Raw genomic sequence first — 211,823 nt, 5'->3', positions numbered from 1 at the left:
GAGGTTGGACAGTAGTCTAGCATGCTAGCCTGGAAGTCTGGAGACCTCTGGGCACTACTGACAGTGACCTTTGGAAGGCAGCTAATCTCCAGTCTTTGTGTGTTGTTTGTAAATTGAGTGATAGTGGAGATGTCAGTCCTAAATTGTCCAATTTTGTTACCTGCACACCCTTAATAAAGTGTTACTGATTCTTCCTTTCAAATCTAATTGTTTACATAGCAAAAGGAAACAACTAAGGGATAGCGTGGACTCTGGTGTCTTCAAATCCCAGCTCCCTCTTAGTTGGAGGCAAGTTACATGACCTAACCGTGCTTCGGTTTGGGGGCCTGCTTCACAGGGTTGTTACCCATTCTGTCGAGTCGATTCCAACTCAGTGACCCTGTAGGACAGAGTAGAACTGCCCCATGGGGCATAGGATTGTTAGGATTTAGTATGTGTAATGTGCTCAGAACGTTGCCTGCACACAGCAAGTGGTTGCTGTTACTGTGGTAAAGTACCATAGTGTAAGAACATGAATGTGATAACATGCTGCTTGTTATCCCATGGAGCATAAGGGGGAGGAGTGTATATGGTCCTTTTGGGACTTCATTGTGGAAAAGTAGTTGAATTCTACTGAATATGCAAGCTAAGTAGTGTTTTTTTAACTAAAGAATACAAGTTTTAAGATGGGTATGTAAGATGGCTGGCACTGGATTTAATAATGAAGTGTGACCAGAGTCATCAGGCCAGCAGGGTCATTTTTGTAAGAAACCTGTTAGAGCCTGCACACCCAGTTGGGAACAGTCTTTCAGGACACTTGACAAGGCCACTCATTTCCCAATGACGCCATTGCTGCCCACAGCGTTTTTGAAACTCACCTCAGAATTTTAGCACCAGACCATGAGCAACCCAAGGCAAATTGGTCCTATTTCTGCATAGTTAGGTTTTTTTTTTGAGAAATCGTACCAGTCTGATCACCCATCTTGGTCACATTTGTCAAAATAGGTGCTTAAGGAGAAAAGGAGTTTGAGAAATGCTTCAGTCTAGAGTAGTGTCGGACTCAGCAGATTTGTGTCAGGCGTCTGCTCTGTGCTCTTTCACATACAGTCTCACTGGGTCCTGACAGCTGCCCTGCACCACCCCGTTGTCAGTAATGAAGCAGCCTCGGGGAGCCCAGAGTCACCTGACTCCTCAGATTGGGTCCCTTGCTATTTCCAGCTCTATTGGAATAAGGTCTATTAAGTGCTCTGACAGGGAGCACCTTCACATTTATACTCAAAATACAATCACAGCACTTAGGGGTTGCCTGGTATTTTATATCCTGGTGCTCTGCATATTTCTTTAATGCAGTCAGAAGTCAAGCTCACCCTGGATAATGGCTCTTTCAAGAGGACACCTGGGTTAAAGCAGTTGGGTCCTCAGTACATAAGAGAACAAGATTTCATCCCCCTTGAACTCTGCTGCCAAGTAGTTACTCATTAGAGTTGCATGTGTTTCAAGTTTGGCCCTACAGTCTGATGGCACTCTTTATAGTCTCTGTTCAGTGGAACATAAGCTCTTAAGCAGTCTGCAGATAAACGGGCATGTTTTATCTTGACTTTTTCCTTACTTGAATTCCACCTGAAAAAATACATACCCAGCATAAACTAAAGGCCCCTGCCTAGAAGTGCCCTGATTGCAGGATGCATCAGTAAGAAACTGTCACCCACTGATGACTACGATGGCCTAATAGGTCTGGTTTCCAGGACTAACCCTGCGTGTGGGGCTCTTGGTCGCGTCTGCACAGTGAGAGGTATGCTGTGCTGACTGTGGTCTGGCCCAGGAGCTCAGCGCTGTGGCTGTCTTTGTGGTTGACCCTCTCATTCGCTGTCACCAGTTCCTGCCTCTTTCAGATTCCTGAGAGACTTCTCTCCAGATTTGTACCTCCTTTCCCATCGTCCTCTCCCTCTCTGGTTCTTTCTGTTGGTGCTCACCTGTAAGAAACCTTCCTGTTTGAATCTTCTGCAGGATCCTTTTGCCTCTAGCTGTGTTCCTGTGTTTGCTTGTTTTTCCTTTGTCAAAATAGCTGCTGTGCTATGGCTTCCTTTTCTTTACCAGGCTTTCGATCTTTTAAATTTTCTTCAGTTTAGCTTCTGTCTCCAAAAGCCTGCTCTCCCAGGATCCAGTGGCTCAGTATAGACTTGCCAGAGCCGCCTTCAGTGTTGGTGCCCAGGCCCTGTACATTTAACACGCTTGACCACCAGCCTGAAATCCCTCTGTGCTTCTCAGACCCTGTTCTTACCTGCTTGTCTCTTGTTAACAAGCCCCACACTCATGAGGCTCCTGACTCATTGCTCCTCTCTGAAGACTTGGGAGAAGAAGTAATCTTAGTGTCATTCTAACGGCCTGTGGTTCATCTTCACTTCTCCTTTTTATTGTAACCCCAAACTCAGCATCTAAGATGTTTGTTTCCCTCCATAAAGCTCCCCCATCTAACTTCCTGTTGCTGCTGAGTAACATGACTCCCGTTTGTCCACGATTGAATCCTGAAGGGCCCCTGGAACAGCGCTCTGCGCGGAGGTATTTGATGAGCACTTACTGATTCTAGCTCTGCCGTGAATGACGGTTCACTTCTCTCCACTCCTCACATCAAAATCTGAGAATTTACAGAACCTTGACAAAATCGGATTTCTCGTGCAGGAGGTAATTAGGGGTGAGTGTGGTAGGGGCAAAATACCTCTGGTTCAAAATATTTTTCTTTTCCCTAATTGACTGCAGAGAAATTTGGGTTTGCTGTTTTAATTCTGGTGCCTGCACAGTGGAAGTGTGATTTCCGGCCATGGGTTTCAGTCACGTTCGTTAACGACGAAACTTTTTTCTGCAGTGTGAGATTTTATCTGGTGACTATGATAATGCTATTTGGCTGTCTTGGGGTTGACTAATGAGCGTCGGGGTAGTGAATTCATAAAACCCCTGTGCAGCTGTGAAGAATGTCCCCACTCTGTGAGTATCCAGTATGGTGAACCCAAGGTGTACGTGAGCACTTTTCTTCCTCGGTTGTTTCCATCATCTGACCTACCGCTTAAACTGGTCCAGGACACTTGCTGTCCTGGCAGATCCATCTTATGTATGCCTTAATTACAGCTGATCTTGAAAGTACTTACATGTGATATGAAATGTTCGCTAAAGTGCCAGTGCCATATTACTGCTAGGTCTTGAAGATGAGAACCGTAAAGTGAATATAAAAAATTAAGTGGATAAACAAGAAAAGGAAAAATGAAAAGCCACAATTTTGATCTTAATTGCCCCTGGAAGTTGGAAAGAAGTTCAGACATTTTTTCTGCATATAAAATTTGGACAATTCAAATTTTGAAGTGTGTTTTAAAATAAAGGCAATTTAAGACAAATTTTGCATGTCTGGCAGTTAGCTAGTTTACTTTTCAGATAATGGTCATAAGACACCTCTCCTTCCCTGCAAACACACAGCCTGTGGAGAGTTTGGGTTTCCAGTGGTGGCGTAGACTGGATAACCTGAAAGCTTACACTGCTTTAAGCAAGCAGAGATGGCTCTTCGATTTCACTTCCTTGGTCTTCACTCAATGAGTCAGTCACAGCTGGAGCTTTCTTCTCTTTAGGGTTTTATTTTGAGCGGCAGAATTAAATGTGTTCTATCAAGTAACTTTTGGTTAAAGGCTGTGCAAACTTGGGAGATTTAATCTTTGTGACTATGTAATGTTTTCAATTTTTTTGGCTGAAAGGAAAAAATGCTTTGAAGAATCAAAACAATATCTAATGCAGTAAGAACCAGTGTTTTCATTTCTTCTCTACAGTGCTTCAGACTCTCAGTGTTAAGTAAATTTCAGATTCATCTGAAGTCTAAATGGAAATGCTAAAATGCTGAAGCAGTTTTTATGCTAGGGTGGTGGAATTTTTATTTTTCCCTTTTCAAAATGTTTGTAATGTGCTTACATTACTTTTATAATGAAAGAAATAAATGCAAGTGTTAAATTTACCTGAGACTCCTACAATGAGCATAATAATCACAGTGGCGAGATAGCTTTTCTGTAGCCCAGGAAGAGAATGAGCCAGTTTTTTTAAGACTTAGGTGTATCGTCCCTCTACATACTTAAAGTCAACACAGATGATGACAGCGAAGCCTTTGGGCCAGAACTCGAAGTGACTTTGTTTTCCCCAGCCTCAAAAGTGTTCCATCTTTGACAAGGTATGGTCACCACTTTCCTGTTGCTCTCTATTTTGTGGAAAATACCTGTGTTCTCCTTTGACAGGCTTCTACCTTACATAGGTTCCGGCTTTCACAGGCTTTACTGTAATAGAAAACGCTTAAAAGTATTTTTCCTTTAAAGGAGCACAAACTCCCTGTTTGTTGTTATGAAAGTAGTGAACTTCCTGTATCTACTGTGTGGTTGATGGGAGGCCGGTGTTGAGCGTATTGTATGCTCCTGGTCCTTATCCACACAGCAGCCCCATGATTCATTTTAAACATAAATCAATCATGCCTTACTTCTTCTGGCTTCTGACTGCACTCAGGTGAGAATTGAGACTGCCTATGTGGCCCTCAGAATCTGCCCTCACCTGCCTCTTGCCCTTTGTCCTTGCACTGACCTCCTGGCCTTCCCTCACCCACCCAGCCACCTTGCTGATGCCCCAGCCTGCCAGTGCCTTTCAGCATCAGGACCTCTGCAGCAGCTCCCTCCGCCCACCACCCACAGCCCCTGGGCTGCAATTTGAGCCTTTCCGACCTGTTCACCTCATCCTGAGCTGCCTGCTGCACCACCAGGACCTGAAATGACCCTGTTCCATCACCTGTCACCCCTTTTGTAATGTAAGCTTCACAACAGCAAGACTTGCGTTTCAGTCACCATATCACCAAGTCTTAACACAGCGCCTGGCACATGGTAGGTGTTTAATGAATAGGATTATCAGCACGACCATATGGTGAAGTAGGCCATCCCCACTGTGCATATGAGGAAATTGAATACAAAGATGATGAATAACATGGTCAAACCCACTCAGCTGTTAAGTGGCCAAGCTGAGGTTCAGATCGCGCCTTCTGTTTGTTTCCAGAGCCTGCTGTGGTTAGGTTGCCACTATCCTAACATGGGGATTCTCCAGGTCGGTCTCCTGATCACCATTCACTGAAAACCAGGGGCAAACGCTTGGATCGCCCTGCTGGGGTTTCACAAACAGGAGCCTCCGGTGGGGAGCTTCCAGGCTTCCGGGGCAGACTGCTCCGTGAGGGTTCTATAGAAGAATGAGAGGGTGCAAACTGCAGGTAGACCAGGAAGCATTTACCAAACAAAAGCCAAAGAAACTGGCAGCCGAGTGCACAGGACTTAGGTGAAGTGAAATGGGAGGGCCATCACAGCTGTAGCTTCAGCTTGAAAAGTTCCTAAATTGTGAGTGAATCTTAACCTTCAGTGTTTTCCCCTGAAATTTATGACAAGCTTCCAGATTATACCAAGTTGGAACAACTAAATAGACCATCGCAGGCACACGAGCTGCCCACAAGAACACCAGGAGGAAAAAGACCAAGGAAAGCTATACAAGTTCAAACCCCCCTCAAAGTAGTGTTTAAAGTCAGGAGACTGGTGTCATTGGTGTCATTAGGAATTAAAAAAAAAATTATTACTAAGTTTCTTTTAAGGTAATAATTTGTACTTTCTTCCGTGTCCTTGGTTTCATAATTTTAAATCAGTAATACTCCTTTTCTGCAAGAATTCTCCAAATGATATAAAAACATTTTAAAGCATAACCAGTGTCCCCCAAAGCCCCAAACCAAACCCATGGGCAGCAAGTCGATTCCAACTCACAGTGACCCTATAGTACAGAGTAGACCGGCCTCACAGCGTTTCCAGGGCTGTAATCTTTATGGAAGCAGACTGCCACACCGTTATCCCGCGGGTTCAAACCACCAGCCTTTCCGCTAGCAGCTGAGCACTTACCCACTGCGCCTTGTGCAGTGTCCCCGACCAAAACACAACTGCAGTCGAGTCGACTTCCTTAATACTTGTCTGCATGAGTGTGTTTTGCTGCCCTCTGCTGCTCTGTGGGTGGTACAGCAGTGACAACACGCCATTCCCAGAGCCGCTGCTTGGCATTGCTGAAAGGTGGAGAAGGGGTGAGAAGAGGAAGAGGGTGGTGAGCTCAGAATTGCTGCCTCCTAAAGTAAACTGCCAGCTCCAGCCAAAGCTACTAACCAGCTTCTGAATGCCTCTGCTCCACCTCCTGTCAAAAAAGGTGAAAAATGGTGCTTTTCACAAAACGTCAATGGAATAATCTTGGCTTTTTGTTTTTTTTTAGTTAGTCTGATGGTTTATGTCAGTAGAAGGATTCACGGTGTAAGACACCCTCTGGGTCCATGGAGAGGTAGCCGACCACGCTCAGAATGTGCTCTCTAGATGCATCTTGTCTCCCAAAAGAGAAACCGTCTGAGAGGAAAGCCAGCCAGCCACTCCACCTTCCCTACGAAGGGTCCACCCAGATGTCCTTGAGGGTTTACGTTGGGCTAGTACCTTCACTCACGGGACATCAGCGCAGCATAGTGGTTAGGAGCTGTTGAGGTCAGCCTTGTTTGAATCAAGATTCACCCACCTAATGATTGGATAACCTTGAACAAGTCACCTAACGTTTCTCAGCCAGCTTCTTCATCTGTAAAATGGCGTTAATGTGATAGTGACTGGATTTATTAGCTAACTCATAGCCATCACTGTGGGTCAGGCGTTTTGTTGTATTTTTAAGATACTACATTTTAAAAAAGCGAATTCCAGTGCCTAGCCCAGAAAAGTCTTTGAATTTTCATCACAAAGAATGTTTAATTTTCCTCATTACATACAGTGTTCATTTGTCAACCTACAAAACACCACCAGCAGCGACCTTTTTTCCAGAACTGTGAAATTCTGTTTAAAAGGTGCCCTCATTTTTTTTCCTTACTTAATGGAGTCTCGTCCAAACAAAAAACCAAACCCAGTGCTGTCGAGTCAATTCCAACTCATAACACCCCTAAAGGACAGATTAGAACTGCCCCATAGAATTTCCAAGGAGCACCTGGCGGATTTGAACTGCCAACCCTTTGGTTCACAACCATAGCACTCGTAAAAATCCTAAGAGTCATCCGGTCCAGCTTTTCAGGCCACACAGGACCTGCCATGTAAGCCCCTGTGGGCCATCTCCACCTGGCCAGGGGCCCATCCTCTGCACAGCTCCACTATTAGTTTGCTCCTTTCTTGAACCCAGATCTACTTCCTTCTTGTCTTTGCCCTAGTTCTGCTCTCAGATATTCTTAGGTAAAAATTAAATCTTTGTGTATTTGAAGAGAGCTGTCATTTCGTTGTCAAAAGTTCTTTATCCAGGTTAAGGTAAAAAGCAGTAATAACCACCTCGAGGAAAAACTGATGGGATGATGGGCATTGTCTGGCCATTTAAAACCTTACACACTTGATTGGGTTATATAAATTAAAGGAGCCACAATGACGACTAGAGATAAATGAAAATAATTGCCGTTTTCTCCCTCCAGACTGCCCTGCTTCAACAGTGATTTCTTGCTCTCAGGCAGCATTCTCAAGCTTCACGGCCCGTAGGGTTTAGGAGGGGAGGGGCTGGCTTACAGTGCAGAGTTCCGGGCGTCACCCCTGAGATTCTGACTAGCTCTAAGGTGGGGCTCAGGAATCTGCATTTTTAGAAGCCTCACAAGTGTTTCCACAGCCACACTGCAGTCATTACTGGGGGGAAAGGGGTCCCACCTGAGGCGCTGCGTGACAGAACGATAAGGAAGCAGTCTGCACTGCTGACACCCAGGGGGCCCTCGCCAGCGCGTGTGGGGACACAGTGGCCCGCTGGCTCCCAGCAGGCCTCCTTTTCCTTGTCCAGATGTGGGACTGTGTCACGTGTCCCCTGCCTTCTATTTCTTCCCCTATTGTCCCATGCCCGAGGGGCCCACGGCTGAAACTGATGCCCTTTTCCTGATCCAGGCACTTGACACATTTTACTTACATTAACTCATTTAGTTCTCAGGGCAACCAACCCTATTCTAGATAGGTTTCAATATCATTTTATAGTTAAGGAAACTGAGGTATAGAAAGTAGAAGTACCTTGCCCAAGGTCACCCAGCTAGTAAGAGAAAGCCCCAGAATTTGGATCCAGGCAGCTTGACTCCAGGGCTCATGCTCATCTGCTCTACTGTAAGCCCTGGATCTCTCCCGGAGCACCAAGCCATCCAGCCAAACCCCCCACGGGCATCTTCACCCTGATGTCCCAAAGGCACCTGAGACCCAACATGTGAATTATCAGTTTCCTAAACCACCTTCTCCTTCAGCATTTCTGTCTCAGTGCCATCACTGCCCACAGGGAACCATCATCCTCTGAACCATTTCTTCCGTGTAGTCTTTTCCAGCCCTGTTGCCCCTGCCCTACTGCTGGACCTCATCGTGAATGTAAGCAAGCTGTGAGCTCAGTTCCTGGCATGTTTAAGCATTGACAACTGCCAGTTGTCACCACGGACTGGTGTTGCCTGAAGTGCCACAACAACTGACTGAGTCTCGCAGCTGCCATTCTAGTCCCTTCAAGCCCACCATCCACGACTGCTGCTGGGATCCTTGCGAAGTGGGGTTCTGAGCCTGGTGTCCTCGCTCGGTGATCATGTCAGCGGTTCCCACAGCCTGCAGGATGAGACCAGAACCTGGAATCTTTGCCTCTTTTTGGCCTGAGCTCTCCCTAGCCCTCCTCCAGGTGCACTGCATGTTCCCTGCACATGCCATGCTGGTTCCCTCTGCACCTCTGTCTCTCCCTAGATGGAGACCCTGGTCCAGGATTCAGTCCGGTATCATTCATTGTGTTTAGCCAACACGTCTGTGTTTAGTCTCCTTTTGTCTGAAACACCTCCTCTTGAAGAGTGCAGGCTGGCTGTTTTTCAGGCTGTCTCCTGATTGGCTCTTATGTGCTCTTTCCTCCTGATCACGTTCAGCTCATGTCCTTTGGGCAGGACAGGCACAGAAGGGACACTGCCCTTCCTAGTGCCTCATCTCGAGAGTCACATGCTGTTGGTTTGTCCCATTACTGGTGATGTTCACTTCTGTTACTCAGTAAAACCAAAAATCCGTTGCCGTCGAGTCGATTCCGACTCATAGCAACCCTAGTAAAAAAAAAAAAAAAAAAAAACCCACTGCCATTGAATCGATTCTGACTCATAGCGATCCAATATAGGACAGAGTAAAACTGCCTCATAAGGTTTCCAAGGAATGCCTGGTGAATTTGAACTGCAGACCTCCTGGTTAGCAGCCATAGCTCTTGACCACTATGCCACCAGGGTTTCCATTACTTGGTAAAGGTGTGGCCTTATTTATTTATTTATTTATTTTTTTAACCTGTGTTTTTTTTTTTTTTTTATAATAACTTTTATTAAGCTTCAAGTGAACGTTTACAAATCCAATCAGTCTGTCACATATAAGTTTACATACATCTCACTCCCTACTCCCACTTACTCTCCCCGTCTTGAGTCAGCCCTTTCAGTCTCTCCTTTCTTGACAATTTTGCCGGCTTCCCTCTCTCTCTATCCTCCCATCCCCCCCTTATTTATTTTTTAAGCCTTGCAAGCGCTCTCAGATTCCAAGGTGTCTACAGGCTAGGTCAGGTGTCTTTATTCCAAGAATACCCCCGTAGAGTGCTTCATTCCACTGGTATCATCAGCGGGACTGGGCTTTTCCTCCCCTACTCCTCTGTACGTTCCATGAGAACAAGGACGACATCATGCTCACCCTGGGAGCCACAGCTCCCAGTCAAAGTCATGGCACACAGTTGGCACTTAATAAATATTAGTTGAGTGAATGAAAGAATGAATGAGAATATGGGGAAGCTGATTCAATTACAAAGCAAATACCTCCAATTCTTTGCAGATGAATCTTTGTCTTTGATTTCTCTGCTTTTTTTCATGGAGCATGACTAGTTTTTTGCATTTCTTCTTAAGCCAGATTCTCACCAAAAGCCTGAAGGTCTGACTAAATCCCAATACGGAGGCGCAGAAGCTGTCTTTCCTTTGGGAAGCACAGAATGGACCAATATTACAAACTTTGAACCCCAATCCTAGACTTTTCCATTTGTTTCTCTGTGGGAGAAAGTGAAGGGGGATTCTCTGGGTCTTTTATAGTATGAAATATTTGTACTCAAAAGAGTAGCATAAAGAGTCCTTTATAATAAGACCTTGGAAGAAAGACCTGGCTCCCAATTCCAAAAAAATGAGCCATTGAGAACCTTGTGAAGCACAGTTCTACTCGACACCATGGGGTCACCATTAGAGTCAGTTTGAAGGCAACTGGGCCCTCAGCCCTGCGGCCTCTGTCCAGCTGTGCCCTCCACACCCTGGTGGGGAACCGACTCAGAGGTCCTGAAGGATCACTGTCTCCTTTGTTTTTCAGACGCAGCAGGAGGAGGGAGGCACACTGAGGCTGCTTGCAGACCTCTCCCGTGGCTCTGCCAGCTTAAAGTCTCCAGGTGCAGGGACTGCACCTTCCAGCCACAGGCACTACAGGAAGCACCCTGGACTTGCGGTTTGTGGAGACTCAGCCATCTTTCTGCACCATTTTGCTATTTGTGACACACAGGACAGCCCAGGCCCACTTGACTGGATCCTCACCTGGGTCACTGTAACGTCACTGCTGGGAGTGGCTTTGTACCCAGGGCGTCCAGGCTTGTGACTAACAGCTCCTGTGCTGTTTCTGCATGGAGACTTAGCCAGTCAGTAGTCTGTGCCTGTGGGTGCCTGCCAGTGAGTCCCGGTGGACTGGGTGACCCATGCTGTAGGCCCATTCGGTTCAGCTTGCTCTTAGCCCGTTACATCAGTCATGAGGGAGGCTGGGAGACAAAGGGCTCAGTGTGAAGGAAGCTAGCTAACCCTGTGACGTGTCGGTTACCATACTCACCAGAGCAGGTTCCACTTCCATCTTGGGGCAATGTTCAGAGATGAGTGTCCTTGGGGGCTGGGCAGGGAGGGGCCTCCAAAGGGCGGGGCAGAGGAAACAATCACCGGAAACCTAGGTGGAGGCCGAGCTTGGGGCCCAAGCTGAGTAATGCTTCGTGTGAACACAAGTTATCATGCTTTGTAGGTGAGTGGGCGCCCTCCACACAGGGCTCTCCTGAGGCTGAGTTTCTGTGTATTGGTGTTCATGGGGGGCTCCACAGGGCTCTTTCCTGTGCTGACATGAATTGAGTTGAATTGAAATAAATTGAAATGCCTACAAACAAGGACTAATCTCTTGCTGAGTTCCAGGCCCTGGAGAACCAGAGATGCATAGGACAGTCCCTGTCTTCACAATAGCTGGGCCTACGACTTGGGCGGGGGGAGGTGGGTGCAGGGTAGTGGTGGTTCAGTGGTAGATTTCTTGCCTTCTATGCGGGAGACCCGAGTTCGATGCCCAGCCAGCACAGCCACCACCATGAGGCTTGCATGTTGCTGTGCTGTTAAGCAGGTTTCAGCAGAGTTTCCAGACAGGTGGACTAGGGACAAGGGCCTGGTGATCTGCTTCTGAGTGAGAACCCTATGGATCACAACGTCAACCTACAATGGATCACAGGAATGGCACAGGTTGGGGTAGATTTTTGTTCTGTGGTGTGGGATCTCCAGGCCAACTTGATGGCAGGTAGCAACAATTGACTATAATATTGTGGACTTGAGCAAAAACAAATGTGAGCTTGGCAGGGCGGGAATGGGGAGGAAAGAAAAGAGAGGCTTCAAGAGGAGGTGATCTCTGAGCTGAGCCTCGAAGTATGGAATAGGGATTTGAGAGAGAGAGGTAAAGTCAAGAAGGACGTTATAGACCCAGGAAGTGGCAGGCACAAAGATATACATGTTTGAGGAATAGAGAAGGCGATGAAGCAGATCACAGATACCTGGCTGACAGATGAAAGGGGTGACGTGTAGCCTCACAGTCACATGTGACAGAGGGCAGCTCAGAATGGGCCTGAGAGCCACACAGCAGATTCACCCGGGACCGCTCCGCCATCCACTGAATCAGAATTGCAAGGCGTGTGCCCAAGAATATGCATTTTAAAACAGCCCCTACAGGTGAATTCAATGTGTGAGACCCACCGTTGGAATAGCATGGAGCCACTGAATGATTTTTCAGGTGGGGAGTGCGTGATTCTCACACTTCCATGCACAGCAGAACCACCAGGAGGACTTGTTAAACCACAGGCTTCTGAGCCCCACGCCCAGAGATTGTGATTCAGTGGGTCCCAGTAGGACCTGAGAATCTGCATTGCTAATAAGCTCCCAGACAGGTGATGCTGCTGGTACAGGTGATTCTGAGGAGACTGATGGGAGATTTTGAGGACTCCAACCAGACTGAAGAAAGCCCCACTGGCTCTTTGCCACTGAGGAACCAGGACAGTCATGCTATTCAGAGCACTCAGATCTGACCAGATACCCCTTTCTTATCTGTACCCGCACCCTGGGTTCGAACTGTCTGAGACAGGAGTATGGTGCCCTGGGCGTGTGGTCCCTGTCCCGTGCTCGCTGAGCTAAGCGGACCAAGCCTGAGCCAAGCTGCCCAGCGGGCCCAGCCAGGGCCTTGTGGGGTTCTCGAATCCACCAGGCAGGCCCTTGCAGAGGTCCATGTAGCAGACTCCCGAGGCCACATGGAAACATTTCCAGGGATCCATGGCACTGCCTAGATTCCTGCAACCAAGGGCTATGCCTGCCATCCCCTGGGTCTGGAGGGTTTTATTAGCAGCCTGTACTGAATTGAAAGGAGCCCTGGTGGCACAATGGCTAAGCACTCAGCTGCTAAGTGAAAGGTTGGTGTTTCAAACCCACTCAGTGGCTCCATGGGAGAAAGACTGGTAGTCTGCTCCCGTAAAGATTTCAGCATAGAAAACCTGATGGGGCAGTTCTGCGCCATTGCTTGGGGTTGCTATGAATTGAAATTCACTCAACGGCACCTGACAATGACAACATAATTGAAGTAAGGCTCCACTTGAAATTACAAGTCTTTTCTTACTATTTGGCTGTCTCCCGTGAGTAAAGAGCTGAGCACTGTGCTTAAGCCCAAAGACAACGACCATGCCAATTCCCAAGTCCCAACTTGCAGCTCCGTCTCCTGGGACTGTTCATGGCATCAGTTCTATATCAGGCAAGGTCCAATCAGTAGAGAGGAAATCACACATTAATTTGAACAAGGGAAGTGTGATATAACTACAATGAGATTAGAATAATGAGGGATTGGCTAGTAAGAAGTAAAACTATAACCAAACCCGAGTTGCCGTTGAGTCGATTCTGATTCACAGTGACCCTATAGGACAGAGTAGAATTGCCCCATGGGGTTTACAAGGAACTGCTGGTGGATTCAAATTTGCTGATCTTTTGGTTAGCAGCCGAGCTCTTAACCGCTGCATCACCAGGGCTCCAGTAAGAAGTAAAGAGAACTCTAAATATGACAGATAGAAGGAGCAGCCGCTACCCTCTGAAACAGCACACTCAAGGAAGAGTTCTCCCTCCCGTCCCTCCCACCAGGGCTGAGGTCCAGGCCTCGCTTGAGAGAGCACTGCTGTGTCCGCTGAGGGCTGAGACGTTGCTGTGGGCTGCACTGTGGCTTGCCAGGGTAAGCTGTTCACAGGGAAGCGTCTTCCTGGAGGAACTCCACTATAAACTGGATAAGAGGGAGTATCGGAGGAAGCTGCTGGTTGCTGCTAACCCCTGTGGACTGCAGGAGCCTGAACCTGATGCTGGGGAAGCTGCCTGCACGGCAAGAGTCAGCCAAGTGAGCACACAGGAAGCAGGAAGGAAAACCTCTTCCTCGTGCAGTGTCTCTCTAGCGCCATCTGCTGACAACATTTGACACGACAGCCGACAAAGGAAAAATACTTAAAGGGCCCAGATCAGTTTTCACAGAGCAGGCAATGAAGGGTAAATTTGGAGCTGAGCAGCACTAAATTGATAAATGGTACAATCCTCAGATCTGATTTGGTTCTTGAGAGAAGAGTCCAGGATTAGGGGTTTCTCAAACCTATTCTTTGATCACAGGACTGGAATTGAAAGGGGACTTAAGAGCACTGAATGACTTGACCAAGGCCATACGGCTACTGACAATTATGGGGTGGAGAGAAGGACATCTAAACCCTGCTCTCTCTACTGCCTCACTCTGTCCTTCACAGGGCTTTTGCCATAAAAGCGGGCAAGACCAGTAGCATCCATTTTACAGATAGGCACCCAGACCAAGGTTGAAAAATTTTGCTTAAATTAATGAACATTCCCATCCAAAGAGAACTTAAGTCACGGGGTGGTGTTCTTGCCCCGGGAAATTTTCTGCCTTCCAAAAAAATACTTTGGGTTCTATAAAAACATTTTAGATGCTAAGAAAAGGCAGTGTGAGCAGTGCAGCCTTGTATATACCCCACTTGACATTGTAGGGGCCCAGGAAATATTTGTTGACTTGATTTATAACATCACCTGGCACAGACCTGGGAACTACTGCGTTTTCCTCTTGTGAATATGAAGATAACCGTCTTCATAGTAATGATAGTAACAGTCCCTAACTAGCCTGTATTCAGAGCTTCCTGTGAACCCAACACTGCTATGTACTTGACAAGCAGAAGTTCATGAGATATTCTTTCTTTTCCACTTTTTATGTTGTTAATTGCCATTGAGTCACCTCCGATTCACGGCAACCTTGTGTATAACAGAACGAAACATTGCTTGGTCCTGCGCCATCTTGATTGTTGGTATGTTTGTGTCCATTGTTGTGGCTATATTCTTTTCCACTATCACTACAGTAAATTAGCTTGTCAGTTAGTGGATCAGGTACACACAGAATATCAAACCAGGGCAGTATTTCCTTCACTGTTAGCTTAGAATATAGACGTGGTTAAGGGCTCTGAATGATCTAAGAATCATCTCCCAAGTTTAGCCTACACTTTCTTAGAGGAACGGCTTAATACCTCATGATCCCGTTAATTTTCTCTTCAGATAAATATGTAATATTTGCAGCCTTTGAGCTCTTGAAAAGTATGTGAATCCCCTTTGTTTTTTAGAATTTTATTCTTGGTGAGCCTCATTCCAGTATCAATAAAAAATGGAACTCAGGGGCCAGAATTTCCCAGCCATCACCAATGTTGTAGTATGATGACGTGTAGAAGACTCTTGTTTAACAACTTTGGGACTTAAAACGGACTGACGATTCTCATCAACAAGTGTTCCTTGCACACGCACTGGGTGTGAGGAATTTCTTGACTCCCACTGACAGTTCTGACGTGGGAAGAAGAAGCGCTTATATTACCTAACGTAGAGGTAAAGAAGTAGAGGTGAAGGAGTATTCCCTCAGGAGTCAGTGACCAATTCTTAGAGGCTGGACAGGGACCAATACCAGAAGCCACCGACAGAGAGACCCAGCACCAGACCTTACAGTAAGCTTGCCCACACCCCCAAACTGCAGTACAGCATTCCCTACTTCTGGTTTTCTGCTGTTGCCTCGGAGAGAATGAAAACTTCACACCTGACAGGTAGCCCTGGCAGACGATAATTTTGTATAACGTGGTGAAGCATTTAAATAGGCCAAGTTATAGACTGACTAAAGAAATACAGGAAAGGAAACAACCCGAATAAGAAACGAGAAGGGCCACATCACAACAGACCCAACTGAAATTAAAAGAATCATATCAGATTATTATGAAAAATTGTACTCTAACAAATTTGCAAACCTAGAAGAAATGGATGAATTCCTGGAAAAACACTACCTACCTAAACTAACACATTCAGAAGTAGAACAACTAAATAGACCCATAACAAAAAAAAGATTGAAAAGGTAATCAAAAAACTCCCAACAAAAAAAAGCCCTGGCCCGGACGGCTTCACTGTAGAGTTCTACCAAACTTTCAGAGAAGAGTTAACACCACTACTGCTAAAGGAACTTCAAAGCATAAAAAATGATGGAATACTACCCAACTCATTCTATGAAGCCACCATCTCCCTGATACCAAAACCAGGTAAAGACATCACAAAAAAAGAAAATTACAGACCTATATCCCTCATGAACATAGATGCAAAAATCCTCAACAAAATTCTAGCCAAGAGAATTCAACAAGATATCAAAAAAATAATTCACCACGATCAAGTGGGATTTATACCAGGTATGCAAGGCTGGTTTAATATTAGAAAAAACATTAATGTAATCCACCATATTAATAAAACAAAAGACAAAAACCACATGATCTTATCAATTGATGCAGAAAAGGCATTTGACAAAGTCCAACACCCATTTATGATAAAAACTCTCACCAAAATAGGAATTGAAGGAAAATTCCTCAACATAATAAAGGGCATCTATGCAAAGCCAACAGCCAACATCACTCTAAATGGAGAGAACCTGAAAGCATTTCCCTTGAGAACGGGAACCAGACAAGGATGCCCTTTATCACCGCTCTTATTCAACATTGTGCTAGAAGTCCTAGCCAGAGCAATTAGGCTAGACAAAGAAATAAAGGGCATCCGGATTGGCAAAGAGGAAGTAAAATTATCTCTATTTGCAGATGACATGATCTTATACACAGAAAACCCCAACGAATCCTCCAGAAAGCTACTGAAACTAATAGAAGAGTTTGGCAGTCTCAGGTTATAAGATAAACATACAAAAATCACTTGGATTCCTCTACATCAACAAAAAGAACATCGAAGAGGAAATAACCAAATCAATACCATTCACAGTAGCCCCCAAGAAGATAAAATACTTAGGAATAAATCTTACCAAGGATGTAAAAGACCTATACAAAGAAAACTACAAAGCTCTACTACAAGAAATTAAAAAGGACATACTTAAGTGGAAAAACATACCTTGCTCATGGATAGGAAGACTTAACAGAGTAAAAATGTCTCTTCTACCAAAAGCCATCTATACATACAATACACTTCTGATCCAAATTCCAATGTCATTTTTTAAGGTGATAGAGAAACAAATCACCAACTTCATATGGAAGGGAAAGAAGCCTCGGATAAGCAAAGCATTACTGAAAAAGAAGAAGAAAGTGGGAGGCCTCACTCTACCTGATTTCAGAACCTATTATACAGCCACAGTAGTCAAAACAGCCTGGTACTGGTACAACAACAGACACATAGACCAGTGGAACAGAATTGAGAACCCAGATATAAATCCATCCACATATGAGCAGCTGATATTTGACAAAGGCCCAGTGTCAGTTAATTGGGGAAAAGATAGTCTTTTTAACAAATGGTGCTGGCATAACTGGATATCCATTTGCCAAAAAATGAAACAGGACCCATACCTCACACCATGCACAAAAACTAACTCCAAGTGGATCAAAGACCTAAACATAAAGACTAAAACGATAAAGATCATGGAAGAAAAAATAGGGACAACCTTAGGAGCCCTAATACAAGGCATAAACAGAATACAAAACATTACCAAAAATGACGAAGAGAAACCCGATAACTGGGAGCTCCTAAAAATCAAACACCTATGCTCATCTAAAGACTTCACCAAAAGAGTAAAAAGACCACCTACAGACTGGGAAAGAATTTTCAGCTACGACATCTCCGACCAGCGCCTGATCTCTAAAATCTATATGATTCTGTCAAAACTCAACCACAAAAAGACAAACAACCCAATCAAGAAGTGGGCAAAGGATATGAACACACACTTCACTAAAGAAGATATTCAGGCAGCTAACAGATACATGAGAAAATGCTCTCGATCATTAGCCATTAGAGAAATGCAAATTAAAACCACAATGAGATTCCATCTCACTCCAACAAGGGTGGCATTAATCCAAAAAACACAAAATAATAAATGTTGGAGAGGCTGCGGAGAGATTGGAACTCTTATACTCTGCTGGTGGGAATGTAAAATGGTACAACCACTTTGGAAATCTATCTGGCGTTATCTTAAACAGTTAGAAATAGAACTACCATACAACCCAGAAATCCCACTCCTCGGAATATACCCTAGAGAAATAAGAGCCTTCACACAAACAGATATATGCACACCCATGTTTATTGTGGCACTGTTTACAATAGCAAAAAGCTGGAAGCAACCAAGGTGTCCATCAACAGATGAATGGTTAAATAAATTGTGGTATATTCACACAATGGAATACTACGCATCGATAAAGAACAGTGACAAATCTGTGAAACATTTCATAACATGGAGGAACCTGGAAGGCATTATGCTGAGCGAAATTAGTCAGAGGCAAAAGGACAAATATTGTAGAAGACCACTATTACAAGATCTTGAGAAATAGTATAAACTGAGAAGAACACATACTTTTGTGGTTACGAGTGGGGGAGGGAGGGAGGGTGGGAGAGGGTTTTTTACTGATTAGTTAGTAGATAAGAACTACTTTAGGTGAAGGGAAGGACAATACTCAATACACAGAAGGTCAGCTCAAATGGACTGGACCAAAAGCAAAGAAGTTTCCGGGATAAACTGAATGCTTCAAAGGTCAGCGGAGCAAGGGCGGGGGTTTGGGGACTATGGCTTAAGAGGACTTCTAAGTCAATTGGCAAAATAATACTATTATGAAAACATTCTGCATCCTACTTTGAAATGTGCCATCTGGGGTCTTAAATGCTAACAAGCGGCCATCTAAGATGCATCAATTGGTCTCAACCCACCTGGATCAAAGGAGAATGAAGAACACCAAGGTCACACGACAACTATGAGCCCAAGAGACAGAAAGGGCCACATGAACCAGAGACTTATATCATCCTGAGACCAGAAGAACTAGATGGTGTCTGGCCACAACTGATGACTGCCCTGACAGGGAGCACAACAGAGAACCCCTGAGGGAGCAGGAGATCAGTGGGATGCAGACCCCAAATTCTCATAAAAAGACCATACTTAATGGTCTGACTGAGACTAGAAGAATCCCGGCGGTCATGGTCCCCAAACCTTCTGTTGGCCCAGGACAGGAACCATTCCCGAAGACAACTCATCAGACATGGAAGGGACTGGACAATGGGTTGGAGAGAGATGTTGATGAAGAGTGAGCTACTTGTATCAGGTGGACACTTGAGACTGTGTTGGCATCTCCTGTCTGGAGGGGAGATGGGAGGGTAGAGAGGGTTAGAAACTGGCAAAATTGTTACGAAAGGAGAGACCGGAAGGGCTGACTCATTAGGGGGAGAGTAAATGGGAGTATGGAGTAAGGTGTATATCAGCTTATACGTGACAGACTGACTTGATTTGTAAACGTTCACTTAAAGCTCAATAAAAATTATTAAATAAATAAATAGGCCAAGTTAGGAGACTATGAATCCTCCCTATAATCAGAAGTACAATTAAGGCTTTTCTTTTCCCAGCGCTGTAAAATGACTGTGGTTGATGTTGTCTAAGTTACGTTAACTCTTTTGAAAGGGCTCCGTGTCCCCATATGCCCCCTGGAAGTAGAACACTGAGGGTTTCATGCAGACAAGAACTGATGGCTTCCACACTCAGAGACTTAAACACTATCATTTTGGGGGCTCCTACTTATTATTATTTATTTTTTTTACTTATTTGAAACTCTGTAAGCACTTTAAAAAAAAAAAGCACTTTACATTCTGTGAAATGGGCGTTTTATACCCATCTTGGAGATGGAATCACACACACATATGGAGTTGTCATTTGAACCCAGTCTGTCTGGCTCCAAATGCCATTCACTTCCAACTACGTCAGACTCCAGCGTCCCCTTCCATCAGCGAGCCCAGCTCTGGTGGCTTTTGCAGGGACCTTTCACAAATCCCCATGCGGAGCCCCTCCCCAGAGGCCCGATTAAACTGGCCCGGGGTGAGTCCCCGTCTCAGGATTGCTAACTGACCCCCAGGGGATTCTAGTGAGCAGCCAAGGCTGTGCCCATGGTGAAAAGCATTGGGAAAATCGAAGCTACAAAATGTGCGTGCTGTGAAGTGAGCGAGAAGTCATTGATAGAAAACTTACATATCAATTTGGCCTTGGCAGCCATCCCAGTTCCTGGCACTGGCCTGCATGGAGCGATGAGGCCAAAACGTGGTGTCCTGCCCACTGCCCAGACCACATGTGGCCAGAGCAGAGTCTGTGCCTCACGGCCTTGTTCCAGCCTCTGGAAATACATAGAACCCTAGCAGTTAAGTGTGCAGTGAACCAGGCTGCTTTGGAGGGGACACAAGAAATAATTGTCCCTGTCCTGCCCTTCAGGATTGGACAGTCTGAGGAGACACAGCTAAGCTAAATAAAAAGGACAAAAATACTCCGAACGTATGATAAGAACCAAGTGAGCAATATTCAGAGGAGCTGGGGCAATCAGGGAAGGCTTCCAGGAGGTGGTTAGCCAGGCGCCCCAGAGCTGCACTCAGAAGGACAGGAGGGCTCTCGGGGGCAGGTGAAATCCTGCGGAGGCAGGGAGACGGGTGTGCCGAGCCCCGCCAGGCCACTGTGGCTGGAGCTGAGGGCGTTAAGGGATGGCCCATCAGAGTCAGTAGGCTGGGCTCCGGAGCCCGAGTTTGGACTTCATTACATTAGAGCCATTGGAGGGGCGAGCAGGGAGACTTAGCAGACATGTGCCAGCGTCAGTTTGTCGTCGGGTCCCCACCCGTAGGTAGGACCTTCAGCAGCCATTGCCCAGAGGGACGGGTGGACACCGAGGAGGTGAGGACGGCGGCGTTTGCAAAGCCTCCCAGAACCCCGCAGCCCTCACCCGGCTGGGCGCAAAGCTGCTTAACTGTCCACAGACAAGGATGTGCAGCTCCTGCGGCTCTGTGGCGTCTCTGCCCGAGGGAGACCCAGTTAGAGCTCCTTCTACCCACCCTTCTCCACCTGAGGGCGGGGCTGGGAGCGGGGAGCGGCGCAGCGGCGGTTCCCACGCCCGCGCTGGCGCCTCCTGGTGCTGGCCTCTGGCCCCGCAGGGCCGCCCCCTGGACGCCCCCTCTAGCTAGCTAGCTGCCGGAGCTCAGAAACCCTTCTCCCGTGGCCCTCCCCCTCTCCAGGGTGGCAGACCCCGCTTGAGGCAGCTGATTTTCTCCCCATGAGGCTCTCCGTGGAGATATCCCGAATACCCTGGGTTGGCCCCGTCCGCGTGTGGTATGAACCCCTGCCACTGCTGGTTACCAGGTCTAGGTCACCACTGACCCGCCTGGACCACGCAGATGCTCCTGCCAGAGAATTCACGAGGTGGTGGGGAGACAGCTGGAGCGGGCTGAGTCACAGCCAGGGCAGCGCGGAGGAAGAAGGACCGGGAAGGACCCTGAAGCAACCCCCCCGCCCTTTTTTTTTTTTTTTAACTTAGGCTAGCCAGAGTGTTTCTGTTGTTTTTCATTCAGAAGAGCTTCAACCACTACACCGAGCCTAACCCTCAGCCTCTCCCTGTTCTGCCAACCCCCATCTCTCTTTCGGGCTCACTAACCTCCCCGCCCCGCTCCGCCCCGCATTCCAGCTGCCTGAAGGACCTCCCTTCTAGCCCGACCCTCAGCCCCTCCCCACCAGCTCCCAACCCCGTCGCTAAAATATCCCAACAGGCCTGTGACACTGTCTTGAACTGGGCCACATTTTGTTTTATAAAGCTAAGCTATGACCCAGCTGGGTCCTCAGTGCTCCGCTACATCACTTTTTTTGGGGGGGGGGGGAGTGTTAGTAGTTTTATTTTTTAGAGCAGTTTTAGATTTATAAGGAAACCCTGATGGCGAAGTGGTTAGGTGCTACGGCTGCTAACCAACGGGTCAGCAGTTCAAATCCGCCCGGCGCTCCTTGGAAACTCTATAGGGTAGTTCTACTCTGTCCTATACTATAGGGTTGCTATGAGTCGGCAGTGGGTTTGGTTTTTTTGGGTTTTAGGTTTATAAAAAAAAGTGCAGAAAGTACAGAGAGTTCCTGTATACACCTTGCCCCTGCACACAGTGTCTCCTAATATTAACATCTTGAATTAGTGTGGAACCCTGGTAGCGCAGTGGTTAAGAGCTCAGGCTGCTAACCAAAAGGTTGGCAGTTCGAATCCACCAGCTGTTCCTTGGGAACCTTGTGGTGCAGTTCCACCCTGTCCAACAGGGTCACTAATGAGTTGGAATGGACTCCATGGCAATAGGTTTGGGTTTGTTTTGTCTTTTTGGCATTAGTGTGGTACATTGCTTACAGTTGATGAACGAATACTGATACACTGTCATTAACGAAGTCTACAGTCTACATTAGGGTTCTGTCTTTGTGTCCTACAGTCCTACGGGTTTTGACAAATGCATGTCATGTGACCGCCATTACAGTATTATGCAGAGTAGTTTCACTGCCCTTAAAATATCCTATGCTATTTTTTTTATCCCTACTCATTCTTCCCCACTCCAAAGCTACTCTTTTTTTTTTTTCACTGTCCTATAGTTTTGCCTTTTCCAGAATGTCCTGTAGTTGGAATCCTATAGTATGGGTTTTTTTCAGACTGGTCCTACCTCATTTTGCTCACCTGCATTGCTCCCCCATCACTTGGTCTCCACTGAGGCTTATGTGCAGGTCACTAGCCTCAGGTTCTCAAACCATCCCTGCCCTCCACCTTGCTCTTTGCAGATAATCCCCTACTTCACTGAAAAATGGAGGCCATCGATTCTGAATTCCTCAACTTCTCTCCTCCTCTCCCCCCAGGAGGTCAGGTCCTGCATCCTTCCTCTCCTCCTCCTTAGCTCCCATCTCAGAAGAGGCAGGTACCTGTTTGTCAGATCTAGGCCTTCCCTCCTGCCTGTGTTTCGTTTTTCTTTTCATTGTAGTGAATATATACGTAACAAAATGTCATTTCAACATTCTTCACATGTACAATTCAGTGACATGAGTTGTGTTTATCATGTTGTGTGACCATCAGTCACCACTATCAATTTCCACATTTCCCCATCACCCTTAACAGAAGCTCAGTGTCCTCTAAAGCAAAGAGCCCTCCCCCCTTGTGCCCACCTGCCTGTGTTTTTAATCCCATCCTTTGCCCCTCCTCCAGGACCTTAGTCAACAAGTGTTCCCTTTCTTTCTTGCCTTATCATTTCCTCTCCCAGGGCTCATCTTCCTTAGCCAGAACACATGCTCATCTCCTTCATCCTTCAAAGTCTTCCCAGGACCCCACAATCCCTTCAGGTCCCAGCCTTCTCTCTTGCCTTCCCTTCTTAGCCAAATTCACTGTCTTCACTGTTTCACCTCCCACTCACTTCCCCACTCCTTCCGTCTGGCTTCTACTTCCACCACCCTCCTGAAAGTCAGCAACAACCTGCTAGTCTCCAAATCCAAGAGCCTGCCTTCATCCTCACCCTCCTCCATCTTGGTGCATTAACCATGGCCTCCCTCTTCTGAGGCAATACTGTTCTCTCTCACTTCTTCTCTAAGCTTCTTATTCTCTGGTTCCTTCTTCCCAAGGGGGTCATGTCTGTTCCCTAGGTCTCTAGGTCTTGCTCTCAATCTCTCCTTCCATTCTCCCCATTTGCAATCTCATTCACTCCAAGGGTTTCGGCTACCAGAGAGCAGTTCTTACCTGCCTCCTAAGCTACAGGCTCTCATTTTTAACCCCTGCTTACCGTCCCCACTGGATGTCTGGGCACCTGGTTGCATTCTGACCAGCAAACGTTCCTCCTCCTCCTGGTGATAGCACCCCAGTTCTCCTCTGGGGAACCACCCTCTCCCATTCAGTCCACCTAGTTCAGGTATGTCTGCTCCAAGAATGGCATGTCACCCAGAGATGAGTATATGGCTCAGATCAGCCAAAACTATCAGTCCTGAGTCTCTTGTTAGAACTAGCAGCTGGGTTTGCTAAGTAGGTTAAATATATCAGGGTGATATGCTGGGCACCACCCTTGCTACCGTGTGTGGTGAGGGAGGGTACCTGAGAATGAAAGCAATGCGAAGAAAGCAGAGCTGGGAGATGAGAGGCAGGGATTTCTGACACTCTCACTTGAGTGTCTGGATCCAGTTCTGCTTAGAGCCACTACTCCTGGACTTCCCAGTTGTGTAGGATGGTACACAAATTTTTATATCAGCTGGTGTGACTTGGAGTTTTTCATTGGCTATCAAAGGCCTCCTACAGACACCTTGGACAAGACTGAATTCATGCTCTCCCTGATCCTTCAAACCAGCTTCTCAATCCGGCCTCCTTGGTTTCATTAATGTCCCCACATGCTCCCAGTCACCAAGCTAAAAATTTAAAGTGTTGATTTCTCCCTCTCTTTAATCCTCCATAACCAAGCAGTGCCAAGTTTTATTTCTACATCTCTCTTCTCTGTTTTCTGGCCCCATCCCACTTACAACTTGAATCACATTCTGCCTAAACCTTTCTAATGATTTCCTAATTGGCTTCCTGGCCCCAATCTACCCTACACTTAGCTGTGAAGATTAATTCCAGAGCTCATATGACAACCAGCCGCCTGTCAAGAACCTCCCACGACCTCCCCTCTGACTAGAAACTAGTTCAGGACTAAGCACCTCAGCCTAGTATCCAAAGCTCCCCTCCCTTTGTTAGCTTACATGTTCATGCGCTTATTCACGTCCACTGTGCCAGGCACTGTCCCCATCGACCCTTCCAGCCACAGCCCACACCACTCTCTGAGCCTGTGTCCTGCACCCACCCCAAGCTGTCCTGGCCGCAGCCTAGTTCACACTTCTGCCCCAGGTGCCCCCTCCGGCAGACGATTCCACCTGCTGAAATGCCTCAACTCAGCTCTTCGGAGCAGTCAGCGTGGTGTCCTGTGCCCTCGGAGCGCCCACGTGTACGTGCACCACTCAACAAGGTCAACTGAATTGTGAAGGCTTGCGCACACCTATCCTCTCTGAAACACCTGGAGACCGGAAACCGGCCCCACTCATCTGCATATTTCCTACGATGCCCCGCTCGGTGCACCGCACGGAGCGAGTGCTCAGCAAAACCCGCTGAATAAAAGAGGACGTGGGCCTGCTTGAGCGCGATGCCTCTGGATCCTAGCGGACCCCAGCCTGCCACTCTCCTCTCTGACCCGGGCTCCTCCCAGATCCCACCAGGAAGACCCAGCTGTGCCCGGCCAGGCACCCCCCCCAACCCGTTCCTGCAGAAATCAATGCAAAGCTCACCTCCAGAAGCTGATCAGCAAACACGGTTTTTGCACCCCCCTCCATTAAACAATTAAAAAAGAAAAAAAAGAATGCGTAGCAGGAAGAATCAGCATGATGTAATGTAGTTTCAATAGTAACTTTCTAAGAGTTTCTCTTTTCGTTTTTATTGCCCACGCCCCCCCCACCCGTCTCCCTCCCTCTGCCCACACACACCTCTACGCAGATCCTTCTCTGGGTTTGGGCTGTCTGTCTGTCTGTCTCTCTCTCTCTCTCACACACACACACACACACACACACACACACACACACACACACACACCCAGCGGCGCTCTGATCCCCGTCCCCTTACTGTCTCTGGCTAAGCCGCCCCCGTCGGGAGGCTGAGGGCACACACACACACACACACACACACACACACACACACACCCCCAGCGGCGCTCTGATCCCCGTCCCCTTACTGTCTCTGGCTAAGCCGCCCCCGTCGGGAGGCTGAGGGCGTCCCCTCTGCATCTCTGCATGCGACCGCCAGGGTCCGGAGCCGGGAGGAAGGACAGTCCTGGAGGAGTGTGGGCACAGGGCACTGGACGGCCAGACAGTGAGCGAGCGCCCAGCACCGGCCATAGGCGTCAAGCCCTGCGCGGTCCTAGCATTCAGCAAGCGCTTGTGGTAGGGCTCCGCTAGGGGGCTCTGCGGCGAAGTTTGATGGAAGGTGTTAGGGATTGAATTGTGTTTCCCAGAAAGATGTGTGGAAGTCCTAACCTTCGGCACCTGTGGATGTGATTGTGTTTGGAAATATGGTCTTTGCAGATGTAATTAGTTAAGGTCAGGTGAGGTCGTACTGGAGTGGAGTGGGCCCTAATCCAATATGACTGGTCTCCTTATAAAAGAGAAGGGACACAGAGACACCAAGGGAAGACAGCTAGATGACAACAGGCAGCCAAGGAACACCTGGGACCACCAGAAACTGGAAGAGACAAAGCTCTTCCCTTGGAGCATTCCTAGGGACTGTGGCCCTGCTGGCACCCTGATTTTGGACATCTGGACTCCAGAACTGTGAAATGAGAGAATAAAGTTCTCTTGTTTTAAGCCAGCCACCTTGTGGTAGTTCACAGCAGCACTGGGAAGCTAATATGGAAGGCCAACCCAGCCATCAGTGCCAGCTTGGCTGAACCTAACCAATCCTGATCATGAAACTAGCTAACACTATCAGGAGACTAGGGAATGTATCCAGACTCACAGAGAATAAATAAGCTGTATGCTTGAGGTCAGTGAAAGGATTGCATCCCCCAAGGAATCTAGTGGTCCAGCCTGAGATACAGAAAGGGACGCTGGGCCTTGGGGTTGTGGCTGAACTTCCAGAAGCAGCCCAGAGAGTCAACCCTGGCATGCAAACAAGTAGTTCTGGATTCTGGGCAAGTGAGGACCTCAGAGAGGTAGGAATCAAGCCATGGTAAATTATCAGCAGGGAGAATTAGGCAGGGCTTCCGAACTTCCACTGCTATTCACAAGGTTTTTACTGGCCAGTATTTTCAGAAGTAGCTTGCCAGGTCCTTCTTCCTCATCTGTCTTAGTCTGGCAGCTCTGCTGAAACCTGTCCACCGTGGGTGACCCTGCTGGTATTTGAAATACTAGCAGCACAACTTCCAGCATCACAGCAACACGAAAGCCACCACAGTACGACAAACGGACAGACCTAACAACAACAGGAACTTCAGAAGGAAAGTTCTGGGCTGAGGGCAGGGCCAGCTCCATGGTGCACAACCTGTGCAGTCACATAGGGCCCTGTGCTCTGAGGGGGGCCTGTATTGGGGGTTTAATGCTCTCAGGGCGGCGTCTTGAAATTTTTAACAACTGTATCTGTAAGTTGTGTCTTGTAAGGGAAGTTTGATAGGACAGTAGAGCAGGTGCAGGGGCCTGAGGGCTTGCAGCCTCAGTTCCCATATGGTCCTGTCTTCTGCCAGCTCCCGGCTTCTGGGGATGTGACCGTGGCTGTCTGCTCCCCTACCGTAGACAGGCAATTGCCACTCCCTCCGCCCCTGGTGGAGACCTGGGTGCTGAAGCAGGGAGGGTGGGGTACATCTCCATAGGCCGGGCTGTGGGCCTCAGGTGCCATGAGCACTTGCCCCACAAATATCCCCACACCCGAGGGACTGCAACACTAAATAGCAAATTAAAACACCATGACCACAAAGAGGGAGACCAGGGAAGAAAGGAAAAACTTTTTTCCTTTTTAAAATAACAGTTCTATTGAGATATAATTCACATACCACAAAATTCATCCATTTAAAAGGGTATAGTTTACTGGTTTTTGGTATATTCACATATATGTGCAACCATCACCACAGTCAATTTAAAAATATTTCATCACCTCAAAAGGAAACCCCGTCCCACTTAGGTGTGTACCCCCCAGCCCCCTAACCCCATCCCAACCCTAAGCAACCACTCGTCTATTTTATGTCTCTATAGCTTTGCCTATTCTGGACATTGCATGTAAATTGAATCATACAATGTTTGTCCTTTTGTGTCTGGCTCATTTCACTCAGCATCATGTTTTCAAGGTTCATCATGTTGCGGCATGTATCAGTACTTCATTCCTTTTTATGGCTGAAAAATACTCTATTGTATTGATATAACACATTTTGTTTATCCATTCATCTTCTGATAGACATTTGGGTTGTTTCCACCTTTTGGCCACTGTGAAAAGTGATGCTATAAACATTCATATACAAGTTTTTGTGTGAACATATGTTTTTATTTCTCTTGGATATATACCTAGGAGTGAAATTATTGCGTCATGTGGTTACTCTATGCTTAATCATTTGAGGAACTGCCAGACTGTTTTCCAAAGTGGCTGTACCATTTTACATTCCCACCAGCAGTGTAGGACAATGCCAGTCTCTCTACATCCTCACCAACACTCGTTACTCTCTGACTTGTGGAGCCATTCTAGTAGGTGTGAAGTGGTATCTCATTGTGGTTTTGATTCACACTTCCCGGATGACTGACGTCCAGCATCTTTTCATGTGCTTATTGGCCATATGTATATCTTCACTGGAGAAATGCTTACTCAGATCCTTTGTCCATTTTTAAATTATATTTGTCTTTTAAAAATTGAGTTGTGATAGTTCTTTATGTATTTTGGATACAAGTCCAAACATATGATGTGAAAATATTTTTTTCCATTCTGTGGGATTTTTCACTATCTTGATGGTGTTTTTTGAAGCACAAAAGTTTTTAATTTGATGAAGTCCAAGTTATCTATTTTTTCTTGTGTTGCTGCTTTTGGTGTCATATCCAAGAGTCCTTTGCCAAATCCAAGGTCATGAAGATTTACCCCTGTGTTTTCTTCTAAGAGTTTTAAAGTTTTAGCTCTTATATTTAGGTCTTTAATCCATTTTGAGTTAATTTTTGTATATGGTGTGAGGTAAGGATCCAACTTCATTTTTTTGCATGTGACTATCCAGTTGTCCCAGCACCATTTGTTGAAAAGACTATTCTTTCCCCATTGAATGGTCTTGGCACCATGACCATAGATGCATGGTTTTATTTCTGGACTCTCAGTTCTAATCCATTGTAATTTATATGTCTAACCTTATGCCAGTACCATACTGTTTTGGTTACTGTAGCTTTCTTTGTATTAAGTTTTGAATTGGGAAGTGTGAGTCCTTGTACCTTGTTCTTCTTTTTGAAAATTGTTTTGGTTATTGGGGTGCCCTTGGAAGTCCATATGAATTTTAGACTCAGCTTATCTATTTCTACAAAAAAGGCAGCTAAGATTCTGGTAGGGATTGTGTTGAAACTGTAGATCAGTGTGTGGGGGGGGTGGTTATTGCCATCTTAATAATATTAAGTTTTCTAATCCATGCACATGGGAAGTTTTTCCATTTATTTATACCTTCTTTTAAGTTTTTCAACAATGTTTTGTAGTTTTCAGCGTATAAGCTTCGCACTTTTTTCGTTAAATTTATTACTAGGTATTTTTTAATACTTGTAAATAGAATTGTTTTCTTAACTTCATTTCAATTGTTCCTTGCAAATGTATTGAAATACAATTAATTTTTGCACATGATCTTGTATACTGCAAGTTTACTCATTTTTTAGTTCTAATAGTTTTTTCAGTGGATTTTGTAAAATTTTCTACATGCAAGATATACCATCTGTGAATATAGATAGTTTAACTTCTTCCTTTTCTATCGGAATGCCTTTTATTTCCTTTTCTTGCCCAATTTCTCTGGCTAGAGTTCCCAGTATAATGTATAGAAGTAGCAAGAACAGACATCCTTGTCTTGTTCCTGATCTTAGGGGGGAGATACCCAATCTTTCACCATTAAATATGATGTTAACCTGAGTTTTTGTGTTGTTGTTGTTAGGTGCTGTCAAGTTGATTCCAACTCATAGTGACCCTATGTACAACAGAATGAAATACTGCCCGGTCTTGCACCATCCTCACAATCCTTGTTATGCTTGAAATTATTGTTGCAGCCATCTCGTTGAGTGCCTTCTGCTTTTTTGCTAACCCTCTACTTTAGCAAGTGTAATTTATCAAGCATGATGTCCTTCTCCAAGGACTGGTCCCTCTTGATAACATGTCCAAGTATAAAAGACGAAGTCTTGTCATTCTTGCTTCTAAGGAGCATTCCGGCTGTACTTCTTCCAAGACAGATTTTTTCCCTCTTCTGGCTGTCATGGCATTGTCAATATTCTTCACCAACACCTGAATTCAAAGGCATCAATTCTTTTTTGGTCTTCTTTATTCATTGTCCAGCTTTCACATGCATATGAGTCAATTGAAAACACTACAGCTTGGGTCAGGCCCGTCTTAGTCCTTAAAGTGACATTTTTGCTTTTTACACCTTAAAGAGATCTTTTGCAGCAGATTTACCCAATGCAATACGTTGTTTCACTTCTTGATTGCTGCTTCCATAGGCGTTGATTGTGGATCCCAGCAAAATGAAATCCTTTACAACTTCAGTCTTTCTCCATTTATCATGATGTTGCTTATTGGTCCAGTTGTGAGGATTTTTGTTTCCTTTAGGTTGAGGTGTAATCCACACTGAAGGCTGTAGTCTTTGATCTTCATCAAAAAGCACTTCAAGTCCTCTTCACTTTCAGCAAGCAGGGTTGTGTCATCTGCATATCACAGGTTGTTAATGAGTCTTCCTCTAATCCTAATGCCCCATTCTTCTTCATACAGCCCAGCTTCTCAGGTTATTTGCTCAGCATACACGTTGAATAAGTATGGTGACAGGATATAACCCTGATGCACACCTTTCTTGGTTTTAAATCACGTAGTGCCCCATTTTTGTGTTGGAATGACTGCCTCTTGTTCTAAGTATAGGTTCCTCATGAGCACAATAAAGTGTTCTGGAATTCCCACTCTTCACAATGTTATCTGTAATTTATTTTGATCCACACAGTCCAACACCTTTGTATAGTCAATAAAACAAAGGTAAACATCTTTCTGGTATTCTCTGCTTTCAGCCAAGATCCATCTGACATCAGCAATGATATCTCTCATTCCACATCCTCTTCTGAATCCAACTTAAACTTCTGGCAATTCCCTGTCAATGAACTGCTGCAACAGCTTTTGAATGATCAACAGCAAAATTTTACTTGCGTGTAATATTAATGATACTGTTCGATAATTTCCACATTCTGTTGGATCACCTTTCTTTGGAATGGGTACAAATATGGATCTCTTCCAGTCTACTGACCAGGTAGCTGTCTTCCAAATTTCTCGGCATAGACAAGTGAGTGCTTCCGGTGCTGCATCCATTTTGTGAGACGTCTCGGTTGGTATTCTGTCAGTTACTGGAGCCTTGTTTTTCGCCAGTGCAGCTTGGACTTCTTCCCGCAGTATCATTGGTGCTTGGTCATATGCTACCTCCTGAATTGGTTGAATGTCATCCAATTCTTTTTGGTACAGTGACTCTGTGTATCCTTTCCATCTTGTTTTGATGCTTCCTGCATTGTTTAATATTTTCCCTGACGAATCCTGCAATATTGCAACTCAAGGATTGAATGTTTTCTTTAGTTCTTTCAGCTTGAGAAATGCTGAGTATATTTTTCCCTTTTGGTTTTCTATCTCCAGGTCTTCGCACATTTTACTATAATGATTTACTTTGTCTTCTTGAGCCACCCTTTGAAGTTTTCTGTTCAGCTCTTTTACTTCATCATTTATTCCTTTCGCTTTAGCTACTTTGTGTACAAGAGCAACTTGCAGAGTCTCTTCTGACATCCATTTTGGTCTTATCTTTCTTTCCTGTCTATTTAATGATCCTTGCTTTCTTCATGTATGATGACCTGATGTCATTCCACAACTCATTTGGTCTTTGGTCATAGTGTTCAATGCATCAAGTCTATTATTGAGATGGTCTCTAAATTCACAGCAACATGCAAGCCACCAGAGTATGACAAACTGACAGACACATGGTGGGGGTTTTTGTAGGTGCCCTTTATCAGGTTGAAAAAGTTCTATTCTTAGTTTGTTGAGTGTTTTTATCATGAAAGGGTGTTGGATTTTGTCAAAGATTTTCTGCATCTACAGTAAATTCTGAAAAAGCTGGAAACTGTGTAAGGTAGAAACCTGTCAGAGATAACCAAAAAACCAAACCTGCTGCTGTTGAGTTGATTCTGACTCACAGCAACCCCATCGGGCAGAGTAGAACTGCCCCACAGAGTTTTCGAGGAGTGCCTGGTGGATTTGAACTGCTGACCTTTTGGTTAGTAGACATAACACTTAACTACTATGCCACCAGGGTTTCCAAATATATGGAACACTTCACTAATTTGCATGTCATCCTTGTGCAGGGCCATGCTAATCTTCATTGTACTGTTCCAATTTTAGTATATGTGCTGCCAAAGCGAGCACTGTCAAAGAAGAAAACTCAAATATTTTCCACTAAAACAATGGCAAAGTGGTAAGACTACGCCTTGTCACAGGCAGAAAACTTGCAAGACCTGGAAAAACAAGGCAGTCCCATCGAGTTTCGCTGTGTCAAGACGATCATGTAATTTTTGTTTTTTATTCTATTTATATAGTGTATTACATTAACTAATTTTTGGACTTTAAACCAAACTTGAATTCCTGAGATAAATCCCATGGTGTATCCCATGGTCATGGTGTATAATTCTTTTAATATGTTGCTGGATTCAGTTTGCTAGTATTTTTTTGAAAATTTTTGCATCCATATTCATAAGAGATATTGGTCTGTAGATTTCTTGTGTTTTTTTGTAGATTTCTTGTGATGCTTTTGTCTGGTTTTGGTATCGGGTAACACTGGCTTCATATGATGTATTAAGAAGTGCTCACTCCTTTTCCATTTTCTAAGAGTTTATTAATAATTAGTTTTATTTCTTTAAATAGTAGAATTCAGTGATGAAGCCATCTGAGCCTGGAATTTTCTTTGTGGATAGCTTTTTGATTACTTCTTTAATCTCTTCACTTGTTATAGGCCTAAGCAGATTGTCTATTTCTTCTTGAGTCAGCTTTGGCAGCTTGTATCTTTCTAGGAAATTGTCCATTTAATTGAATTTATCTAATTTTTTGGTGTATAATTATTCATAGCATTCTTTCATAATCTTTATTATTTCTGTAAAGTTGATTGTAATGTCCCCTCTTTCATTTCTAATTCTAGTAATGTGAGTCTTGTATGTTTTTTTCTTGGTCAATCTAACTAAAGCTTTGTCTATTTTGTTAATCTTTTCAAAGAATCAGCTTTTGGATTCATTGATTTACTCTATTGTTTTTCTGTTCTTTAATTCATTCTAATCTTTATTATTTACTTTATTCTGCTTGTTTTAGATTTAGTTTGCTCTTCTTTTCCAGTGTTTTAAATTAGAAAGTTAGGCTATTGATATCACCCATGCAGTTTGTGTTTGTATGAGTAATAAGCTTCTTTAAAAAAACAAACAAAAACTATAGGAACCAAATGGCCAAAACTTACTCTAAAGCAAAGATGAGAAGGTAAGGGGGCAGGGAAACTAGAGTACTGGAAAGGGTACAACAAGAATGGAATGAATAAGAATAATGACACATTGTAAAAAATGTAACCAATATCACTAAATAATTTGTGTAGAAATTGTCATATGGGAGCCTAATTTGCTGTGTAAACTTCACCTTAAACACAATAAAATATTTTTTTTAAAAACTCAATAAGAAGGAATGAATAAAAAGTAGACAAAATATTTGAGCAGACACAATAATTGGTCTTTATTTGCCTGGAGCAACAGAGGAAGGAGAGTCAGGGATAGGAAATGGATGTGTGGCTAATTGCCTCCATGAACAACTGCCTCCTTTGCCAAGAGACCCAGAAGAACTGGGTGGTGCACAGCAACCATTACTGACAGTTTTAATAAAAAATTCTGTAGAAGAATTCTGATCAAAAGGGGGAAAATGTAGAACAGAATATTAAATTCTAAGGAATCCAGATTTCCTTGGCCCATGGGAGTTGGATGAACGCCAAAACTATTGCCCTGAGATAACCTTCTAATATTAAACCAAAAATATACCCTGAATTCTTCTTAAAACCAAACAATAGTTTAACTTAACTAGTAAAAAATGTCTACCTTGAGCATTATGCTCTTTTTAAGAACTATCTATATAGAATCAAATTGACCACAACTCAAAAGATTAGATAAGAACTTTAGGGGCAGTGAGTTTATATTAATAGGGGAAGTAAAATTCAGAAAAAGAGGATGTAAATCGTTGCACAACTTGAGGAGAATAATCAATGTGATTGAATTGTACATGTAGAAACTGTTGAATTGGTGTATGTTTTGCTGTGTATATTCTCAATAAAATAAAATAAAAAAGCTATGGATTTGATATTCTTACACCTATACATTTCCCTATAAGAACCATGTTAGCTGGATCTCATAATTTTAGCATGTTGTGTCTTAATTTTCATTGATCTCAAAGTATCTTCTGATTTCCTCTTTGGCCCATTGGTTTTTTAGGAATGTGCTGTTTAATTTCCACATATTTTTGAGTTTCCTACTTTTTTTTTATATATACGTTTCTAATTTCACCCCATTGTGGTCAGAGACCATATTTTATATTATTTCTATACTTTTAAGTTTATTGAGGTTTGTTTTATTGTCTAGCATATGACCTATCATGGAGAATGTTCCATGTGCACTTGAGAAGAATGTATATTTTGCCACTGTTGGGTGGAGTGTTCTATAGATATGGTCAGGTCTAGTTGAATTATAGTGTTGTTCAAGTCTTTTTTCTTGTTGATTTTCTGTCTAGTTGTTCTATCCATTATTGAAAGAGTTCTATCCATTACTGAAATAGCTGGTATTGAAATCTCCAACTATTATTGTTGAATTGTCTATTTCTCCCTTCATTTCAGTTAGTTTTTGCTTCATGTACCTTGGTACTCTGTTATTAAGAGCATATATGCTTATAATTTTTATATCTTCTGGTAGAATGATTCTTTTTATAATTGTAAAATGTCCCTCTTTATGTCTATAGTAACATTTTTTATTTTAAAGTGTATTTTGTCTGAAATTAGCATATCCACTCCAGCTCTCTTGTGATTTCTGTGTGTATATCTTCTCAATCTATTTTTATTTTTTAATATAAAATGTATTTCCTATAGACAACATATAGCTGAATCTCTTGTTTTTATCCAGTCTGACAATCTCTGCCTTTTTAGTGAATTGTTCAGTCTATTCACCTTTAATGTTATTATATAGTTGGATTTATGCCTGTCATTTATTTTTTGTTTTCTATTTATTTTTTTTATGTATATCATGCCTTGTTTCTCTATTTCTCCTTCATTTATTTGTTTTGCACTAAGTAAATAGTTTTTTTCTCGATGGCACTGGGTTTTTGGGGCAAGTAAATAGTTTAATAATGATAATTTAATAGTTTAATTTATCTTCACATATTTTTTAGTGATTTTTAGTAGTGGCTCTAGAGTTTACCATATACACCTTAATTTATCAGAATCAGCTTCAGATATATATTAGCTTAATTCCAGTGAGATGTAGAAACACTACTCCTATATAGCTCTATTCTCTTTCCCTTTTTGTGGTATTGTTGTTATACATATTCCATCTGTTAATGTTACAAGCCCATTTTACAAACAATACATTTCTGTAATTATTATTTTACCACCTGTTGTCATTTCCTTAGGCCAATATAATGTTGCTCCCACCACCTCCTTTGTGTTGTTATTGGCAAGTATATTACACTTCAATATGTTGTAGACTCAACAATACATTATATATATGTTATTTTATACAACTGCTTTTTAAATCAGTTAACAGAAGAAAGGAAAAAATATAAATTTATATTCTCTTTTATATTATTTATATTATATGTATTAAATATATTACCTTTACTGGTGCTCTTGACTTTTTTGTGTGGATTAAAATTAACCTCTTGGATCACTTACTTTCAGCCTGAAGAATATCCTTTAGTGTTTATTTTAGGGTGGATCTGCTGACAGTGGATTCTTGCAGTTCTTGTTTTTCTGGGAATGTCTTTGTTTCACCTTCATTTTTAAAAGATAACTGCTGGGCATAGGATTCTTGGTTGACAGTTTTTTTTTAATTTGAGCACTTTGAACATGTTATCCCACTGCATTCTGGCTTCCATTGTTTCCACTGAGACGCCAGTTATTAGTCCTATTGGGGTTCAGTTGTGATGAGTCATTTTTCTCTCGCTGCTTTCAAGATGTTCTCCTTTTCTTTGACTTTCAGCATTTTTACCATGATGTGTCTGCTTGAAGATCTCTTTGTGTGTATCCTACATGGAGTTTATTGCGTTTTCTGAATGTGTAGATTATTTTTCTCAATAAATTTGGGAAGTTTTCAGGAATTATTTCATTGAATATTTTTTCTGCTCCTTTTACTCTCCTCTCCTGGTACTCCTATTCCATGTATGTTGGTGTGCTTAATAATTTTCTAAGACTTTGCTCATTGTTTTCTCTCTCTCTTCTTCAGACCACATAATCTCTGTTGTTCTATCTTCAAGTTTACTAATCCTTTCTTTTTGCCAGGTCAAATCTACTGAGGAATCCCTTTGGTACATTTTTCATTTCAGTCATTGTACTTATCAACTCCAGAATTTCCATTTGATTCTTTTTAATAATTTTAATCTCTTTATTGATATTCTCTGTTTGATGAGGTATTGTCATCATACCTCTGTTTACTTCTTTAATCATAGTTTTCTTTAAAAAAAAAATTGATATTCTCTGTTTGATGAGGTATTGTCATCATACCTCTGTTTACTTCTTTAATCATAGTTTTCTTTAGTTCTTTGAACATATTTGTAATGGTTAATTTAAACTCTATTTCTGTTAAACCCAACATCTGGGCACTCTCAGATAGTTTCTGTTGTCTGCTTTTTTCTTTTTTCTGGAGTATGGGTCATATTGTTCTGTTTCTTTGCATTTCTTGTAATTTCTGTGTTGGAAACCAGAAATTTTAACAACTCTGAGTATTGACTACACCCCCCCCCCCACCCCCACCACCAGCCCCTTCCTTGGGGCTTGTAGTCGTTATTTACTTCTTTAGTGACTGGCTGGATTATTTTAGTGAAGTCTACTTCCCACCCTACCTCAATAGTGCCGCTGGCACCACTTCCCACCCTACCTCAATAGTGTTAAGCCTCTGATGTTGCTCCTCTGGGACACAGTCTTGGGTGTGTGCCCACAGTCACCCTCGGATGACAGTGGTCTTGGACAGGGATCTCTTTGTCTCTTTTCCTGACCACACCCAGCTGTTAAATTGTACTAATTATTGGCTAATTGCTCTATTGTTTTGGGCAATGCCCTGGGGCATAAATTGTTCTACAGACTAATCCAGTGAAATTCAGGTTCCTTTGAAGAAACAGTTCCAGAGGTCAGTTTTTGATGTTTGTTCTCACCCTAGGAGGACTCTTCCCAGATGCCTCCTTACCAGGTTATCTCCACCAAACTAGCCAACATGTGTTCAATGAATATACCAATCTCCTCCCAATTGCCTTTCACCACAACCTCCACTGTTTTTGAGAGCACCCTTAACCTTAAACTTCTCCGTGCTCTGTTGAAAATGAAGTCAGTTCCTTTGGAAAGAGATTAAAAGCTATCTACATTATGGCATGGAGTCCTAGTGGCGCAGTGGTTAAGAGATCGGCTGCTACTCAAAAGACCAGCAGTTCAAATCCACCAGCTGCAAGCTGGAAAACCTATGAAGCAGTACTACTCTGTCCTATAGAGTCATAATCAATTTGACAGCAACGGGTTTGGTTTTTGGTTTATGTTACAGCCTACTTCTCCCCCCAGGTAAAATCTCTGAGCCAGAGCTGTGGAGTTGGTACAGTGGGGACAATGGCACATTTCTCTCTGTGTGACACCCCCACTTTAGGAACTGAATGCTTGGTGGAGGGGGTAGACACCAGTGGAACTGCTGCCTTACAAGGAAACGGTGATCAGGGCATGGTGATCAGGGCCCCAGTGTTCTCAGCACACCACATCCAACTTAGAGACTCCTTACCATGAGTAGGGGCTGAGTGAAAGATGGGAGCCCCCACCTTATGACCACACTTGCCCGGAAATCAGTCTCAGCAACAGGTAGTTAGGGGCAGGATGAGACACACTGAAGTCCTGCTCCTCCCTGAAGGAAGCCCTCTGGCTTGGAGCTGGGGGAGACGGAGCCCTGTGTTCTTGGTGCAACAGTCGGCAGTGGAGTCTGCCTTACTGAGCTGGGAGGAATGAGGGAGGGTTCAAATACCAGAGTCTCTCAGTTGTCATGTTACCAAATGTTAGTAGGTTTTTTTTAATAGGTGTTTTTCCATTTGCTGAATTCCTTTAGGACAATCTCCAGAGGCTTTAAATGGTGTTTTCATTTTTTTATAACCTACACTGGCTTCCCGGGGAAGCAGCCCTGCATAGCTCTTTATGCTGTCGAGCTGGGAGTCAATATCCCTGCCTTTTGAACAAGGGGCTCACATTTTCATTTTGCCCTGAGTCCCACAAATTATGTAGCCAGTCCTGGGAAACAGACAAACAGATATAAGAAGACAGAGTGGCCCAGAGTTCCAGGAAGACAAGTCAGGTAAAGGACTCAGCTTCCATAATGCTGTGCCAAGGTCTCACCCACCTTGTAGGGTAGGCCATGTTCCCAGGGTGTGGTGGGGCCCCCTGTAAGATACAGGTAGTTGAGTGGTTGGGAAAGAGGCCAGAAAGTAGGGCTTAAAGGAAGGTTCTGGCACATTTCCTAGACCTCACAGACATTGTTGTTACGTGCTATTGAGTCGGTTCTGACTCATAGTGACCCCCATGCACAACAGAAAGAAACACTGCCCAGTCCTGCGCCATCCTTACAATCCTTGTTATGCTTGAGCTCATTGTTGCAGCCACTGTGTCAATCGACCTCTTTGAGGGTCTTCCTCTTTTCTGCTGACCCTGTACTTTGCCAAGCATGATGCCCTTCTCCAGGGACTGATCCCTCCTGACAACATGTTCAACATATGTAAGATGCAGTCTTGCCATCCTTGCTTCTAAAGAGCATTCTCGTTGTGCTTTTTCCAAGACAGATTTGTTCATTCTTTTGGCACTCCATGGTATATTCAATATTCTTCACAGACATTATCCCAGGCAAAACAGTGGCCCTGAGGTGAGCGTTTGCAGACAGTTTTGCCTTAGGGTTAGCCTGAGGCGCAACTGGAGGGGCAGTGGTTTTCAAACTTTCCTGGAGTTCAGAATTCCCTGGGAATTTGCTAAAAATGTATATGGCTGGGCCTCATCTCTGAGATTCTGAATCAGTAGGTGTGAAATTGAATTTTTAACAAGAAACCCAGGCAATTATTTTTTTTATTGTGGTAAAAATATATTTAACATTTCCCAATTCATAAGTTTTCGTATGTATAATTCAGTGACACTGATTATGTTCACCATGTTGTACAACCATTACCATTATCTTTTTCCAAATTATTCTACCACATTAACAGAAACTCAATAACCCTTGAGCAACAAGTCCGCCTTGCCCCTTCCCTCCTACCCCTGGTAACCACTGATAAGCTTTGGCCTCTATATATTTGCCTGTTTCATATGAGTGGGATCATACAACATTTGTCCTTTTGTGACTGACTTATTTCACTTGGGAAAGCCTGGTGGTGTAGTGGTTAAGAGCTACAGCTGCTAACCAAAAGGTCAGCAGTTCGAATCCTCTAGGCGCTCCTTTGAAACTCTATGGGGCAGTTCTACTCTGTCCTTTAGGGTCACTATGAGTTGGAATCGACTCAACGGCAATGGGTTTGGTTTTTTTTATTTTTATTTCACCCAGCATAATGTTTTCAAGGTTCATCCATGTTATGGCATGCATCTGGACTTCATTTCTCTTTATGAGAGTAATATTCCATTGTATGTATAAGGTACATTTTGTTTATTCATTCATCTGTTGGTGGGCATCTAGGTTATTTCCAACCTTTTGACTATTGTGAATAGTGCTGCAATAAACATTGGCGTACAGGTTTCTGTTTGTGTTCCCTGCTTTCAGTTCTTTTGGATATATATCTAGGATTGGGATTGCTGGGTCACGTGCAGGCAATTCTTTTTTAGTAGGTGGATGTGTGGGTGGGTTTTCCACAGGCCACACTGAGGTACCTGATAGGAGAGTGAAGAAAGGGTCTTGGATGTTCTGCCGCAGCAGATGCCACGTGGCACAGAGACAAGCTGTCCCTTAGAGACCTGCCCAAGTTGCTGAATCATGACCTAAGTTTTGGTGTCATGTGTTATACAGCAAAAAAGAACTGGGACAGTTGGAGATTCACTAAGTGACCTTGGGAATATATGGATAGAGTCCAAATCACATCTGCATCTACATTTTACAGAAGCCATGTCTGCTAGTTTTAGTAATTGTCCTTTCAGTGGGATGATACGCACAATTTTGGACACTCCACAGTATCCACATTCTGGGCCTTTGGTTTTAATAATTTTTCCGGTGAGCAATTTCATCCTAATAAGGCCACTCATTAGCTGACTGACCTGGGAAAATCCTTTTAGCCCTCCTCCCTGCTCTGGAGGGATAAGAATTTTTTTCTTCTCAGCTCACTGGAGTCCAGCAAAGACAAGAAACAAACCACAGGAAAACTCTCTGCAATGAACAAAGTGCTACGTAAACACATCCAAGAATGAGGAAGGGAAAAGTTGGGCCTAACGAGAACAGCTATATTAAAAATAAATACAGTGTCCTGGAAGTGCAATGCCTAATTTTTTTCTTTATATTTTCCTGTAGCTCCTAAATTTTCTTAAACTGAGTAGATATGCTTTTTATTTAAAAAAAAAAAAAAAAAGTTGCCATTGAGTCAGTTCCCATTCATGGGGACCCCATGTGTGTCAGAGTAGAACTGGGTTCCATAGGGTTTTCAATGGCTGATTTTTCACCAAAAGTAGATTGCCAGGCCTTTCTTCCAAAATGCCTCTGGATGAACTTGAACCTCCAACCTTTCTTTTAGCAGACAATTCCTAACTGTTTTGACCATGCAGGGACTCGCTTTTTGTTTAAATTTCCCATGGAAGTGCTGTACCTCAACCCTTGAGGAAGGTGGGGCCAGAGAACAGCTGCAACAAAGCACTGGCTCCCTTTGCCTGGAAGAACCAGGCACCCCCGCTGTGCATTAATTCATCCTGGGGCAGCCAGGCGAGGCTGGAGCCAAGTGAACAGCAGCCCGCGCCAGGGCTATCACTTCCACATTTGGCTGTGGCCTTCCTTCCCCTAAAAGTAAAACGGGAAAGGAGTGACCACTTGTTTCTTATTTAGACGCTGGGTTTGGCAGCCTGGAGTCAGAGGGGGCTGTTTTCGTTGTTGTTAAAGGGCAACCTTCAATTTGAAGTTTAAAATAAGCACAGTGATCCTCCCCAGCTCCTGGCCTCCCTCAGGCAGGAGTTGGTAGTGAAAAAGGCTGGCAAGCCGTCTCAGGTCTGAGAAGCAAAGGCAGCTGGCACTGGTGAGGGCATGCCAGGGCGTCCCTCTCTCTACTTGGCCCCTTCAAGGAAAATGCTTGTAAGCAGTCTTTGGAATTAATAAGTATGGTAAAAAGACAGAAAGTTCAAACAGAAATTTGAGAAGATTTGTGCATTAGGCTGCAGTTGACTGGTGGTGGGCCAGAGGAGGTGCTCTGTGGAGGGCACCCCCTAGCAGGGCCTGATCTGTGGCTCTAGAAACTTCCCTGGGCTTTGCCCCCTTCTCCTGAGAGGATTTTCCCTCTGGAGAGGAGACTACAGAATCAAGCTTTGTGCTCTAGGCCAAAGCGTCTGAAACTTGAATGCGCCTTTTGTACGCGAGCCCTAAAATTGAGGCGCTTGACCCTAATAAAATGACTGACCAGGGTCTGGGTCTAGACTTCATTTTTTTTTTTTTAAATTAAGACCTTGATTTCTGTTTTAACCCTTTCATGTCTGGCGGTACATACAGTGACCTTGACTTTTTCAGCCTCTGGGGTTCGTTGAGAAGCTGCTGTACAACTGACAGTGCGTCTTTCCACAAGGCAAGGGCATTCATGACTGTTTGAAACTGAGGAATGGGCGTGTCCTGCAAATTACTGTTTTTATAGGGTATTGTAAGAAGTGTCTGAATTTTCGGTAGGAAAAATAGAAATTTTTTATTTGTTACACATAGGTACCAATAGACTCCAGCTGGGTCTCTGGAGTATAATTAGTGGTACTGCATATGTATCACTAAACACTTAGGGTAGGCTTGGGGGAGGGAGCAAGAAAAATAAGTTCATACTACCTACCAAAACTCCAGACACACTCAATGATTCAGCTTGCTTCCATTCATGAAAACACATGGTATCAACAAAAATTCAAAGCAGAAAATAATTGGGTCACCAAAGAGTTAAGGATGCAGCTGCTGACCTTTGTAACTTTCCACCGTATCCTCCTAAAGAAGATTTTCTCATGTGACTCAGGAAATGTTTTTCTCTGTAGTTAAGCTCAGAAAGGACGTTGAAAGAGCATTTTTGAGGGGTCTCGATACAGGCGGCTATTGAAAATCCCCTACACCAGCAACTCTCAGAAGATGTTTGCTAAAGATACTATTTTAACAGAAAGTTCTCAGGAAAGGAATGTCCTGTGATTGTTTTGCACCACCCTGAGAATCTTTTTTTTCAGTCACGTACTCCTACAGTTATGCTATGTATCTCTCTGAGAAGCACACATATGTTTCAAACCAATCATATTAAGATCGCCACTCTGAGTTGTCCCACCTCTTACTTCCCTAAATACTTAAAAACCAATCAGAAAAATTGTATTGTAAATTCCTGATTTTTCTGTATAAATATGCCTGTGCCTCTGTAATTCTTTGGAGCATTCCAGTTTCCCTTTGTGAACTGAATGTTTTCTCCGGTTTGAACTGTTTCTTGGCCTACAAAAAATCTCTTTGTTTTTACTTTGACACAGCATGTGTTCTGGCTCTTTGACATTTTGTGGTGTCAGAAGTGGGATTTGAAGGCGCACCACCAGTGGTGGCCTCCAGAGGATCAAGGAACTGGGCCCTGCTCCAGTTCAAGCCCCTAGAACTCTCTGCTTAAATGGATTTTGGGGGACCGCAGACAGATGAGTAGCCTCTCCAATTAAATTCCACTCTGTTTGTGTTGAGTTCCTAGGGATTTATTGCTGTCTTTCTTTCCTGCTGTACTGTATACTTTCATTTTCAGTTCACTCTCTGAACATTTTTTTGAGGAGTTCATTGCCAAATTAGGTTTGGCAAGGCTGATACGTAGTGGCAAATCCCTGGTAAGACTCCAATCTGATCACAGGGAAAGCTAGAAGTTTCAGCTTATGAAGTTTGGACTTACCTTTTTTCTTCTTAAATGAAGCCTGATAGGACTATTGCCATGATTCTCCCAGGTCTAATAAGGCACCAAACAAAATACAGGCACAGGTCAACCTCTTAAAAGCCAATAGGGTGGTTGCTGGCCATTAGTGGGCTCCCCACTAAATGGTTAAACTCTCCTCTGTTACGATAAACCAGATGCAATGCTGGCCACAGCATTAGGTTGCCTGCCAGCCACAAGCAAACGCTCGCACACCAAAAGGCACATTAGTAAAAGTGATACACCAGCCCATCTTGTGATGAATCCCTGTTAGGATTTTAGCAGATCTTGGAGAATCAAGCCCATTAGGTTTGGATTCCTTCTTTTACTTCCTATTAAAGTGCACATTTAGAATTCAAGTGTGCATTAAAGGTGCAGTGCACATTAAGGTCCAGTGCACATTTCAGGTTTGCTGGCAGTGCAGTTTACTGTTTTACTAAAATGAGTATTTTACCTGGGTTCTTTAGAGAAGCAAAACCAGTGAAGGATATATATATTTACCTCAAGGAAATGACTCAGATAGTTGTAATGGCTGGCAAGTCCCAAGTTTGTAGGTCAGGTATCAGGCTGGAGGCTTCTCCTGACTCATGTAGCTACCAGGGTTGACAAATCCAAGATCAGCAGGTCAGATGGCAGGCCATTGGCTCATGGATTGTGGAGGCTAATGAATCCAAGATTGGGAGGTAAAACGGTAGGCTGCTGGCTCACAGGCTGTGAAAGCCAACGAATCCCAAGATCAGCAGGCAATAAGGCAGGCTCAAGTTCCAAGGACTGAAGGCCAGATGATGACAAGCTGGATGCAGGATCCAGAGCAAGAGAGTGAACTTTGCCAGAACATCCACATATATATATTGGATGAAGGCCATACCTCCAAGGAAACTTCCCTTACAACTGATTGGTTAATTATATCAGATCACATCATGGAGAATGACTACATCATTAAATAACTGCCAAACTACATTATTACATAACTGCCGAACCACTGAGAATCGTGGCCCAGCCAAGTTGACACAGCCTTAACCGCTGCAATGGGAATACTACGTCCAAAGATTTGGCAGAGCCACCTTCTGGCATTCCAGCTGCTTATATGAACAAATACTTTGGCTCCCACACTTGTCTGTTATGGCATTATAAAGAACCAGCTGGCCAAGCTTTCAGGTTCTTTACATTTGTCTTGGGTCCAAGTGCTCCTTCTTGACTTTTAAAATTTAAGATCTACATCATTTGGGGCTCATAAATTGACTCCACATGAGATCATCACTGGACAACCTGTGGTCCTCCCTTATTAGTCAGCTTGGACTGATTCTAATTTGATTCAAGACAGTTTGTTAAAATATTGCCAAGCTTTAATTGAATAGTCCAAAGAAAATGCTTCACTGATAAAGGAAGATTTTGATAATCAAAATTCAGACATGTCTAAATTGCCTTCCATTTTATTTGGAGATTATGTTTGTTGGAAGAGGCATCAATTAAAAGATTCTCTTGAACCTTGTTGGAAGGGCCCCTTTCGGTCCTTGTGTTGCCAAATTACAGGGCATCAAACCTTGGATACACCTATCTCAGTTAAAGAATGCCACCATTGATTCCCCTTGGACTGTTGAAACCACAGAAGAACTAAAGCTGAAATTTAAACACCCAGATGGCCAGAAGCTGACAACACCGGAGGCAGATAGCTCTCCCAAGACCACAGAACAAGACACCATATCGACTCTACCTAACACAAGCTCTTGAAATTGCTGGACTTTGATACTTAACACCCTTGAGGTAGCCTTATTTTGCCATTTTGCGTTCATCAATTGGTAGAAATTTGTTCTCATGCATGCTATTGCTATAGTGTTTTGCTGCATTTTAATATCTTTCCTTTTATTACTTTTTGGATCACTGTTGCTAGGCTTGTATTACCCCTAATGAAAACATATATGTAGGCTATTGATATGTTTGCTGTTTGTTTCATACTCATTGCTATTCCTATGTTAACTGCTGTACTACACACTGTTAGTGTCACCCCCAGCTTTAACATCCTCTTTTTCTTATGCAATTAATTGAAGGAGAAATTTGTTTTATCATAGCCATTTTTATGATATATGCCCTATTATAGTACTTTTGTTTGTATTCTTACACTGTGAAGATTTTCTTAAGTACTCTCTTACTTTGTATCATGAAACCACCTAATGCATGGCATGAAAGTGCTTTTAGTTAGATTAGCCCAATCAGGAGCTAGTGCAAGTAATCTGACAGATTGCTGGATTTGCCATCAGATTCCAAAATCTGGACATGACAATTCTAATCCACTAGTATTACCCATTTTTAACTACAGTCTCATACCCAGTGCCACTGTCAATATCAGTGCCATTGCTAAACAAGGCATTCATGTTAAACTATGGCAACCACCTGGCTCCCATACTTATCCTTTAGGGTCTTGCTTTTATCTCACTCATGTCTGGACAGGTTCTAAGATTACTTATGCCAATGGACACTCCATTCCTTTTACTGATAAGATATTATACATCCCTAGTAGACTTTGGCAATGCAAGCAATCAAAAATCTCCAATTTGCCCTCATCTTAGAAAGCAATCAGAATTAGGAGAACTGTCCATTTACAATGACTCCCTTACCGAAAGATGGCTTAAAGAAGCAAATCAGACTATTCCTTTCCCAAATGGCCAGACAGGAGTAGGAGTAAATTGTGCACCCCCTGGGTATGTATTTTTTTTATGTGGAGAAACAGCCTATTTGAGAAAATATGGTATTATATCTTTCTCTTGGGCTTTGCCTTGCTTAGCTATTTGGAGCATAAGTGGCCAATGCACCCTGGAAACTCTTGGAGTCCCATTAAACCTCCACTCTGATATTTTTTCTTATAATGAGAGTTTGCATTGGACCAATGGACTAGACATTCTAACCCAACATAGAAGAGATTATGCTATAGAATCTAATGAAAATTCCATAATGGCTGGGTGTTCCTTTGAGATCTTTTTCCCCTTGTTGGTATCCCTGAACTTGAGAAATGTATTTTCAGTTTGGCTGCTACTGTGTTACAAATAACACATGAGCTTTCTGGTAGCATAGAACTTAACAAAAATTCTTAATCTCTCTTGCCAAATTTGTATTAGACCATAGAATTATCCTTGACTTTATTTTAGCCCAGCAAGGAAGAGTATGTACTGTTGCTAATACTTCCATTGTACTTGGATAAATTCATCTGGAGAAGTAGAACATGACATCAGACAAATCCACCAAAAGGTTAAAAAAAAAAAGGTTACCTGGCTTCAAGTACCTCCTATGCATAGCTCCCCCTTTCTAGATATTTTTAGTTGGTTACTTTCCAGAATAGGATCCTGGATTAGATCCATATTGTTAAATCGGTTAATGGTGTTTATTGTTATTGTAATTATTATTGGAATAATCAATAGCTGTATGAAAGTTATTTCCAATGTTTTAACTCAAAGAACTAATTTCATGCCCATGGAAAGAATTATGTCCACAGATGAAATCCACATCTGTGACAAGACAGAGGGACCCCACACCCTAGATTAGTAATTTGAAATGGTCAAGCTGTTCCTCTAATGTGACTTTGCTCCATAAAACTGCTAAATTACAGATCGCAGAAGTAGAACCCCAAGCTGTGGCATGGCTAAGTCAAAATAATGGGGCCCAGCTACCTCTCCAGGATACCATCTGGGGTCTTAAAACCCTGTTAGAAAATAGGCAGCCATCCAACAAAGGTAATCATTAATTAAAAATCTTTCATAAGGAAAGCAAGTAAGCCCATGCAGAAGAAGGCACTCTTACAATTGTGATCAGCAAATTTCCATAGAAATCCTTGATCAAAAGGAGGGAATGTATTACAGTCCCAAAATTGAGGCACTTGACCCTAATAAAATGACTGACCGGGGTCTGGGTCCAGACTCCATTTTTTTTTTTTTTTTACTATGAGCTTGATTTCTCTTTAAGAATGCAGCTACTGACCTTTGTAACTTTCCACTGTATCCTGCTGAACAAAATTTTCTCATGTGACTCAGGAATTGTTATTCTCTGTAGTTAAGCTAAAGAAAGGGTGTCAAAAGTGCAGTTTTGAAGGTGTCTTGATGCAGGTAGTTTATCAAAAATCCCCTGCATTAGCAACACTCAGGAGATGTTTGCTAAAGATACTATTTTAACAGAATGTTCTTAGGAATGTCTTTGCGATTGTTTGGCACCACCCTCTGAGCCTCCCCCTTTTTTTGTCACATACTCCTGGTATCTAAAAGAACATGTGTATGTTTCAAACCAATCATATTAAGATCCCCAGTCTGAGTTGTCCCATCTCTTACTTCCTGAAATGCTTGAAAACCAGTCAGAAAAATTATATTGTAAATTCCTCATTTTACTATGTAAATATGCCTGTACCTCTGCAATTCTTTGGAGCATTCCAGTTTCACTTTGTGAGCTGATCATTTTTCCTGGTTTGAGCTATCTCTTGGCCTCCAATAAATCGCCTTGTTTTTACTTTGACGGAGTATGTGTTCTGGCTCTTTGACACTCTGAAACCCCTGGGATCTTGTCAAAGTAAGTGCAGGTTGGCTGGGGACCTTGCGTATCTATCAGGCTCCAGGTTGCTGCCCTGCACAGCATGCTGAGTGAGCAGGGGCTAGTCTGCACCCAGGGGTGTAAGGTCTGTGCTGGGCAGCCCTTCCCATCCCCATGCCTTCGTGGAGACTTCTCTGCAGGGAGCAGGCTCTGGTGAGGACCCTTCCTAAGATGACCGCCTGGCATGGAGAAAGTGTGAGAGCTCAAAGTGCGTCCCCTCCCAACACCTCCCAGGGCAAGGAGTGTAATTAGGATCAAGGTCCAAATGGAGTGAATCCTCATGGATACAATGAAGCCAGTGTTGAGTGGAAGGCGTGACTGAAGAGGCAAGGGCCTGCTCTCTGGTACCCTCCTCCCTTGCAGGGTGCTGTTGGGCTGGCTGTGTCTGCTGGAATCCCACCCTTCCCCAGCCTGAGAGGGAAATGCAGAGCAGGCTGGGCCCAGGGGGCTTGTCTTCAGGGCTCCTTCTTCCTCCTTTCTCTCCCCCATGCCAGGTAAGGGGCTGGGGAAAATACCTGGGGCATTTTGGGCCCTGTAGGGGATCTGGAACCCAGGTAGCACAGTGGTTAAGAGCTTGGCTGCTAACCAAAAGGTTGGGCAGTTCGAATCTATCAGTTTTCAAGAGCTCCTTGGAAACTCTGTGGGGAGGTTCAACTCTGACCTATAGGGTTGCTATGAGTTGGAATCGACTCAAAGGCAACTAGTTTGGTTTGGTTTGTTTTCTAGTGGATCTAGTGTGCTGCCTGGGAGCTAGTCAGGGGTATGGGCCTTCCCTTTGGAGAGCTTCTTCCTTGACCTAAAGAAGGCCTGGCAGTGCAGTGGTTAAAGCACTGGGCTGCCAACTGAAAGGTCAGTGGTTCAAACCCACCAGCTGCTGCTCTGTGGAGAAAGATATGGCAATCTGCTTCCATAAAGATTACAACCTTGGGAACCCTATGGGACAGTTCTACTCTGTCCTATAGGGTCACTATGAATCAGAATCACTAGACGGCAATGGGTCTTTTTTGTTTTCCCCGACCCGGTAACCTTCAAGTCCCTGCTTGTCCCTTCTGTCCAGCAGGGGCTCTCTGGTTTTGCTGTGAGCCAACCAGGCTGGCATTGTCTTTAAACCAAAAAAAAAAAAAAAAGCCCATCCAGTTTCAATAGTCTTTCCTTGAAGATGTCTTGTGGGGGAGGAGAAGGTGATACCCCACGAGCCCCTTCCCGCTTTCATGAACCCATCTGCACGTGAGCCCATCCCCACCACCTGTTGAATGAATGTTTCTAGTGGGAGCCCTGCACACTTGGCTGGCAGGGCACTGGAGGCAGCATTCCTACAGGGACGGCTCTGCAGAGACTGCCGTCATGGCACCTCTGACACTCAGGTCGTGCCAGTTCTGTGGCTGGTGCTGTTCAGAGCACCTTGTGCATATCACCTCATCTAATGCTCATGATTCTGTGAGGTAGGTGCTGTTATTATCCCTCCTTATGGATGGGGAAATTGAGGGACTGAACCAAGACCATCACCAGACCCGAGACTTGAATGCTGCAGTTGGTTTCCTGAGACCCCGCTCTGGCTGTTTCCCTACCGCACCTCTCTAATAGGGGTGGGGGCACTGACTGATGGGTGGGGTGGACCATGGCCTAAAGGCTTGGAGTCCCTTTACCCAGCGGTGGTAAGCCTCCAAGAAGCTGCCAACTGGACAAGTTCCCATGAGGGCACATCCTTCAATGCATGCTTCTCAATTGAAGTTCTCCATTCAAATATGGGGATGTTCTAACTTCAGACCAGTGGTGATAGCTATACCTTAAAGTTATTTCCTGAAGGTTGGTGGTGGGGGAGGAGGCAGGCAGTGCCTAAACGACAGACCCCAATAGCTTTGCTTGGGCCTCAGTTTAGCTCAAAGCCCAGAGGTGGTGACTGCTGCCTCTTGGGTAAAAGAGCACTGGTCTTGGAGTCACGTAGCTCCAGGTCTAGCCCAGCATCACCACATAGTAGCTATGTTTCCTTTGGCAGGTCAGGAGTTTCCTGCGTCTCAGTTTATCATCATTAAATCAGTGAACTGATGACCTTTACTTCAGGACTACTATGAGGGTCAAATCACATAACTTATATGGGAGTTATCAGCATGAAGAGGCAATCGATACGTTAGAATCAGAGTTTAATGTCATTCTGTACCGCACTTCACCACCCTGGGGAACAGCCAACAAAGATGAAGGGCAGGTCTAGAGCAGGCAAATGCATGCAGACAAAAGGTGCTTAGTGGTGACCAGGGATGGGGAGGGGAAGGGAGTAACTGCTTAGGGGGTTTCTGTTTGGGAAGCTGGAAATTAATAGTGGTGATGGCTGCATGATGGTGAATGTAAATTACGTCACTGAACCGTACACTTAAAGGGTTAAAATGGCACATGCTTCGTCATATATATTTTACCACAATTACATAAAAAAAAAGGCAGGGCCACTTGGTGGCCATTAGACTCGTCGAAGCTGCTCTTGTTCAGGCACCCTGAAGTCCCGACGCTTTAGCTCTCTTGAGGACCGTCCTAGTCAAGGACCAGGTGTCGGGGCTCTGCCTTTTTGCTCCCTCCCACAGTAATTCTCAGGGAGGGGTCCCACTGCCAGCCACCACAGCTGTTCCCGCAGCCTCTGCGGGCACATCGTCTGCTGGAGAGCAGGCAGGCAGGACTGGCTCAGGTGGGCCCTGAGTAAGGATGAGCTGGTGGGTAGGCACAGACCCCACCGAGGGGAGAGGGAGGTTGGTGTTTCTCTGTGACCCGCCACAGATGCATAGGGAGAGCCTGTCTGCAGGGATCACGGACGTCAGTAGCCACTTCCAAGAGGTGGCGAGCTGCTGGGGGCAGAGGGAAAGGCTTGAGGACTCTATGCGCATAATTTATTTTTAAGCAGCTGCCACCTTGGCAACACAGCCTCTACCAAGGTTATTTTTCAGAAAAGTGCCTTCTTTTCAAAGATAATTCCGAACACCCGAAGTCCCAGCTGAGCTCTGAGTCAGTGTTCTGGGTGATCCCCAAAGGGCCTTATTGGTCACACCCTGCTGGCTTTCCTTGAGAACGTCCCCGAAGTCCAACCTTCTCTCTCCACCTTTTGTCACTCTGCCCCTGCCACAGCCATACCTCCCTGGGTGACTGCGACACGGTCCCCTCCACCCCGCCCTGCCTGTCCCCTGTCCACTCCAGACACGCTGCGTCGCTAAGTTGCCGGGATGACCCCACTCGCGGGCCCTCTCTCATGGCTGTCGTTCCCAGAAACCCATGGGGCACTCCTACTGCTTGCTGCAGGGTCTCTGGTTCTCCTGGCCACGCTGCACGCTGTCCCCACCCCTGGCTTTACTTTTCTCCTTGGCGCTGACCAGGACACGTTCTGTATTTTGCTCACGTCTTCTGTTTGCTGTCTGCCTACCACTTCTGGACTCCAAGTTCCACGGGGAAGGAAGTCATCTGTTTGTTCAGCGCTATGGCCTTGGTGCCCAGGCAGCACCTGGCACACAGGAGAGGCCCAGGAAACGTTGTGCTGAATAAATAGACGATCGGGGTTAACTGGACCCTGGGAGGAAATGGACAACTAAAACACCCCACAAGCTCAATTCCATCACTAATAAAATGTGGCAAGACCTACCGTTTGAGAACTACGAAAGTAAAGCTGAGTTTAAAATGTAATCGCTTTGTTTTTCTGATCTCCTAATGGGAAAAGTAAACATGGAGGGTCTGAAGGAAGTTCACCTACCCACCTCATGGTGACCCCATGTGCTTCAGAGGTGAACTGTGCTCCAGAGGGTTTTCAGTGGCTGATTTTTTGGAAGCAGACCACCAGGCCTTTCCTCCAAGGTGCATGTGGGTGGACTCGTATCTACAACCTTCCAGTTAGCAGCAGCCAAGCCTGTTAACCATTCGCATCTTGCTCCAATAGGAGGGTTACCTGGGCTTAGCTGTGCTTTGTTGATTGCATGACAAGAGAAAACCCAAACCAGACTTTTAGCTAAGAAACAGATTCTTCCTTTTTTCTCTTTTTGTTCTTTCTTGAAGACAAGTTAAACTTTATTTAGATTTTAATGCTTGCCATTTTGTTGTTGTTCAGATTTTTCTTTTAAAATTTAATTGTGGTAAAATACATACGTAACATTTGCCATCCAAGTCATTTTTTACATGTATGATTCAGTGACATTAATTACATTCACTGTGTTGTGCAACTATAAATGATTAGTTTTAATGATGAGGCTCATAAAAAAAAAAAAAAAACTATTGGAGCTTCAAAATAAATCCTGCAAAAAAAAAAGTCCACTCTGCATGTGCCAGGCTCCCTGTTCCAGGACAACTGGACACAACCCAAGAGCTGGACTTCTCTATCATCTGTGCAGAGCCAAGGCCTGCCCACCACCCAGAGGCTCTGTCCCCAGGCCCAGCCAGCATGGGACCCAGCACAAAGGTGCCTGTCAGGTGGGAGCTGGAGCATAAGCCTGGCTGGGCCTGGGGCGGAGGGAATGGACGCCCTCAGGGTGAGAGTCTGCACAGAACCATGGTCCTGGGGCAGTTTATACATCCAAGGCTCCTCTGATCTACCACATGGCAGCTAGGTCTGCACTGGCTCCCCATCTGACTTGTTTAATATAACAGGTAGCACTTTTTTTATGAATTCCATCTTTCATGGCCTCGACACCTCCCAAGATACCCTGGCCTAGGGGCCTGTGCTTTGGGTTGGTTGGAGGGAGTGTAGAGAGTTTGGACCCCGTGTCTTTCCTGTCACCACCCCCAAAGGGGCTGTCTCTTGCTCTCCATTGATCAGACACAAGTTCCAGTCAGGAAAACGGTACCATCCATTTGGCTGGTGACAGGAGACTTGAGGTCTGGTCTCTTCTGAGGTGCTTGTTTAATTACAATCATCTCTGAATTTCTTGGATATCTTATTCAATACATCAGGACCCCTCATTGGTATCTCATCGAAACCAGTCTCCTGAGGTTGGGAAGAAGCCCCTGGGTAGTACAAACAGTTAATATCTTTGTGGCTGCTAACAGAGTTTGGATGTTTGAGTCCACCCAGAGGTTCCTCAGAAGAAAAGCCTGGCAATCTACTTCTGAAAAATCAGCCACTGAAAACCCTATGAGGCATAGTTCTATTGTGACACACACGGGGTCACCATGAGCTGGTGTCACCTCAATGGCAGCTGGTTGGGGCTGGGGAGGAGCAGACAGTGGGCCCCAACAGAGCAGCCTGGGAAGGCTTCTGGCCAGGACACCAATGCTCTCCCCTTGCTGTAACCTGACTCTGGAGGCACTGTACAATCATCACATTTTAAGCATTATCCCCTCCCCTGAGACCAACTTTTTCCAGTGCTGCTCTTTGAGAACCATTCCCTATTCAGGGGACACAGGGCTTTGCCCATTCATTGCTTTACAAGGAACAGATTCCCCTGAACAGGGGACTTGCCACCTCCCTGCCCTCCTCCTCCCGCCTGGGGGGAGGGTCACTGCCCTGTCAAGCCCCCACTGCCATCTGAGTAACCCAATCTCTTCTAACTGGTTGGGGAGGAGGAAAAGGCAAAGTGGACTTCTTAGGAGTTGTTTGCAGATAACGCTCAGCTTCCGCCATTGCTAAAAACGGACTGAGAATTACCACGACCCACCTTGGCCCCTCATGCCCTCAGGTCCCGCTCCGCTGGCCTTGGAAGAGACCAGCCCTGTATTGCAAGCTCCGCAAAGTTTCCCGTTCCAAGGCTCCGACAATGGTCATGTACTTTGGTAACTTTCCACTCTGTTCCAGGCAGTCGCTGCAGAGGCAGCCAAGTGCAAGAGGCTTGCTTAAATAGGATTCTGCCCAGGTTCCCGAGCCACTCCAGCTGCCCGTGCTGGTAGAAATGGGCCTGGCTATTCCCCCAGTAACGTCTAACAGTTAATCTACCAGCCAGCAGTAACACAGATTAGCTGTCAGCCAGCAGGTAACACTGACTACCTCTTGGCCAGCAGGTCAACACAGACTATCTGTTGGCCAGTAGGTAACACAGACTACCTGTCAGCCAGCAGGTCACACAGACTACCTGTCAGCCAGCAGGTCACACAGACTGTCAGCCAGCAGGTTAACACAGACTACCTGTCAGCCGGTAGGTTAACTCACACTACCTGTCAGCCAGCAGGTAACACAGACTACTTGTCAGCCGGCAGGCAACAGACTACCTGTAAGCCGGTAGGTTAACATAAGACTACCTGTCAGCCAGCAGGTCACACAGATTACCTGTCAGTGAACGGGCTGCAAGCCTGGGATGGGGCAAAACAACAGTATTACAGCAAATCACAGGACAACCATGTGACGGGCAAGCTGCAATTTTTAAAATACACCATTTTATTGCTTAGATGGTTTGATACAGAACAGTTTTTCTTTCATTCTGAATTTGGAAGTACTATACAATCGAACACAAAGAGGAACAAAAGTACCAAAACCAAACGTGTGATTCTCTGTTCATGTGGCATAAACCAGTTTTGTACATTACATGTAGCAGCAGTTTTTCAGTTCCCTTTAGAAAAATATGGATTCTACACATTTATTATTGTTTCCTGTTTAATGCGTGGGCTGAAATCACTAGGATTAACTTCCTTCTGGAAGAAAGGGAAGAGAGGAGAGAGACCAGCAGAGGGTCAGGAGATCTTTCTGAAACTGGCATCTGACTGTCGCGTAGCTTCCCCAGAGCGATCTGGAAAACAGCCATTTGGGGGCACTTTGTTTCGCTTTCACAGTCACGTGTTTAATGTAGTGATTGAATCTCAGCATTATGTTCTTAATCAACGAGAAAAACAAAGAGAAAAACTTGCACCTCAAAAAACTTTTCAGAAGATCCATATATATATATTTTTTTGTAAAAGCCCTGAGAGAAGGAAAAAGAGAATCAAACAAAATGTATAGAAACAAATTAGCTGACATGCAAACTAAGCTATGATTCACCCAGAGTTTAAAGAAATCACAAATTTCACAGTTTAATATTGGGGCGGTGGGGCAACAACAAACAAATAATACATTTCTCAACCTCACTAATAAAATGTGGCAAGACCTTATCGACTATGAGGGTATAGATAAAGGCTAAATAAAGCTTTAAATCAATAGTGATTATTGCCAGCTGCAGTCCCGGCTACATTGCTGGGAGCTCCTCACCCTACATCTCACCGCAGCGTAGAGTTTAGTCACGGCTTCTCCCGCACAATATTGCAAGTTTTAGTGTGGGGAGTTGCAAAAGAAGAACAAAAACACAAGAAACCCCAAATAATAACAACAACAATAGTAATAAAAAAAAAAAATCAAGGGCTGTATGAACTGGTGTTCACAAGTAGACCACACAGTAAAGTTAGGCATTGGTTCTGATTTGCATTCACCTAGACTCAATAAAATCTCATTTTTAAGCTGGTTCATACATCCCTCAAACAGTTAGAAGTCATAGATACCTCAGCCTTCTTCCTGTCATCTGCAACAGTATCACTCGCCATTCTCTCAAGAGCATGCATGCGTCTTCCGTCTTCCGTCGGCGTCGGGCAGTTGGGTTGCAGCCACCAGAGACAGGGGAGGAAGTGGAGAAACACAGGTCTGTGCATCTCCATGTGCACGAGGGCAGAGTAAGCACAGAAGGGGCACAGGGGACACCAAGGGCAGGGCCCTGGGAAGGGGCTCCTCCTGCAGGGTGAGGCAAGAGGGTTCAAGTGGCGGACAGTACAGGGAGCCATGGGCAGCTCGACTGCCGGGCGTCCCGGAGGTCTCGCAGAGGGCAGATGCTGAACAGGAGCTCAGCTACAGTAGAATCTCTCTTTCCACTGCTGGTGGCTGCAGCCAGGGAATTCTAGTGCCGGCACAGGGTGCTCACGGGGAAAAAGCCTGCCTTTTTGCACCCAGGGGCGCCCAGGCTATTTAAGAAACTACAAACAGCAAGTTTCATCTTCAAGCACCAACCCTGAACTCAAGGAAGGTAATTACACATCTATTTTTTTTCTTAACCTCGCATGTGTAGCTTTATTACCAGTAGTAGTATTTCCTTGCTTTCCAAATGGCAGTGACGCAGCGGGGTAAGGCTGGGGCTGCGTTTAACAGGAAGACTGAGAAGACCTTGCTCACCACTACCTGGCGTCTTGAGCGGTCCCCGTGCGCCGTGCATGCTTTTGGGGGGGACACACTCCCCTGTGGTTCCAGAGGACACTCACTGCTTCCCGTGGGTTCTCCAGTTGTGGAAGAAGGCTGGTCTAAGTACAGTAGAAGAGCTACCACAAGGGTGCCGGCCCCGCTGTGGCCAGACACAAAAGCGGGGCCCCGGCAGCGACACCGGGCTCACGGGACAAATATTGCCCATTTGTTTCTGCTGAATGCAGAGACTCGCAGACTGATGAATTACAAATAATAATATAATAATAACAATAATATTAATAATACATATATTGAAAGGGGGGAATAAAATCTATGACAGCTGTGCACAATATTTCCATAGGTTACGTTGCCAGGGTAACTCTTCTCTGTAAGGCAAGAACCAATGTCTCGAGACAGTTACGACCGTCTCTGCTGCTGCGGGAGTGGGAACAGCGTGTGGTGGAGGCTGGAATCTTGCCTGGTTTGGGCTTGAACCAAACCGGAAACTTTCATCAGCCACCTCCTTTAACACCAGGGACAAGATTCAGCTCTACCATGTAGCAAACAGGAAAAAAAAAAAGGTCTATTTGAGAAATTAGCATTTTATCCATATTTCCTCTGGTAATTTACATGAAATTCACATCATTTTATTCCAGTTATTGTATCCACGGGCATCTTTTTTCTTCTGTTTCCTGCTCACAGAACAAAGAGTACTATCACAGATTCACAAGAACAAGCTCACACACACGAATACGAAAAGTAACATTAATGCTTAAATGAAAAAGTCCTCTCCAAATAATTCATTAAAAGATTTGTTTTGCCTTTTTTTTTTTTTTAAGTCATTTTGGAAAAACAAAACAAAAACTCTGATACCAAAGGGTCTGGGGTAAAGTAGTTAAGGCACTGGATCTGTCTGTGTGTTGTGTGGTGCTGGTGGGGCCACAAGGCTATGGCACGGAGGCGCGTCTGCCTCGCTCTTGCTCAGCTCTCGCGTGCATGCTCACGCTCTCCATCCGCAGAAGGGCGCTGATGAAGCCTCGAGAGTGCAGAGTTGGGGCGCTTTGCTCTGCTGGCTCTGTGCACGGGGGGAAAGGACACGCTTCATTCCATGCCCAGGAGCTGAGTGGAGCCCTCGGCAGCAGCCAGGATGGGCTGGGCTGGCCTCCTCCCAGGCAGCTCCAGCAGGTCCTGCACCTCGGCCGCCGGGGCCTCCTGGTCAGCCATACCCTGAGACGCCTGCTCCTTGAGGCCGGCCCCAGGGGTGGCCCTGGGTGCACTCTTGCTGGAGTCAGCCTGGCAGGCAGCAGCCGTCCGACCTGCCGCCTTCTCTTCCTTGCGACTGGCCTCCTTGGCCAAGCTCTCCTTGCGGCTCCGTGTTATGGCCATGTGGTTGCTGGTGGTCAGCGTGGCCTCAGCCTCACTCTCTGAGATGGGGTTGTTGCCACTGTGGGTGGACTCATTCTCACTGTCCTCCTCACCCTTCTCGTCCTGGTCACCGTCCTTCCCGTGGTGCCGGGCCTTCTGGTGGATGCGCTGATGGCGGACCAGGCTGTGCTTCAGTGTGAAGGTGCGCTCACAGGTCTGGCACTTGTACGGCCTTTCCCCTGCAGCGATGGGACAGAAAGGCAGTATCCGTAAGGCTGACGAGTGAGCCAAGGCGCATGGGGACCTGGTGGGGGGCCTAGGCCTCCCTCCTACCTGGGGAACCCCTATCTGTCTGAACTGGCCACCTGGGGAGCAGACATCAAAGGGGCACGTTCTCTCCCCCAGTAGCCTCCCAGCCTGTGATTTTATATTCTGATCAAGGATGTAAAAGTAGAAGCCTCAGGCGATCCAGGCTGGCTTGGGTCAGGGCCTGGGATGCGACAGGAGGGCCCTCTCATAGGGCAGCAGGATGGCAGGATAGCGGCCCTGCCCCAGTCAGGGCAGAGGCACACCCTGAACTATGACACAGAGCAGCTGTGGCTTCCCTCCTGCTCAAAACACTGAGCAGCTGAGGACAACACTTGTCGGGATCCCAAGAATATCCCTCTTGTCAGAACCAAACACCACAGGCCTGCTAATCTCCCTAAGGGCCATGGCCTGGGCCAGGCTGAATATGTACAGGCTGAGTGAGCGTGTGTGAGCCTGAGTGTGTGTGTGTGAGCACTGGGTGAGCCTGAGTGTGTGTGTGCGCACTGGAGTGAGACTGTGTGAGCACTAGGTGAGCCTGAGTGTGTGTGTGAGCACTGGGGTGAGCCTGAGTGTGTGTGTGAGCACTGGGTGAGCCTGAGTGTGTGTGTGTGTGTGTGAGCACTGGGGTGAGCACGAGTGCAGGGGCAAGCATGTGTGTGAATGCAGGTGTGTGAGTGTAGGTGTAAGTGGGCATGAGTGTGCAGATGAGGGTCCATGTTGTGGGGACGCATCACTGGGGGAATGGAAGAGAGACCGAGTGAGCAGGCCTGCGGCTCCTGTGGCAGAGGAAGGATGTTTGTGTCGTGTAGCTTCATTTGTGCATCAAGGTCGCTCTGCTTTGGGTCTGACCCCACCTCCTAGGTGGTGGGCTCCAGGAGGAACAAGGCTAGTGCTCACCCAGGACACCCTGTCCCCTGTGCTGGCATGGCAGCCAGGTGAGGGTCCTGGTACAGTCTCGGCAGCCTGGCTGAAGCAAAGGTAAAAGTCCCTATGATGCTGCAGGTCTGCAGCAAGCTTCCTGTCTCACTGCTGACTGATGGCAACATGAGGGCTTCCCAGCAGAGGTCTGGGGCACTGCTGCTGCTGCCCAGGCCAAATCCCACAACTTCTCCCCAGGCCCCAATGCCCAATACACAAAGTGCCTGTGGTTACTCCTGCCCTCCTGTGAGACAGCTGGGGCAGCCACCTACCCGTATTCCACAGATGGGGAGAAGGGGGCTCAGAAAGCCACAGGTCTATTTAGTCTACAGTGCTCCTGAGAGCGCTGCTAGCAGGAAGCCTGCATGTGCCCAATGACTACGACAGCTGGTGAAATCCGTCTCACCCAGGCGAGAAGGGCACAGGTGCTGTTCCAAGTACACTCTGTCTGTGGTCCTGTCTCTACCACTACTCACGAAGGCTCCTAGGGGTCTGATCCTTGTCTGAGCATGGCAGCCTGAGAGAGGCAGGGCAGAGCTCAGCTCCTGTGAGCAGGCGCCCCCTTTCTGGGGTGTCTTGTGCCCTGTGGCGAGGGCATACGTTAGCCCGTCCCCATGCCACGGCTCATCCGGCCCCTTACCTGTGTGTGACCTCATGTGCCGAGTCAGGTCCTGCAGCGACCAAAACCTCTTGTTACACACACTGCACACCTTCTTCCTCTTGTCGGCCTTGCTGGCCACGCTCTTCAGGGACTCTGTCTTTGGCTTCTTGTCATCGTCGCTCTTCTCCGAGGCCTTCTTCTCAGCCATGCCCTCCCCCTCGGAGATGCCCTCCACCTCCTCCTGTGGCTTCTCCGCCAAGGCTTCCCCAGCACCCGGCTCCACAGCTGCAGGGCCTGCAGGCATCTCCTCGGGCTCAGGGGCAGGACTGGCTGCAGGGGTGGGAGGTGGCCCCTCAGCCCCTCCATGCCTGCCTCCCTCCTTCTGCTCCTCGCGGCTGTGGACCTTCTTGTGGCGGCTCAGGGTTCCCAGGAACTTGAAGTTCTTTCCACAGACGTTGCAGGCGTGCTTCAGCTCCTGCTGGGGGGAGCCCCCGCCGCCCGTGGCACCCTCAGCCAGCTTGAAGTCCATCAACTTGCTGGCAAGGTTGAGATCCAGGCTCTTGTTGCTGACGGTGTCCTCCTCTAGGCCCTCAGCCTCCTCGTCTCTCTCCTCTGCGGCTCGGGTCTCGCCTTGCTCCCCATCCTCCTCCTCTGCCTTCTCCACCCCATTGGCAGGGGAGGTCGTTCCTTCCCTGCCCTCCTCTGCAGGGGGGTCTTCTTCAACCGGGCCAGGCTCAGGGGCCCCCTCTGGTGCCTGCTGCTCCTTCTCTCGTGAGGTCAGGTCCAGCACCTCACTTCCTGCCGCCGATGTCTCTGTGTCTGACTGGCTATCTGTGAGCAAGCACAGAGGGAGAAGGGCCTGAGATGGGACACCTACCGAAAAGCCCCCTTCCAGATGAACCCACCCCCAGCGGCCCATATCCCAAAGGATCTCTCTTGTCCCAAATTCTTGCTACTCCTTCCACCCCGTGAAGGACCAAGGTGAATTTGGGAGATCTAAGAAAGGCAGGAACGGCCTCCACTTATATGTAGGTTGGGTGTACAGGGCTGACTGTGCCTCAAAAGTCCTGCCCTGCCACCCATGAGCTGCCCACCCTGACCCCCACTACCCAAGAAGGTGAGTGGCCCAGGGCAGTGCAGAGAGGGAGCTTAGAGGGAGCAGAGCTGGCTGCATTCCAGAGACTCACAGCACTATGGAGGAGGAGGAAGCCAAGGTGTAAAAGTTATTTTTCCAGTGCAAAGAGATTACTCAAACATGCAACACACACCACCCCCCCGCCAACAGTCCAAAACACAGCGTCTGATGAGAATTGCACAGCAAATGTCCTGTGTATATGGTACACACACCTGCCTAACTTCCACGTAGAGAAGTCAGAAGCAAAAGGAGACTCGTGCACACCTGTGCCTTCCCTGGCTGTGGTTAGTACCCAGTGACAGTAGATGCATGTCAAAGAGAAGGTCCCCCATCTATGCCAGGTACAGTCGGAGCACCCAGAGAAGTACAGGAGGCTGTGGAGGGTGGGAGGGTGCGGGGAGATGGGGGATCCTGCAGACTTTGATTCACGTCCCTTGGCTGTGTCTCTGTTCACTCCCCCCAGTTTGTAGCGACCTCCTGAAGGGATGGCAGTATGAAACATAAGCCACACCAAACAGGTGACGGTACTGTCGGGCACACACTGTGCTTCTTATTAAGGTGAATGAGAACTTAATGCCTTTTAAAAGTTCTGGTTCTAGGACTATGAAGGTGAAGCTTGCTGGCGCCTGCTCTTTGGCTGTAGATCCAGAGGCCAGTTAATTCTGCCGATAATCAGGCTGACTCAGTGCATTGAGTCAGGGCACAAACATAAGATACAAATTTCTCAGTGTCTCAGGTCTGCGATTAAGGTCTCGGCCAGCAAAGGATCACTACGTTGAAACTGGGTCCCACTTTTTCAACTAGCTGGACCAAAATGTCAACCCATATTCACTGTTCTTCCTCAGCTTCACACACTTGGTTATCTGCCATCAAGTGGGTCACAGGGTAGGGTAAAGGAGTTAGTTCCCCCACCCCGTGGACTGAAGGGACCAGCACCTACTCTTCACTGCCTGTGTGGGCGCTTGCCGGCTTACCAACAGCCGTTTGCACAGCACTTCCACGTACTTCATTTCACAAAAAAAAACAAAACTGTTGCCGTGGAGTCGATTCTGACTCATAGTGACACTACAGGACAGAGTAGAACTGCCCCCACGAGGTTTCCAAGGAGCGGTTGGTGGATTCAAAGTGCTGACCTTCTGGGTCAGCAGCTGAGCTCTTAAGCAACGCGCCACCAGGAATCCTCCCCATACTTTATTTCATTTAATTTATCTTTACAGGCAGTTCCTGGGTCCTGAGTTATGACCCAACCCCTGTAAAGCCTATTATATTAAAAATTCAAGGTACATACCCTGGTTTGTAAGAATAAACGGGTGCTACTTTGCGATGTGCATCAAAACATTATTGCCTTACTATGTTAAAGATGTTTCGTGTACCTGGAAGTGTTTGTTTTTTTATGCATAGATATATGCTAGGAAGCAAGTAACTGTGGTGTGAATGTAAAACTTTTGAAAAGAAGCAATTTTTGGAAATTATCCAAAAGCTTAGGGAATAGTTTATCTTGAGAAATACACACCAACGTCTAGGGCATGTTCTGAGGAAAGACGAGATGCTTTCTCGAGTCATTTCAGTACAGAACATCTATTGAATGAATTCTGGTATCAGCTCTGATAATAAAGACACAGAATGCTCAGTCTCTTACGCGCTGACTCTGTGGGCAGTTACGTTAAAAAGGGAAAAAAAAAAAGGCGTAATCTCTGGTGTCTTTCGCTCTGTCTCAGTATATTCTCGGCTGTCTCTCTTAATTATTAACTTTTTCTCAGCAGAGGAGTCACCAGAAACTCCTTCAACTCAGTCTTGTATAGAAAATGGTGCCTTCACTCTCTTACTTAACGTCCTCTGGGGAATAAAAGGAAGCTTGGTTACACTCTACCCAACTTCCGCTAGGGGGAGTGTTTGAGCAGGGTAACCCCTGCCCTTCACATTTTAAGCAACTCCAGCTGATTGGTGAGTTTCTTGAACAATAGCCTGAACCTCTTCACATATCAAGAATATCCAACATGTAATGCCAGGTCCTATTTTGGTCTCCACCCTCAATACAAATCATGACAGCCTTGTCGATAACAACCTGCAGCTGCTCCTTCAGGGAAGGGGAGATGTTCCCAGTCATCCCAGCAGAAGAGCTATTGCTTCCTAGAAATCAACCTGACAACCCACCAGTTGAAATCACGGATCTGACTGGGCAATGGCGGCGCACGGAGTGGGTGTGTTCTGCCTGTGCTTTGCCCTGGTGCCTGGGGCATCTCCTGCAGCACCATCCACGCTGGAGGGGGGCTCCCAGGCTGGTAGGGGACAGTGTTGACAGACTTTCTATTGATTCTAGAAGTCCACAATGTACGTGCCCACTGCCACACGATGCTGGTACGAGGACAGAATGGCCCACTGCACTCTCCGCCCACATGAGAGGAGTTAGGAGCTCCAGTTTACCTCTTAATATTCAGTACGTCCCACTAGCTAGCATTCCCCCCACTGCAGCATTTCTTAGGGGTAAATCTAGGTTCCAGATTTGGGGAGGCCCTTTGTGTGACTAAAAATGGCAGACTCCCGCTCTGCAACATATGCTGAGGGATTTTAAGAAAATGTAACCTAAACGTACAAAGCTAGAAAACCCTGCAAGAAGCTCCTTGGTCATTTCCTGCCTTTGCTTCTTAATGGTCTTCCCCCAGAGGCTCACTATTAACTTCAAGGGAGGGAGCCCCTGTGAAGGCTCCAGCCCCCATTATGCTCACCTGGTCCTAAAAGCTTCCTGGAAGTCACTGAAGGCAGCCTCCTGGTCTCCTCCCTCTCTGCCTCTGAAATCTTAGTCCTCGTCTTACCACGGATTGTTACACAGTTAACCAAACATGTATTTTCTCTCTGTTGGTTTTGCATTACAACTTTTAGTGAATTTTCTTTTCCAGAAGTTGTGTCCCTTAAAGAAAACCTATACAACTTCCAGGGAAGAGTGGAGGTAGGGAAGGGCTTGGGCTGGATTTGGAGAAACAAAACTTGTAGCTGCAGAGCTAAATACTCCACAGGGTCGAACCTGGTCCGGCACTGAAGCTAAGGCTCTGGGTTCCGACTTAACTCTGTGTCTACAGGCTTCTGTAGAGGTGCCCAGGCAGATGGTGGCAGAAGTTTTTATGTTCTTTCTGTATGATCAGGATGGTGAATGCAAAATATGCAGCCAACACAGGGCCATTACATTTTTAAGATTTTTCCAGACATGGGAAACCACGCTGCCTTCAAATATCTCAGTGACCAGTGGCTTTCCCGCCTTCAGAAGTGCTGTGGGTAAAGCACTATGGGCCAACAGGTAAGGTACTGGCGACTACTGAACACCAACAGCGATCGACCGATCGTCTGCCCCCGGTGTGTGCTCTGAAGCTCACTGTGGGCTCCCTGTACATCGGGCAGCGGACGAATCCAGTGATTCCTGGCTCCCAGGGAACCAGGACACGGCAGGGTCTGTCAGTCTTCATCTACCACTTGCTTTACTCAAGAATGCCTGGCAAAGTATGTGGAAATGGAAGCTGGAGGAGGGGGTCATGAGAGCAAATCCAACTACAATTTTTATAATTTTAGACTCTTGTTCTTGTTAGCTGCCTTCCAGTTGGCCCCTGACTCATGACAACCCTCACGCATAGGACACTGCCTGGTCGGACGCCATCCACATTATTTGGTTTTGGATTGAACCACTGTGCCCACTGGGCTTTCAATGGCTGACTTTTGGAAGTAGATCACCAGGCCTTTCTTCCTAGTTTGTCTTAGTCTGGAAGCTCCACTGAAACTTGTTCAGCATCATAGCAACACACAAGCCTCCAATGACAGACAGGTGGTGGCTACATATGAGGTGCACTGGCCGGAACTCAAACCAGGTCTCTGCGTGGAAGGTGAGAATTCGACCACTGAGCCACCACTGCCCTTAGTTTTAGAGCTATAACCAAAAAACCCAAACCCACTGCTGTTTAGTCAATTCCGATTCATAGTGACCCTACAGGACAGAGTAGAACTGCCCCACAGGATTTCCAAGCTGTAATCTGTACACAAGCGGACTGCCACATCTTTCTTCTATAGACTGGCTAGTGGGTTCAAACCACTTTTCAGTTTACAGTCAAGCAATTAACCATGCACTACCAAGCTGCCACTTTTCTCCTACAAGGGACCTGGAAATGCTACCCATGGAGATGCCCCAGCCCCCATCCCAAGATAAGGGCAAGGTGTCCGGGGGGGTAGGCTGGAATCCCCCATGTGTGAGACGGCACACCCCAATGCCGCAGCTCCAGTCCACACTGACCACCCCCGCCACCGCCCCGCCTGCGGCACCTCCCAGACCAACACAGCACCCCACCCCCACCCCAGTCGAGGAAGAAGCCACAGGATACAGTCATGGGGCTCTCCTAGGCTCCCGAGCAATGGGGAACCAGGAGGGTTTGTAGGATTTGCCTGTAATCCTGTTACTAACCAAGAGCCAAGGTGTCATGTCTACGTAACCTGCAGCTGCCTATTCTGTTTTGGTGTTTTGGGGGTGGGATGGGGGCGGAGAACGCCAGCAGTTGGAGATGGTGGAATGTTTGGAAGTTAAAAGGAGCAAAAAAGGTGGCAGAAGTCTGGGCAGCTGTTAATTGCTCTGCAGGGGGCTGGAGGAAGAAGCACAAACCAGCATATCAGAGTAATACCCGATGCAGGCCAGGCAGAGGTGTGATTACGGAAAGGACATGCAGGGTGCTCTTGCAAACACTGGGGCAGTCCCATCCTGACTGGGGAGAGAGTTCCTGAAAACGGCCCCTTGCCTTTCCCCTCAGCATCACTCGGCCTGTGGGGGCCCATCTACTGTGATTCCGAGATTCTGACAAGCAACATGCTGAGATCCACGGGAGCCCGCCCCTGCTCTTCATGGCGGGGTTGAAAAACCAAAACCCCAAGCCTTTCACGTTTCATATACATTTAGATGTGTTCATACCAATTAGCTGAAATCAAGCCCTCCCTCACCCCCACCTCCCAGAGGTGCCCAAACCACACACAAAGGCGCCTGCTGCGGGGGAGGCAACGCGGCCCTGGCACGTAGGACACAGTCTCAGGGGCACCAGCGCTGAGTCCTGAACCCCCTGGGATTCTGGCTAAACAGTCAGTCCTGCTGTGATGTCTCGGCAGACCCGACCTGGGGTCACACTCCAATCCCCAGCAGGGTCCACCTTTCTGGATTCTAAATCCGACCCAGACGTTGGAAACCTCGCCCACCGCGACCTGGACAGGGGAGATTTCTGTAACTCTCAGCACACCAAGGGCCCTCGTCTCTCTCCCTCTCTCTCCGTTCTCCACAACCTGGAGGCACTACCTGTGCTATCATGAGCTCCACCATCTCTCTCTCTGGACTGGGGGAAAAGCCCGTTTCTTCTCAGGGAACAGTTGGTAACTCCGTGTTTGCGTAACTGGTGACGTTCACAGTTAGATTTGGTAGAAAAGAAGGCATCGCATTTTTGACAAGGGAAGGGCTTCTGACCTGAACAGGAAAAAAATATATATTTATCTGGCTTTCTAATGAAATGAAAAGTAAAAGTTGCTTTTGATTTACTTTCCTGGGATTATCGACATTTGTTCCCTCCCCCGCCCCTTCCTTATAAGAAAATAAACAAATTACATTAAAAAAAAATACTGAGAACACCGATGACTAAAGTGATCATTTTCCTTATCCTGAGTGGAACGGAATGAGTTTCTGTCCTCAAAGTACTGAAAGAAATTTAACAATGAAACTGAGACATACATGTTTATACAAATGACATACAATGGCATTACAATTAAAGATGTAAATAACGACAACAGAGAACGCAAGTACAAGTGAAGGGATTTTGGAGCCTGGCTAAAAAACACCTATACTGTATCAAAAGTAAAAGATGCTTATTAACAATTTTGAGAACTCCGCCCTCTGGGAGGAATATTTAGCTCCTGGGTATCATTTCCCTTGGGAGAAGTCAGGCAGCCGGGGGAGCTGAGCTCTGGCTCCCCAGGGGCTGGGTGGCTCTGGTCACTCCACACACCCACTAGAAGCTGTGAGCTCCGACTTCCCAGGGCTGCTGAGGCCTGACTCATCCGCCAGTGACACCTGCCCTAGGTTACTGTGGTCCTACCCAGTCTGGAGGAGGAGCGCTCCTCGCAGCATTAAAGGTTCTTTGTTCCCTTGCACTGAGCTCCTGCTGGGTAGTAACTAAGTCACCAGTGAAGATCCGGGGCTGCACTAGCTCACAAGCACTCCTCTGGGAACCAACGGGGTCCAAGTCCTGCCCTGGCCTTGCCCACCCCATTCTCTTACTGTCCTCCCAACTCTACAAATGGGGCAAACCCAGAGGAAACGATCCCTCCCCTCTCCCCTCCCCTTTCTCTGGCTTGTTTTGTTTATGCTCCTTTCTTATTTGGATTCTTTCTGTACTATAACATGATGTTTCAGAATGCAAGACTCCCCTTCAATTTGTCTACCTGGATGGGCACGAGGGAGAGGAAAGGGTAAGGGCAGAGGGGGTTAGAGTGTGGAGAGGAAGGAAGGGGGTGGACGCTAGAGACTGGGGGCTTCAGGAGAGAAGGTGGTGGGTAACTGTTTACTGTGTCACCAGATTCTTCTCTCCCTCCCCAACCCATCACTGGATTCTAAGGTTCTCCTTTCTGATTCTGCAGGAGAAAGGTTTGGTATATTAATAACACACAGGACTTTCACACTGCAGCCCTGTGCTTCCATATGGCAACCTTGGCATCGCCCTCATCAAAGGCTGGCGGCCAAGTGCTGCAGCGTGGCTCCCTTCAAACATACATCAGCCTTACCTTAGAGTCGTGTGGACTGCCCTGCAGGCAGGAGCCAGAGAGCCCTCGCCAGGGGACAGAGCTGGCCTCTTGCCCGAGTTAGCCGAGGGGCCGCGTTATTTTCTGGGGGCAGGAGTAAGCACACTGCACAAGTCCAGTGGGCATCATTCACAGAGTGCAATCAGCGTGCAACACAGCACCCCGAACAACCAACAGCACCGCCAAGTCCTGCCATCAGGTCTTAAAAGAAAGGGGCGTTTACTCCCCAGTCATCAGTGGGGCTTTTTTAAAAATACGGATGTCAGGAACAAGCAGCGAGCAGAGACTCAGGGAACCACAAGGGGCGTCTGGCACCAGGACTTTGAAGAAGCTACCTGACAGACGCTAAAGCACCCTGGCGCCTGAGAACCCACCCCACCCCACCCCGCCAGGTTTTCTTTCACAAAGCTCAGTAGGGGCTTTCTGCTATAATTATTTCTTTAAATTTCTGTAATTTAAAAATTTAGCGTGAATTTAAAAAAATCATCACGCTTCTGCATGAAAGCTAGCAGTCAAGGATTTTAACCTTTACTGTGCAACCTTCAAATTCCGGCTTTCCACTAAAAATTGTACCCAATATTTAATGACCATTTGGCCCCAGTTTAAGTAAGAAAAAAATGCTTTTCCTTTTAACAGTTTATCCTCAAAAGGCAACATCAGAGCTTCTTCATGTAACGCAAGATAGAGAGGGACAGAGTCAGGTAGAGAGGATTCTTGATTTCAAAGAAAGTGACTGCTTCCCCGCTTCCATGGATTACACAGTTTCCCGGTAATTTTCACACTGCTAAGTGCTTTGCTTTTACAGTTGGTCTGGACAGACTGATGTTCCGTAATGAAGACTGCTGTGATTAGGTGCCGCTGAGTTGGTTCGGACTCCTAGTGACCCCATGTGACAGAGCAGAACTACCCCACAGGGTTTCCTAAGCTCTAATCTATAGGGTCGCTATGAGTCAGAATCGACACAACGGCAACAGGTTTTGGTTTGGAATCTTTATGGGAGCAGATCGCCAGGTCTGTTTTCTGCGAAGCTGCTGGGTGGGTTCAAACCACCAACCTTTGTTAGCAGCCAAGTGCTTAGTTGTTTTGCCTCCAGGGCCCTATGAGGAAGATTAATAATGCTAAATTCAGAAAACAATTCAACGACAGCCACACAATGTATCAGTTATGGAGGTCCCCAAAGCAACAGCTAACACAGAGTCATTAAAAGTCCCCATGTCACCGTGCAGGCCTTGTTCTGTAGCTAGTATTGTGCTCACTGGGTTCCCAGTACGTAGGAACACATTAGCCTTTTTGTAACATTACAGGCTTAAAAAAAACCTTGTCGATGGCTAAACTATATGTAAAGAAACAAATAATTTTATTTATTTGATGACTGCCACCAACTCCTGCCTTGGCAGGGGTGTTTTTAAAAGTACCTGCAACCACAGTACCTTTGCTCCAAAAACCTATGACCTGCCCCACTGGGGACATTAAAAGCACCAGCCAGCCAATTCTGACTCTCACAGAACAGACAAAAAATGAAGACAGAGTTTTATACTCAGCTGTACCATCTGGCAGGCACTGGGTCAGAAAGTGAATAGTAGGAATAAGCTTGGTGAACCCTGAAGACTCTATGCTCAGCAAAATATACAACAGGACAAATACTGTATGAAATACCTAGAATAGGCAAATGGATAGACAGGAAGTAGATTACAGATCACCAGGAGCTGGAGGTGAGAACAAGAGTTACTGTCTAAGGGGCACTGAGTTTCTATTTGGGGTGATGGAAAAGATCTCGAAACAGATAGTGGTGATGGTTGCCTAACACTAAACGCACTTAACGCCACTGAACTGTACATCCAGAAGTGGTTAAAATGGTAAATTTTGTTATACACATTTTTACCATAATAAAAGATGAAGAGCGTACACACACACACACAAGTCTGATGATTAGGTAATGAGCTCTCCATCAGACGATCAGAAAAACAGGAGTGACCGCATTTTTAAAGTTTTGCTCATTTTCCAAGGAGAATCAGGGTAAGAAGAGTGGGTCAACATTACAGAGGCAAACCTTACAGGTGCCTTCTAAAAATGAGATGAGGCGGCTTCCGCCCCTCAGACCTCTCTCTCTCCATCGTCCCCCCTTGCAGTCGGCTCTTTCTGTGCCTGGGAGAGGCGCATGCGTGGGCCTGCGTGACAGTGGCCAAGTACAAGTGGTACCAGAAGTGCTTTCCACACCAACATTTGGAAATCTTACTGATTTTCACTCTGATGCTTGGTGGGTGGAGAGAACCCCAAGCTGGCAAAGAGAAGGGAATAAAACTGTGAGAAACCTGAGGGAGGCTGGGGAGCCCAGGATGTGGCAACTGGCAATCTCCGCCATCACAGTCCCAAACACTTCATCTTGTGAAGAGGAGGAAGGGGAAGGAGGAAGCAAAGAGCAGAGGCTGAGAGGCACTGGCCCTGTTCTCTGGCACTCTCTCCTCCACCCATGCCCTTACAAACCCATGAGGTGCTGAGGAGGGGGAGAAAGAACAGTGCAGGGCTCTCTCCTGAAGTGTTGACACGGTTCAGGCAAAGAGGTGAGGAACCAGGAACTGTTCCTGCTTGACAGGAAGCCATGGGTGAGGAGGCGGTGCAGGCAGGGAATGGAAGGAGGAAATTCAGCTGTGTGAGCAGAGAGCAGCTGGGGATATGAAAATGACACAGACCGCCAGCTTCCTCATTTAAACACAATTCCTGGAACCTGAGCCTCAGAGATGGCTGCCGCTGTCTACTCCAGGCCCTCAGCAAGCTGGTGAATCCTGCTTAACACCTGGTCTACCTACCGCTACCTGTTCTGGGGGGGGGTATGGGGACAGCACGTCTGTGAGACAAAGCACAGACGTCACAATGAGTCCTTGCACTGGCCGAGAGGCCAGGAGAAGGCCCCTCTCAAGATGCAGACTTCTAACTTCAGTGCAATCTGAACCTGGCCAAAACCCAGCTAGACTTTAATACTACAATTAAAAATACCTCCTCTTCCCTATATGACACCTTTGTTGACAGGGCAGATTCAAAGTCAATGTTTAATTTCTGTCCTCTTAAACGTACGCCTATGGCCCCTGGGTGGGGCACACGGTTTGTGCTCAACTACTAACCTCAAGGTTGGAGGTTCAAACCCACCCAGTGACACCTGGCTATTTGCTTCCGTAAAGATTACAGCCAAGAAAACCCTATGGAGCAGTTCTACTCTGTAACACATGGGGTTGCCACAAATTGGAATCACTCTGTGGCAATGATTTGGTTTTGAACACCTTAAGTCTTCTTTCAAAGATTCTGTAGGCAGCATCTCTCACAGAGAATTAGGTGGGAGGAAAACTCCGCTCTGAGATTCTCCAACAGCAGAACGTTCCACCAGGAAAATGGTAGGTCTGTGCAGAGCGGACTGGATTAGCTGATTTCCTGGGTTCCTTCCAGCCCTAACGCTTGATGAATGAAAATGTCTTAACACAGAACCAAACATCGCCAAGTGCTTTGTAGTAGTTGGTGACGAGCTGACACTGACTTGTGGTGACCCCATGTGTTTCAGAGTAGAACTGTGCTCCACTGGGTTTTCAGTGGCTGATTTTTTGGAAGATCACCTTTCTTCCTAGGTGCCACTGGGTGGACTCAAGCTGCCAACCTTTTGGTTAGCAGCTGAGTGCATTATCTGTTTGCACCACCCAGGGACTAAGTGCTTTATAACAAGATTTAACAAAGATGTCAGTGAGATTGTTCTTGGAACGAAAGCAGTGACATCCAAACACACAGAGCAAGTGTACACAGCCTCGTGGGTGCAAACCCTTACACGGTTTCTAGGCCTGTAATTAACAGAAATGTCCGTATTAGGTCTTTAATATTCTCCTTTAGATCTGTGTTTTACGCGCATCTCAAACCACTTCCAAGTCTGTTGCATGCAGGATGTGTCAGGACCTAGGTGAAAAGATGACAGGACTCTCTCTATACCTTGACAGAGGCTCCGCAGGCCACATGCACCCTGACCACGGGCACAGCTGCAGAGAACTTGGTTCTGCCTTTGACTTCTAGTTCCACCTCTTATTCCCCATAGGACTTGGGCAAGTGACTTAGCCTCTGCAAGCCTCAACTTCTTCCTGGCAAAATGGGGACAACATCACCCTCACAGACTAGCTCTAAAAGGCTTCTCTGCCAACCCTGAATGCTCCCCTTGTCTAGGTCAAGGCCCACAGTCCCAGGCACAAGAACATATGTGAGCTGGGCCCAAGCCGACACGTCTCTTACGTTACCATGACTTTGAAGGAGACGACGCAGTGTCTCCATACTTACGTCCACCCTACCCCACAGTATCACTGCCTTCCTCAGCAAACCTCCTTCCTCCTTGCTCTGTTTCCAACCCTGCCAAATTTAAACTGACCATGACATTTTAGCATTCAAACGCCAGACAATCACAACGGCTGGTTTGTGTGTAGGAACTTACACGGGGCATCAGCAAAGACATGGGCACAGCTCTCGAGAGGAAACACTGGCCACTCCCTTGGCTTAGGGATGGTCAGGAGAATGTCCAAGGATAAACGCCCTCATCCAAGGGACCTGCGCACACCATCTGCCCAGCCCAGGGCTGAGTTGAAGACGGGTGGACGGGGATCCGGGGCCGAGCTGAAGACGGGTGGATGGGGACCCAGGGCTGAGCTGAAGATGGGTGGACAGGGAGGCTGGCTCAGCAGGGAGCGAGGAGAGCGGTGACGGAGGGCAAGAGCCAGGCTGATAATTAGATCCAGGCCATCTGCAGAAATACTAACTTCTCCACAGACGCTCTGCTGGGACACACAGATGTCACCCAAAAGGGAAGAAGAAGAGACCGCTGTGTGGGGCACCTTCTCTTTGAACCCTGTCTTCCTACCATTAAAATTACTATTCTACTCTCTTAGGTTCAAGTGATTTCAACAGGAAGGAGAACGGCGGCCTGCAAACACAGCCTATGCTTCATGAATCTAGAAACTCTGACTCCAGTTAAAGGATCTCTCTGTTGACTGGCACTGCTGACTCGATCCTGCCTTCTACCACTTGATTCCTGGGTTCCAGGCCCCACCCCACTAGCAAGGAAGGCTGGCATCCACAGAGCAATCCTATGGCTGGTGCAACTTTGGGAAACCCCCAACCCTCCTACCCACGACTCAACAGGGGCTCTTCCCTTCCAGTCTCCTCTGGGCACATTCCTGCTCCCAAGGACAGCCCAGGACCTTCCTTACACTGTTCTACCTCATTCAGTGGAGACAGTCTCCCCTGGGCTTCTCAGAGCCTCCTGAGAGCGTTTCCACCTGTGGGCTATCTCTCTGGCTGTTTAAGCCCGGTGCTTAGACTATTATTTATCCCTGGAGCAGCTGACAATTTCTGCATAAATATAATTCAATAAAGCCCCAACACCATCTGCCCCCGGTTTCCATAAGGAGCGAGAAAGTGCGGCTGCCTCAGTGAGCAGCCCAGAGCCCATTATGCTCCATCACATTAACGTAAAGTCCCCTCCTCCTCCTGGCTGCTGCCTGGGCTCAGCCCTTCTGGGGAGAGAGCACAAGGCCAATGGAAGCGAGGGATTCTGCCCAGCCTATGCTCACTTTCACTAACACACCTGAACATCTCACTGCAACAACAGTTGTCCATGGAGGGCTCAGACACAGGACAGAAGGCCATTCTGGTCAACGACCTGGTCAAAATGGTCATTCTGGTTACTAAGAGTACACAGGGACCATCAGAGCATCGCCAGGCAAGCCCTCTGCTTCTGAGACCAGGCAGAGAGAAGATGGGGACAGGCTGTGGGAAAAGGCCCCCCACCGCCGAGTCTCCCGCCCCCACTGTGTGGTGCCCTGCTGGGAAGCGGCCTCTTACCTGTGTGCGTGAGCATGTGTCTCTGCAGGGAGCTGGCCCATGGAAAGACCCGGGGGCAGTGGGGGCAGCTGATCTTCTGCAGGCAGTTGGCGTAGGAGTTCCGCCTGGCCCTCAGCCCCTTGTCCTCAGGGGGGCTGGCCTGCTCCTCGTCGCTGGGCCCATGGGGATCAGCCGAGGCTGTGGCCCCCTCCTCCTGCACGTCGTCCTCGGCACTCTGCAGGAACGGACTGAACTTGTTGGTGTCAGTGGTGGCCAGCATCTTCTCAATGCTGGCAAACTCCCCACTGGAGTCCAGGTCCACATTGCTGCCGCCGCTGACCCTGGGCCGGCTCCTCGCACCTTTCTTCCGGCCCCTCTTCTTAGATGTGCCAGCTGGCCCCTGTTCGGTGGGAGAGGTGGCCTCAGGGCTGGTGGCTGTCGGGGGCGGGTCCCCGGACTCGTGTAGGCTGGTGGTGTCAGTGGGGGTGGGGGCAGCTTTGGGTATGGTGCCCCCCCCGGTCTCAGGGACTGCGGGGCCGATGCTGGCGCTGGCAGGCCCTGGCTCGGCCCCCTTGGTCTTCAGCAGCGTGGGGGCTGAGGACACGGAGGAGATGATCTGGGCAATGGAGGCCAGCGGAGGCAGTTCCTCTGTCACAGGGGGCTTTGGCAAGAGCAGGGGTGGCTTGGGGCGCAGCGGCCGCAGCAGGGCTGGGCCGCTGAGGAGGGTGGGGTTGCCCAGGAGGGGTGAGCTATTCACGAGGGCTGAAGAGTAGATGGGGACAGCAAGCTGCAGGGGGCCCTGCAGGGCCTGAGTGGGGGCCTCCCGGAGGGGTGCTGTCGAGGCGGCCAGCCCTGGGGTTGCGGGCTTGTCCAGGCTCCCACTGGGCCCAAACACCCCTGGCAGGGTGGGGCATGGGGGCGGGCAGGCCAGGGGCTGCTCGCTGTCTTGGGGCTCCTGTTCAGGCTTCCCGGCCTCACCAGGAGCAGCCGTGTCCTTGTCTCCTCTCCTGGGATTCTTGGGGATGGAGAGGTCAATGGGCTCCATGGAGCAGTCGTAGGGCGCCAGGGCAGAGGGGCCAAGGAAGGAGGCAGCGCCCTCCTGCTTCACGTGGACCAGGGCCAGGCCTTTCTGGGAGAAGTCAAGGGGCTCGTTGAAGTCTGCCGCAAAGCTGCTGGTGGGCTCCAGCTTGACGGAGACGTGGGGGGCTGCGGCAGGGCCTCCGTGCAGGAAGCCGTTCTGGGCCTCCAGGAAGGCTGCGATGGGCTTCCGGTCCGCCGAGGCGCCGCCGCTGCCCTCCTCCGCCGTGCCGGCGGCCTCTGTGGCCGGCCCGTCAGCAGGGCCCCCGGCGCCATCGGCGGCCAGGACGTAGCTCTCGATCTCGTGCTCGGGCACGTGCAGGTGCTGCTTCAGGATGTGGTGGACGCAGTTGCGCTTGGCCGTGAAGGCCGAGCTGCACTCCTTGCACTCGAACGGCTTGCGGGCCTTCTGGCAGCCGCCCAGGCTGCGGCCACAGTGGGCCCGCATGTGGATACGCAGCGCCCGGTAGTGCTTCAGGTCCTCGCCGCAGAGCCGGCACACCGTGTCCGGGGTGCAGAAGGCATCCACCATCTCGGCGGCGCTGCTGGTCACGTACTCGATGTTCTTCTCGATGTCCTTGCGGGTGGCCTTGAGGTGCTTCTTGCGCAGGTGCCGCTCACAGTTGGCCTTCACGGTGAAGGGGTAGTGGCAGATCTTGCAGATGTAGGGCCGCTCCCCGCTGTGCGTGCGCAGGTGGCGGATGAGGGCGGCCTTGTCGGCGGCGATATAGTCGCAGATGTTGCACTGGTATGGGGAGATGCCTAGGTGGGAGCGCACGTGGGCGCGCAGCACCCCTGAGAAGGCGAACACCTGGTTGCAGAAGCGGCAGGGGTACAGGACCTTGCGCATGGCAGGCGTCTTCTTGCCGGCAGGCCCTGCCATGAGGGCCTTGAGGTCACCTTCTGTGATCTCCTGCTTGATCTTGGCCTCCATGCTCAGGGGCAGCAGCGCCTCGATGATGCTGTCCTGCTCCAGCTGCGTCTTCATCTCAGGCTGGCCTAGCAGCTCTGCCCGAGGCTGCAGGAAGAGCTGCGTGGAGGCGTTGGGCTGGGCCCCGGACTTGGACTGCAGGTGGGCATTGGAGGTGGCCTCCACCGAGCCCTTGAGCAGCTTGAGTGGCGGAGGGGGTAGGCTGGGACTGATGCAGCCCGGGGAGGCCTGCTGGGCACTGACGAGGGGCGGGGGCGTGGAGGTGGCCACCACCGTGCGTGGCGTGACCAGGGGCTTTGGCTTCAGTGGGGGCATGTGCTTGAAGATGGCCTGCATGGGGGTGGCTGGGGCCTTGGAAAGTGATGGAAGACTGATCTGGGGGGGTGCTGAAGAGGCCATCTTCAGGATCTGCTGGATGTCGGCCAGCTCGATGGCTGACTCACTGGAGATGGGCTTGACCACAATACTGCTGTCGGGCTGGATGATGAAACCCCTCTGGAAGGGCTGCAGGGACAGATGCTTCATGCTCTCCTTGGTGGCTGGGAGGACAGCGAGTGGGCCACCCAGGGAGGTGGCCTCAAATGGGGACAGACTCAGCAGGCTGGTGCAGGCGGGCTCCTGAGGTAGCTGGCACCTGAGTGTCTCGAGCTGGATGGCTTGGTTGTCGTCCAGCGGCGGCTCCTCGGCGTGGCTGGGCTTCGCATCTTTGGTGTGCTGCAGGCCCAGCAAGGCCAGGAAGACCTTCTGGTCGAGTACATCCCCAGCCAGGGGGTCAGCCTGTGGCTTCTCCTGCCCCGGGTCTCCGGCGCCATGGATCTGCCGGTGCAGGGCAAGTGAGGAGGACATGGGGAATGCCTTGTCGCAGGTCTCGCAGACGAAGCGGTGTTGTTCGCTGATACACCGCCGCAGGTTTGCTTCACACCAGGCCTGCACCAGACACCGGGGTAAAGGAGAATGTTAAAAATCATGAAACCGAGGTGCAGAAAGTATCTCACCACTTTCCCAGCATCCAACCTCTCTCATAACCCCTGCTTGCTGACCTCTGGATGGAGTACGTAAGGCTACATTTAAAAAATCACATTTGGTTACGCTGAGTTAAAACAAAAACCAAACCTGTTGCTGTCAATTCCAACTCAGCGACCCTATAGGACAGAGTAGAACTGCTCCATAGAGTTTCCAAGGAGCGGCCAGTGCATTCGAACTGCTGACCTTTTGGTTAGCAGCCATAGCTTACCGTAGCTCTTAACCACCACGCCACCAGGGCTCCGTAAGTCAGCCACAAAGGACATTTTATGATGCCACTAAATGAAATCTAGCACAGGGAAGTATACAGAAACCAAAGCTGATGAGTGGGCACCAGGGCGGGCAGGATGAGGACGGGAGTTACTGCTTAGGTGACACGAGTTTCTGTTAAGGGTGAGGGAAAAACGTGGAAGCAGGCAGTGGCGATGGATGTGCAACACAGAGAAAGTAATCAATGTCACCAAACTGTACGCATAAAAGAGGCTGGATTGGCAAATGTTTTGTTCTAGGTATTTTTACCACAACTAAAAAAAAAAAAATCACATTTGTTTGACGAATAATATCGATTCCCAGGGACTCTCTCCAAGGAAGCACTGCACCACAGCTAGGTAACAACTGCATGGAGGTGGAATCAACTTTCTTTTTAAAAATGAGTACCTTGCAAAACTAACTGATGGTGACAGAGATCAGATGGACAGAGACCTCTGTGGTCGTGGAGAGAGAAGTGCCCAGAAAGGGGCACCTGGGAGCCTTCCAGGTGCTGGGAATTTACTATCGATACCTTTTGCTTCAAAGCAGCTTTAGCAGTTGCTTTATAAACAGAGAACAAACACAGCTCTCTTCTTGTTCAGGTCAATGATGACCTGAATCATTTTTAATAGAAACTACAGTGCTGGAAATATCTAGCTGTAATACAAATATTAAGGTCCCTGGGTGATGCAAATGGTTACACTCAGCTACTAGCTGAAAGACTGGCAGTTCAAAAGCACACAGAAGCACCAAGGAAGGAAGGCCTGGCCAACTGCTTCTGTGAAGATTACAGTCGAGAAAATTCTATGGAGCAGCTCTCTCTACTCTGTAACACATGAGGCCGTGGTGAGTTGGAAATGACTTGACAGTAATGGTCTTTTTTGTTTTTGTTGGTTTTTTTGAATGCAGGCATTAAGGAAAGGATTTAAAAATGACAAATTCAAGCTAAGATAGGGCTGGGGTAATCGTGGTGAACAATTTACAAATTTAAATCCAAATTCCCCAAAGATGTGCAAAAAGCTTTGGTGATCCAGACTCACACTGACGTGAGATTCAACACAAAATAAAAAACCACCCTCCCCTCTGAACCCAATGACCAAATGAAGGCTGGAAGGGCAAAGTGGAATTGAAAGAGAAAACACAAAACAGAGCGGACCTTTTAAGGAAAAGAAGCCCTTGGGGAGAGAAAGTTCAGCGCAAGGGTGTGGATGGGGGGACTTGTCGAGGGCTCAGAATACCTGAGAAATGCGGGGAAACTTCCGACAGGAGAAGTCAGTGAACCCCAAGTCATGGAAGCCCGCGGAAATTAAAGGGTTGTTCTGTATGAACGGCCTCCCCATTGCGTCTCTTGGCAGCTGCTTGTGGACAAATGCGTTGTGGCGTAGCAATCCTCGATGTGTTCGAAAGGTGACACAGCAAATGTCACATCTAGGAGAGGAAAGAGACAAGACAGAAGGCGGTACCTAAGCCAGAGCTTCATTAGACTTTGTCACTTTATTTTCAACTGAGAAAAATAAGGATGGTAGAACACCCAGAAGCCAGTTTGCTCATGGTCAGTACCAAAAAACTCACCTCTTTCCTTTTAAAATAAAAAATGATATCTTACCAACTTCTGGATACAAAATCTTTGCCGAAAGCGTAATATGTAAATATGGCCTGAATGTCCAAAGTGTGTGTTTGCACGTGAAGGGACGAGAACTGGAAGCCCCTGCTGCAGACCGTCCTGTTCTTGCCCAAGCCACACAACACACAGTGATTGTTTGTCTTCCCCCACCCTCAGCCCAATGGAGCCTAATTAGTTTAAACGGTTAAAAGTCAAAAAGGCATACAAGTACCAACATCTACAGCAATCAGGTCAGCGTCTCCAGTATCAGAAGAGGGTAAAATGATAATTAAATTCTCCAACTGAATTAGTAGCAAGTGATAGTGCCTAAGTATGGAATCCTGACATTACCACCATCCTTATCTGGAAAGTCATAGGAACTTCCATTTATCAAACATGGACGAGCCATAAGGCCCTCTGCAGCCTACACGCCAGTCCTGGCAGGCAGGCAGACAGCAGCGTGACTCCCATGCTACAGATGAAAACGCTGAGGCTCAAACTGTTAAATGAGATGACCGAGGTCACATAGCCAGTGAGATGCAAAGACAACTGAGACCAGGACTGATGGACTTCTAGTCATACTCCTGCCCACACCTACCATAAGGCTGTCTCTCCTCCTTGAGAGACTCTTGCAAATGGCAGTCCATTTAAAGATCACTATGCTTCACTTTATATGCTACCTTCTACACCTGAAATGTTGTTATACAGACCCATAACACACATCGTTTATAATGCTGTCACCACTTGCGATACCAGGGTCTTTCTGTATGACTTTACTGAGAACCACATTAAACCAGCTGCTGTTGAGTTAATTCCAACTCAGGATGACCCCACGTGTGTCAGAGTAGAACTGGACTCCATAGGGTTTTTGATGGCTGATTTTGGGAAGTAGATCGCCAGGCTTTCTTCTGAGGAGCCTCTGGGTGGACTCAGTCTGCCAACCTTCCTGTTAGCAGCCAAGTATATTAACCACTGACACTCTCCAGGGGCTCTGAGAACTCTGTTAAAAAACGACATAATTATGATAGCTCTAGACCTGCACTGAGCATAGCAGCCATGAGCTACATGTGGCTATTAAATTTAAATGAATTAAAATTCCTGTCACACTAGCCTGGTTTCAAGGGCTCGAAAGCGTGCCAGGCAGCGTAGATACAGAATATTCTTGTCATCACGGAAAGTTCTATTGGCTTTACCTGGACTCATGAACCAGCTACTGAGAGCTTGCTGTGTGCTCAGTATCATCCCTAGTATTTACCTGTATAGACGCATCTGACCCCATGAAACCCTCCACCATAGGTAACTAGTACTATTGTTTCACAGATACAGAATCTGAAGCACGGAGGTCCAAAGTCACCTGCCTAAGTTTGTGCTGCATAAACCTTAATGGAAACTTTTTTGCTTTGGAATTCTCTGGAAATCAAGAGATAAAGACATCACCCATGAAGTCACTGAGCTTGTTTTCATTATGCGCTGAAAGCAATAGGTGCCAGGAACGCTCACCACGACTTTCCTGGTCTCTTCAGGGCAGGACATAGCACAGTGCTGTCCTGCTGTGTATCAACCCATCTATCTCCACTGTTAGCATCTCCTTGTCAAAATTCCTGTCATCATCCAATTAAATTTAGAATACCAGTGCCCACAAGCCATTCTAACTCCTTTTAGGGAACTCTGCTTAGCTCACCAACTAGGATAAAAACTTCGGGTAAGGGGTGGATCAGATAACCCAGAGCACCTCAAGGAGGGTGGAGGTGGTTCAGTGGTAGAATTCTCGCCTTCCATGTGGGAGGCCTGGGTTCGATTCCCAGCTAATGCACCTCATGTGTAGCCACCACCCACCTGTCAGTGGGGGCTTGTGTGTTGCTACGATGCTGAACAGGTTTCAGTGGAGTTTCTAGACTAAGACAGATGAGGAGGAAAAGCCTGGTGATCAACTTCTGAAAATCAGCCTATAGATCACAACGGTCTGATCTGTGACCCATCACGGGATGGCACAGGGCCTGGTAGTGTTTTGTTCCACTGTGCACTGGTTGCCATGAGCTGGGGCAGACTGGGCGGCAGCTAACAGTAACAACAACAAAACACCGTAAGGGCTGAAGTTCTTACAGCCCTGTCCACACACCTCCTCCCTCTCCCCGGCCCTGGTCCCTGGCAATCCTGACGTCATCAGAGTGACCATCCCTCCCCTGTCCTGTCAGAACTGTGAACTAAGGTGAGGATCAGAGAGCTGGGGAAAGGAAAGCTGGGCTGTGCCTTGCCTGAAAAGTGAGAAAAAGGGAAAACGAGTGTGAAGAGAGTAGAAACCTGTCACTCAGAAGGTCTTATGGGCATTTTTCAACAGAAGTCAACAATACCCCATTCTTCCTGAAATAACAATTAGCATTTACTATACACTCTGTAAGGAGCCCTGGTAGCACAGTGGTTAAAACAACTGACTGCTCAACTGAAAGGTTGGTGGTGCCAGGCCACCACAGGCTCCACGGGAGAAAGATGTGGCAGTCTGCTTCTGTGAAGATGTACAGCCTTGAAGAGCCTCTGGGGTCGCTATGAGTCAGAATCCACTTTGGTTGGTTTTGGTATATACTCTGTGTGAAATATTTGCAGAGTACTTTACATTAATTTTCACTAGTTTGGGTAGTATCCTGGATGCTGGGACATTGCAACAGACACCTAAGCTCACGTCACTCTAACAACCCAGGGAGATAGTGGCTTTAGCAAGAAACAATGTGACTGGACTCAAATTCTTATTAAAAAAAAAAAAAGACACACTGGAGCAGTAGAGAAGAGAGGCTCCCTGAGACTATCGCCCTGATACTCTTTAAACCTAGACCCGTGCCTATCTCCTGAGATCACCTTTTGGCGAAACAGCAGAGTGGCACACACACAAAATAAAGGATACTACCCGTAAGATTGGTGCCCTACTTAAAAACCATCAGTATGAGACCAAAAGGTTGACAATTTCTCAAAAGCAAAGATGAGAAAATAAGGAGGCAGGGAAACCAGAGTACTAGAGACGGACCAAACTGAATACAATTAAAGAGAATGCTGACACGCTGTGATAAATGTAACTAACGTCACTGAACAATTTATGTGGAAACTGTCAAAAGGGAACCCAACTTGCTGTGTAAACTTTCACCAAAAACTCAGTTGAATATTATTTTTAAAAAAGTCAGTAGACGCATGGATTCTCTGAAGTGTTCTGTTGTTACTCTCGAGCCGACTTCGATCATGGCGACCCCGTGCACAACAGAAGGAATGCTACTGGGTCCTGCACCACCACCATGATTGGTTGTGGATTAGAAATGTTCTAAAGTATTACAGACCTGGGCTTTCAATGTATTAAGGGACAAAGACAGGGTGAGGACATTCTGAGTAATCATTTCACCATCCCACAATACCACTCCACATATCTGACTATAAACTGAGGTAGACAAAGCTGGACCTCATAATAGAACATCAAGGGAGTAAGTGGAAAGACGTCATTGATTTGTCTCTTGTTCACCCAAGCAAACCCAAGTGTCTACAATGTACCAGATAAAGTTCCATTGACACATACACACAAAGAAGCAATGTGACCGGTCGAGTACATGTCCCTGGAACACCTCTCCTGTGCAGACAGCCAGGCGTACGCTTTGCAGACAGGCTGGGAACTGGTCAGTTAATCAAAGTCAGTTAAAGGTAGGGCTCACAATAATTCAGAAACACCTGAAATATGTGATTTAGCTTAGAATACATACATGCGGCATAGAGGATTTTCCTTTGAGTCGGGTTCCTCTGACTGAACTTTTGTGTGGTCTTTTCTGCATAAATCACACTCCGAACGCATCATCTCTGATTTCTAGTTACAGTAGAGCAAGAACTTGGATTTCTGCAGACCAAGCTAAGGCTGAGTCCTAGATTTTTATGATTATTTCTTGCAACTCTTCACAGTATTCTTGCCCACCCTAAATACTGTCCAATTTGGGCTGTAAACAAGTCTTTCCAACTTAGTTTCCACAGACACTACTCATTTTTAAGACAACATTTCATTGGCTTATATAAAATTTAATAATTATTGCAAATGATGGTTAGTATTGCTGACATACGCAGGCTTGGGAAGAAAATATACTGACTCTCGGTAAGCACGCCAGTTACCAGCAGAAGGGAGGAGGAGGGCCTGCGAAACAGTCTCCAACTTTTTGAAGTGGGCAACCCCTTATCAGTAAAAAAAAAAAAAAACTTGAACATTTATTCCACACAGACTTGTTGTTTATTAACCGAGAAATGTGTGCATATGTATATACGTGTATAGCTATGCATGTGTGTACATATGTATATAGCTCTGCATGTGTGTATACGTATATAGTTATGCATGCATGTATATGTCTGTACATATGTATATAGCTATGCACGTGCCTATATGCATGCATATAATTTTGTGTAAAGGTGTGTTGAACGTATACATGTATGTGTATGCACACATATTTATATGTGTAGGTATTTACAATCCCTCAGTGGTACAGTTTGCACTTATCTGCTGATCTAAAGGTTGGCAGTTCGAACCCACCCAGAAGCACCATGGAAGAAGTCCTGGCGATCTGTTGCCATAAAGATCACAGCCAAGGAAAGCCTATGGAGCAGTTCTACTCTGTTACACATGGGGTTGCCATGAGTCAGAACTGACAATGGCAATGGGTGTTTATTTTTAAATGTGTTTATGTATGTGGACACAATATGCTAAGCATACTATAAAATATAAAACCAGAAAATTTTAAAAGGATGATACAAAAGCTCTCTTATTTTTTTTCCCTGTGTCCCAGAGACCTTCATGAATGCCTCCTCCACACCTGAGACCATGGTACCAGTGCCCAGCCTATCATCTAGCTGTACTCAGTGTGAGGGCACCAACATGAAAGTGTTATACAGGGAATGGAGAGTGCCTCAACGTACTCTACTCAGTTCTACTCTGTCCTATAGGGTCACTATGAATCGGAATCGACTCGATGGAACGGGTTTGGGTTTTTGGTTTTGGTACCTTTACTGTAACAGAGGAGTCCTGGTGGCACAGTGGTTAAAGAGCTTGGCTCCTATCCAAAAGTAAGCAGTTCAAGCCCACCAGCTACTCCGTGGGAGAAAGATGGGCAGCCTGCTTCCATAAAGATTTACAGCCTTGGGAACCCTATAGAGCAGCTCTACTCTGTCCTACAGGGTCGCTATGAGTTGGCATTGACTCGACAGCAGTGGGTCTGGCTTGGTTCTATTGCAACAATGCATTTTTAATAGCACTGAGTTTCTATCACTAATGGCTTCGTGTCTACCTCCCCTTCCATCCTCTAAAAAAAAAAAAAAAATTTTTTTTTTCCATCCTTTTATTCACCTTCAAACCCCTCTGCTTCTGGCATCTAGAGCACAGCTTCCCACAGACCACCTGACTCATGCAACCACATGTGTGTCACAGTAGAACTGTGCTCTACAGGGTTTTCAATGGCTGATTTTTCAGAAGCAGATCACCAGACCTTTCTTCCAAGGTGCCTCTTAGTTGACTCGAACCTCTAACCTTTCACTTAGGAGCTGAGTGTGTCAACTGTTTGTACCACCCAGGGACAGCATCTCCTGCAGGACAGAACTATTGGGACCTGACCACCAGCTCTGAATCCCTGGGGGAAGGCAGCTCTGGAGCAGTGGGAGGGCTGTAGTGGACGCTGGGAGCAGAGACACGGGGAATGGGGGGATGTTCAGATTCAGGCTCTCATCAGTGTTTCCATGGCCTGCTCTGTAAAAGGACCACACCCCTACTTCATTGGTTACTGTCTTAGTCATCTAGTGCTGCTAGAACAGGAATACCGCAAGTGGATGGCTTTAACAAAGAGAAACGTATTTCTTCACAGTAAAGTAGGCTAAAGGGCCAAAGTCCAGGGGAAGGCTTTCTCTCTCAGTTGGCTCTAGAAAAAGTCCTTTTCGTCAATCTTCCCCTGGACTAAGAGCTTCTCTGCGCAGGAACCCCAGGTCCAAAGGATGCGCTCTGCTCCCAGTTCTTTCTTGGTGGTATGAGGTCCCCAACTCTCTGCTTGCTTCCCTTTCTTTTTATTTCTTGTAAGATAAAAGGTGGTGCAGGCCACACCCCAGGGAAATTCCCTTTACACTGGGTCAGGGGTGTGACTTTAGTAAGGGTTTTACAATCCCACCCTAATCCCCTTTAACGTAAAATTACAATCACAAAATGGAGGACAACCACACAATACTGGGAATCCTGGCTCAGCCAAACTGATACACACATTTTGGGAGGGGATATAATTCAATACATGACAGTTACTGTTTCTCCAATACATCAGAGATAAGGATCCTCTAGTGAAGCATGGATCCCTCGTGGCACGGTGGTTAAGAGCTCGGCTGCTACCAAAGGTCAGCAGTTCAAATTTACCAGCCACTCCCTGGAAACCCTATGGGGCAGTTCTGCTCTGCCCTATAGGGTTGCTATGAGTCGGAATTGACTTGACAGCAACAGGTCTGGGCTTTGTGGCCCTGAAAGAAAGGCAGATTCCTGGGTCCCACTCCAGATATTCTAAAATCAGAGTAAGCAGAGGATGGGAACCTGTACATAAACAAGCACACCAGGTGACTCTCACAATTAGGCAATTTGGAAAACACTCCAGTGAGGATTAATTGAGACTCTAGAATCTAGAAACACCTTAAGCTACAAGCCTGTGAGATTTCCCCCACATCTTGGTATCCTCTGCCCCGTCCTACTCTAAGCCTGTATTCTCAGGACAGATCTTTGAAGATCTTAGGAGTCACTGCGAATAACAGACAGCAAGATGCTTTGAAAACCACAAGGTGCTATTCCAACTGTAACCATTTTATCTTGTTAGTTAAAAAAAAGAAAACATATATCAGGAAGAACTCATTTCTTGGCCATTTTATCAAGTACATGAAAATGCAGGAAAAACTGAATTTTAATTTCAAAAGAATGTGTTCCCTCTTTCCACTGAACTTCAACCTGTAACTCCAGAACAAAAACAATCTTAACTACTTCTCTGTTGACTCTTGAGGCTTAAAGAGAGAAATGGGGGTCCTTCCTGGGCACCCCCTTTCCTATACACCTACTTTGCACTTCCCCATCAGCCGCCTGCCCCTCTAAGAACCACAGCTTATGAAGAGAAGTGCAAAAAATCTCCACCTGCACCCAAGCTCCAGAACCTTCTAATCACCTCTAAGAAAATTCTAGATCCACCCTTCTCAACTGCTGTTGTTATGTCGAGTTGGTTCCAACGCACAGCAACCCTAAGTGCAACAGGACAAAACACGGCCCAGTCCCATGCCATCCTCACAATCACTGCTGCGTTTGAGCCCACCGTTGCAGACACCGTGTCAAACCGCTCATTGAGGGTCTTTCTCTTTTTCACTGACGCTCTGACTTTACCAAGCATGATGTCCTTCTCCAGAGACTGGTCCCTCCTGATAACATGTCTAAAGTGTGTGAGATGAAGTTTTGCCATTCTGGTTTCTAAGGAGCATTCTGGCCATACTTCTTCCATGACAGATTTGTTCCTTTTTCTGGCAGTCCACATTATGTTCGATATTCTTTGCCAACGCCATAATTCAAAGGCATCAACTCTTCTTTGGTCTTCCTTATTCATTGTCCAGCTTTTGCATGCATATGAGGCAACTGAAAATATCATGGCTTGGATTAGGTGCACCTTAGTCCCAAAAGTGACACCTTCACTTTTTAACACTTTAAAGAGGTCTTTTTTTCCACTAGGGTGTTCCTATCTCAATTCTGGACAGATAGAAAATGTCACCCCACAGCAGTCCCTGGGTGGTACAAATGGTTAGCATGCTCAGGTGCTAACCCAGAGGTTGGCAGTTTGAGTCTACCCAGAGGTGCCCCAGAAGAAAGACCTGGTGATCTACTTCTGAAAAGTCCCAGCCATTGAAAGGCCTATGGAGCACACTGACACACATGCGGCTGCCATGAGTTAGCGCTCCCTTGGCGCCAGGTGGTGGTGGTGGTAGCTGTCCCACAAACAAGCTGCTCAAAAGTGGTACAGGAGGAAAATCTACTCTGAAGCCAGAAGCATACTGCAAGGCTCGTGAAGGGGGAGGAGAGAAATGCCAGCCAACACTGTCCCCCTCCCTCTCACACTCAGCACCTGATAGACTTAAATAGGACCAGTGTGCAAAGCCACCACCCACAAACATGCCGATAGGCCTTTATCAGCCCCAGGCACTCCAGTTCAACAAGCCTGCAGCCTTGTTTCAGAGCAGCTCTTCAAGGACAATGGGGTCATTGTGACTGTGGGGACAAGCCTGCAGAGGCAGCGGCAGGCTCCGCTCTCAGGCTTCTCACAGGCCTCCCGCTGGCATGTCAGTCTTCATTAAGGTGCAAACAGTTAAGTTGCACAGACATAGGACTCCACTCATGCCACCGTGTGGGACATCTCCACGGGACCAGAAACAGCGAAGGGCACCATTGCAAAATAATGAGATGGGGTAAAACTGTACTTAAGAGTTGCCAGAGAGGCAGGGTTGTAAGACTATGTCACTTTGCAAGTGATCCTAACAATGTGCCAAAGGGAAATTCTACAGACCTGAGCGGCCGCCCTTCTTGACTTCCTGGCAACAGGGAGGGTCATCTGTTGGAATCTGAGGGCAACTTTTCCAAATGAAAGTGGATTTGGGGGAAAGTGTATCTGTTCGTAGCGTTTTAGGAAGCTAACAGAGCCCCATTCTCTACTGGAATAGCTTACTCTCAGGAAAGAGCTCTGCGGGACAGTTTCAGGAAAGGTGAAATTACATCTGAGCCACAGGGATGATGAGGACGGACATCCAGCAGAACCCCAACTTACGGGGCAAAAGGGCTGCTCAACTACTAAGCCAGTCACTGCTGAGTTGACTCCAGCTCATGGAGCCCCCACGTGTGTCAGAGCAGAACTGTGCTCGTAGGGTTTCCAACGGCTGATTTTTCAGGAATGGATTGCTAGACCTTTCTTCTGAGGTGTCTCTAGTAGACTCCAACCCCCAGCCTTTCCATCAGCAGCCGAGCGTGTTAACCGCTTGCACCACCCAGGGACTCCACTCAGCTATGTGAACTCCAAACTATTTCCTCAGTGTTTCTGTACTCACAAGCAGTCTTCAAGAGCCTGTTTCACCTGTATCTGCAGTCTAGCAAATGTCTGTATAAGAGAATATGAAATTTAAATTTAGAATGCCAGGAATAGATTTTTATCACATCCCAGCTCCCACACTCTGGGGTCCTGCCTCCCACAGGCTGTCCCATGGTGAAGGAGCCTGTGAGTGGGTACAAGAGCTCTAGCCCATGTTGCTAGGGATGGGTGGGTCTGGGTACGGAGCCAGGGTCTGGGTAATGGCAGAGAAGGGAAAGCCACTGCCACACTTCATCTCCTCTTAGCACCACTTGTGATGCCATTGAAGGGGTGCTGGATGGTGTGAAGCACAGATAGGAGGGTGGGGTGGGGGTCCCAGGCAGTGCAAGCAGGTCGGGGGGCCTCACAGCAGCATGCAGGGTAGGTCAGCTGAGTTTCAAGGTGGCCACCAGTTGGAAAAGAACAGATGGCAGTATGAGGGCCACGGCAACTGGGGGCTAGGGGAGCATCCACACGTGCTTACAGAGTGGACAGTGTGCAGGCAGGCGCTGTCACAGTAAGCATGAGTTCTGCACTCTATACTCTGTCCCTTTTCCTCCAACAAATAAAACTGAAATCAACCAAACAGAATCCCACAGCACATCAGCTGGGACTTTTTCAGGGCCAAAAAGAACGAGATGCTAATATGGTCTATTAGCCAGCTCTAACCACACCCTGATCCCAAGTCCCCTGGGGACCCATGGCCTAGAAGGAACCAGCTCCCATAGGTCAGGAAAGACTCCCGTTAAATAGGCATCTGTTAGTCTGTCATACTGTGGTGGCCTGTGTGTTGCTGTGATGCTGAGAGTTATACCACTGGTATTTCAAACACCAGCAGGGTCACCCATGGTGGACAGGTTTCAGCAGAGCTTCCAGACTAAGACTAGGAAGAAAGGCCTGGTGATCTACTTCCAAAAATCAGCCAGTGAAAACCCCGTGGATCACAAGAGAATACTGTCTGACACAGTGCTGGAAGACGAGTCCCCTAGGTTGGAAGGCACTCAAAATACACAGTGGCCACAACAATGGACTTCAACATACCAATGATCATGATGATGGAACAGGACCAGGTAATGTTTCGTTTGGCTGTGCATGGGGTCTCCGTGAATCCGAGCTGATTTGACGGCAACTAACAATTGTACTTCACAATTCTCAAAGGACTTGAATGCAACAGAATAATGTTCTATTTCATACTCAAATCTACTAATAGTCTTTACAACAAAAGAAAAGTTAAAAAAAAAAAGTTATTGAATTGAAAACTGACATGTCACACAGCACACCTCATTAGGCAGGGCACCAGGTATCCGTTCTTTTGACAACAAATGCGCTTGGCCATGTGAGACAACACTACATCTCTTGCTTTTGTTAAATTTTAAAAAAAGAAAGCAGAATAACTCTGGGCTGGGGTAAAAACGTAGTGTGATGAACGTGTTAGTACAGCCACCCTGTGTGGGGAAAGAGTGACGATGCCGGCCCTAAGTAGATCCAGGGGGTCCCTGGGTGGCGCAAACGGTTAAGCACTCGGATACTAACCTTTTGGAATCTACCCAGAGGTGCGAGGGAAGAAAGGCCTGGCAATCTACTTCTGAAAGGTCACAGCCACTGAAAACCCTACACAACACAGCTCTGCTCTGACATACATGGTGTTGCCATGAGTTGGAGTCCACTTGACAGCAACTAGTTTGTTTTTCTACTTTTGATGGCTCACAGTAGGGCGCCAATAAAAAAAAAATCCAGTGCCGTCAAGCTGATTTCAACTCATGGTGACTCTAAAGGACAGAGCAGAACTGCCCCATAGGGTTTCCAAGGCTGTAATCTTTATGCAAGCAGGTTGCCACATCTTTCTCCCATGGAGCAGCTGGTGGGTTCAAATCACGGACCTCTCAGTTAGCAGCAGCACTTGACCACTGTGCCACCAGGGCTCCTTACAGTAGGGCTAACCATTACTAATCAGGAATAACTACTGCCATTAAAGGAATCAGCCCTCAAAGACTGAACCTGTAACTATTTAGCTGGAACCATCAAGAGGGGCCCAAAACAGGAGGGGGGCGTGCACAGACCCCAGACTAGAGTCAAACCTAAGGTAGATTTATTAGCAAGTCACATCCAAAAATGGAACACAAGGCTGCAGAAGTGGATTTTTTTTTTTTTTTTAAATAGCAGCTAAACAATTTGGGGATTAGCTCCCCCCAGTGCTTGCTATAGAATAAATATCTTATTCACCTGGTGACCTTAACTCTCCAGAGCAAGATGAAAATCCTGAAGTCAACAAAAAGGCTTAAGAACAGTCAGAGATAAGCCATTCAGGTGCTTACTTTGGCCTCTTAACTTTTACTTGTATGTAATTCTACTGAGTCTATTATCTTGGCAGTTAGGGAGGAGACAGGACCCCACCCCCATCATCCAGACAGGGTTAAATTCTGTTTACCATGTTGGGTAGATTTTTGAAAGACTGCTGGGTAAACTGGCAAATTTCGAACTTCAGGAAACTCCTTTCTTTAGACTCTCAGGTTCCGCCAACAATGTAAGGAAAATATCGTGCAGCTGTACTCATTTCAAGGTGCCGGGTCCCTTAAAGTGTCTAAACACCTGGCTTTCAATGCAGCTGGATTATAAAATCTGGTAGGTAGGACTCAAACCAAATTTAAATAGCTGCTCAGTTTCCCAACCTTTATAAAAGCAAAAGTAGACTCTTTAAAATAACAATAAGGAATAAAGGACAAATTGCTTTCATGTTTTCTGTCCAGCTGATAGTTTTGATAGTTCCTCTGTTCCTGCAGGGAAATCCTGGAATTTGACTCCTTCTCAACTTCACTGGAATGGGACACTCCAGCAGTGGCACAAAACCAGAACTGTAAATATTGGAAGCTTTCAAACTTTAAAAAAAAGACACACTTTCTAAACAGCAGCACTGGAAGTAACTGTTCACGTGCTATTTATTATAGACCAAGGATTGTGGTATCAGTCTGTGGATTTTCTTCCTCAATCCTCACCACTCATGGCGACTGTGTGTATGTCAGAGCAGAGCTGCTCCACAGGGTTGTGTGTCAGCGGCTGTGACCTTTTGGAAGCAGACTGCCAGGCCTTTCTTCTGAGGCATCTCTGGGTGGGTTCCAAGACCAACCTTTTGGTTAGTATCCAAGAGCCCACCCAGGGATTTCTTAATCCTCACAACAGTCCTAAAGTCTACTCTGCAGATAAGAAAACCTCAACTCGCCTGAGGCCTAGGAGATACCAGGAGCCAGGTCTGGGATGGCTTAGGGCCAAGAAGTTGGGAGGACACTTATTTGCAGATACCCCTACTCCTCCAAGCACCAGGTCATGTTCTTAAAGCCTGAACAGAAGGTGGCTGCACTGAGAGCACTTCCTAAAGCTCTGGCCCAGGCTCCCTGCCCTGTCCTCAGAAAATGCCCCCACCTTGGGACACAGCTGCAGCATGCCCTGGCCACTTCCTGGGGACACTTAATTTCTTGCTCCTTACAGTTTTTTAATGTAGAGACTGACATTCCTTTTTAAAAGGGATTTCACGCTTCCTTTTTTCCTTCTCTGTCTCCAGAGGCAAGGAGGAGTGAGAGCAAACAGCTTCTCCTGCAGGGAGCCCCACCCGGGCTCAGACATTCCTCCCCTCCCCCAGCCCTCTCCCTTACCCATCCCAGGCCTGAGAACTGACATCAAACAGCTGCACTAATCTCTCCCAGTTGCTGGGAGAAACAGCGAGGGCACAGTGACAGCTCCCTGGCTTCTCGGGCAGGCGGCGCCGCCCCTCCCCAGAGCACAGGAATCCACCCAGGCTGTACACTGAGTCCCACCACCCTCCTCAGGCTGTTCAACCAAACCAGCCTGGACTGAAATGCCGGGCAAAAGCTGGGCTGACTTCTCAGAGGGCTGACGCGGGGCGTGTGCAGAGCCCGGGCCAGCCAGTCCTTGCCCTTGGGCAGCGTAGAGGACACCTCCAATGTCCATACCTTCCCCTCCCCCCTCAGCCCCCAGGACTCACAAATACAAGAGGCTGGAGGATACTGTGTGACACATTTTTTCAATTTTTAGGACAGCATTTAACACGTGTGAGACCGATGCCACGTTCATCGGTCCTAGGTCTCTGCAGGTGATGGGTGTGTGTGTGGGGGGCGGGTAGCAGTGAAGGGCACTGAACGTTCCTCGGAACGCTGGAGAATCCTGAAGAGATGGTCAAGGCACCTCCAACCTGGGGGACTGCTCTCAGACCCTCCTGAGACAATGCCCTCCCCCAGGCCTGTGTGCCTGTCAGAGCCTCCCTGGGGTTCCCCGCATGCTAATCCTGAGCTAGATTTAGGACATCGCTTTAAAGCCCCTCAGAGACAACCAAGATCAAGAGTTTGAGGAAGGTCTCAATCCAGGGGAAGCACAGGGAAGTGCTACACCATCTGAGGCAAAACACCACAAGAAAAGCTTTACCCCGACCAGATAACAAGCTCTCTCTCCCTGGACAAGAGGACAAAGGTCTACTCTCCCACCCTGAATTTACCTCTTTCCCTCTGTTTTCTGACTAGCCTGTAGCTCCCTGAGGGGGGGCCTCTCTTGAACACTGTTCTCAAGTCTGGTAAAGTGCCCAACACACAATAAGCACCCAACGATCTGCTGAATACATCTTGACTGGAATGATTTTAAAAATTATTTACCTGACCTCCTTTAATCAAGAAGCCATTTAAAATTATACCAAAATTCACTTTACTTCTGAAAAATCTACTTTTGCCAAATGCCACCCTCAGCAGCAGCCACAGAGACACAGGGAGACCTCAGGGGTCAGCCCCCAGACCATCTTCTGACCCACCCCTAGGTCAGCCTGAGGCAAGTCTTTCCAACAGGAGGCCAGGCACCTCCTGTTTCACAGCTGGGCTCTCCCAGACATGGGTGGGCTTGTCCTAGGCCTGCACCGGGTGGCTATGAGCACTCGTAATGTGACTGGTTTGAATTGAGATGTCCTGTAATTCTTACACACACTCCGGTTCTCAGACTTAGCAGAAGAATATAAAATATACCATTAGTAATTTTTATATTGACATGTTGAAATTCTACTTGGGGGTATACTGATACAGTCAATAAATTATTATTAATGTCACCTGTTTCTTTTTAAAATAATACCTGTGGCTCACATTCTATTTCCATTGGGCACCGCTGACCTGGACTTCCCTCCCATCTAACTTCTTCACAGAAGCTACAAACTGTCACTCTGTTCTATTCTTATAACCGAGCAAGATATCCAACACCATGCAGCATCCTCACACAGGGGTGTCCTCTTTCCATCCCCTTGCTCCCTGAACACTTTGTCCGCTAGCCTCAGATTCCAAATGCCAGCTCCCAGCAAGCTCTGGTCTCTCTCCTTGCTGCCTTCTCTTCTCTCTGCTGGGGGTGCTGGACAGAATGAGGATTTATTGCTGGTCATGGCTGGGCACCAGCCATAATCAACACCGAGGGCCAGAATGGTTACAAGTGGCTCCGGGTCTTCCTTTTGGTTCTACACGAACACTTGGTTCATGTGAAACACACGGGAAGTGGAGGAAAATCGACTCGGCATTTTGATGAGTTTGGGCTCCCAGCGCTTTCACGAAGGCACAATGGGCACCTTGCCAACTTGGGGAGTGGGGTAGGGGAGGAGAGCGAGAAACCAACAGCTGTTTTGAGTTATAAACTTTCTGTCTGAGCTGGTAGCATCCCTCCATGGTTCTGATGCCTTCTGGGGTTTGAAAATGGAGTTGGTGCCTATTTTAGCTCTGGGTTAGCAGTCTCTCTCTCCCGACCAGCTTCTGTCACAGTTCACTGCCTGGTTAGGTCCTCCTGGCTCCTGCCTGCCCCCAAGGCATCCTCTTAAAGCAGGGTATTATGTGGGCAGTTAGGGGAAAGAGGAATTAACTCTGTTCTGTAATCAGCTCCTTTTGGTCTCCAGGCCTAAGCCCCACCCCACCCAGCTAGGGTTACCAGACAAAGCAGGGTGGATGGATGGCCTTCCATCCCATCCCACACGTGAGGTGACCTGCTTCTATACGTGGCACCGCCGGGCACTCGGGGTGTCCAGGGAGGTCACGGGAATGAACGGCTGCCCAGAGGAGTTGGCTCCCGGAAAGGCTACAAAACTTCTCCATTCATCCCTGACCAAACAAAGGGTGTTATTATTGACTAGGTAACAACAATGCTCTACCCTGTTAGCAGGACAGGCAGAGCTTGAGGTTCAACATCACAAACCCAATGCAGTGAATTACTTATCCGCTGGGGCTGCTCTGCGTGTGCATGGGAGACAGCGTCCAGATGCGTTCCTACCTTCCTCCTCTCAGATTAGGAAACCCCTGCCTCTCCCTTCCAGCAGACTCTGAATCATGGTGACCCTATGTGTGTCACAGTAGACCTGTGCTCCACAGATTTTCCCCCAAGTAGACTGCCAGGCTTTTCTTCTGAGGAACCTCTGGGTAGACTCAAACTGCCAACCTTTCAGTTAATAGCTGAGCACTTTATTGCATCACCTTTCCCTGGAGCAGGGCTCCGGTCAGGAAGGCCCAGGAGAAACCACACCCTTGACCAAACCAGCATTACGGAGGACACACCTCTCCTATCACTGTTATGCACTGTGCTCTGCAGGCTGGAGCTGCCCAGAAATCTCTCATGACAGCCAGGTTTTTCCTGTGAAAAAAGGATTCTTTAGAAGGGGGCAAGTGGGTCATTCCTAGGATGACTTCTGATCACAAAATAAAGTAACAAATGAGATAAAATACCTGGTGAAGGAGAGAGACAAGGGGTGTGCCTACCATTCTGGGTGACGGCGCTGTATGGAAAGGAGTTGGGGTCTCATGGGCTGTCCCTGCCTCTGCCCACAGTTCCCTATGTGAGGCTCATCTGGAGTGTCGCCTCTGCTTGCTCAGGTCCTCTGCCTAGAGAACTATTAGGACCCTGGTGTCCTGACAACCAGCACATGGTGCAATTTCCTGAGACTAGGGAGTTACATAAAGACACTTTATAGCACTTCACTCACTCGGTGGTTTAGACTCTTCATAAATTGCTTCCCCAATTGAAGAATGTCAAGCTAATGTGATTGAGGATATGTGACATGGTTTTGAATTACTATACAACTAGGCTTCCCTCCACCAACAAAAAAGTCTTCAGTTTGCTCAGGCCTTCTTACGCCTAAGTCACAACTAAACACACGTCCTGAAGAATGAAATCTGGGGATTCAGGCCAACAGATGCCCAAATTCTTACACTCCCAAGCTGCCTTCTAAAACACAAAGCTACAACTACATACATATACTCACCTCTGCTCTTTAATGAGCCCTAAGCTGTGACTTTCACGGTATGCTACTTTGAAGTCTCTCAGACGTTCTTCGTTCTTCTCAACTCTTTAAAAGTATGGTAGTAACATTTTAACAAGTAGCAATTCCCTAAGAAAAGGCTCTAAATCCATCTGTTCATTAAGAACACAGAACTTTTTGCCTGATGAAAAAGTTCTAGGAGAAGGTAGAGAAATAATGATGAGATTCCCTAAACTGGGCTGGAAAATAGTTAACTGGCATCTTTGTCTTCTGCCTGGTGAGGCTAGGGTCAGCAGCTGGAACCAGAACAGACTGGACGCTGAACCTGGAGCGGTAAGCCAACCAGCTACCACTGCTGCACTGAGACCACTGGATGTCTCTTTTCCCTCTAAGTGTTCTGAGGTCTCTCTGCTCCCAGTCCAGCTCAGTTCAAACACTCACGAGCACATTTACCATGTGCCAGCACTGTGCCTGGTGTGGGACAGGCAGCCCTTACCACACCCTCACACACAGCTATGGGAAGAAAACCTGACTGCTATACAAAAGCACTTGTGACAGGGAACCTGCAGCACACAGGGCCCACTGGCGATCTATTCAGGTACCTCACAGGGCCAAGCGCAAGCAGAGCGGACTGCCTAACAATGCCCTGAGAACACAGCCGCCTCTCTGACACTTCTCAGGCTCCCACCGTGCACTATTCTTAACGCCTTACTAATGTCATTGGCTTAAATAGGACCTTCCTCTCTTGTTTTTTTTGTTTCAATTTTTTAATTTTAACTTAAAATATATAAATGTACATTTATTTGCTTTAAAAAAATATGTGTTTTTGGTGGAAGTTTACATAGGAAATTAGGTTCTCATTTAACAATTTCTGTACGTATTGTTCAGTGACATTGGTTATATTCTTCACAATGTATCAGCATTCTTGTTATTTCCATTTTGGTTGTTCTGTTTCCATTAATCTAGCGTCCCTGTCCCCGCTAGCCTTCTCACCTTTGGTGTAGGGTAAATGTTAACCATTTGGTTTCATCTAGATGATAATTTTGAGGAGCATAAGAGTCACAGGTGATAGTATTTATTTTATGGGCCAATCTGTCATTTGGCTGAAAGGTCACCTCTGGGAGTGGGTTGAGCTCCAAATTCAAACAGTATCTCAGAGCAGTAGTCTCAGGGGTTCATCTAATCTCTGCTGGTCCAATAAGTCTGGCCTGTTTTAGGAATCTGAGTTTTGTTCTGCATTTCTCTCCCATTCGCTCCAGGACCACTTATTGGCGCCCTGGTCAGAACAAGACCTTCCTCTCTTGATCAGTTCACATTGTCAGTACTGTCAGCTGCCATGGAGTCAGTCCCCAACACACGGTGACCCCATGTACGACGGAATGACACGCTGCCTGGTCCTGCACCATCCTCAGAGTTGGCTGCAGACTAAACCATCGTGATCCACAGGGTTTTCACTGGCTCATTCTTGGAAGTAGATCACTAGGACTTCCCTCCTAATCCTGGTCTGGAAGCTCTGCTGAAACCTGCTCAGCATCAGCAACACGCGTGCCTTCACTGACAGACAGGCAGTGGCTGCACATGCGGTGTGCTGACCAGGAATCGAACCTGAGTCTCCCGCGTGGAAGGTAAGAATTCCACCACCAAACCACCATGACTCACTGTAGGAGTCCCTGGGTGGTGCAAATGATTAATGCGTTCAGCTGCTAACTGAAAGGCTGACAGTTCAAGTCCACCCAGAGGCTCCTTGGAAGAAAGGTCTGGCAATCTACTTCTCAAAAACTAGCTACTGAAAATCCAATGGAGCATGATTCTACTTTGACACACACGGGATTGCCATGAATCAGAATCGACTCAACAGTAACTGGTTTTTGGTTTAATGCCATCATATAAAAGTTAGATCATTTCCAGTTTAGAGAAATGGAAAATAAGAATATATCACACATGAGCCAGAAGAAGCAGGAATTCTCCTACCTTAGAGGGTTGTCTGAATGGGTCTCCATGTGGGTCTCCAGCCCATACTTGCAAACAAACTCCTTGAAACACACTGGGCAATGAAAAACTTCATCAGCCTTCTTCTCCAAGTCACCTGACTGCCCATCTTCTACCATCTTAGGGAAAAGAAAAGATAAAGTCACAGGGAGGCCTCCCACGTGGGTTTGCTTCAGAAGTGAAATCAACACTAAGTCCAGACATTACCAGAAAGGAAAGGGTGCTTCTCACCCCTTGGTGTTAAGAACACTACCGACCAGTCACTCATTCACATAACAAATACTCATTGAACACTATCGACCATCCACCCTTCAACCCCCTCACCCGTTCAGCAAAGATTTACGGAGCACCTACTATGTGCCGTGCAAACGGTTAACGTGCTCAGCTGGTAACTGAAAGGTTGGCGGTTTGAGTCCACGCAGAGGTGCCTCGGAAGAAGGGCCTGGTGATCTACTTTTGAAAAATCAGCCATTGAAAACCCTATGGAACACAGTTCTACTCTGACACACACGGGGTGGCCAGGAGTCAGTGTCGACTCAATGACAACTGGTGTTTACTATGTGCTCGGCATTGGGGGTACAAGAGTGAGGGCAAAAGAGTTCCTAACTCTTACGAAGCTTACATTCTAGTCCAAGAAGCAACTTAAAAGGCATGGAAAATTTTAAAAAGCTCTTCACTTCATCACTGGGCTCAGGGAGGTAACTCAAAGAGGAAGCACACACTGGTACTCTTTCTCCATGGACATTTCACAGAACAGTATGGGAAAGTAGGTTAAAAGCTTAGGGTGGACTTTTGCCAAGTCCCCAAACTATGAAAATACAGATTAGAGGTAATTCTGCCAAAAGTCTCGTGACGAGGCTTGCTGGTGCTGGGAGCAGACAGAACCTTTTTAGCAGGCGAGGGGTCTTCCTTCTCAGACTCAGCATCGTGACTCAGCTTCCTCTTGGAGGCCAGCCGCCTGCGCTTTAGAGGGGACGGAGGGGCTGCAGATGTGGCACCGTTGGGGTCCTTCTCGTGAATCTTCATATGTCTGAAAAGAACAGGCATACACACACACACAATGTGTTTTAACGAAAATCTCTTAAGTAGTTCATCTATTTATCTTTCACATTTTTTATATTTTAGATTCAGGCACTGGCACTGAATTTTCCTTAACCCAGTTAAGAGACAGAGAACTGTAATTCACAGTTTCTTCTCTCTTTTAAAACATCGCAATCTCCTTGAATCTCTCCTAAAGCTCTTGCAAGTACTATCCAAAAATGTTGCTCAACGCTCTGCTGTCTGTTGACAGATATTTATAAACTTAACTGGCGTTAATGAGATGAAACCAAACCATCTGACGACCCATTTGTTCTACTGACTCTGGCAAAACATAATATTTAAAAAAAAAAAAAAAAAGTATAGCATAATTCCACAGAATATAGAATTCCCAGGACCAAAGCTGTTCTCCTAGTTCATAAACCAAGCAAAGGTCTGTGTTTGCTCCAGAATTCACCCCCATCTTCTGGTGTGTGTTCTCTCTTGTCCACCACTGGAGTTAAATTTGGGGTCACATTTGAGAAGTGCTGACAGAGAGATGTCCTGAAAGTCTTTTCATTCTGTTTGCAGTATGAGGCGGATTTACAGATCCTGAAAGTAGCCTACAATGTAATGAGTAAATTAAATGCTGCAACTCTGGTATCTATAGGACTATGAATATACATAGAGTAAGAAAGTCTACACATAGTGTGCATACACCTGTTCTAAAAAGACAGTTTTGTGAGTGGCCTGATTTAAATGACTTTATCAAGTCCTAAAACAAACATTCTAAAAACAAGTCCCAAGATATACAGGAAAAGAAAGAAGGACATTACAAAAAGATCGTCAGTCTCGATGTCCTGACTTTGTGATGTCTAAATGGTTTAGCGTTCCTAAGACAATCACCATCACCACCATCGTCATCAGATTCTCAGTCACCTCTACCAGATGGAGCTGAAGCTTTTCATATACACCCATTTCATACGACTGTCACACTTGCAAATTTCTTGGGAAAGGGAAACAAGAGCTGTTTTCATAACCCACCCTGCCACACTTTTGTTCACAGAAGGAAGTTCAGCTCACTTTTTACTGTGCCTTCTTCAGAGGACCCGGGAGATGAGCCGAGAATGAAAATGCTTGTGAACCATGGGCAGCAACATGCCTCTGCTGCTCAGGACAATCCTTTAATGAGATGGCTACAGTAACACCTTTCCCACACATGACCCCTACGATATTTGGGACTCGACTTTTCTATGACTTTGTGGATATAAGGTGCTGGAGACTACCACACAACCTCTTTTGTTCTGCTTCTACAAAGTCTAGAAGGTAGATGGGTCCCCACATTAGTGACCCCTCCAATACTACCCCCCTACCTAAACAACAGCCCTATAACCAGTCCAGCTAGAACTGCTACAGGTGTGCCCGAACCTCTGAGGACATGGGAGTCAGGAAATGAGGCCCAGGCTGAGCCTTGGTCCTCTCAAGGGGAACCAGGGTACTTGAGCTGGAAGATCCAGTGGGAAGAAGTGCAAAGTAATCACAGACAACCATCATTGTCTACGTCCAAACAATTCCTTGTGTAGATTATTAGGGAAGGGTGCTTTATTGCTTAGTTCTTGGTCATGTAAGGCTCGAGAAAGTTGACAGAAACAAACAGGCTTGTTCTAAGTACTTCCTCCCTTCCAAGATGACTGTTACCTAAGACAGACCTTCACTGAATGTCAGCTTTTGGAAGAAAAACAGAAAAGGTGGTGAGTTTTAGAAATGTATTATATGGTACAACCCAGTCTTAGAAATGTTATTAAAAAAAAAAATTCAAAAATTGAGAAAGTATGGTATCTGTTGTTAGCTGCTATCAAGCTGGTCCCAGACTCACGGTGACCCCACGTGTTCCAGAGTACAGCTGTTCCATTGGGTTTTCTTGGCTGTAATCTTTATGGAAGCAGTTCACCAGGCCTTCTATGGAGCTGCTGGGTGGGTTCGAATGGTCAGCTTTGAGTTAGCAGCCCATTACAAAATACCTGCGCCACCCAGGCTCCAACTCATGGAGACCCTATAGGACAGAGTATAACTGCCCCATAGAGTATCCAAGGAGCAGCTAGTAGATCTGAACTAGCAATCTTTTGGTTAGAAGCTGAGTGCTTAACCACTGTACCATCAGGGCTTCATGATAATATTAAGGGCTATAAATTAGTATCAAAATTATCAGCCACATTAAAATGAAACCCACCCTTTCAATAAATTAGAATTAATCTAAAAAATTAACACCATTCTCATAACTTCATTTGTGCAGATGAACATGTGGCTATGAGAATCTATGAGAGTATTAGAAATTAGAGACTGATATTTGTAAACAATTCACTAGTACATTTCAAGCTACATCTTTTCAATTATATGATACAAATATTTACAAAAATACAAAATGTTGCTTTTATGATTTAGTTCTTGGGATTTGAGAGAAGCTGTTTCCCCAAGTGGGGGAGGAACAGGGAGAGGGAACAGCACTGAGGGAGTGTATGGATTGGGTACTTCACACAGACGGCTTTTCATTTTGCAGATGAGGCGATGGAGACCCGGAGGCTGGCCTGCCCAGGCTTCACAACTAATAGGTAACACAGCCTAGAAAGAACCCAGGTCTGTCGGCTCTTTGCCCTACACCAAACCACTCCACCGGCCAAGTCAGTGGGCTCCATTCTGAATCACATGCTGGGATCTTGGGGCATCCACCTGACCCTGAACACTTCCTCTCTGCCCTATGTGAGTGACTGCGCCCTGAGGTTGACCAGTTGGCCACCAAAGTCTACCCAAATTTCAGTAGGAAAACAAAGGTGGGGAGGAGCCTGCAGGTCAGGGGCATAGAACAGTTCGGATGTCTAGTCCTGCACAAGGACTAGAGCCTCTGTCCTGTCTGAGGAACTTGGGTTGCCTTGGGACTGCACTGCTGCTAGAGAGAGAGGGAGAAAAAATGAGGTCAAAGCAATCTAATGGGCTTTGTTGTCGAGTACAAAGTTGCTGAATGTGTCAACCTGCTCCAGTTCCCTGACTGAGCCCAGCTGGAGCTCCAGGTTCTAAGGATAAGCAGTGCTCTAGTCTAGGACTAAACCTCTGGGTGTTGGTTAAAACACAGGAGGGACAAATCCATTCAGCCACGTGGTAAGCAACAGAAGCAAGCTCACTGAAGAACTCAATTCAGTCAACAACTGAACAGCCAGAGCCTGGGAAGTACAGCCATTTCTGAAGCTGGGGTGATCTGTGATTCGGTGCCTTCCCTGTCTTGGCCCCTTCTCTTCTCCCCGGCCTCCAACAGCAGAAGTGGCCACATTTCCTCCCCAAATGCTCACAGGAAGTGGGCCAGGCACCAGAATGGGCCAATGATGGCTCCTTCGCCTCTGAGTGTGGCCAAAATAGAAAAGGGGTTGGGGGCAGACAACTATATTTCTCTTCTTTAGAAGGTTCAGGTTTGCTTTTCTCTTGGGTTTTATTGCAAGGGAAAATTCATCTAACTTTTGTGTACCACAGAATCAATAAATTACAATGTGCCTCAGACGCGGAAGCAACCTGAGAAGCTAACCAACCCCCGACTCAGCATGGAAATCCCCTCCATGGCATACTGAGGGATTGTCCTTTAGTTCTGTTCAAATACTCTGAATACAAGGAGTTCTCCATTTTCATCAGCTTTAATTGTTAAAACCATCTTCCCTATATTGAGTCAAAAATTCCATTCTTCCTTCAAATGTCTATCTATCCTCAGGGGCAATACACGATCAGTCTACTTTCTTTCCACATGGCAGCTCTTCAAACAGTCCAAGATTACTACTGCACTTCTCCTGAGTTCTTCCTCCCCAAAATCAAACCGCTCCAGCCCCCCTGAACATTTTGCTCTCAAGTTTGTTGAATGATACTGGTCACTCCTAGCCTTGAAACACTCTCCAGTTTGTAAATGTTATGTTGTTAGTTGCTGTCGAGTCAGCTCCGACTCATGGCGACTTAAGGCACAAGAGAACTAAATGTTGCCCGATCAGGCATTCAGCTGCCTTCCAGAAAGACTGCTACAAATTTTCACTCCTGCCAGCTATGGGTGAAAGCACCAGTTTTCTGTACCACGCCAATATTGCATATTGTCAGACTTTCTAATCCCTGTAGTCAGGAAAGTGAAAAGAAATTAACTGCTGGATGGAGAAGACATGGCTGAACAGCAACTTGAATGAAGAAGTAAGGAGGATTTCAGGTGACAACAACCTCGGCAGGAACTGGGAGTTTAATGTGATACAAACTCGCATGAGAAAACCCAGGCTCCATTTATATGACCGCTGGAGGTGGTAGCCCCAGCCTTGAGCCCTTTGCTCCCAGCCCACATACAAACTGGTGTTCTGTTATGGCTCCAACATTTCATGAAGGATATTTGCAAACTCTACCGTTGTCTGTCACTTTGTCGTACTGTGGTGGCTTGCATGTTGCTGTGATGCTGGAAGCTAGGCCACCAGTATTTCAAATACCAGCAGGGTCACTCATGGAGGACAGGCTTCAGCAGAGTTTACAGACTAAGAGAGACTAGGAAGACTGTACTTCCGAAAACCACCCAATGAAAACTTCACGGATCACAACAGAATATCGTCCACTGCAGTGCTGGACGATGAGCCCCCTAGGTTGGACGGCACTCAAACTACACAGTGGCCACAATAATGGACTTAAGCATACCAACGACTATGAAGATGGTGCAGGACCGGGCAATGGTTTGTTCTGTCGTATGTAGCGTAGCTGTGAGTCAGAGCCATACGATGGCCACTAACAAGTTTTGTTTAGGCTTCTCAAACTCATCAAACTCTTGGCTGTGTTAGAGTCAGTGCCCTTGCTGCCTCTCTGCCCCAGATCACCCCATGACTGCTGGCCCCCCACCACACAAGGTTTAGCTCAAGCACCGCCTCTCTAGAGGCCTTCCCTGAGGCCCCATACCGCACGATGCAGATGCTCTCAAGCCCATTAAAGAAAAAAAAAAAAAAACCCTGTCTTAATTTCTTCAAGGCACACAGCAGTAACTAAAGTATCTCGTCCGTGTATTTGCTTGTTTCTTCACCGTCATCTAATTTAGGTTCCATTACAGCAGGAATCCTGTCTCCCTGGTCCTCTGCACTAGCCCCTGTTGGCACACAGCAGGTGGTCAATACACACTTGCCAAATGACTAAATAAATGAACCAAGGACTAGAGAAAATCTGTTACAGGGTATCACCACAACAAATGGACTCAACTTCCCAGACACCTTACAGTTTTCTTACTAGGATTTAATGCAGAAAACTAAGTAGGGCTATTCCGAAGGGTCTTTATCCAAAAACACTCCAACAACGCAAACTGAGATGACGTACCAATTCTTTCCTTACTGCAGTTCGCCTGCGTTCACACTGGACAAAACAATACTGCAGTCACAGCAGACGGGAGTTAACGTGAAGCCAAATGACGCTTCTGCTTTTGCACAGAATTCTTGACTTTTTCTTTTGAGGCGTGACACTTCAACAGTGGAAATCCTGCCACATCGTGGTCTAAAGGAGGAATTTTATCAGAACTCCTTTACCAGTTGAGTGAAGAAGTCTTTCCCTCGTTTATAACACTCGAGGGGCTTTCACAGTGATGAACATTACACATTTTCTTAAAACTAGGAAGGTATTACTAGAAATCTAAATCTGAGTACTTTTTTAGCACTGATAGGAGACTACTTTGAATTTTGGGGTGAAAGTTGATTTTCAATTTCAAGTTTTCTTCCTGGAAATTTAATCATTTCTATTCTAAAATTTGAAAAGATCCACTTTACCCAGGGTTGGGCTATCAAGACAACACTGAATTTATCAGAGGTAAACCAAATTTACCCTGGACAACACTGAATGCAGTCTAGGAATTCAGAGGAGAAAAAAAAAAAAAAAAAAAATTCCTCGAACACACCCTTCCCTACCTCCCTGACCATCCTCATTTCTAGTTCCAAGTAAGGAACTTTTTGCTGACATTTACATTTGGGAAGTTCTTAACCATTCAAACACTGGCTTGCTCTGAGAAGCAAGCAGGGAAACTGGGGTAGGTTGAAAAGCAAATCTGGAAGACAGTCTGTAGTAAGGGAAACTGGGGTAGGTTGAAAAGCAAATCTGGAAGACAGTCTGTAGTAGACAGACAGAAATCATGGAACAGCAATGCAGTTTTCGGCTGGCTTTACAGGAGTCTTGGAGCCATGAACCTTTTGAGACGTTGTAAACTGGTTCTTAGGAAGAAAGGCCTGGCAGTCTACTTCCAAAAATCAGCCAGTGAAAACCCTATGGATCTTAACAGCTTGACCCACAAGTCCCGATGGCATAGGATTGGGCAGCATTTCTTTCTACTGTGCATAAGGCCGCCATGAGTTGGGGGTCAGACCCGACGACAACTAACACCGCCACCATCGTCGTCCTGGTTCTGTAACTGGGCAACTGTGGAAACTCCACAGTTACTCCGGATACCTCAGCTTCCGTGTCCCCACCTGTGCAATGGATATAATGCTGCCCACTCTCTGAGAGCCCTGATTTTCAAACTACTCTTTGGACCAGCACCATTAGCATTCCCTGGGAGCCGGTTTCAACTGCAAATTCTCAGGTCCCACCTGAGACCTGCAGGTTCGGAGACTCCAGGGTGGGACCAGCAATCTTTGTTCTCACAAGCCCTCTGGGGGAGACTGATGCCCGCTCAAGTCTGGGAACACTGGAGCACAGTGAAATTCTTCAAATCTTTGCGCTGTACGTGGACTGGGGTAACTGGCTGACCAGGATGACAACATTTTTCCAGTGCAACCACTAAACCTCTCCTGGACCCATCTCTCAACATACCAGTGGTCACTCGTCAGTTTCCATAACGAAACAAGTTGGGAAGCTTTACATTATTAAAATTAATTTGGGGACAATATCCTTTGGGAAATTAAAAAAAAAATTAACTGAGACCCAAACCAGCAAGTAACCAGTAGCAGCTGTCCTCCTGGCTGGTCTGAAATCTTCAAGGTCTTATCTACCTGACTAACATCTGAAGGTTACAGGTCAGGTGGAAACCAGACTCTTCCAGGACGTGCTAACTTTAAATCTTAATTTCTGCACAGGCTTTCCTCAAGAGGAGGTGCACCATCTGATTCCCTGAGCAGGTGGCATCGCAATAAGGAGGGCCATGCTTTCAGTGCACAGGACACAGGCTATACACAGTGGCACTCAGCACTGCTTCGGGACCTGCAGGACTGCAGTCGACAGCTTCCAACAGGCTTTTGCAACCTGCCTGCTAACATGTCCCCATCTCTACCTGGTGTTCGCATTTCTTTTCCAAAAAAGCCTTGTGATAACCAAAGAGGGAGTAAGATGAAAAGAAGAAACACTGACAACCTACATAATTGGCCAAAGAAAAGCAAGTATCCAGAAAGAGCCGGCCTATATTTTCTTAACAAACGTTTAGGAGAGAAGTTTGAGGGTGGGGAGATGGCAATTTCAGTGAAGTCCAGAGTGATCAGCTGGGGGATGGGGAGGAAGGCTGAGGTGAAGAGGGGCTGAGGTGGCTGGCAACGCATCCATTCCCAGGGTGGCCCCACCTACGTGCTCAAAAGCACCTTCTAGTAATTCGGGTGTTGTTCTAGTTCAGTCATGTTTATCCAGGAGGCTGGTCACGCCAGCTGTGCCAGGGAGTGTGGGGAGGGTTGATGATGGCGTAGCAGCTGGGCTGACCCAAGAGCCAGCACTCTCAAAAAAGTCTAGAAGTCAGCCTACTGTGGGGCTGCAAACCTCAGGAAGGCATTTCCCGCTGTCTGCAGGTCTCTGTGGGAATGCTCTCACCAGTCTGCTCCCAGGGCTCTGGGGGTGCCACTGGGCAGACACTCCACCATGGGCTAACAAGATGCCATCTTCCCTGACAGGTGAATATGACAAACGTGACTGGCAAAGCGAAGCTGTGCACTTGAGTCCTAACACTCAAGTTTACTCATACGAACTCTGCTCAAGGGCAAAAGATGAAGGAGGGGTTTCTGAAGACCACATCCAACGCAGCAGTTTCCTCCACAAACGCCTCTTCCCGAGGTGTCAGGGAGACACGTCCAGGGAGCAGAGAACCGCTGTCCTCCATAGGGTAGGGGAGCACTCTGCTGGCTCTCCGTCAGGACACATCTACGTTTTCCTGAAAGCTACCAAAACCATCACCAATTGCTGTCAAGTCGATTCTGACTCATGGCCACCCTATGTGTTTCAGAGTACAATTGTGCTCCACAGGGTTTTCAATTGCTGGTTTTTCAGAAGTAGATCATCAGGCCTTTCTTCTGAGGGGCCTCTGAGGAGACTTAAATTGCCAGTCTTTCAGTCAGTAGCGAGCACTTTACCATTTGTGCCACCCAGGGACTCCTTATTAAAAGTTAAAGGAACCTTAATTCAAAGTAGGATGTACTGGGGGGTCAGTTTCACGTTGCTCATTAACAACTGCTTTCGGGTGCCTCTCTATCTCTGCTGCCCTTCAGCTCACAGATCTCCTCTCTAGCCCTAGGGGCTACAGTTCTGGCTGGACCACTGTTTCCGCTCTTCCTCCTACCCTCCCCCGTCTCCAAGGGCCTTTGCGGAGTTTGGAAAAGGCGGTCCATTTTCCACCCTGGTCCTGGGTAAAACTTTTCCGGGTTCTGGTTAAGTCTTGGTACAAACACTTCCCCACTGATGACTGAGCTGGGACTGTGATGCCTACAGAATTATTTTTGTTCAATGCCCCGTATCTCCCAGCGACCCTTCAGGCAGGAGAAGTTTGAAAACCTCTGGGTTGCTGCATCCCCTTTTCCTTCCTCCACACAGGTACTAGAAGCTACTGACTTTAGAGCAGAGTTGAGGTACAACATTCTCTAGTTACTGACTTCCTATTTAGAAAACGGAGTCCTTAGTGGTAAGAACCGTTAACGTGTTCAGCTGCTAACTGAAAGGTTGGAAGTTCGAGTTTACCCAAAGGCAGAAGAAAGGCCTGGTGCTCTGCTTCTGAAAAATCAGCCATTGAAAATCCTATGGAGTACAGTTCCACTATGAAAAACATGCAGTTGCCATGAGTTGGAATTGACTCAACGGCAAGCGGTTTTTTTTTAGAAAACAGACGGCCCTTCACTGCTGATTCTAAAGCTCCTTCTGACTCTTCTAACTTTCAAACACAGTGGCGGGGGAGCAGAGAGTCAACCCATGTTGATAAATACCAACCTCTTAAAAATCTGAATTCTAGACACCATTCCTAACCACCATGTTTTGAATCAGCATGCCCTAAACTTTCTTGTACTTCTATTTTTGCCTGCCCTTGTTTTCCTAAAATAATTTTTCATTTGTTACAACATTCTCATACATTATCAGGCTGTTTGGTACCTGTTTATAAATATCCACAAAGACTCGTAGTACGTATTTCCACATAAAATGACAGGACCTTAAAAAAAAAACAAGAACCGCAGAGGTTGGATGAGTTGACTTCTCTCTCACCCAAAAAGCCTGATCACTTGGGCTGAGCTGAGATCTGCCTTCCTGCCCTAATCCAGAGAAACAATATGTATGAGGTTACTGTTTTCCCAATAGGGAAATGCTTGAGTATTACAGGGAAGCTGCCACGTTGTAATCGCCCCATGCCCAGGCTAAAATTCCTCTATTTTTTCAACTTTGCCACAGAGCCCAAGTTCCAAATCCCATACTCACAGCTGGCCCTATCCCAGGAGGGACCCCTGTATCTATGGTCAGAGGTAGTAGAGACCCAATTGAAGCTGACGTTGCCAAAGTGGGCTCAACACCCAGAGTTATCACCTCTGAGAGAAGGAATCACCACTCCATCACAGAGAACACCTTTCCATATGTCATGGATTGAATTGTGTCCCCCAAAAATATCTGTCAACTTGGCTAGGCCACGATTCCCAGTATTGAGTGATTATCCACCATTTTGTCATCTGATGTGATTTTCCTATGTGTTGTAAATCCTATCTCTATGATGTTGATGACGTGGGATTAGTGGCAGTTATGTTAATGAGGCAGGACTCAATCTACAAGATTGGGTTGTGTCTTCAGCCAATCACTTTTGAAATATAAAGAGAAGTGAACAGAGAGACATGGGTACCTCATACCACCACAAAAGCAGCGCTGGGAGCAGAGCACGTCCTTTGGACCTGAGGTTCCTGTGCTGAGATGCTCCCAGACCAAGGGAAAACTGATGACAAGGACCTTCCTCCAGAGCTAACAGAGACAGAAACCCTTCCCCTGGAGCTGGCACCCTGAATTCAGACTTCCAGCCTCCTAGACTGTGAGAATAACCTTCTGTTTGTTAAAGTCATCCACTTGTGGTATTTCTGTTATAGCAGCACTAGATGACTAAGACATCATGGCAATGACGGAAATAACATAGACAAGCCTACCCTAAAACTTACATGTTTCCTGGTAGAAAGGAAGCATTCACGTCACCAAGACCAATTCTCAGGTCAGCCTGCAGGGGAGTTAACTTTAGGTTTCTTAAGGACTGCAGAACTTAGACATTCACATTCTTCTTTTTGCAGAGGAGGAAGAGGTGACATATCTTCACAACGAGGTGGTGCTAAGTCTATGTTTGCTACTGTTTAGCCTTTTCCAAAAAAGAAACAAGACATGCTTAGGGCACCATTCAAGACGTCAAAGAGGAAGATGGAATGCACAGTGAGGGACTGCGGGGAAGAAATCTCCACCATTTTGGGGACACCACTGTCTATTACTTATGGGCCAGTGAACAATAACTGAGAAGGAAGGAGACCAGATCAGGTTGTCCCGACTTGAGAGAGAAGTCTCACCTGCCAAAACCAACTTGGCAACACAGCCCCTTCCCTAGGAGTACATTGGTCTATGGGATGAGCACGATGCCCACAGGAGCTCTGCTTTTCGGAAACAAAGTTCCAAAAAACAAACCAAGCCCGTTGGCACAGAGTCAATTCCAACTCACAGTGACCCACAGGACAGAGGAGAGCTGCCCCGCAGGGTTTCCAAGGAGCGCCTGGTAGATTCGGACTGCCAGCTTTTTGGTCAGCAGCCATAGCTCTTAACCACTGCACCGCCAGGGCTCCAGAGATGATGTTAGCTGCCTTCAAGTCGGCTCTGACACATGGTGACCACGTGCACAAAAGACTGAAACACTGCCCATCCCTGAGCCAGCCCCACGATTGGTTCCAGATTGGACCACTAAGGTCTACCGGGTTTTCTTTGGTTGATTTTCAGAAGTAGATCACCAGACCTTTCTTCCTAGTCCATCTTAGTCTGGAAGCTCTGCTGAAACCTGTTCATCATCATAGAATCATCATAGCGACACCCAAGTCTCCACTGACAGGCAGGTGGTGGCTGCACATGAGGTGCACTGACCGGGAATCAAACCCAGGTCTCCCACATGAAAGGTGAGACTCCTACCATTGAACCACCAATGCCCGCTTCCAGAGATGACAGGTACAGCCAGAGGTGACAGGTACAGCCAGAGGTGACAGGTACAGTCAGCATGATCTGATGCAAGGGAGGAGCACCACTCTGCTCTATCAACAGGAACTGAGAGGGAAAGGCAGGAGCTGGCAGGACGGATGGATGACGATTGGTGACGTGCTTAAGATCCTGGCCAAATCCCATACATCTCAGACCTCGGTTTTCCTGCCTATAATGCTGGAGCCACAGTCCGACTCCTCCTGAGTGAGTGATGTTATATAAGCATGAAGAATAAGAACTAAGGGCCAACACGCCAATGAATCCATTATGCAACTGGATCTTCGGCTTAAAGAAACAAAAGTCTCTCTGCACCGAAGGCCAACAACTCTCCAGTAAGGATCCTGGAGCTCGGAAAGAACCAGGAGAGAGGCCCACGGTGCAAGCGTGACAGGGGGTCAGGTGGAGATCCAACGCCATAAATCCACATGCTTCTCGTCCACTCATTAATAGGGAGTGGGGGAAGCAGATTCTGCTGCTAATCACCTTCCTTAGCAAATCAGGAAAAAGCTGACAGTGAGTGGGTACGTTTAGATGTTTGCTAGCACCAGCTTGCTCAGCCCAAACAGGTTGGACAGGTTGGATATTTAAACAAAGGTGGAAAAATGCACGTTATAAAGCCCGCCATGTGCGGGGAGGGGGGAGCGGGGGGTGGGGAGAGATGGAGCCAGTATCCTGCAGGGTTTGGGTGTGCGATCTAACACTGGAAGTCAGGTTCTTGTCCCTCCTCTTTGCTTTGTTCCTCTCCTAAAACTGAACTGGACACACATTCAGGATCTGCTCAGAACCTCGGGTCATCAGACACTGGAACAGCGGGAGAAAACAGGGTGGACGGTGCTCGGAGTGGGGCCTGCGCTCTCTGCCTCATCCTACCCCCAGCAGACACATACCTTCCCTTCCCGTCCGTGACCTCATTTCTAACTCTCACAATTGCCTGGCTGTTCAAGTGTGGGCAAGCATGAATGCTCCAGATTTTGATGCCACTCACCAGTTTTACCTGGTAGAACTGAGCTTCTGAAATACTTCAAATAAAGAGACAATTTCTTTTGCATCTGGGTGTTCTCCAAAAACAAACTAGCAAACACCGCCTCCAAAAAAAACCACGGAAGAACACCTAAGTTATAAACGTTAGCGTCCAACAGGCCAAATGATAAGAAAGTACTTAATTATGAACCAGAACATAAACCTGAGGAACAGTGACAGAAGAAAAAGGGCTGTGGCAGTTCTAGATGTGAACTCCTTCTTTGGCATAAATGAACTTTAACCGGTCCTTAAGAGAGAAATTCAAATTAAAAAGAAAGCAGCAGTCGCAAGTACATTTTCCAAACATTCTTTGGAAAAAACAAAATAAGCCATGCTGATTGTTAAAGGGTATTAGAAAAGAAGAAAAAACACAAAGCAAAAGGGACTATCGAATAATTAAAATCCATCGACTTTTGAGCTTTGATAGTTTCTTATACTTTATTCTTATTTGAAATACCAGATTGTGACAAATCACTCTTACTTACCCTTTTGCTCAGAGAAGAGTGGTAGCTTTCTACTATTTGCGGGTTTCTAGATGCAAACTAAGAATTCTGAAAAAGGACTACAGAACCTCATATAAGAGCATAAATGCAAATTCACATGCAAAAAATAAAAACGCCCACAGAACCAGCAAGACAAAAAAGAAAAATAAAAAGTATTCAAATAATAATGAGGCATTAAAATTGCAGCACTATTCACAATAGCCAAAAAGTGGAAACAATCTAAATGTCTATCAACAGATGAATGGAGAAGCAACATGTGGTCCATACATACAATGGAATATAACTTAGCCACAAGAAGAAATGAAGTTCTGATACATGTTGCCACGTGGATGAACCTTGAAAACATGGTAAGTGAAATAAGTCATCCCAGGAGAACAAACAGTGTATGATCCCACTAATATGAAATATCTAGAGTAGAGAAATGTATAGAAACCAAAGCTCATTAGCAGTTAGCAGGGTGGGTGAAAGGGGGAGTCTCTGCCTAGAGGGTACTGAGTTTCTGCTGACGGTGGTAGAGCTCTGTGGGAAAGGGTAGTGGTGATGTCTGCACCGCAAGAGGAATGTAAGTAATGATACTGGACTGTACGTGTAAAAAAAGTTGAAATGGCAAATGTTTTGTTATATACATTTTTACCACAATAAAACAAATTTAAAAAGTAACCATGCGAATCTGCACAACTCAGAAAAGCAAACTGAGGCGTATGTCACAGCTGCTCTATAAAACACCGTATGGACTTTGGTTCTGAGAGTTCCATACGGTGTTTTATAGAGTAGCTGTGACATATGCCTCAGTACACCACGTCGTTAAGGCACAGAGTCTATTTTCTTGGTTTTGTGGGTTTAATTTCTTAAGGGAGAAGGGAAAGGAAGGGAACTAAAATTTGTATGGCACCTCGTGTGAATCAGAGGCTTGGGTGTATCACTAAATTCTCACCACAAACTTTGTGAGTAAAATATCAGCCCCACCGAAGATGCAGAAAGCGGGGCTCTTCCCACTGCTCTATGGAGCATCCTTTGTCAACTCCAGCCAGAAAGGAAGACAGAGCTACTACAGACTCAGAAGCATCCCACAAGACGCTGCCTTTATTTAAGCTGCTATCAAAGTTAAGATAACAAGCTGACAAGTTTCAATGTCAGCCAATGAGATGTAAAAAAAGAACCAAAGCTTTTAGATATAATTAAATAGGAAATTATTTGGCAAAAGCTTAACAATGCTATTGGAGAAAACCTGTAACTCTAACATTTTGTTGTGATTGAAATTTCAAAATTTTTCTTTCCGGGGGAAAATCATGAGCCTCTCAGTGACGTGGATTCTCAAGAGAGTGCCTGAATATTGACAGCAGTGATTACAATTTTTCTCCTCTGATTAAAAACAAGAGTTTGAACCCCTGTTAAAGAAACACTTCATAAACTATAGCAGAAGTATAGCTTCTAATAAAGATTACTGCTTGCTTATTTCAGTACCTAAAAAAACCCATTGCTGTTGAGTCGATTCCAAATCACAGCAACCCTACAGGACAGAGAAGAACTGCCCCAGAGTGTTTCCAAGGAGCGGCTGGTGGATGTGAACTGCTGACCTTAGGTTAGCGGCCTAGCTCTAACCACTGGACCACAGAGCTCCTTATTTCAGTATACAGAGTACTAAATACACTAAAAATATTACATTGATACCCAAGTACCGCCATCATAAAACTAGCAAATATTCACGGAATACCCAACATATATAAGGGTCTTACATCCAGCACAGATCCCCGGGTGGTATAAACAGTTTGTGCTTGACTACTAACCTAAAGGATGGCACTTTGAACCCACCCAGTAGTGCCAAGGAAGGAAGGCCTGGCAATCTGCTTCCATAAAGATTACAGCCAAGAAAACCCTAGGGAGCAGTTTTACTCTTTAAAACATGGGGTCGCCATGTGTCAGAATCAACCTGACAGCAACGGGTTATGTCCAGCATAGTTCATGTGGCCATGTTCTGTGTATGTACCATAAAATATCATTTAAACGACCTCCTCAACCATCCTTGTAGAGAGCTGTATGTGCAGTCACAACATTTATGATCTAGGTGGAGTCACCACCACTCGTCTGTCAAGTCTGCGGTACTGTGCTGGGCTTGCGTGTCGCTGTGATGCTGGAAGGTATACCACCGGTATTTCACATACCAGCAGGGTCACCCACGGTGGACAGGTTTCAGCAGAGCTTCCAGACTAAGACAGACTAGGAAGAAAGGCCTGGTGATCTACTTTCAAAAATTAGCCAATGAAAACCCTATGGAGCACAGAATATTCTCCAATGTAGTGCTGGAAGATGAGCTCCTAGGTTGGAAGGCATTCAAAATACAGTGGCCACAATGGACTCAAGCACACCAATGATCACAAAGATGGTGCAGGATCAGGCGACGTTTCGTTCTGTTGTACTTAAGGTCACCAGGAGTCGGAGCCGACGCCACAGCAACTAAGAACAGATGGAGTTACACAGTTGAGATGTCTGAGCACCCCTGAGCTGTATTTTCTTCTGATTTGTCTTCTCATCAAAATGAAACAAAGGGGAAAAGACACTTGATACTAAAAACCAAACCAAACCCAAACCATTGCCCTCAAACCGATTTTGACTCATAGTGATCCTACGGGACAGGGTAGAACTGCCGCCTACAGAGCTTCCAAGGCTGAAATCTTTACAGGAGCAGACTGTCAAATCTTTCTCCCACAGAGTGGCTGGTGGCTTCAAACCGCTGACCTTTCAGTTACCAGCTGAGCACCTAACCACTGTACCACCAGGCTACCTATTTAACACTAGATAACCGAAATGTTGTTGTATAAGCATTTTCTTCTTGTCTTTTATAGAAATATCTCAAGGGAAACAACTGTCAAACAGTCCTGCGTAGGGTGTTCCGCAGATTTTTATCATAAAGATAACTTCTTCCCTTGTGGATGGGGCCTGATACCTTCCCTTGGAGGACATGTCAACGGGGACTGGTACCTGATAATTAACGACTTGTTTCAAGATGGGACTGACCGCGCCTCTGAGTGGTCGCCTCCACCCTGAGACAGCAAATTCCAGAACGTCTCACAGGGTGTCCTCAGAAGCGCAATGTGACCAAGCAGAGGTCCACAGGGCGCTTCCTCTTGATGGGCGTGGGGGGTAGAGAAGTGACTGTTCCCTTCCTCTGAGACACTGTCCTCTCTCTGGCCCTGCCCGCCAAGAGTCCTGTCGTGGGCTGTTGACACCTGTCGCAGACATACCCAATCAGGCTACACATGCCAAGGCTGGCTCAGCCTGAGCATCTGAGAGTCCGTGTGCTAAATCCTGAGCCTCCACGGCCCCACTCTGTCATGGGCTAGGTCACATTTCTGGGCAGCTAATATATTCCCCAAGCATAATGGGAACACATAAGTCCCTGTTCCTGAAAACTATTCGTTATCCTGCGGCTTCCTCAGGATCTATCTCCTATACTTAGCAACAGAGAAAACCATGCCCATGGCAGTTGGAAAGAGAGCCAACAATAAAATCACTAGATGACGTTTGAAGGGTTTCCCTTCATCTTCAGCCCTCCAATGGTACAGCTGAGATGACAATGCCCTCTCCCCCGCTCCTCAGAGAATAAACGGAGCAGAGAGTCACGACAGCATGTCACCGCCAGCAGCAGGTCCTTAAATACAACACATATGCCACAACTCTTCACGTTCGCTTAAAACTTTAGTTTGTAAAACGCAGAACCAGTGGAAATTAACTTCCTCTTTTCCCAAGGCAATTATGATCTGCAAAAGAAAAATACCCATTTCAGACACTGGATTTATTCCAAAAGAGGTCCATTTCAATCCTCTCTTTCCATTATTGCTTCTTGGTAGCTCTTCATTCCAGCACTTTCTGGAAAGTGTTCCAAACTGCAAAGCTCTATGCCCTTTTTCCTATATCAAGCCCTCCCAGAGGGCGTGCTCTGGCTCAGTTTCCCAAGTTTGTTTTGGAAGACAAGCACCACTCAATCCCAATTTTCAACGTGGGAGCAACTGATAAAGAGTTCTGGGAAACGAAAAGCTGGAGCCCTGTGATGTTTCCATGATCCGTGTTTTGCACTTGATGGCAGCCTATTATTCTGCTCAGGAACTAAGCTGTGGTTAGAAAGGTTTGGGATGAAGGATCTCCAAACTTCAAAAATACGAGAATCCACACACAGGAAGGTGGTAACTATCAAAATGGTGCCAGATATGGTAACAAATTGAGACGCTCTCCCTTCCGACCCTTCTCAAAAGGTGTGGCCGTTAGCATCACTCTCATCTCCTACTTATCAGACATAATTCCTTTTTTAAAAAATACCATTTAAATTTCCTTACTACAGTTATAGTAAATGATGTGCTTTATCAGTGCTACAAACCAACTGTCCACAGGTCTGCACAGAACATGATTCAATGTGCCAGCTCTTTCTGTGAAGTTTTTCTCACTAATATTTATTAATTTACTTAGTTTTTTCACTCTACTGATTTCATTATGTGCCAAGGGTCCTCTCATGAAACTAAGATAAAGGAAACACTACAAAGAAGACCGACAAGTCTTATAAATAAGAACCAAAAACCAAACCTGTTGCCATCAAGTCAATTCTGACTCATAACGACCCTATAGGACAGAGTAGAACTGCCCCATAGGATTTCCAAGGAGCAAACTGTCCACCTTTTGGTTAGCAGCCATAGCTCTTAAGCACTGTGCCACCAGGGCTTCATAAATGAGGACAGCTAACCTATATTCACAAAATGACTAGTGGCTGAAGGAAACAGAATGAGCTGCTCCATAAAGCGGGAGGCTCTAACGAGTACCTCAATGTCAGCTAAGAATAACCTAACCTGAAACCCAAAAAGCACTGGTCCTTGGAATCTGTGTTGGGAGATGTTTGGAGGCCCTTGGGGTGCAGCAGCAACAGAAATTGGGGGTGGGGAGCCCGGGTCTGCCTTCTACAAGTCACTGGTCTACAGCAGACCCTGGGAGGCCAGGCTTATCTCTAAAAAGGTGTGCACACACACACGTGTACACACACATGCACAGATGACCTTCGTGACAGGCGACATGAGAATAACACAGAGGGGAGGGTAGGTGTAATGAACGAGACCGTGTTCTAGAGCCGCCTAGGGAAATGAAGCCTTCACAGACATAGACAGAGAAACTCACGTCACAGGGAGTCACGGCAGAGCCGGGGAGAACCCAAGTCAGCGAACATAGCTCCGTCCGATGAGACTGGCACGCAAGCAGGAGAGGCCAAGGTGTGGGTTACAAACAGGACAGGCTGCACATACCCTGGGTGTCGACTGTGGTTGCGGGGACCGCAGGTTCGTTGGGTGTCGGCTCAGCACCAGGCTTCACAGCCAGCTGTGCCACGGGGGCTGCAGGCTCACTGTGCGCCAGTTCAGCACCAGGCTTCAGAGCCAGCTGCGCCTCAGTGAGCTCTGGGCTCTGCTTCAGCTCCAGATGGTACCCACTGACCTCGGGGAGCACCAGCGGTGGTGGCGGGTGGGAAATAGGAAAAAGAACTCTGGTCTCAAGCAGCCAACTCTCACAGCCGACTCACATCCTTCCGTGCTTTGAAAATCAACCAGGTATATAGCAATTCAAAACCTAGGTTCTGAAGATTCTTTTTAATTCCTGCACACAGGTACCAGGGCAGCTCTGGCCCCTGGTATGAGCTTGGGGAAGATCGTAGCTTGCCACTGAGTCTCAGGGTCTAGACCGATCCACCGGGCAAATAAATCTAACTCCATGCTTTGGTACATTTTTGTGATTATTTTTTACAATTTTTTTTCAAAAGTACAGTTTTGCCAACAAATCAAAGCGGTAACGACTTTACTGTGACTGATTACCAAAAGCCAAATCTTCTTCTAACCCATTCTCTGCAGAGAAGACAAAATAAATATAAACGAATATGATGTGGTAACCTCTAGTATTCCAAATAAACTTCTGGTATTTAAACTACAGATACAGTATAGCAGAAGGCAAAACAAAAATAACAAAACCCTCTGAACTTATTTTCTGGCATTACAGGAATGTTTATCCAGTATACCGTCCTTCTATGGCACCTATAATAATGTCATCATTATTACTAACGACTACTAACTTATAATCTCTGTTTAACAAGCATTTTTTTTTTTTTTAGTTTATCCTAAGGCAGTGATGGTTCAATGATCGAATTCTCGCCTACCATGAGGGAGACCTGGGTTTGACTCTCGGCCAATGTACCTCATGTGCAGTGGAGACACAGGTGTTGCTATGATGCTGAACAGGTTTTAGCAGAGCTTCCAGACTAGGACAGGCTAGGAAGAAAGGCCTAATGATCTACTTCCGAAAAGCAGCCAGTGAAAACCCTGTGGATCACAATGGTCCAGTTCCGTTGGGCATGGAGCCACTAACATCAACCACCACCTTCTAAGTGCTTGCAAGTACTAGCTCATCAATCCTCACAATGTCCCCACGAGGTAGGTTTAGCTCTAATAATACAAACTCGGAAACATCCCCACCTGGATAGTTCCACCAAAAACCAAACCAAACATGTTGCCGTCGAGTCGATTCTGACTCATAGTGACCCTACATGACAGAGTAGAACTGCCCCACAGGGTTTCTAAGAAGCAGCTGGTGAATTCGAGCTGCTGACCTTTTGGTAAGCAGTCAAGCGCTTAACCACTGAACCACCAGTGCTCCTGGATAGTTCCAGAGAGCACTGTAAACCTTCAGAATCCTTTCACAAGGGTTCCCCTTGGGCCATTTATTTGAGTCCAAGTTTTCAACGAGAGTCTCCAGAGTTGAGACTTCCCTACAGTTTTGCTGAATTAGAACTAGAACTCAGTCTCCAACTTAGTCCTCCCCTTTGAACCAAGCTTCCTCAAAGTAAAAACCATGAGTGCAAAACTAAAAAGGAGCACACGCACACATCACTAAGGCGTTACGGGCAATAATTTACAAATAGCTCCAATACACAGTATTTGTAAATGAGAAATGTACCTTAGGATAACATCAGGAGCTGTGCTTTTATAACACTCAAGGTCATTTTTTTAGCCCATGTATGTATGCTCAAACAACACGGAGTAATAAAATTCAAGTTACAGTGGTTGTCTTCAAAGCTATTTCATGCTCGCCACATGGCGTGGACTAGGCTAGTATAGTGTCTGAGGTTGTTTTGTGTTGAAAGTAAAGCTCTCAGACAACATAGAATTGTTCTCAGAGTGGGGACAGAGTGAAAGCATGCATTTTTCTAATATGCAAAGTGACACAAAAGCCAAATTAGTTATTTCTTTCAGCCTCTAAAGCCAGTCAGCCTATGTTCAAAATCTCAGTTCTGCGAGTTACTTTGATCTTGGGCAAGTTTCCTCATCTGCAAAACAGGATAATAATTATATAAACCATACATGGCAGAGTACATAAATGTAAGTGGAGAACAACACTGATACAGAAAACTTGAACAACACTATAAACCAACGAGACCTAACAAACACCTATAGAATACTCCACCCAACAACAGTAGAATACACATTCTTCTTAAGTGCACACAGAACGTTCTCCAGGATCAGCCACGTGTTAGGCCATAAAACAGGCCTCAATACATTTAAAAGAATTGAAAGCAATACCAAGCAAGTTCTCTGACTACAATTAAAGTAGAAAGCAATAACTAAAAAAAAAAAAAACTCAAAAAAATATGTGGGGATTAAACAACACATGCCTAAATAACCAGTGGGTCAAAGAAAAAACGACAAGCGAAATTATAAAATACTTTGTGATGAATGAAAACGAAAACATAACATACCAAAACTTATGGGATGCAGCTAAAACAGTGCTTAGAGGGAAATTTATAGCTGTAACTACCTGCGTGAAAAAAAAGATCTCGAATCAATAACCCACTCTTCCACATGAAGACACTGGAAAAAGAAAAGCAACTGAAACTTAAAACAAGCAGAAGGAGGGATATCTTAAAGATTAGAGTGGAAGTTAACAGAGAAGAGAAAAATAATAGAGAAAATCAATGAAAACAAAAGTTGGTTCTTTAGAAAGATCAACAAATTGGTAAATCTTTACTTTAGCTAGACTGACAAAAAAGACTCAAATTACTAAAATCAAGAATGAAAGAGGTAAACAGAAATAAAAAGATTATAAAGGAACACTAAGAAAATCTACATGCCAACTGATTAGATAATCTACATGAAATGGACAAATTCTTAGAAAGAAAGAAAAAAAAAAAACCCTACTCAAACTGACTCAAGATGAAATAGGAAATATGAATAGATCTACACTAAGCAAATAGATTGATTACTAATTTTAAAACTTACCCCAAATAAAACAAGCCCAGATGCCTTCACTGGTGAATTCTACCAAACATTTAAAAGAATGTTGAATAGACGTGGTGAGAGCAAAAACAAACCCTTATAAAAAAACAGAGGGAACTTTTCAACTCATTCTACAAGGTATTACCCTGAAACCAAAATCAGACAAAGAAATCATAAGAAAACTACAGACCAATATTTCTTATGAAAATAAAAAAAAAAATGAAAATAGATGTAAAAAAACCTTTAACAAAATACTAGCAAATCAAATCCTTCAACATATAAAAATGATTATACACCATGACCAAGTGGAGTTTCTCCCATAATATAAGGCTGGTTTAATACCTGAAAATGTAACACACAATATTAATAGAACAAAGGACAACACAATTGTTGCAGAAAAGTGTTTGAAAAAAATCCAACATCCTTTTATAATAACACTCTCAACAAACTAGGAATAGAAAAAAAACTTCCTCAAACTGTTAAACAGTACCAACGAAAAACCCGCATCTAACATATTTAATGGTGAAAAAATGGATGCTTTCCCTCTAAGGTCAGGAACAAGACAAGGATATATGCTCTCCCCACTTCTATTCGACACTGTACTGAAGGTTCTAGCCAGGGCATTTAGGCAAGAAAATGAAATAAAATGCATCCAGATTGGAAAGCAATTATCACTATTTGAAGGTCACATAATCTTGTTTATAGAAAATCCTAAGGAATCCACTAAAAAACCATTCAAACGAATAATCGAGTTCAGGAAGGTTGCAGGATACAAGATCAGCAAAGAACAAAGGTGCCAAACAATGGTTAAGCACTTGGCTGCTAACCAAAAGACTGGTGGTTTGAACCCATCCAGTGACTCTGCAGGAGAAAGACCTGGCAATCTTTTCCTATAAAGATTACAGCCTAGAAAACCCTATGAGCATTTCTACTGTGTCACACGGGGGCACTAGGGGTTGAACATCGATTCCATGGCACACCAACAACAATAAGCAATGAACAATCCAAAACTGAAATTAGAAAACAATTCCATTGTGGGTGATGCAAACAGTTAAGCACTCAACTATTAGCTGAAAAGTTAGTGGTTTGAACCCACTCAGAGACCCCTCAGGGGACTGGCCTAGTGGTTTGCTTATGAAAGGCCACAGCCTTGAGAACCATATGGAGCAGCTTAACTCTGTACATACGGGGTCACCACGAGTCGGAGTCAACTCAATGGCAACTAACAACAACATAAAACTTGTACTCTGAAAACTCTAAGATACTTTTGAAAGAAACCCACGAAGGCTAAATAAATGGAAAGATATTCCATGTCCATAGACCACAAGATTTAATATTGTTAAGGTGGCAATACTCTACAAATGGATCTATAGATTCAATGCAATTCCTAGCAAACCCCCTTTTTTTTTGCAGAAATTGACAAGCTGATCCCAAAATTCATATGGAAATGCGATCAACTCAGAATAGCTCAAACAATCTTGAAAGAGAACTAAGTTGAAGGACTCATACATCCTAATCTCAAAATTTACTACAAAGCTGCTGTAATAAAGACAAAGTGGCACTGACATAAGGACAGACATACACATCAGTGGAACAGAATTGAGAGTCCATTAATTAGTCCGTACATTTATGGTCAGCTGACTTTGGATACGGGCACCAAGACAATTCAATGGGTTGAGAATAGTCTTTTCAACAAATGGTGCTGGAACAACTGGACACCCACCTGCAAACGAATGAAACTGGACCACATCCTCACACCACAGATAAACAGTCACCCAAAGAGGGTCACAGACATAAACATAAGAGCTAAAACTATATGACTTTTAGGGGAAAATACAAAGTGACCTTGGATTAGGCAAAGCCTTCTTATATATGACACCAAAAGCAGAAGTGACAAAAGAAAAATCAAATTTTAAAACTTTTGTGTTGCAAATTATGCCACTGAGAAAAAGAAGACAATCCACACAACGGGAGAAAACATTCACAAATCATCTACCTGATAAAGAGCTTGCATCCAGAATAAAGAATTTAAAACTCAACAATAAAAAGACAAATAACTGAACTAAAAATTAGGCGAAGGTCTAAGTAGATACTTTCCCAAAGATGTACAAGTGGCAAATAAGCACATGAAAAGAAGTTCAACATCATTGGCCATCAGGAAAAGATAGGTCAAAAGTACTACGAGGCTGGCATAACTGGATATCCATCTGCAAAAAAATGAGACAAGACCCATACCTCACACCATGCACAAAAATGAACTCAAACTGGATCAAAGACCTAAATATAAAATCTAAAATGATAAAGATCATCGAACAAAAAATAGGACAATGCTAGGAGCCCCAGTACATGGCATAAACAGTATATAAAACATTACTAACAATGCAGAAGAGAAACTAGATAACTGGGAGCTCCTAAAAATCAAACACCTGTGCTCATCCAAAGACTTCACCGAAACAGTAAAAAGATTACCTACAGTCTGGGGAAAAAGTTTTCAGTTATGACATTTCCAATCAGCCTGATCTCTAAAATCTACATGATCCTGTAAAAACTCAACTACAAAAAGACAAATAACCCAATTAAAAAACGGGCAAAAGACATGAACAGGCGCTTCACTAAAGAAGACATTCAGGAAGCTAACAGATACATGAGGAAATGCTCACAGTCATTAGCTATTAGAGAAATGCAAATCAAAAACACAATGAGATTCCATCTCACTCCAGCAAGGCTGGCATTAATCCAAAAAACAAAATAATAAATGTTGGAGAGGTTGTGGAGAGACTGGAACACTTACACACTGCTGGTGCAAATGTAAAATGGTACAACCACTTTGGAAATCGATTTGGCGCTTCCTTAAAAAGCTAGAAATACAACTACCATACAATCCAGCAATCCCACTCCTTGCAATATACCCTAGAGAAATAAGTGCCTTTACACGAACAGATATATGCACACCCATGTTCACTGCAGCACTATTTACAACAGCAAAAAAGATGGATGCAACCAACGTGTCCATCAACGGATGAATGGATAAATAAATTATGGTATATTCACACAATGGAATACTATGCATCGATAAAGAACAACGACGAAACTGTGAATCATCTCATAACATGGAGGAATCTGGAAGACATTCTGCTGAGTGAAATTAGTTAGGTGCAGAAGGACAAATATTGTATAAGACGACTATTATAAGAACTCAAGAAATGGTTTAAACAGAGAAGAAAATATTCTTTGATGGTTACAAGAGTGGGGAAGGAGGGTGGGAGAGGGGTTTTCACTAATTTAGACAGTATATAAAAACTATTTTAGGTGAAGGGAAAGACAACACACAATACAGGAGAGGTCAGCACAACTCGACTAAACCAAAAGCAAAGCAGTTTCCTGAATAAACTGAACACTTCAAAGGCCAGCTAGGAGGGGCAGGGGTTTGGGGACTATGGTTTCAGGGGACATCTAAGTCAATTGGCATAATAAAATCTATTAACAAAACATTCTGCATCCCACTTTGAAGAGTGGTGTCTGGGGTCTTAAACGCTAGCAAGCGGCCATCTAAGATGCATCAATTGGTCTCAACCCACCTGGAGCAAAGGAGAATGAAGAACACCAAAGACACAAGGTAATTATGAGCCCAAGAGACAGAAAGGGCCACGTAAACCAGAGACTACATCATCCTGAGACCAGAAGAAGTAGATGGTGCCCGGCTACAACAGATAACTGCTCTGACAGGGAACACAACAGAGAACCCGAGGGAGCAAGAGAACAGTGGGATGCAGACCCCAAATTCTCATAAAAAGACCAGACTTAATGGTCTGAGACTAGAAGGACCCCAGTGGTCATGGTCCCCAGACCTTCTGTTAGCCCAAGACAGGAACCATGCCCAAAGCCAACTCTTGAGACAGGGATTGGACCGGACAATGGGATAGAAAATGATACTGGTGAAGAGTGAGCTTCTTGGATCAAGTAGACACAGGAGACTATGTTGGCATCTCCTGTCTGGAGGGGAGATGAGAGGGCAGAGGGGGTCAGAAGCTGGCTGAATGGACACGAAAAGACAGAGTAGAGGGAAGGAGTGTGCTGTCTCACTAGGAGGAGAGCAATTAGGAGAATACAGCAAGGTGTATATAAATTTTTGTATGAGAGACTGACTTCATTTGTAAACTTTCACTTAAAGAACAACAACAAAAAAAAAGTACTATGAGATATCACTTTACAACCACTAGGATGGGTATACTCAAAACCACAGATAATAAGCGTTGGCAAGGATGTAGAGGAATTGGAACCCTCGTACATTGCTGATGAAATGTAAAATGGGAAACACTTTTGCAATTCCCCAAAAATGTTAACATGAAGTTACTACATGACCCAAGCAAATCTATATCTCAGTATACACACAAGAGAAATGAAAACATATGTCCACACAGAAATACATACATGAATGTTCCCAGCAGTATTATTTATAATAGCAAAAAGTGGAAGCTACCCAAATCTCTCTCCATCAACTAAGGACTGATAAATCACAAAACAGCCATACAATAGAGTATTATTTAGCAGTAAAAAGGAGTGACGTACTGGTTCATGCTACACATGGATGAATGTTGAAAACATTATGCTAAGGGAAAGAAGTCAGGCCACAAAAGACCACATATTGTGTAATTCCCTTTATGTGAAATGTCCAGAACAGGGAAATCTATACAGAAAGATCAGTGTCTGCCAGGGGCTGAGGGACAAGGCTGGCAGTAAATGAGGAGTGACTGCCAGTGGGCACAGGGGTTCTTTTTGGGCGAAGAAAATGTTCTACAATTGGTTGCGGTGATGGCTGCACAATTCTGAATATATTAAATGCCACTGAATTGTGTGCTCTAATTCCCATACCACACGGTGAAACGTGTGGTACGTGAATTAGATCTAAGTAAAAATGTAAAAAACAAAATAAATGCAAAGTGCTTAGCCGAGTGTCTAACACACAGTGTGCCACAGCTTTAAAAACCCAACTTTGGCTGTGATTATTTTTAAAATGCATTCCCGGAGGCATCCCTGGAGAAGACAGTGACTTTGCCTTATAGGTGAGTTTAACATGTTCTATGTTCAATCACAGACACTGTGCCACAATGGAAGCTTTCCCAAGCAGGGGTGGTTGGGCCTAAGGCCAGAGAGGTTTCACAGGGACCATAAGCAGGAAGTAGTCAGGGTTACACAGCCGCGAGAAGGGTGTTTCTCATCAATACCTCCCTGCCCTCTTGTCACTCAGAGTTGGCCCAGAGTGAGGTCAGTGGAGCAGGTGGCTGGAAGAAGAAAGTGGGGAAACCACCCAAGAAGGAAAAGGCAGTACCTCTAGGACCAGACTTTGAGAAGGGCAGATACGTAAAGGAAAAAGGATTTTGGGGAGGGGCAGAGGAGGGTAGAGCTTGGGAGCAGGAAAAGGAGGTCTAAACAAAAGGCAGGTCTAAACAGGAGACTAACAAAAAGCTAAAACGTAAAATATAGTATGAAACGGTGACACTATTCAATTCCTTTCTGAACCCAGAAAACACTCTGGGGAAGAGAAGAGAGGTAAAGGGAACGACCCATCAGGACTGAAATTTATATGGAGGAGAAAAAAAAGGCAAAACATTTTAGAAAAATTCTTTAAAAATATTCATACCTTTCAGGAAATCATATTATACCTTCTAGGAGTTTAGACTGAGAAATCCATAGGCTTTAAAGTATTGCACCATTACTTAGAAATGCAAATAATAATACTAGAAGGTAGTATTTACTGAGGGCTTACCATGTACCGGGAACCGTGCGCTAAACTCATTATCTCCTAATCCTCACGTTAATCCAGTGAAATCGTTAGTGCTGTTAGGTGCTGTGGAGTCGGATCCAACTCACAGTGACCCCCATGTACAACAGAACGCAACGCTGCCTGGTCCTTCGCCATCCTCACAATCGTTGCTACGTTTGAGCCCACTGCTGCAGCCACTGTGTCAATCCATTTCACTGAGGGTCTTCCTCTTTTTCACTGATCCCTCTACTTTACCAAGCATGATGTCCTTCTCCAGGGACTGGTCCCTCCTGATAACACATCCAAGGTATGTAAGACAAAGTCTCTCCATCTTGGCTTCTAAGGAGCATTCTGGCTGCACTTCTTCCAGTAAAGATTTGTTTGTTCTTCTGGCAGTCCATGGTATATTCAATATTCTTTACCAAGACTACCATTCAAAGGCATCGATTCTTCTTCGGTCTTCATTATTCATTGTCCGGCTTTCACGTGCATATGAGGTGATTGAAAACACCAGGGCTTGGGTCAGGGCACTTTAGTCCTCAAGGTGCTCAAGCACAGATGAAGTAGATACTTACAGTAAATACTATTAATAATCATTTTACAGGTAAGGAAACTGAGGCACAAAGAGGTTAAGTAACTTGCCCAAGAGCAAAAAATTTACAAGTGGCAGAGCTGAGATTTGAATTCAGGTGCCTAATTCCAAAATCCGTAAAATTACCACAACACCAGTGTGCCCCACAGTACAGACCACTGGTATTCATAAAATGGTTTTCTAGGTGGACTAAATCAGACCATTTTTCATTTTTGCTATACACTCACAAAAATACAATCTGTGTGCTGATAAAAACTAAAGTAAAACAATTATATTTGGTAAATATAGCTATTATATAACAATAGTTACATCAAGTTTTATTTTAAAATAATATACATAAAAAGTCAAGTTTTAAAGAGAAAGCAGGATAATAACAGGAGCATATGAAGAAATAAAAATAGCCTGATTTTCTGGGAAGGTGAAATTTTGAATTCCTTGATTTCTTTTCGTAGAGTAACAATGTTCCTAAAGTGTCTGTGAAAACAAAAGTTAAGCATCTAAAAAAGGGCTTTCTGTCCTAACCCCTCACAATAGAGGCAAGCTTCTCTAGAGTACACTTCCCATTGGTCTGCCCACAATATCTGTGCGTGCCCACCACTGTGTGCTCTCCTCCCACTTCTGAGGGGCAATCTAACTCCCTTCTCTCAGGAAGTCATTTCCTGACATTTATCAGATATTCTTTTTCTTCCTCTTGCCCTAATCCTATACCAAATCTCCAGGACCAAGCCATTTATTAAAAGGCTCCAGAAATTTCTCGCAAGGAAAAGGACTGTGAGTGATCTGGCAGGCATATGGCAGAATTTCTGAACGAGCAGGGTTATATGGCTGCTGAGGGTTACTCTGCATGAAGCTGCCCACCTCTGCACCCAAACCAAGAAACTCCAATTGGCAGAGTGGGACAGATTCTTAGTGAGAACCAAAGACTGTGCTCAGCACTTTGTTTCCCAAGATCAGATGTCCATAATACCCTAGAGACAGGGCACACAGGTAAACAATTCCCATTTCTGGCTGTTCAATGCAGTGAGCACAACTCAAGAATTCTCTGTGCCTTTTGGCCAGTCATTTAATAGCTCAGGCCACTATGCTTTCTGCCTACCTCCAGGTCCAGCCAGCTCCCTAGGTGAAGGAGCCGTCACCTACCTGTGCATGTTTCCGTTGGTGGTGAAGGACTGGCCACACACGGTACACTTGTACGGCCGCTCTCCTGAGTGCACCAGCATGTGGCGGTCCAGGGAGCTGGCGGAGCTCAGTGACTTCCCACAGATGCTGCAGGAATGGTCTGTTCCTCCAGTGTCCGTGTTGTGCTGGTGGAAGCAAGAATCTCAATGATGACTTAAGAAGAAGGACCGGAAGCTCAGCTACTACAAACCGAAACACCAAACCCAGTGCCGTCGAGTCAATTCCGACTCATAGCGACCCTATAGGACAGAGTAGAACTGCCTCATAGAGTTTCCAAGGAGTGCCTGGTGGATTTGAACTGCCGACCCTTTGGTTAGCAGCTGTAGCACTTAACCTCTACGCCACGAGGGTTGCCACTCAGCTACTACCAAATGCAAATTCAGAGCCTGGTTAAAACAATCAGTGTGGTTTCTTGGCTACTTTTTTTTTTTTTTTCCGTTTTAAGTATCTTCTGTTATGGACAGAATCGTGCCCCCTTAAAAGGTATGTTGAAGTCCTAACCCCTGTACCTGTGAATGTGATCTCATTTGGGGGAATGGGGACTTTAGTTGAAGATGTCCTCAGGTAAGTCATACTGCTATTCCCTTCTGAGTGATGTCTTACAAAGGGGAGAACAGACACAGACAGTGTCGCACACGGAGAGAAGACATTATGTGAGGATATCATCTACAAGTCAAGGAATGCCAAGAAATGCTCAGGGCTGTCAGAAACTGAAAGAACAAAGGAGCATCTCCCCCTACACAGAGACAGCACAGCCCTGCCATTGCCCTAATTTCAGACTCCTAGCCTCCAGAACCAGGAGACAATGTCGGTTCTTTAAAGCCACCCTCTTTGTGGTACTGTTATGGCGGCCCTACGAGATGAAGACATCGTCTGTAACATCGACATTTATCAGGAATACAGGCAAATAACTATTTGGTATGACCTTCTTCCACCTCCATGTTGCAGTCTGGAAAATACTTCTACTAGAAGGCTCAGGGGTCTTTGCAAGACTTTCTATGAAACACAGATAGGTGAACTGACTACAGATACTAACTCCTATGAGTATAAGGATTCTCAGCTATGAAGCAGATACGTGAAATATTACAAGTCAACAGCCCCTCTTCAAGCTCCATGGCCCACCCGTGCTGTCAGAGGAGAACCCAAACCTGCAGATATTAGATGGGTTTTGCCTCTGGAATAGAATAAGAAGGAGAGTATTTCTATCTAAACCCACATTCCTATTTTACTGTTAGTACCATGTCCTTCATAGTTCCAGACTCATCAATGCTCTCACAAGTCTGCCATAACAGGAGAGGGAGGAGAATAAGCCTCATAATACAGGAGAAAACCAAAAAAGACTCCAAACTGAGTAAACTCCCTGCTGCAGGACTAAGATTCACACCAGTGTGAACAGAGAGGTCTACATCTACCATCTCATTATACTGAAAGGGGGTTTGTTCACACTGACAAGCCCTGTACAATGAAAAGTCTTTGCTTCTACATATATGCATACACGCATGTATGTAAATAATATTCAACTAACTAGATGTTCTTAAAAAATCTTAAAAGGTACTCTGTTGACCCGAGACTCTAGCAATTACACAAGAATGATCATTCAGCACTTACTTCCCAAACATTAAATCTAAATTAAACACAGCCAATTAAAATGAAGGCCCCTGCCCTCTGCTAAGAACCATTGAAAGCACAAATGCAAAAGAAGGTGGCAAACCTGACGGATGTGCATAGTTAGCTGGTGCTGTGTAGTGCAAATCTTTTCACACAGGGGACAGTTATAGGAAGACTTCTCCTCTTTTGTTTCCTAAAAGAAAGAAAGGGGGGAAAAAATAAAAAGGGTATTAGAAGGGAGAATGGATTTCAAGTCACAGTCAAACAGTATGTTTCATTTCTAGAATTAGCACCTGTGTCTCAGAGGCTCTATCAACATGGCCAGGGGCATGGGCTCTGGAGCCTGCTGCGCTGAGCTCGGCAAGTCTGCCCTCAGTTTCCTCGTTGGTAAATGGGAACAATAACAGCACCCACTCACTGTGGTGGGGATGCAGTCAATGAACACACATAAACCACCACAACAGTGCCTGGTACAGAGTAAACACTCAATAAACAGTAGCGCTTTTGTTACACTGACACCATTTAATTAACTGTCACAGTCACTCAGTGTAGATAGTAACATGTCATGAATACGTGATGGCTGCACATTAAGACTCAAGCCACCGCAGAGCTGGAAAAGGAATACGTCTCTCAAGTCTGATCCAGGTTCCTCTCACTATTTTCTGCCTGGTTTCTGAGGCCCCCAGGACACATGGAAGGGCATGAAGCTCTCATCTGACAAAGCCACCCTACCAATGGTGAGAAGCCCTCCATACCCAGCGTGCCCAGCGTGCACCCAATGGGTGTCAACATGGCCCCTTCACCTCCTGTTGGCACCTGCCTGACCCTGCTCGAAGGGAAGAATGCTGCACCTGTCCAAACTTTGATGGGGAAGACAGCCGTTATAAATGGTTACAGAAGAGCCAGCTCTATTAATACATCACTAGTTTTTAGGAGGCTCGTTTTATGCTTCCTTAAAGCAATATATTTTAGCCTTTTAAAGAAAAGGGCAACCTCCTTTACTCACCACACATTATAGCTCCTCCTTCCAAACAGAATGCCCCCAAACACTTTATAAATCACAGAGAGCTGCCTCCTCGTCCCCACAGTCCCTAAGCACTATAGGTCCCTGTCCTCATCTCCATCCTCAAAACTAACTGGATCAAGGATTCGACACCCGTCCCAGGAACTTAGACCTGGGATGCCGAGAGATTAAAGCAGGTAAGTAGGTTTCCACAAGTCAGCAGAACCCCCTGGGGAGCTCTGTGAAATGTGGCTTTCTAGACCAACCTCTCCACATGGTGAGTCAGAATTGTGGGGGGTGCTGAACCCCAGAAATCCATTTGTGTCACAATCACAAACTGCCCAGGAGATCCTGACATGTGCCCAGGTTTGGGAATAACTTTGTTAAGTGATCATGAGCACTTGAATTGAAAGTTCACGTACAGAAGGGGTTGGACTCAGCACCGTGGCAAGCCAAAGCCACTAGAAAGCAGTTCGGGACCATGTCAGTGCTGACCAAAGTGGGAAGGCAGGTTATCCGAGAGGGAGGGAGGGAAAGTTGTCTCCTCAGCCAGACCCTTAGGGCCAGGTTGTGCATCAGCAGACCCCTTTATACTTGAACTAGCCTGAACGCATTTGTGTTGCCTGCAAGTAATAGTAATAATAATGCCATTTAGTGAGCACTTACTATGTGCTAAACTCTGTATGTACAGAAATGTTGGTTTTTTCCCAATTGCTGAGAGACAGGCACCATTATAGATCCCATTTTCTGAATGAGGAAACAGGGGTACAGAGGCATGCAACTTGCCCCACATCAGGGAACTACTAAGTAGCAGACATGGATTAAAACTCAGGCAGCTGCCTCCACAGCCCACGCCTTAAACCACAGTGCCATGCGAGTCTGACCAAGAAAGAAGGACAAAGCCCCAGCGAGGCACAGACAGGAAACACCCTTGTGGTTGCTCATGAGCGATGATGGAAATCAAAGTTACCCGGAGACTATGAACACGGATGGCCCGACCGAGCAGATGGGGGGAGGGCATGCAGGAGGCCTGTGTGTGTCGTCTAAGCGGTCTCTCTCGCTCCTCTTCAGACTCTCGGCCTCATGTTAAGCAATACAAATCATCTCCTAATTTAAGGAACTGGGCCTCTGAAGGAGGCACATTAAACATCTTCTCACTCTCAAACTGACATGCTTTTAAGGATGTGAATTCTAAAAACTGGATCACTCAGAGATGGTCAAAAAGATTCCCAGTGTCATCTAGTTCTCCATAAACTTCCACTCCTTCCATAGTTACAATGTATGCGTACAGGGGTGGGGGGACCATAGCTTTTCAGCCCAGTTCTAAAACTACAGTCAGAACGGAGCTGGCCCAGATCATCAGACGATAAGAACACCTGCCAGATAACGAGGGGTGTTTCACAGCTGGGCCAAACATCAGGGTTGAGTTCAATCTGGGGTACTTTTGCAAAATTATTATCAATAATTTATAAATATATATGTACACACACACAGACACACACACACACAGACACACATGCACACCAGCTTCTGTTGAGTGGATTCCGACTCAGGATGACACTACATGTTTCAGAGCAGAACTGTACTCCATAGGGTTTTCCACAGCTGATTTTTCAGAAGTATATCACCAGGCCTTTCTTCTGAGACACCTCTGGGTGGACTTGAACCTCCAAACTTTTTTTGGTTAGCAGCTGAGCATATTAACCAGTTGCAACACCCAAGGACATCACCTATCCATATAGATAGATGTGTACAAATATAATACACACATATACTGTGCATAGACACACGTGTGTGTGTATATGCACCCACTTGCACACACGTTTAGACCCACACACAAATATACATATACATACAAAATATACATACATACATATATATATATTTATAAGAAAGATTTGCTAGTAGCATGCTTGTAAACGTTGCAAAGTCAGGCCTGTTAAGTGGCCAGCTAGCCTCCTGAGGAGACAAATCTAAAAAGAAAAACAAAACCATTTGAGTTCACCTTGGAGCTGGCTGGTATTGACTCTGGGGTTTATCATTAACTGGAACCAAGCTTTCTCTGAGGTTGGCATACAGGGCAGGGCGACAAAGCCCAAGGTGGTTTGGGAGAAGGAGGTCTGTTGACTCAGACTTAATTTTCAAAAACAAGCCCAACAGAAAGGAGAGTGTTGTGGCTCTTGCCGAGGCTCTCTGGGGACGTTAGATCCAGCTATGACAGCCCTGCTGGTGAAAGGAGCACATTTCCTGAGCTGACAGATAAAATTATCAGCTAATGTGATAACTAACCATCCCATAATGAAACAATCTGGCAGCCTTGTCAGGAATCCGCCAGGGCTAATCTGTTCTGGAGCTCTTTGGTAGCCCTGACGAGGCTCCTCCCTCTTTCCACCCTTCCCGTCCAGCTCACAGGTAAGAGAGATGCTTCATTCTTCTGGCACTCTTCCCACTGGGTTTTGTTTTTTAAAAATTCACTGAATATGCCGTGCAACCTCTGGCCTGGATCTCCCTCTCAAAAGCCAAGTCAGTGAAGGAGAAGAGGAGGTGGGTGACAATGGCCCCATAGCTCCTGCGCCAGCTGCTCCTCCCCACGGCAAGGTCAATCTCCACTAACGTGGGACGTGAGGTGTGTGTGGTGGGCTCCTGCAATGGCTGTAACTGCCATCTCTGAACAACTGGCTACAGACCAGAGCCTGGACTTGCGCCAACTTGGCCTCTGCAGGGGCCACCTCTCCCACGCCACAGTTCCCTGGTGGAGCAGCAGGAAGTGGGCATCGACCTTGGGTGTCTCATTCATCACGAGATGTGGGGCTCCTGGCCAGGGCCTGACTGGCAGTAGGAACTGGGTACACTTTGTTAAATGAATTGATGGATGGACGGATGGACGGATGGATGGATGGATGGATGGACGGACAATCATGTGGGAGTGGAAGTAAACCTTTTCTTCACAGAGCTAGCTCTCCTTCTTGCTCAGGCCACAGCCACACAGGCTGAGTATTTTCTCAGGTACCCATAGGAAGAGAGGCATGTGCAGAAAAAGGAAAAAAGAGAGAAAAGAGATCAATGCCGTGACCCTAAAGCATCACGTGACTGTCAAGCTTCGGCCTTGAGAAAGGGGTAAGAGACGGACATTCTCACACACAGCTGGTGGGGCTGTCAGCTGGTGCCGCTTCTTCTGGAGGGTGTGCTGCATCCAAAGCCTTAATGGTGTACTTCTAAGAATTTATAGACAAGCATCAGAAATGTGCTCAGAGATCTCTGCGTAGGGAAAGTCATGGTAGGATTATTAATGAAAAAGAAGATCAATTCACAAAATCCAACAGGTTTACTTTCCTATCCACCCCTGGTACCTAGATAAACCCAGAAGAACATCTCCCTGAGGGTCTGGTATAACCCCATTAATTCAGAGAAACAAGAAATGAAACATGGAGTTAAGCAGGCAACTCGTATTGTACGGATTCAGAGAAGAAATGAATCTCTTCACCCTCTGCCCCGCTTACTCCTTAACCTGTCAGTAGAGCATAGTGCCAACAGCTTTTTATAAGTGCCCACCTGTACATTAATTAAAAGGTTCATGTTATTTCCCAATGGACTTTGGGGAAGCAGACTTTTATAACGTGATTCAGCCTCCCAACCCCTGCCCAGTTACTCGTTCCCGCTTCTCCTGACCTAACGTCCCCAGAAAATTCAGGAGGCCTAAACAGCAACTTAACTGGAATTCTCTGGAGCCAAATTCTGTTCTTCCAAGGATGGAAGGCTGACTAGTAGTCCCAGTATAAACACTACTTATTTGCTACCTAATCTAAAGACACTAAAAAAACCAAGCCAGTGGCTTTGAAAATCCCTTTAACCAGTTGTGTGAATAAGGAAACAAACCACATTACTGCAAAAGAGTAAGTCGAGTTCTCTGTCTTGGTCATCACATGAAGAAAGCTCGCATTCAAATCAAATTACAGGCAGAGAATAAGGGTGCTTTCACCAACATTTACACCACAGCAAAGAAAATTTTCTCCGTGAAAGGAAACTGACACAAGCTCTGAAAAATTTGTTCTGGAAACGTTATTAAGGCCTCTGGGTATGTCTATTTAATTCCAAACAAAGCCAAGGTTTTGTCTTAGAAAGCTGGGTCTCAAGGGAACATCTTTCTTCCAATGTTCTCAATGACTAAACCCACCAGGCTTCAGGGCCGAGTCTGCAAAAGCTTACCTGGTTCCTCCTGCCGATCCGGTTTGGTCCTGGGGGCTTTGTGGGGCACTTGACCTGCGAGCTCCCGCCATTCTCAGCGATCTTCCCTACACTCATTACGGCTGACATCATGGTGTTGATGGACGATAAGTCTGAACCTTCCAAGCCAACAGGTGAGCTTGACGTCATTGGGACAAGGGTTTAAACTTCTAAGAAGCCTCTGTTGTAGAACTGAAAATCAGAAATTGCTGATGTGATTGATCACTGTCAAGTTCAGGTGAGATAATGGCCAGGTGACAATGGCCTGGGTTACTGCAAGTCAAGTCAAAAAGCCTAAAGCCTGCTTTCTACAGCTTAAACCAGGACTCATGTCTGTAATGATTCAAGCCTTCAATTAAATGAAGGTCTGGCATAGCAGAGGCTAACTGGTGATCTTGCTTCTTTCTGAGTTTCTGCCACCAAAGGACTCAACAAGTCATCTGAGGCAGGGTTCTTTGCCTTTCCTAATCTTCTACTGAGCAGAACTGGGAAAGGCTGAACCAACAGTTAGGTAACCCAGGGAGCTGCCATTTGGCCAGCACCCTCCTAAGAAGGGACAGTCATTTACTACTACATGAATGCCCCATACCTAAACACTAAGGGTGAGGATTCCCTTAACCCTACTGCCACAATACAGTGATTTTAAGGGGGAGCTCAAATTACCTAAGACAACTGAGAGATCACCCCTATCAGAATTGCAGCCAAGTTTCAAATCAACACAGGAAAGCCTGTTACTTTAAAAATACAAATAAGTAATACACCTGGACGAGTTGAGAAAACGCGAAGAAGAAAAACCTGCCCCCCACTGCCAATTACCTCCATTTTCTGCCCCAACTGATACACTACAGAATTTTCCCTGCTATAGCTGTCCTCCACGCAGCAGGAAACGAGTCTGCGCTTGCTTGCTCTTTTCTTCTCTTGCTGCCACTGGTTGGCCCTGGAAGGGAAGCAGAGGTATAAAGGTTTGGTGAGTGTCTTGTCACTTTAGTGAAGAAAAGACTGAACCCTCTCATTTCCCATAATCTCAGACTCTACAGTCACGGAAATACAAACAGCACAAATGAAAGGCAGTTTCTGTATCTTCTGTTTCTTCCAAAACTAGATTCTATGGTTGTTTTTCAACCTTAACTGATGCCTCCTACAGTGCCGCCACACTCACTCCACAGCTGATTCTGTGGTATTTTACTTTCTGATGTTCACACACACATACACGGAATTGTCTTTCATTCTGTACCTCCTGCCCTCCCCTACCCTAAGGATTCTCAAATTCCACCTGACCCACCTCGTGCTTCTACCTAAAACTGACCAAAAACAAGGTCGTTAAGAAATCCACAGTCTAGAAGGTATTGAGTCAGACTTAAGCCTGGAAAGATGAGCAGAATGACCGAAGGGAGAGCTCTGAGCCACAGCCACATCATAGTTTCCTTCTTCAGGGATTCCTTGCAAGGAGAAGTCCTATGGCTATAGCTATGGCCAGAAATCTGTCTACAGGCAAACTATTTCCCTCCTTTTATCTGGGAAGATAGTCTAGAGCTGAAACCCTGCCAGTAAGGCACATATCCCCTTATCCCAAGGTATGAGTTTCTAAGTCCTGAAAGTCCAAACCAGCTGTAAAGATTCAAGCTCATTATCTCAGCTGGTGAAGCAAGGGCTTATGCTTAGAAATGACATGAGAAAGGACATGATTTTCTGTGGTGTCTCCTCAAATGTCAGGGGATGCAAACGAGGATCTGACAAATAGTTACACCCAGAGCCTCTACGAACGCTCAGCTTTCTAGCAGTGTAGCAGGGAAAGTCCGGAGCTAGAACTTTATTAAGTGCTGTATGCAATCAGCTGCAGCCTCAAAATCCTACCAGAGGAGAACCTTCAGGGACAGTGCTTTCCTTGTCAAGAGACAAAATGTACTTTCCTTGTTAACAGACATTTTGAATCTAATGGTTTTCCAAATGGTAGGAACAGGGACTAACGACAGAAACATACAATTTAGTACTGACTCACCCTACCCCACCATCCTTCCCCATGGAGAGAGGAAGGCTATGGCCAGAATCAAAGCACCAACAAACTGCTGGCCTTCCATTAAGTTTCCCCATGCCTGAAGACGTTTCAACTTATTTAAAGTTGTGTACCAAACTTCCTGCTCTTAACTGTCTTTGAAAGTTTATCTGGGAGATACACACATACACACGGGCACACGTGTGCATGTACACACACCGCTTTTCTTTCTTAATGGATTTCTACCAAACGGATCAGCAGTTCCCTAAAATTCTTACAGTGGATTAGCATGTAATTATCTGATTCAAATAAATGGATATTTTCAATACCAAATTCATCTCACTCTTTTAAATACATAATTTTTAATCCTCAGCAAATTATAAAATGACTATGCTGTAATTGTGATGTCCGTAAAAATAAAACTGACTCTTCCACCCAGGGGTGCTAAGGGCTCTGAAGATGACCTTGCTTTTGGTCTATCACTACATTCAAAAGAAAAAATATGGCAGAGTGTACTCAAATCTGAAAACAAGTAAGTATGCATACCTTTTGGACTAAAAGTAAAATTGTAAGGTATTGAATATATACTCTACGAGTCCACCCAGAGGTGCCTCGAAAGAAAAGAACTGGTGATCTACCTCCCGAAAAATCAGCTATGGGGAGGGTAACAATGTGAATGTGTGTGTATGTCTATATATATGTTCTAATTCTCTCACTCAGTAGGGAAAGAAAATGGCGAGGAGGGAAATAACAAAAAATGTAACTACACAGAGCCACACTGCAGGTTAAGAATTTTTCTCAGTCACTGGTAACATTAGCAATACATTCTTGCAATTTACTTAAGTGTCAATGCCTAGGAAGTCACTAAGGAGCCCTGGTGACACAATGGTTAAAGCGCTCAGCTGCTAACTGAAAAGGTCAGCAGTTCAAACCCACCAGCCGCTCCATGGGAGAAAAGACTTGGCAATTTGCTTCTGTAAAGATTACAGCCTAGGAAACCCTATGGGGCAGCTGTACCCTGTCCCATAGGCTTGCAATGAGTCAGAATTGACTCTACAGCACACAACAACAACAGGCAAGTAGCTACAGCTCGCCAACAGAGGGGCTGGCTGTTCCAAGGGCTTATCCAAACTGGAAAAGGGACACACCATACGAACTTGCTGTTTCCCATTCTATCTGAACAGGAAGACATTTGCTAAGTTTATTTCCCTCTTTGAGATCAAGTGTAAAGCATGATGCTGCAAACTGATGACGCCAAGATCACCTACTCTCTTCCTACTTTGCATGTAAATAAGTAGCAATTTTTTTTTTAATAGAAAAGCTTCTCATCTCTGATCTGACAGTGCAATTGACAAAATGAGACTGGCCGCCGCACTGTTACAGAAAGGAGAAGTTGCTTCAGAAGCAGTTAACAACAAGCGTCTCGGAGCTGTTACAAGACTTTACTCCAGTTGGCTCTTGTGTCTTATATCTGGGCATTCTCTTTGGGTTCACGGAGCAGGGAAGAAGGGAAAGAGCCTAGTGTAAGCACAGTGTGGCTCAGTTCACTGTTCTACGGAGAAGAAAAAAATTCACCTCAGCATCAAGGATCGTCTGTACACTAATCCTGGAAACCCTAGTGGCATACTGGTTAAGTGCTATGGCTGCTAACCAAAGGGTCAGCAGTTCGAATCTGCCAGGTGCTCCTTGGAAACTCTATGTGGCAGTTCTACTCTGTCCTATAGGGTCGCTATGAGTCGGAATCGACTCGACAGCACTGGGTTTGTTTTTTTTTTTTAATACACTAATTAGAAGCAAGGTGGCCAGAATGAGTCTATTCTTCCTACCCTCACCCTCTGGATTGTTATAAGAGCAATAACCCAAACTAACAAACTTAAACCTTTGGACTGTCAACATCAGGGACTCTGCCCTGGGAATCTGAACAGAATTTGAACAGTTTAAGGTTCACGGACAAAGCACATTTTTCTTTACGGATATTTACAGACCTAATACGCTCGCTCTCCCTCTGTATCCCTTCCTCTCCCTGACACCATCCCACACATCAGCCCACCACTGTGAAAACACACACACACACCCACCCACCCACCCACCCACCCACCCACCAAGAATAACCCAAACAAGCACCACGGGCCCTTTCTAATTCGACCCTCTCCAGCTGGACTCAGGGAGGACCACGCACCTAGATGACGGTCACACACCACAGCTCTGAAAAGAAATTATTCTCTTTGTTGAAATCACCATGCAGGCTGGCCTGGGTGCTGGTTTTTCACACAGACAATCTGGGTTTGGGGTGGGGAGAGGCGTGAAGTGGGAGAAGAAAGAAATGGGGTGTCTGAAGTGTTGCTTCCTTCAAGGCCAACAGTCGGCACCCTTCTGGGGTTTCTTATCCCACACCACAGCCCCATTACATCAAGAAGAACTGGCAATTCAATTGCAATTTCAACATGGCTTTGCATCAAAGCTCCTGGAGGCTCTGGAAAAGGGGGGGAGGGAAGGGCAATTCAAAGTGAACAGAGGAAGGGTGGGGGGGTGGGTATGGGGAGACGCAACATTCAGTTATTGTGACTCGAGGAAAGTCAACAATGTTCAACTGACCTGTTTTCTTTGTTTTATCAGGCCGGCCCTCCTTACTGAGGAGCTGGCACGGCCTGGGCCCAAACGTGGGCAGAGTCACACCTCAAAGCCACCACCTCTGGAGCACAGATGTGGAGCAACCTATGAGAACAAGAAGAGACAACATTAAAAGGGGCAAAAGACCAGAAATGAGCCTGTCTTTGGATAATTAAACCCAAGCCCGTTGCTTTCAAGCCGAATCCAACTCATGGCAACCCTCTATGTTACAGAGTAGAACTGAGCTCCATAGGGTTCTCTTGGCTATATTCTTTATGAAAGTAGATAGCCAGGCCTTTCTTCTGTGACACCACTGGGTGGCTTTGAACCACCAACCTTAGTAATCGGAACCACCCAGGGACACAAATTACAGGCAGCAGAGTATTTCCCACCTCCTGCCCGTGCTCACAACAAGCTTCTAGTTCACATTCCACCCAGACTTCAAATAGCATCCAAACAAGGGTGACAGGAGTCCAGTGAGTCTTGAACAGACCAGCTGCCGTCAAATCAACTCTGACTCATGGAAACACCATGTGTGTCAGTGTACAACTGTGCTCCACAGGGTATTCAATGGCTGATTTTTCAGCAGTAGGTCACCAGGCCTTTTCCCTGAGGCACCTCTGGGCGGACTCAAAACTCGAACCTTTTGGTTAGCAGCTGAGCATGTTAACCATTTGTACCACTGGAGAATGGCTTGAACTACTGGCTTCAGGTGCAACTTTTAGCACTTCAGAGGTAGATGCCTATGGACCACCAGCTTATAACGAAAAGTGCTATCAAAATTGGAAGGAAAAAAGAAAAGAGCTGAAGAAAGAAAAAAAAAAATCAGAAATAAACAGTCCCTCTGAAGTAACGAAGAGATTGTTACACGTTTTCCTGACGGATGGGGGAAGTCTCCATAACACACCCTCTCTGTAGGGAAGATGTAGAAAACATCTTTTAAATGACACATGCCATTCAGGAGTTTGAGAAGGTCTCCTCTATGGTATCAAGGGCATCAAACACCCAGAGAAAACTACAGCCCTCTAAAAAGTTAGAGACTGAAAGTAGGATTCTCCAAGGCTAAAGCACTCAGCCCGCCACCCATCTGTCAGTTGTACTGTGGTGGTCTGCAGGTTGCTATGGTGCTGGAAGCTATCAAATGCCAGCAGGGTCACCCATGGTGGACAGGTTTCAGTGGACAGATGAGCAAGAAAAGCTTGGCGATCTACTTCCAAAAACCAGAAAATGAAAACTCTGTGGATCACAAGAGAACACTGTCGGATACAGTGCTGGAAGATAGGCCCCCTAGGGTGGAAGGTGCTCGGAATACACAGTGGCTGCAATAAAATACCAACAATCATGAAGATGGCGCAGGACGGACTGGGCAACATTTCGTTCTACTGTACGCGGGGTGCCACGAGTCGCAGCCAACTCGATGGCAACTAAAAACATTCAGCCACATCTCTTCGTCTCTGACTGCAGCATCCCTAAGCTAAGCTGAAGAGTCTAAAACTGGAAGACTAAAACCAAACCTAACCCACTGCTGTCAAGTCGATTCTGACTCATAGCGACCCTATAGGACAGAGTAGAACTGTCCCATAGGGTTTCCAAGGCTGTAATCTTTACGGAAGCAGACTTCCGCATCCTTCTTCCACAAAGCGGCTGGTGGGTTCAAACCTCCAACCTTTCAGTTAGTAGCCGACAGCTTAACCACTGTGCCACAGGGGCTCCTCAGGAGAAAACTGGAGAGGAAAAACAAACCACCATGCAGACAAGACCTGCCCCAGTCAGGTCATGTGGTTATCCTGAATTACTCACTTGGTCCACAAACAGTTACCGAGCAACTGCAGCAGGCAAGCTCCAGGCTAGACTGGGCTGCTGGGTGAGAAAAACACTACCAACTCCTCCTATCAGAGGCAGCTCCCCAGCATGTCTGATACCATGATTCTCCCCAGTTTCTCTTTTTACACCTGAGTGCTTCAAACTCTCCATCTTTTTCTCTGAGTGTTTCTCTTTTGAGAAGTGTTTTGGATTTTAAAAGTATTAGGAGACAAGGAGTGCCCCCTAGAGACAGCCCCTAAAAGGGGACAAGAAACCAAAACCAAACCTGTTGCTGTCCAGTTAATTCTGACTCATAGTGCCCCTGTAAGTGGGGCAAGGAGCCTTTAAGTCTCCAAGCACACTTAGGACTCCAATAGTTCTCAATGTTTCTTGGATCAAGACCCTTGAGAATGATGAAAACTACAGACCTTCCCACAGAAAAATGCACCCTACCGTACACCCAACATTTTGCGCTCAGTACCAGGAGGGTTGGGGTCCCATTAACCCATCTAAGGGCACCAGGATAAAAATCCTTGTTTTACTTGATATATAACCCGCCCTCCTCTAAACTATAAATCAAGTCAGTTTTCTTAAAATTCCCATATAGTTCTCAAAATGAACAAAATTTCCTTTCAGATCATCCCTACCCATTCACACTTAAAGGTGCCTGAGGTGAAACTAAATATCCATTAAAAAACAAGTAAAGCTTCCCTTTATTATTCATTTAAAAATAGCAAATTTTATTAGGAAGAAAAAGTCTGGAGAGGCAGGGTGGCGAAGGAAGATGGCAGAGTTGCTCCATGGAATTTTCTAGAAACTTTCAAGATCTCTGACCAAGTAAATCTCTCTATACATCATCAATTAAGAACACTCTGTAGTGTCTCAGTCGACTCTGTTAAGCCAAGTAACAAGAGTTACCTACTCTGTTTTGGGTTCCACTATGCCTGAGAGGTTCACAGGACCCCAAAACCAAACCAAACCAAACCTGTTGCCGTCAAGTCGATTCCGACTCACAGCGACCAAAAGTATTACAAAGTAGAACTATTCCATAGGTTTTTCAGGTCTGTGATCTTTATGGAAGCCCAATGCCAGGACTTTCTTCCCCAGTGGATTCAAACTGCCAACTTTTAGAGCAGCAGTCAAGCTCAAACCAGGGACCTTTCACAAAACTCGGAGAGTGGAAAATTACAAGACGGTTCTTAGAAGAAACCTCCAGGTACCCCGCACCTCCACTGTGATGAGCAAAGATGAATCCTGCGAGTGACAAGACACAGGGTGGAAGGCATGAAGGGGTGGGTCTCCTGGGTGCTGACAAGGACGCATTTCTTGATCTGCCTACACAAGATCTTCCCAAATCCAACTGAAAAAGGATAACCTGGAGAGGGCAGAGTCCCAGCTGGGAAAATGAAGAGTAGGGGGAGGGTTAGCCCTCAGCCCCAGAGGAGATAAGGCACAATGATATGTAAAGCCAGAAAGAAAAGATTAAGGAGACCCGTCTCCAGATCCCGGAGACAGCAATGGAGAGATGAAAGATAAAAGGCAGGATGGTAGAAAACAAAGGGCTGAGTCCTAGCTTCTGAAAAACCCAAGAATTCTTGAAGTGAGACCTGAAGTCTTTCCTAAGGCCCCCAGGAAATATGGAGTCAGTTTATATGCCTAGGATGATGGTACAGGGCTGGAAAAAATGTTCCCACAGACAATATAATAGTGGGCTTTACAACACTTAACCAGGATGGCCACAGTGCTGAGCAGAGAAAATGTCCCCAAATACTTGGGATGGTTGATCCACTGATAACAGTCGACCAGTTCAGCCTGACTCAGGATGGGCCAACAGCCTTTGAGTTACTACGTAGGGGAACAAGCAGCAAAGGACAGGCTCAGGCAGGCTGGGCTGGGGACAGATTGGTGAAGATCTGATGCTCCGCTGCAGCCATGCTGCTCTCCCCGCCCATAAACCTCGGGGGAAGAGGTCTCTTCTCCCCAGGCTGCTCCCATGTGCTCTGAAGGCTAAGACAGCTGTGATGATGGCGCCGAGTTCCAGGAAGCTGATGTGTTTCTTGGCTTTCAGTTCAGTCTTTGCCCTGGATAGGGCGGCAGCCCGTGAAAGTCACCCCCACGCCCCCCCAACCCCGTGCTGGCACAGGCTTTGGTAAAACCGAGCTTTGGAGTGTCCCGTAGGGCTTCCCAGCAATTAGGCCCCGGGAGCTGCTCTAGCCACTTCTGGAGCCCCTCCCGTGGATGAGGAGGGGCTGCAGAGAAGAGATGGGGGTGCACCGCTTGTTCAGGACAGCAAAGCATGGGGTGAAGGTATAAGCGCCAACTCAGGACACCAGACTGATGTAGGCCTCCCTCTTTGGTTTTCTTCTGAGCTCTGCCTTCAAAACAGCCCCCACTTCCTTCCCCTCAAGATGACAGGAAACGGTCACCCTTGAACCTACCATTCAAGGCTCTCCATGCTCTGGCCCCAACTTACCTCCTGGTCTCCCTTCCCCTAGTCTCCATGTATTATCCAAACCCGAATGTCTCTGCTCAGCCCCTCTTCCGCAGAACGTTAGACCCCCGCGCGACCTCTCACGTGCCACTTTCCATGTGAAGCCTCCCCCACTCCCACTGACCCAAGGCTCTGGGTTCAGGGCCCACTCTACCTCTATCTCTGTCCTAGTAATCACAGTAGCTAGAGATTTTACAGCACTGTGTGGCACAGGCTAAGTGCGTTATCTCATTTAACCTCACACCAACCCTATGAGGACAACTCCACTGTCCAGATGGGGAAACCAAGGCACAGAGGTGGTTAGGTAACTTGTCTCAAAGGTCATAGGGCCGTTCCATGGTAGAGCAAAGTGAATCCAGTTTCTAAACCCTGTAAGTTTCATTTGGGCAAAATCTGTGACTCTGGCATAGGGCTTGAGGCAACAGATGTGCTCACTCTGTCACAATCTCTGATTTCTAACTTACTCCGAGTTCTCTCTGCCCTCCAGACTGCTCAGCCTCGGCCTTCCATTTCCCCATGTTTCTAGGAAGGAAAAAGGAGCCCTCCCACCATGGCCATCTTCACCTCTCTGAACAGGAAGCAGGACGGGACCCCACCTCAGGCTGGCAAAGGCTCTTACATAGGATGATGGTGGTTTGGAGCCACTGTCCGTGCTGTGAGGAGGGATGGGTGGAATTCGGGGTCTAACCCTGTGCTCTATGAACAGCCAGGCTGGGAGACTCCAGGTCCCCACGAGGCCCTGCTCCAAACCCCCACCAGCCAAGTCCTGGCCCAGCTGATCCTCCAAGGAGAAGCGTGAGCTCAAAAACTACCAGTGTCCTGGCAGCTTCTGCAGCAGAGGAGCTGCAGCCCCAACCGGAGCAAGAAGAAGCCTGAGGCATGGGGTGGAAACTCCAGGCCAGCAAGGTGTGTGCTCAGGAAGTGGTGGGGCTGGGGAGGAGAGTGGCCAGTAAAAACCAGAACTGCATAGATCAAAACTTACGCAAATACAATAAGAAGGAAAACCCAGTCTCCTCTCGTTAGTTGAACACCACTTAACCTTCAACTTTGTGATTCTCCACACGTGGTCCCCACCCGTTGTTAGAAATGCAAATTCTTGGGCCCCACCTCAGAGAGGGCGGGGCAGGGTGTGCAGCCTCCAGGGGATTCTGATCTGAGCTAGAGAACCAGCCTTGGAGCCTTTATGCAGATGTGACACAGAATCAAGGCCTCCCTTGGAGGACCTGGAAGGAGTGGCTGTGTGAGCCACACACCCAAAGGAAAACCCAGTGCTCACTCTGGTTTCAAAAAAGAGGGGGAAAGGGACTTGTCTCTGCAGCAAGGCCCATTTCTAGCTTCCTCAGGAACAGGGGGAGTCGGATGTGAGCAAGAGAAGGGAGGCCGGCCTGCAGCGCTCACAGGAAGCCAAGCCCTGGGCCGGCCTCCGTGTGGCTCTCAGGCCGGGCCCTTCAGCCACCCACAGGCTTTCGCCACATCTGAACGCTCCCTCGAGGGTACTATCGAACAGTTGGGCTGCTCAGCCAGGATTTCTGGGGGCCCTGGACACCCTACCCTCCTTCAAGTCTTCACTCCCGCTGGCTCCTGAGGGACAGGAACTGTGTAACCAGGAGTGGGGAAGGAAGGAAGAACTCAGAAAGGATAATCCGGAGGGAAAGCAACCAAAAGGCTCCCCATCAGCCTTAAAAATGGCTCCTGATCTACTGCAGCCTGTCTCTTAGTGTGACCGAGGATGGAGAGAAACATGGAGATCTTCCCTCCAGGGCAGGGTGGGTCCCAGGCTCTGATGACACTGCAGATGGCCCAGGGGCCTCAGCCCCAGAGCACTTTACCAGGAAGGACAAGCTGCTGATGCCACTTTTCAAAAGGAATGTTTCTTTAATATTTGGTAAAGTGTGGGGGTGTGAGGAGTGGCTCAGGGGAGTGGTGACCGGTCCCATTTGGTAGGCAGTTTCCCTCTTAAAAATGACTTGGACATTTTAATTGTCAGAGTAAATACAATTTCAGCAGAGAGGCATTTGTTGAACTTCCAAGACAGAGGCCTGGGCTCCCAAATGTATCTGAACAAGTGAGATTAAATTTAGTATTTGGAATACAAACTGCTACAGAATGGAAGGGTCTTCGGTCCGTGCCAGATAAAGCCATCCTGTGATACACCGCTCTCCTTCCTGGCCCTCTGGGCTTGCCCGGTGCATCTTCAGAGGAAGGAAGTGGGGCAAAGTCCTGATTAGAAGCCTTTCTGTCTGTAAATGAAGACGACTAGGTTTACTCCACTCCGTGAGGCTCCTCTCCCGGGAGCACGGCTCCTCTCCCGGGAGCACGGCTCCTCTCCCGGGAGCACGGCTCCTCTCCCGGGAGCACGGCTCCTCTCCCGGGAGCACGGCTCCTCTCCCGGGAGCACGGCTCCTCTCCCGGGAGCACGGCTCCTCTCCCGGGAGCATGTCTCACGGACAGAATTTAATGACTGCCAGATTCTCGAGGCTAAGAAACAGCTGCCACTTGGCAGCCATTTGTTACAAAGCCCCAAGCTCTTGTGGGAGGCAGGGACGACCAGCTGTGGGAGAGCAAAGTCCAAGCCCGCTCCCTCCTGGGCAAGCTGGTCCTTTCCTAAACTTGTTTTCCTGCCTGGCCACCGAGACCTGGTATTTCATCACCTTCTTGCCCAACTTACCAGAAGCCTGTATGTTCTGCACTGTGTCCGAGGAAGCTGGTGGGGAAGGAGCCACCAAGGTGACCTGTGTCTAAACATGGAAGCCCTCATACCAGGCAGAGGAGGCAAAGGCGGGAGGGCATGCACTCCCACCTACACCTACAGTGTGGGGGCAAGAAAGACCCAAGATGCACCAACAGGAGAGACCTGGAGGGGATTCAGTTTGGGAGCCCCATGGCCAGCAAACCCTAAGATCTGCTCTGCTGGCTTATCAGGCAGACACAGGTACAGGAAAGGGTGGAGAGAGGTCTCCACGGTATACCTTAGCTGAGGAATTTAAAAATCAAAAAAGGATGTTGCTCTAAGTAATAGCACAATTTAACTCAAAGTAGCAGAAGTCTAGTCCACATGTCTGTCCAACTACGACTCTCCCTTCCTGACTGAGTGACTAGGGGCATACATTTGTGACAGACTGCCATAAGATGTGTGAGGGGCTTTACATGTATTATACTGTTTACTCCTTCCTAAAAGCTTCCAAGGTAATGGTTATTTGCTGGATATTTATAAAGCCTTATGGGGCAGGGGCAGGGCCAGGATTCTAGCCCAGACTCCAAAATTCTTGTACTTTCCACTGCATCACAAAGAGGGTCACAAAAAACCATTCAGAGAAGGATGACTAGCCAACCAAAGGATTGGGAAACAAGAAATGGCTGAAGGAACTGCAGATGCCCAGCCCACTGAGGAGAAAGAACTGAAGGCACTGAAGAGCTAGCTGCCAACGTCAGAAGGGCAGGTGTGCGGAGGGAGCGTCCACCAGGGACAGGAATTAGGTACAGATGGGAGAGGATATGGGAAGCATGTCTGAGACTCCATAGTTCTTTATATTAGAACTCTGAACAGCTAATGCTGTCCACAAATGGACTGATGCCTGATACAGCAGTGAGCCTGCTGTTCCTGGGAGTATTCAACCATTAAAAAAACCACTAGCAATTGATATTGTAAAAGAAAGTCCTCCAGCAATTCCACCTCTAGGCATGTGTATATGTATGCATACATACCCATACGTGTGCACAAAAAACTGAGAAAGGATACAAACAGAGACTTGTACACCAATCTTCATAACAGCATTATTCACCGTAGCCAAAAAGTGGAACCAACCCAAGTGTCCATCAACAGGTGAATGGATAAACCAAATAGGATTCAGCCATAAGAGAAACAACGTTCTGTACATGTTACGCAGCGTTATGTTAAGTCAGACACTGAAGGACAAACACTGTGTTATCTCACTTCTATGAGGTATCTGGTATCTAGAACTGGCACATGCATAGAGACCAAAATTTATTGGTAGTTACCAGGTGCTCGGGTGGGAGTGGAGATTTACTGCTTAAGGGGTGTTGAGTTTCTGTGTGGGGCAATGAAAAACTTCTGGACGTGGGCAGGGGTGACGGCTGTACAACATGCTAAGTGCAGTTAATGTCACTGAATCACACGCTTAAGAATGGTTAAGATGGCGAATGCTTTGTTATACATATTTTATCACGAGAAAATAAAAAACCTAAGTCCTACAGCAGGCAGGAGGCCAGGTTAAGGTAATACTTCTGACTCCCAGATCCTGCACTTCTGCGAGGATAGTCCCCTTTTTACAATCCGGTAAGATCCAGAAGCACCCACAGGAGAATGACCCAGCAAGGTTTAACTTAGAGAGCACCCACAGTGGAGTCTTAAATCCTGGCCGGGAAGCCTAGCTTGCCACCAAGGGAGCCACTGAATTCTCAGAGCCTCGGTTTCCTCACCTGAAAAGTTAAGCTAATAATACCCACGCTCCATACCTTACAGTATAGAAATCAGCCAAAGGAGCATGTACCAGGGCGCTTCACAGATGGGATATGATGGGCTATCCACATTCTAGGCTGTCCACCTCCCAACATTCCCAGTGAGCACCTAGGCTGGCCCCCCAGCTCCCTGACCCACACCGCGGCCTCACTGACCACAGTGGCCATGTGCTGAGGGCAGGGGCCCAGATTTGCCATCTATTAAAAACATCCGCCCCGCCCCTTGAATTTAAAAATTAAATATAAAAATTATGTGTCTTATCACGAATGCAATCCCGCTGCCAGTAACGATGAGAACAGCTGCTGACACGCCCGCCAGGCTGCATGGCCAGCAGGAAATAAAACTCCTCTGGTTTCAGTTTGCCACTCCAACAAATCCTTCTTCATATTTGCTTTATCACAGAAGCGAGCACTTCGGGCTCATACGCCAGTGTGGCTCTTCCTTCCCCAAATTCACCAGCACCTCTCTGCTCCTAACTCTGGAATATGGATGTGTGTAGCTTACGCCCAGCAACTTGCCTCAGACTTCCAGGCGGAGCTTTAGTAACTGGATCGTTCTGTGACCTCCTAAGAAGTGGATATGAGTACCCCCAGTCACATTTGCAGCTTTCTGGAAGAAGCTGGGGTAAAGTTGAGGAGCAGTTTGCAGACAGTTTTGGGCAATATCCTGCAACTATGTCACAGGCCCCGAGGCTCCTGCTTGGGTAAAGGGTCGGCCACAGCAGAAACAAGATTCTCCACTTTCCCCTTGGGAAGCTGCCTGCTAGTGAAACAACCCCAGGGCAGGTGGCTAACCTAGGGGCTGGGGTTCCAATTCCCATAACTCAGGGCAGTTTCAGGATGCTGGCCCCCTTATAAAACTAAAACTACTCTGTGAAGATAAAAGGTTGTTCAAAATGCTCTCCCCCAACAGCTTTGAGAAAGCATTCCTCTGACCTGCCAAGTGATGGAAGGAGAAGGTCAAATCTTCCCTCTCCACTGGAAAAGTGGCCAGCTGTGGTCAACATGTCACGTGGGTGATCAGACATGACAAACCATCAGCTGAAAATGACAACCTGAGGATTCACTGTGCCCAGCCGCCAGGAGCTGGATAAATGGCCCTCTACGCGGTGTGGTGGATGACCTTTCTCCCTATTTTACCACAAAAAAAATGATTCACCACTGCACATACGAAGAAAAACAAACACCCTGAGACACAGTGGTTGGTAAGTGTTTATCACAAGCCAACAAACCCAAGACACTGGCGAGCAAATGGTTTTTCTTAAATTGAGCAAAGGAAAAGCTACTGCAGGCAGAATGGGACACTGCTTGGTGTCCGTCTACAGACTCGGTTGTCTACCGGCTTGGTCCAGACAGCTGGAAGCAGAAGTGGCAAGAATGGCCGTGCTTGCCCTCCAAGGACACTAACGAGCTTTCACAGCAGAGGCGCTCCTCAGAAGGCGGGTAGTGTCCTGGGGATTAGCACAGTGCTGAAGGAGTGCCAGGCACTGACCTCCTTGGCTGCACTGCCCCCAATGCAATGTCGTTAGCTCACAACTGCACTCCCTGGGGTGTCTAAGTGCGCTGGGGCTTCACCACACGGAGCAGAGGCCCCAAGCCAGTAGGTTCAGAGACAATCTCCATAAGTGAAAAGCACATGTGTTCATTTGTGTCTGGCTGTGCTCACCCAGAGCACTGAAAATACCCCGGCTCCTGAGCGTGGGTTCCCCCTTTATAAGCCTGCGAGATCCCACTCGGGGAAACAGACAGCCTCTTTGCGAACCACCTATGAACCAAACCAGTTGCCACGGAGTCAACTCTGACTCACAGCAACCCCATGTATGTCAAAACAGAGCTGTGCACCATAGGATTTTCAGTGGCTGATTTTTTCGGAAGTAGATTCCCAGGCCTTGCTTCTCAGGTGCCTCTGGGTGGACTCAAACCTCTAGTCTTTCAGTTATCAGCAGACCAGGGACTCCTTGCAAACCTTTAAGCTTTCCCCAAGTGTTACAAAGAATACGAAGGGAAGTCTAAAAAGGAGAGATAAACACCAGTTGGACAGGTCCCTTCCTTAAAACCCTCCCACACCTTCACAATAGCTCAGCCGGCCTCAGAAGTAAACCTAAGAAGAGATGGAGACACTGCTGAGAAACCAAGGCAATGAGAGGCCTGGCATGCACTCACCACCCCTAAAGACAGCCCTGCAGATGCCCACACAGCGTATACCGGCTCTGTGTGGGGCCTTCTGCTCAGCCCAAGGACAGCCTAACGCTTCCATCAAGGTCCCTGGGGGTCACGTGCCTCAAAAGTGAAAATCTCGGTAGCACGAACATTTGGAAACCCAAGTTAACACTTGTTAAATTTAAGAAATAACTAATGCAAAAATTCCCAACCAAGTGGACTATCTGGGTTGCAAAAGGACCGACCTGGACCACTGTTCTCATGACACAAAAGTGCTTCAGTGTATTTGTGAAGTCAAATCCAGCTTCTCAAAGAGCACTCTTCAAGTATCCTACGACTCAGCCATCTCTTGCTCACCCCTTTATTTTAGTGCAGAGCATGTGATAAAGGCACCTTCATGTTTTTGTTCAAAAAGAACATCCCTACTCTTTCCCTTTATCTCCCCTTAACAGTTCGCCATCCAGCGATAGGAGGGGCCTCGCCTCCAACAGTCCACACTTTTATCTTCCGCTGACCTCACAACAACGTGAAGCCAAGGGCTGAATTTCCTGCTGCTTGCCTAGAGGGGCTGTTTGCCTTGTTTAAAATATTACTTGCCTCTAGTACCTTGGAACAATGCCTGAGCAACACCTACCCGGCATCCATTTCAGTTCCAACTTTAAAAGTCTCGAAGTCCAACCTACCAGCACTCCCTGCGCCTCCAAGTGGGAGAGGCTTGATGCTTTTCAGAAAAAAAACTTCTCTTTCAGGCTCTATTTGCTCCCCATATGTGACAAACACAAGAATTAGCCTTAGAAATCCCAGAAACCCCAGAAGTCAGTTACAGTAGCTCAAGTTAAACTGAGTTTATACTACTATTAAAATGATTCAGTAGCATTTAATAACTTCCTTAACCCACTGAAACTCAGACCAGTACAGCATGTACCTCCATGCACAAGCCAAAGGCCGAGAAATCACTAGTATTCTCATCTGTACCGGGAGGGCAAGCCACGGTGCTTTGGACGTCCCTCAGCCCTAACTCCGCACCTGACAAGCTTCTGTTGCCGTGTCTGTGCATTTATAAGGTGTCTGTGCATTTATAAGGTCGGGTCTCGAATGCACCTTCTTTCTTTCCTGCTGAGCATCTACTGACTCTGAATAGCGAAACCTACTTTTTTTGTGCATGATGGTGGTTGTCAGACAGAGCATGTCACTTACTGGCTGGGACGACCAAATGGGATTCATACATCAGGGGACAGAGGATCCTAACTCCCTTCCACTAAAGGACAGGAGTTCCATCTTCTCAGCACCACATCAGCATGCATGAGGTCAATGGGTCCACATGACGATCAAATTAGATGTTCAAAACATTCCCCCAGAGTTCCTTTCTGGGGCATACGTAATCTTTCCAAAATCAACTACAGAAAAACATTCTTGCCTGAACGTTCTTTAACACCTCACAACCTCAGAGGTGAAAGGGCTGGATGGGAGACTGGAGACAGGGACTGGGCATAAGGGTGCACAAGACCACGAGAAAATGGAGGGAAATGAGTGACTTCTAGAAGCGAGGTTACAGATTCAGGCTACAATATCAATTTCTACACCAATATTCAAAATGGAGCCAGTATTTTTAGGATCTTTTTTTTTTTTTGTGGGGCTAGATAACAGGCAGAGCCCTGGTGGTACAGTGGTTAAGAGCTTGGTTCCTAACCAAAAGGTCGGCAGTTGGAAACCACCAGTCGCTCCTTGGATGGGGCAGTTCAACGCTGTCATATAGGGTCGCTACGAATCGGAATCATCGACTGGATGCCGACAGGTTTGGTTTTTAGAAAGCAGACAAGATAGAACAGGGTCTGCAGAGACCAGAAGAATTAAGTCCTTCCCAAGCAAAATCCTGAAGCCTGCATTCTTTTCAACTCCTCTCCTATAGCCACAGGGTGACACTCAGACCTGGGGGGCAGGGAATGGGAGGCGGGGTTCTGAGAACAGGAGCCAGATAACAGGTTCAGCCCCACCAGCCACAAGGTGAGCACTCTTCAGCATCCCCAACTTCCTCCCAGCCATGAAGTTAGGAACAACCTGTACAGACAAAGAAAACAGACAACTTGCGAAACAACGGCATCTACCACACTTGCTGAATATGCCCGAGGAAACTTTCTCAAAGCCTTAAGATGCTTCATTACAATTCTGGAAAGAAAATGCAGTCCACTGCACCCAGGCACATACATGTTCACACAAACCCCGTCTCATGCTCTGCCGGCCCTACAACTAAAATGCAGAAGTTAAAATAAATATAATCCAAGAGAATGGCCTCACTTACTTAACAGATTTTAAATTATAACAAACATCTTCCCATAAACTACATTAAAGGCCAGGGGCATCTTGGCACGCTCCCAATCTGGAAAGAGATTTTTCCTAAAGGGGGGAAAAAAAAGGTCTAACAGATTATATAACAATCTGTTACCTGGCCACAGTGAACACACTGTTTGCAGGAAAGACAAGCATGTAAGAGAAAAAAAAAAACCCAACATCTTTTTATTTCTTGTAAAAACAAAACAAAAAACATTTGCTGTCAAGATAATTTCAACTCCTGGAGACTCCGCGTGTGTCAGAGTAGAACTGTGCTTCACAGGGTTTTCATTGGCTGATTTTTTGGAGCCAGATCTTTCTTCTGAGAACCTCTAGATGGGTTTGAACCTCCAACCTTTCCGTTAGTAGCTGTTTGTACCACCCAAGAAAACCAAACCAGTTACTGTCGAGTTGATTTTGACTCATGGAGATCCCATGTGTTTCGGAGCAGAATTGTGCTCCACAGGGTTTTCATAACGGTGCCCTTTTGGAAGATCACCAGGCCTTTCTTCTGAGGCATCTCTGGGTGGGCTCACAGGGATGACCTTTTTGGTAGCCTAGCGCTTACGGTTTGTGCCACCCAAGGACTCCTTGATGCTTTTAAGAAAGAGAACTTCTTTTTCAGGCTCACTTACATCTTTTTGCTTAAGTCGAAGTAAGAATGCTTTCAAGACTCTCCCCACAAAAAAACTAATTGTGAAGACTTTTTTTTCACCCCACTAAAGAGACTAGAATTTGCAAGATGGATATGCAAAATAATTCTAGTTACACCTATCTTACATGGAGATGTTGGAAGCACCACGCTATTGGTTCTAATCATATATTCTGCACAACCTAGTATCAGGCAAATGCACCCTTAAGTTTTTTTTTTTTTAGACGTAGAAAGAGAAAAAGGGACACATTAACCTGTCCAAGTTCCCAGGCTTGAAAATGTTTCACTTCTTTACACTCACCATCGCACTGGCTTCTACTACCAAACATATGTGTCATTAAAAAAACTCGTCTTCTCAGCTTCCTGCAATTTAAGTTCCAGGCCCATCAGTAACCATTTTCAGATATGCCCAGGCCAAAGCCTTAGCATGCACAGGAAAACCTGTGCTATCTGCAAGGTGTTAAAATTAGTTGCTTAAGATGTTCCTGAGCCAAGCATGTTGGAGCTGCAGGGCACACCAGAGGTAAGCTCGGAGTGTGAGGAAGGAGAGTGAAAGCAAACCTCAGTTTGGAACAGGCTGCGGCTCATGTCTACGTAGGAAGAAACGGCATTCCAGCCAGAAGGAAACGCATGGGGAATGGCAAAGAGACCCAAAGGGCACATCTGGAGAACAGTGTGGCTAAAGCATTAGCTCCTATATGCCAGCGCTTTTATCCTTCTTCAGTGAAATGAGAAAAACCAGACACTTCATTCAGTTTCTTAGAATACTGAATTTATTATTTAGGTTAAAACGCCACCATTTAAAATCAAATAAAGATAGTAGATGGTTGAGGTTATTTTTTAATGCCCTTCCTTGGCAAAAGAAAAAAAAAATGGCAAGCCCATGTCTAACTGCAAAAGTTTTGTTACTTTCTGGCCTGTGAAAACAAAACCCTGGGGACCCGTCAGACCACACCACCGCCTGTGTGAAAGGAGGGACAGGAGTGCGGGAAATGGCAGAAAATGCGGCTGGCAAAGTTATGTGGAGGTCAGAGTTCCACTTAGAGGGGTGAAGCTTTATCCTGTAGGCCACAGGGCCCCCCCTTTCTTAGCCATGGAATGAAATAATCACATCCATATTTCTAAAAAGCTTTGGCAGTTTTAAAAACTGGATTTGATGGTTTTAGGAGATTAGAGGCACGCAACCCAGGTAGGAGGCTATACACTGGTCTGAGAGACAGAAATGAGGTCAGGGAGGGATGGGCACGTATCACTGAGGCAGAACTGAAAGGACACAGAGGCCAACCTGCAGTGAGGGGTGAGGTGAGGGTGAGGTGAGGGAGAGATAGAAAGGATGCCGGGCTTCCTGGGTTGGGCAGCGGTGGGCGACAAGGCAGTTAGCTGAGAGGAAGGGGAAGAATACCAGTATGAGAGGCTATAGCAGGATGGGACTGGTTATCAGGGAGCAGGGTTAACAGAGGAGTTTTGTTCTAAAGATAAGAAAACCTAAGAATGTCCAGAGCCAGAAAGCAGCAGATGGGGAAAGGGGAAGAGGGGAAGATCCAGAAGGGGCGGGAAAACAGGGAAAGGAGGGCTCCCAAGCAGTGGCAGATGAAAGGCTTGTGGTTAAAACCTAACACACAACACTTATCCGTACAGACACACATATTCATTGCCAACTGGACCTCACTAATGACAACGGACCACAATAAACTGCTGACGTGATGGCAAGTGCTCCAACAACCTCAGCTTACAGAAGGTCACAAGTCTACACAAAACTTCACCAAGAATTGAACTCAAAAGAAAAACCCATATCTGCCCTCCCTCTTTCAAAGAGCCTACCATATGAAACCAATATGTTAAAAAAAAAAAAAAAAATTTGAGGTGAATCTGGGAGAATGTCTAGGTACTGTGGGATGAGACTAGATAAAACATTGTATTGGTACGCTCTAGCACAGCACTGGCTGACAGAATTTTCTGGAATAGTGGGACTGTTCTCTATCCACACTGCCCAATACAGCAGCTACTAGCCACAGGTGACAACTGAGCACCTGCAATGTGGCTAGTGTGACTGAGGTGATCAATTTTACCTTCAATTTAAATTTATTTAGCCCCGGGTGGCTGGTGGCTATTATATTAGTCAGAACGGGTCTATGGCATTCTTCCCCCAGTATTCTTTGGCTGTTTGATGTTGAAATATCAAGTTCCTTACATTCAGCAGCTTGCCCCAGACTTCGAGCCACTTTTTAGTAACAGGGTTTTTCTGTACATCTGTACATCCTGTCACCATCTCTAAACCGTAAACTCTGCAAGGGCCCCGAGGAGGTTTTCTGTAAGAGTTCCACGTATGGGCGTAAACATGGCCCAAGCCCTATCCATTCTGGGGAATCTCAAAGGGGTCCCAGAATAGACTGTGCTCTCCTGAAGGATGTTTGTTTTGCAATTAACAAAAGGTAACAAGCATTTCCTCAGTGAGTCTTTTAAACAGAAGGCAATAATTAAAACCATCGGTCCCCCTATGCACTCAACGGTTGTTCTCAGATTCCAATACACAGACAAAACGAACAAGTTAAAAGGCAGGATTAAATAAATTATAAAATTCAAGACAGTCTCAACCAGGGAGAGTGGGAAAGTGACTCATTAAAAGGCGTTTGGGGGGTGGGCTGGCTGAATCTTTGTTTCTTCATCAGTCCTTTGAAGGTGAAAACTGACCAATGTTTTTCTGACCTTCAAGCTGTCAGAAATTAAAAAATAAACCACCTGAAAAAAGAAACAAACAGGACCTAACATCTCCCCTCAAAAGATTTTGGGAGAAATACACTACCAATGGCCCTCAAATATTTCATAACGATAAAAATGCATTTTTTCAGCTAATGCAATTAGTTAACTATTGACCCAATACAAGACTAGCTAGGCAAAAGTAGAAGTGTCTGCCTTCAGCTTACCACCCAGGTGAGAGAAAAAAGGCAGAAAACACAAGAGGATATGAGAATTAAGTGCTGTCTTGTCTATGGAACACTAATTCTGAGTCCAGGAAGCGGAGGAGCATCTGAGGTGGAAGAGAGGCTGGAAGGAGTCCTGAACCCAGAAAGGACTGGGAGAAGCCGGGGGCTGCAGGGCGGGGGCTCTGTTACAGAAGATGGAGGCTGGGAAAGGGCAGCGGGTCTGGGACAGGAGGGGTGCTTGGTGGAGGCAGAAGAAAGATGACGTAAGAGAGCTTTAGAAAACCTGTTGGAACATGGTGTGGGGCTTCAGGGGAGGGAGGCCTGACTAGAGACGGGAACAAAGGGAACACACAAGGAAAGGTAAACCTCAACACCTTCCAGAAGAAACGAAGACCTGAAGACAGACAGGACACGGGGTGGAAAGAGCAGATGAAGGAAAGGAATCATCTCGAGGGCCACAGGCTGGAATCCCTAGGGCACGAGAATGGAAACTGGCAAGAAGTTTTAGATTGTTAGGGGGGATGGGCTGAATTCCTTTTTAAAGACACTGGAAGTGAAGAACGAGGTGAATCTGGGAGAATGTCTAGGTACTGTGGGATGAGTATACAGGTGAGAAAGCGGGGCTGAAGAGTGGGTATTGGATGGACCCCTCCACACACAGTTGAGACCTGAATCCAGGTGAGCTGTTAGCCTGAGATGAGGACGTCAAGGAGGGAACATGAGGAGCACTCACCTTAGGTCACAGGAAGAGGAGGAAAGGCAGGTAGCCATGGGACCAGCTCCGGGATGAAGCTCCAGATAGGAATACCCAGGTAGAGACTCTATTTCTCATTATTTTACCCTCATAGGCTAGGCACACAGAGGCATTCAATAGGTATTTACTGAGTAAAGGAATGGGGAAGAAAGACAGAGTTAAGGAGAGAAGTTTCCAGAAAAGACAGTCACGCCCTCAAGCTGTCATGGCGCCTGGCCTGCCCTCCTCTTGGCAGGCAGCCTTGCCTCATCTGTTACCTATTTCTGCTCCCTTGCCTCTGCACCTTATTCCTCATTCTCTTACCACCCCCTCCACCTTACTGGCCCATTCCTACAGCCTCCAGGACAGCCTCCAGCACTATCTCCTGTCCACCAGCCTTATATCTGTAATCATTCCCTCTCTGATCGTTTCTTCCTCTGCCTGTAAAGATGCTCATTCTCCACTATTTCGGAGAAATATTTTCTGGTTCTTGCTTCCCTGGGCATCTCGTGTGCACGCGTGCATGTGCGTGTGCGTGTGTGTTGGGGGGGGATATCCTGCCCATTAGAATGTTAACTCCCACAGGTCAGGAACCACGTGTTTTATTCATCTTTCTATCTTCCATTGCAACCAGTCCATTGCTTTGCTCAGGGCAAAAATATATCTAATATCGGTTGAATTGAACATTATTAAAACTCCAAAAGACGTCAAAAAGAAATAAAAATGGAGAAAAATTATTTAACTCAGCAAGGATATCGTCACTGAGAGAGCAAAGCTTCACTCCAACAGAAGCAGAACCCAGGTGGTAAGGTTTGACAGGTGGACACCAAGTGGAAGCACAAATACTGAGAAACACTCTGCCACCAAAAAAAGACAAAGGAAGGCTAAAAAATGGTAACTAGAAGGTAGAGCAGCAAAGTCTATGAATCCTTTTGAAAAGAAGACCTGAACATACAGGAAGGCTAAAGAAAAGGCATCTGTGAAAAGGAAAGGGGTCTGGAAAGGGAGATAAGGGAGGGAGAGAGGTAGAGACGGAGAGGGGCACAAGAACAGAGACAGAAACAGATAGTGAGGAAGAGATACTGGCTGAACACAGAGCCAAAGGACAGAAGGAATAGCAGAAATGAGGTGAAAGGAGGGGAGAACGTGGTGTCTGGAACAGTGAAAGCATTAGCAACAAGTGGCCACGAACCTCCTCCTGAGCCTGGGAGGATAAAAGGGAACAGAGAGGAACATTAGAGGGGTACATGAGGAAGCTCAAGTTGAAGGGCCTTAATCTTGGGCACGCAGCAGGCACTTGAGTATCTGACTGAGTAGTAACAATCCCAGGAAACCCTGGTGGCGTAGTGGTTAAGTGCTACGGCTGCTAACCAAAAGGTCGGCAGTTCAAATCCGCCAGGCGCTCCTTGGAAACTCCACGGGGCAGTTTTACTTTGTTCTATAGGGTCGCTATGAGTTGGAATCAACTCGACGGCAGTGGGTTGGGTTTGGTTTTTTGGTTAGTAACAATCCCAGTGGTAGAATTCTTGCCTTTCATACAGAAGACCTGGATTCAACTCCAGCCAATGCACCTCATGTGCAGATCCTACCTGTCCGCAGCAGAGGCTTGTGGGTTGCTATGATGACAAAAAGGTTTCAGAACAATTTCCAGACTAAAATGAAGTAAGAAGAAAAGCCTGGCCATCTACTTCCAAAAATGAGCCAATGAAAACCCTACGGATCAAATGGTCTGATCTGCAACCAGTCACGCATGGGGATGGCGTGGGACCAGGCAGTGTTGTATTCCGTTGTGCACAGGGTTGCCATAAGCCCAGAGCCTACTCGACAGCAGCTAACAATGAGAAATCTCAAGAAAAGAGGAAGTGAGGCCATATGCTGTTGAGTGGGAAGAAGAGAACAGGGGAACTGATGGCTTAAGGACCGCAGGACCCCAGCGCAAGTCAGAGAAGGACAAAGACCTCCCCAGTGGCCAGGGACTGGTGCCGTGTACAGACGGAACCCTGTCAGTTAGCTTAGGCATTCAGAACCACATGCTCTCCAGGTGCTCCTGAATAAGAGTGGGCCTCCTCTCTCCTGCTCCTGACAGTGAGTACAACCCTGTTTCTGACGGCTGGTTAAAGGGAAGAGGGGAAATCGTGTTCTCTCAAATAGCTGCATCTTTTATTCCTGTTGTCAGAGGCAAGCCTGTTACTCCCCACTCTCCTCTGCACATACAGATGCCCAATTCACGTGCTGCTTGCCCAGACAGTAAAAAAGCAGATTCCATAAGCATATATTTTGGGTACTCAGTCTACATGAGAAGAGAAAACATTTCCCAAAAGCCAACCCAAAATGGCTTTAAAATCTCTTCCAGGCTGAACTTGGTCATTCCAACCCAGCGGTGCCTTGATGCAGAATGTCGCTGGGCTATCTGCATGGAACTCACTGGAGTCCAGGGGTGCAAACTACCCCTTCCGCACCCCCAGCTGCGTTCCCCGGCTCTTTTCGCAGGTTAGGCTGGCCTGGGTAAACGATTCAGTTAGTGTGAGTTAGGGGGCTCTTTTTCAGGTGAGTTCTTTCTTCTTTTGTTTAGATTTGACTCAAAACTTACTTCAATTATCTCTACTTCTGTTAGAGTACCTAAGCAAATTAAATCATTTAAAGTGAGGAAGGGAAATGAAGTGGCTGGGTCTTCAAAACGACTTATGCAAACAGCCCCTCCCCCACCCCAGCCCTACCCTTTGGACTATCTCTGCCCTCTTAAACTACGAAAATCCAAGACAAGCTAACTGCTTCTCAAAGGAAGACTCTGGACTCTGAGTGTGAAAACCCTGTGGTTAAGCCCTGGCTTGCAGAAAATGAAAAATTTCAGCAACTCTGGAATGAAATGTCATGTTCATAGCTACACAAAGTTTCACAGCTGTTCCCAGCCAATATGAAAACCGAAAGGGGAGATTCTATCTTTATCCTCTACCTCCTAACCTAGAGTCAAAGCTGGTACTGTCCTGGGCAGAGCTGCCAGAGAGCATTTTCAGTTCTAGTCTGCTGAGCAGAACAGACAAAGGAAGCAAGGGAATGCATGGGGCCAGCAAAGTGCAACCAAACAACAAATACCAGGCCCACCTGGAAGAAAGAAAATGCAGTTAATAATTTAAAATTGTGAACGGACACAGTGAAACAGAATTGCTTGAAAGGTGGTTCTCAAAGTCATTTAGAAAGTCCTTTTCAATCCGTTCAAAATGCAAAAGGTTAGGTTGTCAAACGCAGCCTAATTCTATCTGAATATTCCCGCTGGGAGGAGAGCAACCCTTTTACCAAGTTTCTTGGAAGGAAAAACATGTTTTCTCCTACTAAGATGAAAGTCCAGCTCGTAGAGACTCAACACACACCTTCTTCAGACCACCTCGTGGAACCATGCATCCCTGAGACTGAGAACACGGTACCACGGAAAATGAAAGACCAGATAAGACTCAAAAGGGAAGGCGAGGAGGCAGGAGAGCCTGAAAGTTACACACACGTTAACCGAAGAAAATGTTCTTCTGGTACAAACGAACTGCCTCCCTCTGAGAAACCACTTCCCACTACCTCCTTCGTTCTATTTATTGTTCAGTTGTAAATGACTGGGCAACTGCTCCCTGGCCACGCGTCTCAAGGATTGGCCAATCTGTGTCAGCAGCCCATACCACATACACAAACCACCAACGAATGAAGCGCGTGATGAGGGAGCTTCATGTTTTATGTGAAATGACACCGACACACTGCACTTCCTGCTAGTTCTGACATACTGTCTCTATTCAAGAAAAAGTAAAGAGCTACCACAGGGCCTGCTGGATTAGCACCCTGAAATCACTTAGGCAGAATCGCATTGAGGATTAAGCTAAGGAATGGATTCTGGAACTACATCACCTGGGTTCAAGTCCAGGCTTTACCACTTACCCTCTGTGGTAAGGGGCATTCCCTTAGGCATTTACTAACCTCTCTGTGCCTCAGTTTCCTCATTTGTAAGATGGAGATGATAACAATACCTACTTCATTTGTTCATTGTGCGACACAGGTGAGTTAAGTATGTAAACACTGTCTGGGACACGGTGCAAACTACCAAAGTGCTTGCTATCATCACGCATGTGTTCACAGCTAACCCAGGCTTACTGTTCACACACACTAGCAAGTGGGTACCTGCTCTTCTGGGTTAACTCACACATCGTCAGGTCAAGAGGTGCTAAAGACATTCCATTCATCTGGAGCAGTGGTTCTCAAACCTGAGCATGCACCTGGAGGGCTTGTTAAAACAAGGATTGCTGGGCCCCACTGCCAGGGTTTCTGATTCCATAGGCCTGGGGTGGGGCCTGAGAATTTGCATTTCTAACAAGGTTTCAGGTGCTGCTGCTGCTGCTGCTGCTGCTGCTGCTGGTCTGGGTGCTGCACTGCACTGTGTGATGGATGCACTGCTCCATGGAACAGCTAAGTCATGTTTTATGCCCCAGGCGTACGCCTTTTCTAGTTGATTTATCTGAGCCACAGGAGATGAAATGAGAAAGGAGGGTGGCAAAAACACTTGTGGCAAAGACGTTGCCTGCTCAGAGAACATCTGTGGGCTCACAGATATTCCCTAGCACCTCTGCAGTCGGGCAGGCCGCGTGACTAGAAGTTCCGGCCAATGGGCTGTGAGCAAAGGTGACCGGCATTGCTTCCAGACTGAAGCTTTTAAAAGCTGGCCTGTGACCCTCCATCTCTGTCCCCTTACTGTGGCACCCCAGAAGCCATGCAGAATGGAAGAGGTAGTTCTATGGTAAACGCTGCCTGGATCCTGGGGTCACTGTTTGGAAGAGGGCTATACTAACCATACTAGAGAGCTGCTAAACCTACAGAGGTTTCACCTGAACAAGTAATGACATTTTATGGTTTGACCACTGAGATGTCAATGTTTATGTGATACTTCAACATAGCTTAGCTTAACCTGAATAAAACAGTTCCCATTACTATCACTGAAAGGACATTTGAACGATCAGCCTGAGTGGGTCCAAGCTAGTAAACACAGATATGAGGTGTTTTATAACAAAATCAGCTAGAAGGAATTCTACCCTACTCTCATTTACTTTATCCACCGAAATAGATAATTTTTTTTTTAACCTATTTTGGGGTCTGTTAAAATCCCTCGTAATTATGTAACAGTGGCTTAAAACTGAGCTAAGTATGCTAAGACATATTGAAAATGTGAAAAACAAACACACTGAAAGATTCGGATCAAGAGTCCCGTGAAGCAGAGCATACAGACCCCATTACTAGAATCCTGACTCCAATCCCGCCCCTGCAGGGCAGGCCAGGAGTAAAAGGTTTCAACTTTATTTAGTCAATCGTTTATGAATCGATAATGTATTTCGCCCAAATGGGAGAAAGGGGATCTCTATAAGGTAAAAACATCAGCACTTAGCCACAAAGCTGCTTAAAAAACAAAAACCAAAAAACATAGTCTCTAGCTATCCTAGGAAAAGTTTGCTGTCCACTGGATACCACCTACCAGACTATGCGGAATTAAACATAATAAACGGGTCTCCTCTCCCAAAAGTTAACACCATGCAGACACAGACACACACACAGCTAAAACAAACAGCCATCCAGAACACCTCAACAACTTAATCAGAATATTTAAGAAACACACACAATTAGAAGGGAGCTGGGAAGAGAGAATAAAAGAACAGAATAGAATCACAGAGGGCCTTCCTGGTCTGTAGAGCAACACAACACTTATGTGGAGGGCTACCTATGAGGAGGACTTCTAGTGGGACCAACAACTAATCCCAAAGGTTGGAGAATTTCTCGCTGGAATTCTACCTGGCTCTTCCACAGAGAGCAAGAGAACAACTCCTTTGCAGATCCACACGGACACATTTTACACTCATCCACTGAGAGGCTCAGTGGCCCTCTGATCTCCACTCAGCACTGGCTAATAGGAGCGATGAGAGGAAGGGGCCCTGCTGCTCTCACCCTCAAGCACACAGCTCCTTGAGCAGCTCATTCCCTGGGTGTGTCACATTCCATCTCTTTAGGTACTTCCATGTGGAAAAAAAAAAAAGGTAAACACTCATGTAATACATTTGGTCACATAACTCAGCTGTAAAACCACAGTTAAAAACAATAAAGGCCCCAATGCTAAAAGTTGAATTTCTCTAATATTCTTATCGCTTTTGAGCAACTGTTTTAGAATCCCCAAGTGGTACGGTTAATGCGCTTGGCTGCTAACAGAAAGGTTGGATGTTCAGTCCCACCCAGTGGTACCTCAGAAGAAAGGCCTGGTGATCTACTCCAAAAAAAAATCAGCCACTGAAAACCCTATGGAGCACAATTCTGTGCCAACACACAGGCGGTCGCCGTGAGTCAAAACTGACTTGATGGCAACTGTTGGTTAGCAACTGCTGCGTTTTTGGTAAGTGGCTCCCTCCCCTCTTTTTCATGTCTTTCAAGAGCTATGAGAAAGTCACATGACCTCGTACTTATAACATTTAGATTTTAGGGAGACTAATATGTATCTTAAAATGGGATTATGTCTTTCTTTTTCATTAAGGAATTAACACTGGGGCATGTTCTCTTATGACACTAGATAAAATGGGAATGATCTGCAAGTAAATAATAAGTAGGTTTATCAATAAACACAAAGCTAAAGGGAACTCAGCACCACGTCTCGCTCCTACTCTTTCATAAGGCCCACGAACTCCCTACTATTTGAGAGCTTATAACACTCATAACGTATCTTCAAATCAGAGTCCTTGGGTTTATCTGTAAGAGAAACATGGGAGGAAAATACACGTGTAGAAAATGAAAGCCATATATAAGCAATTTCATATAATTTTTGCAATCTAACTTCCTCAGTTTACTTCTCCCATATTCATGACCATAAGAGAAAATCAAGCCACAAGTAAATTCCTGGGAATTTGTACATCTTAAGCCTTATGCAGTCAAAATTCCCTTTTCATTTACTCATGTCCAAAGAGGTTTGTGCGTTCAGACTCCTACCGATTGTCCACATGTCACTAATTTATTTTCAAGAGCTTAACAGGATGATTCTCTGTGTTCCCTAGTCCCAACCTGGCTGGGCCACCTTCTCCTCAGGGTCACAGGACCTGAACATGCTGATCAGCTGTTCCCCTCTGGCCTCACCACTGTGGACTCTGTAAGTACCACCAACTTATACCCAGATAAATCTCGGGCCACTCTTGTGTCACGCCCCTGAGCTGTGCAATCTTTATGGAGACATAAGGGTATGACCAAAACCAGTCCTTGGCTAAGTGACTCCCAAATCAGCACATCCCACCCACTTGGAGGTTCCTTCTCAGCCCAGAGGCTGCCAGGGCTTGCTGCTCCTGAGTGAGGCCTGGCTCACAGACCACATGACTACTGCTGACATCCTGGCTAAGACCAGCAATCAAGTAACATTTCAAACCTCCAACAACCTTAAATTAATTGTTGAAATTCTTTCTGTCTCAACTCCCACCCCCACCCCCACACCCCACACACATGCACTTATAAATAACACTATAGCCAGTGAAAGCAATTTTGGTCAGTGTTTCAAGCAGGCCAACAGCACTGAATTTAAATAAAAGAATTACATGAAGAGGAAAAAGCTTTTAAGATAAATAATGGATGTTATGCGCCGAGATGCTAATAACTGCCCAACAAATTTCTGTCATGTCCTTCAAGTGCTCAAGGGGCATCTAGTATGAGGTGAAGGAGCACTCCTTCCCTTCCTCCTCCACCCTCGGCCTCCAGGCCCAGAGGAGGTCACTGGGCCTCTGGTTCGTGGAGGCTGGTCTCCAGGCAGCCAGCAACTGTTCAAATCCATGTCTGCATGTCTCCCTCCCTTCACCTCTATCTCCACCACCCCCAACCTCTCAACAGTTGTTCTCAAGGTCCCACCCAGCCAGCAGATGTCCGCACATCCCTCCAGCCAGCTGCAGGGCCAGTCCACAGCTATCACAGAGAGCGGGAGCCCAAGCCCTTCCACCTCAGACACACCCCCCAGCAAGGCCTCCATGTGCTGTCCCCACCCCAGAGACACGGACCTACGACTTGCTTCTTGGGTCTTGGGAAGTAATGGTTTTTATTACTTTTCCAATCTGCTCTGAGCTTCTAGCATTCAGAGAACTAATTTCTATTTCTTTTATGCAATTCATACACATTTCCTTCCCTCGACAGTGTCTCAATCATCTACCCGTAAGACAATAAATCCACCATCAGCACTGGCAATCAGGAGGTATGGTTTTCATGCTACTAGAAGACTGAATGTCAAAATTAATTACATTTCAAAGAGAACAATTTCTTTTATTAAAAAAAGAAACAAAAAAAACCCAACTTGATTCAGGAACAGAATGGCTTATACCAAGCTCATTCATATGTTAACTATGTGTGACAGCAAATCTAAGTGCATAAAGGAACTTTAAGCAAGTTTTAATACTATTGAAAATTGATAAATGAGTGTTTAAAATGTATAAATACTCTCTAAGTAAAGCAGATAAAACCCAAAATGCTTGTGAACCATCAGCATGTATCAGCTATTCTGGGGATTTCCACGTCCATAAATACTTAACCATGGAGCGAGAGAAAGAGAGAGAGGGAGAGATTTGGTGCAACATCGCCAAATCTCCAGTTGTAAAATGGAGCTACTGAAAAGAATAAAATTTGCAAACAACCTGAAAAATAGAATAATCTCTGCCAAGTGAGCAAACGTTACTTTTCAAAGTTAGGATTACCCTCTCCTGGACAAAAGTGCCATGCTGATGCCTTGTTCAATTCTGGGCACTAACAGGTATGGTCTGGGACCCTCCGTACCGAGCTTTTGAAACCCGAATGACCCAATTTATTTCCAGCCATCAGGAGAATTTCCAAGCAAGTCTTTGCTCAGACTTGAACTACAGAAGAACATTGAGCATAACAAAGACTCATAGATAGAGGTCAAGGGACCTCTAAAGTCCTTTCCAGCTCTAAAGTTGATCATTTGCTGGTTTAAGGTTAACGTGATTTAAATACTTAAGTTTTATGAGTGGTTAAATTTTGGATTCTTTTTCTACAGAGACTGTATCTTCCAAGCTACCTATGATCTCTCGGGTACCCAAGAGTCTTCTTTATCATCTGCCTTTAAAAATTCATGACACTTTATATATTTATAATCGACTCAACAGCAATGGGTTTGGTTTTGGGTTTTAGTTATAAATGCAAAAGAATTATTCACATGAGGAACACAGACAAACAACCTGGCGATGTTATGTGAATTCCATTTGACCCTGTTAATGAGTAATTTCCTTCTATAAATCTCAGCAAAATAATTTTCCATATAAAACTCCTGGGTATAAATCATTCCAAAGTATATTCCAAACTTCCCCATCTCCTTAAGCAGAGTGCAGTGAATCAATATATGATTAATCTTTTGGGGGAAGATGACTAAGGGTCATCATAACGAACAACTGTTATACAACGCTGCCTTCAGAAACTACTGTACTGTCTATCCCTCGTTGACTTTTCCCCCTATACCATATGGCCTCAGTTGGCCATGTTTTTTCATCAAAACTTTTATTGAGGTTAGTGTAGGTTCACATACAATTCTAAGAAGTAACACAGAAAAACCCACTATAACTCTTATCCATTTCCCCAATGGTAACGGGCACTTTCTGAATTCTTACTTATCACCTGCCACCCTTTCTTACTGCTCCCAGGGTATCACCTTCTGATGGCTTTTCTCCACCCCAGCCCCAACTCTGGTTCTAATCTGTTGACTGGAAAATGGGAGAGACAAGGTGGTGGTAAAGAGAGGGCCTAAAGGATTATCATGAATCAAGAAGGGCAGGACTTTTAGCATCAGGATCTCCCAACACCTATGTGGGCTTTTGAAAGCTTTATTTTATATTCGCCACCTCCCTACCCCGATGGCTCTCTCTCACTCACAGGCACATCAGCTGGATGTTCTGGACCTACCGTGTCAAATAAGCACCCTCCACCTAAGTGATGTATTACTTTTAAGTCACCTGGGTGGGTATTAGCTAATCACTTGCTGCTTCCATACTGGTAATTGGTATTCTGGGCAGTGCCCAATGTCTCACTCTGATATCATCTACCAAATGCTGCTAATAGTTTGAAATGAATACACATAGCCTTAAAAATTTTAAGTTTTTTTTCCTCCCTGACCTCATTGCCGTTTTTGAGGAAGCCTTTAACTTATCAGTCACTTGCACTCCTTGGAACAATTCAATTATTTAGTTAAACGAATAAAGTTGTAAAAAAGATACGATAAAGAGCGTTATGATTGTGCTTCAGAGACTTCAGTAAATAAGAAAACTGTCACTCTGTTCTTCAACAGCATTAGGAACTTCTCAAACAAAGAGGCTTGATCAGGGCAGACAGAGAGGGGCTTATCAGCTTAGGAAACGGGAAGGATGGTAAAATTAACTGTCACACAGTAAAATATAACTCACACTGATGAGGCCAGTGAAAGAAAACAAGGCAAAGACAAAGTGCCCACCTTATCTATTTACATAACACCTAAATATTCCAGTGCTACAAACCACCTTTTCCTCAAGGGTCATCTATACACGTGGCCTGAGAGGAAGGGCAATAGCCTTTATTTGAGGAGGGGTACGGGGAAAAAGGAGGAGGAAGGAAAAGAGGAGAAAAAATGAAGACATTTCTTCTCTGAACTACAAACGCCTCACACCGTTCACTCCAACAAGCTGAAATGCTGTATCCTAGGTATTCCAAAGGGAAAAAAACAACTGCATTTCTTTCGTATTACCACCTCCTCTCTCCTCCACAGACCCAGCTCTGCCAAGTGGGAAACGGTTGCCATCAGTCTGCAGAGAGCTGCATCCTGTGTGCTGGCAATCTCAGGGAGAGGCGGTGTAAACACATAGGACAGCTCTGGGAGGACCCGTGGAGAAATCAGGAGGGGGTACACTGGCCACAGATCAGTCCCCGGTACAGGGGAGAGTTCGCCCTCACAAAGTTAACAGGAGCTCTGAAAACAAACTGTGGAAGACCAGGAACCATAAAACACAAAGCATGTGCGACGTTCAAGATGCTAAGAAATACAAGGTTTGTGCTCTGAAACAGATGCGCAAAGAGAATTCAGTTTCGCCTCACGTGATAGTACAGTCCTTTAGCTTTCAGAGTGCCAGACAAATGAGGATCAGAAACATGTTTCACCCAGAGTAAAGATGGAATGAAAAAGAACCCCCTCCCACCCCAAAAAAGGGAAGAAAAGAAGCCAGGACACACCAGAAATAGCTTATGTGAGTCTGTTTCTAAGCGCCAAAGGGTCTGTGCATCACAAGAGAGATTCCCTCGCAATGTGTGTTATAGGGAGTCCAAGCATTACTATATATGGTATGTTTACGGAGTGGTTAGACACAAACAATGCAGAACTTATACGAGACCAGAACTTGCTTTGAAAGAGCTGGTTGTGCTGCATTTATGTCCACAAGATATCCCCAAAGTCAAAACTAACTGCAGATGCTTCAAGAAGAAAAGTCTCATGACTTACTGGCACTCTTAATTGCAGTGACTCCATCTCACTGCCCTCCAAGGCTGCGTGCACACACACTTCCTTCTCCATCGGCTCCTCCCCTCCCCACCGCCCACTTTCCCCCTCGCCGGTCATCCACAGCGGTCCCACAGAGGCAGAAATGCACGCCGAAGAATGTCTCTGCTGAATGGGGCCTATGTTACAGGACCCAGGGCCCGCACCAGCACTCCACCGATTTCTCGAGAAACAGCTGGCCAGGCCGAGGCCTGCCTCGCACAGGCTCCGCATCTCCACGGAGTGTTTTCATAATGTAAAGGGTTCTGCACAGAAGAGGGGAAGCCAGACACTGAAGTCTGAAGATGTTTTAAAGTCCTGGAGGAGGAAAGGAGGGGGGGACAGAGGGGGAGGGGGCAGACAGAGAGACGTGGGGAGAAAGGCTTCATCACTGGCTTTAACAGTCTTGCCCAACCTGTTCTACGGTATGTTCTGTTAACTCCTTTCTGGCAAATGGATGCAAGCAGCTGCCCCTCTTGTTCCTCCTTTTCCCCACAACTGTACCAAGGCAGACTTGTGGAGAAAAGGCACAAAGAGACTAATCCATAATTTTTACTATATGGCATGAGACCTTTACTATCAGCTGCCTGAGGCTGTCATCTCCCTGGATGCTACTAACTTCTCTAACTCTCCTCACCCCACCTCTAGAACAAGCAAATCAAAGTTGGGGTTTGTCTTTTCAGAAAGAAAAACATTACCTTGGTCCAGTTTTCAGGCACTTGAACAATGTACTATATCAGAAAGTTATAAAGTTGTTTTGCTTTGTTTTGTTTGACATTAGCATTTACAGGGTTAATGGACAGCCTGCCGACCAGAAATTTCCCTGCTTAGCAACAGAAGCATCAACTAAGCCACAGGGGTTGTTTTGACACAGGAAAAACAGTTTCTACCTGGTGAAAATACCTGGTGATGATGTTTCAGTTGCCATTTTTAAGCAACAATCACAGGAGAAGAGCAGTAAAAAAACTACGGTAAAAAGGAGAAAACTCCCAAAACGAGACTTGCTCAGCTGTGAGGTTCAACTCAAAACCAAAGCATTGATACAAGGTACCACATATATAAAATGTCTCTAAAAGCCAAAGACGACTTCAGGGTTCAGAAAACTGCTCTTTGTGAGTTCACGTTCCCCTAGCGTCTTGTTTATAGCTGCTTAGCCTTTACAGCTATCTCAAAGACTTCTCAGGTGGTAGTAGATTTTTTTAAATCCTTCTCAGACAGACTCCCCCCATGGTGTGACGAACAGGAAAGCAGGAATTTTACAAGAGATTATATAATTTTTTCCTTCAACATGTTTGTTTGTCTCAATTTTAGCAAAAACGCAAATGCAACCCAAAAGGTCTCTATAATCTGCCTGAAATAACAACAAATCAATACATTCCTTGAAATTTAAATATCCACTTTAAATTGCAACTACAGAAAGCTCCCTCATTTTCAGCAAACAACTGTTTTGTTTTTTTGGAAGCTCCAGGATGCTCGAATGCTAGGATGTTTACTGTTTTTTTTTTTTTTTTTTAACAGAAATTACTCTCTGTAGCCAAAACAAGGCCCCAAAACAGAACTAACAGACTCAGTAGCTGAATACAGAAAGTGCACCAGAAAAACATATTAATACATTCTCTTAACTAAAATACAGTTAAATATAATGTAAAGAAGAAATAATGTCAATATATGCATGTACATGTACAATTACAGGGCAGCAGAACATACACGTGAGAAAAACAAAACAGAAGTGAAAATTTTAACATCAATGCTAACACTTTTGGATAAGGCCTTGTTTTAAAAGGAGAGAAGAATGATAAATTTAAGTTATTCAAATGGTGATATTCGAATACTCTAGAAAGCCACATTGTAGAGTTTGGTTTTGACCGTTTCCCTTAAATTCAGAACTGGAGAGAGTACTTGACAACACAGATGGCATGCAAAGATTAAAAAGAAATAAAATGACCAAGGAAAATAAAACTTTCTCATTTCAACCCAATTTAAAATAAAATCACAAAGCCACACAGTTTGAGGTTATCAAAAGGCACGCAGGCAAAATCAAGCAACAAAAATAATCTCCTCCTTTAAAAAGTTAAATACTTGCATTTATTCAGAACTCTACACTAACAGTTTAAGCAAATTAAGTCTTTATTTCTAAAACTTACATTTGAAAAATGTAACCTGGGTCAAAGAAACTCTAATGTAAACAAAATGGTGGTATTTAAAGCAAAAATGAGGCCTATGCACACAAAAAAAGTTTAAAAAAAAAAAGGCCACAGTGATGCCCGCTGGTCTCAGGCAGAGTGGGCTGGCCCGCCAGTTGTATCTAACAGTTGTGCTCAAAACAACAAATGGTGCATTCATAAACTGCAAACCCAGAGGCTGTTCAGAGGCTATAAAGTCTGCAAACGAAATGATGAGCGGCTGACTTTCCTGTTGTTCCACAAAAAAGGAGTGGAGAGAGAACTGAATTCAGTTAGAAAGGCAGGCTGTCACTGCAGCTGTGGCAAAACGGTGAGCTAGAGGTCTAGATAAAGAGGCCCCGAGTACCACTTACCCTTTTCCAACAAGAGCTGGGCCTAATGATAACTGACTAAACACCTCTACAGAAGACAATACAGTATTGCAAGGATCCTCTCGAGGGAAAAGGCCTGAGTAGAAACCAGAATCTGAAGCCTTCCTCACCCTTTCTGGTTTTAAGAAAATATTCAACATCCCCAAAATCCATAGCCCCAGTTCATGGGGTTAACATCCACAGCCTTATTGCTGTGACACTGACTCTCCATGTCCCTAACAAAAGAAACATCTGGTACCAGCTACTCAGCATCCCTGGTAATTCTGTCAGAGCTCCAACTTCTTAAAAAATTAATTAGTGGCATTTACACCTACCAGGCAGGCGGCCTGTCAGGGTGCTAGCACAGGTACCACGACACCTCATTTAATAGGAAACTCAGGTTTGCAACAAGCAAGCAACATACAGAAGAATTTCTAGGTTTATTTACCATCTCCTAACTCTTTCAGCATGGAGCCCTGGTGGCCCAATGGTTAAGTGCTCAGCTGCTAACTGAAGGGTCTGAACCCACCAGTAGTCCGTGGAAGACCTGGCAATCTGCTCTCGTAAAGATTACATACTAGGAAATCCTGTGGAACAGTGGTCCTGTAGGGCCACTATGAGTCAGAATCAACTCGACGGTACACAACAACTCTTTAATAAATATTTTTTTAAAAAGTCCCAGTGGCTCAAATGTATTCATTCATCTCAACACAAGTTTCAAACACATGTGTAAAAATAACCTGTTTATAACACAGTTATCGAAGCCTGATTAGAGGTATTTATTAGAATCACCTGGGAAACTTTTTCAAAATGGACATGCCCTAGCCTTAAGCCAGACCTACTGAATCAGAATCTCCTGGGGTGGGGCCCTGGCATGTGTATTGTGGAAAAGTTTTCCCTGGTTAAGAATCACTGTTTTATATGCTTCAGCCCAGGGGGAAGTGGCATAAAAATAAGGCATACAGAAAATGAGACAAGTCAAAAAGGTGGTACAATGTAAGCCACTGAAATTGTTCTACATTCATATCCTGCTCACAGAGCAGGGGCACAGCCTCCGGGTGCAGATGGTAGTGCCCCTGGTTCAGAAAGCTGGCTGCTGGGTGGTTTTGCCAGTCACATGGCTGCAGAGTGGAGCAGCAGGAGCCACGTGCTACATCCACAGGTGTCTCAGTCACAGAGTGGGCCTGCCCAGCGGTGAGGCCTGACCACACGGACTGTCTCGGAGGAAGAAAGATCACACTCAGCAAGGTGCCGCCGTGGCAGGTGGCCTTTAGCCATCAGTCCTAACGCTGATCGTTACCAAACAAGCATCTGCTGTACTCACTGGTTAGGTCCTTTAAATACTGAACACTAAGAAACTGCATCACAGCTGAACAGGTTATTACTATTATCAAACCGATTCTGGCCATAGAGACTGTTGAGGTAGATCACCAAATGGGGAGATGACAGGGGCACTCCACTTTCAGGAGGGGTGACTGAAGAGGCAGGGTGCAAAATGACAGGGGCACCGGGTTCTAACTCCAGCATGGCTGTGAAATGAGTCAGACTGAACTCCCAGCTGAGGACTGAACACGTGAAGCAGCTGTGGGTTAAACAGGCTGTTTCGCCCCTCTGGCTTCATCTTCAGAAGGCAAATCATTTTAGAAAGGGGAAAACGTTGCTTAATAACTCTGCAGAAGGGGCCAGAAGCAGCCGGTGGCAGAAGCTGTCCGGCTTCCAGCTCAGTAGACCTATTGCTGACATTTTCCTGGTCTAATTACACACCAGCGGTTCCCCTCTACTTTCTCCTACACCAATTCCTATTCCCTCCGGTTCCAAATTAACTGCTGGTAATCTCTGCCACCCCTCCTCTTAAAAAAAAGGGGGGGGGCACTTAGTGGATAATTTTCTAATTAATAACTTTTCATTTAAAAACAGCCATCAGGTAAACAAAATGTTTTAAAGTAGACCGATACTGGGAAATAAGTACAAAATGTGGTGTAGCTCATGCTTACGCAAAACGTCTGGAAAAAAAAAAAAAAAGACCATAGACTAAATGGGCAAATTTATAATAAAAAAAAAAAAAGAAAAAGAGCGACTCCCTCAGAGCGTCCACATTTCCTCATACCCCCTAGGGAGGAATTCTTTTTTTTTTTTTAACAACCTCAACCTTTAACGGGCTCTTTGAGGATCTTTGGTTGTTCATTAAATGGTTACTTCAGCAGTCAGATGCAGCTCTGCCCGTGGCGGTGCCGAGCACGTCAAGGTCTCCTGCGAGATGCAGACGCTCCCTCACAGCAGAAAGCTGGCTCCAAACACCGCCTCCTCGCCACCCGCCCGCGCCCGCCGGTCCGCGCCGCTCGCCGCAGGAAGCCGCGGGCCAAAGTCCGAGGGGCCAGGCTCCACCCCCCCACAGGCCCCGCCCCGCCGCCCGGCGAGCCAATCGGCGCCCGCCGCCCTGACTGACGGGCTCCTTCCCTGCACAAGGTGTCACCCAAGGCGGGAGCCGAGAGAGGGCGGGCGGCCGGAGCCGGATGGTCGGTTCCAGAGACCCCGGCCGGCCATTCGCCGCCCTCCTGGGAGAAGGGAAACGAACTCGAGTTTCCCGAGACGGCGGCTCCCGCGCGTAGTTGTATGAAAACTTTCGTTTCCCTTAGGTGGAGCTCGCTTTACACGGGGTCCGCTGCATGGAGCCCGTGGCGGGCTGGCCTTCTCCTTCCTCCTCGGGAAGGGTCCTGCCTGCCCAGGTTCACCTCCCCAAGAACAGCTACGGGGTGGACGGTGCCCGGCGGCGCCCAGCAGATCTTTCCACTGAATACTTCACTCCCTGAGCTATATTTAAACCTAACCAATCCAACCACCCGCATTCCTAACGCTTACAAACCTGGGCCAGAAGAGGACAGGAAAGTCCATCTTCCAGGGGCGAGTCAACGCTTCAAAATCCTAAAGGGCATTCGTTTTCTCTTCACAACTCTAAACCTGCAGACTTGTTTGCCATAATCGTTTCAACAGACCTGTAAACGACTGTCCAGCTAAGGGACTTAAAGGATGCCCAGTGGCAAACTCCTAGTGCTACGATACACGCTGCATGGAAGGGCAGGTGGAGAATAATTTTTATTCTAAGTAACCTTAAAACTTACGTGTCATTTTAAGTCAAAAATAAATACAAATTACTATTTTCTAGGATAGAGGCAAATGTTTTAGAATACGATTTTTGAAACACGCATGTTTTACCCTATATTTTGTTTATACTTAGCAATATTTCATTCTACCACTTGGTTTATGACTTATTGTGCCAACTCCGGAAATCAAACTGATTATCAGAGGACAATCCCCAGTAATCCTGGAGAAAGGGAAATCCCTAAAAAATTGAAAAAGATCTTTCAGAATCACCATAATTAAATGTTACATTGAGAACTTTTCATCCTAGAAGTCAGCCCTGAGTAAATCTATTTCTTTTTAATGAACATAGAAAAAAAAATAGGAAAGAAAAAACAATGTTCTAAAATCACTTTCCTCACCACTCAGATGGAGCATCTGAACAAATCTGTTTTAGCCTCAGTACATAAAAATGCTAGGCAAAGTAGCCTTGTCTTAGGCCCACATAACTAAAGAGGGGATATTTATCCTAAAGTGTGAAACGTGTTGTCTTTAACCTAAATTCTCAATAATTTTCAAAGAGGGGATATTTATCCTAAAGCATGAAACGTGTTGTCTTTTCCCTAAATTCTCAATAATTTTTAAAAATTCTACCATCCATATGACCTTGGAATCTCTCATTTTCATCTGTCCCTTGCAGTACACACTCTTTGCTAACCATTCAGCACACTGCAAGCCCTGATAAAAGTAGTTAATGTTTACTGAAACCTGCGCGTGAACTGTACTAAACCCGATAGGAGCGAAAGGCAAAGTTCTGTTAACAGCATCCATGTCCAATAAAAAGGGGAGGGAGGTGGAGGACCAGACCAAGAAAGATTTTTTTTTTTCCTATTTTTGAACCTAAAATTTTAACTGATGAAATAACAAATTTCCAGTCTAATGAATGTCAATATTCATCACCAATATGAAAAGATGCTATTATTTTTCTGCATTTTTGTTATCTTTTTAGAAAAGTTTTGGCACAAATATACTTCAATTATTTAACAGATTTTTCTTTCTTTTCTTCACAGAACTTAAAACTGCAACAAATCTGTTTATATCTCATGTTCTTTCACAATTCTTATAGAAGACCCAACTACCAGATCAATAACCTATTTTAATTATACTCTTAAACATTTATTCATTTAAATACCTGCTTATAGGTTTCTGAGGAACTAATTTATACAAAAATAAATACAACATTTCAACAGTAATCAGCTAAAATATTTTCTTCCCTTAACCCTTTAGTTTTCCAAATGTAAACACAGTTAATTTCAGTCTAATCAGATCTTTAATTCTAACTTTTCTTATTGTATTCACTCTAAGCATATTGAGTTAAATATCAAAACTTACTGATATTCTTAATTCACTAATAGTCTCTTCCTCCCATTTCTACACTATTCCTTTGTTCTCCAATTACCTCAGTTAAAAGAAAATTTCAACTTACACACATACACACACACAGACTGTATCCAGAACAAGATGCTCTCAGGTGTTTAAAGCCAACTTTCTCTCTTCCCCCATCCCCCCTAGCTTAAAGGGCAGCAATAGAACCAGTCACCTTGGAAACAAACATCACCCAGTGTTTGCAGAACAAACAATGGTACCTTTTCAGCCAGTACCAGGCAGGCAGGGCAAGGGGCAGCCAAGCAATTCTGGGCCATACAGGAGTGTTAACATATTGCATTCATTCAGTGCACGAAAAAGTAGTTCAGTACTAAAAATGATGTGTTCTCCCAAGTGTGAACCCTTGGCTAGAAACCACAGACAAAATGAGTAAGATTTAAAGTCAAATAAGGCTACCCCGAGTTTGAAAAAATCTTCTCATTATTTTTGGGATTGTTTTACATACCTCATGAATAAAGTAAACTACACTCTTGCCACTGAGGATTACCTTCTCCAGCAACTAGGAAGAAGCTGCTTAAATCTTTTTTTTTTTTTTTTACAAGGACACTTCATCTAATTACTCCCATGAAACCATTACAACGGTTTTCTTTTAGTATGCCACCATATATTGGTTTAAAATGTATATACGGTTTGATGCTTTAATCCACTTTAGAATTTCTGGTATCAACAAAGAAATCTGACTGTAAGATGGAAAATTAAGTGTCAATTTCTAGAACATTTTTAAAATAGTGTCAAATAGACAGACAAGTACATGTATAAAAGCCTTGCATAACAAGAACAACTTTTTGACCTTGGATAACAATTACTACTAAACTTTCATTTACTGAAGGCTTACAAAGCTAATCATTTTGGGTAGCTCAAGATTTGGAGGAGACTCTGTTGTTAGTTTTTAATCTGTATATTTTAACCAATAAAAAAGAAAAATACACAAGTGTTCTCCAGATCCTATACAATTTTTAAATGTGAAATGTAAGTTTCTTCCTTATTCTGGGTGTGTGCCTAAGTTTTCCTTCCCACCAATTAAGAGAAAATTCTGGGCCCAACTCAATCACTTGGACGATAGTCTGCTGTCAGTTAAATACCACAGTAACTGGCACTTTCTATCACCTCCAGCCTAGGGGACAAATGCCTAATTAACATGGACCAACAGGCAGCTTAAACTGGAAAAGTGCCTGTCCTTTTTCTTTCTCTTCTTTTTTCTCAAAGATTTAGGTCTTTAACATCCTTGAGTTAAAGTGCACAAAGGGTGTCTAATGCCATCTGACTGAGGTATAAAAGTCTAATTAACTAATGCTTTTTTTGCAGTGACAGTAAATCAGTTAACATTATTCATCTTCCTGACTGGGCATAAGTAAGTGATGAGGGCTTCTGAAAAGAACTAAAGGGTTACACTAGTTACTCCTGAATATGCAAGGAAAGTCTCAGAGTGATAAGTGATAATACTGAAAAATACTCTTAACATACAACCCTGGCCTACAGCAGAGCAATGCTCTGAAAAGTGAAGCTGCAGCCCCAGGCAGTGAGAGGAAGAGGAGGAGTCAGGCGGCCGTGAAGTGACTCGTTCACCCATCCTTCCCTTCCAGCACCACAGAGGGCGGGCCAACACAGAATTTATGGAGAACTAGCCTTCCTCTCCTTGATTTAACACTTCACCTTTCCCAGGAACTTTTTTAGTAGATCAAACAAAAATTACCACCTGGAGTAGTTTGGCTCCAACAGTTCGGCCAGTTAGGCTAGTTTCAGTTAATCAGTAAAACAACAACTAGTTTAGCATCTAACTTCTTGGTTTTATTTGCCTATATATATATTCAGCACCCAAATATGTAGATGTATATTATGCCCATATTAGCAAACCACAAATCTACTGAATGCATTCATTTAATGTCAAAATCTGGAGAAAAAAGCCAAGAAACAAACAACTTCTGAGCCATAGCTCAGTCTGTACTCAAACAATGGCAGTAACTACAGCAGCCTGCCCCCCCAATCCCAACTCCCTGTTCCCCTCCCAGCAGGCTTTCCAGAAGACAGGTCCTTCCCTGGGTGGCCCGGGGCAAGGCTCAGGATGAACCCAGAGAGCACAGTCTTTGCTTCCCCTCCCAGATGAGGACTGCCTCGGGATAGGACTGTGAAGAGTCAGCAAGGCTTTGGAGAAGGAACTTCCAGTCCTGAGCCACTCCCTTCCTCTCTGCTCTGTTCACAGATCCAGTGAAACCCTAAGACCTGGAGTGATCACCCCAACTGCAGCAGCTTCCTCCATCTTCTTGAAGAACACAAAAACCCCTCAAGGGGGCCGGGCTGGGAAAGGAAGTGAAAGGAGGCCCAGGTGCCACTGGTGGCTTTATCTTTTCCCCTCCTCAATATTTCTATCAAGTTTCTGTTTTCGCTGCCCCCTCATGTAGGGGATGTGAACTGATGCATACCTTTTTAATGAAATTCTAAGGGAAACACACACATCTGATTAACGACATGCTCTTACAAGCCACCTGATAATAAAGCACTCTTGAAAGCATCAAAGTTCAGAACTCAATTCATTTTGAAGAAAGATATTTACGCTTTGTTTATAGATAGATCTAAATGGCTTTTTGAGACTTGTTACTCACTACTTTGTGCACGAACAGGCCTTAAAAATCATCTTTTCTCCTGCTCAAAAAATAAGGTAGATTCAGAGCAAACTTCACTTACGTATTCATAAATTTATTATGTATTCATAGGCCCCCTCTTCAAATAATATCTCTTACTAAGAGCTTATTTACTATATCTCTATGTTGCCTAGTCATTGGGACCTGAAGAAAGCTACCGAAGTTGAAAAAAAAAAAAAGCCCTCATTAAATAATTTTTCAAAACAAAGCAAACCCCAAATCCTTAAGATAAAACTGATAACTCATTTCTATTAAAAAAATAATAATAACTAACATCTACAAAACAAAGGCAGAAGAGAGGGTGCTGACAGAGTCCCCTTTCTAATCCAACCTCTACTGGAATCGGAATTGTAAAAGTGCTTTGGAATTCCTGACGTTATGTTTGGAGGGTTCTTTCCCCAGAAACCTTTGTGAGGTCAGTATCCAACAAAAGTAACTGTTGCCTTTGATGGCCTAGTACCCAGGGGCCTCACCACAGAGGGCACCAGTGGTCAGAGGAGGTATGGGTCCCACTGCACAGATGGCAACAGCCACACTCCATGTACTAGAGAGCAGAGCCCTTTACCCAGGTCTGCTGCCTCTCCGGTCACATGTCGACCTCTTCATAAAAGTAGTTTTCCCTGTTCTGTAAAAGCCAGTTTTATTACTTGTAAGAAACCCAAACAACAGGGTGTTTTTGGTGTCCTGGATTCCCATACCTCACTCTTCGCTCTAAGTTAATATGTACTTATTGTGCACCCCATTTTGCTAAGACACTGCTGAAGACTTCCTGAAAAGCCCATCAAAGCCAAATATCACATGAAACATGTTGAAAATACACAGACACTGCATAAAACTTAAACAGAACACCTACTACCAGCCCGGATTTCTAGAAAAAAGATGCAACACTGGGGTGCGTTTCATTCAGATAATAAAAGAAATCTCAAGAGATGAGGCCCCTCGTCCATTTTAAGGGGGCTAAACAGTATAAGAACTTTGTTGTCAGAACCCAAGGACAGCCTTCATGGGAAGCATCACTGCTGAGTAATAACTAAGTTACTAGCACCCTCATTTTAAAGAGAGGAAAGGAGTGGAGATAAGGTTTTTGAGGGGGTCTCATTCCACTGACTGGTCTTCTGGCTGTTCCTTTGCTGTAAAGCTTTCAGGATGTTCAGAATTCCCCTTAGAGTGATGGCACTTTTCCTTTATATGAAAGTACAATAGTTTCTTTCCTCACAAAGGTTTTTCTGTTTGCTTTTACTGACTAAAAAGAAAGAAAATACTGCATAAGGGTGTCATTATGTCACCCCCTAAGGCCATGATCAAGGGAAGATATTTTGCCCATTTTGCAGATGGAAAAACTGAGGCACAAGGTTTTATTATCTTTTCATTAACCATAATCAAGCTAGTCTCCTGGCTAACACATCCAGTTCTTTCTCTAACAGGTCATATTAGATTAATTAAGAGAGCCAAGTGAGACATGTCACGAGGTATGTTGAAATCTCTGACAATCTGGCTGATTCAATTCATCTGTCTTAACATTCTTTCCTTTGAAACGATGAGATCAAGGTGATGTTAAGGGCAGCTCTAGACACTGTTCAGGAGATGAACAGGTAGGAAACAAAACGCATCTTCATGATTTGTGACACAATGGACTTCAGATCTGTTTGCCTTCCCTTCTCCACCTACACAACAGCTCGTGGAGTTAAAGAATTCTACTTGCAGTTCAGAGTTGACTTAATAGTTACTTTCATGACTTAGACCTTAGAATTATTCATTTGTAGTATCTGTTAGTATCTGTCTTCCTATGGGGCAGGGGTCCTCTAGGGAGTTATTTCAAGGGATACACTTATTCATATGCTCATCAAGTCAATCTTCCATATTGTACCCCTATTTTACAAATGTATGAAGATGCTGTTGTCATAAAGATACAGCCCACTAAAAATGTTATTTTAAAAGAACTTTTTGTCAATACAGCTTCCCCAACAGATTCTAAAAATATAATTAAAATCATGCATGGGCTTAAAATTTTTTTTTAACATTAAAAGACAGCCTTATACCTGAAAAGATTGGGAAAAACTGTGCTAGAATGTCCAAATAACATGACATTGATTAAAGCATAAATCTACAACCACAGGTAAGTATCGTATCGTTTGGAATCTCTGCAGCACAATGTCCCATGTAAGAGGTAAAACATCTTCCTCTTAAGAGAATGTGATCCTTTAGATTTTTTGAATTGCTCAATTTGTTTTTAATCGGTGACTCTCAGCTGTTCAAGGTAATAGCATGACGGATCATACCCTTTCCAAAAAATACATTCTGTCTGTTCAGTATGTTCCCCTTTAGAATAAATCAATTTCTGATTAACTATGTATTTAACATGTACAGTAGAAATTTTAATCCTAGGTCGTTCATTTAACCAGGAAGAATCCCTTAAACACCAATCCATGATTTAAAAAAAAAAAAAAAAGTATTATGCCACATCAAAATAATGTGATTTTCATGTCAAAGAATATTTAATAGTCAGAAAATATTTATCATATTAAATTTTTAATACATGTGGCATAATTATCTTAAAGACAAGTGCAAAGTGGGATTTTTGTATTCTATTGTCTGCAAATGCAATAAATGCCATTTTTATATATGTGTATATACCCATAGAAGACCATGTAGCAGGATATATAGTACATTATCAATGGTGTGTGTATCTCTGAATCATGGGAGAAAATAATTTCATTTTCTAATCTTTTTTGTTTTATTAGGATTTCTTTCCTTTTTGTTCACTTAAACAGTTTTTCTACAATGAACATGAATTATATGCACAATAAAAAACAAACATCTAACGGGAAGAACAATTTTTAATACTTAGGAATATTTCCTTTGTAATCTGAGCGACAGGATAATGGGTCGTCTATCTTCTTCATACCCCCTGGTATTACCTAGAGTGAATGTGAACACTTTCTAATGAGGAAAAATGTTTAGATAGTAGTGTGGTTTTGACTGACTGGCTCTTGGTGGAACACTGACAACACCTGTCAATAAGTGCATCAGCAGTAACACCTGTGGCTCTAGAGAAGCGCTCAGACAAGCCCACTGAGGACAGAAATGCAGGCTGGATGGGGCAGGTGTGCCCTGATACCTCAGAGCATCTACCGCAGGAGACGAGGTTCCATTTCCAGCCCACCCATTGCATCTCTCCGGGCCTCATTCTCCTCACCTGTCAATTAAGGGGGTGTAACTGGAGTGTGATCCCTGCAGTTCCTCCCAGGGCGAGAGTGCAGGATTGTAAGCAGAGAAGATGCAAATACCGTTTCATCAAACCAATCCCGGAGCAGCTACTTGTCCACTTGCCCAGGGTGCTGTTAAACTGACTTCACCCATTTTACTACACGTGTCGCCCGACAGACAGCAGAGCAAAGATAGGAATGTCAGATTGATAAAACATTTTTTAAGAGTTTCAGTAGCTAGCACATTTTCAGCTTTACTCATCTGTGTGGCAACCCTGTCCAAAATGAAGGCAAATTCAGGAGAGAAGCTTCAAACACAGCACACACACCACCACCTATCAGAAGCTTACACGATGCCAGACACAGGCCAAGTATTTACAGTGTTATTTATATAATACTCCACAATCCATGACGACATAGATCTGATTACCCCCATTTATGCATAAAGGAGGTCTGTTTAATAAAATAAAGAAAAAAAGAAGGACCCGTGGTGTGAAAAGCAAAAGCAGTTTCCAACCACGGTGTGTGCCTACGGGCAAGTTACCCAACTAATCTGTCTCCACCTGTAAAACGGGTAAAATAACCCCTGCCTCATTCATTCATTCAGCCAATATTTATTGAGCACCGGTATGTGCCAGGCACTACTGTAAATGCCTAGGCTGCACCAGGAACAAAACAGACAGAAAGAACAAGCCCTCATGGAGCTCACACTCTGGTGGGATGAACACAATACGTGCCTGAAACTTAATGAGGGCCTGATGAATGTTAGCTCTCTCTCTTCCCCCTCCTAAAATGCAAAAAGCATTAGAAACAAATTCAGTAAAGGTCATCAACCTTACATCATCCCAAACTAGAAATTATTACTTAACAAGCAAAAGCAAACCAGAGAAGATTAGGAGCACTTGTACTAGAGTACTCTGGTCTGAGTTCAAATTCTGGCTTTGTGACTTATTAGCTGGACTGACCTTGAGCAAGTTAATGAAACGCTGAATCTCAGCTTCCCCATCTGTAAGATGGAGATAGCAATGACCTCAAAAGGTTGATGCACGGATTCAATGAGATCAAGTACAGAAAGTGGGGATCCAGTGCCTCCTACATATAAAGAGTATCTGACTTGATCAGGATGATCTCTCCAAATCCCATCTTTCTTACAACTGCAGAATAAGGATAGTTACACCAACTGGACAGGCCCACTCTGTGGACTAACAGAGACAAGGCACACAAAGCATTTAACATGGTGGCCACATGATGGGGCCATCTCGGCCTTTTGAAAATTACTGTTAACCAAAGTGAATGGGGAGAGGGCAAGGAAGGCATCCTTCACTAGTGGGGCCCACAGCTAGCATTTGAAACAGGAGGCGGCATAAGCACAGTGAGTTAGAGGCTCTCGATACCAGGCGCTGAGCAGAGACCCCAATGGGCTTGTGGTGGTTGTGAAAAGACAACACCACTGAATCTGAGTCACGGGGTGATGGCTGAAGTGTGTGGGTTATGTCAGCCCTGGCTCTGCTGCCTCTCTTCTAGGCACATGTGGCTTCATCAGAAGGTTGAAAGAGCACAGGACAGGAATGGAAAGGAGGTTTCTACTTTGCAGGGTTTTGGCTGTGGAGGGTAAAAATGACTTGGAGGAATTATCAGTCAAAGTCATACATCCAGACCCAATGTTGCCCTTCTCTCCTTTTGGGCTGGGGCAGAGAATGGCAGCTTATCTGTCACCACCAGGAATACCAACAGCCAACGACCCAGCCAGCGTGATTCACAAATGGAGAGTGAGGACGGGGGGAGTTGGGAGACTGGGCTCAAGCCCCACAGCTACCAATACCTGAGGCCTCGAGCAGGTGAGCCAGGTGAGCCCACAGGCTCCACGTGTTCTCCTGACTCAATACACAACATCCAAGGACAAAGATGTGCTGGGCAAGCTTTTGAGTCCCTAATGGAAAACAATGCCTTCAGTAAACCAGTGATATTAAATACATAACCTACATACTGTACCAACACTGTAAACACAATATGTCGTGTAAGTGAACAAGCACCCAAAAGGGGCAACCAGGCAAAAGGGATCCCAACCAAAACCTATGGTGGAGGCTACGCTGAAGGCAGGTCTGTCACACCCTTCCTGAAACACATCACCCTCTTGGGGTGCTCACCTGGAGTTGGTAACTAAGAAGTCAAATATTAAGCAGCCAGAGTATGTGATTCAGTCTTCAAACAAGTCTACGGATGTACAGAAATAAAGTTTCCCCCCATGTAGACATCACTCCAGTGGCTTAAGGCAATTCAGAGCTCCTGAGCGTGGCTCAGTCCATCCTGTCCCAGCTGACGTGGGATGCGCTCCCTGCCTCAGGCCAGAAATAAACACTGAAGTGCTCCACTGCAGCCACGGACGGCGCAGATGCAGCCATGGCTTCCCTTTTGAGCAGGTCCCCTTCTGAGGCTGTCTCCAGGGCCAACAAGTCAACCTGTCCCTTCTCTGCTCAAAAACTCTTACGCAACTCCCTCCTTTTTACAGAAGGAAAGTTCAAATTCGGCCCCCTGCCCTGGCCCCACGTACCCTCCAACCCTATCATCTTCTAGTACACCATCCTCAACACCAAATTACACCCTAAACTCCAAACCAACCCTGCACTTTCCCACTAGGCTGTCAGCTCCTCCAGGAAGCGCGGGCACGACTCCTATAGGCTCCCTAGGCCTTGCTGTGGGCACTCAGCTCAGGATCCTCACTCACTGGAAATCCTGGTCATAATGCAAATGGCCCAAAGGCAAGACCCACCAGGCTTCACCACGTCTAGACCTAGTGACCTTTTAAACGTAGTAGCTACTCAACTAAGGTTATTTCAAATGAATTCTGAAGCATTCGAATAATGTGTTCCGCTCAAATCTAAGCAAAGTGTTGAGAAGAATCAAGGCAAATGAACTGAGTCAAGCAGCTCAGAGCTGCTCAGTTAAGAACTCTCCAGATTCCAGGGGTGGTCAGATTATCTATGACAAAGGATGAGCTGTAAAGCTTCCTGGTAGCTGTATGAACTCACAAGCGTTCACGTCTCAGCCTCAGTTTCCTGTCTTTGAAAATGAGAGAGTAATTCCTATACCTCATAAGGTGGTGCTGCCGATTACATACACGGAGTAACGAGCAACCGCCCAGCACGGTGCCCTGAACATTACGGTGCTTTGCTTTCCCGACTAGTGTGCCCCGACCGGTCACAGAGGCAAAAGGAATGCACTCAGCAGTACTTCCAGAGGCCCCATTTCCCACCCTGACTCCCCTGCTGGCCACACAAAGCCCTGCTACAGTTTACCAGCATCCCACTTCCTCTGGCATGATTCTAGCTCAAATGAGAGCACAACCCAAAAAACAAAACTACACAAAAAAAGGCTGCCAACAAATTGTCTTGATTTCTGGTGTAGGCAGTTGCAATCATAAAATACATAAATCCATTTTAGGTGATGAAATTTTTAACTTTAAGGTATAGATCCTGCCCAACCTACCAAATTTACAGGGGGCCTGTCCAGTTTTCACAACCCTCTCAGCCATGCCCAAGTTTTTACAGATAGGCCCCCCCTTCGTCAGTGAGTACAGGCATTGAAATTTATAAAGTCAGACCTATAAAAAATTTAATATCACCTCCCCAATGGCCAGAGGCTTCTGAAAACCTAAAAGACAGCATCATGGCTCTACAACAATTAATAACCCCCTGTCTTTTCTACCACCCGCCTGTCAGTTTGTTGTACTGTGGTGGTTTGTGTGTTCCTGTGATGCTGGAAGCAGGGTCACCCATGATGAACAGGTTTCAGTGGAGCTTCCAGGCTAAGACAGACTAGGGAGAAAAAAAAAAAAAAATTTTTTTTAAGACAGACTACAAAGAAAGGCCTGGCAATTTACTGTCAAATATTAGCCAATGAAAAACCTTATGGCTCACAACAGAATACTGTCCGATATAGTGCTGGAAAATGAGCCCCTAGACTAGAAGGCACTCAAGATACACAGTAGCTGCAACAATGGACTTGAGCATCGCAATGACTGTGAAGATGGCACAGGACCAGGCAATGTTTCCTTATGTTTATGTGGGGTCGCCATGAGTCGGAGCTGACTCAACAGCAGCTAACAACAATTGTCTTTTGGGCCTGCTACCCAACTTCCTTCCAAGCACCCAGGTTTTGTAAGTCTTGGGCAGAGTGCTTCTTCTTCTCAGGGCTGACTTCATCTGTAGTGAGGGAGGTAGGATCAGGGTGGGAACATCTATGAGGCGGAGGTTACAGGGATGGGGTGCAAATGCTATTCAGGTAAGCATCAGCGCCATCTTTATGAATGGATTCTATCACCACCAGAGAGAGGCCTTCAGCCCAAGGAGCCTTCATCCAACACTGTAAGTAAGCTAGCCCTCTGCTGTTCCCACCTAGCCCACCCACATGACTCCCAGCTAGCAAAACGGCGATTCTAATGAATAAATCGCATTTTACTAAGTACACCTCAAGTCGACTCCCAGGTCCACCTCAGTATCTTTGAGGGAAAAGAAAACAGTCTGTCCACTAAACAGTTCTGGAAAATGATGAGTTTAAATAAGTACCAATTAGTATGAGACAATGAAGGAAGTTTAAACATTGTTGGACTGAAGTCTATTTGCTGGAGATAAATATCCCCACCCTTCAACGATCATTTAACAACTCTTCAGAAGGCAGCCCACATGTCCTGGGCTTAAAATCTCTTGGGCGGGGGAACGGAAGAAACTATTTTGTTAAATATGGTACCAAATTCTAAGTTCGTTCTGCATTTCACTGAGCACACTGTCTCTTCCCGGCCTCCTTTTTCTAAAGGGTTAGCTGTGCTGTCTTTCTGTAGCACAGTGCCGCTTGCATCATGTCCTGCTTAAAAGCACCTGACGGCCCCCACTGTCTACACAATCTAGACCCAGGCTGTTAAAAAGAGTCACATGTCCACACTCCTCACAACTGGACACCCAACACCTCCCCCAAGCCCTATGCTCTAGTCGCACTGGACTTCTTGCCATACCCTGTCCCCAAATAAGCCTCATGCTTTCATACTCCAGGGCCTGTCGTTACTGTTCTTTTGCCTAGAAGTCGTTTTTACCTCTCCCCACACCCTTCTCCACGTGGCAGACCCTTCACATTTTAAGACCTCACTTCCCCTTTCCCAACCACTTCCCACTCCCAGGTCCTATGCACGTCCTTACAATCTAGCAGATGCTGTCTCCTTGCTCTGAGGACTGGTGTTAGAGTTGGGCCCAGGTTGTACACATCCTGGCATTCCAATCGGAGCCTGGTTCCTTGCAGGTGTCAAGGACAGTTCCTGCTGGCGTGCTTGAAAAGTGAGACAAAAGGACGCAGGATTCAGGCCTCCTAATCCAGATTCCTTTTCACTATTCGTCTGCTGAAGCGACTGTGCTGACGCGACCAAAATAATAACAGTACTAAACAGAGAAGAGGAGCCCTGGTGGTGCAGTGGTTAAGAGCTCGGCTGCTAACCAAAAGTTATCAGTTTGAATCCACCAGTTGCTCCCTGGAAACCCTATGGGGCAGTTCTATTCTGTCCTATAGGGTCGCTATGAGTTGGGATCAACTTGACGGCAACGGGTTAAACAGAGAAGATAGGTCAGTTATAATTGAGCTGGTGGCACAATGGCTGAAATTCTCTATTTGCTACTAATTTCAAAACCACCCTTCCCCAGAGACCCATCAGAAAGAAACGGGAAGCAGAAAATTAAGTGCTCATTGCAATTCAAGACCTACCCCTTCATGACTTGCTTCAGACCCCACTCTCCCAAAAGTGGTGGGGACAAGGCACAATGGCAACCCCATCCCAGAACTCTTTGAGGTAAAAAAAACAAACAGCTCCCATCCAGTCAACGCTAACTCATGGCAACCCCATGTGTGTCTGGGTAGAACTGTGCTCCACAGGATTCTCAATGGCTGATTTTTTGGAAGTCAATCACCAGGCCTTTCTCCCAAGGTGCCTCTGGGTGAATGTCCTGAATTCATCCATCCTCCAGTCAGTCCATGAGGCTCCAACTTTTTAAAAGGCAGAAACAATACCTCCTAAGTCTAGCTCCCTTGAATTTAAACAAAATTGAGGATTGGGATAGATATTAGATCCAATGTTTAACTGCTGCCTGGGTTTCACTTGTCATAGGTCATTGGTCCTCTTAGATCATCAATCCTGATCCCCCCATACCAACTGAGGCAAAATCTCAAGTTTATATGTTAAAAATAACCTATCTTAATAGAAATAACAACAGGCCTATTTTCAAGGCATTGGCGCCACAGAAATCCAAAACAAAACTAGATCCCCTAAATGCTGACAGAGCTTACAGTTTCCAGAAAGTGTCTTCAAAACTGACCAACATACGATTCCTACTTTGAAGCAGAACACAGGCACTTTTGTTGCTGTCGTTGGTTGCTGTCTAGTTGTTCTAACTCATGACGACCTCATGTACAACATGTTGCCCGGTCCTGTGCCATCTTCATGAGGGTTGGTATGTGTGAGTCCATTGTTTTGGCTAGGCATCAATCCATCTCACTGAGGGTCTCCCTCATTTTCACTGACCCTGTACAAACAATGATGTCCATTTCTAGCAAATGGTCTTTCCTGATGACATGTCCAAAGTAAGCGGCTGAAGTCTCGCCAGGTCTTTTACCAATCGATGTTAGAAGGGGACTGGGCCACAACAAAGGCTTTAAGGGACAGGAGAGCCCCAACTACCTACCACAGAGACGACCCGCAAAAGCCCAGAGTCCAAGACCCACCCTCTTCCATTTCCAGGGCATCTCCCTACCATGAGAAAGACCAGCCTCCTTTCCAGTAAGAGTTCATAAGCTCTGACCTTTCTAATGGAGCTTGGTGAAAATTTCATCATCCAGCTGAATTTGCTGAGGACTTAACCCCACCTTTTCAACAGGTCTCTCCCATCACGCAGGTTCCAAATGCTCTCTTTAGGGTCTTGCTGACCTCTTCTCTCAGTGTGATGACGCTACCCCTGCAAGCCTCTCTTCTCCAGGACATCTGACCTCCCCTTCTGACCTTCCCCAGAAGTGATGGCTAAATACAAGGTCAAAGAAGCTATTTCATGGATGTTTTAGTCACCATTTCTGGAAGCCAGAAACCTAGTCACACATTCCTTCTCGCCCATCTTTCCCCCTGATGTGTCTCAGAGGGCTCTGTACAAGGCAGGTTTTCAGTGAATAGTTACTTGGTGAACACATCATGTTCTCAGGGGAGGGAGTGGTTGGAAGCACAGGCTCTGGAGTCAGAGTTTACTGGTTTGAATCCTGCTAGTTGGTTGCCTCTCTGGGTGTCAATTTCCTCATCTGACTAATGGAGATAATAGCTGTACCTACATCATAGGATCAGAAAGTTGTGAGAAATGACCAAGATGACACACGTAAAGAATCTAGGACAATGGTTCAGGGCTCAATCAAAGAACGATCTTGTAACTGCTGCTCCTACTTCTACCATGCTGAGTTTTTTCCTACTTGAAAAGCCTAATCAAAAAAGGGTGAAAATTAAGGTGGAAAAACTTTTAGATTTTTGGCTTGCCAGACTTGAGTCACATGAATTAAGTCTAGCAAGGACAGAAGGGAAACTGAAATATTTAACTTCTAGTTTATCTGATTTAAAGCAAATACTGGCGGGCCTTGCCTAATGATGTTTTTCTCCAAAGGTGCTCTATAACTCAAATGCTATCCTGCTGAACTTACTTAAATGTGCCCTAGGTAAATTTCTTTGTAATATGAATAATTACAACCTAGTTTCTGCCGTTTAGGACTAGATTTTTGTGTATTTCCATTTTCTGAGTACACAAAAGACTCCCGAATATTGATGTAGTTTTAAGACTGTAAGACTGTCAGATGACCACTCGGGTCCTTTAAGTGGTTCCAATTAAGAAATAAGTTGCAAATCCAGTCATGAAAGTATTTCTGACACTCCTAACTAAAACCCTCATCAACTGTGAGAGTCCTACTGTGATTCGTGCCCAAAGACAAGCCAGCCAAACGAGCCCATCCAAAATGCCATTCACCATCAAGACAGCAATGAAATCAATCTGCTGGGCCATTCTGAATCACAGTCTTAAATATAATAATTTGATCAATGCTAACTCAACACACCAACACTTGCCATACCCTCTTTTTTAAGGACACCAGAAAATGGACACCTGACCATTCACCATTTTCTTGTGTACAGAATGGAGTGAGAAAGACACAAAGCAAGCTTCTAAGCACACATGCCACGTTATTCACCCACATCTACATCAGCATGTTTTTGAAAAGAAATAAAAGCAACAACAAAAGACCAAGACTAGCGGTAGCCATCCCTGTTCTCAGCACTGACTGTCTTCCCATGACTAAGTATCCCAGCGCTCGCTCATTCTAAGGTAGAAGACCCACTCCTCTGAGGGAAAGGGAAACTTCTACCGCATGTAGTCCAATGCCACGGTTTCACTTCTTTTAGTGCTGTGCGCTCTGGGTACAAAAAGAAGGGGACAGATCATGGACACCTTTAAGTATCACATGACCTGGCTTAACTGATATCACTTTGCACTCACCCGAACAAAGCTCACTAGAATTCCGAAGCATTTATTACTTTATTTTATTAATTTATTTCATTAGTCTCCTCAGAGGCTAAAAATGCAACTTTCATTCTCTGAATCGTAAAACACAGATGGTCTAACATAGCTAAAATATAGTTACATGAAGACATTCCGATACCCTAAGTCCTGGAGAACTTAACACCACCAGTTAAGCAGTGATACTATGAGTGGTGCAAGATACACAAACGTTTAAGGAAAAATACTCAACAGATTGAGTCCATCATCACCACTTTCTAGCACCAGCCTAAACAACCAACTATGGATGGTATACCCAAAAGTAAGCTTATAGACATTTGTCACCAGAAACTGGTTACTAAGGGTATTATTGACACCAGTTTTGGATAATCAGAACAAAGCAACTCTCAGTAAATTATATTTATAACAATGTTTGTAACGACTTATATCTGCTTGGATCACAGCGACGTGAAGGATTCGAGTAGCTTACTTAGTATCTTAAGATTTAAATTTTCGGAAAATATGCTTAAATTTGGTTTTAAAAGTTCTCTTCGCAGCATCTCCTCACCAAGCGATTTCAATTAGAAAAAGTAAAAGGAGAAAAGGTCTTTCCTGAATTTTTTCCCTCTATCCAGTTCATCGTCTCAAATACAGGGCTGGAATAAATTGTGATGACAGGTGTGGAAGCATCTATGCAAGTAAGCGGGAGATGAAAACTCATGTTCTCCCCAATGAGGACAAATGACCAATGCGTCTAGGGACCAAGAGGAAGTCCTGGTTTACACCAGTCAGGACTGATACCATAGATGCAATGATGAGTCACTGAATGATTTAAGGGGAAAGCACTACCTAAATCCAGGAGCTATGATAAGACTTTCTTGTGAGGTCATCTTAAATTATCGTGTCCCCAACTCATATACAAGGTGTTGAGTTTGCAGACAAGTGAGGAGACATCCTCATTCGGAAAGCAGTAATTCTAACACCAAAACCAAAAAACCAAACCCATTGTCATTGAGTCGATTCCACCTCATAATGACCCTAATAGAACAGAGTAGAACTGCCCCAGTAGGGTTTCCAAGAAGCACCTGGTGGATTTGAACTGCCAACCTTTTAGTTAGCAGCTGTAGCTCTTAACTACTAGGCCACCAGGGTTTCCAATTCTAACACAGCAGAAAGCAACTGAGGGTGGTTAAGTAGCCCAGAACATTAATGGAACTCTCTGAGAGTAGATTCCACACGTTTTCCCTTAGTAGGATAAAGCACAAGGCAACATGCCTGAGCTACAGTTTCTAAAAAAAAAAAATCTAGTCTTTATCAACTCAGGAGAAAGCATGTCACTTTCTATCTTGTTCCACAAAGATTTTGTTTGTAATGGAAAAAAAGTTAATTAAAACAATAAAAACCCAAGAGCATCCTGGGGGTAGTAAGTCTGCCACCTTCAGAGGTTGCTGTTATACTAGCAGGTGCCCTCGAGTCAGTTCTGGCTCATAAGAAGTGACCCTAAGCACAACAGAGCAAAACACTGCCCACTCCTGCGCCATCCTCACAATTATTGCTATGTTTGAGCCCACTGTTGCAGCCGATGTCAATCCATCTTATTGAGGGTTTTCCTCTCTTTCACTGACCCTACTGACCCTCAACTTACCAAGCATGATGTCCTTCTCCAGGGACTGGTCCCTCCTGATAGTATGTCCAAAGTACAAGAGACAAAGTCCCTCCATCTTTGATTCCAAGGAGCACTCTGGCTGTACTTCTTCCAAGACAGATTTGTTTGTTCTTCTGGTAGTCCATGGTATATGCAATATTCTTTGCCAACATCACAATTCAAAGGCATCAATTCTTCTTTGATCTTCCTCATTCATTGTCTAGCTTTCGCATGCATATGGGACAACGGAAAATACCATGGCTTAGGTGAGGTGTACCTTAGTCCTCAAAGTGACATCTTTGCTTTCTGGAGGTCTCTTGCAGCAGACTTGTCCAACGCAATACATCATTTGATTTCTTGATTGCTGCTTCCATAGGCATTGATTGTGGATACAAGTAAAATGAAATCCTTGACAACTTCAATCTTTTCTCCATTTATCACGATGTTGCTTACTGGTCCAGTTGTGAGGATTTTTGTTTTCTTTATGTTTAGGCATAATCCATACTGAAGTTTGTGGCCTTTGATCTTCATCAGTAAGTGCTTCAAGTCCTCTTCACTTTCAGCAAGCAAGGTTGTGTCATCTGCATATCACCAAAGGTAAAGTTGTTCAAAGACGGGCTAGATAATCAGTGGGGACAAGCTCCACTGCTCACAGAAAGGGCTACTCTTTCCATTTGGTACTCACCAGTCTAGTATGGAATCCAACACACGACAGAGACATGACACATTTCTGTTTACTGAATGGACTTTGTTTTCACATAGATTACTGGTCAAGCAAATACTGATGTAGTTCTAAGACATTAAGAGGGTCAGATGACCAGTGAGGTCCTTTTGGTCGTTCCAGTTAAGAAATAGGTTGGAATATCTGGTCAAGAAAGGGTTTCTGATACTCCTAACTATAGCCAATTCGGAGAACATTCCTATCCTGGTTCATACCCAAAGGCTCTTGCCCTGAGCCTATACTCACAAGTGGAACAGATAAAGCATTATAAAAACAAACAAAATTTAAAAGCCCTTAAGATTTAGTTGTGCATCTCATATGAAAATCATTCAAAAGCTCAAGTCATCTACAGGAAGGAAGGAAAGGGGAGGAGGGGAGAGAAGGAAGAAGCCATTCATTTCTTTCCATAGGTAAGAATATAACCTGTTTCTCACTTTTATGTAAGTGAGAATATACTTTATCTATGCCAGGTATATAATATTCAACCAACTAAAACATAATATAAGTAGAAAAATTCAAAACATAAAAATGTAACTCTTTTAAGGCTAGGTAACATACCTTGCTTATAAGCCTTACTTTATCCAGTGTTCCCAATCTCAGAGAAAGACACCACCATTCATCCAACCAGCTACAAAAGCCAGAGATCCAGGAGTCATCCCTATGCCTCCCTCTCTTCCCCTAAGTCCTTCTTACCTCATAAGTCTCTATCAAATCCATCCAGGCTCCCCATCTCTACTGGCACCATACTCCAAGCCACCTCTGGTTTTCAAAAAATAGCCTTTTAACTTCTTGCAAATAGAACGTGTAACAGCTGCCTCCTTCTAGCCTAGTCTATACTCTGAGCAGGAGTAATCTTTAAAAATGAAAATCTCATCATGCTACCCCTTGGCCTAAAACACTTCACAGCTTCCCAGAGTTATAAGACAAAGTTTCAAATACCTTGGAAACTCTGGTGGTGTAGTTGTTAAGAGCTAAGGCTGCTAACCAAAAGGTCGGCAGTCCGAATTCCCCAGATGCTCCCTGGAAACTCTATAGGCAAGTTCTATTCTGTCCTATAAGGTCGCTGTGACTCAGAATCGACTCAACAGCACCGGGTTTTTTTTTTTTTAAGAAGCATGATCTCGTCCCTACCTATCTCACCATGTGTCATTCACTTCTTTCATCTTTCTCTACCTTCATGCACGCTGCTTCCTTAGCTACACCCCTCCCCTCCAATCCCAGGACCTTTGTACGTGCTATTCTCTGAAGCTCTCCTTCCTTCCTTTCACCATCCTTCAGACATCAGCTCAAATGTTACTTCCATAGGAGATGCCTTCCTTGACCTAACTCCCAGCATCCTCCACTCCCCTCACACACAGAGGCCAAACCTCATTTCACACGTTCTCGTCACTCTTCGCTTGTAGCGCTACCACAGTTGAGCTACACACAACTAACCAGCTGGTTGTTTACCATGTTTTTTCCAATGCAATATATACTCTATGGACTAGCACTGTTTATCTCGGCCATTATCAGCACCTTTGGTGCTTATCACAGTGCCCTCACATAGGAGATACTCATATGTTCATTGAATAAGTAAAAATCAATAAATAAATATCTGTAAAGGTAAAAAAAATAAACCACAGGGATGGGCAAATTTGGTGGTGGAAAACTAGAGACTGAATCGATAACAAATCACACTTGATATAATATTTTAGAGAAAGGAGGGTTACGAAGCCTACTAAACTCTTAAACAGTTCTCAGAAACCTTATTTTCATGATTGAAATACAGATTAAATTCAGAAACATGCAAATTAAGTCTCCTTTAAATTATACTTGGTTTAAGATCTGACGTAGAACAGCTTAATCAAACACATATAGATTGGGAAATCCATTTGAGATGTTCACTAATCAGTTATATAATTATCCCCCAAAACAACAATTAAAAGTACTAAAGCAGAAGAGAAAACGGCTTTTAAAAAATCGGTTTTCCACATCGGGGGGGAAATATATAAGGTACTTAGAAATACAACTAAGTTAGAATATCATATAAACATATCCGGCAGGTTTGAACCTATGCACTAGATAACAAGTAAGCATTTATTAAAGAATATTTCAAGCTAGTGACGTTATTTTTCCTCAACTAGCATTTCATGTTAAAGTGTGCCAAGACCTCCCACCATCCAGTTTGTTGTTGTTGTTAATTTAAAAGGAAACTAGTCTGAAAAGGAAACGCACTCACAGGGTTGAAAACGTGAAGGTACATATGGGTCTATGTGAAAATCCTCCCAAAACTTCATCCTCCAGCTACCCAAGTCCCTTCCCAGTACCCCTATTGCTACATATACACGTACCTCTATCAAAAGGAAGTGAAAAAAAAATTTTAAGATGATCTTGTTTGTTAGATAAAGTCTCAGCATAAAGGAAGCTCCCCGAAAACAGTGCAAATGATTCTTTTTACAAACATGATCTATGATCAACTTTTGTCAAGTACCTATGTTGCCCACGTATACAAATAAAGCAAGCTCTAAACCTGTAGGTTTTGAGTTTGATATTTTGTTTTAAATCCAAGGAGTAAAGCGGGAAAAAAAGAGAAGTCAAATTATACACAGACCAACACTCCTATTAACTCATGCCACTAATGAAATAAAAATTTAACTAAGCAGAGAAAATGGGCCCACACACTGGAGCTCTGAAATGGTTTTGGTCTTTGATCTGCGTGCCCATCTCTCTTATTTAATGTAAACTTCAAACCAAGAGCCAAGAAAAGTGGTTATAATTAGGAAAGGTCCTGGTGTGACGGCTTTCAGAGCAACCAGGCATTAACAGGGATTTTTCTCAGTAATTTTTGAGTAAATTAAGCTCAGCAAATGTCTTATTTTAAAATTTCTGTAATTCAACACCTCTCCGCCAACAGTGTGCACCTAGCCCCAAAACTCTGCATAATGGGTGCGCATAAACGTGTGTTGACTTCTGTTTTCTTCTCTTATTTCTTTTGATTTAGGCCTCTGCTTCCAAATCACACATGGCTCCACTCCAAAAATAACCTGTGCCTTCTCAAAGCCACTCATTTTTGCATTAGAAAATTGATTCAATCAACAGACGTGATGGCGTGAGCACCAGCTATGCCGGCGTTGTGCTAGATACAGGAGATGAAAAATATGGATGAGAGGCTCTATTCCAGGGGAGGTGGAAAGACAGAACATAGATGAAAGGATGACAGACAGGACGGATGGGGTGAGTTATTCCAAATCCTCCCTTGAAGGATTGGTACTGGAGATGGGTCTTGAACAAACAGTAAGAACTGTTGTTTGCTGGGGGAAGGGAACGAGAGACACAACTAAAATCAACAATCCACGCAAAAGCAGGGCAGTCAGAAAGTTTTCACTGTGGCAGTGGTGTAGAGAGAAAGTGGCCAGAGCTGAGACTAGACAGTTTAGAAGCAGGGACAAAGGTCGTTGTATGCCCAGGATTTCTCCCGTAGACAATAGGGAGTCGAGATGTTTTTAAGCAAGTAAACAGCATGAGCAGCTTCAGTTTCTGAGGCAGCAAAGCGAAGGATGAACTGGAGTAGGGAGAGACTGGTGACAGGAAATTAATGGAGGAGGCTTTTGTGATATGAGGGCCTTAGGGTCAGGGGTGATAGCAAGGCGGGGAGACGGCAAGGTTCAATGTCGGAGCTGATGTGGGGAGAGGTTCTGGGAGGGTTTGGAGACTGACTGAACCTGAGGGCCGAGAGAGAAACACGAAGTCAAGGGTGGCAACAAGGTTTCTGGCTTCGAAGACTGGATGGATGGTGGCATTTCGGATCAACTTTCAGAAGCCTGGGAGATGACTTTCATTTTTACAAGTGAACTTTCGGGTACTTGCAGGGTGATCCTCACGGCAAAAGGCTGGAGCTTAGGAGAAGTTATCAACAGAGAAAGAGAGCTGGGAGTTGTGGGTTTACAGGTCATAGTACCCATCGTTGTTGAGTCGATTCAGACTCACAGCAGCCCTATAGGACAGAGTAGAGCTGCTCCAGAGGGTTTTCAAGGAGCGTCTGGTAGATTCGAACTGCCGACCTTTGGTTAGCAGCTGTAGCACTTAACCACTATGCCACCAGCGTTTCCACAGGTCATAGTAGAGGGCGCGAAAGTACCTGACTCCACAGGGATGCAGGAACTCGGCTCTTAACGACCAGGTATGGGACTGCAAATGTGCCTTCTGAGTGAGGTCAGTATGGATGTGAGCAGGAAGCTTACAGTTGTCCACTGTGTTACGATGTAAAAAAGCAACCTTCACCTTTCTACACTAAGTGGGAGCACCCAGTCCTTGGAGCTCATCCATGAAGGTGCCATTTTGAGGCAACTACCTCTCCCTACATACTGCCCTTCCTTTTCTTGACCTCCCACTGCCCTCTCTTCCTGTCTCCTTCTCCTGCTCCATGATTTACTCTTTGCCTCCTACCTCTGTCAGAGACCCAGGACAAGGGTTTCAGTCAAGATCTCTCTTGTCACTACACGAGACACTTCTGGTCTGAGGAAACTGGGTTTTAAGTTTACATATCTTTTTTTTTTTTAATCAACCACCTTTTCATATATTGGCAGTTCAAGAATCTCAAGACCATTGTAATCACTGTCTCCTTCCCATCATTCTCTCTCTACCCCTTCTAAACTCCTAACTACGGTGCAGGGTCCACCCAGCTGTATGCCATCTACCCCCAATAGGACATATAGGGACAGAAGACCAGACTCAAAACACTGCCTTTTAAAAAGGGCAAATAGTTAAGTAAGAACTTTGAAAAACTCGAGAAAACAAAATAAGGGAAACTACAGGTGCAAAACATTAACTGTCAAGCAAGTAAGGGCTAGTTCAAACACTTAAAAAAAAAAAAAGGTAAACTCCACAGAACTTAAACCAGGAGGGTGAACTGGCACATGACAGCACCCACAGCAAGTTTCCTACATCCTAAAGTTGTTCAGAAGGCTGAGCCATCCCACCAACTCAACCTCACAACACCAGTCAACCTAGTTTATTTTAGATGTAGAGGGGTTCCACGACTTTCATTTTACTGCTGGGTTTTTAAATATGTTTAATGCCACCTGATGTTTTTCCCAAACCCAAATTGTCTGTGGAGCCCTGGCCTTGCCAGCCTCGGCCCCTGACAGGCATGCAAGGACAGCTTACTTTATGAAATGCCAGATCTCCACGTGCATCACATCCGAGACAAGGAGCACACCAGGCTACCTGTACCCACAAAGGTCTTCTGTACTTGTAAGCAGGGTTTCTCAGCCCTAGTACCACTGACATTTTGGACCATACAATCCTTCATTGGGGGGAGAAGCTGTGCTGCGCTCTGTAGGATGTTTAGCATCCCTAGCCTCTACCCACCAGATGCCTGTAGCACCCCTCCCCGAGGTGTGACAGGCAAAATGTGCCTTCCGGCATTGCTAAATGTCCCAGGGAGACAAAGTCACCTGGTGGAGAACCACTGCTTTAAAGGGTAAGTCTGAGGCTTGTGACCTGCCTGTCCTTAAATTACATACCTAAGTGAACCTCCTTAAAAAGAATCTGCCAGTTCTCTTTGCCTCCCAGCACTGAGAGCAACAAGAAAGTGCCGCATTTCCCCAATTTGAACATAAGCTCCTCCCAGGCAAATTCTGCCTAAGGTAATGGAGTTGTGCAAAACGCTGGGAAGGAAATCCAGAGTGGATACCCACAAAGCTTCCTGTGCTCAAAATATACCACTTTCTTCCATATATAGATTTTTTCCTTTCTGGAACATTTATTTTATCCTTACGACAACCCATGAGGTAGAGAACCTACTAAAAACACATGTATAATCGCATTCATCAACAGAAATGCTGGCACAGGCTAATATTTCTTTTTTAATTAAAAAAAAATTTTTTTTTTTAATTACCTGACATCTTCAAATTCAACCACAGAATTATTTTGAAAAGGATCTGGTCTCATTCAAACACACACGCTGTGTATTTGATGCTAAGTCCTCTGAGGCCACACGGACACTTTAAAGCGCAAGTATCTACTGAGCTAGGCTGGAGACAGGAGTTCTGGGTCATAGGCTTGATTCATTAGCAACCACCGGGTAGATCCTGGCACATCTGTAAAATGGGCTAACAGACTCACCGAACCCTCAGAGTGTTGCTCTGAAGATAAAAATCTTTGTGAAAGGTCTTCCCCGAAGCAGTGCAAAAATAACTTTATCCAAAGTACATCTTTAGAAAAAAAATTTTAGACGTAATTACAGCCTCCAAGTAACAAACTTTTTCTTATAACAGTCCTACCCCCACGGTCTCTGAAAAGGGGGCAAAACTAATGAAATACCAAGCAAAACCAGACAAAAAATCAAGCCAATGCCATCAAGTCAACTCACAACATAGTGACCCTATAGGGAAAACAAACAGAGCCACTGAAAAGCTTTTTCTCATTACCCCTCCAAGACTTTTTCTCCACCTCGGACAATGCCAGGTGGCGGGGGCGGGGGGGGGTTCATTCTGCTTTTTCCACGCTGTCAGTACCACCCACCCTCAGAGTCTGAAGGTCCTCGGGTGAATCCAGGTAGAAGCATTCAGCTACCCAGCCTGGTGACTTTACACAGGCTTTCAAATTCTCTTAGCATTACTTGTTTGAATCACACTGAACAAACAGTCTCCACCCTCTCCCACTTCTTTTGTCTGAAGCACCTATTCAGCCAGCCACCTTTAATGATGGGCAGACTGGCTAACCTGTACCCTGAAGTACCATCAAAAACAAGATGCGCCAGTTGCTGCTTCCAGATCCCTTCCCCTCCCCCTTTACTCCACCCCTTCTTCCGCCAACATCCAGAGCCATCGCAGGCTAACTCTGCTTCACCTCATATCAGCATCAACTACCCCAGGAACGTGACTCCAGGTTTTCTCCTTAAGTGACAAGAGAAAATGACGAGGCCACAGTCGATGACAGACTGCCAACATAGACGGAAAAAAAGGCTGTCTCCCTCACTCCCCACCCTCCTGATTCCCCTACCTCAGTAAGAATGAAAACAGACGCCTCTCCTTTCTGTATTCTGCCTTCCATGGGAGTGGGGGAAATTAAAAATAAGTGATGCATTTCAGAAAGCACATCGCATGCCTCCCTCCGTGTTTCATATGGTACAACTTTTACCTCTGATTTATGGGGAGGCCCCCCAGAGCCTGGAAATCAAAATCTGACCCCTGCTTTTGGAAGAGGGTCACAGCTATTTCTACTGAAAAAAATCTCTTTAATAGATGTTTAAAAAAGAAAACATATCTACCTTCCCCCTGGAAAAAAAGAGCCCACCCAATTTCTTAATCATATTTGGATGTAAAAGGTATTACTCAACTTTACCTGTTCAGTAGGTCAGATATACACAAATAACCTTGAGGCAGGGCAACATCTGACCTAACAGTAGGCCTGCTTTCAACCAAGACACCAGGGCTACCAACCTAGCCTCCACTCAAATTTCAACCATTTTACCTCACCGAAAACTTCAATGCCTTTAAACATAGTTATAGCTGAATTACAATACAAATCACCATTTTTTTTCTCTAACATTTGGTCAGTGTTTCCAAAGATACTACAAACCTAATATAATTATTTTGAAAGGATATCTAAGAACCGGGCTGAATTAACTGAGGAGTCCTGTCAAGACCTCATCTAAGGAATGATAAACTCAGTAACCGGGACGAAAACTACTGTCACCTTATCAGGACAGACTGTATTGCATACTTCCTATGTATACTACATTGCATTTTCTACCTTTTCAATGCAAATCTTATTTAATAAAAGAAAAAAAGTAAGACATTCCTTTAACGACTATGTAGAATTTCCAAAACAGACCCAAAAAAGTCTGTTACTAATACATGAAATAAGGTGATGTGACACATACACATCCTGGGAAAGGTTCAACCTAAACACACTGGTAAGACCTCTGCCCAGACCTGCCGTTTGACACCATTTGCTGGTCAAACAGCACCGAACTTCAATTAAAGACATTTACCAAAAAAAAAAAAGTGATTATTTAAGTATAGTAACAAAAAACCCATACAAAACAAACTTAATGTCCTACCTGTTTAGGTCAAAGGACACAGAGGATTCAAAAATTAATTAAACCTAGTAAATAATGTAAAACAGAGGAGGACTCCCTTTCAAAAATGCTCTGGTTAATTTTAGCATCCTTCTGTTTAGCTGCTTAGCAACCCTTATCCTATGACCTTCGAAGCACCACCTACTTTTCAGAAGGATAATGAATAGAAACATCAAAAGGATTCACTTGTTTGTAGAGAGCACATTTCACCAATTTTTGTAGGAGTTAAGTCTATACTAACTATGCCATGCAAAAATTTTTACTTCAGTAACTGGGAAATCTCCCTAATTGAAAAGTAATAAATAATGTTGACAAGTGAGCATATGATGGCAAGCAAAAGACTTCTAAACTAGTGCCTGGGTACAGCAGGTAAAAAAAAAAAAAAATTTTTTTTTTTTTGTAACGTTTGATAAACAGCTGTGGATCAAATAAACGCAGGACAGATAAGGTTAGGTTTATTTTCCTCCTTCAACAGTCTGTACCTGGACTGGATGCAAATCAGGTCTCAGGAGTGAGCCTGAAGATATCTAACATAAAAGACCCTTCGATCAAAAGGTCACTCACTGGGTGATGTAAATAGTTAGGAATGAATGTATCACCTGTGCCAGCTGAGTCAGCCTCATATTCCCCATCACACAACTAACACTTGTCTGCCAAAGGGCTTCTGCTCTGTATTTCTGATGAAAACTAAAATGCTATCTAGAAAAATCCAGGTGGTGATATGCCATACAAGACCAAACATTAGCAGCATTTCCTAACACTATCACATTTTCCAGCAAATCCTCTTTTAAAGCAAAACATCCTAAAATGCCACCAGTTTAGCAGTATTTTAAGAATGATAAGACAGTACAAAGTACAAGTTCAATTAACAACCTAAAATGGAGCAAAAGCTAAACAAATAATCAAAGGAGTCTCTCCCTTTCTTTTGTAAAAGAGGGGGAAGGTGTTTTTTTTTTTTTTTCACACATTTAAAACTTGATTAAAGCCATTCAAATGTTTAATTCTTCAGTGTGACCAAAGCTCAAAAACACATCAAAGCAGGACCCATCAGAGGGTACCCAGAAGGCTCCCTCCAAAGAGATGGGGTTTAAAAAAAAAAAAAACTAAACTAAAATTAGTGGCCCACCTTTGCATAAGTTATTTGAAGAGTAATCTCAAACCCATCCCTTGAAAAGTTCTGTGGAACTCTTGAAAAAAACATAGAACTCAACGTTTTAAAAAGAAAGTTTTAGACTTCCGGATCCAATCATGTCTTAGAACCATACCTGAGTACTACTTATAAAAGCACCAAGTCTAAAGGATGCTTTTAACGGGTGTGAAAAAAATAATTATTTGCAGTTCCCTTTTCTCCACCTTTCACTTCAGTTAAAATTTTCCCAGATTAAACTCGCTGCACAGGCGCAGGCCACTGCCTGGCTAAAAGAAAGAGATCTCAGAAACACAGTGATGCACAGTAGCAACTAACCCTTTACAGAAACCATTTCGAGTCTCCTCTTCAGGACAGAAATATCACGCTATTTCTAGTATCCCTATCCAAGAGGCAAACTTTTATTTCCCTTAGCTTATAAAGGGCTAAACGTAAACCCGAACTCTAGAGCAACAACGAAGGTTAATTTCTCTATTTATGAAAATTCCCGGACAGGTTTTTCAGCATACCTAAAACTTATGTTTATAATTCACCCTTCTATCTCTCCACTACTACCCCTAATAAAGTAAAATAACAACATCAAAAAAAAAAAAAAAAAAACCCTCCAAAGTGCCCGAATGTTTGCTGGGCTGGCTCTGAAGCCGTGTAGAATTTCGTAATGGAATGTGAACTGCTCGTCCGGATCTGGGCTCACGTTCTATCTCCTAACCAGTAAGGAGCGAGGGAAGGCAAATCTGCTGAGCAAGGAAAACTACTTTCCTCCTCTTTTATAATCCATCACGGATGCATCGCGCAGTGTCCAGTCGCTGGAGGAAACTGCACGCGGCGCCTGTCAACCACCCCTCCTGCGGCCCGAGTGCCGCTGATCGCGGGGCATCGGCGCCCCTCACCACCCTCCTCTGCCCGGCGACAAAGTGGGCTCTCGGCGACGCCCCGCGACCCGCCGCAGCCCGGCGCTCGCCCGGAGCCCCTGCGCGCCGCACCCCCGCTTAGAGAAAAAAGTCACTCGGTCCAGAGTGACCCGGCCCGCGGCCCCGCGCCCGGTACTCACGCGCCGCGCCCGGGAGCCGAGTCACCACATCCTCGACGCGACTCTCCAGCCCCATCCAGGAAAACGCTGCTGCCCAGGGAGGGGGCCGGCCCGGGGAAGGACCTCCCCTGCTCCTTAGCAACCATTAAGGTCGCAGTTTCCTAAGAGACCGCGAGCGGGGCGGAGGCTGGGGGCGGCCCGAGCCTGGGGGTCTGGGCCCCGCCCGCCGCCTGCCGCCCGCCCCCGCCCCGCGTCGCAGCCGGGATGGAGGAGGACCTGAGGCCAGAAGTCGCGGAGAACTGGTCCAGCGGGCGCCGGACAAAAGTTCTGCACAAGCTCCCGCAGCGGCCCGCGGCCCCGCTCGGATGCTCCGGCCCCTCCCGGGCTGGGACGGCCGCGGGCGCCGCGGTACCCCTAGCGCCCCGCCGCGCACCCATCCCCGGGCTCCCGGCGAGACACGTACGCGCCACGCCAGCGGCAAGGACAACCGAACAATACGTCCCGATGTGGCTCTGGCCGACACCCCCCCAAGTCACCCCGGAGCTGGGGCCAAACCTCATCCCCGCCAGCGGGCCGGAGTACCCGCCGAGCGCCGAGACTAAGTCCGAGAGAATGCGCAGGCGATGCTCCAGCCGAGCTGCTGGGCAGCCCAGCCGGTCCGCCACGAGCCCCGCGGCCCCGGCTACCTTGCAGCGGGTGCCGTCATCCCCGCGCTCGCGGCCCCGGGAGTGACTCGAAAGTATGCAGGAGCAGAGTTTCCCCTCCCACAGGGGGGGGAGGGATGTCGGGGGAGGAGGGCGGAAGATGGAGCGCGGCGCTGGGAAGATGTCTCTGGCCCGCGGTCCGCGCACCATCCGAGTTCTGGCCGGCGCTAGTTAAAAATAAACTTTGCTGCTGCCGGGGACGGCTGGGAGCCGGCCGGGGCCCAGCGCTGCGACGCGCAAGTGTGGATGCACATCAGGTCCTGCGAGCAGCGGCGGGCGCTCGCGGGAGCGGACGGGTCGAGTCAGCAGCTCGGGAAGGGGAAAGGAGCAGAGGAAGGGGAGGGAGGAGGAGGAGGAGCGGCGGCCGGCCCCTCGGGCAGCCCGAGGGGAGAGGCGGCCCGCTCATCCCCGCCAGCCCCGAGGCGCAAGCGACGCGGCGGGGAGCGCGCGTGGGCCCCCTTGCCCCGTGGAAGGCAGAGTTTAAAAAGTGCAACCGGCTGTGCAGAGTGCACCCTGCCCATCCCAAAAGTTCTTGAAAAGGGCGCTCCCGCTCAGACCCGGACATTCCACGGCGATCCGACGAAAGCGAGCCAAACCCGGAGCGCGTACTTACGGCCGCCCAGGGCGGTGTGCTCCGGAGCATGATGGAGGGGCGTCCGGGGGCTGCGGGGCGAGAGAGAGAGAAGAGATGCAAACTTGTTCCGGAAAAGGAATCAAAATGGCGTTTCTGGATGTGCAAAGTTCATCAACTCCGCAGTCACTTCCCCTCCTCCTCTGCTCCCCGCAGGAGGGAGGTGGGCTCGCAGCTGGCGACCCCCGGCGCCCCGAGCCGCGGTCCGGCCCCCCGCCTCGGCCCCCGGCCCTCTCCTGCCGCACGCTCGCCTCCTCGCTCTCCCTTGCTCACCCTGATAAGTAGACACATCACGTGTTGCTCCTGCTAGTCTCCTGGGGACGTGTTACTGAGCGGCGGCGGCGGCGGCCCGGGCGGGGGGGGGAGCGGTACCCGCCGGGCCCCCGCCTCCCCCACCCCGATTTTGGCCGAGTGGTCGTACTTTGCATCCCAGAACCGAAAGAGGTGGCGCCCCCCACCCCCACCACAGCCCCAGGGTGGCCCCACTTCCTCCGGGAGGGCCCCGGGCCAGGGGAGGACCCGCCCGAGGGGAAGGGTCGCGGCGACCGCATCTGAGCGCGATCGCAATCAGCCCGGCGCTCGCTAGCCGGCCACCTCGGCCCGCCACCGCGCCCCTTCCTCCCCGACCCCTCACTGAGGGCCTCCCGCCCCGGCTTTTCATCACTTCAGCCCACGGTTTGTTTCATTATTTTAACGGAAGACGGGAAGAGGCGGCGAGGCCACCGGAGGCACAAGGGGGGCGAAGTGAGAGTCGGGGTGCCCTGCTCTGCGCCCCCTTCTCAGTGTCGGAGACATTTGGAGAGGGGGAGCCCCTCCCGCGCGTGCCTCTCCACGCGGTCCTCGCTCTCCGCATCCAGGTGGGGCGAGTCGGTGATGGGCCCGGAGATTAGAGAACAAGCTTTACTCCGCCCCCAACTCAGGCGGCTTCCCTCCCCCGGCCTCGCCCCTTTCGCTGGGGGCTGCTGCCCCATTGAGCTCCCTGTCCTACACTTGTTGGTCGCCCTACCTTCCCCACACCCCACAAATGATGCTGAGCGGGGGCTGCCTGCGCCCCAAGGATGGCGGAGGCCCGACCGCCCTTATGTCCCCACCCCGTGGTGGAACGGCTGATGCTGTGTCATCCCTGTCGCCCTCCGAAGCATCGGGAAGCCACACGCAATATCTCCTTCTCTCAGAGGGCTCCTGTTTCAACGCTGTGAAAAGCAGGGGCCCTCGGAGCAGTACTCCATGTTCACCACGATTCACCCGAGCTGTACTGCAGAAGTTATCACGGGGCCCAGAGAAACCAGGCCTCGCAGTGCTTCCTCCATGTTTTCCACTATTAGGACTGGTCCACTGAGGCTTTGCAAGGGGCCTGTTCTCGGCCTTTGGAAACATCTTAAGACAAGGATTATGGTTGTTAAAAATACCGCCCCCCAATTCCAAAGACAAAAGTACCTCTTAAGTAGCTGCAGATAATGAACAAAAAAAACCAAGCCCATTGTCAGGGCTCGGCAGGTAATACTACTATAGAATTATGCGTTTGAAACTAGTCAGGTAAGATGAACAGAGCCTCTGGCTACTCTCCATCATGACCTTTGACCGTGAACTTTGACTCTGGCTCCACCATGTGAGCTCCTTTCCTGGTCACTTGCACACCATACAAAGTGGTAAGCCAAATCATAGGCCTTTAATTAAGGGCCTTCAATAGGACTCTGGTTTTAAGGGCTGCAGAAAGAAGTGTCTGTCCAAAGATGGACTAAATGTATGGATGTTCACCAAGATAGAACTCTCTAGAACCAATCAAAATCAGTTCCACCATTACCTCGGACTTGAGATAAGTAGGCTAAGCCACTGCCCAAGAGGGACTGATTGAGCTGGCTGTTTCTCTGACTTCCAGAGTCACGAAAATTAAGTTTTCAGAACCTGTTATGTTTCCCAGGGTCTACTATTTGCTGACGAAAACTCTACCCAGACAAACTTTAGCAGTTACATTTTTCTAAGCCGCCCTTCCTCCCTCGTGTATTATCAAATGCTTTTTTGAAGACAGGCCTGTCATGGAGGAAATGGGAAGGTCTCACACACAGTCACCATAGAAATTGGTGTCTTGCGTGCCCAAGTTGTCACTGTTCCAGTGAGGGGGCAATGGGAGGGCTTGGTGGGGGAATGTTACTTTATTTCCTTGATCTACCTCTGCTTCATTAGTGAGCCTTTTGGTGATAGATTTTGAGTAGGAACAACATCAAAGCTGGAATTTTGCTTGTAATTTAGTTTATACTATGAAATACATTAAAAAATGCAAAGCTACATGAATTTCATGACAAATCACCACCTTTTTATTATGCCACCTAGATAATATTGTCAACTAAAAACAGAATGTGGTTTTATTAAGTTACTTTTTTTGGTGCCAAAGCTTAGGGAAAAGGTTACCTTTAAAAATTGGATTCTAATGATACTGAATCATGTCTTCCTCATATCTAGCTAATGAATACACTTAGATGTCAACCAAACCTGTTCAAATGACTTGCTTGTTTATATTGCATATAAACATCATTTATCCAGAAAATAATTATTGACAAATCAAAACTACAATAAGACACCATCTCAACCTGACAATACTGGCACTAACAAAAAAATGAAAATAACAAATGTTGGAGAGGTTGCAGGGAGATTAGAACTCTTTATTCATTGCTGGTGGGAATGTAAAATAGTACAACCACTTTGGAAAACTATGGTACTTCCTTAAACTAGAAATAGAAATACCATATGATCCCGCAATCCCAGTCCTAGGAATACATCCTAGAGAAATAAGATCCACCACACGAATAGACATACGCACATGTATCTTCACTGCAGCACTATTCACAATAGCAAAAAGATGGAAACAACATAAGTGCCCATCAACAGATAAATGGATGAACAAATTTTGGTATATACAATGGAACACTACACAATGATAAAGAACAACGATGAATCCTCAAAACATCTCACAACATGGATGAATCTGGAAGGCATTATGCTGAGTGAAATAAGTCAATCACAAAAGGACAAATATCGTATGAGACCACTATTATAATAACTCAAAAAAAGGTTTACACACAGAAAAAAACATTCTTTGATGATTACGAGGGTACGGAGGGACAGGAAGGGGAATTCACTAACTAGATAGTAGACAAGAATCAACTTGGGTGAAAGGAAGGACGTATTATAGGAAGACAGCACAACTTCACCACGGCAAAGGCATAGAAATTTCCTAGACACATCCAAACACCTTGGGGGACTAGGCTGGGGCTATAGTCTCAGGATACATCTAGGCATAACACAGTTCATAAAAATGTTCTGCATCCTGCTTCAATGAGTGGCGTCAGGGATCTTAAAAGCCTGTGAGCGAGCATTTAAGATACATCTATTGGTCCCATCCCATCTGGAGCAAAGGGGAATGAAGAAAACCAAAGACACAAGGAAAATATTAATCAAAAGGACTAAAGGAACTAGATAGTGCCCAGCTACCACCACCTGCTGCTCTAACAGGGAGCACAACAGAGAGTCCCTGACAGAGCGGGAGAAAAATGTAGAACAAAATTCAAATTCACAAAAAAAGACCAGACTTACTGGTCTGACAAAGACTGGAGGAATCCCTGAGACTATGGCCCCTGGACACTCTGCTAACTCAGAACTGAAACCACTCCTGAAGCTCACTTTTCAGACAAAGATTAGACAGGCCTACAAAACAAATGATAGCACACATGAGGAACGTGCTTCTTAGTTCAATCAAATACATGAGACCAAATGGGCAACTCCTGCCCAAAAGCAAGACAAGAAAGCAGGAAAGGACAGGAAAACTGGACGAATAGACACAGAACCCAGGGTGGAAAAGGGGAGAGTGCTGTCATATTGTGGGGATGCAACCAATGTCATAAAACAATATGTATAAATTTTTAAATTAGGAACTAACTTGAGCTGTAAACTTTCACCTAAAGCACAAACACAAAAAATTATTGAACATCTAATAGTTAATAAGAGTTGTACTATCAAAACCACAATGAAGTTTCTGTTAAGAGTGATGGTAAAATTTGGAAACAGTGGTAATGGTTACACAACACAGTGGGCATAATTAATGTCAATACATGAAAATGGCTGAAGTGGCAAATATTTTGTCACATATATTTTACCACAATTAAAAACACACACACACAATGAGATTCCACTTCATATCCATTAGGATGTCTACAATAAAAAAGATAGATAATAGCAAATGTTGGCAAGGTGTGGAGAAAGTGGAACTCTTATACTCTGCTGGTGGGAATGTAAATGGTGCATCCGCTTTGGAAAACAGTCTGATAGTCCTCAAGATGTTAAACAGAGTTACCTTAAAAAAAAAAACCATGAAAACATATGTCCACACAAAACCTTAGACATGAATGTTCACTGCTGCATTATTCATTCTAGCCAAAAATGGAAATAACCCAAATGTCCATTGACTGATGAATGGCTCAACAAAATGTGGTATATCCATACAATGGAATATTATTTGGCTATAAAAAGGAATAAAGTATAACATGCTACAATATGGATGAACCTTGAAAACTTTATACTATGTGAAAGAAGCCAGTCATGAAAGGCCAGTATTGTATGATTCCATTTATATGAAATGTCCAGAATACATAAACATAGACAGGAAGATTTGTGGTTGCCTAGGGCTAAAGGTATAGAGGAAAATGGGATTGACTGCTAACAGATATGGGGTTCCTTTTTGGGGTGTAAAACGTGTTCTAAAATTGATTGTGGTGATGGTTGTGCAACTCTAAATATACTAAAGACCACTGAATTATGTACTTTAAATGGGTGAATGGTGTGGTATGTGAATTATATCTCAATAAAGCCGACCTACACACATAGGTATATACATACATATTCCGACTTGATGGCAACGGGTTTACGGGTTTTATGGTAACATGCTAGGTTCTACAGTGGAGATGTGACAGAAAGCGGGTACTTTATAATCCCCACCTTATAAATGTTTGTAATCTAATCTCTGCATCCACAAGTAATCATGCAAATCAACATATAATAATAACCATAAAATAGGTACAGAATTTAGGTGTTTTAAGAAGAGTAATCGCTTCTAATAAGAGTAATCAGTGAACACTCCACGGAAAAGAAAGCACTGGAGTTGAGCCAAAAAGAATGGCTAGAAATTTATTAATTGGGATAAAAATGTCAGACACAAAGGCATAATCATAGCAGATCATGCCACCTGTTCAGAGGTCAGTATGGATTCTAGTGCGGCTGGATTATAATGTATACTCTAATATACAGGTAATGAGGCTCAAAGTTAAAGAAGCTGAGGCTAGGGCACAAAGAATTCTGAAGGCCTGAACTAGGATGGGGGCAAAGGAAATGAAGAAGATCAGGGACCATGTCACAGGAAGAACAGATGGGATAGCTGCTGGTGGGGGTGGAGAATCGACAGGGAAGGAGTAAAGGCCAAGATGATGTCCGTGTATTAGGGCGGCTGGGAGAATAATGACAACGAGAAGCCAAGGTGGGCAGCCCATTTGAGTGGAAGGTGACACAGTGGGTGATCCCGAGCTTGAGGTAGAAAGAAACAGAACACATAGCTATGGCCTGTGGGGAATCACACAGAAGAAGGATGTGGACATGAAGTGGTAGCCTGGATGAGGATACACTCCACTGAAGCCCAAAGATGTGTAGGTGTCCCCGGGCAGATAGGAGGGGGCAGGGCATTCCAGATGGAGGGAGCCGTGAGCACAAGGGTACAGAGGCGTAAAACCACAAGGCCAGCTTCCTGAACTGCAAATACCTCACTCTGTGGCTTGAGCTGAGGGAGGAGGGGAGGTAGCCAGAGACGGGGCAGGAGAGCCAGCTGCTGGGCCAGACTGTGAAGAGCCCTGTGTACCTCACAGATGACTTGGCCTTTATCCAAGTGGTGAGGTGATGGAAGGGCTTGAGGAGGGCAGACAGAAGAGTCACCTCCGTGGTACTGTGGAGAGTGGTCTGGAAGACAAGACATGAGGCAGGGAGGCCAGTTAGGAGTGAATGGAATAGTTCATCTAAGAAATAAGAACTGGTAGGGCACTGGCAGTCAAGGTGGAGGGGACTGACTTGAGACATATTAGCACAGAATCCACAGAACCTGACAAACCGAATATGGGAGAAAGAAAAAAGTCCCTCTGGAGCACTGACTAAGGGGCAGGGTGGTGACACAGAAGGCAGGGAAACCACTGCAGCAGTGGAACAGGGACGGGGACAGCGTGAGAATTCAAGCAAAAGCAGTAGGCTAGATAGGAGGGACCAGATGTAAGAAATGGATGTGGTCCAGCTGGTTGTGGGGTGAGAAGGAGGGGGAGTTAAAGAGGGATAATTCCCAGATTTTTGGCTTGGAAAATGTCACAGATTAAATTGTGTCCCTCGGAAAGATATATTGAAGTTCTAACCCCAGTACCTGTGAAAGTGACCTGGTTTGGAAACAGTGTCTCTTAAGATGTGATCGGTTAAATTAACACGGGGTGTTTTTTTTTTTTTTCACACTAGAGTAGGGTGGGTCCTGATGCCATCTGAGTGGTGTCCCTATAAAAAGAGAAGAGACACAGATACAGGAAGAAGACAGCCAGGTGAAGACAGAGGAGAGGCTGGAGTGATAGACAGCCAGCTGTCACCAGAAGCCAGAAGAGAGACGTGGGGCAGATTCTCCCTTAGAGCCCTCAAGAGGAGTCAACATGGCTGACACCCTGATTTCATTCAGACTACTAACCTCCAGAACTGTGAGATAATAAATTTCTTATAAGATAGCCAGTGTGTGGCACTTTGTGAGGACAGCCCTAGGAAACAAACCCAGGTAACTAGATGAACAACAGCCCTATTCACAGTGCTATGAGCCATGGGGGTGGAGGGACACAGAGAAGATGAGAGAAGCTTGGACCCAGGAAAAAGGTCTGGAGAGAGACATCTAAGAGAGAGAGAAAATGGACAGCAAAAGGCTAAAGGCTGAGCCCAGAGAAATGCCTGAAACGAGGTGGATGAAAACAAGAGAGTAGCAAGTGCTCTTCTGAAGAAGCAAAACATCCAAGGAGCCGAGGAAGTAGATGCTCCAAGGGAAAAGGTGATCACTAGTGTCAAATACAGAGAAGTTAAGTCAAGGAGCTGAAAAGAAGGTAAGAGCGGAGAAAATGAACTGATTTGAGTGTGGAAGGCAGAGGCCAGGTACCAAGGGGTTAAAAGAGTGTCTGGAAGACATGGAAGTGAAGGCCATTGCTCTGTTGAGAAGTCTGGTGATAAAAGGAAGAAAGGAAAACAAGAGCAGCAACAATTGCAGCAGCTAGCATTTACTGAGCACTTAGTACGTGCCAGGCACTTTTCTAAGTACCTTCCACGTATTATCTCATTTAATTCTCTCCACACTCCAGATTAGGCAGGTCTATTGTTCCTGGGTGGCGTAGACAGTTAAGTGCTCCACTACTGACCCAAAGGTTGGCAGTTTGAATCCACACAGAGGTACCTTGGAAGAAAGGCCTGGAGATCTACTTCCAAAAGGTCACAGCCACTGAAAACCCTACTCTGAAACATGGGGTTGCCACGAGTCAGAACTGACTCAACAGTAACTGGTTTTATTTTTTTCGTTTTTGTTTTTTTTTAGTCGTCTCTATTTTACAGCTGATGAAACTGAAGCACAGAGGTTAAGTCAAGTGCAACAGCACATAGCCAGTAAGTGGTGGAGCTGGGATATAAACCAGGTGGCCTGACCTCAGAGTCCATACTCTTACTGTGTCATCGTCATCGCTGGTAGCACATTAAGAGTTAAATCATTTACTCAAAAAATGCCTACTTGATTGTCTTAACTAACCTCAGTTAAGAGGCTCTTGACCAGTGTTTTGCAGAAGGGCCGCTATTGTCTGTGTTGTTCAACAAGGACTTGATTGGAAAGATAAGTGAATGCACTTTTTACTTTTTAAGTATTGCTAATTACCCCATCCTTCACATAAACAGAAGGCTCAAGCCTCTTTTTGTTCTCCAAGTATTACTTTCCACATGTGCAGAATAAATTCTGAAGCTGTAGCTGGATATTTTATGGATTCCAAAGTGCTTAGTGCACAGAGTTTAGAGAAGAGTTAGCAGGCCCACACTCAACCTCTAAACTGGAGTGATTCTCACCTCCCCGCCTCCAAGGGGACATTTGGCAATGTCTAGAGATATTTTTGGGTTGTCACAAGTTGGGGAAGAGGGTACTACTGACATTTTTCAGGTAGAAGCCAGGGATGCTGCTAAAGATCCTACGAGGCACTGGACATCCCCCTACAACAAAGGGTTATCCAGTCCCGTGTCAACAATGCCAAGACTGAGAAACCTTGCTCTGCAGTGTCTCAAAAATGATCTCTTGGAATATGAGTCCAGCCAAGAAGGGGGCTTGGAATGGCTAAACTACCCGGACGTTTAGGTCAACAGGAAAGGAATGTAGATCTAGGGAAGGAGAGGATACAGATATAGGAAGGAGAACATAACTTTTGAAGGAAGGGCTATGTGTGTGTGTGTGTGCGTCCGCGTGCACACGACAGGGAAACAGGAGGGCTAATTCCCATTCTAAGATGGGAGGAGGGAAAAAGCATAGGAGGAGCATACTGTACTGGGAAGTATTAGTGGGAAAAGGCAAGTTGTGGGAGTCGATATCTGACGGCCTTGGACAAGGTAGGGCAGGAGCACAGGGCGCAGTGTGAGGCTGAGGCTCAGAGGGAGAAGACATGGGGAACTGGTGGTGGAGAAATTCGGCTCCATTTTACCTTCCTGCCAAGTGCCACAGAGCCACAGAGGAGGGAAAACATACAGTGGGATCGTGGACAGTTGGAAATATAAAGGAGCAAGGCAGACACAGAAATAGCAGGGTCCAGGCCTCATTGGGAGGTGGTGGGGGCAGAAGTGAAATAGGTAACTAGGCTCAAACGGACCCCAGGGGCTGCAACTGAGGTCAAGGGACCTGAAGAGGAGGAGAAAAAGTAGGTTCAGTGCTGGGAGGGTGAGGCACAGTGGGAGGGAGAAAAGGAGGGCTGAGGGAGAGAGGCGCAGGGCTAGAGACCTCTGAGGAGAAAGACCCAACGATTCCTGTGAAATGGAGCAGAAATCTAATCACTGGGTTGAGGAAATGGAAAAAAAGATGAAGACCAGAGACTGGTCTTGTGCATGGATGGTACTGTTACCAAAAATGAGGAAGGGGTAGGGTGGGGAGGGAAAACGTGAAGGAAGATGTTGTTTAGGCCATTGCGAAGGTGAGGCAATGACCGGGGTACAAGTAGAAGACCAGGCATAAACAAATGGCACTCACATCAGAGACACAAGGACCAGAGGGAGGACAGTGACCCAAGGCATGGAAGGGACATGCTCACAGACTCCATCTCCTCACCTGTGACCTGGGTGACCTGGTCTTCTTTAGCAAAGACTTTTGAGGCAAGCGCTCTCTCTAAGGAGAAATCAGGTGTTCAACAGGGTTCAAAAGCAGAGGAAGTGCTGCCAGAAAAGCTGAGGATTAGAGTTTCTTAGAACTACGGGTCCCACTGAAACACTGGTGCCGCAGTGGTTAAGAGCTACAGCTACTAATCAAAAGGCTGCCAGTTCAAATCCACCAGGCGCTCCTTGGAAACCATATGGGTCAGTTCTACTCTGTCCTATAGGGTCTCTATGAGTCAGAATCAACTCAAGGGCAACGGGTTTATGGGTCCCACAGCCTCAATGGAAGAGGTTTACTAGATGAGAAATCTCTTGAAGGTAGGGATTTGTCTGGGTTAATGACTTCTGTGTCCCAGCACTATGAAGTACAGGTTCTTACTTAGAAAGGCTGTTTTGAAGTGTGCAGAGGTGGAACTGGTGGGGAGGAGGAGTGGGAAGGAACTGGAAAGGTTGGGGCAAAGAGGAAGTGGCTGGAGGAAGGGGTCTGCCTAGAGGCGGCAGAGGCTGGGAGGCAGACTGTGAGATGTCATTTGGAATTTCAAAATCCTCTTAGTAATGCTGCCAATTAAACTCTCCCTCTCACAGAGGAAGTAGAAAGTTGTAGGGACGGGCTTCCTAGCACACCTAACACAAGCTCTGTTACTCTAAATACATTATTTCCTCAGTTATCCTGATAACTTAAGGGATGCGTTACTTCTGGTGACAATGGGCTTTTCCCTTTAAATGGTCGATGCTTCGGATAAAAATTTGTTTTAAAATGTATTATGCACTGCCTCCCTTTTTTCTCCTTCTCTGAAAATCAGAAAGTTAATATATGAACAAAATGGTACTATCATAAACTTCAAGTGTTATATTGGACTATCATACAATGACTTTTTATGAACAATATTTATAATGAGCTATAAAATGGTCATGTCTTCAAGAAACT

General features: G+C 45.7%; 1 protein-coding gene, 2 long non-coding RNA genes and 1 other non-coding gene across 12 annotated transcripts; 1 reads left to right on the top strand and 3 right to left on the bottom strand.

The window, feature by feature from the left end:
• Nucleotides 1–18,262: 18,262 nt before the first annotated feature.
• Nucleotides 18,263–25,352, bottom strand: LOC135230591 (uncharacterized). The gene is made up of 3 exons (XR_010321167.1): nucleotides 24,981–25,352; nucleotides 19,890–20,031; nucleotides 18,263–19,008 (listed from the first exon to the last, which is right to left on the bottom strand). It is a non-coding gene; the product is annotated as an uncharacterized LOC135230591 (long non-coding RNA).
• A 6,375-nt stretch (nucleotides 25,353–31,727) lies between these two features.
• LOC111752741 (U6 spliceosomal RNA) lies at nucleotides 31,728–31,833 on the bottom strand. Its single transcript, XR_002787662.1, has one exon. It is a non-coding gene; the product is annotated as a U6 spliceosomal RNA (small nuclear RNA).
• Nucleotides 31,834–56,224: 24,391 nt separating this feature from the next.
• Nucleotides 56,225–201,796, bottom strand: RREB1 (ras responsive element binding protein 1). 9 transcript variants are annotated; one of them, XM_064280217.1, is made up of 13 exons: nucleotides 201,734–201,796; nucleotides 136,937–137,056; nucleotides 133,165–133,285; nucleotides 132,331–132,540; nucleotides 127,225–127,314; nucleotides 125,475–125,638; nucleotides 96,561–96,705; nucleotides 95,658–95,794; nucleotides 76,927–77,116; nucleotides 72,430–75,343; nucleotides 65,075–65,239; nucleotides 58,665–59,456; nucleotides 56,225–57,036 (listed from the first exon to the last, which is right to left on the bottom strand). In XM_064280217.1, the coding sequence occupies exons 4-13, from the start codon at nucleotides 132,496–132,498 to the stop codon at nucleotides 56,534–56,536; spliced, it is 5,268 nt and encodes a 1,755-aa protein (XP_064136287.1). In that variant the 5' UTR covers nucleotides 132,499–132,540; nucleotides 133,165–133,285; nucleotides 136,937–137,056; nucleotides 201,734–201,796; the 3' UTR covers nucleotides 56,225–56,533. The 9 variants fall into 9 exon arrangements, with proteins under 9 accessions (XP_064136287.1, XP_023413433.2, XP_010595864.2 ...); XM_023557665.2 differs by lacking the exon at nucleotides 201,734–201,796 and adding an exon at nucleotides 201,439–201,683; XM_010597562.3 differs by lacking the exon at nucleotides 201,734–201,796 and adding an exon at nucleotides 201,443–201,683.
• On the top strand, nucleotides 155,211–167,572 carry LOC135230590 (uncharacterized). Its single transcript, XR_010321166.1, has 3 exons — nucleotides 155,211–160,924; nucleotides 161,577–161,668; nucleotides 165,299–167,572. It is a non-coding gene; the product is annotated as an uncharacterized LOC135230590 (long non-coding RNA).
• Nucleotides 201,797–211,823: the final 10,027 nt, after the last annotated feature.

The sequence above is a fragment of the Loxodonta africana genome, chromosome 1 (assembly GCF_030014295.1).
Source record: "Loxodonta africana isolate mLoxAfr1 chromosome 1, mLoxAfr1.hap2, whole genome shotgun sequence".
NCBI lineage: Eukaryota > Metazoa > Chordata > Mammalia > Proboscidea > Elephantidae > Loxodonta > Loxodonta africana.
Note: the sequence above shows the minus strand (reverse complement) of the source record. Positions and strands in the feature narration are given on the sequence as shown.

What these genes read in the sequence shown, in the direction of transcription:
- RREB1 (XM_064280217.1), bottom strand. Translation starts at nt 132,498, where the DNA reads ATGACGTCAAGCTCACCTGTTGGCTTGGAAGGTTCAGACTTATCGTCC. An exon ending in CATTCAGACAACCCTCTAAG is followed by an intron (nt 77,117 to 95,657) that starts GTAGGAGAATTC and finishes TTCCTCTCCTAG; the next exon opens with ATGTGACATTTGCTGTGTCA. An exon ending in ACACATGCTCACGCACACAG is followed by an intron (nt 65,240 to 72,429) that starts GTAAGAGGCCGC and finishes TTTCCTGTTCAG; the next exon opens with GTCAGAAGCCCTTCCCTTGT.